We start from the raw sequence: 273,996 nt of genomic DNA, 5'->3' as shown, positions 1-273,996 counted from the left end.
TATTAACTTTTCTTCTTCTTCTTTTTATTTCACCTGTTAATAAATCATTTATCCAACAGATTTTCTTCACGAGGTCAGAGTGCAAGGTCAGTCTTTAAGCTTAATACTTGTTTTCATGGTCACCTGATGTTGCACATAGTCCATACCATAATGTCCATTTCTAACGTTTCAGCTCTTCCTCCACCTAAACTCACAGTGAATCCATCAGAGATCACAGAGACAGACTCAGTTGTTCTGAGCTGTGAGGCTCCATCGTCTGTTTCTGTGTCTCAGTGTCATTTCTACACTTTGAGTGGAAGATCTGTGAGAATCTTCTCCTGTAATCAGACACTGACAGCAACTGAACTGCTGCAGATGGCACATCTCTCTTCACCTGCTGAGGTTAAAGTGAGCTGTTATTATACTGCACAGCCTGGAGATGTAAAGTCTCCATACAGTGACTGGTCCTATATTAAAATACAAAGTGAGTGACTGTTTCTACCATTTTATTGTGTTATTATGTGTTTTGATGTAGAAACGGAACAAACATGCTCGATATCAACCTCAGTCTCATGTCATCAGAATAAATGTTAGTTTTAGTAGCAATAAGAACATTAACATTTTGTTACAGTCATTACATGTTGACACAAGGCTGTAAATGCTATTAAAGATCTTGTGATTAGACACATTTTTATATCAATTCAAACTGAATTCGAATAAATCCTCCTACTTTCAGCTGCTCTTCCACCTAAACTCACAGTGAGTCGATCAGAGATCACAGAGACAGACTCAGTTGTTCTGAGCTGTGAGGCTCCATCATCTGTTTCTGTGTCTCAGTGTCATTTCTACACTTTGAGTGGAGGATATGTGAGAATCTTCTCCTGTAATCAGACACTGACAGCAACTGAACTGCTGCAGATGGCACATCTCTCTTCACCAGCTGAGGTTAAAGTGAACTGTTATTATACTGCACAGCCTGGAGATGTAAAGTCTCCACACAGTGACCCGTCCTCCATCAATATACAAAGTGAGTGAACTACTTCCACCTACTGATCTTGCAGTATTTAATTTCAATATACTTTCAGCTGTCTGCTACATATATCATGTTATTTACATATATCACATATATTTTTGCTGAAATTTGCTGGAATAGAAAATGAAAACACATTTCTTCATTCACACTGAGCTAAATAAAGATACAACACACCAGGTATATAGATAAATGGTCACGTCTATTTCTGAGGCCTGTTCCATTTTGACTTGCTGTGGTTTTCCTGTCATGAAATGAGTGATGTATCAATGACGTTAAGATCTGATACTGTAGCTTTAGTCTGTGGAAGATTTCTGAACAGTTTTAGTATTCAGCTTCATCATGACTGGACATCTGCTGTTTGTCATCCTCATTTGTGAGTTCAAATTCAAAACTTATTAACTTTTCTTCTTCTTCTTCTTATTTCACCTGTTAATAAATCATTTATCCAACAGATTTTCTTCACGAGGTCAGAGTGCAAGGTCAGTCTTTAAGCTTAATACTAGTTTTCATGGTCACCTGATGTTGCACATAGTCCATACCATAATGTCCATTTCTAACGTTTCAGCTCTTCCTCCACCTAAACTCACAGTGAATCCATCAGAGATCACAGAGACAGACTCAGTTGTTCTGAGCTGTGAGGCTCCATCGTCTGTTTCTGTGTCTCAGTGTCATTTCTACACTTTGAGTGGAAGATCTGTGAGAATCTTCTCCTGTAATCAGACACTGACAGGAACTGAACTGCTGCAGATGGCACATCTCTCTTCACCTGCTGAGGTTAAAGTGACCTGTTATTATACTGCACAGCCTGGAGATGTAAAGTCTCCATACAGTGACTGGTCCTATATTAAAATACAAAGTGAGTGACTGTTTCTACCATTTTATTGTGTTATTATGTGTTTTGATGTAGAAACGGAACAAACATGCTCGATATCAACCTCAGTCTCATGTCATCAGAATAAATGTTAGTTTTAGTAGCAATAAGAACATTAACATTTTGTTACAGTCATTACATGTTGACACAAGGCTGTAAATGCTATTAAAGATCTTGTGATTAGACACATTTTCATATCAATTCAAACTGAATTCGAATAAATCCTCCTACTTTCAGCTGCTCTTCCACCTAAACTCACAGTGAGTCGATCAGTGATCACAGAGACAGACTCAGTTGTTCTGAGCTGTGAGGCTCCATCATCTGTTTCTGTGTCTCAGTGTCATTTCTACACTTTGAGTGGAGGAACTGTGAGAATCTTCTCCTGTAATCAGACACTGACAGCAACTGAACTGCTGCAGATGGCACATCTCTCTTCACCTGCTGAGGTTAAAGTGAACTGTTATTATACTGCACAACCTGGAGATGTAAAGTCACCACACAGTGACCTGTCCTCCATCAAAATACAAAGTGAGTGACTGTTTCTATCATTTTATTGTGTTGTTATGTGTTCTGATGTGAAATCAGAATCAACCAGCTCGATATCAACCTCAGTCTCATGTCAACAAAACAACCTTTAGTTTCAGGAGAATCTGAATCTATAATGAAAACAACGAAACTCTACTTTTTCAGACAATGTATGCAGAGACAAAACTGTATGTGCTGTCAAAAATGTTGTCTTTAGGACTGTTTTTTAATAAATGCAAACTTAACTTGGATAAATCCTCTCATTGTCAGCCCCTCCTCCTCCACCTAAACTCACAGTGAGTCCATCAGAGATCACAGAGACAGACTCAGTTGTTCTGAGCTGTGAGGCTCCATCATCTGTTTCTGTGTCTCAGTGTCATTTCTACACTTTGAGTGGAGGAACTGTGAGAATCTTCTCCTGTAATCAGACACTGACAGCAACTGAACTGCTGCAGATGGCACATCTCTCTTCACCTGCTGAGGTTAAAGTGAACTGTTATTATACTGCACAGCCTGGAGATGTAAAGTCTCCACACAGTGACCCGTCCTCCATCACAATACAAAGTAAGTAACTGCTTCTATCATTTTATTGTGTTGTTTTTGTTTTGATGTGAAATCAGAACAAACATGCTCGATATCAACCTCACTGTTGTTTCATCAGAATCATTTTTTTTGCTTTTAGGAAAATTTGAATCTATCATAAAATCAGAAATACTCTATTCTATTTGGCAATGCATGGAGAAACAAGACTGCATGTATTATTTTGTCTTTAGGAATGTTTTCGAATAAATGCAAACTTAACTTAGATAAATCCTCTCATTGTCAGCCCCTCCTCCTCCACCTAAACTCACAGTGAGTCCATCAGAGATCACAGAGACAGACTCAGTTGTTCTGAGCTGTGAGGCTCCATCATCTGTTTCTGTGTCTCAGTGTCATTTCTACACTTTGAGTGGGGGAACTGTGAGAATCTTCTCCTGTAATCAGACACTGACAGGAACTGAACTGCTGCAGATGGCACATCTCTCTTCACCTGCTGAGGTTAAAGTAAACTGTTATTATACTGCACAGCCTGGAGATGTAAAGTCTCCACACAGTGACCCGTCCTCCATCACAATACAAAGTAAGTAACTGCTTCTATCATTTTATTGTGTTGTTTTTGTTTTGATGTGAAATCAGAACAAACATGCTCGATATCAACCTCACTGTTGTTTCATCAGAATCATTTTTTTTGCTTTTAGGAAAATTTGAATCTATCATAAAATCAGAAATACTCTATTCTATTTGGCAATGCATGGAGAAACAAGACTGCATGTATTATTTTGTCTTTAGGAATGTTTTCGAATAAATGCAAACTTAACTTAGATAAATCCTCTCATTGTCAGCCCCTCCTCCTCCACCTAAACTCACAGTGAGTCCATCAGAGATCACAGAGACAGACTCAGTTGTTCTGAGCTGTGAGGCTCCATCATCTGTTTCTGTGTCTCAGTGTCATTTCTACACTTTGAGTGGAGGAACTGTGAGAATCTTCTCCTGTAATCAGACACTGACAGCAACTGAACTGCTGCAGATGGCACATCTCTCTTCACCAGCTGAGGTTAAAGTGAACTGTTATTATACTGCACAGCCTGGAGATGTAAAGTCTCCACACAGTGACCCGTCCTCCATCAATATACAAAGTGAGTGAACTACTTCCACCTACTGATCTTGCAGTATTTAATTTCAATATACTTTCAGCTGTCTGCTACATATATCATGTTACTTACATATATCACATATATGTTTGCTGAAATTCTCAAAAAACTCAAATTCAAGAGGATCTAATTTTTTTGAAATAGTTAAATGTCTCACTTTCAGCATAGGAATGTTTTGTATAATCTATTGTGAATAAAGTACATTTGTTAGAAATTTACAGATCAATTAATTTGGTGCAAAAAAACTTTATTTCTTTTCATTTACACTTTTAAAGTGTAGAATTTTTGGAGGAGTGTGTTGTATTAGTGTCAGGTTTGAGAATATAGAATAGGTGTTCATCAGTAGTGCTACAGCTCATCCTCTGGGTGCAGTGAATATCTTACACATTTCAGTAAAAAACATAAATACCAACCACAGGGGATGCTCCAGCAAAAGTCAGAGGATGACCTGTGTGTTTTTGGGGTTTCTATTCTGTACTAAAATGTCTGTCGTTTCAGCAGTGGTTGAGATATTTCAGTCTGGCCTGGTGAAAACGTGTGATGTAAAAACATGCAAACATCTGTGATACCGGACCAAACTGCTGCACTGCCCACACTTCAACAGTTTGAGCCTTCCTCCTAATGATGCTGTGCTCTCAACAGGTTCAGCTGTTGGTCAGCCAGGCACTGCTATCACCTCTCTCCCTGTGTCCCCATTGGAGAAAGCTTCAAGTGAGTATCTTTTTATATCTGTTGCATACAGTTGATATGTAACCTCTGGTTTAACACATTCAACACTAACTTGTTTTTCATAAGAAATTATCTTCATCAGTGGTCGTTCACACAAGATTTTTTGTATCAATCTTTATTATAAAGTGTTAAGAAGTAGCCATTTTCATATGTGCACGCAAGCACATGATTGTTGATTATTGTGAAGCCTAGAACATGAGACTTTTTTTGTTTGTGGCCTCCATGTCTTTCCAAAACAGGTATACGTCTGCTGAAAACCTTTGTGGTTTTGGCTTGTTTTGGAGTAGCAGTGGGGATCATCTTACTTGGATTTTTGCTTGTGAAGACTCGAAAAGGAGGTGATGAAAACTGATTTTTTAAAATTTTTTTTATATTTTTTTATGTTTAAGTTCACACAGAAGGGATTCTTTCATACAAAGTGATAATGTGGAAAAGAGACCAAAAAAAAAAGATCAAGTCAAATATTTTGTCCGTCAAATCAGGCTTTCACAGTTTGATTAAAACATTTGTAGAAGCTCTGCAAATATTTGATGCCAGTTTCGTTTTTGCAGCTTAACAGTTCGCACAAGTCTCAGCAAACAGAAGCTCTGTGGAAATCAACAGCTCACACAAGACCAGCGTCTAAAAATAAAACCAGACCGCGAATATCTTTTTCACACACTTGTGAACACCATTGCGAGAGAATAGAGACATGTAGAAATAACTCCAGTGTACTTTTGATTAGAGTAGATACGTATGCAATTCACTTGTCAAGTATCTTGACTTGATAAACATCTACATTTAGATGATTATCATGCCAATAAACAGAAACTTTTACTAACATGTCTGCATTTTCCAGCTAAATCGGTTTCCAGCAGGTAAGACATCAGTTTCAGTTTTTTCTGCAATAGTTTGCAATAATCTTTTAAAAGTCCAGCCCTGACTCCGAAAAATGTTTGCCTTTATTTTCTTAGATCACAGGCCCACTTGAGAGGTAATGTAAGCAGCTCAGTGCTCCTCAGATATACAGCATATATCATGTTCCTACATTTCTCCTCCAGTGTTTTCAGTTTCTTCTTCATTTTTTCACAGATGACCAAATGGACAAAACTGATCAAGTTGAAGTGGTAATTAAAAACCTTTTTTTTTTTTTCCAAATGTGAATTTCACAAATGCAATGGACCTTTACTGAAGCTGCTTTTAAAAACATGTAGATTTAATTGCATTGAATAATGTAATTTCATAGCGAACACAGTTCAAAGAGCGCAAGTTTTGATGACAACTGTAACAGATGTGTCCTGCTATATGAAATAATTGTCTTTTACTCATGTTCTCCAGGTTTAAAGTATTCCACAGTTTGTCTGGTTACCTCTGGTTACCATTTGATGTCCAATTGTTCCATGTGCACGTTTTATGTCTCATTTGTTTTTTCAAAATGTTTCAACAAATATATAGACTTTTCAAATCATTGTCTAACTTAAAACTCCCTGTAGAATTGCTACGGAAATGGCTCCAGTGGCCTCATCAGACAACACACATAATTCAGTTCTGCAGACATTTAATATTCAAGTGTTTCATTGGAAACGTTAGTTTACACCTCGATGTGCAGGACAAATCATCCAAATTTTTCAGGAAATGACATACCATTCAATAAAAAATAAAAAATACTTTTTGTAGTCATTGCATGGCTACTCGTGTATAAAGTGCAGGTCACCTCAAATAAATATTCTTCCATCAAATTGATATTTCATGAATCCTTAGTGGAGCAGTCAGTAAGTCCTCCTCTCTGGGGAAGCAAAGATATGATATCCAGATCACCTGGTGGCCAAGTTCAGCTTTGCAAAACTTTAGCATTTTCAAGTGTGTTGTTTGTTTTGAATTGCTCATTGTGGTCAATCAACACTAATAGTTGTCATGTTTGTCGTCTGCTGTCATCTTTTCTTTCTGCTTATTTGTCTTCCCGGGAGTTTATTTTCGGTTAGGATAACTTCTTTAACTGTAGTAACGTAGCCTATGCCACCACCATCTGGCAACACTACACAGCCTACTTCAAACCAGTTATGAATAGGTGTCTGAATCAAATTCATATTATTGCTGATTTTCAAACGACCGCATCAGATTAGCTTCAGTCATGAATGGAAATCAGGCTACTGACAGATCTCAGACCAGCTTAAATGAGCCACCCTAACAAACTGGTTTGTTGTTGGTTTTAACTGAGCCAAACTGCTTAGAAGTGAAATCACAAACGCATACAACAGGTACTGAGTAGTTTCCAGCTGTGGGATAAGTTACGAACATTGTTGAATTATTCGTCATAGATCTGACTGCAAGACATTTTCAAACAACTTTTTCAACATATATTGTCTGAATCTTATTTGATGCCATATAAAAACAATATGTTCACACCTTTTAAGTGGGTTTTTGCTCAAGGTTGTGGTTCATGCATTTTTCTGTTGATAAGATATCAGTTTACCAAACAACATATGAGTTAACTCCAGGAACTTCATGGTTGTTTTCTGATAGTTTGTCTGTTCAAAATTGTTATCAGACCACTGCTCCAATGCTACGGTTGGTAAAATTGAATATTACTTAAATGTGCTACTTATTGTCCCCTGTTTTCTTTTCACATGTCGAGTAAATTTGGCTTCTCTTTTGCCTTTTTTCCATTGATCAAATAAGTTAACTTCAGGTAATCATCAAGCTTACAATATGATCACATATGTGCCTGCTGCTGACTATTCTCCAGGTGAGCTGATCTCTCTTTTTCCTTCGTAGATCTACTCTACGTAGATGTAATGTGTTCCACTCCAGAAATAACATCCTAAATATTTACTTAAAAAAAACAAACAACCTAAGGTTAATGATTTTGACAGCTATTTGTGAAATTCTTAAATGTAATTTTTACTATAAAATCTTATTAGTCACTTCTTATTAAAGAAAGACCAGACTTTATGAAAACATAATCAGCTCTGTATGATTTTCTTTCTCAGTTGCAGAATCAGTTGAGAAAACCAGCCAAGAGCCTCAAACTAATAATGTAAGTCTGACAAAACTACATCTGATTGCCATGTATTGTCATGGGACTGCACAGCGGTGTGGTGGTTAGCACTGTCACCCCACAGAAAGTCGGTTCCGGGGTTGAATCCTGTCTTGGGCCTTTCTGTTGGAGTTCGGTGGAGATTGTTCTTCTTTTGCATGCATGGGTTCTCTGTGAGTGCTCCAGCATTCTCCCAGCATTCATAAACATGTGTCTTACTTCCTGGCGATTCTTGTCCCTCGGAGTGAGTGTGAGTGTGCATGGTTGTTTGTTTCATTTGTGTCGATGTGCCCCTGTGATGGACTCATGACCTGTCCGGGGTGTACCCCACCTCTTGCTCAATGCCTCTTTTTCCCTCCAGTGTGTCATATATCACGTGTACGACACCATCCCTGAAGAGCCGGCTGCATCAGTCCAGAGTGATGGGTTGTACAGCACGGTGAAATCATGCTGAAACACAAACGCATCTGTTGTTGATGAAGAAAGAGGAAGCACTGAAGAACAGCACAATCTTAGAATGACCTCGTAACCATAAGGCAACACGATGGTGTATTGTTAGATTTCTGTAATGTTCTTTCTCATGTTCCATTCTCCGTATGTTTTATCTCTTTTAGAGCAAGACTAGAAATATATTTACAATATATTCATGCAATTTTTTAGAGCAAACTTTAGAGTCATTCACTCCTGTTTTTAATTTTTAATTTTAAAACTACAGCTTACTTACTATAAAATGTTATGGTTCACTGTGTCTCCTGCACCATGCTTTAGTTTATCTTGTATTAAAGAAGCTGTTTATGATAAATACTTTGTCTCCTCTAACTGCTTAATGATCATGTAAATTAACCCCACCCCCCACCCACACACACACACACACATCTTGCCCTCTGTTCAAGTGTCAGCTCTGACCTTAACCAGGACTTTACAAATATCATTCCGCCTCATTAATACTGAGCTTTGGAAACCAAGAACTCTTCTGGTCCCAACAAGGTCAGTAATTTAATCAGAATAATTCCTTTTTACATTACTAAAACAAGAACACACACACACACACACAAACACGCAGGACTAAATAGAACAAAGTGCAAATGAAGGAAAATATTTCTTTGTGTTTATTCATCAGCTTTTCTAGACATGTGATTAAGATTATGTAGACATTTTTTTAAAATAAATTATAGCTGAATACATCAATATGACATTCTTCAAACACACTGCTGGACCCTCATCATGCATCTTTAGCTTTTCTTTAATATATTCTTCCTTAAAATGAAGAGAATCTGGCAGAATACAACACGTTCAAGATTCCCCTTGTCCTTAATATCCTTTGTGAATGATCCTTGACAGACATGAAAAGGATATAGTTACAAAATCAGAAAATATCTCAAGAAATAAAACCACAATGACATTGTCTTTAGAGTTTCACAGCCAATGATATAGGCCTGTCTTCATTCTTTTCATATTTCACAAAAGTGCATTTACATTCATTCATTTTTTTCCGCTCACAACAAAGAAACAACTATTATGCCTTACTATCACCCTTTGCACATTGGACACGTTTAAACTTTACAAGAGAGCCCAGAACTCATTTGTGTTTTTTTTTTCTTTTACATAATTCAGCACACATTCAAAATAATGTGATGGACTGTCAGTGAAGTGATCTATAAAGCACTGAGCAAAGACACCAAGCTCTCCCCTTTATTCTCATAGAATTCGGTGTTTTCTGCATTAATGGAGATGTCTCAGTGCTACTGATAAAGGCTTCGTTCTAGTAGAGTAATGCCTGCTGCAGAGGTATGACAAAATTCGTTCTGATTGGAGATGTCTCTATGCGTCTAAGCATCTTCTTGTTGAGTTAGTTTTCACTGACGTCCAGCTCTGCTGCTCATGGTCACCTGCTGATGGTTGCTGCTATCAGAGGTAGCAAAGCTGCCGTTAGAGGGCTGGAGAGGCGAGTTCCCGAACCACACTCCATGGCATTTTCCTGCAGCAGACACAGCTCATTGTGATAAATATTGCATTTTGTAAACCCGATATTGGGTTCTGCTTATGTTACATAACTAACTAAAGTCCTCTTCATATCTACACTCGAGTGGTGACGTGAGAATGCAAATGTCAGCATCCTTGGCTCCAGACCTCCTGCAGAGATTTTTCACCTAAGCTATGTTCACACATGAACACTGCAGATTTGGTCCGTATGTTTTCATGCAATTGCTGTTCACATATCTGCTTCACAGAGGGAGAATATCTGCTGGAACTGTACTCTCTGGTGGAAATGTGATATGCGAGGGAATGACTGTCTATGGGAGGGAGGTTTTGATGCAGAAATTAGACTGTAGAAAATGCTGTGTTTGCTTTACCACATGTTGAGGGTAGAAAATGAAGCTCCTCTTTGTGTTGATAAAAGTACTGCAAGGAGCAGGCAAATAGCATACAGGTCAACAGAAAGGAGAATGAAGCAGTAACATACCAGCATGTGCACTGGCTCACTTATATAAACCCTATATAAGGCCTTCTACTTTCCACTCGGTCCTCGCTACTGTGAATACATTCAGTATCACAACACAACACAAGAAGGGTCATCAGGGAGCCTTGCTAACTATTTTTAAGGTATTGTAGAGAAAACAGTGATTTACACAACATACTCTTTGGATTATCTCCGGTGTTCATGTGTGAAAACGTCTTACTACATGGCTGGTGTCCAGGTGACCTTGTTTGCAAAAATAGAGTATTGCATTACCCTTGCGTTCCAGTATAAGCTTTACTGTGAACACGTAGACACACCGAGTGCAGACAAAAGACATTCTCATACCTCAGGGTGGAAGGGATGACATGATTCTGGCTTCTTTCTGTCCTTCTGAAACTTCAGTCTGTCACATTTTAGTGACTCGTTGTGTTCAAAGGTGTCAAGGATGTAAAAAAAATATATAATTTGGACAGAAGGTAATGTTGTGTGCTGAAATCAAGAACAAATTTTAATGTGATATTTTTTTTGTCCAGTCAAAGTACATCTTAACTTACTTTGCTCAAACATAATTTTTGATTAGTCACAAGTGAGACTAGAAAGGATATACATGATCTCAATGGGATCCATGGTCACCGGAGGAATACTGCTGCAGTCACACTTGTTGTCCACAACAACCATGAAGAGGTTGCTGCTGGGAATCTGCTGTATGACAAAAGATCTGCAACCCACAGAGAAAGAGATATAGATAGAGAGAGGAGAGTCAAAATGTTACAAAATGAGAACTGACAGACTAAAGATGTATTACATGAATCGTATTATTATTCTTTGACAATTCACTGATTATCCTTTTCAGGCTGGTCAGAATCAGTACCTGATACAGCCATCGCAGTCAATGTTGCCTGTTGTTTCTTTAATGGTGCGTTCAGAAACAAAGGCAGGGTACTCTGTATCACATGGTACCATCATGGTTTTACCTCGAGATCTTTGAGCTTGAAAGGGAGACACAACAAGTTTAACTGAACCGCGGAACATGGCCAATCTACAGAAAACAGACCTTTTTATTACACGTACTCATTTTTCTTTCTCTCTTTATCACACACACAAACAAATAATGACATCAACAACATAGTCGCAACCTTTAACTGAGAGATCGACGTTCCACCAGCTGTACAGGTTGAATTCTAGCAGAAAACTAAGAGAAAAACACAAACATCCATGTAAAAACATTTAAGGTGGCAGTTACTAAAAGGAAATAGTGTATATCAAACAAATATTTGAATATATTCTCAACACACTTACATGACGAGTTCAGTCAGGAGCCACCTCACTACAGAAAAAGGCTGAAAAGGAGAAATAAAAGATTTTTTTTTTCAGTCCACTGACCTTTCACCAATGCACTTACAACCACCCACCTCACCACAAACTCTAACACATTTACTGCAGTCCATCCTGATGATTCAAACTTGAAACTAAATCTACCAGCTGAGTTTGCGTCTCGCACACTCACGTCTGATAAAGTGCGTGCACTGTCGCTGCTCCCAGCATAGTCTTTGCAAAGGGCCTGGTAGTCGTACAGCGTTATCCTGAAACAGAGTCCGTACAGCAGCGTTTGTGGTAAACATACAATATGATATGTTTATCATTGTACTTTTTAAGATCAGGTTGTGGAAGTGAGAAAATGTCATGTTGTGTGTTTGACCTTTTGAAGGACCCCATTTGAAGAAGTTTGTTCATAACAGCACCCTCCACTTCTCCAAAGAAGAGCCCTGTCTGAGAGAGGAGTAAAGTCAAAACACACCACTACAAATCTTAACAGATGGACAAATAGCAGAAGCATTCCCATGTCAAACTCATTCATATAATGGCACTGATTAACTCAATATAAAGTCATTTCTGTTGCTCTAAATATCCAATGCAGAGTTAAATTCATGAAAATATTGCCTTCACCTTTGCCTCATTTAGTATGTGTGCATCTATGAGAAAGTAAATCTGCTTTCCACCTTCATGTCAATTGAACTACTCTACTTAAATACTAAAAAACTGCTGTACACCACACAAAGGCAAATTGGTAAGTTTTGATATCGGAAATGTTCTTTCTTAACCGTTTGAACCAGAAACAACTTTTAAAGAGGAGTGAACTGGATGGAGTACTAGTCTTTAAGTTGTTTTGGTTGTTTTGGTGGAAACAGATAACAAATAACACCTTCAGCTCGACTATGAAATCAAAAAAGTACTTGTAAGTTTTAATTCAGGAATCTATTGGATAAATTGCAACAGCAGATGCAAGCTGTTTCTTTAGCATTTCAGTATGAAAATGACAGGAAAATGTATGCATTAACTACAGTTGTTGGACTATCTGGTGAGAAAAATTTGAGATCCTCCTCCAATAATGTCCCATGGGTAATTTGTTCATGCAGCCAATAGTGACATATAATCATATTCAGAGAACATGTGACCTCTAGTGGTCATGGGAGCAACTGCGTGTGAGGTGTCAAAATGGTTTCCATAAAGGGGAGAGTGGCACAGCACAAAGGATGTATTTTGGTCCTAATCATGATGTTTTTCTAAGCCTAACCAAGTGGGTTTGATTCCTAACCCTAGGGGACATTGTGTTATAACCTAAACCCAACCATGAAATTACATAAGTGTTATAATAATGTGTTGTCATGTTATTCACTGATAATATCCATGAAATGTCTGACTTTGAAATTGCACAGTACATCCTTTATGCATCAATGTTTGCCCAAAAATGCTGAAAAAGTCATTTTTGGTTTGTACTTTTCTGGAAAACTTTTGAAAATGCTGATAATTTGTACACTAACTTTAAACCAGATGGTAACATGAAGGTGTCTTGAAGGAACCGAGGTGAAACCATGGTTTAAACCTTTATTCATAGATATAAACATTTACAATAGACAATACCTGAGACTGTTCTTCTGTAACAAGAATGAAGCCATTGTTGTCAATGAGGTAACAGTTAACATCCTGTTTAAGCATAAATAAAGATTTGTTAAAAAATAAAAAATCTTCAGCAAATGTAAGCATTAGTTACTGTTACTGTGACTGTTCCTACCTCACTATCACAGCTAATGCTACATTTTCCATCCAGGGCTGTACACTGAACACAAAACAAGGATAATTTGGTCACATAAGTTACTGGGAAGAAAATGATCTTGTATGGTCATGATTTAATAGTTGACATGAGGTTACTTGTCTGCACGCAGTCCAGAACTTCCTCTGAAAGAACTCAAGTTTCATTTGGATCCCAACAGCTGAACGCAAGATAAAGATAACAGTAAGTTGAAAGTGATAAATCAAGCTAGACACTGATGTTATAAGAGAATCTTTAGAGATCATTACCAGCAACGATTGGAGACTTTCTGTCATCGAGGAGCTGAATAGCCGTGCTGGCCAATACCACACTCTTGTTCTCTAAAGCTAAAGAGGGAGAACAGGTAATTTGTTCTCATTACTTTATCCGCTCAGTAGATGGCACCATTTACACAGCAGCTTCAGTCTACTGGGTCAGGGGAAACTGCAGCACTAGTCTATTACTTTACAGCAATAGTGTCCAGTTACAGCTTTCTATACAGCCGGATGACGCTCATATTTCTGAAATGGCTGCTGTGATTGAACATTTCATGTTATGATGGCAAAGCTTGAGCTGACACAGTCATTGTTAACAGAGGGGGATTGTAAATGTCACAAAGAAGAAATCTGAATTCTCCATCCTCCTGACAGAACATGAGCCACATCAAAGCAGAAAAGCTGTGAGGCAGGTTAGGTTTGCAGCCCATCCCACCAGTAATAAGAACAGTCGACAACAGAGACAGTGACTGATTTACATCTTAGAATGCTGAATTACGACAGCAGGAAAACAGAAATGTTCAAGAGGTGCAGTAAACGATGCTGCACAGGAAAAATGACGGACTTGTGCAATGCCAGTTAGATTTAGCAGCTGAAAAAGAATAAACTCATCTCGGGTCTAGTATTGCACAGGCTGAATGAGCTGATATTTTACACTTCACGGTGTACCTGTGCTGAAGGGGATGGAGTAGACAAATGTGCCCGGGACCTGTTCTGCTGCTCGCTTGTACCACAGAGGGAAGTGATCAGCATTAAACACACCCTCCTTGTCTTCCGCTGTCAGGAAATCTCTGCGGAGGCACAGAGATTGAAAGTGAGGTGAAGAGCGAATGATTAGATTCATCAAACACAATCACAGCCATGCACCATGCTGTAAGTAATGATTAGAGAAATGTTGAGCAGCACCACTCACTGATTGGAGAGCTGATCGGCGGGTACAAACAGATTGGTTCTCGACAGACCAGTACGTGTGCCCAGAAAAGCAATTTCCACTCCTTTGTCTGAGTTCCTGTTTGTGTAATGCAGAGCATCATCTACGCATTCTTTCTGAGAGTTTTCTTTGACCGTATCTGACAGAAATAACGTCACTTCTAATTATTTTTGTAGAGGAAGAAAGTACAGTAAATTAGGGAACTACAACCCCTAATGAACAGTAACATATGAACCATCACACCACATCATTATTTGTTTAAGAAAAACTTTGCTAAATTCCAGGAGTTTGTGAAAAACTAAGCATACCCTGACCACTTCCATAGGAATTAAGGGGGTAAGTTGCAGCCAGGTGGTTACAAACAAGGTTTTGCAATGGTGTGGTCAAAATTCAGATCTCAATCTGATTGATATGCTGTGGTGGGACCCTAAAAGAGCTGTGATAAATGATAACAAAATGATGTTATTACTGATGAAGGTGGTTCCGCAAGTTATTGGATCATGGAGCGTACTTAGTTTTTCACAAACAGCTTCTGCAAGTTATTTTTTAGTTAAATAGAAAATGATATAATGTAATATGCCATGTGTTGTTCAGCTCAGACTGTATTTACCCTTTACTAACATGTGGCAAGGATCCGATCTTCAATTCTTAAAATGATGCCTTGATGCGCAAAATCTTAGAAATGAAAGAGGTTGTACTTTCTTCTCACATGACTGTGTAACCCTGGACTACAGACAGGGAAGAGTTACGGAAAGTGGTTTCAAAATCGTTCTTACTCTGACTTGTTGAGAGCCAGTCCGGTCCAGTAGGCCTCCAGTGGAGCAGTGACCACAGCATCAAATAACACCTCCTGGATCAACTCTCTGTCACCTACAGGGTGAAAGACCAGTTTGAGTCAGGAATCTAACTCACAAATACAGAACATCCGCCTCATTCGTCATATTTTCTGTTTACATCACCAACATTTAATAGCTTATCTCCACAGATAATAATCTTTAATTGTGACTCTGACTTCTCTCACATTTGAGGTGTGGTCTGCGGCCCGTCATGAAGAGCTTGATGGCTTGAATCTGGGTCAGGTGACGGTGCTCATGCTCCTCTTCTGTGTTGCAGTAGGTCCTGTGTGTTGTCCAAAAAGAGCCATATTGTTAGAACACAGGCCTCAGGACGCCTGGTGAACACAGAGGACTAACCTACATAATGCATGAATAATTATTTCCACAACCCCTTCCTCACCATTCATCTGCCAGGGCGACATCTGGCTGTTCCAAATCACGGAGCCCTGAAAAACACAAGTCAGTAACGCTTCAGCAATGCCAGTCTGTGTTGACTGATGCACTAAGTGGGTATGTGTGAGCACAAGAATTCTGGTAACAATCAGGTTTTTGGAGAACCTGTGTATGTGCAGCTCATATTGACATCTCAGCCTATATTTACAAAGTTTGATGTGCAATCTCCAGCAGGAATCAATACATGCGTTATATGAATATCTAATCCTGGTTGTCGATAACGCTTAGTTTGAGTAAAACATCTTGCACTGCAGCGTAGTAATGAGTTACCTGCTTCAATGGATACATTTCCTCTAAAGAAGTACTTTCCGTGACCTCTTGAGAGAGCTACTCCGACACTTGAGCCGCAAAGAAAGAAGAGCATTAACCTGAGTCAGTTAACGTTTGACTGGAACTGCATTATAAACAACCAGAAAGTCCTTAAGGAACGTGGTAAAACTTTTCTCACCTGAATGGGGTTCCTTTGATGTCCGTGTAGTAATAGTCATTGTGCATCTTGAGCACACGCCTCTAAAAGATAGAAGATATTCATTCCTTTAGGTCTGAGACAATCATGATCTGATAAGCAGACACTAAGTAGTATATTTCTGCAGCCTCACCCCTCTGTCCACAGTCTTCTTTGCCTCCATAGAGAAAGTTCCTGTCCTTCTGTTCACCATAGCATTACGTAGCTAAAAAGGCACCCACAGCAGAGTTGTCAAGGCTTGCTCAGTGATCTAATAACCTGTCTGCGCTGGATTTCAGTACAATTTCACTGAAATAATTGAAAACTGCTCAACAATAACACAATCTTTCTCAGGCTCATTTAATCTAACAGAACCTCAGATAAGATTCAACAAATTGACAAAAAAATAAATATTCCAGATCCAAACACATTTAGTTTGTGATATTATACTTAATGCTTAGGCTTTAAATAATGTCAACTTTTCTGAACTTGTACTCATGTACTTTTTGCACGTACAATGTCATCTTTGTCTTCCCACTCCACCTCAGAGAGATCCACACTGCTGTAGTTGGGCTTCCTCCTCTTCTGACCCTCCTGATACTGCACAGAGTAACAAAGTGTATACAGTTTAATGTTGTGCTTTAAATTGCCTAAAAGTTCAACCAAAGCTCACATTTGTCAGCTAATTTAGCCTGAAACAACTGCCAAATCTGCATATGGCCCATAAATTTCTAAATATATTAGTATGATTTTAGGGAAATAACTAGATATTCTAGATATAATCTCTCTTTTGTCATAAAACGAAGACTCCCTATACACACCTATTTATCAAGCACTGTTATGAAGCTTTTGGAGAGTAATTATTTAACAAACCATCTGTGAAATTAACACTGACAGGTAAATTAGAATTAATGAATATGATTGATAGAAAATCCACGCTCAAACAAGTCTACATCAAGGCATTAAAGTGCTCATGTCAAACTGCTTCTGAATGTCGCACATGAAATGAGAAAAGTCAATTACTACAACCACAGCCACAAAGAAACATTCACAAAGAACCAACACAGACCAACACACACAGTTGCACAGAGAGGAGTAGCACTAACACTGGCACACACAGATCCACTAGCACAGTCAAAGCTCCTGAGGAACCAGCGGTCTCAGTGCGAGGGGCTGTGGTCTCTGCCAGCGAGTGTTAAGTTACCTCTGGGAAATCTCAGGCCAGCCAGCCCTATGAGTGGCCCTTATCCCTGCATGCATACATCAAAGGAAAAGGTTGGGATTACAGACTATACAAGCCCATGTTGCCTCCGAGCCAGATAATACATTTGTCTCTGTGTGCCATCGTATTTTTGGTAATCTACACAATAGCATGGACAAAATGAAAAGGAAAAAGAGGGTAAAGTCAGGGAATGCTGTGAGAATGTTCAGGTTTTAACACAAAGAAACTGAGTTACCAGAGGCCTGAGGTCCGGATGTATCAGGATGTAGCCATTGTTTGTGATGGCGAATGAGTATCCATGGATACCTAACTAGAGACATAGAAAGAAATGTGTAAGGCAGAGCCAAATAAAAAAAAAAAAAAAGCAGAATACATTAATCTAGTAAAAAACAGCTGATTGTACCATATGTTTTGGGATGAGCTTCATCAACTCCTGCAGAGGGATGTCTGTTCCTACGACCCCCAACAGAATACCCTGGTTCTTCTGCATGAAAAAATTCAAAACAAACACAACTTCAGCTAGAATCAGCATTAGTGCTCGGTCACAATCACTGAAAAGTCAGTTAGAGGAAAAAAGAGAAGTGGACACATAAGTAAAAGGCACTTAAAGGGGCATTTTATGACCTTTAAAGGCACTGGAAGTTGCACGAGAGTAGCAGAAACTCAGGCCACAACAAAAGAAGCTGAAGGTGAAACCTAACTTGGAGCGCTTCACGCAGCCTACTCTATAACTCGGGGAAATCAAAGGAAGCAGAAAAAGACTGACTCTGGTCTTATCTCTCTCTTTAAGTTGAAGAATGTTGCTTATTCCATGGAGAAAGTTTTGGGCTGCACGGCAGAAACCTGCATAATTGAACATGTACTGACTGCAGCGCTGTGGAGCTCAGATTACAACACACCCAGAGGAAGAGTGACTGCCCTCTGATAAGAACATCATCACACAACTTTACTTTTTGAGTATTAAAAGTAAAATGTGTCTTTTGATAGATAAAAAACCCAGTTCCAAAAATGTTGGAACACTGAGTAAAATGTAAAAAAACAGATTACAAATATTTGAAAATCTAATAAACTAATATCTTATTCACAACAGAACATGAAAAATACATGAAATGTTGATATTTCTGTTTTTATGAAAAATATTTGACTGTGGCAAAGTGGAAAACTAGTCAGATAGATTGAAATTTGAAATTTCTTTTTGGAAATCATGGATCAAATGTGGACCAAAGAGGACAGGAAACATCCAGCTTGTTATTAGCGCTCAGTTCAAACATCTGCCCCTCTGATGGTATGGAGGTGCATTAACTGGCCACCTGTACATTAGAGCAACACATGCTCCCATTCATATGCTGTCTTTTTCAGGGAAGGCTTTGCATATTTCAGCAAGACAATGATACATTAATACATCTATTACAACAGCATGACACCAGAGTAGAATAGTCTGGATACTGGACTGGACTGCCTGCAGTCCAGACCTTTCACCAGCTGAAACCCTTTGGTGCAACATGCAAACATGCAAAATGAAAAAAAGGACTAAGAACTTAGCAGCTAGAATCTTAAATTAGATCTCTTCGGTTCCCAGATGTTTTCAGACTATTGTTAAAAGATGAGGGATGTTACACAGTGGTAAACATGACCCTGTTCAAACTTTTTTGAGACGTGTTGTTGCCATCAAATTCAAGATGTGCTAATATTTTTCATGAACTTGCAAAATGTCTCACTATCAACATTTGATGTTTTCTATTTTTTACTGTGTTTTATGAATAGTTAATGAGATTAGCAAATTATAACATCCATTTTTATTTACATTTTATACAACATACCAACTTCCCATGGCTGTAACAAAAAGAGCAATGGTCATTACCCAGAAACAAAACCTTACATACACACAGTGGCCATATACAAAAGAAAAATTATGAGTGATTTGCATTTCTCAATTCTGTCTATTTTGTCAGTTTGAATGAAAAAAAGATAGCAATGGAAGCTTGATTAAGCTTACTTTGCAGCGTTGAGACCTGATCTCTAAGAGAGAAAGACTATTTGTTGCTTTGTGTTAACAGATCAGTGTGGTTGGAAGCCACTGCTTCAACCTTTAAATGATCATTTGGAAAAATAATCAGTTCCTAGGATCTGACAAAAATGCAGTAGAGCTGGGTAAACTTGGAAAAATGAGGATTCAAGAAAGCCAAACTCAAATACAAGGAATTTATTTTGTAAAAACTCAAATAAAGTAAATTTGCTGGAGTTTTCTAAAAAAAAACTGTCTTGAATACTTTACTCACCGTTTCATTCTTTGTGCTAAAGACAGGCATAGCTACCGTAGTCATCAGAGTTGGACCTGATTTGTCATTCAGCTGAAAAAAGACAATGACAATGACATACATTTTTAAGTAAAATTTTCACATAGAAAGAAGTTGTTAAAGTTCCAGTATGCAAAACTTATGCCAGACTATTGGTGGAAATGCAAAACGATGCCTACATCTTTCTTCTACCAAGTGTAGAATCCATAAAAATTTTGAACATTATACTGAATATTCAACACAATAAACATTTTTCATGCAGAAACACAGCCTGTCCTCCTCCTCATCGCTCCACCATATTGCACTGCCATGTTACTAAAGTAGCCCAGAGGAGACAAACCAAATTGGCTCTTGAAAGAGTGTTACATGGTCAATATATTTTTTCATGCACGCTTAGAAAGGGGACATTGAGTGGTGGCTGCAACCCAAATTTCATAAGACTAAACAACATTCTACACACTGAACCTGCAAGGTTTGAGGGAAATAACAGATTCAGGATTTGACGACAACCAAGACAAAGGTCTTTCTACAAATATAAGAAGCAGACACTTTTTAATGCATTAGATAAGCTAATGCAGCATCTAAATAAGGTCCAGTAGAAAAATGTGTAAAAATACGACCCTGGTCACAACCTTTCTGTTGTCACACCTGAATCCTCTGATGTTCTCAGGAGGATGAAGACTGACAATAATTAAGCACATGAGCAGCGTTAAAGTAGGTCTGCTATTCCTTCACCTTGTGAGTTGATACAGCTGAGTGAGCCCATGTGTGTGGTTGATGTCCGCTTGTGTATGTGCGTGCAAAGGCAGAAAACGAGCTGTGAACCGCTGTGTGTACAAGGAAGCCTGACAAAATGAAGAATGTTTGGTCCTTAAATTCATCACTTCACACACAATGGAGTAGAAATCTGGGCTGCTTTCGTCTTCACAAAAACATGCACCCACAAACATGCACACAGGTAAACCAGCGGACGCCTAACAACCTCCACCCCCATCCTTCTCTCCCTTCCTCTGCCTCTTTCTTGGTCTCCCTTCCAATGTCAGTTTTATTATGGGCTTTAGGAGATAAAGTGCAATGATCCACAGAATGATGAATGGTGTGTCTGAGGCTGAGATACAAGAGCACACACTCTAGAGGACAATCTCTAACCCTTTCGTGTGTGTGTGTGCGCGAGTGTACTTTGATGTGTACATCGTCTAAAAACTGGAATGAAGTAAAATAAATGCCTTTGTGCTGTTCCTGCCCCTCAGAGGGAAAGGCCTACCTTCACTTTAGACTTCCAGGGGAACACCAAAGCACAATGGTGACATTTAACCATTTAACCACTCAAGCCACTACTGCTTTACACAATATGACTCAGATTTGCTGATCCAAATCTTTGCTCTCTACCCAGAATCTCCTTTCTGGTCCCACGATACCTCAAAAATATCTCCACTGTCAGTTCATCACTAAGTCAATCAGTAAAATATGCCAATGTGATATTTACCTTACGAGCCTGAGAAAGCTGACAAGGGAGAAAAGACACATAAAGATTGAATTATCAGTGAATTAAAGTCTGTACGCTCAGCATTGACTTTGTGGACACAGATGTACAGTACACTGGGGAGGATCCATGCAGATTAATGAAGCTCATAATGAGGTATCATTCCAACAGCATGAAGAATAATGATGAGAGAGCATATCCACACACAGGCACTTCACAATAGCACGTAATGCAGGACAGAAACACCCTGAATGAGAACCTAAAGAGTATCCGGGCGTGCGATGATTGTAATGTTTTACTGTAAGAGAGTCAAACTTGTAGTAAACAGCTGTATGGAATATTAACCTGGATGTGGCTTCCAGCAAACACTGCAACATACTTACGGCACTGTCCACGTAAGCTTCGGTCCACACTGTGTCATGCTCGTGATCAATAACTTTTGGACGGCTCATGACGTGAAGATACCTCATCACGTTCTCCTGAACATCAGCTAAAGTGGAGATCTGGCTAAAATATCCTGTAACAGAATGCACACGTTGAACTAAAATAGAAAACGCTGACTTTAACTCCTGCAACATTAACTCCACGTAAGCATTGCAACAATAGATTTGAACCATTTGATGCAGCATATCAAAAAGACAAAAGGATTGGAGAGGTGTTTTCATTGTTTACTTGGGTTGTACTATAACAATGTGAAAATACTCCATAACAAGTAAGATTTCCACACTTAAAAAGCTTAAAATGTGTTATTATCAACAACCACAAGCTGTATTTGGATCTCAGACGAGCTAAGGCCCAATGCATCCCGTATCTTTTTCAAAATGTTGGACCACATCCCCCCAAAAAAGAAAAACTTGATTAGGTTTAAAAAAAAATTTCTATTACAATGATGATAATCTGTATTATCACTAACATTTCACATATCATTACTAAACTAAACTATGAAATATTTCATTATAAAACATTAGAGGCTTATGCTCATTGATAGATTAAAAAAAAATTGTATCTAAATAAATTGAAATCAGATTACAAAATTCACGACATGTGTACAAGGACCTCCCATTTTACTACACTACCTGAAATTCTGACAGACATTTAAGCAAGGTCTAGGAAGGAATCCAAAATGACTCTCATATTTTATTGTTGTCAAGTTCTATCGTATTTAATTAGCATTAGATTAAATCCAGACCACTGGTAGCAATTGTTAAACACCAAATGCAAATAAAGTTCCTAATCAAATCTGTTTGGTTATTATGTATTTCGTTACTCCCGCTGATGCCTCTATCACTACTGGATTGCACTGAATTTTGCTGCGGCAGGTTTCCAGTGTATCGGCTCAGAGCGGCACAGGAACAATTTGACTTGGTGTCAGCTCCTGCTGATGCTGACGCCGTTTCACAGTGGACATGTAAGGTCATTTCACTGCGGGGGTCTGTGAGGGAAAGGAGGTTTGGGTCTTGTCATTGTACAATCCCTCTGCGATCTGTTTTCTTGGCTGTGACTTTCCCTTTCAGAGAGCACTCATCCGGAGCGTTGACACGTGGGAACCATCAGCAGCGAGCAGCCGAGAGGTAGACACTGGCAGGAAGAGGGATTAGAGCGGATTGACCCCTGACCCCCCCTCCCTCAAGTGACACTTCATTGCCTCTTGGCAGAAGGAGTCTCAGCCAGCACGCACACACGTGACACACATACTATAGATGCACACGACCAAACCACAGCAATAGCCTCAATCTATCACAGTATTGCACAGACGCACCACATTAAGCTCATATCTACGCTCTGATACCAAGCTGTTTTGGAAAGTGTTCATCAAAAAGTCTCCAACCTTTGTTAGCACAAGCCATCCATTTGAGGTTATCAGCAAAGGCAGACTCTCGTCCAATCAGGTAAGGGAATATCCTAACCTGTGCAAAGGACACAAAGATGCTTACATTTTCAAAGATGGACGGATAGAGAAGAAAAAAAGCATGCAAAGTGACACCTGCGCTTAGTGCTTCATCTTTCTGTCATGTTCCTATTGGCTCTTGAGCAAAAGATGGTTACAACACCGCCAGGATGTGCTTGGTGCTTGGCTGCCTTTCCAACTCTGTTTTGTTTAGCTGATCATTTACACAATGTATATGTTGTACTTTGTATTTTTCTTTAGATAAATGTATTGTATTTAGTTAAATTCAAATAATTTTCCATTGTTGGGGTCTGGGGATGAGGGCATGTGCTACTATCCTTTCAAAGAGCGCTGCGTGAAACTTTGCCAGACTTGCACGGCTCATTAGCTCCAGATGCTTTGCTAAGCATAAAGCATATAGAAAACACTGACTGGCTGCCATATAGCAGCCCTGAGGGTGTATGAATGGGGTGGGGGTGGGGGGCCAAACATCGCCTTGTACTCTGCCAAACACTGCCAACACACATATGCTTGATAGGACTGAGCAAAAGCCCCTGAGCTGTTGCTTTTATTGCTATGTGAATGGCACAGCCGTTGATTTAATTTCGATTGCATTTAGAGCTTACCAACATTGTATTAAAGAGAATTTTAAAGCCACTGTGTCCAGGCTGTGTTGGTAGAGCGCAGAAGTGGGGTAAGTGGAGTAAAGCCATCTAGATTGGTCTCTTCTACATCCACTGCCCTTGAAAGCAGTTCATTTCCCATGTTTTAGTCTTTGTGAAAAAAATATTGAGCGGTAATGCATCAACATACTGAAAAGAAACACACACTGACATGGATTTTACGTCATGGAGTAGTAGTGAAGTAAGAAACCAATTCCTCACAACATCAGACAAGAGCTGGAGCTAGCATTCAGTATTAAAATGTACGCCTATCGCTGACGCAAGAATACTGCAGTGCAAGCAGAAAATTTTCAGAAAAGAGACATGTCGCACTGAAAATTAGACAAAGTGTGGAGCACAAGAGAGAAGGAAGGAGAAAGAGGTCAAGACTTACTTTTCTTTCTGGCCAATTGTACTTCTCAAAAACATCATCATACATTTTAGTTGCCCCGTCAGTCACGAGCATGATGGCCTGGCTGCACACGCTGCCGTGTCCAGTCTGATTAAACTACAGAAAGAGGGAAAAGTGTTACATATACCAACATATCGGTATTGTTCTTTAAACCAACAAACAGTGTGCACACAATGTCTGCAAGGCCTCAGTCAATAAGCAACACACTGTGTTTAAGTAAGTAATCCTGAATAATGTGGCATGCTTTATTCTGATGCCAGAAGATGCAGTGCAGTAATTAAGTGGTTTATTGACCTGTAACAGTGTGAATGTGGAGACAAAGGAATGTGTAGTGACATAATCACAGGATGAATCCTGCTGAGCTCATCTGCTCTTAAATCACACAGGACAAGTATCAGCAGGCATTCAGAAGTCCCTCTCACAGACAAAGACACAACATGTCATAAAACATAACGTCAAATCACCTAATTTATTTACAGTTTAAAGCCAGAAGTTGTGTAAAGTAGTTTTATTTTTTGTTTTAAATACAGCTAGATGAAACTCACAGAGATATGTTTCCATCACTATTTCCTCTGTTTTCAACTGTTCCATCTTTTTTACTGATGTAATCTTGTTGCATCACGTGTTGCCTTGTCTTCATGTGCTTAACTTTAAATGCTTAATCTCTGGGAGCAGGACCAGCTTTTTCCCAAAAGCAGTACAAAAAGACACAAACCTCCTTTCATTCCTTCAGCTGTTGTCTCTTTAAACAAATGATGGTGATCTTGGTGGCAGTGTGTGATTTATGTGTTTTGGTGTTATGTATCGTAATCCGTACTGTCGGTACATATGTTGACTACTGTCTGCAAAGCAAATTTCCCCACAGGGACATTAAATTTCTACTCTTCTCTACTCGACTATCTTCCACTGATTCACATTTAGGTGAGCATCTTCTGTTATAACTGGCTTTGGTTGCTGATAACAAGGCCTGTTTTGCTCATAATTCGTTTCTTCAAATCATTGGTATCTGTCATTGTTAATAATTTCTTATACATATCCTTAATTGCCTTTGCCTTTGCCTTTGCCTAAAATGACAGATAAAAGTCATAATGAGAGCCCTAATAACGGGACAAAATGGCAATGTAACAAGACGTAAAGTTTAAATGCAGCCCAATTTTTTATGTTAAAATGATACTTTCATGTAACAACTTGATCTAACATGTTGACATGACTTTACTTGACAAAAGAAAACAACAAGCGAAGGACAAATTACTTCAGACAGACAGCGTATATATCAAACAATGCAGATTGTACTGACTGATTGACTTTCACTGCAGGTTTTTGTAAAACTCTGTCTAAGAAAATGTTTCATTGTACAAAGTTATATTTTTCACTTCAGTTTATTTGTAGAAGAAATTCTAAGTGTGATCATTCACTACAATTCACTATAATAAGATCATGTGTTGTGCTTTTGTTCACAGAGGAACTTTTGATCCGTCAAAAATTAACCATGACAGCATGACAATGAACCATCACACACATCATCACGTGCTAAAGCAGCTCTGTAATTGGATGATTTAGCCCATGATTTCACATGACAGAATGTCTTCAGAGAAAATAGAAAAGCTCGGCCCAGTCTGAAGATGGTGCTCGTCATGCTCAGCAGGTTACGGACTGACAGTGTCGACAGCTTCTTCTGTAGACCTGAGCTTTTGCTAATCTGCAGCAATGTACGTGTCAAAATAACAAAATTCCCCTGGTCCTCATCAGGTCTTGAAATGTGGTTAATACAATTTCAGATGAACAACACATGACATATTACGCTGTGTTATTATCTATTCAGTAAAAGTAAAGCTATAGACATTATGTACACCCCATATTTCAACTGGTTATAGAACCACCTTTAGCAACAACAACTTCAAGTAATCAATTTCTGTCGGATGTTATCTGTCTCCCACATTATTGCAAAGGAAATGTGGCCCACTTCAGTTCACTGAAGTGGATGGAAGTTCACCACAGCATTTCAATAAAGTTCAGTTCTGGACTTTGACTGTAATATACCTCGATTTTTTTCTTTTTCTATTTAATGCTGTGTTTGAGATCCTTGTGCTCTTGTATAAATCGTTTTCAGAAAACCTTTAGCCGTCGGATAGATGGCATCATCTTTAACTCTAAAAGACTTTGGTACACAGAGGACTTCATTGCCGACTCAATGACTACAAGGTGTCCAGGTCCTTGCCCAAATCATCAGCTCTCCCCACTTCACAGTGGGTTTGTGCTGGTATGCTGTCTTTAGTTTTCACCGAATGTGCTGCTGTGCATTATGACCAAACATCTCCACTTTGGTCTCGTCTGTCCAAAGGACATTGTTCCCGAAGCCCTGTGGTTGGTTTAGATGCAACTTTTAAAACATAAGCATGTTCTTTTTAGAGAGAAGAGGCTTTCTCCTGAAGCCCAATAAAAACAAACTTGTTCAGTCTAATTGTACAGCCATGAACTTTAACATTTAACACACTATCTGAGACCTGCAGAGTCTGAGATGTAGCTCTAGGTCTTTGCAGTATCTTTGAGCACTACAGTGTCTGACCTGGGGTTGAACTTGTTGGGAAGACGTCTTTAAGGTTTCCACTTATAAAATACTCTTTCTTATTGTAGAATGACGGACTTCAGTTTATTGCCTCCCCTCCCCAGACTGATGGGAATCATCATTACAGATGTCATTCCTCCTTGGCATTGTGTTAACATACACCTGAAAGCTGCAGACCAGCAAACTGCCCCAACTTCTGCTTTTACATAGCCTCTTAAGTCTTATCAAAAGAGTAAGGGTGTAGTAAGTTTTTCACACAGTGTTTCTGTTTTTGGGTTATCTTTTGTTAGACAAATGACACCGTGTAATATATCATGTGTTGTTGTCCATCTGATGTTGCATTTACCTTATTCTAAGAGCTAGTGAGGGCCAGATTTTTTGTTTGTTTCATATTGGTCTGTAAGAGAAAGTATTTATAAAAAAAACAACTACTCTCCACAACCCTGCTCAGCTACTCCATATAAATGCTGCAGTGCTCACAATGTGAAAAGCGGTTTTCTTTGATTTGGGTTTTGATAGGCTGCATTCTTAGGCCTTAAATCACCAGGCATCAGTGTTACACAGAATTTCAGCAGTGGGCTACTGGCTAACTGATTTCCATATTCATTGCGGAGCTTTAATTAATCTGACAAACGCAGAGGTAAAAGCTGTGCTCCCTCAGCTTCAGCGGTGCAGCCAAAGCTCGTCTGAAAACCGGGAGATAAAAGAAGTGCAGCTTGGCTCCTGGCCTTATCTTCTTTGTGTTCCAATCAGCAACAATATTAATCATTGACATTAATTAGAGCCATTAATCACGTTTTAGAGTAGATGTGTCTGTGTTTGGAGGGTGGAACGGGAATAGCAATGAAGCATTTCGGCAGGCGACACACCTCCCAAATGCTCAAATATATTTGAGTAGAGTGTGCTACTTCTCACAATTAGCTGAAAACATGCAGAGTGTTGTACATGAACACTTTCTGTCAGTGAAAACAGATGTGCCTTGTAAAATGAAAGTTTCCTTCCACTCAGTCAAGTGGAGGCTTTGAATTGAATAGGGGCGAAATGTCTCTACGACAGCAAGGAACATTCACTCATTCATTACTTTATCAACAGATAAATGAATCATTCTATCTAAAGTTATGAATACTAATGGTTGCCGCATAATCAGTAAACAAGTATTAAGTAGATCTGCTTTGTGATATATTATTTGAGAAGAATCTGGACTGAAAAGATTCATGTTTGAACAGCATCCTCATTAAACTGACAGTCAGTTTACTGTAGTGGAACTTACATCATTCAGGATTGTGAATGCTTCGGTCAGAGCGTCACCCAGCAGCCCGATCCCTTTGGCAAACAGCTTGTCCAGATGTTCACGGAAATGCTGAAAGATAAGCACATAAATCACAAAGAAAGTCAATCTCGGAAAATCAACATGATGTAATCCACATTCACGAGACTGATCAAGGACTCACGTCTTTATTGGTTCTGTCGGCCCGGACCAGAGTACCATTCAAACAAGGCTCCACATAGTGGACCTCCTGATTGTACTGTGGAAATAGAAACGGCAGTTAAAGTAGAGAAAATTAAACAAAATTTTCCCTTTTTTCGTATATGACTGAGCTCAACTAAAACTTTTATGTCAGATACCACACTAACATTAAAAAAATGGGACACGTTGACATGTGAACAGAAACATACTGCAATGATGTTGAAGAAGTCATCATCCCCCAGTGTGTCTAATATTGAGGAAACAGTCTGTCTGGCGATAGTCAGCCTCAGACCCTTCATGCTACCACTAACATCAACCAAGATCACAACGTCCTTTGGAGACGTTGCTGCCTGGATGTACCTGTGATACAGAGTTAAATTACACACCTAGTTAGCCATTACACTAGTTAAGGATAGAGTAGTGGAAATATTTTCTCACATATTATGTGATTAGCAGCGACGTGTTCGCATGTACATGGAAGCTTACCACTTTCGATTTCTGCAATCAAAGCCAATGACGCCATGCTCATCCGGATGCCACTTTACGCCTGGGAAACAAATTAGGATGCAAATTCACTAGAAAAAATAAAATAACTCTGCCAGATTAAATGGCAGTCCCTTTATCTTTCATTGAAGCTCATCAGTAGTGAACACTATGCTATTTTGCTGCATATAACCTTTTAAAGTCATTAAGGATAACCAAATTTGCTACATGTTCAGGAGAGTGTTGACACAACAGCAACACAATTAATTTCGAACCTTAAAGTTTAACCTGCTGTATATACATGCATCTAAATGATAAATCTTGCAATGTACTAGATTTATAAAGCAACAAAACCCAAGAAAAGAGGTAAATCAACTAGATATTTCACTAACAAGTATTGCCTGTGTATCTAAAGGGTGAGTTCCTCGTTGCCACTGATCTCCACTGCAGTCTAAAACAGTTAAAAACGCAACACTGAAACACACTGTTGTACTGAGCAACACATTTGCTCTTTATGATGAAAATTCTCACTATGTTTTATCTTGAGTCAGTACCATATTTACCACCCTGTAGCAGTAAACTCACCACTGCACCAAAGGTGCATTAATCCATTACTAAAATCCAATTTATCTATCGTTTCCTAAAAACCTTTTGTCTTACTTTTTCCACTCCACGGTCTCAAGAATCATGACTGAAACTGACAACATATGCCTTACTCCATTAATATTATCGCTCTCTTTCATGAAATAAAACAAAAATCAAAGCAGCGTCCTACATAGTGTGAGCTATTTTATTATTCAAAAGATGTATACATTGCTGATGGGGCATCATCAAACAGAGGAGAATTATCTCTTCTGTATGGATTTCTCTTTATACAGTACATTAAACAAACACATCTGTATAACAACGTCATAAATGCATCTTATTTTTGTGGCCTCACTTCAGCTCCTCAGTGAGTCAGCTGCCAGTTTTACAGTTTCTGTAACGCCCAAGAACATTGGTCGGATCTAGAAATTAATGGCTGTTCTTCTGTGTGGCCGTAGACCAACACTGGCAAATTCTGATTAATTGCGGGCTGTATATATGCATCCTCTCTGATGGTGTGTAAAATTACAACATTAACCAAATTACCCTTTTAGCAATTCTAAATCATTTGTTCTGATCTGTTTTTTCTCCGTGCTGACAGCTCCCATGGGACAGCCTTTTCTTTTCTCTTTCTCTGACACACGCACACAGACAGGAAAACTTGCACAGATATCCTTATGAAACACGGCATCAACATCCATGCATTGTCATTAACCTGGCGAAAGGGGTCAGCTGAGCTAACCACAACTTTAACTTAATCTCAATTCACACCTTATCCCAAACCACTGACCACAACTCCTGACAATTTGCTTCTTTGGGACTGTTTTTTTAAGATTTTTATTTATGTGTTGGTGTACATGGACAAGACCGTCTCTTTTTTTATGCACATGGACATATTTCCAAGTAAAGTACACACATATGGCATGTTAAGTGCTGCAATTTGTGGAGCAAATAAAAGGAGACTTAACTCATTTTAAAAGGCAAAAATGTAAAATGTTTTAGTTGGAGAGTGTGACAGTGGAGGCCTCTTTATTTCATTCCCTTAACTTTTGTTTGTCCCTCACTATTTGCAATTGTTTTCTATTGCTCTTTAGATTTAGGAATTAAAAAGGGTAAGGATATTTGCCTCACATTAAATCTTTTCATATCATCATCCACATGTTAGATCTTCGTAATTTATATAAACGGTCTTGCTCCATCTGCAAAATTCACAAACCTGATGCAGACATAAACAAACCTCCCACTGGATTGTGTTGTAAGTTGCAAATGGATTGAAAGTTACTTTTTAAATGTGCAATTTGGGGCCATCTGCATGAATAAATCATTTCAGATTTGTTCCTACTTAACATTTTGGTGTTACACCTGACTGCCAGTCAGGACATGTACATGACAATACAAGCTAGATTCCCAACTCAACTGTACATGTAAGCATTCTGCACAGTTACAGTTGGATGAAACGACTAGTTCCGACAAAGTTGGCAATCTAATATGAGTCTAATAATGAAATAACAAAAACCAGCCCACACAGAGAGAAACAAACTGAATGAGAGCACTCACCAGGGTACTGCCTGAAGAAACCTTTGGCGCTCCCAAAGTACTGCCAGATAAGTGTTGGGTCTCTTTTGAAATTATCTACAAACACTTTGTTCAGGGCCTCAGACCAGTAAACTCCGTTCACTATATCAGGATCTGAAGAGGAGGACACAAGGGAGAAAAAGAAACAGAAAGAAACAAGTGAATTAAATGGTGATAATGGTAAGCATCTTGGTCACCTTTGCTGACCTTTGTCCCTTATTGACTCCCTCTGAAGGAGATACAATAGCTGTGACTAAATCATCCCCTCCCCTCCTCCTGCTGAACGAGCCTCCCTTTGTGTTGTGAGCAGAGAGTTATAGGGAGTCCATTACAGACAAACAAAAGCCACCCGGACAACGCTCAGGGGGTAGTGACAGCCAGAAATGACTCAGCAGCTACCATATGAGCAACATCTTCACAGAGAGGTCTGCTTTTATGTCTGAGCTGTTATCGATTCCCAATCTCCATTTTCCCAAGCTTGTGACACTAATACAGCTCCAGCTACCATTTCTCACTTTCAACACTTACTCCCCCCCATCTCCTCCCTCTTCATCAGCTTCCTGTACTGTAGGTAAATAACACTCACATAACCCTTTTCTTTTAGCAGGCTGTGGAAGCTCTTACCTTTGTTGTACATGTTGGTGGGCACCTGCACCACACTAAGGCTCAAGTTGACTGAAAGGTTGTTGAAATGGTCATTGGGCTCCAGGATGAACTCTCCTCCCAGCTCCACGTTATGGCCTTCCTCGTCCACTTCATTGATCAGCACAGCGTTGAAGTACTCATACTAAGTGAGTGCAGAAAAATGTTAGCTACACATGTATTTTTAACTCAACCAGTTGTTCCATGCGCTATTTTTAAGCTATTGAAGTTCAAAACAAGACAATAATAGCATTTTCATGTACAGAACAATGCAGCATATACATTGAAAACAAGTTCAAATTTATACCTCTCAATTCTCAATAAAGAGCGTGCTATTTAAAGTTGCTTAATTGCATTCGTTATTCCCATAGAGAGGGACAGATTTTTTCCCCCCATCAACTCTTACAGTTGATTGATAGGAAACGATCTTTTCACATTCTGGTGTCATTGGACATTATGTTTCAGCAGGAAGTTTATATACACTCATGACATGCATTTAATGGAATATTTGGGCTTTTGTGTTGTTGAACTGTTGTTTGTCTGAAGAAGAACTGTATGGCATCCAACTTTAAAAAAGAAAAGAATTGGGCAAAGTGGGTTCAAGTTCAAGAAATTTAGTTCTTACTAGTTGTGAATTTTCTGAAATAAATGCAATGACCATGATACAAGCTCAAAAGTAGAAATGCTAATGTAAAATTTGACAGATATGTCACTTACAAAGCTGCTCCTTGATATGAATTTTTTCAGTAGCCGTATCAATGCATTTGGGCTTGCAGCTGCGATATTTGACCACTTTAACTGGCAGAGTAAAGTAAAGTTAAATGTGCAGCTTTTCTGACTTGGACCAAACAAAGAAAACAGTCCATTTTGCGAACAAAATCTTAATGTTTGTCCTCTTTGTCTATTTCACACCCAGCTTTTATGTGTTTGAGGTCTTTGTCTCTTTAAACCCCAAACTGTGTCCAAGTATCAACTGTCTGGCTGATGGTTGGAAGATATACTGAAGATTTCTGAGACAGCCCTTCTTCTTCCATCCGCCGTTTTCAGTCTAATGACAGTTAAATTGGCAGTGAAAGTGTTAAGACCATGATGCTACCACCACCATGCTTAAAGTCAGGCGCTCCTAGTGTTTCTGTGCTGAAAGCCTTAACTTCACTCCCTCAAACATACCTCTGGGCTTGGCAAAAATCTGCACTTCTTTTTTTTTGATTGGAAATACGTTATTCTCTTCTTCAGATCTGCTCTAATCTCCATGAACCTTCCGCCTCCATGAGTAATGTATCTCAGTTAAACATCTGCTATGTGTATCTAACCAGTTTCTCATCACTATCAGATCTCCATGAACCTTCCCCTTGACCTCTGTGTTGGTTAATAAAATGAGTTGGGGGGAGGGGGGTTGTTTGTTTTTATGTTGAAAAGACACTGGCAACAATAAATTGTAATATTTAACAGGATGTTCAGAGGCCTGAGCAGGTTGAAAGGCGCTGTGGAACTTGCACCTGAGAAAAATTCAAATTCCGTTTTATAATCAAAGAGGCAAATAATAAAGAAGTAAAAACCCATCATTGCAGTGATAGTCATGTTCATGAGAAGTATTTGTGATATTCTTAATGGGAATATATACCATGAGCACATGAAAACTAAAAGGATAGGTACAAGACTGTCCTTTCTCATGCGCTCCTTAAATGTTTTACTTTTAATCAAAATATGATTAGATCAGCTTTAAAGTCTGCCTTGTTCCCTTCTGCGCACTGAGGATAACCTAATCAGATTCAAATTAAAATCAGCCAAGACTTAGTGAACAGAAGACAGAAAAGAAAAAAAACATTTCCATTAATGTCCTAAATATGGTTGGCTGCCCACATTGTATTATTACCCACAAAAAAACAAACACTAGTAAACATTGACATTTTTTGTATTTTTCAAAATCCCCATAAAAGTTTGCCATAGTCACTTAGAACCATGACTATGAGTTAAAAAGGCTGAGCTCTCAACAGTTTGTCCTGTCCTTCACTGCCTGCTGCTGCCCAAGAAAGACTATCTCATCCAGTCTGAGCGGCCTCAAGTCCGTATTGTCTGCACTGAGAGGGGAAGATGGGAGAGATGGAAGGAGGGAGGGAGAGATGGCTGATGGACTCTACAGCATCACTCTCGGGGGAGACCGAGCAAGCATCACCATCAAGCAGCCCCTGACAGCTCATACCACGCCTGAGCAGCTCTCTGACGAGCTGCGGCGGTGCGCAGGGAGGGAGGGAGGAGCTGTGGGGGGTGGGGGGGGAGCGGACGGGAGAGAAACGTGCACACTCAGCAGAACTTGAGTGCTGTAGAGAGGTGCGTTAACCACCGTGGTTATTACTGTAGAGCGGGCCATGGGACACTGCAGCTCTCCGAGACGGCCCACTGACTCTTACATCGCCGCAGTTAGCTGGAGGCCGTACTGCAGAGATCTGCCCTCCATCACAGACTGCTGGAGCTTTACTGTACACAAGGAGGTTCTGATAACTGGAGATGGTTGGTCTCACCAAGGTTTACTCTGTATAACAGGCCTGGACTCATCCTGCACTTATTATCCAATGTCACAGAAAAATATGAAAAAGTCACAAAACAGAAAACCTTTTATATTCATATTGATTCATGTGAATTCTGTATAATTTTCATGTTTCCAACCTTGAATTTTAAAGTAATGTATTTCAGTTAAGCATCTGCCAGTTTATCATCACTATCATACTTTTTAATTCACTCTCGGGTTCTCAACAAGCAGCGTAAAACATGCAGCATATCAGTAAAATGCTCTTTACAGAGAGCAGCTTATTTAAAGAGTGATAGTAATTCTGTAAGTGTCCACTTATTTTCAAAGTCTTTATCTTTATGTTTTAATGTTACCTTTAAATCTTTGTGCTATCAAAATCTTTGAGACAGTCCCCTTCATTTAGTTTTTTGCAGGTGATTTAGAAACTGGACAAACATGTGCATAAAGCATTTGTTCTGTTTTCAATATTCTTTTTTCAATCCAAAGTACAAATTATACCCAAACTAATAAACAATGCTTTAATAATAGTTCATGTTTTAAGCTTAAAATATTTTTGAGAATTGATAAAAACAGAACTTCAGGCCTTTGACTTGTAACTTGAGAGGATTTTGGAGAAAAAAATGAACGACGTTTCAAAAGGAGCACATAAAAAGTACATTTCATACAAAGAGTTTTAATTCTGCGTCAGGATGTGTCCTCTTTTATATTAGAAACAGAGAGTATAAAACATAACTGATCTCAAAAGAGTCGACACATTTTTAAATTGGCCAAAGACGTTTTCGAGTCACTGTTGTGTTCGAAAATCATTAAAGCAAATTATAATAGACAACAAACCAGCGTGAGTGGCACCATAAGATCTGATCTGCGCACCCTTGAAGCTGAGGCTGGATTCAGGTCAGTACAAAAACGTCTGACTGCTCCGACAGGAAGCAGCTGAGATAAGAGCAGCCAGCTTATCGTGCTGTGGTCAGTGAAATGGTGCATGAAAAATGTGTGGTGTCAGAGGAGGCACAGTTGGCTTAATGGTGTCACAAGGAGTGATGTCATGACATCACATCATTATCACAGGTGGATATCGAATTTTCCTTATTACTTTTCATATGGCCTTGAAAATGAAATGTCAGTATAGTCTGGGCTGTAGGCCAAGTTACTTAACTGTTCATTTATTGGATAAGAATAAATAAATAGCATCAATCAAGACTGTGTAAGGTTTTCATATATGTAATAAATACAGCAATGATATTATGACTCTTAAAGTGTAACACAAACAGAGTTCAGTTCAAAGTAAAAAAAAAACAAACAATGCAACTATCATACAGCTCTGGAAATCTAAAAGAGTCTTGTTCAAAGGTTTCAGTTCAAATGTTTGCGATGAAGAAGAATTTAATGAGTGTTTGTGCATTTTCTATTTTGTTTACTTCAGGATTATTGTTCTGAGACTCCGACTTCACAAAAAGTTTCAGGAAAATTTGAACCTTAGAAAGTTAAACTGAAGAGATGGAAGTTATGAAAGCCCAGGGAATATTAGATATCCTCAATTTCTTAGTAGTGTGCTTTAGATGGTAGAGGGGAACTATAGGTTTTAAAAATAAAGACCTTTTTATATTCTAATTGTCCTATTCTTTTGTTTCAACTGAACATCCTTCTGTCTCGTTATGGTGGTAAAGGACAGCAAAGAAAGAGGCAGAGAACAAGGCGTCTGAATGTATTCATGTGATGTAAATGCTTCTATTAACTGCAAAGTGCCGCCGTTATTTTTGCGTTTTGTTGCTCGAGTGGGTTTCCAATCTAGAGCCATGTAAGTGAAACAATGCTCCCCGCAAAAGAGTTTCATTTGTCTTTGTCCACTGGCTGCACAGAGAGGGGAGAGCAGAAACACTGCATTCCCTCTGCAGAGACCGAGGAAGCTCATCGCGCTCTGGAAATCCGCAATGAAAGCCGCTAAGTAATGTCCCAAACAGAAGCACGCGAGCGTATCCTGTGAAATATAATTAGATTTAGATCAGAAATACCGCAGGTCTGACAAAATATTTTTTTTCTTTGCATCTATGTACATAACTCACCAATAACAGGCTGGGCTGGGCAATAAAATCAATTCGCTCTTAATGCAGAATATCAGTTGTAGGCCCAAATGAAAGTTGAAGATGTTGCACCACGATTACACTTAAAATCAGTCGAAATGAGTTATGATAAGCAACGCCGCCGATGTATGCGGCATTGCTTATCAAAGAAACGTTATGTATCAAAGCGCTGACAGGGCCGCAGGGTTAAGGAAGGACGACGCCAACGCAATTAAAAACTTCCAGGGCCTATTATCCTTCTCTCACCTTGCAGCCGCGCCTCCCCTGACCTACTGAAAATGATTCAACACAATGTCGCATCACATTTTTAACCAGTACTTTCCCCCTTTTTCTTTAGTTCCTCAAGCCTCACCTGCAGGTCAGGATTTTCCTCATGCTGATGGTGCGCCTCCTCTGCTGCCTCCACCAGCCGCTGAGGAGGAAAAACGCCGGGTTATAAGCGCAGACATATTACATACAACATACTGGACATCTATACAACATTTTTTATTATTAAAAAAAATATCTGCATATTCTACACTGGAATACGCCATGCAATTTTACGAATTACCCTCACTTCCTCAAATACTTTTACACACAAGACCTACTGCTTGCACACACTACTGACAGGTTCAGATAATATTTCGAATGCATAAAAGTATATGTTTTCAATAAACGAACTTCCTATTTCATTATAATTCATATAGCTCTACTGTCGCCACATCTTTAGGGCCATACCAAAATGTAGGCCACTACTGTTGAGTGCAGCAGTGGGATGATTGATGGCGGCAGGCTGAAGCAGTATTTTCGAGCCGCTCACCAAAGCCGCAATAACTTCTCGATTCTGGAAAATGTGCTTGGCTCTGTGTTTCCGGGGAAATGCCACCTAAACCTGAAATCGCTCTCGCCTTCGGAGCCAAGCAGGTAATTAACATCTGTCACATGTGTCAGAAATAACTGCTACATAAACACAACTGGAGCTTTTCCACCAACCGCTGAGCTGCGGTGCCCAAATTCAATTGACCTCATAAGCTAGATTTTGTGTCGTCAGCAGGGAGCACATAAAAGCATCACGAACTGAATTTAATGTCTTATGATTTTGACGGAGAACCCTCTTGTAGGCCTGCGCGTAATTTTCCTTCTTATAAAATGTGCCTTGAGGCGGTCACCCAGCCCACCTCAACGTTTACTGGGGTCACGGCATCTTTTTTTCCAACTCTTAATTTGATTTGAACTGAAATGATGACGCATTCAGATCTACATTTATCTCGTGCTGGTGCAGCTTTGATAGATGTCTCTGCATCTGTTTTTACAAAAGCCACATTGATACATGCTACAAAATGTATGTGCTTATCTGACACAGTCCAGTTTATTAAATTAAATGCTTACCTCTAAATGTAATTTACACTCTTAATTGTTATGACTTATCGCTCACATGGGATCAGGCGCAGGGAGATAAACGTTATCATGCTTCAGCAGCACCTGCAGCGGTGTAGCATTAAAATCGCTCCAAGCTTGGAGGTCGCAGACAGGCTGCTGCTGTGAGACCTTTTACCTATATGCGCAGATTTAGTCTCTTAAAAATTACAAGATGACAAGTCTGTTTAAATTTGGGACTAATTACATCTGAAACCGATAACACATAAACTAGTGTCTTAATATCTTACAAGAATGCATTCTCCCACTTTAACATTCTTTTTCTAAAAAAATAAAATGACAATATTTTTTTGAATACCACTTGCCTCAATTGAAGAGTGGATGAAAGGGAATTATTCTCACACCAACCCGAATTAAATGAACATCAATCATATCACGTGATGTTCAACCGTTAGCAGCAGACACCATACTGTCCACCAGTCTCTCTGTGAATCACACAGCCAGGATGTCTGAGCTGTTTCCACTTGGCTGCTGCACCGAACAGCAGATTCAGTGGTGGGAAGTGAGTAGATTTGCTACACGTAGCCTATCATTAAAAATCAACAAACTGTTAAAGAATGAATCTGTGGTTTCCTACCGTGAAAGGCTTTTGATGTCCGACAAAAGCAGTGTGTAGCTGGGTATGATTATGAAAAGATACACCTAATATTTTTAAGAAATTAATTGAATGTTTAAATAATCCAATATCCCGCTAAAACTAAACAATCAGTTTTGCAAATTAGACCTTTGTGTGGAATGAATGTCTGGAGCATGAATGAAGTCTCACAAGTGTTAGCTTTATTCTTATACCGAGATGGTTTTACACAGATTTTGTAATTGCAGAGAAACACTCAATTCATTTTGGGCATGTCATTTTTGAGCAGGAACTCTAGAAATACTCCTGGGGTTGAACATGTTACGCTTATTCAGCATGTTGAATTGGCACCAGATTGGCATAGGAAATTATTTTGACTGGCTGCTCAACGTCCATGACTTCCCCCCACTTAGTGTAGTTTCTCTTTATTACTTGTCTCTGCCTCTTGCTAGCGTCCTCTAAAATCAACATGTCAAATATTGCCATCATCACTTCTACAACAGAGCTCTCACAAACCACATCCTCAAACTACACACTTCTATGGTATGAGAATGACAATGGTTTGAGAAAAAAAAACTATCACTGCTTTGTCTACATTCTTTAATCAACTTAGTCTTTGAAAACAGACTCTTTCTGCACTGGAGTTATCTCCTCTGGAGCAGGCGTTGATGGTACTTTTTTTCAGTTTGTTCAAATGCTTTTTGCCCCCCTCAAACACATAAGGACTCATAGCAGGGGGCCCCTTTGCTACTGCTAGTCCTTGACATTGGTTGGTTGATGTATAAGAACCCTTTAACTAATCTTCACTGTGAAAACAGAAAACCTAACATGAAAGCTTAAATTAAATGTAATTATAACCTTACTCAAACACTAACCCTCAACTCAAGTCTTAACCCTCACTTTGTCCTCAGCAGTTGGAGTCCTCTCAGTTTATGGTCCCCATAAAGCGCACACACACACACACACACACACACACACACACACACGCACACCCAATACACACACAATTCAACCTTCCAACAATCCTCCATCCGGTCCCTTAAAATATACATACATCCACTTATCTCGATAAGCAAATAAATAATACGATGAATAAATCATTTAAATCCAGATTGTGTTTCGGAAGTTATACTTACCCTTGTAGCCTCAGCTTTTTTCTGGAACATTTCCTCCATCCTCACGGCCAGATTTTTTACCAGTTTCACCCCATCAATCTCTTCCACCCTGACTGACTTTTCAAATTCTTTACGTTTCTGAAAAGAACCAGAATTTTAAAAAAGTGTTCATTGACAATATGAGACAACTATCAAACAAGAGATCACCTAAAAGTGCTAAAAGTGAATTTTCATTCATTAAGACAAAAGATGAAAACAATGAGATGATCATCTCTTTTTTTGTGTGTACTCTCTAACATATCAGCACCCTATTGTTCAACAGCATTTCCTCCAGAGAGGTGTGTAATTGTTAAACAAGGTTTATAAGCTTTCAAATGTTTGCTGACAAGATGCATGCAGCCAGTATCTGATGAACAGCTGATAAAATCCTTGCTGCAACACAGCATGACTGATAGTCGTTATCTGTTTTCAGTTATTGGCTACACATGCTGCATCTCTCCCTCTGATTGGCTGGAGATGGCCATGTTGGGTGGCCGCGAGGGGGGGCGGGCGGGACTGGGTGTGAAGGCTATGCATGGTAAGAGGGTAATTGAAATGGAGTCAAAGCACAGGAGAAAGATAATAACGTGTCAAGCTTGGGCAACTCTGTGTAATGAGCTACACCTCACATAATGCTGATTCTGCTGGATGCACAGGAGCTCCAGTGATAGAACAAAGCTAGTCACAGCTTAAAGGAATATAACATTACATAATCCACAACTGCATGGCACACACACACACACACACACACACACACACACACACACATGAACATGCAAAAAAAATAAAAATAAAAAATAAAAAACTGATCCTCTCCAGTCACCCACATCATAAACATTACCAATAACATCATCCCAAAATAAAGATGGGCCACAATAGGCTCATAGCACATATTCAAACCCAGAACACATTGTGTGGACGGGATGTTCACAAAAAACACCCACACACACTAGTACATGAGGCGACAAATTACCTACTGAAAGGAAGTGTGTGGACTTGCAGTGGAGCAGAACAGTTCATTTCACGCCTGTCCTCCTCGCCCCAGCACCCCGAGTCCCCATTCCCAACCCAGAACCCCACCTCCCTACCTCACAGCCCTTAAGTCATCAAGTGGAGGTTAAGCCCCATCCATCAAAAAGCTCTGATCATAATTATTGATTCGAGTAATGACCAGTGCATGAGTGCAGGGAGCCTGAGGATCTTCAGTGTTTTCTTGTTTTACAGAAATCATAGAGAAATGACAAAAAAAAAAAAAAAAAATCACCATAAAAGGCAGCTAATGATCAGTCTTAATGACCAGCTCCTAACGACCCGTCAGTTCCCTCACAGCTCAGTGCTTTGTGCTGACTGGCTCAGCACAGCTCTCTCCACATACGCCTCCATGAACAGGAACACGAGCAAAGTGCTTACATACAGACAAAAAGGAACAAATCTGCAGGGCAGATTGCAAATGTGCTTTTGTACATAGATTAAATGCATGTCTGATAATGTGTAGCGCCTCACTCCAGACCACACATTTGATCTTAATTCTTATCTTAAAGGAGCTGTTACCTCAGGGCAAGAGGGTCCTGGGTTTTGAGCCATGAGTCGCTTTCTGAATGCTGTTTGCACACTTTCCCCATATTTGCGTGGACTTCCTCTGGGTGTTCCACCTTCCTCCCACAATCCAGGACAGGCAGCTGAGCCCTTAGCATTAATCCTGCTGTTGCCCTTGACTGAAGGACCGGCCTCAGAACTGGAGTTGGTCCCTGGACGTGGTGCTGTGATGGACCACAGTTCCTAAAACAGTGAGGATGCCAAATGCAGAAGATTAATAAAAATAACTGATGGATTTGTGTAGCATCATACCCTACAGGAGGACAGTAAAAGTTGCTTTTGTAGTCTAATGCAAAGTCCGTCTTTGTACTGTTACTCCACATACTGTATGTCCAATGACACACTATAAAATGCAGCCCTTATAACAAGCTGTATATCAAATCAGAGTCAATACAAAGAAGCTGACACACAACAATGAGCATTTTAACTAAGGCAGCAAAGTGCTGGAGAGATCCGGCTCTGCATTACACTACATCAAGTTTAAGTTTAACTATCAGTTATCTCAACCCACTGGTCGTAAAACATCAGTGCACTTGAAAAAAATCTGTTCAGAGAAATGTCACTTGAGGCGTGAGGACTGATGAAGTTCCTAGAAAGTCATCATTCAATCTTAAACTGACAATACTTCTGTGAGGTGGAAGGCTGCACCTTTTACTGTAGTGAGTATCTCTTTGTTCACTGGTAGGTGAACCTTCATTGTGTGAACTCTTTTCTTGTTTTGCTTATTAAGTTTGCTTCTGTGTGTAAAAAGTGCAGTGCTTTGTCTGTGTGGGAACACTAACCATCTAAAGCTAAATTAATGTTCTTGTCCCTCTACATGTGAACAGTACATTTTCTTGTTTTATGCATGCTTTTCTGTCAATATCGTCAGATGATCCATAGGCTCATAATTAGTTTATTTACTCGAATAAACCAGCAAAAACACTCTCATACGTACAGTTTTAAACCTCTTTTTCCTCCTTCCTTCTAAACTCCTTCTAATTGGCTAAGCATAATTCAAATCCATATTATTTCAAATTTTAATCCAGATTATGATCCTATGTTTTTTTTTATATATACCAAATAGAGAAAGGTGACAGACTTAAGGGAGAATCTGAATCAAACAGTGAGGGAATCTTTTTTCCACAACTACAGTATGGAAGATTTTGGACAGATGTACTGAGATCACTCTCCTCCACTGTCAATCAAAAATGAGGGAATGTTTTGGGGAATAAAGTTACTCTTCAATAAGTCTTCACTATGAGATCCTCAGATACAGTATGTATACTTTAAAAAAAAAAAGTCATCTGCATCTGGTCCCTTTTTGGTATTAAAATACTGTATTTAGCCAGCTGACATGGGTGCCAATATGAAGTTCAGTTTTCTACATTCAGAGTTTCATAAATGTGATAATAACTTTACACAATAACATTCAGGTCTCTCCCCTTTAGTTCTTTGGTAAATCAAATTATCTTCCTCATTGTAAGTTGTAGAAAGACACAAAAGTACGAGATGTACAACCTTAAAACTTTGCATACCTATGAAAACATTTACATGGACAAAGAGACTAAATACTAATTATGCTTATAGTTTTATGATTTTTTTTCATCTTTACACTGTAGTGTACAACAATTTCTGTGCACATGAATGTTACATATTGTGAATGATGATGTATGGAACTGAACACACACCCTGCAGCCTAGCACAGTTATTCAGCATTCATACAGAGGAACTCCTCCAGCTGTTTACTTCACAGTCTCTGCTCTAGTCCCAGGTAAGTAAAACGAACAGTTCACCATTCATCAGCCTGACTTCACTCTGCGCACCTTTTTAAACCTCAGGCCTGTGAATACAGAGCACACCTCTGCCACCAAGTGGTCACAGAGCTACATCCAGTGCTCTGGATCGTTGCTCATTCTCTGTAGATTTCACTTGTCCATCATATCACACCCCAACCCCCCTTACCACACACACGCAAACACACACATACACACACTATCAAACCCAGCCACACTTATTCAATTTGTCTCCTTGTCGCATTCAGATACAAAGGTTGATGCTCTTGACTCCAGAGAGTTCACCAGAGAGATGAGATGTGAGAGGAATCAGAGCTGTGGTTAATGGGCCGTATAAGTACACACACAGGCACACACACACACACACACACACACACAAAGAGTTCAAACGCACCTGAGTCTCCTCTCAAATAACACATTCAGCTGAGACACCTAAATGTCTCTGCAGCCATTACAGAGGGAATACAACATTACAGCATACAGTGGGTTTAACCACATGATCACCAGACAAAGGAACATTTGTGCTCATACAAAACTGAGAAATAAGACGAATACCTTTTGCAGAAGCTGAGATCCAGAATATTTTGCAGAAATTGACTTAATTTCTCCTCCAAATGCAGAGGCCCAAAGCTTTACGCTGAGAAAAAGAAGACAAAACAGGACAATATCCAAATGAGCCCCCAAACAGTCCCCACATGAAGGAGGAAAATACACATAAAACCAAGCAAGAAATCCATCGTATTAAATAAAAGAAAAAGAAACATTAATTATATGCTATTTTGCCAGTTTATCTGTTGTCACTTCCCCCTGTTATTTCCTGATGTAGAGACTCTATCCTTTGACTGATGCGATCAGTCAAAAGGTCATCATCATGGCCCGGTGGTCCTGTCCTTCACTTGACAAATGATTGAAATTTTGATTGTTTGTACTACAGTTAATGGAGCTTCTTCTATTGAGATGCAAATATCATTTTATGTAGCAGTTAATTGTAAAACTAAGGTCAGTCACAAACTGGGATATTGTCTCAAAAAAAGGGCCGGATAGAAGAATTTTTACAAATCACAAGAAAACATGTCATATAATTATGCATTCCAGCATGCTTAGAAAATGTGTTTTTTTGTAGAAAATGTCTTCATCAGAAACATTCTACGAGCTTTTTCCAAAAGGTTTTCAAAACAATATCAGAGAAAAAGATCTTTTCTCAGCCGATGGCCTTTATTCATTTGTTTGAATTTGACATGAAGTTTTTTAGGTGTAAATTTAACTAACTCCACCTGGAAAAGAGTTTGATTTCCAATTTTAGTGTAAAAAAAACAGATGCAACTCACATGAGTGTCAGCTGAGCGGAGATTGGATTCTTAATTTTCTATGCTTAAACCTTTATTTTCGAGTTTTACATAGATGACAACATTTTCCCAGTTACATACAACAAGACTTACAAACAATTCTGTGATGCGTTTACATTTTTACTATGTTGGCAGTGGAGTTTACTGGATGCCACTTATGAAGGGCTCATTGTGATTTCAGGTTTAACACGTTACACAGATCAGAAAAGGTTGACTGGAAAGAGAACATTTCATATTCTAAATCAGTTTCCTTGGTTTACATTCATTAAAAGAAATGTCCCTCGAGGAAAAAAAATACCCTAAAGTCCAGTCTTAAACTTGAAAATGAGTCTAATAAAGACACTCTTTCACAATAATATTTGTGTGGTTTTAAAGGATATAATCATAAGTTTGGAACATCTGATTTATACATTGTAAATAGGTTAAACAAATATTAGTTGTAGTTTTTATAATCTAATGCCGTCCAGTTGACATTCACCAATCTACCCATTTTTAAAATTCCTTTGCTTTATTTCATATTTACATCACGCCCACAATTTAGTTAAAATCAGATCTGTAAGTGTTTCCTCTCACTAATATGTTATCACCAGCTACCGGTATTAGTCAGTTAAGTTAGTACTACGGCCTATAATTAAAGTAAAAAATTATAACAATGATAATAAGGTAGTGTTAAATGAGAAATCAAAGTCCAGTAACAGACTAACAGTACTTTAGGCGATCTGTTCAACAAATCATTACTTTCTTTTGCCCTTAAAACAAGTTTGTTTACGTTCAAATTAAATCAAATCTCCAAGACTGTCTTCCCTCTTGTCCGCATTTTGCTGGGTAAATTTCCCTTTCTCTAAAACAAATAAATAAATAAATCAACACCTTTGTTTGTGAATTAAGTTGCACAGCTGCGTAATTGTCACTCACACTGACAGAGGGATCCCTTGCTGGGACCCCGCCACCTCCACCACATTCAAGCCGACGAAGATCCAAAGCGGAAGGAAACTGGTGCTGCACATGTGCGAGAACAGGATCCCGCAGTTCCCCTGCATCTTCAACAGTGTTTAGAATATTTCTGCAGGGTATAATCCCGGTCCAGCTCAGAACTGCTCAACCCCAGTGCAACTTCTCCAGATGCTGCTGTACCGCCAGCACGTCCCCTACTGTATCTGACTGTGTGTGAAAGAGGGAGGGAGGTGGGGGAAGAGAGAGAGAGAGAGAGGATCACCCCTCTGCCTCTCTCCACCCCGTGCTCCCCCCTGCCTTCCCTGTAAACCCCTCATTCGGCTCATGGTGCAGGAATTACGGACTTTTATCCCTGAAATCGTGTCGCCTCCTCTCTTTGTTGCAACTAGAGAGCTCAGGGAAGCAGAAAAGCATTGTTGGAGGCCATGCAGAGTTTAATTGGTGAATTTTTCATATCACCAGAGCACGATATCATATGTATCGGCCACTGACCGAAAGATTAGAAGAAAATGCACGAATCATAACAATCAAAAGGAGACTTTTCTGCAACCTGCTCCCATATAGGCTGAAAACATCACTGCTCTAAAGTTGCTGCATTGTTGCTGACGCTGCACAATAACTGTACACAGTAACCTATGCGTTAGAGCCTGATGACATGCATTGCCTCCAGCCTCCATAACTGCATCTCCATCGTGTAAAAGCGTTTTGTTTTTTACAAGTTAAATATAATTATGTTGTACGTGACATAACACTTTTGGTCTAAGCTTAGAATAAGAAACCCGAAATGCCTTTAAAGAGAGATTCCTCGCTGAAAATGGCTGTGAGGGAGATAATGAGGCTGCAGTTATGAGAAGAAGGCTTTCGCGCTGCCAGCAACACAATGAAAGAAGAGACAAGGAGCGAAAAAACAGAGGAAATCATCTGGATTTGATATATGTGCGCTCACTGATGACAAATAGCAGCCACAAAGGAATTCAAATGAAAGACAGATACGAGCCAATGACGAGAAGTGGAGAAAAACCTTGCATTAACTTTGTTCATTTCCCCATGATTGGCTGAGGTATAAAGATCTAATTAATCACTTCGACCAATGACGTCATGTCACCCACCAGCAACTTTTCCACGTTCAGCCCAGAGAGTGGAGCAGCTCCTCTGCAGCAGAGCTGGAGAAGGAGCAAACTCCTCGTGTACGAAAACAGTTTGAGTACCCCGTTATTCAATCAGACCGGAAGATGTCCCCATCGTGCTGCACTGTAAACGCTGATTAGAAGGCGATAATGATGTCAAGGCATCAGGCAGGCTGATGCACCGCGCCTCCACCTCCACCCCCCTCCCGCTCCGCCTTCACCTCCACAGGAACCTTGTTTCGACTTGAGGCTTTTATTAGTTTAGTAATTGCATCATACATCAAAGTTGTGAGGGGCCTGTACTGCCTGGGACATGCCGATAAGGCGCTTGCATGTTGGATGACGGACAATATCATCGAGTCTCTTCTCTGACCGGCGGCCTGCTCACAACACTGACTCCCAGGATGCTTTAATTAAAGAAATAACACACACAAACAAGCAGCTCTCCGTCAATAGTCAAAAGTATCCTCTGGTTTTATTGGATCTGTTCTAGATAAGACTACGTCGCTAGTCCCGCTGAAGTATCATTCAGCAAACCATGCCACTTCTCAGCAGGGATGCTGCTGCAATGTCTGCAAGGCTTTTAATCAACACATGATGCTGCAGTCACAGTATAATTACCTTGAATTGTTTTGTAAATCAGCCTTCTTTTGGAGAAACTGGTCTAAGATCTCTCTAAGGAAATGTTGCTCAAATTTGCACAATTTTCAGGAGGAAATATACTCTAAATGCCCCTATGAGAGTACGGGTACTCTCCATGGTACTGAATGTGGGCACTGCAGCATGAGTCTGAATGGTCCAATGTTACCACACAATCCTCACTTGTGTCAATAGCTTGACTTGGGGCTGTGAGGGCCAGGGTGACTTCTTTACCTGTTGAGGTATTTCAGTGTTTGAGATGTGTTTAAGTGCTTATTGTTGGAGCCATTGTCTAATCATCTTCAGCTTTTTTCATTCTCCCATGTTTAACAGCGTTGTTTTCATTAAATTCTGCACCCTTTTTCTTCAAACAGGCCTTTTCTTTCTGTGGCTTAAAAGTTATATTTTCTCTTGAGTCAACAGGACTTGTTTCCAAAATGCATCAGGATAGTTAAGATGTTCATTTGCAGACGTCTGATCATAAATTTCACAGTGACGACGCTGGAAAATGTTTCAGCAGATGACCTGGGTGATTTGTTTTTCCCAGTGTCCTTTCAGTGGGACGATGCTTCAGTCCCATTCCAGTAATCCCCCGAGCAGTTCTCTAAGAACATTTTCTTGATCTTTCTGTCCTCAACTAAACCTCCACTGTTTATGGTAACTTCTGTTTCTTACTGAGGAAACAACGACCCGTGAGTGCTTTGCAATCTTTTTATAGCCCTCTGCTGCTTTGTGGTCATCAATTGTTTTAATCTTCAGAGTCCTAAGAATGTGCTTGGAGGGGATGGTGATTAGTGGCATAAGGTCTGAGGAATCCGGATCTTTATGGAATCTGCAGTCTCACACTGCTCTTGTTGAGCTATTTTCTCACACCGTAATTTCTCAAGACTATCAAATCTTTCCTATCCTGTCCAAGACGCTGTTTGTATATGCAACTATATAGCTCAGGTGCTATTTTTCTTAATTTTTTGATAATTGGACAGCTCCTTCACGTTTTTGTTTTTAAAATGTATTGTTGATATCAAACCAAAATTTAAACACTTAAAAAAAACAGTACATATAAATTCAATATTAGATATCATGTGTTTATGTAACTTTCATAATTCTTTCTTTATTAATAGAGTTTAAATGACTTCTGAATATTTGTGTTTTGTTTAAACATACATGTTTCTGTGTTCAAACCTTTTTGGAAACAAGCCTTTTTCTCCTCGGTTGCTCTAGTCGTTTACCCCAAGAAAAATGTGCAGATGCGAGTTTACTTGGTGTTATGATTTCATTCACAGTTATTTTCTAAAGGTCTTTTCTAAAGGTCTTGTCAAGACCACTGCAAACACTGTTTAAAGTCCACTTATGTGCTTTTTAAACTGTGCTGTTAGTGAAAAAAAGAAAAATCCTTCTGAAGTAACTATGTAGAGTTAACTTAACTTAAAATATTGGCTATGTCACCAGAACCAGCTTTGTAACATGAATTGTGAGGCCTCAGAAAATAATGACAGAGAAATATCTAATTGGGCTTCACCATTTACATGACTTGTGATTCCAAAATAAATAATTTTGTATTGTTACCTAAAGCAAAGCTTTGTGCTCAGAACCAGACGGTCTTGAATCCTCAATACAAACTCTTGTAATCTGTGTCTTGACTTGATTGAATGTAAACCTCTTAGAAGGTGAAACATCGGACACCTCTTGCCACAGTCTCTAGATAATTCTGTAGGCTTAGCCTCACCTCACTTTTTAAGCAGCAGTGGATTACCCAATTCCCACCACTTCCAATGGAAAACCCACTGGTTACATGACTGAGTGACCTCAGCATACTGAAACATTACTTAACGTGCACAGTATGTTGTTAACTGGTCCAGATGGACAGATTTGTCATCATAGTGAGGAATTCCCCAAAGCCCTAAAGTCTAAATATATTTTTATAACTGATACATTTAAACATCCCAGTCACTTGTTACAGGGGATTTTTAGCCATCTTATCGTTTGTCCGAATCTAGCAAGTAGTTATGTTTGATCTTACACATCAAAATATAATTTAAAAAATCTTCTGATCGTTACCAGATCTTAAAACTTGATAAATACAACCTCAGATGAAGAAGTGACATATTATTTTGTGTCACTATTTATTGAAAAAATCAAAGTCAGTATTTTTACTCTTTCAAACTGGGTGTTATGTCTATTTTAGGGAATTTAATAACTAATTGTGAGCCAGTGTTTTTTACTTTTTTACTTTGATGCTGTAACTACATTTAATTGCCAATACTTATTGTCGTCTTATGCACATTCTAAATTTCCTCATGGTTTTGCACTAGCATGCCATTTCTGGCGTATTTTGAGTGTCTCTAATAGACATATTAAGCTTTTCAAATGTCATTTTAGGCCAATAATCCGACAAGGCAAAAGGTAAGAGTTAGAGTAAGAGACCAGAACAGGGTTTCTTCCTTTCTCAGTACTTGCAAATAATGATACATTATTAGTATGCTGCTTCATGAGGCCAAGTAGCCTCAAGCAGTTCAGTCTCAGAATATATTGGTTCTTACTTAGAGAAGTAGAGTTGAAACTTAGTGGAGTTTCAGTGTTGTAGTATTATCGTATGTATTCAAGTGAATGGTCTGAATACTTCTGGATTAACTTGATATTTTAACCAGAAATGCAATGCACATCAGCATTTTTAGGTGTAAGAAATGAGTGTAATTTGCTGTATAAAAAGAGCTCTGAATTGGTTGTTTGACTTTCAACATGAAGTCATACATGAAAAAAATCTAGTTTTATCCACACTCATTATAACTATATCTAAAACTCAGTTTTAAGACCTTTGTTCATTGTTTGTGAATTTTAAATAAAGAAAATATGTCACTTATTTAAGTTGAATTGATCCAGTTTACCAACCCTCACCACATTGAGAATTTCCCCACTGTGGGACTAAAAAAGGGCTATCGTATCGTATCGTATCGTATCTTATCTTATCTTATCTTATCGTATCTTATCTTATCTTATCTTATTCTATCTTATCTTATCTTATCTTATTAAATTTACCCATATCCCATTGCATGTCTCAAGATCAGTATTCAAAACAAGTTACTTAGTGATTATTGTGCTAAAATACACTTTTGCACTGAGGATGTTTCGGTTCACAACAACTGGGTCACTTAGTCTAGATAATTAGTGTGATGTATAACTAATCTAATAATGTCGACACATTATGTTCTTGAAAACTGATCCAAAGCATTTCAGTGAAGATCAACTACACAATAATAACAACGTGTCAGTATTTCATGCTTTATTTTTTCACTTCACTTTTAGTTGTCTGATTTATATCATGATTTATTCATTTTCTTTTTTTTCCATTTTTTTTCATTTTTGTTGTTAAAGCATTTTTAAATGTCTCTCTCTCACACTGTTCAACACATGGTCTGCCAACAAACTGCCTGGACTTTGTATTGATGCTAATTAAACCTCCACTGACCCCTGGTTTGTGTTAAGAAGAGCAAGAAAGAGGGGAAGTGGATGGTGGATGTGGTGCAGGGGTATGGAAAGTGACTAAAAGAACCAGTAGACACAGCCATCGTTGGATGCATCAGGGACAACAGAGAGGAGTATCGGAGTCTGGTGGGGGACTTTGCTATTTGGTGCCACGGAACCACCTAGAGCTCAACATCTCTAAGAAAAAGGAGCTGGTCATAGACTTTGGGAGGACCAGACAGAAGCCGAGACCAGTCCTACTAGAGGGAGCTGAGGTGGAGAGTGTGGACTCCTACAAATACCTTGTGCTGTGGGTGGACAATAAATTGGACTGGTCAGCTACCTGTATGGGAAGACACAAGGCAGGATGTACTTCCTAAGGAGACTGCGGTCTTTCAACATCTGCAGCAAACTGCTGTGGATGTTTTACCAGTCTGTGGTTGCCAGTGTCCTCTTTTATACTGTGGTGTGCTGTGGAGGCACATATATTTAGCTATTTTCTGTATCTTGCATACTTTGTACAGTATATTTTGTATTCTAATGTGTGCTGATCCTTTATATTTTTTGCATTTTTCGTATAAGCTGCTGGAGACTTGAATTTCCCTGAAGGAGTCATCCCAAGGGATAAATAAAGTTAAGTCTAACTCTAAGTCTAAGATAACAAGTCTTCATCAGTCTTTACTGTTAATACAACTTTTGCTCCTCCTCACACCAGCAGAGGGTATTCCTGGAAGGGGAGTTTGTTTGGTTGCTCTGTAAGCTGATGCCGGCAAGGAGCACAGCATCTTCATCCTGTTTAAGTCCCTTTACAATCAAGTAAAGCATTTGGAGGAATTACTTTTTGTTAATTCCAGATCCAAAGGATTTGATCTAGGTACCTAATCTCACCTGCCCCACTCAAGTAGTGAGATACTGAACATCCAGCAGCACTAGCTTAAGAAGTAGACAAGGTGCCTGACTATTTTTTTTTTTCCAGATTTGCATCCATGGAACCTCCTGAAATTTCACCAAATGCTTCATTCTACGTGGGTCCAGAGAGGGAGCCCCCACTGTCACGCACTGGCTTCATCATACTTTCCATCATCATGGCGTTTTTCACTGTTCCGGCCATCATACTCAACGCTACAGTGATCATTGTGTCCCTCATGCACAAGCAGCTGAGGCACCCGCTCAACTACGCTCTGGTGAACATGGCTGTGGCCGATCTGGGCACAGCCATGACTGGAGGAGTGCTGTCTGTGGTCAACAATGCCCAAGGGTACTACTCTCTGGGCAGAACAGGCTGCGTGATGGAGGGCTTTGCAGTGTCCTTGTGCGGTGAGTGAAAAGAAGACCACAGGAGGTGAAATAGTTTTGTAACTGCTCATTTTTAAGTGTGAGTTATTTTACAAAATGCACACAGTTGATGCAAAAACATTTTTTTTTTTAGGAAAGCTTCAATATATGCTTAATTTATTTTACAAAACAGCATGACCAGTTCAGTACTGTATGTAATAAATTTTCTTTCTTTCTTCTGTAAAGTAAAACACTGACATATTTAACTAATTAGTAACTACTTAAATTCTTCCCTCACATGGCCTCATGAGAATGCTCTCCTAAATTCCTGCAGGCATCACGTCGCTGTGCACAGTTGCTCTGATCGCAGTGGAGCGGATGTTTGTGGTATGCAAGCCTCTGGGACAGATAACCTTCCAAAAGAAACATGCGGTTGGAGGTATTGCCTTGTCCTGGCTGTGGTCTCTTGCCTGGAATTTACCCCCTCTCTTTGGATGGGGCAGATACGATCTGGAAGGTGTTGGGACATCTTGTGCACCAGACTGGCACAACAGAGACCCCCATAATATATCCTACATCGTGGCTTATTTTGCTGTGTGCTTTGCGCTTCCTTTTGCTGTGATCCTGGCTTCCTACACAAAGCTGATGTGGACATTACACAAGGTGAGAAGTTGTCCACTATCAAAGGAAGTAATTGATTTAATCAATATACTTTATTCAGTTGAAACATTTTACATTATGGTCGTACAATTAAAAACAAAACAAAACATGTTTTGCTAATAAACTATAATACGTCATTAGGGTTTAAAACAATAGTCATCAAATATTATAAGGCAAGAGCGAGATTAGATTATCCAGTATTTCACAAATATAAGCATAACACAATTTGAAATATCCAATGTCCACAGAGTAGCAACACTGTGTCTTTTCTTTTCTCCCTCATTAATCACCATGCAGCCACTCAGATTTATTTTCAATCCTTTCAGAACTAGTTGATAAATCTACTGAACACTTTACAAGATAGTTACATTTACAGACTTGTTTGCAGAAATTGGGGATAAAATGTATAAAATATATATATATATTTATTATCTTAATATGTTGTCATTATATTAAACTACATTAGATAAGTACTAAAACCGACTACTGCTAAAAGATTTCTCCGGATTCTCTCAATCTTTACTGCTCCATTACTCGACTGTATAAGAAAACATCCCCAAATTCCTTAGACTTGTGTTTCATAATACTTATATTTTTAAACTACCTGCCCACACAGTCTTTCACAGTGTGATGAACCCATCACCATCTTTACATCTGAGTCACTCTGGGACGCTCTTTTCATACCCTATAATGTTACTGATCTATAAATTGATTAATTAACCCAATCATTTGAGAACCGTTGTTTTAAGAACGTCCACGTCCTTGTTCAAACCTTTCTTTAAAAAACTTGTTGCAGCCATAAAATTAAAAAATAGCACAGATTTTGCTACTCTGGTTAATGTGGAGTTTTAATGGTTTTAATGTTTTTATGTTGCATAAACTACTTTATGCAACATCTCAACTTTCTTGGAGATAACTAACTTGACCAGCATTAGTATATTATTCTTTCTATTTTGCATCAGCTGTCACAATTTGATGGTTTCTTACAGATGGACTTTTTTTTTGCAGAGCAAGCACTTTCCCTTTCTGGTACTTTGAGCACATTTTACTGTTTTATTTCACTTTTACTTTGGGATTCTAAATAAAGGAGCTCTGGTGTACTAATTTGACAAAGACCCTTTCCCCAAAACGTCAGATACAAGACAAGAGAGGAAAACATTCAACAGCAGTATTCAGTCTCTGCCAGACCATTGTACCTTAAATGGCCTTCCATTTTACAGGTATCAAAGATGGCCTGTATGGAAGGGGGTGCGGTGGCTAAAGGGGAGATGAAGGTGGCAACCATGGTGATTCTGATGGTTCTGACATTTCTGATCAGCTGGCTACCTTATGCCAGTCTGGCCATGCTTGTGGTCTCCATTCCTGATGTAAAGATCCATCCACTGGTGGGCACGGTGCCTGTTTACCTGGCCAAAAGCAGCACCGTGTACAATCCCATCATCTACATTTACCTCAACAAACAGGTGCTGTAACATCACTCTGATTACTCGAATGACTGAATCTGGAATTGTTAGGGGATTATGAATTACCTCTGAATACCTCTGCTTATTTTTGAGCATCGCAGCAGCGCCACCTTGTGATAATAAAACACACTGAACACACACACACACACACAGTAACAGTCGGAGCAGGAGTTAAAGATTTCCACAACCACTTTATGAGAAGTGAGGTACATAATAATACGAGTAATTTGACATGCTCATTAATTATTAATTAGTTATATAGTTATGTTAGTTCTATGAGTGAAATCAACATGATCACAACTGTGTTTCACCATATTCATTTTCTTACCTACGGCTCACAGAAGGGATACACTGCTTACATATTCACTCACATCTGCTTACATGGGCTTTGTTGGATTCATTCAGTTTATTTATTTGCTAATTTGTCAATATCATTGTTAGTTTATTGATTGATTGATTGATTACTTAGCATATGCAATCAAATTGATTTTAAATATTTTTGAGCACACTACCATCTTTTTTTCCTCCTATATGCTGAGAGTACGTGACAGAATATTGTTTTTTTTTTGGCATTTTTCAAAAAGAGACTTAAAGTGTTTCTTGTTTTGTTTGAACTGTTTTTAATTTTATTTTTATTTTTTCTAGTTCCGAAAATATGCTGTGCCCTTCCTGCTTTGTGGGAAAGAGCCACAGGACGAGGATGATGCATCAGAGACAGCAACCACCGTGGAGATCACAAATAAAGTGTCCCCAAGCTAAAATGTATAAATTGTCTGTTACTGCCCATGAAACAACTTTGAGATATGATGAAAATAAATCAGTTTCCAAATCCGTTTTGCCACACGTTATGTAGACGTCCTCACATTTAAGCGTTTGACGTGGGATAGTCAAGAAAAATATCTGCTGTTTGTTCGTATGGAACACAAATAAACACAAAGAGTAATTCAGCATAAGTTTATTCAATGATGATCGTTAGAAAACAAAATATCAGTATTGATTCAATTAAAGTCAAGGCCAAAATAAAATGAAAAATACAAAAAATGGATTGATACAAAATCTAGAGGGTTATATATATATTAAAGCATTTGCTACTAAGAGAAATGATGTTTACTGAATAAAAACATTAAGGAGCAAATATCAAGACTTTCAAGTAGAGAACATTACCATGGGTCTTCCCATACGTTTGTACATATTTTACAATATCTTCTATTTTAATACAGCTTTCTGAACATTAATAGTTGTAATAGTAATAATAATCATAACAAGATGAAGAAAACTAATAGAAACGTCTAAATGAATATTTGTTTCTCTGTAAACTGGTACGTAACCACTTCATTTTTTTTCCTCCGACCTGCGAAACAGAGGAACAGTGCACCTTGAAAATATTTTTATACTCTTTCATTCCCAGCATTGAAAGGTGAGGTGTAAATGACAGATATAGATTCCACTAAACCACAGTCACAAAAAGTACAAAATTGTCTCACCTTAATACACAAATCAGTTTAGAAAAAGGAGAAACAAAAGCACTATACATTTACTTGTGCAAAGACAAACAGCTATGTGCTAATATTTAAATACCATTGGTATAGACTGAACCAAATCAACATTTTCTTTCTTTTTTTTCTCAGGAATCCCTGACATGAGGTAAAAGTAAGTTCTTTTCATCTTTAGTATAACACAACTTTTAAAAGTCTTTACAAAATAATGCATATCTGCAGTTCATCAGTACTGTAATTGCTACGAATAGTACAATGTGCCTTTTATGTGCATTGGTCCTTTTATATGACAGTCATCAACAAAAGGACTAGAACACATTTTTTTTTTAACTCACAAACAATTCAAAGAGCCCTTTCAGTGTGCACACAAAGTGGAAAACCTACATTTTCATGACAGTATTCGGTTGAATTAGAGTACGGGACGCACTCACCTACAAATCAAACACTCATGAACAACGAATCACATCAACCTCAAATATCCTCCGGTCATTTCAACTGTCTGTCTAATGCCTGAAATAAGAGTCCGGTATCCTTTATGAGATGGATCAATGAATGATAACTGATTTAAAAAAAAAAAAAAAAACGATATTTTGTTGTCTTCTTGGTTTCAGTTGCTCCATTTTTATGCATCCGGGGATCATCTCTTCCACAGACTCACTGTGCAAACAGATAAGGTGAGACAATGATATGTTGTCACCGTTGCCTAACGAGGTATAATGTATGCAAGAACCAGGCAGGCTGAGAGAGAATGGGGAAGGGGGATTCGTATTGCTTTGCCTCTCTCAATAATCCAGACATAAGGACACCCTCTATCCTCCCACCATGAACACAAGTTGGACAGTGTCCGACCTTAGGGAGTGTGCATGTGTCTCCTGCCACCGCACGCTTCGAGCCCTCACAAACTACATGAAGGCTAAGGTGTGACTACGAAGTACATAGATTTATAGATTTAACGAATGCCATAATCAACAAAGAGTACGACATGGAAAATCCCCGCACAAACTTCGAGAAACCTCAGTTTATCCCTGTTACTACCAACTATCGTTTTTAGTTCTTTCAGCAGCAAAAAGGCATTTCTGTAGGGGCTGACAAAACCTAGGTTTGACTCAGAAGCAAACGAAAAAGAAAAAGAAAGCAGCAGTGGTAATGCATGATGTATTTTGAATGCCTGTGCACGCCCTGCACAACATATGCAAACTAAAGTGTGTATCTGGTTAAAGTTTCAGCACTGAATGCTTGAGGTCTGCTAAAGATGCTCCTTTAAAGGGGTTTCCACCTAATCTAACTGGTGTTAGTGCCATGAACTAACACATGCACCCCTGCTCTAAGAAATCAAAGTCATTTGCATATCTTGTGCAGATATGTCACAAAAGCAGAATCTCTAAAAATGTTGTTTTCATAGGCAAAATAAAGAGTGCATATCAGCAAAACATAAAAGGCAAATAAATATCAGAGTAGTGTACCTCCCAAAATAATGCAAGTCTGCTTTTATAGCATAAGAGGAGTCACAAGGGTTCGTATTGCTGATCTTTTAAATGATACATAATTACAAAATATAGAATATCTCTTTACAAAGTTTCTCTTGTTAATATAATACAATTTACAGCATATCAACTAGGAAATATTAATCAGGCTATTCTAAAATTTTAAAATAACCTGCCTGCAAGAACATTTGTCACAAATGCTTTTGTTGCTTCAAAAGTACACATCTCAAGTTGAATGATGCTATAAGTAGGACAGTTAGTTCCTGCATAATCTGGTATGACTCTATTGGTGCTCCTCTCACTCACCTTTAGCAATCTTTAAACGGCCTGCTTTAACAACAAAGGGATCAAGGTTTTTCTAACAACTACAGGACAAGATATGCTTCTCTATGCTTGCATTGAAAACTTGCATGATATGCCAAACCTTAATAAAGTGACTGAGGTAATGACATCATACATCTGATTGTCATCACCCTAAGAGACCCGCCCTAAAGAGTATCTCACACCTCTGCCAGCTGGTCCATCTCTTTCACTGGCATCGATGTCCTCACCTCTGACTGGCTGAAGCCTGCACCTGTGTGTCACCTCAACGTCAAGACCTTTAGAGGAGGGTCAAGTCAGTCCCTCTGTGCTCAGCAGGTATGGTAGCTGGCTCTGTGCTGTGACCCCCTTTGCTGGCAGGTGGAGAACAATTAAAAGAATGGGACTACTGTGGTGTGTCTCTCGTCTGTATGCCTTTCCCTTCAGTGTAAAAGGCACTTCTTTTGGTCAGAGCTAACGGATGCATTTCTTTTTTAAATGGTTGTAAGTCTATCAAGGTTCTGATCTGCAAGTTTCTTCAGCCACTGCTATAAAGTCGTGATGCAGATCATCTCATCTGCCAGGTCCTCCTCGTAAGGTGCTCTGGGTTCTGTCTCTGGTTCCTCATCACTATAGCTGGTTCCAGTGTCCTGCAGTTCATAGTCCCTTGGAGTTAGAAGGGGAAACACATTGACCCCATTAATACCCGGGGCAATCCCTCCGTTCAGCAGGTGGCTGGCTGCACTCTCCATCTCGTCTATTGTCATCTCACACGCATCTGCTATCTCGTGCTTTGTCGCAGCGACAAACTTGGGATCCTTGGCATATCTCCCGAGTCCCTCAGAAATTAAAACCTGCAGGACAGAATGTGAGGAAAAACAATGAGATAAAGCTGTCACCTCTCGAAAAACTACAGGATGGGATCAAATAGCCTGAAACTCACCGCTTCCACGAGGCTGGTCGCGCTGCCTCTCTTCTGATGGTACTGGTGGTGGTACTCGGGTGGCACCTGCAGATGAACAGGTGAGTAGGTTCTCTGGGAGTACTCAGGATCGTCCGTGTACCAGGAGCTCTTGCGCACAGACACTTGGCTGCCAACAATACTCTCTCTGTGGGGGCGGTCCACGCGGATGAGAGGGGTGTAGTACGGTGACTGGTCTTTGCTGGCTGGGGTGGCAGGAGGTGTGGCCCAGGAGCGGGTGGAGCGGGTTGGGGAGAGGCGATGGGCTCTGCTGGAGTCCAGGCCTGCTACAGCCATAACCTGAGAGGTCAGAAGAAAGCCAGGGATACAAAATGCATACATTAGATTTCTTCTTCACATTTTGCAGTCTATTACTGCTCCGCTCTAGTTATTTCATACCAGTAAGTCACCTTTATGTCAAACCTTTCTGTTCAGGGCAATCAAACAAACTGCAAAATGTGACCTCATGTTTAAAATGATTGGCTGGAGTAGACCTGATTTACCTGATGCTGCATGAGGTGCAGCGGTAGAGCGGTACGCTGATGTGGAAGCTCATCCTGGCTACTTTGTCTGCGCAGACACTCGAAGTTGAAGGACGGCCTTCTGTGACCTGAACAAGCCAAGGGTGGACCAATGATAGAAGTGATGCAAGAAACGTTGTCAGCAAGCTACAAAGACTCAAAGACTTTGGCAAAATCGTACAGAGAATTTTTGTTGGTGTGTGTGCATTAAGGAGTAAACATGGCAAACACAGGGTTGTGAGAAAGTAGTTTCAGTTTTCATGGTCTAATGTGCTCCCACTCTATTTCCATCAAGTTTATTCATTCACAAGTTGTCTATTTTTTCATTCTAAGTTTGACTCGCGCTCTTTTAATTATGCCATCTAATCGCACCATCATGTGCATTCCTGGCTGGAGAATTGGCGCCATCTGCTGTGTATCTTGATAAACTCATTTTCAAGAACTGCATTACTGTAGATGGAAATGTTCAAAAGCTTTAAGGTGCCGATTTTTGGAAAATTTTAATCCCAATTTCAAATATATTTCAATAAAACCCAGGTTTGGTTTTGATTTTGCATCCAGAACTAATTTATTTTTGTTCTTAACCCAACACAGCCATAAAATTGCATGCAGTTAAGAAAAAAAAAAGTTTTGTACTTGGAGACATGCAAGGAGATAAGGAATAGGATGATGTAAGGACCTTGAGGTGTGGCAGGAAGCAGCCTTCTCTTTGGTGATCTCCGTGAGTCGCGGTAGAGAGGCTGCTCGTCATCATCATAGTAACTGTCAGGGTGATGGTAGCCTTTGGGAGTCTCATACTCTGTGTCACTGGTCTGATACCTGTGATAATATGAATAATAATATAATAAGAACAACTTTATTTGTATAGCATTTTTCAAAACACAACGCTTTACAGTTTGAATAAAAACCATACATTAAAAATAAGAATACCCTTGCGATCAGGGTACAACACCATAAAGATGAAAAAATACCTGTCCCCTGACAGCATACTGTCATCCTCGTAAAACTCCTCCCCGCTGAAATATTCCCCAGAGAAGCGGTCTTCATCAAACTCCTCCTCCCTGCGGATGGTGGGGTGGCGGCCATCCCCTCTGTGGGACCTGAGGGACAGTCAGAAAACAAGGGCGTTATGGTGTGGAGAGTGCTGCTGTTCAGGGGGATTCCAGGAGAGGGGCCATGCACTGCCATGCAGACACAAGCCTCCAGGGGCAGCAATGCAAGTGAATATTCTTAGAAATATTTACCACAGCCAGACCAAGACAACAGGCAGATATTTTGGGCTAAAGATCAAACGTCTATAATTTAACAATTGCATCCACCATTAGACAGATTGAAAAAACGATCTCTTTGTGTTGAGAAATCAGTGTAGGGCAGTGCAGTGCTGGGGTTGTTAGAGATAAAAAAAAAAACAGTAGCCACATGTAGTAAGGTTTTCAAAAACATTCTCCTAAAATTCCTTGAATTCAAGCATCTGGTTCTTCTTGAAAGCAAGCGCATCACTTTGACGCATGCGTAAAGCAGGGCAGCTCTCACCAGGACAGGTTACTCCATGCCAACCTAACGCACTCTCCCATTCATGTCAAGCATTTTCTTAAAAATAATCATATGAAAATTTGTATGAAGACTGTGGGACCTTGCAAAGTCCACCTGCTCTGCTGCTAATCCCTTCTTCTAATGACTATTGTTCAGATTTATTTCAACTCTTCACCAATTACTTATTTTTTATTATTATTATTTTTATTGCTGGCAATTTTTTTATTTTTTTAAAATTTTTTTATTTTCATTTTTATTTTTTTTTGTTCCGAACACTGACAAAATCGTAAACAACACATTCCATTTGTCGCTTAATGTTTTACAGTGAAAAATAAATCTTTTTCTTAAGAAAAATATACATTTTGCTGAATAGAAATAATATTATTTCTCAGTCATTTATACAATGAGTTATTCCACTTTGGAATAAAAACTCCAAAAAGTAGAATTTTCTGTTTTATTGCTGGACAGAATAATGTGTCGGGTATCATAGAACTGATGCGTAGAATCAGGATTTGTGGATGTTCGGGACAAATTTCAGCCAAATCAAATATAAAATATAAAATGAGTGATAAGTGAGGTTTCGAGTGAACCAAAACAATTAAACGAAACGCAAAACTAAAGAAGTTAAAGAAGTAGAGTTTTAAGATTTCACATGAACTTCACATGAATCTTTTCAAAAAAATCTGTCAGAAACTGGGAGGGTTAGATGTTTTGGCATGAAATTACTTATATGCCGGCAGCTTAGTTTAATTCAAAGCACTGAGACAACTGTGTACTAACAGAGATGGATGACAACCAGACAAATAACTGGCCGACATGTAGCACATAATGTGGACTTAGCAAGGATGCAACCATTCAAAGGTCGAAAACCATGTCAAAATAAAAAAGTACAAACAAAAGTAATCCTTCTGTTGCTGTTGATGCATATTGCTGAAACCAAACCTAGAGAAACAACATACCTAACATAGGTCTCATAGTAGCGCCTTCTGTCCAAGAAAGCAGTGGGATGGTTGAGAGAAAGCATTTTAATTAAGGAGAAAGGGAGAAGGAGAGGACACAGAGAACAGGGTGGACAAAGGGTGACATATATATCATACAGTATATGAAACATATACAGCATTCTCATATATATGTATAAGGAGAACAGAGAGGGGTGGAATGTGACAGCTCCAGTGTTGGATGACTACTTCATTTTCTGTCTTTAAGATAAGAATCATTCCTCTCGCGTAAAGAGGCAGCAACGAAATTGTCCACCAAATTTGTTGTCACTCAAGAGAAATGGATCCAGCTCTGGAGCAGCCGACGGAACAGAGCATGGGAAATCAGAAAAGGAACGAACTGTTGGTAACTTGTGAAATGAACTGTCAGAATGAATGCTGACTTGTGGTTCATCACAGAATGGAGGGTTAACAGTCAAGGTTTGTGGAAGGGCTGATAAGAATCTGCCTGTGGGAGAGATCCTTTCTGGAGAAAACAATGTCCTGAGGTCGTCTTATTGCAGCGAGAACTTAGTTCAGAGAAACATTTCTTTTTTAATCTCCTCAGAAATATGCCATCATATAACTGACGTTATATGCATGAAATGAGCAAGAAAGTGTCTCAGCTGAAAAGTGGAACAACATGAAATAATTACTTCAATACAATTTGCTAAAGTCTGTGACATGCTTTGGTAATAGTAGGACAGCTTCCTTCTCAACCCTTTGTCTTTACACCTCAGTTCAAAGTAGCCTGTTTAAGGGGGGTGAGTAAGCCACTGGACTCCACCCCGAACCACACTTCCAGGCGGTGGACCTGATTTGAGATTCGAAGTACAGCTTTGTGCAACCATTCAAACGCAAATTTAGTGGCAAATTGCACTCAATAAACCCTGAAGCATGTCATTACAGGTCAACAGGAACACCGAGGTACAGAGACAACAACTGGTCAGGGTATCTGACAAGTGCCAAGAGGAACTTGGATTCTTGAGTTGGGATATAAAACTTTAAACAAAGTACTGGTAGAGCATATTCAGCTCACTTATGTCTTAAGTTAAGCGAACTATATGATTACTAGTCAGAATTAGCTGTTAAGCAAAGCAAAGACTAGGAACAAAAGAGTGTAGACTTTCCATTTCCGAGGTACACTGAAAAAGGCATTACTTGAAGTTAAGATGTGAAAATTGGAACGATGCATAATTACTCTGCAAATTTGAATTAGGTATTTTTGGCCCCAAACAAAGTTTCTTCAGACTTTTTGAGTTGGCAGTCAATTCAAAACACGTTCGTAACACGTTCCTTTTGAGCTCTTTGAGCTCAGATTTGAATCCCTCTAACATTTCGGTAAACTGAAACATAAATGAGTAATTGATACCCTATAAAATCTGCCTATTCTGCAACGAATGAATGCCTTTACTGTGTGGCTTTTCAGAAATAACCAGTACAGAGTGCTGACTTAAGAAAGAAGATTTCTTCTTCTCTGCTACTGTATACAAAGTTCTGATCTATATTGAGAACTTCTTGATGGGATTTTACATGTTTAGTTCACTTGTAATTTTAACATGTGACAAATTATAGGAGCAAAATACGCTCAGAGACAGAGGGCACGACAGTGGGTGTTTAAAAGAGGATCAGTCTGGACTGATGAGGTATTTTAGTTCGGCGTGATCAGTGTGGATACCTTTGACCCTGCGGCGTCCGCGGCTTGTCGTAGTCATAATAGGAGCTGCGTAGTCCTGGGTAGCCGTTGGGAGGTGCATGTTCGTAGTAGCGATGGTGTCCTCCATTGGGAAGACTGGACACGTTGGCGTTGTTGAGGTTGATGTTGGTAGATTTGGGAGACTTGCCGTAGGAGTTGTGGTGGCGGTGGTGATGGTGGTGGTGGTGATGGTGGTGGTTGGGATGGGACATTGCGTTAGCTCGAGACAGGCGCCCCACTGGCTGCTCCATGTGAGCGTAATGGGGTGGAGGCTGCACCTGCAGAGGCCGCTGGGTGGCATTGGTCTGATGCCCATTGGATCGCCGATGGCCGCCATTCATGAGGTGGTTACCAAAAAGTCCGCCGTTACGCTGCGAAGGAATGCTCAAAGTAAAACCACCAGAGCTTTGAACAGCGGAGCACAAATGCTATTGATGTTAAGTCTGAGAACAGGTATCGTTTCAGAAATCATATGAGCAAAAGTAAGTTTAGAAGCTGGTTCATGGTATGACATATGTGAGCATAATGACAGCACTTTTTAGTTTTTTGGAATTGAAATGGAGGAAAAACACAAACTAAATCTAAGTAAAACCCCATAAAAACAGGCTCTAAAATTTAGAATTCAAATGTCCATTTTCGGATTTAGCTATGTTGTGTTTCTGTGTATATTCCCCTCTTTTTTTGTGAGCTACATCACCAAGAAAAAAAACATGATTCATCAGCACAAATCTAAACTTTGCATCACACATTTCCCTTTGTGTAAATTCAAATCAGTTACCCTATAAATTTCTTCGTCTTCCTCTGGAATAAAGTCTACTAGTTCGTCATCCTGCAGATCACATGATATCGCTCGGCGAATTTCGGGCCCGATATCATGCAGCGTGCGAAGGCCAGCCTGTAACCATGACAACAAGAGGGCTAAGCACTACGGCTGGGACCTCCATCTTACAAATCTGACACCATACAGTCACAAGCAGCACACATTCGGAACATACACGCGCCTGTGCTATGCACCACCTGACATTCACAGTACTGACAGACTGACAGAGATGAGAACACAGAGACAGACAGATGTGCTCTCTTGAATACTGTGGAAATTATTAAGCTGAAATGTCTTTAGCTGCATCTAGCTTTCTGTCACACTGACTGTGTTGTTATTGCTTGAAAAATGTATTTTCCTCCAGTCCTTTCCTTTATAGGTATGTATAACCAAATCCGCATAACATTTACAAAGATTTGATCTTAAAGAAACTAGATGATGTTTACTGTCTGATATTTACGATATATGGGGACAAAGGTCATATATCATTCTTTGTAAGGTAACAGAAATGGCCACAAGCTTTGTGAATTTAATGAATTGTGAGTTGCAACAAGACATGAAATGGCACATGCTTAACATCAACATGTATGATATTTAAAGACACGGCGACACAAATACCAAAAGCACACATAGGACACATAAAAATCACAGAAACAGATTCATACTGTACACCAAGCTCATGAACGCCCTGCTGGATCATAAACCATAACATTAGCACACTTGATGATATCTGAATGAAATGCACAAAGACATGTTACAGACTTAACAATCTCAAAACATCCATTCTCACAAAGTTTTTGGGCGGCCCGTTTTTCACACACCACACTCTCACAGATGCACCCGAGAGCTTACCTGCAAGGCAATGGCTGTGTTGTTCTGGGAAGGGTGTGCACCCACCAGGCCTTCCTCTTTACGTTTCTTGAATTTCCTAAAGTAGTCCTGTATCAGGAAAGTGGCATAGAACTTCCCCACGGTTACCTCATCATCTGAGTGAACAGACCACACAAACGCTTCCTGTGTCAGCAGGTCACGACACACAGCACCCTGGGAGTTAGAAGGGGAGGCTATACTCCTCCCACGTCCATTCCCCTTAAAAAATGTGGCTCCGTCGGCTTAGGATGGTAGACAAGTGAGGCCGTCTCAAAAAATCAAATAATTGATCTCCAAATCATATACATCCATCTTGATGGTGTATATACTGTACCTCAGTGCGCGCCACCTACAGTAGGATCCTTTGTTGTACTTCAAGAGGGACAGAAATTGTCTTCACTTTGTGTGTGTGTGTGTTTCTGTACATTTCTGTACAACCTTTCAAAAGTGTATGTATAATTTTAAATGTGATTAATTCAATTAGAGCAATTAATGTTCAAACACCAATTCAAGCTGTGAGTGATCACTGTTGCAATTACAAAAAATCCATCAAAAATAGGACTTAACTGAAGAAAAATGGATTTGAATGCATGCCTTAAAAATATGTTTCAAAATCAGTTAAATCAGCTCTCCTAAATAAAGAAAATATATCTATGTCATAAAGATTTTTTATCTCTGTGACGCTACATCAAAGTGTTCACTTTTTTTTGCTGGTAAGCGGGTGTTTGAACCCAATTCTTTCTTAAATACCCAACAATAACGTTAAATGTTCTGCTTTAGCACATGCAAACATGCACGTCCGCAGTAAGCATCATACGTGTTGGTATACTTCTGTAAATTCATCTGTTTGCACTCTTGTAAGCCTGATGTACGCCTAACATGAAATGCTGCACTTGAAGCTGTGGATGGGGGGGGGGTTTTGCATGTACGTTTTTTAACCCGTTTTTGTAAATCTCAATAGTGTGTGCGAAAGTGCGTGAGAATCATTCTGAAGCAGGGGTCTGAATCACTTTGAACAAGCACGCTGGGGACAGAGATTGGACAGAGAGGCAACACTAGTTCCATGCCACCACCCTAAAACAGAACTGCTTCAGAATATTCTGAAGTGCTTCACAGTTTTGGACACAGAGATAGAAGTGTGAGGAGAATAAGCTGTAAAAGCTCAGGCGGTGAGAAAGGACAAGAGATTGAGACAACAGAGTGACTCAGAGAGACAGTGACAGCAGAGAGAGGGAACAGAGATATTAGTGAGAAAGACAAAGCATGCACTTGCAATATGGTCTACAAGGCCATGCAAGCCCAAAGCCCAGCAGATAGTCAGTGGTCTCCGTCAGCATCCAGGGCAGGAGAAAGGAGTGTGGATCAAATACACACAGATAAAAGACACACTGCTGAGGGTACAACCAGGAGAACATGAGCAGAGCATAAACAGCAAAATACAGCTTTACTTGTTAGTCTAAGTGTGTGACTGAAGTTTCATTCAGATTACTGTTACGAAGGAGCAGTTTGGAGTAATTATACGTTAACAGCTTGACAGCATATGGTGTGTGTGTGTGTGTATGTGTATGTGCTTCTCTGTAAGCTAATTTAGCTTGCTTTGTGTGTTGAACTATGACAGAAGGATTTGTGCGGGATTTCATCGACAAGGAGGGGCTGGCTCTACTAACCACCAGCAGGAGGCACCACTTGATCCAGCAACTTCATGCTGGTCCTCTTCCAGATTTTCTTGATGACAGCCCGCAGCTCCTCATTGGCCTGCTCTAGATTACCTGCATCACATGGAAACAAACGTCCCTGAGAACCCAGTGTTCTGTCCATAGCCATGTCAAAGTCATGCCATCACAGCATTTAGCAAAAAATTGACCCTGTGTTAGGAGTCATTTCTACATTTTTCAGGAGTGGAACAAAGTGCTGCGGTTCACATTCAGCTAATACCTTCTGTTTTTATTTTCAGGGCTGTCCGAACCAGAGCAAACAAAGTGGCGTTAAACATGACGGTGCCATCACTGTTCAGAGGCATGTTCATGGCAACCAGCCTCTGAAAGAAAAAGAAAATTACAGACCTTTAACATGTTAGGGTAGTAATCATTATCAGCATTTCTGACAGAAATGTGTGATCAGAATTGTATTAGAAGGAGTGTGAGGGGACCTTGCAAGCTACTCTGTGAGGACACAGTTTGCCAAATCCGAGAGGAGGCTGGATACGACGAAGAAGGGTCACAACATCCAGATGTTTAATTCTGCCTCTACATGAGAAAAAAGACAGCCTCTTTAGGAAACTCTCTGACAGTGAGTCAAACGGCTGCACATAAACACAAATTTTAAGTAACAAAGCACATACTTTGCCTCAGGATCGTACTCTGACCAAATTCTCTTGAATTCATCAAGGTGGTGAGGACCAAGAATCGACCAATCACGGGTCAGATAGTCAAAGTTGTCCATAATGACGGCCACAAACAAATTGATGATCTGGAAAAATAGAAGAAAATTGCATTTGTGTATTTGTGACAGTACTTTTATGTGTTCGTATTATACTGAAACAAACTGTACTGCATCAAAATGATGTCTTCAATCAAAACTGTCTTCAAAATGAGAGAAATTACCATTAGCTGCATAAAAACAATAGAGATACATCGATATAACCAGCTGCAATACTATATTACAATACTGCCATGCTTGCTGTTGTCTCTTTGTTGCACAAACAGATGATTCTTCAAATACCACCAATTTTGTACAAACCCCATTCCAGACAAGCTGGGAAGTTTTCTAAGATGTCACAAAAACTTAAATCTGTCATTTGTTAATTCTTTCGAACCTTTATTAAACAGAAATTTAAAGACTAAAGGAACTGACTTTTAGTGTCTTCACTGGCAAACTTTGTCGTATTTACAAAATAAACGCAGACTTTGATGTCAGCAACACACTCGAAATAAGTTGGTGGAGGGGAAAATAAAGTTGCATGTGAAAATTATGGCATAATACCGATACCGCAAACGATACCGCAACATTAAGCAAAATTACATACAAGCAGAACACAGCAGCCTTTTTTTTGTCTACATACCAAGAAAGCGCAAAGCATGTAGAAGGTAATGAAGTAAATTATTGCAAATCCACTGCCACATGTCATCTCCTCCCCAGGGTTGTAGTCTGACTCCGGGTCACACAGCTTTCCTGGCATGCAGGCCAACATGATCTCTTGCCATGCCTCACCAGTGGCACACCTGAAGAACAGACAGGCATGACAGATGCAAATTAAACTGACCAAAAAGCTTACAACGGATCTAGTTTCTGAACTGACTTTTAAAACTACGGAGTGTTACGGACCTAAAGAGAAGGAGCACAGCCTGGGGGAAGGTCTGGAAGTTGTTGTTTCTGTTAATGTGTGTGCCGTCCACCATGGCGATCTTTCCAAACACCTGAAACACATGTTTTGCCCATCTGAATACAATCTCAACAACAGGTAAGTCGAAGTGGAAAACATTTTCTATCACATTTAATTACCAACCTGCATGCCAATGACAGCGTAGATGAAGAACAGCATGGCTATCAGAAGAGCAACATATGGCAGAGCCTTCAGGCAAAAACAGGAAAGAGGTAAAACAAGATCAATATGACAGACTTTTACTTTCTCCAATAGATAATTTCATGAAACTAAAACTCACCTGGAAGGACTTAATGAAAGTCCACAGCAGGGTGCGTATGCCCTCCCCTCTGCTGAGAAGTTTGACCAGCCGCATGACTCGAAACAGACGGAAGAAGGTGATGGAGATGCGGGCGCTGTCCTCCGTGTTCTGTGGAGAACCAATCCTGAGTCAGATGGGCCAAATGAGCAACAGTGTATAGAGTGAACACAGAGTACCCGACTGTACTTTGCAGGATGAAAGGAGACCTCTGTACCAGATACATATGGGCTGAGAGAGCAGCACTGCATCTTCACATCATGATGAACACACATGAACAAAGCTGGTTGTCAAATTTGTGCTGATTGGATTTCTGGTTGCTGGCAGCATCTATTAAATGCAGTTATTCTCTACAGCATATTTAATTCCATATTGTACATTTTAGGCAGCTTTTAAACTTTTTTTAAACTTTTAAACATAATGCAGATTCCGTGCAGTGTAGCTCGCTGCAGCTGATATGTTTCTGTTAAGTCTGCGTAGAAAGCACTGTCAGGTTCTCTGCCACTGTGCAGACCTACAGGGGAGGAAGCAAGGAGGCAAGCATGCTGGAGAAAACCTTGCCATACTTGACAGGACAGATCTGCACAAGCATGGCACCCTCAGTCCAGAGTCACTGCATGCGGAGTCACAGTGGGACCAACCCAAACAGGTCAGCCAGGAGGTTCACAGGTCAGAGCTGGGTGACCTGATCCCAGGGGTCATCCGTGGGTCACTACCCCACACCAGTACCGTGGCAGGGACCACGTTGCAGTGTCAACAGTACAAACGTGAAGAGCGGCTCGGAGCCACTCCCACCTAACTGGATACAAGCGTCACGTTTGAGTGACACACGCTTCTTCAAAATAACTCCAAACATTTAGGAAAACATAAAGCAAATGTTTTGAGGAGATAAGCAAAATGATCTTACAAAACGGGGGTGACGAAAAAGAAAAGTATAGGAAATGAAAACCTTGAGATGGCAAGATAAACAAAACTCAAAAAAGCAATAGATCATCAAAGATGAAGAAGACAACAGAATAACAAACGAAGAAATGCAAATTCAAACATGGCATGGCCCTGACTGAGGGGGCGGAGGGGGCAGGGGGCAGGGGGCGGAGCATCTTACCCCCAACTCATCCACCTGAGGAGCCTCCGTTGGCTTTAAAATCAAAGACCTGTATTAATGACTTGTAAAGAGCTCGCAGGTCTCACACACATTGGGCCAAACACATTACATTTGAAGTTTTAGTCACAAAACGCCAGTGCACGTCAGTCAAGACGTAGACAGAACAAAGTCACTACTCTTCTCACTGACAGGACAAAAATGTCTTATAGTTTCACTATGACAAAGACAGACACTCATTTACCACTGTCTATGCACACTTAGTATAATGACAGAAATGATCTTAACACTTTAAAACAACTGCCACGAAACAAGTTTAAAGCTTAACATTTCTATGTAGGACTTAACAGTACATGTCAGACTGATGCACATCAACATGTAAGACTGGCACACAACTTTATCACTCCCCCAGTGTGATGTTAGGTGCTGATGGAATCAAATGGAATTCATGGTGAGTCTGGTGGAATTTAAACAATGTCCATGAGAAGCTCACTAACTGACAGCGAATGTTGTGAAATCATGACATGATGAAAGCACTGTACATGTGCGATGCTCACTCTCCTCTGGTCTTTAACAACTTTAACCAAATATGTTGGGTTACCAAACAAATTGCAATCACACTGATCCACACCCATACAACCTGTTAATGTTTGCAGTTCATGTTGCCCACACCATATAATATTATGTCAGCCGTAAACCACTGATTATTTGTGCACAGAGAAATTCCAGGTGCAAGATAACAGAAACATCAGTCATAGTGGTGGTAGCTTGACTGATAAATGTGGTTCTTCAACAAAATAAAGAGCTTAACTCAATGCTAAAAAGGCTCAGCACTGAAAACATGAGATAATTCAGACAGATACGGCTTTATTCCATTCTTTCATCACAACAAACCATCAGAATGAGATGCAAAATGAGCAAAAATGATTAAATAAAAGTTGAATTAGCTTGAGGAGGTTCTTTAGGTAATCCTGGCCGCAGCGCTGATGGAGCATGCGTTCCGCATCGCCATAATTGCTGGGGTTAGCACTGCACGCACACGCAAGACATTTGAATGATGTGGAGCCAGTGGTGATCTCATAGCAGTGCAGCAACTCATGCATGCCAGTAGTGCCCTGCAAGAAAACTGCCACAGCAGGGCGCTCTCACAGTCCGGTGCAGAGAGACGTAAATGAACGACAGCGGGGGAGGAGAGAAAGACAGAGAGGAGGAGACTCGCGATTGAGACCAATGCTGGGCCAGAAATGAAAGAAACAGACAGAAATATGAGGGAGAAGAAAGACAGAGCGGTAAACAGAGGAAGAAAGTAGAGAGAGTTTCTGGAGAGTTCATGCACCTCACTGGAGTCTACACACCTGCGCTACATATGAGCTCCATTCTGAGCTTTAAGAGCTCACTACAGGAAGACAGAACAAAACACAGGAACAATCACTCACAGAGACACAAACACAAGATCATCAAAGAACCTCAGACTCATCTGCATTAATCCACACTCTTTGAGAACGTACAAAATCAGAACCAATTAGTGTCTTCTGATCTGCCAATACACTTTTAGATCACACGATCTTACCTGCTTAATGTGCATTGTTACTGATGAAAGAGTTTGACCTCAGTTTGGGGATTAAAATTGAAGCATAAGTTGTAGTTGCTCAGAAAGCTTTTGATTTCCTTCCTGGCAGCTGCATAAACTTCATTTGCTCCCTAATTCTTGATGCATTATATCAGCTGTATGCAAAGCCACTGTGCCCAACACAACTTTAAGGAACGTAAATGATGATGTTTGGAAAAATCTCAACTTTTATTATGAATTCACGTAGAGAATAAACTTTAAAAATTCTGCTTTGAATTATCCTTAATGTTGTGTAGAGCCTCCAAGCTCTGAGCTCCAGGGCCATTCTGTCTGGAGGTAATGATTAAGCAAAAAGACAAAAAAGAAAGTCCAAACTTTACAAGGCTCTATGGAAAACACTGACCGGAGGGGAATGGAGTGGGTGACCGAGTGCCATCTGCGAGAGGCGGGATATGAAAAGGATGTTAGGATGAAGTGATGGTCTGACACCCCAGCATGCATTTGGAGACGTCACAGTGTTCAGGTGAAAAAATCTTAAATGTTACTCGACTAATAACTGGACAAAAGTAGCAAAACTACTAACATATTATAATTCTAACTCATAACAGACGAGCTGTTATGAGTAAATGCAACAGTGCCTGAACAACACACATGCCATGCAAATCAGAAATAAATGCAATGAAAGGTGTGAAAAAAACCACAATGACAGCATTAGTGAAATCAATGTCATGTTCCCCACAATCACAACACACACACACACTCCTGCATACACTCACACCTAAAGTACAAACTGCACACAGGTAAAACACACACATGCATAACACTGAGTAACCTAAAAAATAAACATCACTACCGTATGCTTGAAACAAAGTTACTGCTTATTAACACACTCATGCAGACACACGTTGTAAAACACAACACTGAAAATGTGATATATTGCTCCAGAAAAACAGCACTGCAGCTCAGACATCAGGTCACTCGGAACAGAGAAAGAGGGTCAAGCCGAGCACCTATTTCATGGTACACTGCCCCCTAAAGCAAGCGCCTTCAACGTGTGCAGCAGAAATTTGGTTTCTCCGGATTTTTGCTGAATCCTTCGAACTCAAACCTCAAGTCTCTTAAACTATTTGGCCGAGCACCAAACAACAAAGCCGACTTTGCTTTTGGTGTTTTTTTTGCAGAGAGAAGCTATGAGGAGAAGGGTAGCTGGTTGGGTTTTTTTTTTGTTTTTTTTTGTTAGGTGAAGTAAAGGATATAATAGCGACATGGAATTAGCGAGATAATTGGCCGTGATCAGTTGTGATAAGCTGGCAATGAAAACACTTACTGGGCTGCAAGATCACTAAAATCTATCTTTGCCCTGATCAGTAAAGCATTTTGTTAGTAATTTAGTTTGTGTTCAACTGTGAAGGGGTTGCAAAGATAAAGTTGATATCAACAACGGGTTACACACAAGCAAACATATTTGGTCATTGCTATACTTGCCTCTACAAGTTTCTATGGGAACAAAATAAACAAAAGTAAGAATTAGAAACCATCCTGCTGTGAACCAAATACAGGCCTCAGTTCACAAAGGAATGTGAGCGACTCCTGTTTTTGACATTGCTATGTTCACAGGTAAACAATCAGCAGGTTCATCATACATTTTGTCATGATATGCAGAAAGAAGAAAAAAGAAACAAACATCAAAACCAAGGCCATCATACACGTGGAGAAAGCAGTATTTAAACAAGATAAGTATAAGTCAGATTAATTCAATGCAGCACGGATTACATATATATACATATATATACATATATATACATATATATACATATATATATATGTATATGTACTTGAAAGTCAAACTGAAGCTTTACAAAATGGCTCAAAAGTCAGCGGCTCCTTATGTGCAGTGTGATTTTCTTTTTTGGTTTACCAGAAAAATACAACTTCATTGCTCTGCTTGTAAAATGTAACCACAATGTGTTTAAATTCAAGCTATTTGCACAGGCACTTGCCATGCGTTTCAACTGTAAGGCTTCAGTTCAACTTAGGAGTCAGAGGAAGGTGGTACTTACGTTAACTTCAGTGATGGCAATGTCGACGACACTACCGACAACAATTAAGGCATCAAATGTGTTCCAAGCATCAGCGAAATAGTGCTATTTAAAGTCACCGTGTAGGGGTAAAGATGGCAATCAAAGACGATTAAAAAAATAAAATGATGGGGACAGAGAGTCAGACGGATAATCAGAGAAGAGTGGAAAATAAAAGGAAGGAAGAAAATAAGTCAAAAGTGAGCATGACAGGGTCAGGGGAGGAGAGAGAGAAAGAGAAATAGAGATACATTAGGAAAAATCAGATTAAACGCCACAAATCTACCAATCAAACCCGCCGTCGAGGTGACCAGGAGAGGAAGAGGTGAAAGAGTAATGAGTGGCCTACTGTAGCTGAGCTTACTTACATCAATCTCACTGAGAACAATGTCTACTATGCTGCCAATCACTACCAGGGCGTCGAACACATTCCAGGCGTCCCCAAAATATCCCTGAGCAAGGTCAAGCAAGTGGTGGGTGAGTTTAGCTTAATATCAGCAACGACAAAAAGGCTTTACTTCTACTGTACTTCTCACTATAAAAAAACCCCTGCTGGCTACTTCAGCTGAAGGGCTCATGATTATAGTGCATTAGAAGCACTGATTTTACAGACTGCGTTGAGTTTAAAATATAATAATTATAATAATAATGTGAACTCTACAATTACATACAAAAAAAAAACAAACGCAAACAAATATCTGCTGCCAAGAAGCTGACAAAAACTTAGATGAAATAAACATAAAAGCACTGCACCCCACACTTTTTCTCTTACGAGCATCCTGTCCTTCTTTGGAACAAACAGCTGTCAGCCGAATGTTGTATGGAGGGGAGGGCATAAAAAAAAAAAAGAACGACTCATCAGTATTCAAATCATCATAAACTATACGCTGCTCCTTTAAGAAACATTAAAGGAATAGTTTGACATTTTGGGGAACACACTTGAGCGTTAGATAAGAGGAAATGTGCCACTGTTGAGCCTGTACAATGATTACGAAACTAAAGTTAAGCTGCTGGAGGCAGTGATGATGGCTTATTAGTCCCCTTAGAATGATGTGACTTCTTACTGTCTTTAATAAACAAATGCGTGTTCACTGATGGTTTTCTTTTACTTTTCTACAGACACAGGCTAGCTTTCACGTTTCCTTAACTTTATGCTAAACTAAGCTGAGTTAAGCTAAACTAAACTAAGTTAACTGATATATGGCTTTAGCCCCATATTTAGCATATCTAACGGTGGTATCGACATTCACATGTAGGCCTATGCCTCAGCCTAAAAGTTAAAGTCAGGATAAGCTTAATCCCCCTAAAAGTTTAGAGAATTTTAGAGAATAAATATGGAGAGGTGTGATTACATCATTGAGTCATATACAGTGGTTTTCATGATGATTGATGATAAACAGACGTTTGAATCTTGAAACTTTCCTTAACTTGCAGAGCCAGACATGTTTAGTATTTGCTTATGAGGAGTAGTTTGGACTGAGATATGATTTTAGAAGCTGATCCTACAGAGTAGATACAGGTCCTGAAGGTTTGAATTCAGGAGTTGTGCATAGAAAACACATCCTCAGGGCAAGAAAGAGTAGAATATGGCATAAAAACAAATTGATGTAAAACTTCACAAGCTCTGCAGAATTATACTAACGTATAATTCATCACTTAGACCCTTAAGGAGTGTTTGGTCGTGTCGAGGCTCCCACCCTCTAACAGTGGGAGTGTCCCAACCAGCCAACTGATTGCACTGCTGTCTCTTCCCACTGCTCTGCTCTCCGTCTGAACTGTGGCTCGGATTCTGCACAGGTCTTCGCAAATACAAGGCTTTCACATGAAATTATGATGAGGCACCTTCCCACAGAGGTGTGTGCAAGTCATCTGTGAGATGGGAAATATTTAATCAATCAAGTTCTATTTCCTTACTCACTGCTTCGTTCTACTGCCTGTATTTTACTTTCACCTCCTCCTGTGATGGTCTCGAGGCCATGGTGTGGTATTATGTTTTGTGTATTGTTTGTGTGAGGACACAAATGGGGAACTCACCCTGGGTTTGAAAGCGATGAGTTTGAGAAACATTTCCACAGTGAACACAGTAGTGAAGACCATATTCAGAATGTCCATTACATAGTTAAAAAGGGCTGACTGGCCATAGTGCTGCAGAAAGACAAAAAGACATTTAGTCAAAAACAAAATAAAACAACTACAACGAAGGATGTGAAATGATATGCTATCATATCTTTTGCAAAGAGATGGTTGGTTTCAGGTATGTGATCGCTTGATTTCTCACCTGTACAGCGAGGCAGAGTGTGTTGAGCATGATGAGCACAAACATGATGTATTCAAAGCCAGTGGAGTTCACCACATACCAGAACTTGTACTGGTACGGGTTCTTAGGGATATACCTCCTCAGCGGACGTGCCTTCAGAGCATACTCTACGCACTGCCGCTGCACAGAAACGTACAAAACAGGTGTCAGTGCCACATCTGACAACTCTTCAGAATAGACTACTGTGCTAGTGTAAACCACAAGAGGTCGGCTTTTTAACAGCCAAACTGGACATCTGTGAACTGCAATGATACAAAGTCAAAGCTACTAGCTTTTTCATGGAATAAGAAAGAACAAAAACTGGAGTAGAATCTAAAAAATTTACATAATTTCTGATGATTCTCACCTGGTTCTTGTCAAGTTCACAGTTTTTGTACTCTTTCTCTCCCTGCTCCTGAAACGTGACAATCACAAAACCTACAAAGATGTTCATCATAAAGAAAGCGATGATAATAATGTAGATGATGAAGAAGATAGAAATCTCCACGCGGTAGTTATAAATGGGGCCGAGGTTCTCTCTGTTGGAGTCGATGGCTTTGTACAGTAACCTGAGGAGACACGCGAAGAGGGCAGCATGTGACTGGAAACTCTTCTCTCGATGGACTTTGAGCACTGAATGAAATAAATAATCATTTGAAATCTTTAGTGCTTTAGTCTTACGAAGGCCAGCCCTCAAAAGTGGACACTGTGAACAGAGCCATCATGGCCATTAGGACGTTGTCAAAGTTGAAGTCACTGTTGTACCACACCCTCCTCTGGATGGATGGCTGATTCACATCTCCATCTTTATATACAATGTAGGTGCCCCTTTGAGAAAATGACAAATTGCAAAGAGGTGAAATCTAATATGGGGTAATCGTGCAAGTAATTTGCTGCGCAGGAACAACAGAAGTAAAACTAACTTGCACTCCTCTGAGTTGGACTTGGCTTCATCTGTGCAGCGATAGAATTTTCCCTGTAGAGGAAAAAACAAACGTCATTATTACTATCATTCATTTGAAAATGATCTAGCTAATCGAACTAGTAATGATCTTTTTCTCATCTCAGTGCTGCTTACCTTAAATAGCTGCACTCCTATACAGGCAAACATGAACTGAAGCAGAGTGGTGACGATCATGATGTTACCGATAGTTCTGATTGCCACAAACACGCACTGCACGACGTGCTGTAAGACAAGGAGATCAACATGTCTATAGGCTGAGTTTAGGCCTGTGGTGATCCCCGTGTATCAGCTAAAGAAAGACTTGAGTTCCCACCTTAAGGCCTTTGGCCCTATTGATGGCCCTCAACGGCCGAAGCACTCGGAGGACTCGGAGAATCTTCACCACCGAGATGGCCGAGGACCTGAGCAGTGTAAACAAAGTGGCGTAATGAAAAACCCAACAACAGCAGCCACAAAACATACACACACTGCACAGTATGGCTCAGTACTGAAAGAAGAACTCATATCTTTTTGTTAAATAAAATGACTAATACTACGATTCAATGTTTTACATATACGTCTATATAATACATGTTCATTATGATTATATCATTATATATTATATTACGTTATTCATTATAAACCAAAAAGGCCAAACAGTTTACTTGTACTTGTATCTTATATTAATACCCCTCGGAAACCTTGAGCATTATCCTGGTTTCTACTCTCGCTCCAAAATCTTCTTTTTTACTGCAACCTTCCTTTTCTGCACTGAACTATGCCAGAGCCAGCGTTGCCAGATCGGGTGACAGAGACAAACAACCCAGTCTATGAAAAAAGCAAGCGAGTGCTCTTAAAGAACAAGCCCAAAGACCCTCATAATAAGCAGACCTTGCAACTCTGGAGCCTAGAGAAAGTGATGTGAAGAAAAGCAGAAATATGTGCTGCAAGATGCTGTGACGAGTCAGGCAGGATGTCACAGTGTGACTAACATAACGCTTCAGAGATCGGCAAACTCCACACAGCTTAATGGGATTATTGGTTACCTCAAACGTGACCGAATTCAGGATAAGCTAATCAGAAAATGCTGTTGTCACGGAGTGTTTAATTCAGAGAAAGGATTTAACTGAACTAATATAAGAACTGTGTTGTGCATGTTAACATAGCCTGATAGAGAAAACAAACCTACCAAAGTAACATAAAACCCTCAGAAGACAATGTTCTAAAGTTTAAAGATTTTTGCTCTATATTCAGTCATTTTATCAAGTCATAATTGAATTTGTGCCACAGGTTTTCTATCTTGTTTTGTATATATCACAGTCGTTTCCTCATCTGTTATAAGGTTGATTTGGATTGCTTTCTTCTTCTTTTCCTTAAGAAAAAAAACAGTTGTTATGTTCAAGGGGAACTTTAAGGTGTATTTCCTGAGTTTGATACCTGTGGCCTAATTCGTCCTGGAACATTTCGATCAAAAAAGTAAAAGCTGTGCTGTTTCAGCCACAAATATGAGACAAGCATCACTTTCTGCTTTATTCTCGTACTTACTGAATGCCAAATGAGACAAGAGAAACTCCCACCACCAACAGATCCAGGAGGTTGAAGTAATTCCTGCAGAATGCTCCTTTATGGAGAAATGCTCCATATGTCGTCATCTGAGGGAAGGACAGACGGTGTTACAGGAGTAACGAAAAAAAAGACATGCATGTTGTTAAATCCACACCAGGCACACAAATACAGATTTACTCTGTCCATACAACATGACACACAGCCAGTACAGACATTTTAAATGGGAAAAATACTCTCAGCACTAATTTCCTTGCAGTCAAACACACACACGCACACTTTTCCACACTCTTGTAGATCACTCTGATTTGGGGTGGCGAGCTCAAAGCATTGAAACAAGAGGCTAAATCTACCGTCACCACCCCTACGGCCCTTTACAACATGAATGTAGTAATAAGTCATTCATTTCACAATCTACTATGGGATGAGGCAATAAAACATGCATTTTGTTGCCATGAAATTAGGGATATTTACCACCTGCAAGAGCTCTAGTTATAGTGATTGGAAAGTAGAAATGGCCTTACTGTCACATTCATGTGGGCCGTCATCTTAAAGCACATTCGGTTATGTTCTTTAACAACTCAGAATAAAAGGGGAGGCAGCTCCCAATGAAAAGTTCAGCGTTCAGCAGGCAGAGAAGAAAAACCAGCCAAAATAACTCTTCTTCAAATAATAAAAATAAAGGACTAATTTTCCGAGTGCATGTAGACGTGAAGCCCAGCAGAGAGACGAGATGGGATCTTGCTAACTAAGAGCATTGGAAAAATTTAAATCGAAGAGCGCTGGACTTCTCAGTTTAGGCCAATCAGCTGCAGAGGCGACTCCACGTTTACATGCAGTCAGTCGGGGAAAGCAGACTGAACCATGCCCTGCAGGAACATGGTTGGTTTTGCCCCCTCTTTTATGGGTAATCTGAAGAGCAGTCAGTACGAGAGGCATGGAGGCAGCTTTGACTGGAGGTGACTTTACATCTTTGAACACCACCCTGACCTCAAACTCAACTTCAGCCAATGCCTTAAAAATGTCAGAACAGCCCATTCAATTTGTTATATTGCAGGGGTTGCATCATGTTTTTCAGCGATGACCGCCCGAATGACGTGACACCCATGTGAGTATAATGTAATGTTGATGTGATGTTTCCTTCCCCCAACATGAGTTATTTTGACGAGCGTAATTTGAACAAATCTTGCCTTTGCGTTAGTGTGTGCAAATAAGCAGCCCAAGAACTCCCAATATGTTTTTGTTGTTTGCTCTTTAAAAGAGGTGCCGTGAAGAAAAAAATCAAATAAGAGAAAGGAAACAAACAAGCCAGGTTGTACTGAGTGGCAGGTGACACACAAGGAGAGAATGCAGCAAGGCTCTCGTTGTCATTTTAAGGGGTTACCTTCAATACGATCTCAAATGTAAACATACTAGTGAAGACATAATCTGCATAGCCTAGGACCTGGAAGGCAACGAGACGTTTGGAGTGTTACTGGGGTGTGGTTAGTGACAGCACGGACAGGGGACACAGAGCATTTACCTTCAAAACGATCTCAACAGTAAAGATAGCGGTGAAAGCATAGTCAAAGTAACCAAGTATCTGCAAAAAGCAACGTAGATGTTTAACAAAGACAGGTCATTGTGCAGCTTCAAACATCATATGTAAACAAGATGAAAGAGGGGAGATAAATCAAAGCATTTCCTGGAGAGAGTTGCAAAGAGTTAATTCACTCAGTTAATGAACAAAATCATTGCAATGCATGGAAAATCTAGACATACTGCCGACAGGTTTATAAACAGGACCGCACTGGTGTTTTTGCCTGTTTTAGCTCATGAAATACGTGTTCACTCCTGAAAAAAAATGTCAGCTCGCTTTAAAATGAATCAGGAAATTTACTTTGAAGACACAGGGCACTAGTTTGAGATGAAGTGAGTGGCTCATCTGTGTGAACGATCAGTTTCTCACTTTTTAAAGCAGACCCCGAATAAATTCAAGTCGATTCAATTTCTAAAAGCTGGCATTCATTGTGAACACTTGGATTGGGTGAGCAGGCTGGAAAAAAAAAAATCACTGCATTCAATGGTGAAGCCAGACAGAAAGCGTGAAAAAGTTCAGGTGAATTTACTTGTTTCGTGGATTTTAAAACTAAATCATAAATACTGGAGCCGAAGAGAAAGAAATGGGTAACCAGGTGTCATCTATGAAAGCGTTTCTCCTGGTTTTCAGAGCACAACAATCTTTGCTGTGGTAACTACACTGAATATATGTTTTCAAATTAAACTTTATCTTTCAGAGCATATTAATGTTAGGGAAAGAACAGCTCAAATGGATAAATACTGTATATAAAGACACAACCAGGTCTGAAATATGAAGCCAATGAGGAGATGCCTAAGAGTGTGATGATGAAAAAAGCCAAAAACTTCTTTCCTTAAACACAAAATATTTTTTTTTCACACAAGTCATTATTAGTTGACTGCAAAGCCCTCTGAACATTGAGTTAGCTGTCCCTTTGGAAATAGCCACATTGTGAGAAGACCGAAGACTGTTATTTTTTTGTCCGATCAGGTCCAAGTATCCCTCTCCAGCTTCATCCTATTATCCGAATATCAGGCATAAAAATGTCTTAGTTCACCAACAAATGAGTGGCGTCACTGTGGCTACATCCATTTCCTACCGTCATATGTGAAGGTGATGATAAAGAAACTAGATTTGTTTTGTTCCTCTATTGTTACGCTCTCTCTAAATCTTAATAACCAGCCATCAACCTAACTGACACCAAAGGAAAGAGTGTTTTTTTTTTACATTCGCAATCTGGTATTATTATTCAGATGATCATTCAAATCAAAATAATCCCATTTAGTTTATCTCTCCACTTAATCTGATTTGTACTTAATAATCCCCACAGAAACCCTTGTGTTGAGAACATACATAACAAAGCTGCTTTTGTCTTCCATGTTACTAAGTTTCATGTAATCAGTTCATCCCATTTTAAAGAAAAAAATCCCAGGATTTTTCAACTCGGTGCTTGTTTTCCATGTATCAGGGAATAGACTGTTGACAGGCCCAAAAACCTTTACAATTGGACCAAAATTGAGTAACAAGCTGGGACAGTTTGCTCAAAGCAAAGGCAAAGTTATTACAGGGACCCAAGTAGAAAACGTCTGATAATTTTCCTTCATTTTTTTAACTTTTACTGAACACTAAAATGGCTAAAACATGCAAAACCAAGAGTATGATCATTTAAAGGGACAACAAAATGCTCAACAAACATTACTACCAGCAAAAAGGTTAAACCGTATGTTACTTCATTAACTTTTCTTCATGGCACAGGTTGTTTTCTTACGTTGTGATTACATTTCTGTGGAAGGACTGTAGACTTACAATGTTGCGGGCCGAGAAGTTTCTGATTGGATCCTCAGCAGCGAGCGAGACAGAGCTGAGCATGATGAACACCAGGATGAGGTTGGTGAAGATGTGATGATTGATGAGTTTGTGGCAAAACACACGCACCCTGGAGAGAAAAGGACATTTCAACTTCTGGATAGGAAGAGACGCAATGTGTACACGATGTGCACAGTGCGCGATGTAAAGGTGTCTTACGGGTTTGTGTTGCTGAAGATGAAGAAGGCACTTCCTTCTGGGATAGGAATGATCTTCTCCTTCTTTACCAGCTCAGAGATGGCCGGCCGAGGGCCAGATGGGACCTCTGGGTCTTCCTCTTCTGCTACATTGTCGTCGTTGTCCTCCTCCTCATCCTTGCAAGAAAGCATATGAACAGTCTGTCAGGCTGTACAGACAAACTTCTTTTTTGGTTTAGCAGTTGAATGCTATGAAGTCATACCTTTTCGTCTTTTTCGTCATCCTTTTTGTCCCTGTAATGAATGGCAGAGAATTATTACAGCACTTCTCCAACCGTTTGGCACCAATTTGAAAAATGAAGTTTGCCACAGAGAGACCAGAAGAAGATCAAGTCTTCACCCTTTTTTGTCTCCGTCATCTGTGTTGAGAGACTCTGCATCTGCCAAGTTGTCCACAGCAATAGCCAAGAAGACATTCAGGAGGATATCTGAGCAGCGTATTCAGTAAGAAAATAACTCCCTTATTTACAGTAAGTAAAAATGCTCCAAAGCTAACTGATACCACATGTTTGTGTCCAACACGGCACAGCATTTCATGTAAACCATAATTACATGTGGATTAGCCTCCAGAGTGTCAGCATAAGTGAGGATACAGTTTCCACAGATGAAAAGGATGATGAAGTAAAAGCAGACAATCATTCCAGTGGAAGAGGGGCCTCCATACGCCATGATCCCATCATACATAACAGCGTTCCAGTCTTCTCCAGTCAGGATCTAAATTGGTTATCATATTGTCACATAACCAACAACATAAGGTAGAGAGAGTTGTAACAATGAAGCTGTTGTTGTTTTTTTAGCCTGTCCAGCATTTGTCAGCACTACACCCGCGTACACCTAGCTATCCTAAATGGGACAGCACTGACTGATGCAGTTTGGTGATGCCCATGGTGTCCAGCTTTTTAGCAGTCATTGCCTACAAAGTGTTCTTAAAAACGCTTCAAGAATGACCATTTTATTTCTGGTTATGATAATCTGACCAATTACAGTGGAGCTTTGAAAAACAGGGTGCATATCACAGAGTTTTCATTCCTAAACCTTTCCTCAAAAGTAAATCTTCAGACCTACATTCATATTGTAACTAAAATATGTTTGGGTACATAATTGTCCAGATATTTTCAGTCCAAACTAGATCTACTTAGCTTATTGCTCTGTTCCTGTCCTGTGTTTTGCCTCTCTTTAGTCTCATAAACCTCATAAAATAACACCTCAAGAGTTGTTTGTACAAAAAAACAAACACCTCTTCTATATTCTAACACATATCAACACCCATATTTTACATTAGAGTGTGGCGGTGATGTACTGTTATGTCATTGCTTGAAATGTAAACCAACGTACCTGAAACACAGTGAGCAGGGCTTGGGGGAAGTTGTCGAAGGTACTCCTCTTTGTCTGGGTTTCATCAAAGTTGAATTTGCCACCAAACACCTGCATGCCCAACAGGGAGAAGATGATGATAAAGAGGAAGAGCAGCAGCAGCAGGGAGGCAATGGACTTCATGGAGTTGAGCAGCGAAGCCACCAGGTTACTCAGAGACTGCCAGTGTCTGTAAGGAACAATTTACCAAGAGAGAGAGGGAGAGACAAGACATTAAGTGAAAGCCACACATAGTCCAAAGAGAGAACATGCACACAGACACACTCGCAGTGTGAGAACGCTCTTACCGTGTGACCTTGAAGATCCTCAGCAGGCGGACGCAGCGGAACACGGAGATCCCCAGGGGAGACATGATTTCCAGCTCGACCAGTATGGTTTCAGTGATTCCTCCACAGACCACAAAGCAGTCAAAGCGGTTGAACAGGGAAACAAAGTAAGCCTGTAGCCCAAGACTGTACATCTTCACCAACATCTCACATGTGAACAGGGCTAGCAGCACCTTGTTGGCCACATCTGAAAGGCAGAGAAAGAGTCACAAATAAACTAAAGGGGAGACACAATGTTCAGTGTGAGAGGGCTAAGATTTGTTTAACTGCAAAAAGGGCAAATATGACCTGGTAACAAAGTATTTTGATTGCTCATTAAACACTAAGCAAACCTGCTCCACCTCACTGTTGCTGCGGGAAATTCAGTTGGCCTTATTACAAGCAAAGCATACGTTACCTCTATATTCTATCTTCTGTTCTTTATTTCTATCCAACTGAACCAATATCAAAATACACTTAACTGATTAACAGAGAAGCACACTGAATATATTTTTCGCAAACAGCTGCAGCATTTCATGAGGAAAAGTCAAACTGTTAAATACTTAAAAGACCATGATGTAACATTAAACACTTTAGCACAGATGCAAAAACTGGGTGCAAAAACGTTAACGTATACTGCAGTGGAAATCCTACCCTGCACTTGAGTCAGCCACATAGGCTGGTTATAATGCTCTGATGAAATGGTGAGGGTGTTAAGGAACACCAGGATGATGACCAGCCAATAAAAAGGCACCGACTTGACAGCCAAACGGCACTTCCTGCGGCAGAATCTGTTCCAGCGGCGCCAGCGCCGACTGCAGGTGGTGACAACAAATTCAGCGTGAGGAAGGACATCAGAGCGACTTACTTTCTACAAGAACTTGACTAAAAAAAATTCTGTCGCATAGATACTATTGTTTAAACACTGGAATGGATAGATCACCTCAGTGTTTCTTAAGGAAAGTCTCTAAAGTTTGTGTCCATTTATAATAAGAATGCAGACATATGGGAGAAGAGCCCGAGGGGGAAGTGCGTGAATATGATTTAGCAAGTCATACTGTTCAGTAAAATGAGCAAAAAACACTGCGTAAGGCTGTTCTCTAAAAATACTTCATAGTACATGCTGACTTTATGAAAACTGTTCATTAATCATTCCCGGTAAAGGCTCATTGGAGTTACAGTGAAACAAAAGCCAAGCAAACAGGAATCTGCATAATGTCATACAGGCACAAATACAGTATTTGCATTAAGAAGAGACACGTGCACACAAATGTACTGACCTGAACTTTGACTTCGAAATTTTTTGACTGAAAGAAAGAAGAAGTCAAAGTTTACAAAAGCAACTTGCAGCAGAGCAGAGCTAAGAGCTCGGATGGATGAAGGTTACTTAAAGTCACTGTTAGTATTGTAGGTCACACCAGATACGACGGCCGTCGTTTAAAGTAACAACAAAGGTCTTGTCTGATGAAGAGGTTTGTGTAAAACATCCTCACCACAGAGGTCCGCAGCATGGTGTCTTTTCATCCTCTCCGGTCTGATTCTCCGTGTTCACAGATTCTGTTTCGCTGGCTGGAACGCTCGCTGCAAGTGGACATTTTAAAGAATAAGAAATATAAGTATAAGTATTTCACAGAGGCACGCTTCCAGATGGGAAGAAGTATAGAAATAAAGAAAATGTGTCTGTCTGAATGAACTTACAAAATTAATTACAAAATTTCACCATGAAACCCTACACTCAACTGAGTTGGACTTGTTGAAATAAGTTCAAAAGTCTCAACCAAAGCCAAGTCTCAATCAAATATAAGGATTTTAATCTTCAAAGCTACATTGAAACTCCACAACAACCTTACGGTGGGGAGAATGCTGCTGTGTGCCTCGGCTGTGCCTCACTGTCAGCATCAGTATCAACTACCAAGTGCTGAGAGGAAGCTGACACTGGACAGGAGAGCGGACAGCTACTCTAACAGGGCTGACTGATGCCGACAGTGAGGAGCAGACGAAAATAAGGGAGTCGAGTGAGGAGCACCGAGCTCCTAAAACTGTCGCTGAAATGCCGCAATCAAAGCACCGCTTTGGCAGTACTGTGTGTGCAGACAGATGATGATTAACTGTGTGAAACGTCTCAGTGCTTTCACTTGTTTGGGGGAATGTGCTACTGCTTAGCTTATCGAGACGTGTTGGCTTTCATTCCTGAGCTGTCGGACAGCTCTCAGCTCTGAGAATAGTGCTGACTGCTGGTGCAGTGATCTGGGTATAGCCATGTTTCCTATAGTCATACTGAGCCCCTGCTTTTGAGATGGGGCATGGAAATGTAACTGTGTGCGGCTGCTATCAAACTGTGTGTCTAGTGCAAACCGATTTATTCTGTAATGTATATACATATATATATTTTTTTTAATCAGTTCTTTGGACCTCTGTGGAGGAAAAACTGTGGGAAGAAAAAGTAGAAATGTAAAAAGCTGTGGTGTTAGGACACAAAGAATAAAAAGGAATGAAATATTTCCGTCGGCTGCACATGTACACAAACAAAGTCACAAACTCACCTGAATTTTTACTACTATTCTGTTGTCATATGAAAGCCAAGAAAGGCAAGTGAGAAAATGTCTTTTCTGTTGGTGTTTTTCAAAAATTTAATCTAAATCATTTTTTTGGTCGACAACTTAAACATGACACTAGTTACAAAATGTACTTTTAAAGATACTTATTTAACTTTAATTCTCATAACATTTTTCCCCAGTTGAGAAACAAAAATGCCTTTTTTTTTTTTTAATCCAATAAGTAACCAGTGCAAGGTGAACTCCATCTCTTGTTCACAAACAGCAAGGATGAGCTCCATCAGCATGTAGCAGGTATACAAAATGGATGGATCTTTATCTTTAAGAGCCTGTGTTTGTAATACTCGTTTAGGCCACAAGAGGCTAAATGCCCAGTTCTTATTAGGACTGTGGTCATTTCTTTTTAACTTGGATCTAAGGAAAAAAAAATCACCAAATATCTTGATGATATATTCTTTAGTTGTGTTAAACTCAAAAAAGGTTTCAGTTTGTCTGAGGCGAGAAACAAAGGAAAACAAAGCTACTTATCAAAAACTATTTTCATCTTTTTTCATCTTTCAGGGCCAATGTAGCTTCATGAGTATTTCACCAGTTTTGTTTAAACAAACACCATGGTCCTACTACTTTGACAAACTACCATCAAATTTCCTGTATAATATCAGTTTGAGTAAGAAAACAATGCACACAAACGTCCACATTTAGACACACGAAAGCTAGAGAACACTGGAGGGAAAACCACAGGATTTACCATGAGTGTCGGACGACTGGCTGAACCAACCAAACCTTCCTTTCTTCTTCTCAGTGAGGTCAGCCAGAGTCACCCCTTCATGTGTAATGCATGCAAGCCCATGCATTCAGACACAACGGCACAGCAGAGGGACATGGAGGGCGAGAATGGGCTGCTATCAAAATGGGTCAGAGCAAGACAAGCACCACAATACAACAACAGTGTTCAAAATATCAATATCCAACAACGACAAGAACAGCAGGAGCCACACGGGCTGCAGACACTGAGGAGGGCAGAAAAACAACACAGAGAGCGGTTAGTCACAGGAAGCATCTGCAGGTGACGAGGACCTGGACTAACATGAGAACATGTTAGCTGGGGCTCATGTATCGTCAACAGACACTGCAAAACACACAATGGATGCTGGAGAGAAGCAGCACGGACCTCTCTTTAACAAAGTAGCTTTAACTGGGATGTTCTAGCAGTATGGTAAACATGTGGAGCAATGCTGCTAACAAAAAGCTGAACATTAACATATCAAACAAGGAAAAGACACGTGGGAGAGGCAACAGCAGACGGAGACTGCAATGAGCAGACAGTGGGATCCAACGTAAAAACTGTAAGGTGAAGCGGCCGCAGGTTGTCTGTTCTGTATCATCTGTGATGTTGATATAAAGAGGATTTGGATTAAGAGATTTTATTTTCTCTACTGCTCAAGTGATTTTTTTTTCCTTTCTCGGATAAACTCCAGTGGTATCTACAGCATGCTCCACTTCCATCAGTACCATACACCAAGTGTTCAGATGAGCTCAGTTTAAACATTCAGCTTCAAACACTTCATATTTTAATAAGGAACACCTCCTGAGACTCTTAATTCCTTTATCCAAACATGCCTTTGTGTCCATATGAGCGTATGTACCCCACGTGCTTATTAGCATGTTTACTGCGTGCCTTTGCATGGTTGATAGTCATGTTAGATTTCTAGCTATACTGACATTTTCAGTACATGCCAACACTTATTTTCTGATTATCTGCCATTTCCAAATCTTTATTTTTTTTATTTTTATTAGAGCATGTACTATCACTTCACTTAGATGCAAAAAACAGTTTAAGATCTGAAACCTCAATAAATTGAGTTATGCTGCTGCTTGTTCTGTTGAAATCCTCTGCTGGATTTCTTCCTGTGCATCTGAAAGGTTGATAATAACTAGCTGGGCCTACGGAAGAGAAGATTTCCATGTGATTTTTTAGATTATATTCTCTTTTTCCTAATTAATGCCCTCTGAATCTGTGCTAAATGTGTGAACATAATTGACCAGCTATCTGGGGCAACAGGAAAAATAGAGCACTTTACACCCAAACAGAAGCAGTAACACAGGGACAAGATCTGTTTTAACCGGAGTTGAAGGCTAAACATTTCCCCTGAATCTGAATGATATTTTAGTTTACAACCAATGTACTTTTCTTCCTTTTTTTCTTTTCACAAAATAAGACTGCAGCAGATGCCTCAGATGCCTAATTTTTTTTCTTTTTGAGATATAATTCCAGACGTATGTAACTTTCTGTTAGTTTTTACACGGTATTACCCAGCCATTTCATCAATATGTCAAAATGTACAGAGTCTCCGTGTTATACAGTGACAGTAAAAGTGACAAAAGTGTCCCTGGTGTGTTTCAGCCTCATCAGTCCCTTCTTTGTGTTGCCCTGTGTATCCTTGGATTCATTTGTGTAGCAAATGTTTACATCTGCTTGCATGCGCTTTGTTGCTCTGCAGTGCTTTGAGCTCTCCTGGCCACCTTAAAAAGCTTTTCCAATCATTGCTGCAGAAATAAGAAAACTCTCAAGCCAACAATGACAAACACTGCTGGATAATTTCCTTCATAATGCAGGAACTGTGTCACTCTGTGTCGTGGCGCTCTTATGATGGCAGCGCAGCTTTCCTCTGGACCACTTGACAGAGACAAGAGGGTGGAGGAGGATGCTTACGGTTACGCTTGCTCTCCTCGTCGGCCTCGTCCTCATTGTCAGGGTCGATGTCTTCAGCCTGAGTGATCCAGTCCAGGTAACCCTTCAGGTCCTCTTCGAGCTGCTGCTTCTCACGCAGCTTCTGGAAGTCTCCACGAGCTTTGGCCTTCTCTCTTTCCTTGGAGAACTCTCTGGGGGTTGAAGGAAAAAAGAAAACCCACGCAAATAAGCAGTGGTCTCTAAATCACCACAAACATTCACAGCAAACAGGAAGCAAACTGTTTCACACAAAATAAAACTATAAATATATTTATTCACTGAACAAAAATAACCTGTGTATGACTCCCTGTCTAGTCTCTCTGTTCATACTGTATTCTATAAAGGTGCTTAATTGATTTGAAATGTTTCAATGCACTGTGTGTTTTTCTGAACTCCAGCCACTGGAGGGAGATGTACACCTTTGAGAGACAACACAATTCTATAAATAGAGCCAAACAGTACAGTAGCTTATCCTTAAGGCAAGCATCTTAATCAAACAGGAAAGGCAATTTAGGGAGACAGATGGTTTCATAGAGGCATGCAAAGTTTGCACGAAATCCCAGTTCATTGGTAAGACGAGTGTAGAAGCTTCAATATGGGAAACTGTTATTAATAAGGAAAATGTATATGCTCAAGCTGCTAAAATGCTAAATTCAAATAAATGAGAGATGTTTTGCTTTCTGGTGATTTGTATATATGTGATAGAAAAAAGCGGCTAAAAGCCAGCGCAGCAGAGGTGGTAAAAGTGAATTAAAATAGCTGACGTTGATACACGATGTCAATTAAAAGCAGCCGGCAGGCCCTGCAATAGCGCTTGATTTGTGATGGTTCCGTGAACTTTGTTGGCGTCTGAATAAATAGATAAAAACAGCCTTTCCTGCTGGTCAACCATCCACAGTTAATTCTGCTGTAACATGCCACCCCCACTCCAGAGCTGGGAAAGCAAACTGGGGTTTGAGGGAGCTTAGGCGCACAGAGGGAGTGAAGGGCGAGGAATAAGATTATTTCTCTCTCAGGAGGTTGGTTGGTTTGGGGATGAGCTGGGGGAGAAAACGTTCACTTTGCAGCTGCCGCGGTGAAGATGTGATCGTTTAACATCAGAAGTCAAAAAAAAGAGAAGAATTTGGTTTGAAATTTTAACTTAGACCATCTAGATGCAGGTTTAATATCTCAAAATGTTTGCTTCAAGAATTTTCAGGATCTGTGTATTTGCCTGACTAACATTTTATGCAGCCTGACATATACACATTTGTAGGCTACCACTATTTCCCCAAATACAAAAAGCACGCTTTGCACTCTTCACACCAAACCCACTGCACAAGTTGCCTCTTACCCACTTAGCACACCTAACACAAGGTTTAACACGAAAAAGGAGCCCAATATTATCAGGCTGACAAAATAAATCCACGGGGTTTCCCATCCGATGGCATCATTGACCTACAGGAGTCAAGAGTAGACGTTAACAGACACAAACATGGAAAAAAAAACAGAGAACCTTCGGCCTGCAAACCAAGCAGAAAGTCTCTGTCCTCAAAGAGAAGAAGCTTCTTACCCGCTCAACACACCCAAAACCAGGTTAAGAACGAAAAAGGAGCCGAAGATCACAAGACTGACAAAGTACACCCATGGAAGCTCAAAACCCATAGCATCGTTCATCTGGAGAAGCGAGAAGTCGTCACAGAGGAAGGAAAAGGGGGGAAACAGAGGAAGAAACGGGGAGTAAAAGACAGAAATAGTCAGAAAACATGCACAGAACACAAGTGCAGTTTCAACAGAAAAACAGAGGTCTTATAAGAATGCTGGTAGTGACAGAACAGCAGCATTATGTAGAAAGAGATGATGAATCCGTTGCGTCATTTAGACAATCAATCATATCTGAATGATAAGAGCTGCCTAAGGAAATTATCAGCAGCTTCATCATCACATTGTCAGTCACATTACTGCTGTGTGTCTGATCGTAGGACACATTGAAGCTGAAGGCATGTGTCTGTCACAGGTTATGGAACGAGTCACAGTCTCACCCAGTACAGTACATCCGTCCAGCCCTCCATGGTGATGCACTGAAACACCGTCAGCATGGCAAACAGAAAATTGTCAAAGTTGGTGATGCCACCGTTGGGACCCTGCCAGCCTTCCCTGCACTCTGTGCCATTGGAGCATTGGCGCCCGTGCCCTGAGATCGCACATGGAGCTGGTTCCTCTTCTGCTATCGCATCTACGGGGAGACACTTTAAATCATCAAAAAAAAAAGTCTGACAGACTTTTTTCTAACCTCACGATTTCCTCCCACTTTATGTGAAAGCAGTGGGTATGTAAGTACATTCTTATGCATTTTAATTTCAGCATTACACAGCTTTTCCACTATGTTTAAGAGGAAAACTGTTCATTTTCTACTCCACTACACTACATGTATCTGGCAATATTTTTACTCAATTCTAAATTCTATAACCCTAGAAACTACAAAGCATAATACCATACAAAGCAGTAGATTGTAAACCTTTAGCCGCATGATATCTTATTTGAAAATATCATGACCCGGTAGCTTTGTGTCCGGTTTTACAATGATATCCAACTTTCAACGAGCCTGAATCGAACAAACGGAACAAATCGTGCAGCATTTCACAGAATCACAGATGTGAAACATTCTTTCACTGCCCATAATCATTTTACTACCCGTCTGCTTTACTTATGGTTGTTTGGAGGGGGCCTCATCTGCATGTTTGGACTTAACAATTTAGCTACATAAACTGTAAAAATAGTACATTCACAGATGAATCAGTGGCAGCAGTCTAAGAAGTTAATACACAGTAAGTTATCCCTCACAGGGTATGATGTCGTGCTTTTATTGCAGGTGGAGCTGCTGTCACATTTCTCTGATATTACATCTTTTACTGACGCAGGATATGGAATACAGTGTGTTTAGTTGTAACGGAATATTTCTTATACAGGAATACACTGGCTATATTAGCTTTGTTTTTCCTTTTCTTGCTGCAGGAGTGTGCGGTCGCTGCCATGTGAGTTTGAAAATAAAACTGCACTGATTCCCCATTTGAGGGACCCATTGATAAAAGAGGGGCCAATTAGGCTTAATACTCGACTAGAGCAGCTTTGCATGGTTTACTATTATTACCATTGTCATTCATCTTTATTATACTGCCTCGTCATGCAGGCTCGTTACACAGTTCGTCGACAGTCTGAAGAAAGTTCCAACTAAAAACTAGAGTTGGGTCTGAAAAATCCATTTTCCAACTTGAATCAGTTTTAATTTGAATAATCCTAAGTCGATCAATAGAACTTTTTTTTACTAAGTGCCATCTTTGGCATCATCTACGTTACAATGTCATCGCACATGCTCGCAAGACTAATTTCCCATTCATAATGAGAAATGTCCGCATTTCACATCCAGCGGTACATGTTCAGGCCTTAATGCCTGCATATTCACTCATAAACTGGATGCAAACGTTCTTCTATGTGTGTTCCTGTTAGAATTCACTCATGTAAGAAACCCCATCCCGGTGTCAGGAAGTACCAATGATAACGTGAAAAAATTCTATTTTGTTGTGCTGCTGCCAAACACCTGAAGGGTGTCTCCCAGCGCTGTTGGAATGTTGTGGGTTGAAGTGCATTAAATACCAATGAAACTACTCATATGGGCTGTATTGCCAGAGCACGTGCATTTTCCATACGTCTGTGTGGGTGCGCTCGAGCGGATGACTGTACAAAGGAATGTGTCACGAGCTGACACCGGCTCGTCGCCAAAGTCGAAAATGCGCCAACTGAGGCATTTCAAAGACGTTTACCTCATTATCTGAAAGTGAAACAACCCCAAATCAGAACGAGTTGGGACAGTATAAAAGATACAAATAAAATGCAGTAATTCTTACATTTATGTGGGCTTTTATTTACTGCACATAGTACCGACCGAAAGCACTTTCATTTAGTTTGTTAAACAGTCATTATTTCTGCATTTGAGGCCTGCGAAACATTCCAAAACAAAGCGAGCGCCTGATCTGACAAGCACAAACTGATGTATATTAACCAGTTTAAAGAACTGGTAACAAGACAAAACATAAAAAAAAACCTGGGTTCATGCTGATTAGAAAAAAAAACAAGTGTTATCGCAAACTTTTCTGATTTGGGGTTATTGGAATATAATCTTTGAAAATATTGGAACATTAGATGTATATGAGAGAAAATAATGAAAAGCAACATAGCTCCTCTTTCAACTAGAGTTCTAAGGGGGAAATACAAAGCCTGTCATGATGAATACCTGAGACAAAACAACATTGTGAATCGTATTTTCAAAATCAGGCAACGCTGACATTAAAAAGACACATAAGCATTTTGATTAAAAAATGGAATTGATTTTATGTGCAAAAGACAGTCAGGAGCACTTACCTGAACCAGGTATAAAGCAGGACGCATGCATTTTACCGATGAAAAGCTCCAGGCCAATAATAGCATAGATGATGATGACAAACAAGACCAGGAGGGCAATGTGCAGGAGAGGGACCATGGCTTTAATGATGGAGTTCAACACCACCTGTAAACCTAAGCAAAGAGGAGAATCAACAAATTACACTAGTGAAGCCAAGCTGTACTCTGAGTGGCTGAATGGACAAAAATACTCTCTCCCTGCAAATCTACCAAAAGAAAATCCCACATGTGGCGCCAGACCGTAAAGAGTTCAACCCTCGAGTACAGTGATGCAGAGAGAGGTTATAATACAACTAAAGCAAGGCCCGGTTGTTTTTTTTCCAATGCAGAAAAAGCATGCTCACTTTTGTCTGACTGTTTAGATAAAGAATTTGGATACAATTCCATATGCATGTCAGACATGTTTACTCTTACGTTTGTTTAATGTGTTCACACCAAGAGCGGTGGTCCCTGAGGGGCTGACATATATGCTGAATGATTGTTTTAGGTAAACAGTCCCCGGGGCCTCAACTGGTCCATCTGGACTCGCCATGCAATCGTTCATGCTCTTTTTTTTTTTTTTTATTGTACTGAGAACATAGAGTTAGATAATTACACGATAACTACAGATAATAAGTGCCACATCTTATGCATGGAGTGACCCTCATAACATGGGCTTTCTCTGTGGGCAGCTCAAAAGTTACAACCACTTACTGGGTACTCCTGAGACCAGCCTCAGGGGTCGCAACACACGGAAGGCTCGAAGGGCTTTAACATCGAATCCACCTGATTTACCCGCGTGCCCATGCATCGACAGATGCTCAGCTTCTTCCTCGCCATCTGCCTTCTCATCTTTGGTCAAAAGCTCCAAGACAACACTGAAGAGTCTGTTAGAAAACAAACAAAGACATTGTTTGATAGATAGATGTTTATGTTTGTTTATGCATTTAGCAGACGCTTTTATCCAAAGCGACTTACAGGTAGGCAGATAGGGTAAGGACCCCTACTGGAGGTAATACCTTTCATGCAGGGGATTTGAACCCAGGTCACATGATATAACAATATACCCCCACTGTAAGGGTGAAGCATTCACATAGTTGCCCATTTATGTTTATGCATTTAACAGACGTTTTTATCCAAAGCGAATTACAGATAGGCCGATAGGGGGACTGCCTAAGGACCCCTACTGGAGACAGTCCCTTTCATGAGATTTGAACCCAGATCTCCCACACTATATAGTCCTGTGTCAATAAAACCCTGCCCAGAGATGGGAGGTAAAGTCCACAATGTTAAATATTCTACCAGGAGTGGGGTTTGAACCCACGTGGGCATTTGCCCATTGGATCTTAAGTCCAACGCCTTAACCACTCAGCCATCCTGGTACATAGATAGATAGATAGATAGATAGATAGATAGATAGATAGATAGATAGATAGATAGATAGATAGATAGATAGATAGATAGATAGATAGATAGATAGATAGATAGATAGATAGATAGATAGATAGATAGATAGATAGATAGATAGATAGATAGATAGATAGATAGATAGATAGATAGATAGATAGATAGATAGATAGATAGATAGATAGATAGATAGATAGATAGATAGATAGATAGATAGATAGATAGAAGTGTGTACAGCTAGTTCTACAAAAAGCTCTCAAGCCAAGGGCAATGCTAAAAATGCAGCAAAACACAACAGCACCTCGACACCTCAATGCTCACATATATCTGTTGTGTAGATAAACAGAACCTACACAAGAGAGAGCTGCCTTACAAGAACCGCCTCCTACTGTGGTCACAAAGTGGAATCGACAGTGAACGAATTTCTCCCCATTAAAGAGGACACCTTATGATAGTCAGTCAGACATTCCTCACCTAGCCAGGAGGGAAAAATCATCTCAACTCATCACATCAAAGCTGTGGACTAAAAGCAGTGAATGAAGCTACCGATATGGGCTGGAAGGAGTTCTGATGGCCATAAAGCACAGTCTGCTTCGACTTATGTTCTACTGAGTCACTGCTGTAAGACTGACTGCCAGCCACCGGGGGTTTCATTAGTCAGCCGGTCGTGCTCGAAAGAACCCCCTCCGTCACATATCGGCAACTTTTTTTTATTGAACAAAGCTTAGACGAGCCAAACATTCAGCAGGTCTCTCAGATTTCCCTTCTGTCTTCGCACGTTATTCACACGTGTTAAGCCAACAAGCAACAAATCACAAGGCAACGCCGTCCTCTAGCACGGCTGCATGTTCCAATACATTTCTGATGCAATTATTTTCAACAATCAGTGCATTGAGAATATTCAAATTAATCTTATTCTTATGAACGAAGCAGCGTCTGACGGCATCATAGTTGAAAAGGGGTGGATAGCTTAAGGAACAAAAGCTGTTTGGTTGATCTATAAGAAATATAGAAAACACATCTTAAAAACAGTCAGTAAAAAATAAATAAAACAACTTAACCACAGCCCAGAATGTAAGTTATTATGATTTATTGTTCATTTCTCTACAGAGACGCAGTTGGCATCCTGCTATGTGATGATGTTGATGCTTTGCCATCTCGTCACATCTTGCAAGATGTAAACTTCTCACTATGTGATTCTCCGAATGTTCAACACCGTTGGTTTGGCTACAAATGCTTATAGAGTGGAAGGACGGTTGATCGGCGACTTTAGTTCACTGACTCCCATCACGGACATCCCAGTCTGAGACCTGTCTTACGCGATGTTTTCAACAGTACTGTCACTTTTCCACTTTCCTGTCATCAATTGATTGTTAGGGTTAAAAATACAGGTTAGGGCTCATATTAAGACATATGGTTAGGTATGTGGTAAAGGGATACACATTTTACTATTCATGGGTCGTAGTTCTTGCCACATTACAGAGATCCCATTTCGATGCCATCTTACACTCTCCAAACATAAGATTTCAACCTCACAAGTTTTCAAGTTTTTGGAAATCAGAACAAACGTACATATCACATATTTACTGGCCCATACCGGGCTCCAACATCAGCTTTTAGGCTGATGTTGTCTTTCCAGTCATAGTTTCAGCTCTTCCTGATTATAAGAATCTAAAATTGGATCTCTTTTTGGCTGCACTGTGTTTTGGTCATCTGAAATATTTGGCTAACTAACTTTGTCTCTCTGCTGTGAGCAAATGAAGTCAGAAGCAGGCGTTTGGAGGAGCCGAAGGCAACTATTTATACATCAGTGATCGCTTTTCTGTGAGTTTGTCATATCAAAAACTATTGATTATTGTTGCTTTTTGCAGTTTTCTTTTCCCACGATTTGTCCCATTTACTTAAAGCTACACTATATCTACATGGCCTAATTAACAATGAAAACATTTTCAAAAGATGTTGGGGGGAAAAAAAATCTAATTAAGTTTTTTATCTAGCCATTCATAAAGCACAGAACACATAAAGCCACTGAACCGTTAAATGACCAACAATAATCTGTAAATACGAGCTACCCGAATGCACTGAAGCCTGTGGAAAAGTGGACTGCACCTCCGACATCAGATGCTAGCGCGATTATCTTAGTGTGCCGTTTCAGTGATTTAGCAGCAACAGCCACTCTTCGTGGCACGGGCAGCCTTCTTTGCATTTGACTGGATGGCAGATCAACCCTGCATGCGGCACACAGACAGAGATCTGACCCAGCTACCCACTGGACTGTGCATATTAGGGGAAAGATGGAGGGAGGGGAGACAGGAAGGAGGGAAGAAAGAGGAGAAAAACAGAAAAGCTGCTATGCGGATGAAGATAATAAGACGAGAGTTTGCAGGAGACAGGAATGAGGGCAGAGTGAGGTGGGGATGTGCACAGCACCAACCATCTGAAATGTGAAAATGGAAGGGGGTAGTAATGAGGACGAGCTGCAGAGACAAAGCAGAACACGATGGCGAAGAGTGACCGAAAGACAGTCGGTGAGAGAGGAGGGAAAGATGGGAGGGAGAATTGTAGAAGTGATGAAGTATGGAGAGATGGTGACTCACTCCAGTGGTGGTAAAGCTCTGATTTATTCTCTCTGTCTTTTCTGGGTCATGTACTGTGGGTGTAAGAGGGTCTCTATTAGTACTTGGCCACATGGAGCAAAGGCTTAAGCAACTTTAAACTTCTCTCACAAGTACTGTAAACTGTCAAACTGAGATCAAGGTGCAAATCCTGAAATCGGACTAAAAATAACAAGGCCTTGTGACCTGGCTCCGTGCCCTCTACAGCAGCACAGCAAAATTAAGTGAACTTGAGGACTTACCCTATAACCACGATGACGAAATCCAGCATGTTCCAGCCGTTTCTCACATACGCATTCTGGTGCATCACCAGACCATAAGCGATAATCTTCAGAAAGGTCTCGATTGTGAAAATGATGAGGAAGGCATATTCAACTGTTTCCTGAAAACACACAAAATGAAAACAATGATGCATAATTCTGAGAAAACACGAGCATTTCATTAGTCCAGTGCAGTGTTGTGGGTAAGCAACACACACACACACACAGACACACACACAGGCATAAAGAGCATTAGAGACACAATCAGCTGATCAAGAAAACGAATCTAATCCAGCTCAGCTGTAGAGAAAAAAAACCTTCAATGGATAAAAGACAAAGCAATTTTTTGTGATAGCAATGATAGAAATAAGTCCAGAACCTACTCTCCTAATTGGGAAACACTTTACAATATGAACAGCTTAATCAAATAAAATGGTTAATTCTTTTTTTGTGTTGTTGTTGCTTTAACTGCCCGCCGTTACAGTTAGTTTATCAAATAACTTACAGTCTAGGACCTTCCAAAACACCTGATTAAGGCTCAATAAAATGCGCGCTGTTATTTTTAGTGCCATAATAACATAAAGCTCTTCCTGGCTGACATGATTACATCAACACATCACATATAGTGGTGGCCTGGCGTGTGATTCTGATACTGATGCTGGTTATTTAGAGAGCAGCGCATCACTCTCCTTTTTTGCATCTCATCTGATCAACGTAATAAAATCTCATAAAAATGAATTAGACAACATTTCTGGACCTAAATAAACATTTAGCAACATGGCGTGCGGTGATGCAGCGGTTAGTACAGCCGCTTCACAGCCTTTGCGAAAACTGCATCAACAAAAGAAATCTAAGCAAAAACTTTGTTCCACAACAAACACACAGACAAACGGTTCTTAATCAGCTAATTCAACTGTTTATCACTGTTTATCACTTAAATCCATTCACTATACAATGAATTTCATCTCTGCAGAATGTCCCTTGCCCTGACTTCATTCTAACCTGATGCAGTTCTCATCCGTTCCGACTTTTTTCTCAGCACATATTCACAGAATACTGATAACCATGATGACATGAGACAAGGTGCACAAGAAGAGTTGTACGTTTCAGCCTAGATAGAAGAAGTAAGAATATGAGTGCTTTAATTTGGTATCAGGCTTTAAGGGTTTAAAAGGACTAATCAAATGGTGTTCTTTTTCAGCTGATAACTGAAATGCACCCTCTAAACTTCCATTAAAGGAAATAAATAGACAGTTTCTGTATTCATGATCCTAAAAGGAGCCCACAGAGATAAAAACAACAACAAAAAAAAAAACACTATTAATCTTGTCTGAATACATAAAAAAGAAGGTACAGTTGCTGGCCATTATGCACCAGTGTGGAGGAAGAAATGGCAGGTACACCACAGAAAAGTAAAAAGGCACAAAAATGATGACAACTTCTTCTCTAGATTGAAAAACAAGAGAGGTGGAGAGCTCTCAAGGCATGAATATATCAGAGAGGAGCAGAGGTTGAAAAAAAAAAAAACGAGCAAACCCGCACAAACACACACTGAATAAAATGGCTTGGATAATCAGTGCTTTTTAGAGGGTATGGTGGAGATTAGAAACATGATGTAACTCAGCTGTGCTCTTTTCTCCGGTTGTTTCAAAGACACGGAACACGGGAACATTAAGCCATCGGGTTGAGGTCGGCTAAGAGTGAAGCTGACAGCAGAGGCACACACAGCCGGACAAAGCTGGCGTGTGCGTTTTAGTCCCACAAGACATGTAAGAAACTGGAGGTGGATACACCATAGGTGACTCAGCTTATTTAGGACAGTCCTGGGACGTCCCTTGAGATCAGAGAGAAACGCTCTCATTGTTTATTCATGAGGTGGGTCAGTGTAAATTCTGTGCACAGGCTGGTATTCAACATATGTTTCCATACGGAGAGGACTTAAACATTTAAGCCAGGAAACACAATGTAGGCAAAAGCATACACACACAGATAATAACCTCTCCTGCCCAGGGGAGCATTTCTGCTCTATGATCTCTGCGGACACGATAAATGCAGGAGCGGCGCAGTTTTCCCAACAGTTAACTGCAGATTGTGTGAAGCACTTAGCCCAGAAAAAGAGACATGGGCCCCTTTGTTATGAAGTAAAAGGTTGAGTTGAGCTCAAGGCTGCTGAATCTGTGACAGAGCAACCTCGCGCTGCAGGGAGTAGAGAGAACAGAACGATTCATCCAAGGATGGAAAGAAAGTGACAGAGAGAGAGAGAGAAAGAGAGATGAGTGAACAATTTTAGAGGCATATCTGAAGAAAAAAGACAGTAAACTGGTGCTGCAGTTACTGTATGTACTGGTGTTTAACAAGAAAATAGGCATTAGCAAAAAAAAACGTGTCTTTCGACCGCAGCCACAGAAATGTCATGATATGGTCGTGTAAGAATGGGAGTTTCACGTGAGATTATAAGACCGCAGATTAACCTGTGTGCACAGCAGTAAATGAGCAATGTTTGTAAAAATGGAAAGCATCATCTGAACAGTTTTAGCTTTTCGAGCTATAGTGACTTTATGCTAATGCCCACCTCCAACAAGGCACGTTGAACATAATAGTAAATGATTTCCTTTTCTCCATTTCTTTCAGTTAAGCTGATTTGTACTCATTCATCAGCAGGCTAAGGTGTTAGCAGCAATAGAAAATGTGAGAGACAACAAGAGAAGAAGACAGAAAGAGGCCTCTGGGGACGACCATAAATATCTCTGACTCATCTAAGTTTGCTTGTGCTGTAAAGAGACCTACTGTAATACTGTATGTTTCCTTCTCTCACACAGTTCATCCATCTTAAAAACAGCAAACATAATTGAGAAGCTCAAAGCGTTGGAAGAGACACATGTCACAAGTCCTTCCTCGTACCCCACAGCAACAGCCCCAACTGGACTTCACGCGCCACAGGGGGGAGCGTTCACATCTACAGGCACAACTCAGTTTCTCTCACAGCTGATCAGTTCACCATATGAGATATGATGCCGCTAACCCGCTGAACCATGCACTCTCCTACATAATTTGCCATATGACTGAGCCAGGCCGACAGCAGTAATGCGAGCCCATTAACAGTCCAGAGAGGCCTGTCCCCAACGTCTGTAAGCTGCACCTTATCTTCACGCAGAAGCCATCACTGTAATCTAACTTTGCACATCATTGTAAGGAACAGAGAAACAGACATAAAATGACAAGCTTGTCCTAAAATTATAGCACCAACTTGGAGAGACTGAGATCTATCATTCAAGCAAAAAAAAACTACCTATAGCTTCCTGAAAAGAGAAGAGGAATACCGACACGAAGCATAACGACATATTTAGAACAAGAAAAACTGAAACTCTTATTTTCCTCCTATCACAGGTGAGCATGACATGAGCAGGTATTCCGTCAAAACAATGTTTTCTATTTATACATTTATTTTTTTTGTTATTAGAATTCAAAAACACTATTTCTTCTCATTCTTCCAAGTTTCCTAAAGTTTCCATTTAAGTTACTTAAAATGAGGTTGAGCTCAGATCATTTAATAGGTCACTACGGAACAAAACAAGCACACTGCAGTAAAAACACGTGTCTGTGAGTCTTTAACGCATATTAAATGAGGCCAGTGAGGCTCTCTTTGATCGTAATACAACCAACAAAGGTTCATACGGAGTCGAGTCCACAGACGAAAAAAACACTGGCAGAAAAAAAAAATCCCAAATCTTGGCAAATGACAAAGATGACTTGAACACACCGTATCTGTTTGGAAATGATTAATCTCTCTAGATAGACTAGATAGAATGTTTTTAAAAATATATTTTTTTCAATGCTTTATTTTCGTTTAATCCCAACAAAAACGACAGCAGCCCCGAATTGATGTGTGGAGGAGAAATTAGGTCATTTTCTTCACTTATTAACTCACTTCGACTGCACAGTGTCCATATAAAACTCTTCTATCAACACAGAGCAAAGTCAGCAGCGTGTCATGTGAGGTTTCGTGTTATTTAGTTTATTCACATTTAGGATAATGCTGCACTCATTATAAAAAGCACGGTGGTGCACAGTTAAAGGCTCAAACAAACCGGTTATGTTGTGGCAGCTACACCCTGCAGTGTGACTCCTGCATCGCGCGCGTCATAAACCAAATTGTGCCCCCGCTCCCATGAAGCACGCGTCGCCTTTGTGCTAACTCTGATATAAAAGTGAAAAGTGTTTTTACTGAGTCTGTTGTCCCTTTAAAAATTAAACAAACTGAAGCTAACTCACATTTTACAGCCATAGACTTTTCAGAAACCTTTTTACAGTTGTCGTTTCACCTAAAAGGTTAAATAGTTATAATATATATAATATAATATACATCTTCTTTATCTTATGGGCTTTGGCGCAGAGAAGACTGCAGCTGCTCTGGATCATTTTCACGTCTTCTTTGCTCGACAGAACTTTAACCTGCGTGTGTGGATCATGGCACGGTGAACTGTGTTAACAGAGGATGACGTCTGGCAGTGTTTGTGAGCCCATGCAGTGATTTTCATGACACAATCATGTCTGTTCTCAATGCAGCACTGGCCGACGGCCCCATAGATTGCTTTCCATCCGCATCTATTGCGCTCATATCTGTCTCCGGATTCTCTTAATCTTTTTCATCGTAATATGTAACGTGGATGGCAGAATCCTCAAAGTCTTCATAATTTCACAACGAGGAACATTACTTTGAAATTGCCTCTCAATTTGTGGCTGCAGTTTTTTGCAGATTGCTGAACTTCTGTCCATTTTCACTTCTGGGAGATGCCGCCAGTCTCGGTGCATGACATGTTCCACCTGTTGTTTCTTTTTCACAACCTTTTTTAAAAAACTTTTTGTTGCCCAATCCAAACATTTTAAAAAGAGGTTAGAGACGGAAGTTGAGAATCGGTTTTCCAAAGAATCAGAATCATACAACTCCGAGTCGATCGATTTCTTCATCCATGCCAGTGGGTACACGCAGAGCTCCCAAGTCTGCACTTTAACGCCACCAGTTTCTTTTTCTCACACTGTGGGAAACTGTCACGGTGTACTAATGTTGTAATGCTTCCTGTGTCAACCAAATACAATTATATTTAAGTACAATATTTTCTAAAAAAAAATCCACAAATAATGTCCTATTCATAAAAGTAGACACACACAAAACATTTAAAAAAAAAAACATCTGAATGAATCCCAAAGGGATATTATATTGTTGAATTTTGTTCTAAAAATCAATTGTTAATCAAAAGAGGAAATAAATAAATTGGGATAGAAAAATCATATAGCAAAAACAGAGAAATTCATGCGTTTATTACATATCTGGAAAAGTTATGTGCACATCACATCCCAGTCAATCTGAGAAGCTCTTGTCCTGACAGTTTGTAATAAATCTGAAAGCTTTCTCTTAATCAATGAAGGCTCAAAGTCAACGGGAAGACCTCAGTGAGAATAAATCATCATTATAATCAAGTGACTTGACAGAGAAACAGAAAAGAGAGACTGACAACAAGAGAGTGGAAACATATGACCATATGGTTCAAGTTTCTGGTTAAATTGAACTCATTTTGGCATAAACGTTCATCCTGTTAAAAGGATTAGACTTTGATACGAGCTAAAAAAATGAAATGCTTCATCCTCTAGTTTGGAGGAAAATGCTTACGACTGTAAACAAATATCTGCCTGGCGACTCGGACCATATGCGTGCTCCGTTAATTCAGTGGCAAACACATTCTGCATGAATACGCTCGACAGGATTTCATGTTCTGCTGCTTTTAAAAACATCTGATTGTCAGCATACTATATGTGCGTGTCTGGACATCTGAGCGTGTGGCGACAAGCCCATAGTCGCATGAGTCAGACTGACATCATGCATGTTTGATATCGGTGTGACCAGAACACTTTCATGCAGAGCAAATGCAGCAAGCTACAAGCCATTCAAATGTTAGTGCAGCCACATGTAGAGCAGTACGAGGTGGACGCACTTTGGATAAGCAATGCAAGCAAAATCTCCAGTTAGCAGCCATGGAACAGTCAAGCACATAAGGAACATTGAGTCTGATGCTCTCAAAGAGGAGACAGATATTTCCTTCCCTGAGTGAGGGCCGCCAACATTTAGTGCACCTTCACCGCCTGCTCCAGCAGAGTTGAACAGCTAATATGTTTGCTCGAGTGTGCTGTCTGTACTGTGATGGCTGCTCAAGGGTGTGACGTCCACGAGGCTTTTAACAACTCCTGATGCGTTACAAGTGGATAATATATTTTGATGTCTCACATTTTTGCAGTTTCTTTCCCATTTCTTCATTTTTTAAAGTTATTTATTAGCAATTGACTGCGATGTGCTTACAAAAAGTATTAGATCATTTTAATTGTGCATCTTTGAATTCTAAAGCGTTCTAAACTTGCAGACTACACTCAACAATAACAGGACAGACAGCAGTAACATGAAGAAAATGTCTTTTTGAATGCTTCACAATGAAATTTCGCAACTACCACCACAAAACGCATATAGCTCTGCCCACGCGTAAACGTGTCGACACGCAAGTACAAACAAGCTTGTGCACACCACGGTTACATGCATGTGAAGTGTTGTGGGGGTGAGCAGAAGCTCTGTGAGGATGCATCTGTCACTTTGCCAAGAAAAACACAAGCGCAGGTCGGTTATCATAAGGAATTCAAATCCATGTATGGCGGAGAAAGGATGAGCTGCCCGAGGTTTCAAACAAACAAAAACCACATGATCAAAGGCTGAGCCGCACATAAAAACATGAAACAATCACAACAGGTTCATCAGACACGAAACTAACACCGGAGAGTCCACTGCATCGCTGCAGTTTCCGATATAGTCCTGAAACAACTGCTGCAAAGCATTTCAAGAGGCGACGAGGTGTTCAGAGTGGAGCTATACACACAAATATCAAACCAGACGGCTGCTGACTTTTAAAACATCTTTACTTAAAGAGGCTTTCTTTGGTGTTTCTGTGTGCTTTCAGACGCTCTTTTATCAACATTTTACACTATACTGACTACTTGTTTTGGCATTAAAACTAACTGGTCAAGTTCAGTTTGCATTCAGTATTTGGTATTTGTTAATGAACAGGACACATAATTCACCATTCATAGATCAATAGGAAGAAAAACCTTTTCCTATTATCATACAGTGAATCTCTCTAAAGTGCAGGGAACAGAACTGAAGAGAAATTTAGTCATTTTCCCATCTGAACACCTGGGAGTTGTATTTCAAAGCAGGGACAGTATCAGGCTCAGTTTTGAAAACTTTATTGACAGTACAGCCTGATCTATGAAGAGCAGCCGTGTGTCACAAAAAGGCAAGCAAAGTTTAGAAAGTGGATTGAGCCCGTTGGAAAAATGATCTAATCTTGAGTGCGTTTAAAGGTTCCAGGATTTGTATAACAGCTGAGCATAGAAACAAACATATGTAGAGGTTCAAGTTAACCCTGCGTTCTGCAGATGGTCCCAACTGCGCATCCACACCTGATGTCCTCACTTGGCCGGCCTCATATCTGCACACAGAACCTTCACTTACTAAAGTTTATACCAATCAGTCCGTTGTTTTGTTGTTTCATATGAAGATGTGGGCACACGCGAAGAAAATTCTTCAACATGTTCGTGAATTTTTGTTCTTTGAGTTCTTTCCTTCCCCCTTAAAGACAGCCTGTTTGCTGCACTTCTGCTCTCATGGCTCCGCATTCACACAGTCGCCACGCAGACTACCGTAGCACGGCTCCGACTCGCTTTACCCTCGCTATCTTTGTCTCTCCCTCAGTCACACACGCTCACGTGCAAACACACTCTCACACTTCCGCACACATGCAAAAATACACGCTAAAGATAACAAGAAGGGACAGTGCTAGTGTGAGCAGCAAATGAGCAGTTACGTTAAGTGACTAAACACATTCTTCTACCATCTTCTCCATGGGAGTCCCCGGTCCAGACGTTGCTGCTTGTGCCAGCCATTACACACACACACACACACACACACACACAGCCAACTGCTTCACTTGCCTCACACATGTACGCGTTTACACGTTTCTGCAAGACAACATGTCACCAAAACACTGACATATGAACCATAGCAACTCTTCTCATGTAATATATGCCATCTGCAAGCTTAGAACTGACTTCGAACCATGTTAGAAGGACAGGCAAACAGGGCCAGAAGGACCTGTTTTTGTTTCAAAATACATACTTTATGCCTTATTTATAGCTGTGGACAAGGTAGGGTTAATAAAGACGCTCGTGGAGTTTTTTATGAGCTACGGGGGTTGTTTATTTGGCCTGAAGAACACTACACACTGGCAAAGGGGCTTCAGCACTTACATAAGGCACTGCGGTGGAAAGTACACATAGTTGTATTTCAGAATTCAGGCTTTACTTTATATAATATTAATTATATCAATAGATTTGACTGACAGTCAGGGAAAGAGAGCACAAAGTGCTTTAATGCAGGCATTTAACAAAAGCTGGTCACATCTCAAAGCTTTTTTTTTAGCTGTGGCTCGTTCATAAATAACTCATTAACAGTCGGTCCTTTAATGACTTTGAACCTGAGCCGAGGGAGTACAACAGCTAACGAAATATGATACCTACTTTTACCCATTTCTAGTTTAAATGTGAGATTTATGTGTTTTAAAGACAGAATTTTACACCCCATCCCTTTGCATCACCTTCGCTCATTAGGAAAGAACATGCATGCTTCTTTGCATCATTGCATGCAGAATTGCTGCTGCTTGTATCAGCTGAGTCCATCGGGAGCCGTGTCAGCCTTGTTGCATAGCTTACTGCTAGGCATTAAATTTGCAAAGATTTCAAAAAATGGTTTGTGCTTTTCCAGGCTTTTCACACAATTTTTCCTGTCTCGTAGTTGGAAGATTAGATTGGCAACATTTGGAGTCACGGTTGATTAGCAGTAGGACACACCGTGCCTGCAATGTTCCAAAGAAAAATTAATCTGCTTTTGGTGAGAAAATAATTACAAAGTAAGTTCATGTCTGACGCAAAAGTGATGCAGTGTAAAATTCACTATATACAGAATTCGCTCAAGCACATTTTATAGTGAATTGAGTTTTTAATGCAATAAATAGAGAAGTTTTGTCTGTCAGAGTCTCCAAACTGTATCCATTTCCACATATGCAATAATTTGTTCTTAATTTTCAATAAAGTTCTTAATTGTTACTGTCCCAAAGCGCTAGCATGTGCGAAAGCTAACATCTGAATCATGTGCTCTGGACAACATGCGAAGATTTTCCACCCAGTCCCCAAAGGAAAAAAATCTCCGGTGTTGGTGTGTGAAAACAGCTTGAGAGCACTCGGACGACTCTCCACTGCAGGTAAGACACCGACTGCTCATACGTGCTTCACGTGACCCTGTTTCTCAGAAGAAATATCAGCAGAAAAATGAAAAATAAAACGAATTGCATCTCAGATATTGTTTGACAGGAACTACCAGATGTCTCTCAATGGCTTGTTGTCACAGAGAAGCCTTTGTGACAGCGATCAGTAGACAGGCGTTGACCTCAGGTCACAAATATGGCACTACGATTTCCTGGTCAGACGTATTTAAATCCGAAACGACTTCATCTGGGTTGATCGTTGCTCATTTTGCATTACACAGAATGCCTGCAACAGAGCGACATGTGAATGCAGCATAGAGTCACGTCTTTCTAATAAAGTTGTCTTGTTTTGTTATGTAATGGCTATGAGAGTTCATTAAAACTACTGTTAAACTGTACTGGGACTGATTGTTAGAAGAAGCTTTTTAAGGGGATAAATCATTAGAAATGAGTGTGATTATTTGACCTATTCATCATAACCCTTATTAGAAACTTCTACTATTGCCAGGCATTCAAATGGCGAACTGTGTTGGCAGTATTAAATTATAACACAACAGTACAGAGACGTCTCTTTGTTTTTAATGACACAATATGTTGTTCATAACAACCCTTTAGTTAATTCTTTGAATAAGTGACAAGTATTTTGCTATTATTACCTAATATCGGATATTAAACTACACAGTTAAACCAGGCAGCAGAGCTATATGCATTTTATCGTCATTCCTTTTTTAAAAACATTTGGGAAATTCACTCAAATGCAGTTCCAGACATCCAAACATGAAACTCATTCACACTGTGAGTTTGATCAGGGGTATCTCAGCCGTTACATGGTCCCCAGTTACAAAAACAGCTCTGTGGCTCACGAGTTATGCAATAACAGTGATATGGCCGCGCACACAACCAAATACCAAATGCAATTTGCTGCATGTTACTTCACAAAGGATGAGATGTATGAATCATTTTCTCCGTGAAAAGGTCACTCTTTTGCTCAGCCACCTTCAGCAGGAGCTGCCCGGGGTGTTGAGTCTCAGATAGATAATTCAGAAATGACCTTAAAGCAAAGACAGGAGTGTTTGTCTATTTTGTCCATCTCCTAGATGAGATAAGTGTGGAGGAGACACAGTCAAGCGCCGGATAGATTGTGTGTGTGTGTGTTCTTCCTGCTTTTGCAATGAGGGGACAAAACAAAGAAGCAGCAGCAGAGGAGTGAGCTGAGCCAGTGAAGATTGAAATTATGACAAGGTTTGTTGTGTCATTGCACACATGCATGTGTGTATTTTCATGCTGGCTACATCCTGTTACTCACTTGTGCCTCCTGGTGGTACTAAGACCCCAATCTTTTGCCCTCCGTTCTGCCTGAGGAGGAAATTGCTTTCTATTTATAATGAGCTGCTGCATTTAACCAAGCCTCACTAACAAGACGGGCAGACTCAAGCAATAAAAGCCTGCATGACTTTGCAGCAGCAACGTAGAGCAGCTCTGCAGCACCCAGTGTGGAGCTCGTTCAGCATTTTACCTCATGATTTAAAGACAACGAACAATGTGGCTTAACTTATAATGCCCTTAATGAATAGCCTGCTCATACACAAAGATAGACATCAGCTTAGTGCTGATAGTCACACCACATTTGAATGTGTCCCTGAGTAAAAAAAACCTGCATGGTTCAGCAGCTCTGTGATACAATTTGATCCTTGCTTCACACATTAGGCTACTCAGCGCCCCAGCTCAGGTTCCATATCAGTCCTCAGTCCACCTGTGCAGCTGCAAAGCAGAGCAGTGTGAAATGGCACTCTTCACTACAGTCATGCCTGCTGGCTGCTATTGTAAAACTAGCTCAGCATTTTTCTTTCTCAAGCTCCTCCTGTGACAGAAAAAAAACAACCGGGGCCCAAACTGGCCCACCTGACATTTAAAGAATTCTATTGTTCAACCTCTGCTGAAAAGGGGAAGGCTACATTATTGTTATGTGATTTTAGTGTGGACACACGCAGTATCAAACCTAAGTCCTGTGTGAGCGATGCAAAGCTGTCTGAGGCACTGGAAAATAATCTGTTTAACTGTGTGAAGCAAAATGCATGGGCAGAAAAGATAAAGGAGGCACTTGCACTTTTAAGTAGCAAAGCTTTCCCCTAACTGTAATGATTACTTTAAGGAGTTATAAATCATTCCATGTTTGCTCATCAGCTTGTCCTTTCATTTTTCATTTTTTAATGACCTTGTTTATGAAGCACGCAAGCAGTGCCAGTGATCTTGTTCATTCCTGGACCCTGTCAGGCAGCTAGCTTTTCAGTTAATTCTTAATGGATGCATGCATAAATCCAATCTGACTCTCCTATTTAGAGTAGAGCTATACCTGTTCCATTAGTACAGAGTGACAAATACTACACAGCAGGGCCATAACAGGCTCAGACAAAGGTATCATCAATAAGTGCCATATTATGCCAACACATATAGCTTTTTGCACAATAAGGGCAGAGATATAAGGTGGAAGGTGGCAACTTTACTAATGTACTAAGGTGAATCTATTTGGTCTTTGTTGGAGTGAATGTTAAAATGATATTCCATCAAATGTGGGCACATGAAAAGGAGAAGCTACGAATATGTCAATTCTGAAAACACTATGAGTGTCGCACCATAATGCCTACAGTGTAAAAAGACCACATGTTTAGAAGACGTGCAAAAAGGTAATGGCTAAGAAATAAGTAAGCATCTGTCGACAACATACTCACGGTTCAATAATAACACGATAGAGCGGCAGTTCAGGTGAAAGTAGTTTCTCTGACGTAAAAATGAAAGTTAAAACCACTTTTCCTCCCTTAATACTGAAAAAAATAACTGAAAGGAGTTATCAGAATGGTCCTTTTTTATATTTCTATATTCAGAAAAGTGTTCTTCTGGTTATCACATGTAAGATAATTGAGCTCTTTCACCGGTAACATCAAACTAAACCTGATGACATACTGTATTCAATACTGCATCAGACACGGTAATGTCTCCGATGGCCCACTTTTCTCTGATACACCGGTGCTGTGTAAACAGACACCCAGATGTCACCCTCCAGGAGGTCACACTAGGAAGCCGCACACCTGACTTCACTAAGGCACACAGGACACACTTTTAACCAACGCTGTGGCTTATCTCGCCGAGCACACAGTGGAACGTTACTGCCAGACACTTAGAGCGAGCTGGTAACCTTTCTCCAAGCTTAAATTAGCTTATCAAAAGCATTCAAAAGTCTGCAGACATGATGTACACACTCATCATTAATCATTCAACACTGCAGCTTAATTCTGCTCTTGCAAGCACCAAAAACTTGGTGTATGCTTGACTTTTGGTGGGTGCACTTCTCCTCAGGAGTGGAACAATGCTTACAACACTACATCGCCCATAATTCATCATACAGACATAAACGCACAAGGTGCACAGAGTGGTGCAATGACGAGAAAATTCTAAAAATAGAACACTGAATAAAACCTCTGTGCAGGAAAACTGTGACATGATAAAGCACCAGTTCCAAGTGTTTCTCTTTGTAGGCACGGCATATATTTAAAACCTGCATAGTAAAGCTATCTGCTGAAGTATGCAAAGTCCTGCTGTAACTGCAAAACCTTTGACTGCATCTTCATTTCCGAGGGGGTGATATAATCAGACTTTATCAACTGAGAGAGGATTGGCGATTAAAACACTTTTCCACAAACATAACAAAAACAATTTACTCTCATACCGCTTACAAAGAGCAATTTACCTACTTTCAGACAATCTGTGCAAGTTACCACCCTGTGACATCAAATTAATGAGCTGATTTTAAAGAAATAAACAGACTACTCACCAGATCGTGGTTTGTGGAGTTGGAATCATCTTCAGGAAAAGGGACATACACAGCTAAGGCCATACAGTTGGCAAAAATAGCAATTAATATAAAGATATCAAATGGCCTGAGAAAAGAAGTTAAGGAAATCACAGAAGGGAATCTCTATCACATAAGTTGATGGCTATTGTGATGGATGTATCTGCTTATGCAACAACCCTATTGCTGTGCCTCTCGTGTTGTGTGTTTCATCTACATATCCCACCAGTGTTTCAGGACTTAGGACATGGTGAGTGTCACTATATCTTTATGGGAGAAACGTGTTTCTCCTCTGTTTACCGGACCAGCTTTCTCACTAACATTACCAACAACAGCAACATAGGGTTTAAAAACATGAGCTGAATCTTGTCCTGTCGCTAAAATCGAGTGTTGTTGTCTCTCTCTCCATTACATTAGACCTTGACCTGCGTTAATTGCAGCTTTACATAAACAAACAGGAACAGCACAATTCAGTGCAGAACCAAAGCAGATACAGATACTCAGAAACTGAGATCATTCTCTTTTCCCTGTATATAACCTGAGTCTGCACTGCAACGTGAACATTTAAAAGGGACTATAAAGGTATTGCAATGCAGCGACCGCTAATCACTGCAACAGCCAAGATCCAACATGCAAAGAGAAAACACTTAGTAGCAGCTTGACTATGTTCACTATTAAGAAGAAAACAGCAATACTCTAAATCTATTCATTTAACAGAGTGCCAATCCAAAGCAATTAAAGATTGAAACCAGTGATCGTGTGCACTAACGATGATGTTCAAAAGCCCGATATATACAATTTGTTCTGATATAGAAAAGCAGAAACTTCTTATTCACATTTTTATTTAATTGGATCATGTTTAGTGCATCTGCTTGGTTAACTGACTATCAAAACAGTTTAGATGTTGAATTTTCCATCTACTCATTTCAGCTCAGTTATCAAGGGGCGATCTTTAGTAAAAACTCAATGCAACCACCAACACAAAACCCACAGTGAAGGATACTTCCACTCCACCAGGCTGATGCAGGCCCTGCGTATGGGGTTGTTGAGTTTGAGGCAGAATAGAGCCCTCGGTGGCCTGCTGTTGGCGTTACTGCCCTGTTTCTTGCTTTTGGCATACTGCTGCCGCTTCTTCTGTGCCAACGCACCTACCGGGATGGTAGAGGTTGCTGGGGCAGGTGGAGCGGGAGGAGCCGGTGGTGCCGTGGGGGCTGGGGCGGGGGCAGGGGTTGGGGCAGGAGGAGCTTCTGGGGCAGTGGGGGCTGGGGCTGGGTCTGGGGCAGGCCCGTTGGCGCTCATGGTGTCGGCGTGGCTCTTTGAGGAGCATCCAGCAGCATGGATCTGCCAGGGTAGAGAGGGAGGCTAGAGGAGGGCAGAGTAGTCCAACCGACGAGCTGGCACGTCACCAGGGTGAGGTACTCAGATGCTGCTGGCATAATTTGCCTCTGAAAAAAAAACAAAAAAGGAAAGGTGAAATGAAGTGTCGCCAGTTTCACATTTTGTCCTAACAACGAGCGGACGATTAACAGCCACAGTGGTGTGGGTGTTGTAGCTCGTAGTGTAAGTCTGTCTGGTGTGTATGTGTGTGTTTGTGTGTGATTATGGCAAAACATGCTTATACAGACTCTGACTGCAACGGGAATCACCACAAAATTAGCTTTGGGTATTTTAGCAGGTGCAGCAGGTGAGTCACAAAACATTCTGACAAGACAAAGTTTGTGCATGGTTGTGGTCCGGCCTTGTGTGGGACGCTGAGAGTAGGGTGACCAAATGCCCCCAATGCCTATTTTTTGATGCTGATGTCTCTTAATGTGGTGTACAAAGCATCTCTTGGAAGATAGATGTAGTAGGCCGATCACATTGAACCTGCCCTAAAATCTTTAAAACAAATGGCCTTGTTTATCAGTCATCCATAACATTAAAACCACTTAGTTTATTACAATACAATGTTAATCGCAGTCATTTTGGCTCCCAGCATCCTTGTGGGTGTTTATTCCACCCACACTACATACACACATACATATCATTTCAGACCAAGCTGCGCCCATGCCCCAAACTCGCAATGGCTCCCCCAGCAGAACAATGTGCTCACGACACCAAGATCCTGCTCAGCAGTGGCTCATGCGATGCAAACCTGAGCCCAAGCCATTGACCCAGCCTCCCATTCTAACTAAGCACCCTCTGCATGCAGCGTAGGAACACATCAAATCCACCTAGCACCCAAGAACCCGTCCGTTCTACAAGATGGAGTGCAAACACTGTGTTTCTGGACACCAACAGAAGTGTTGTGCCCATGCCTTGATGGGTCAAAGTTATTGTGGCAGCACAAAGAGGGGCCTGTGCAATAGTAGATGCTCTAAATGTTGTGGAAGGCTGCGCATACTGGACCAATGGGAACACAGCCCTCATGCCTCAGATCATCTGGTTTAAACATCCTCCCTGATTAACTCAGTAATATTCAATGTCACTTGTGATTCGTTAATCTAATTGAGTGTTTCAAAATGCTTGTCGTGAATGTCTATCGTGATTGTGTTATTGATTGTGAATAGTATCGTTAAGTATCTCTTGTTTCTCAGCCCTCTGAAAAGCTTTTGTGTTGTCTTTGTTTATGATTCTTTAGTATTCGGCTTGAAGATGGTACTAAATCGTAATGTGGATCTCTCTGCTCGCTGTGGGGCTGCTGATGTGCAGTGAACACATGGAAACTACAGAGGACAGTACAAATAGGTTGAGGTTGTCTATATGGACATTTAGGCTACAGAACATACTGACCTTAGTTTACTGTAGAGATAGATAGCTGACTTTTCAAAAGGAAGAATATCAAATTAAACATAAATGTCAGTGCAGAATGAAAATAGGTCTCAAGCTGCTTATCTAACTGCACTTAGTTAAAGATAGGGAGCAATTCATGTTTCCCCTACAATATGCAAATAAAATAATTCCACAATGTCACCAGATGTTAAACGTAGCCTAACAAATCAAAGGAGTCACAGTGAATGGAGGGTCATCTTTCCAAACTACAACAAATATGGCAGACGGGTCAGGCTTTGATGTTCCTCCTAAAAGCCTATAGCTGCGGTGAATTATCCGGAATTCAGGGGGGAAAGTGAAGCAGGTGCTTCACGAGGCTCACATCGGAGCAAACAGTAGGTGTAAAAAAGACAGCTGCCACTCTCAGGCATCGCTTGCTCACATCAGTTGTGTAAGTCCTTGAACTGCAAGCAGGCCCCGCAGAGGAAGAAACAGAAAAGGTCACATTGCAGTGATGCTCCGAGAAGAATTAATCTTCTTATTGCCTACAAAAATGTGACACGAGTGTTACTGCAACGCATGACTCCACGTCTTGATGGAAGCACACTGACAGCTTTTTCATCTCCTTTGTGCTACATTATTTTTATTATTATTATTATTATTTTTTGCCTTAATGTAGCCAAGGCTAATATAGGAGCGATGCGTTTAAAATTGCCTTTTTTTTTTTTGGAATATTAATTTCACTGCTGCATCGACACGGTCGACCGAGCTCTGGTGATGACAATGAAAACTGACATTTCCATGAGCTATTCGTGACAAACTAACCCATCACCGGGCGTCCTCGTATTTCTCCTTGGACACCACCAAGGTAAGACATGGTCAACTCCCCCCACCACCACCACCACCACTACCCCCCAAAAAAGCGATGTGAAATGACAGCCTGACTCCAGGCGCACGTAGTGAAAACTGAGCATCGCAGCCGTCAGATGGTCCTCGCCGCTCTGCAGAAAGAGCTTGAAACCTTGTTACCACAAACCTCAATCAGATGCTCACACTCGGGGCTAAAGGTGTGGATTGTCCACATGAGCACAGCCAGCGCCGGTTTGTGTGGAAGGGTTCAGCCCTGACGGTGCCCCAGTGCAAATGTGTTTGTCTGTATTTTCGACGAGCTGCATAAGCGACGAGCCCCCTCCTCCAAATCCGCCAAACGTGACAGCGTCGAGCTGAAAGTGGCCATTAAGAGCTGCTGTCCTGTGACAGTAATGAACAATCACCATCGCTGCCCGCATGCAGGAGAACGCAGCTATGCTAAGAGGCTAACTTCAGGTTGTTGGAGCAGAGCCCGCACCGCGCCGTACCTTCTCTGAAGACTTCACAATTCAGCCGCGATCCACTCCACTCGGTAACACTGGTCCAGAGAAATGCGGGTCCTGGCGGGTAAGGAAAAGAAAAAAAATCATCAGCTCCCGGAGCAGCAGAGACGCACACAGCCTGCGCATCAATTAAGCTCTTCCATGGCGAGTGTGGAGAGCTGGAGACAGGCGAGTGCGCACTATAAAGGACAACAGAGCATCCTCGTCCGCTGCCTGCTTATCGTCACAGCGCCAGTGAACAGTGAAACGATCGTTCATCAGAGCAAGCTCTCCTCCTCCTCCTCCTCCTCCTCCCACTCCCCGTCCTCCTCCTCTTCCCCTTCTTCCTTTTGGCCCCGAAACTCCTGCTCCTGAACAGGTCAGATAGGTGCTTTGGCAAGCGCCCAGGGTGACCTGCTAGTTGTTCTTTAAAATAAAGTGACACTTGGCAAATCAAAAAATAAATAGAAATCACACAGAATCAGTTTTTTCCCCAGCTTCTCGGTTTTTCTGATGTTTTATATCAAATAGAGTACTGAAACACATCTATAAGAGCAACCTTTGGATTGTCAAATTATGCAAAGTCCAGTTGACATCAATTTTACTTTCTTTCTTTCTTTCTTGTTTTTAACACTGTATTGTTATAAATGTCCCACCGGTCAGACCTCCACAGTGTATTATCGAACTATTGAGCATATATCTCAAACTGAAGACCTCGTCAGCTACTTTGCTGTATTTATATATGTATGAAAAAATAAATATCCACATAGTTGTCCATGTAATTATGTTGCAACTCTTCTGTGAACCATGGATAAGTCATTTATTCGCTGTTATCATATGCTGTAAATGACAAACTTTGCCGTTTTTGAATACCAGCTACCAAATGTGGCTGCATAAAAGTATTCAGAGACAAATGTTATCTAACCCGACAGCAACACCACTCCTGAAGATCAGAGTAAATCTATTCACATTTGCTCTAATTAAACTAGAAACAATTTACTCCCTGACAAACTCTGCGACTCTTCACTTATCTGTACTGAACAGGGTGCATTTCCCTGTTCAGTACAGAACTGTCTTCCTCTACTGTCTTCAGGTTTTACATGAGCTTTATAAAATAATAGGAGGAACTGATTATCTTTCTCCCAAGAAAACTTGTGTTGATTAAATACACAAAATTTTGCTTCCACAATGGCTGCTGGGATGTGCATTGATGATTGATTTTGGCCATAACAGTTTATCTCATAATCATAGAAGGACACATTTGCCTCCATAGTGGTTGTATTTGCATCATGGTTGGACGTACATCCTGGAATAATAAAGAAGGAGGACCTGCTGCATAACCTCAAAAACCATTGGAGACAGAGAGACTTGAAGACAACTGGGTGTTCCGGCAAGACAATGACATGGAATACACATTCATGAGGACTGTTCAAGTGCCTAACTAGAAGCTTTGTTCAAGGAGCAGCCTGTATTTTTGATTGTTTTTTTTTTTCACCTTGTATTGGTCTTTGAAAGCCCAGAATATTTAAAAAGTGGCATTTTTCTTGACAAAGATTGGAGATCGCAAGGCGTCTTACTGTAAGTTGTAAATGAAAAATCCAGTTATGCCATGACGTTGAAGTCCATAATGAATGTCTGTAACTGCAGTACACGACACAACTTCCATTCTGCTACTGAAATATCTGTCTATGCGCTGTCAGTTTTATCATGGATGGTACCGGTAAAGGTTAATGAAACAGGTATTTTTGGGTTACGAAGGCGTATGCAGACTTTGAATGAACAGGTACAGACCGTCCCATCAGACAGAAAAACATGGAATGACTCACTGAAATGAGCTCATTTCACATAGCAAGCAAGAACAAGTGAAGTTTGTGTGCTGTCAGATACATGCGGCTCAGTCGCTACACGAATATCTCTGAGCTAGAAAATCCTACCGTTTTACAGAGTGCAGAAGAGTGCTTCAGTGTTCGCAACAAAGCCTGCACAAGGTAACAATCTGTTGTAATGTCCACCATCTTAGTTAGATATTATTTCTGTCTACGCAATCAACAGCACATGTCATTCACCCACAGAAATGATTTCTCCGATGATATTTTGCCGTAGTGTTATTCATGACTTTGCCGCTGAGGTCAAACAAAATGTGTCATTAGTACTGACAGTATGCCACAAGTGTTCATAATGAGAAAAGTAAGCCAACACCAGCTCACCTGATCTGGTGGTAACACACCCCTATCTCAAATTACAGCTGTTCTGTCTCAGGTGTTTTAGCCATATTGCCATGACATACTTTAATAAATGCTATCATTTCTGATGTCTGTCCGTGGCTTCAGAGAAAAACCGTCGTTCCAGCACTGACTTGGGATTTCAAACAGTGTCATTCCTGCCGTGGCATTAGTCGGGTAACATAAATAACATCTTCTTCCATGTATAATTCTGTAAAACGTTGTCTGTGAGTGCAAAGTCTGTCTGATGAATGCAACAGTATCACAAAGCACCTGTACATCAGTCGGGCGTACAGCGACAAATTCAAACCACCTATATAGCTAATCACCAAATGATAGCCATGACCCCACAGAGCACCCATTTAAAAACTGGATGTTATTGGATTTTATCATCAGCACCTTGTAGCGCTGCTGTCGCCATAGTAACATAGAAACGGCAATTGTTTAGCTTTCAGGCGTTTTAGTTACATTGGAATATACAAGTGCAGGCATCTCCATTAAGGCTTTTATCCACGACATGTTACCTCTTCTCCAACACAGTTCAATACCCACAACCACAGAGCAACGTGACAGCAGAGTCTGATTTAATTTGTCTGTTTTAGTGAGAACAGCATAGTTGTACTGAACTGCTGTCATTAGTGAGGTGAAAATCTTACCTGAGTGAGGTCTCTCCTTCAGCAACATATCCCAGGAGACATCAACAAGAAGAAAACACTGATCTTCCTCCCTGGCAGGCTGGCCAGTGAGTGAGCTGCAGCAGCACTTGGTGAGGGGTGGAGAATGACTGGAGGAGGAGGTGGGGACGAGGTTCACTATATCAGCTTACCTGTCAGCCCGGGATAATAGTTTCTTCTGGAATCATCTTCAATTATTCACCTTTGGATAGGGCGGCATTTGAGTGTGTATCTGCGTGTGTGCTGGTTTGTGTTTTAAGGAAATGTGTTCCTGTACTTTCATATTCGCCGGGCTTCACACCCGTTTGTTTTCTACTGCTGAAAACCAGGATGTGTGAATACGCTTCATGCTTGTGATGTAAACAGTAAGTGTTTTATGGGTGATGAAAGCAATCAGAGGCCTCAAAAGTTGGCCAAAATTGGTTTTATGCAACCTCTGGAGACTGTTGTTCTCCCAACACATTAGAAAAACAGAAGCTCGAGTGTGGCTGCATGTATCAAACATCAGAAATTGGTGTGATGCTGAAAACTAGTATCAATTTTGTACTTAATAGGCAATTAATTCAGTATTAAACTTCATTTGCTGGTTAGATAGCTCAGGTGTGGACAAATAAGTGGAGCCAACATGAGTATGTTGATCATGGAACAGTGAGACTGACACAGGTGGACCCCCACCTTTCTAATTAGAATGATCAGTTTGTTAAACTCTGTTTCCAAGATCTGGCAGCTTGATGGATTAGACAGATTCACGGGTCTACTGGTCCACAACAATTCACTAACATGGAATGAGAAATGATAAATTAAAACAAATTCTATGCTGATCCACTGGTGTTAAAGTAGTAGTTAGACTTTGTTATAAATACATCCATTATTATTTTAGCTAAAGATCGAACGTGAAGATTGATTATTCTCTTAGCATAACTTGATGTAACTAAGACAGGAAGTAAACATCTTATGCGAGGCAACACAAGTAGTGCATTTTCATTTAATTGCATTTGGTTTTATTTTATTTTAGTGTGACACTCAGCACAGACTTCAAAGTTATGTAAAATGGGACATTTTATCCCAGATGACACAATGTTTGTGTGTTAGCAGAAGGGCGGGAACTCAGCCCTAAAAGATGGGAGAAGGTCTACAGTATCTTAACGCAATCGATGAAGTTCTCCAGCCCTTAACTAAAATGTTTTTTATGCTTGAGTGTAACTCTGCAGTGCATATCTATAAATGTAACCGAAAAATTGACAGGAAAGGAAAATGAATAGAGACACTGAATCAAACTAAGTCTAAGTGTAAAAACAAGTCTATCAATTAACTAAGTTTTATTGGTCTAATTTTATTTTATCAAGTGTACCTTTGCCGAGTGATTCTTCTGTTATGTTTGACCTGGTTTCTTTGTAAAGATGATTTCCGTATGGTAGTCTGCCGTATGGTAGTGAAGCTAGTGGAAATAACACTTGTGCATTGTAGTGTTCACTCACCAGGAACAACTGATGTGTTCGTATCCATGTGTTTGTACTTTGTTCAAACTCAATGTCTTTCTTCCCCTTCGAAGCCAGTCGCTGGTCCCCAGGAGAAAAAGCGCAGTGCAGTTCAAAATCGCTGAAAATGGAGTTAGAATACAGACAGAGGGAGCAGTGGACCCCAGAGACCACTGCTGCTATTTGGTTCAGAGCTGCAGTATCCCCCCACCTCTGATTTTAGCTTCTTCTCTGCTCCAAACTCACAAACTTAACATCAAATAAAAGGATTAATTTAGCTGGAGTTTGATTTCTCGACAACTTGATTCTTCAGTAACAAATGAAGTGTTGATTTGCCAGAGAACATTTGTATTGTTTATTGGCCGATATTGATCAGGCTGTCATCCATGCATAGGAAACACCCATGCATGAGGCGGACGGGTGCTTCCCATTGCTCCTGTCATGTGTGGCACATCTCTGAAGGGATCTTCATGTTTACTTCTCTAAGAAATGAACAGGAGTTTGATTTACATGTTTAATTCACAGTGAACATCTGTTGCACTTTACTCTTGCACTGTAAATGCACTTAGCTTATTCTCTGTGTCCTTTATCCCTCAGTTTCACCCTCACCAGCTCCCTCCCTTCCTCGTTCTCTGCAGCCTTTTTTTTTTAATCAGATTGCAATAAATCTGCATGTGCAGTTCACTTTTGCTCATAAGCTGCAAAACTATTTTCTTTCTCTCCTTGAATCTCAGTCTCATTCAGTCTTTAAGTTTCTGCACTGGCTGTATGTGTTTTGCTCATTTTTGCTCTCACGGTGAGAGGCTAAAAGCTTCGGAACATTTGAAACTATTTTAAAAAATGACCACGTGCGACTTGATATGATACCCAGGACTGAACACGCATCTCAAACCTTATTACTGCAGCACATTCATGTGCACTGATGCAACAAACAGTGCTTTCGCATGTTTATGAGGGCTGTGTGTATCTTTATGTGTGTGTGTCTGAGCAAGAGAGAGTGTGTTGGTGGAGCTGCTTGAAGGAGAGCAGTAGTGATGGAGCCTGAAAGCCCTGCAGCACAGCTGTTCTCCCAGTGCATCGTCAACTTCACTGCTGAGCCCACAACACACGCTCAGCCTTAACCCCCTGCTCACACACTCTCCTCTCTGAATCTTTCTCTCTGTTCCCTCTTCATCCACTTACTCTGCTTATCTAAAGCTCTTCATCTGAGTCTTTATATCTCTCATCTTCAAATAGTTCATTTAATCCTCTTTGCTCCAATTATCTCACTTAATCAGTAGTCCCACCTCTATGCTATGGCCATGTCGTGAGGTCCCTCTCTCCTTTCACTTTTTTTTCCTACCATTTATCCTCCCATTCCGGCCCATTTTATTCCGACTTTCAGGACGAGAGTCTCGGTATGATTGAGAACTCGGTTGACAATTCAATTACAAGTCCTACATGCTTTGCTCGCATGCACTGTCAGTGGGTGGGTCCTCCAGGTGACGGACAGCTCTCAGATAGAAGGGCAAACACCCTGTCATCATGGTGACTGCAGAGCGATTTAAGGAAATGGACTGATAAGAGCAGAGTGGAGGAGGCACAAGCCTGAAGGAGTAACTGGCATTAAAGCAATGTACCAAGATTCATGGATGGGAGCGTGAGATTGTGTGCATGTGAACGTGAGAATATTCCTTCCTGTGTGCAAGTGTGCACACGTGAGCATGCCTTTGTAGGCTTGTGTGAGTGTGCGTGCACATCTGTGCTAATTCTAAATTCCCACTTATCATTCAAGGCCAACAATGCCATGAATGTGTTTTTCAGCTCACCACAGCTTTGCATTGGGTTATTGGAACCACACACACACATATTGTGCGTTACATTAAGGCATTGTTTCAAAAGTGGTGGCTTTGCTCCTCTTTTTCTGCCAGAGAGATTAAAAATAGAAACATTCATGCTCTCTGAATGTACTTTCCCTCCAGGAAGTGTGCAGTTGTGGGTGTAAGACATTGGCTGAGTATCGTCACGTGGCATCGTCTTCCCAGGCTACCATTGGCTGGCACCTGTGGGGCTCTGTGAAGAAAAGCTTATCTGACAGGACCCAGGAGCCCAGAGGAGTTGCTGGAAACTGGAAGGAGGACAGTGTTGGTAGAACCACGATAGCAGTAGGGGAACTCAAGTGATGGCATCAGCCTGGCTGTGAATGCAGAGGTGCTGGGAACTGACCTCCAAGCTATGGCAAAGAGGAGGAATCCACAAAGATGATCACATGGCTGTGGAGGTTAAGGAGAAAACTAATGTGGGACAGGGGAGGGCAATACTTTGCAGCAATGACAGACGCACAGCATGTGCTAAGATCATGCATATGCAGCTCACATCTGTCATCATTAACAAATACTTTACACCTCCATGTAAAGTGTTTACACAAACAGGGCCACGTTTTCCTCACTCTGTGGTGTTTTCAATACTACTTGTGCTCTGTATATTTATGTTTTTAATCATTTTATTCATGTCAATACTACACCAATAATTCAAAACTCATTTATTTGGTAAATATGTTACATTTTTAGTGTTTTTCTCTTATTAGCTGGCGGTGCAGCTTTAATAAACCATTTTTATAACAGGCTGATGCAACATATGTGGGGAGACAGTGTCCTCTGGTGTTTAACACGTGGAAAATGGGGAGACAGAGAGCAGTCAGTGCTCCAGCGACACATGTAGGATAATGTATTGGTTGTATTGCTGTATTGATCTTTCCTGTCAAGCAACAGACATTATTGTTTGAGCAAAGCTCTGTTAGAAAAGGTATTTATCATTACACACTGTTTTCTTATTTGCAGCCATGCTTATGCACTTAAACCTTTATTACATCCTCTGTGCTACAAAGCAAGTATGACATTACACAGTCACTTTTTATTCTGCTCTTTTCTTCTCACCAGCGGAGAGTTCTACCCCTTTTCTAGCTGTGGACAGAAACACTCTAATTTGTCAGCAGTGTACATGGCTGCACACACACACACACACACACACGCTTACAAACGTAATGCTGATATTTCTCTTCTAATGGCCAACCTTTTTGTGATGTAAAGTAATACAGTCAAGAAGCCAGTTTTGAGATAAATGTCTAAAAGAAAAACAGCGCATGTACATAAATGTCTAAGATAGACGGAAGCACAGAGTTGTCATAAGTCTAGTATCCAGAGGTGTAAATAATTCAAAATGCATCTTTTGTCATTATTATTTCAGAAAAATAAGCTGTAAAGCCTGTAAACCATATTGACTATAGAGCTTAAACCTAACCAGTGTGTCCAATTGTAGGCAACAATCACTGGCTGTTCAGCAACAGAAAAAGCCTAATATTGACTTTACATCTTAAGAAAAAAATGTGACTGGCATCACACTGCTGACTGAACCATAAGCGTGTCGTACACAAATAAAACAGGTCAAATGTACCAAAAGAGAACATCCTCTAGATGGCAGGCCAAGCCTCCACATCATGACAATTCAGCACACGATGTGTTGTGCTCATGTTTTCTATCAAACATCATACTAAGAATAATCCTTGAATTATGTAACTATCTGATAAACATTAGAATAAATGCAACTTTTTCCAGCTCTTTTTATATAGTTAAACAAGACCTTGGCATTTCTATTTCACACACCATGCTTTGATCCATGTTCTGTTCAGATGCTTATTCTGAAATTATTTGTTATAATTTTTTTCTGGATCTATACAATTATGAATCAAATCAATCAGTTTTCAGATGGCGAGGCCCACACATGTCAGGGCCACGATGTTTGTTGCAAAAGAGCTCTCAGGGAAGAACACAGTGCCCTTAGTCTGCCATCAAGCTCATGGTTTTGGATGGAAGACAGAAATAATCCAACAGAATGCATGACCTGGACTAAGGACTGTTACCTTCATGCATGATGTCCTCTTGGGTATATTCTTTACAGAAAATTTGCAACTCGAGACCCATGAACAAAAATGCAGTTTTCCCTTTATTTCTTTTTTTTTCCTTTTGCTTTTCAGACTGCACAGTGTTTCAAATTCTTTCAATTTGTTTTATTGGCACCATCACTTAAGTGCAATGTTGCCAAAGGCATCAAGTTTACGATGACAGTTAAGACTGCCTCTAACAGAAGACACAAAAGAGAACAGAAGAGTCAAAGTTATTATGCGTTGGCTAAGCAAGGATAATAGAAAATATCAAATGATAGTAAAAAAAAAAGTATTATCAAATAACAGAAGAAGTAATATTTAAAAGACGTGTGCCTGATTGAATGTGTTGTCCTTTACAGTGAGTTAATGATGAAATTCAGAAACTGAAATGATGCAGTAATGACTACAATTGGTGCTTTTAATGTCACTAAAAAGAAGGACATTGAATGGTTGATTCTAAATATCCTGAAAGTGTCATGGCTCATGGATTCTGGTTTCTCTTTTTGTCTTCAGTTTTGTTACCTCGTATCTTATTTTATTTTGAAGAGTATTCATTTGTTAACTTCTTGTTTCACACCAGCTTTTCTGTGACTGTTTGCCATGCCTGTTCCTTATTTGTCTTCCCCTCCCTCAGTAAATTTGGCAGTTAATCTTTCCTTGATTCTCGTTTAGTTTTGGTTGTAGTTTTTGTCCTTGCATGGCAGCGCCTTTGGTTTCTCTTAAATAAAGCCTCTAAGATCTTTAACTTCCTGCAATAGTCCAGGTCCTTCACCTCCTGCTCCACCACGAACCATGACAGGGAGCTGACCCACATGCGTCCAAGTTAACGTGCCTCACAATTTTCTAATAAGACCAACACCCATGATACAACTACATTTCTGTGTGACAAGCACTGGAAAACAAATTGCTGGGGAAAGAAAATCAACATTACATGTACCGGAAGTCATTTAACAGGTGCTTTTATCCAAAGACACTTACAAGTGAGAAACAACATTTGAGCTTCAGTACAATAAGAAACCCAGCCTGGCCAAAGCATTAAGTGCTAAATTTATCAAAAAATGTATTCTAGCGATAGAGAGACAAGTAGAATGAGTACAAAGTTAGTTTAGGTTAGATGTTATAAAGAATGCAGGAAATGAGGTGTTTTTGGAGGAGATGTGCCTAAAATCAATATATTCAACAATCCTATGACCTGTACATCTCATGAATTGATTTTTTTTTTACAATGGAATATAGAAAACATATCAAATGCGAAAGAAAGATATTTTACTATTTCATGAGAAAAAATTAGCTCACTTTGAATCTAATCATCATGTCTAAAAAAAGTTGGGACAGAGACAGCGAAAGGCTGAAAAAGTAGGCAGCACCTGAAGTAACAGCTGAAGGAACACATTGCAGCCATTTAGGTTCATTCGCAACAGATCAATAACGATATTCCAGCATCTACATAAAATCATCAAATGTTTCTAAGAATCTGGAGATCCCTGTATGTATGGGACACAAATGAAAATCACTGTTGGATCCTCGTGATCTTCGGGCCCTCAGATGACACGGTATTAAAAACAGTCACAATTCCGTCCCTGAAATCACTGCATGAGCTCAGGAACGTCTATTTCAAGTAAAGCTCTTGCATATATCAGCAGTACAATAAACAGCATCAATCACAACAGCATGGCTTCACTGTCGAAAGTGCTGCACTGACCTAAGAAACACAAAGTAAGACAAGGAGCTTGAATCCTATATCAGACATGATCGGGATAATATTCTTCTCTCAAAGGTCCATCAACTGGTCTGCACAGTTCCCAGATCTTTATAGACTGTTGAATGAAGGAGGGATGCCACACAGTGGTCCCACCTGTCCCAACATTTTTGAGAAATGTTGCTTCCATCAAATTCAAAATGAGCAAACATTTTTTCATGAAATGGAAGATTTGCAAATCATTTAATTCTGTTTTATTTACATTCTGTTGATTATAACAATTTTTAGAATTGGGCTTGTAGTTTGTCATAACGGTGACTGTGTTTCACTAATCATAGCAGCAGAATGAACACTGGAGGGAAGTTAGTCAATATGTAGTCTTAAAAAATGTCTTTTGTACCTATTAAGAGGATGAGACTATCTTTGGACTTGTATTTTGTCGAAGCTGAATTTTTAAACATGGTCATTCACTCTCTTTCTAGTCTCTTCACCTGATTTTCCAGCTCTGAAACCGTTTTTCTCATGAACACAGATCATGGCGTGTTCAAACACACGATTTGGCAAGAAGAAAAGCTTGCTTGGTGTGAGTAAACAACATAGAAGAATCAACCGTCATGTTTGAATTATTAGTTTAGACAGTACAGCCACACTGAATTAGGATGAGCTGCATCAAATATCCCCCACGCCTCCAACATCCCAGTCACACAGTAACCAATAGAATGCCTGTCATTATATTTTAGCAGCAACACCCATCCCACGTCACTCGGCCCCCTGCCCCCTCTCCTCTGTGTCTGTCTATGTGTGCATCTATGTGTCTGCGTACACAGTAGGATAAATCCAGCTTTCCCTCTCCTCTCTTCCTCTCTTTCTCTCTGACTCTATCCTTCTCACACACACACATACAGGTGCTGCTCTTTGGCGACCCTCTATCACACACACATATTCAAAATACCCAAACTCATCTAAGGACACCTTTTTGTCCACTTTTTTGGTGCTGTTGAACTTAACATTTTGCCTTCATGGAGGATTATCACAAACCTGACCAGCAGACAGTGCAGGCACTGAAAAACATCGCCAACCGCCTCCGGATCAACTCCATCAAGGCGACCACTGCAGCGGGCAGCGGGTGAGTCACATCAAGTTATTTTGCACACATAAGCTTCGCTGTGAAACTGTGAATGTGCTGCATATGTAAGCATAGTCTGCAGAACATAAAATAAATGTATTTCTCCCTTTAAAACATGCACAGATAAACACCATTACATTCACACGTATGCACACACACACACACACAAATGAAAGCGAAGGGCCAAAGGGACAGTGTGTTCTTCTTTGTGTTCTTCTCCGTGCTCTAATTTTTTCGTACTACTTGCAGAATAAACCTAAAGATCCAAACTTTATATTTTATTTTCTAACAATTCCATTATTGTTGATTTTATTACTATTTTTTTATCAAATATTCTAATTTACAATTTCTTTCTTTTCTGCTTTATTCAACAATTACTCTGAATTAGTTCTACACAATGGTATAAAATAAGTATCTTTTCCAGATTAGTGTTTGTGAAACTGTGAAACACTGTCATCGCTTTCTGACATGCAAAATAATATGACTGGATTATCCCATTTTGGTAAATTCTCAAAACTGTGCATTTTTTTGCCATAGTGACGCATTTAAGATTATTCTAAAAAACTCGTATTAACTTTCCATAGACGATGAATATTGTATAAGACCTCTGACTTTGGAAAGATAACGTGTTCCTACGCAGAATTACAGACAATGGACTACGATGTGCATTGGTGGGTGAATTATATGTTGCGACAGACTGGAGTATCGAGAGGTAGCTGCAATCCCAGGCATAGTTTTCAACCGAAGAAATTTTACAACAATAAACTAAACTCTCTAACACTGTCTCTTTGGAGCTGTGATGGAGGTTGATGAAGCATTTGTTCCCTGCAGATAGTTACATTAAAGCAGCCACTTTCTTATTAGAGTAACTCTATTGAGAGGAGTCTTTTCTTTATGATAATTTATGTAGAATAAAAAAATCATTTTCATTCCAATAGCATGATAACATTTACAGTGACTTCTCTAGTCAAAGGAAATTTCTGAGCCGTGCCTGGAGCTCTCTGTGATTGTCCCTGTAGTTCTCATACAGCATGTGTGAGTGCGTATCCAACAGCTGAACAACAATCCTTTGTCTTTATATTTAAATCTCCACCGTGCTATTTAAAATTCAAAATGACCACCACATGTTCATTTCTTTTCCTTTCCTTTTTGCTTCATACAAGAATGCATTTAATGAATTTCATATTTCTGGATGAATACAAAATGTTTATCTGGGTTCTATCACTATTCACAGAACTTCAAAGATACTATAACGCTGGAAGAAAGTAACTTAATTTTTTAAGTGAGGTGGTTCCCACGGAAACCTGATCTCTATTATGTGCAGCTGATGATAAAAATCTTTGTAATTTTGGGTAACAGCATCATCTCCTCTGTTTTACAGACACCCTACATCATGCTGCAGTGTGGCAGAGATCATGTCTGTGCTTTTCTTCCATACCATGAAGTACCGCCCCGATGACCCGAGAAACTTCAACAACGACCGCTTCATCCTGTCCAAGGTGAGTGAGCCATGCACTGGTCTGGACATCCCTTTGTGTTTGTGAGTGTATGTAAATGTGCAACTGACATTTTCCTTCTTCCTCAGGGTCATGCTGCTCCCGCCTTGTACTCCATGTGGGTTGAAACAGGTTTCCTGAAAGAGAGCGATCTGCTCAGCTTGTGCCAGGTTGACTCTACCCTGGAGGGCCACCCAACCTCTGTAAGCTGTCACATACTGTACCACACCTCATGGATGATCTCACTTAGCAAAAGCAATGAATCATCAACTAATCTGTTTCCTGACAATCATGTCAAACTCATGATTTGTGTGCATTTCAGAAGCAGCAGGTTGTGGATGTAGCCACTGGATCTTTGGGGCAGGGTCTTGGTGTGGCCTGTGGGATGGCTTATACTGGGAAATACTTTGATAAATCCAGGTAATCCCTTCATAAATGTGTAAAACATGCACACATGGAAGACACATGGAAACATTGTAGTTGTATGGCAGTCTTATGCATCTTTAAACATGCCTGTAAGGTTTTTGCAGGCACTTTTCACTTTTTTAAATGTATAGAATGAAAAATGAGGTAAATACTGACATAATGTTGTGTTACTACACGTATTTTTTCAGCACGCTTCTTTCAAATGTCTTTTGATGAGGAAATTCCACATTCAGTGGATTTGTGCTGCAGCGACATGCTCTGCTCTCATGATTCTTCTGCTCTAATAACCACAGGCGCAGCAGTTGTATCTCAGTTATTTTTACCATCCAAGCACATTTAATCTTGGAATCAAACTCAAATGTTGCCCTTTTAACCATGGTGTGCTGATCTGTTGTTTTAAAGGGATTTTTTTTGTTTTATACTTTGCAATAATGCGCAAAATCAAAAGAGCTGCTTTGCATAAAGTAACATCTTTATTTGAGGATATTTTGACTTGTGTATTAATATAAAGAATAAGTGTGCAACAATAGTGTTGTGTGCCTAGCTCAAAAGACTCTGCTTGGAGGCATGTACCAGAGAGAGATGTTAAATTCAGCAGTCACAGCTTTAGAGACCTCAGGGAGCTTTTATCATGTAGCCGATTTTAAACCGCCTCACAGATTTAGAAAGAGAAGCAGTCTAACTGGAAAAGGGTTTTCCTGAGAAACATACACACAGAGATATATTCATGGAGATATACACACAAGTCAAATCATCTTGAATTGTTTCTCTTCCTCAGTTACCGCGTGTACTGCCTGCTAGGGGATGGCGAGATGTCGGAGGGCTCTGTCTGGGAGGCCATGTCATTTGCCTCCTACTACCAGCTTGACAACTTGGTGGCTATCATGGACATCAACCGTTTGGGCCAGACTGACCCTGCACCCCTGCAGCATCATGTAGAGAAATACCAAAAGCGCTGTGAGGCGTTCGGGTAACTGCATATTCATAATTCCAAACAAAGTGAAAGCTAGTTATTGTCAGCGTACTGTATACACAGTGAGAAAAATTAATTTAGTGAAGGTTATCCTTCTGTGTCCATGTCATCTACCATATCAAGCAAACTTATTGCATTTAAATGTGTGTGTGGACAGGTGGCATGCCATCATTGTGGATGGACACAGTGTGGAAGAGCTTTGCAAGGCTTTGAGCCAGGCACGCCATCAACCCACTGCAATCATTGCTAAAACCATCAAGGGCAAAGGCATTCCAGGTAATTGTTTGTCTCTCCTCATCTGCAAATGCGTTGCCCTATCTTTTCAATGAATTACACTCAAAAGCTCACAGCATCAGCTTTCCATCGTAAGTTGTAACCCATCTAAGAAAGAATGTCTATAAGTTGTACGGCCTTGTTGATATGGTTTTAGCTGCAGAGGATAAACTGGGCTGGCACGGCAAAGCTCTGTCCAAAGACATGGCTGAGGTGGTTATGAAGGACCTGCAGAGCCGCATTATGAACACCAGTAAGCACCTTTATCCACCTGCTCCCATCGAGGACTCCCCACCTGTCAGCCTGAGGAACATCAGGATGCCGAGTGCACCCAGCTACAAGTCTGGAGAAAAGGTTTGTCCCTTCAGAACGAACACAAACCCCCTTTATATCCTCATTCTCTTGTCTCAAGCTTGCATGTTCACATGCCCCTGGAACAAATGAGTGAATGCTGTACAAAGATATACAGAGAAATTCTATCAATGCTGATGGTTGATTTTTTTATTTTCATTTTTTTTTTACAGATTGCTACTCGGAAGGCATATGGAATGGCAATAGCCAAGTTGGGCCGCTACAATGAACGTGTTGTGGCCCTTGATGGAGACACCAATAATCTCACCTACTCCGAGATCTTTAAGAATGAGCATCCAAACCGCTTTGTCGAGTGCTACATCGCTCAGCAGAACATGGTATGATCCATGTTTGAATTTAATCCACGATTAAAGCCCTAGAAAAAAAGCAAAGCTAGAGAAAAGCACTGTTACTCAACAATGTTACAGCAAACTACCGAGTCTAACTGGTTATGAGCGCAACCTTACAGCTGCAGGTCTGAACCCGTTTCAAATTATTCAGGGCTTGCCTATCCGTAAAAAATGAGTGGGGGCAACGACAGAGCCCACATGCGTCCTTATGGTCAGCAGCTGCTGACACCCATGGTTAGACGACACCTTTCCATTGTCTTTGTTGTTACATTTTCTGGGTCTTAATTTGGGGACCATCAGACTAATCCCGTGTGCTGTTATAGCTCCATTAGCGGCCGTCTCTAATGTAGGTCATGCATGTGTATGATGATAAGCAGTCATGACAAGTGTATTCAGAAGTAAAATATTAATCAGCAGAGGACAGGGCCATCTGGCAGAATGCCTGAGAAAAGTCAAAAATTAAAGGAGGCAATAACTGCGGCTGGTCGGAATTTACGATAGAACACTATAACATTAAATCTATGCAACTTCCCTTTTATTATACACTTAAAGCAGTAGCTAGTTTTATTCTATTGCAACAATAAGTTCTTCATTTTTGCTTTTGACAAAGCTTGTAAGTTGTGGGACTGTGGAAAGCCTTGGAGAAAGGACAAAGGAAATTATTTGTAAGAGGAGGCATGCCACTGATTCCACCCATATGGTCAAATAAGCTGCAGAGATTTTTGAAAAACGTATTTCCCTGACTCTCCACTTAAATTGTTTTTTGGTTCAAAGAGGCTTTCAAATATGGGTTGTCTTGCAAATATTTGACCCTCTAGGGGATATTTTTTTGTTAACCTGCATGCAACCTGCGTCTGTCTCACTTGGCACAAGAAAGTTATAACAGATGCTGTAGGTACTTAAAAAAAAACAATCATTTTCTTTTCCAGGTCAGCGTTGCCATGGGATGTGCTGCTCGGGAGAGGAACGTAGTGTTTGCCAGTACCCTTGCTTCCTTTTTCACTCGTGCCTATGACCAGCTTCGCATGGCAGCAATTTCAGAAAGCAACATCAACTTGTGTGGTTCCCACTGCGGTCTGTCCACTGGTTAGTAGACTGCTGCTAATGAGCCAGGCACACCGAAACCCCTCTCACATACCCCATTAAAACAACACCCTCACAAAGGTTCCTTCTATCCCTTCACACTGTGGCCAACCACTTTACAGCACCTGGTTCCTATACTATATTCACAATAACCCTGATAAATGTAATATGAATGTAAAAGGAAATCGTGTGTGTTTGTGAATGTGCAGTTATTCTTTCTCTCTCCTTTCCCTCTAATGCTGTGTTTTCCTTACCGTTTGCTCCCCTTGACCTTTCAGCTATCACTCAATCCTCCCCTTTTTCTCCCTTTGTGTCTGCCCTGGAAGCTGTCAGAGGGAACCAAGTGTCCCTCTGTTAGTGCAGGTACACTGCATGCAGTCTGGGATTTTGGCCACGCATCTGCATGCATCAACTCACCCAACCACTTGATTACTTTTAAGGATTTCCGCAATGTTGGAAGCAAAAAAATCAACAATAAATGTTTCTGTTACAGGAGAGGAAGGCCCCTCTCTGATGGCTCTAGAGGACATGGCTATGATTAGGGCCCTTCCTACCGCAACCATTTTCTATCCCAGTGATGGTGTGTCCACTGAGAAGGCTGTGGAACTGGCTACAACCACAAAGGTTTATAAAATGCAATTGCAGAGGCTTGCTCTCTTTGCAGGATTAGTGGCAAATTTTAAAAAATCCCTTGTTGTAATGCTCTTGTCATTATCCTCTTGAATCAGGGTGTTTGCTACATCCGAACCAGCCGCCAAGACAGTCCCATCATCTACAACAGCAATGAGGATTTCCATGTTGGACAGGCAAAGGTAAGAGGTTGTTTGTGCTCATTTAGCTGATGAGACGGAAAGTGACTACTCAGATATAAATACTTTAAATACTGTAACTTGACACAGAGGATACCATTGCCTTTGTCAGGTGGTGTACCAGAGCAAGGAGGACCAGGTGACTGTGGTTGCAGCTGGAGTGACTTTGCATGAAGCCCTTGCTGCAGCTGAACATCTTAAGAAAGGTACAGCCCAGAGAAACAGTCACTTTGACTGTAAGAGAAAATAAGATTACAAGATTATGCCTCACAAATGCAGAGGGTGAAGTTAATTTTACGTGGCTTTACGTTCCTTTACGTTGCGTAAATCTTTTTTAGATTTAAAGTATGTATCTCTTTGATAAACCTTATTATTAAAGCATTATTACTAAAGCATCAACTGTTCCCAGAACAGATCTGAAAGGTTTTTAAGCCACTCAGTTTGAGCCTCCTGGAGTATTAATGAAATGTTTGCTCCTGTTCAGTACTTTTGCTCTCATAAACAATGGTTGCTTCAACAGACCTATCACACATGTTTGTCATTTAGCATTTTTATGGAGAATTTGACCCTTAATTATTGGCACCAGTATTTACAGGAAAATCCTGGCCTTTGAAAGCTGTGAACGAATACACAGTTGGATTAATGTTGTTCGTAAAGTGTGTTTCTTCATTATTCTTCCTTCGCTGAACTCATCTTCCAGAGAGGATCTCTGTCAGAGTCATCGACCCCTTCACAATCAAACCACTGGACGTTAAGACCATCATGGATCACATAAGAGCCACCAGGGGACGAATCCTCACTGTTGAAGACCACTACTACGAAGGTAGGTTTCCATAATAACTGCTCATGCTGCGCAGCTTTTGCATATTGCATGACCACCATCAGCCTAGCAGCACTCCGTACAGCGTAATGCGGTTATAGGACCTTGCCATTGGTCCATGTCCTTGAGTGTGTTGTGGTGGCACGCTTTCATTGGTTCAGTGACAGCGATTGGTCTGACGTCCTGTCGTGGCATTTACTTATTGGCTCAAACATGGCCTCTATGTTGTGGGCCCTTATTGGAGGCAAGGTACTGGTGTTGTACTTTATTTTGTAAATGCGGGAGCCAGAAAAGCAGAGCGCTGTCAGATTTCCTTAACTGAGCATGTGCCCATGGGGCTGACTGTGACCTAGATAATGCAGTCTGACTTACCCTGTGCCATGTAAGAGACCAACCCCCTTTCATAAGAGAAAGGGGGTTGGGGATAGTGTGGTCTAAACTGGACAAAGGAAATGCATTAACTGACATCAGTCTGATGTTTCGTACCTCATTCATTTTACTTTTGGACCAGATGGACAAGATATATATTTTTTTCAACATGTTTTGTGTAATATATGTAAAGAATTCATTTTTCTTTACAGAATTTATTAGGTTGTTGTTGCTTGCCCCATCCTTTAAGGGGATTTGTCTCCTCTTTATTTCTCTCATGCGATAAACTGTTATTCCAAAGGTGGTCTGGGGGAGGCAGTGTCCTCAGCGATGGTCAATGAGTCTGGCTTCAGTCTGCACCGTCTGGCTGTGTCCCACATTCCACGCAGCGGCAAACCACACGAGCTGCTTAAGATCTATGGCATCGACCGTGACGCCATTGCCCAGGCCATCCGCAAGATGCTCAGCAGCTCCACCAATGCCAAGTAACTGTCTCTGTGCCCCACCCCAATCTGTCTGATTACGCCCCTGCAAATAAATGTAAGCAGTCATCTATGTTTTTTTGATTCATATGACACCCAGCTCTTTAAAGTCATTCACTGTGAATACCCATACATACGTGCTGAAGTATTGTGATTTTGTGCTGTTTACCTCGAAGTAGTTTCACATCAACCCTCGTTTTGTGCATTCATCACATCCCACACACATACACGGACACACAAATTCAAACACATGCACACACACTCACTCATAATCTAAAATATTGTCATTTTTCAGTTAAAATGTGGCCAAAGTTGACTTTGTCGCCAGTGACTTTACAAAACAATCCGTTGTTCCATCTTCAACACATGTGATCCTCTTAATTGTTTTTGAATGCTCTTTTACTAACCCCATTAAACTGGAAATGGTTGTGTATTGTTCTGATGTAGCTCTTGATATTGGGTGGGGCATAGTTCCAAAGCAGGTGTTTATCATGACGACTGTGTCAGAAAGAAGCAAAGTGAGTCGTTGTTTGTAGAAGGTAGTGGGAAAAAAAAAAATCAGACAAATGTAGGAAGGCCATTAGGAGCAGTCACAGAAAACCATAAGTCTTGTAATAAGAAGAGTCCAGCCTTTGTGTTAAAAGAAAATAATTCTGTCCATTCAGCACAGTATTTGTTTTTTTAGATTAAAGGTACCATGAACAAACACACCTCAGGGCTGTAAGTCTATCAAATGTTGATAGAGAATATGACTATTAAGGCTATCGTTGTGAGTGTGAAGGTAGTTTGGTAGCTAGCTGTCTCTGACTTGTGAACTAAGAACAAACACTTTCTTTGTTACTTGAAATTTTGTATGTCCCATACTTTCATGTAATAAAGCCCTCTACATTTGACAAAATATTTGTTGTTGTTTTTCAATCAGCACGCATACACAGCATTTTGTACAGCGTTTAAGCATGTGACACAGAAGCATTATTACTCATGGTTTGTGACAAAACATTTTTCACATATAAAAAAATGAATGACATTTGTTGCCCTTATTTGTCATATATTACTTATTTATTTACTCAGCATCACTGAGCTTGCGAGTTACACGCTCCTCTCACAAGAAAATGATCAGCTGAAGATCTGACCAGAGTCTGACACATTCATGTTTCCATGGTGACATGAATGGCTTCCTGGCATCTCTGACCTAATCTTATCAAGCACAAGTCGGCGCTTTGGACTTTTATATTTCACAGTAATGTACCACATTCGACTTCACTCTGCAGTTGTAAACTCAATTTACCTCCAGGCCCTCTTTCTCTCTCTTAGCTTCCTGTCCAAAAGAGACACACAAACTTTTTAGTTCATTCAAGACCATTATTTTAACTTTACAAAACATTCAAAATGGCTGAACCTAAGCTGTGATGCAGCTTCAAAGGCTGCCAGTCAATCAGCGCAGTTTTCTACCTACCTCAGAGAACTATATTTCCGTTTAGCTCCCCTTAGAGCAAACATTATGATTCCGCATCCGTAAGACAGTGTGTACACTGAAATAAAGCACAGCATTAAGCCACAGGAATTAGTGGTATTCGCACATCTCACATGCTTTGAAGTCATGTGCCATTATTGTGGTATGTGTTATTTACCGTGATATGAGCTGAGGTTCAAAATGGCCACGAAAAGTGCAAAACAAAAACCCCAGTACACATCTGAACAGAGTTGAAGGGGAAATATCAGCTTCTATTCTGCCAGCAATATTGGAATGATTTTTTTACCATGAATAATTAATATATTAATTTGGTGGTAGGAGTGTTGATCCCTGAGCAAAAATTATTTAAATTCCATTTGAAAGTGATCATTTAAAATCAAGTCATTAATACACAACAACATCACAGTCTTCACAGGGATACATACCTCTTTTGTCATAAGGGGGGCCTTTACATTCTTTTGTATGAGCTGGTAGCTCTGTCAGGTATCAGATAACATTGCTATTGTCAGTGTCAAGCAAAACCGACTGGGAACTATGTCAAATGACATGTTTAGCATTGGGTAAAGAGGAACTAACACATCAATGACAAATGAACCAAAAAAGAAAGTGTAAAAAGACAGCAACATTAAAAAGCTTTAACACATGTTGGCAGAAACTATGAAACAAAGGTCAGCTTACCAGCAATTATGCCCATAATCTCAAAAGCTACGGTGAAAAATAAACCAAAAACTGGTGTAATCGCAAGTGCTGAAAACAAAACACAGACTGTCAGTCTACAAAATTGACTTTATATTATACATTTAACATTTGTCCCTTCCCCCCAAACCAGAAAATAAAAGAAGAAAAGAAGCAGTCGGGCGTACTGATAAGTTAGATGGTTAGAAATGTGCATTCTCCGATTAAGATTCAAGACCATTTAACAAACTGGCAGCAGCGTCTACTTACAATGAAATGGCCTGTAGAGTGCTGTTCCACATCCCAGCCCAAAGCAGATAGAATAAAAATGGTCATATTTGTCTGAAAATGTTCAAAACACTCTGTTAAAATAGACAAGTATCTTAAATGTAAAGGTGAATTTATTTATATTTTCAAAAAAGAGAAACTTTGTGCCACCACATGGCAATTCTAACAAACTGACTGTGATGCAGGCTACATACAGTGTTGGTAAAAGTCCGAACTTGGATTTCTTCCATTTTCCTGAAAGAGAAACAACCCAAGTAGTTTACTGAAAAGAGCAGAATAAGAGAAGGCACCAAGAACACGAAAGCATTGTGAGAATGTATGTCTTTAAAGAGTTAGAGAGTAATTGAACATTACTGCTGCTTGAAGATCCCAATGAAACCTTGGAAAAACAGGTGTACTCACCATTTGAGTTCAGTTGCAGCCCGGCTAATTCTCCAGGCAGGTGTAACAACAGCAAGACAATCATCATCTACTTCCTGAAGCTGGGCAAACGACTCTGTCAGGTGTTGTCACAGAAGGAAAGTCCCTGATAAGACTGTTTTGCTTTCACATTCATCTGAGAAGTGTTTCAAGGTCTTACAAGCACAATGTGTGCTCAGGCTCAAAAACAGCAGAGAATGTTTTTATTTTTTTATTTTACAGCTCTAACCATAGACTGTATTAAATCATGTACATATATATATGTTTTATATTTATGCATAGAAAATATGGATGCATTTAGTGTTACATCGGTAATCAGTCTGTACAGTGTCTACAGGCACAGCTCACTTTGACATGTAGATAGTAAGTTGATTTAAATGTCACAGCAGCAACAATAATAATAATAGTAATAACAATACTTGGAAAACTGAAGCACCCTCATCACAAGAATACGAACACAGCTACAAAACTGAGTTCCAGACTGATTCCTTGTTCTCTTTAAACATGTCAGAACATAAAAAAAAATGCAGGAGGCATTTTCAGGAAGAATACTGTTACGGGTGTACTGTGTCTATTTGTTGTGTTGCTCCTTATGTGTACATTTGCATTTTTATCAGCCTTCAAGGATGGCTCTACTTGTGTGTTTATTATTTGTTTTTCAATGCACATCAAAAGATATGAAAACTTAATATTTGAAAAACTTGCAATATAAGAGGGTAAACTTAAGTTTAGTTAAAGTTGAACACAACAGGAAGGTACAATGGGTCACCCTTACGAAAGCCAGGTGGTAGCCAGAAAATCTCTACAATTGTACTGTATTGTTGATTTTGTTTGAGTTTCTGTCGCCATGTTTTAAAATAGCTTATCATAACACTGCCTCTCGGCCAGTGGTGGCTGGGATCAGCACAAGATGGATTTGGATAGGGCAGAAGGCTTTGATTATGATAGTATATCCACACTTTTTTTCATAAAAAAATGTATTACTCAACTAATATTTTTATTCAAGCATTTTATCCTTACTGATAAACTGTGTCAGTTGTCCAATAAAGAGAAATATTAAATACATCCTATTTATTTCTGCATTTTATATTACTGAATTGTGTTGAACTTTGTAACATTGAATGCAATATTTTTTAATTTGACATTTAAAGAAAGACATTTTAGCTTTTGGCAGTAGGTAATCTTGACATTTAATAGGCTAGAAAAATGTCTGAATGTTTTATGTTTTATGAATATAAAAAAGGTCATAAACTCTGACTCCAAATATGAGGCACTGGTTACGGTGCATATGGTTGTAGTTTCATTATAAAATCTCTAGATGGCAGCGCTGTACTGGCTCCCTCAGTCAGTATGGAATCCTGGAAAAGACAGCGCAATGCATTGTGGTACCTGAAGTCAACGTGGCATCGGCGATACATTGTCTGTTCGAGAACGACATTTCAATTAGAACTGCATTTCCCTTCACATCTTGACAGATTTGAATGCAGCGCAGAGAGCTTTTTCCAATCGATGATCTCAACTTAAGTTTCCTCTGTCAGCCGCACGGAGAGGCTGAGGAAAGTCTTGGAGAATGACAAAACTATCGTGTAATTTGAGCTTTTTGTTCAAACTTGAGGCGGAAAAAAGCAGAGGGAACTGAACGCCATTCAAACCTTAACAATGCGGTTCAAACAAAGAGGGGAGTGATTTGTGCTCTCGGTGGTTTTCCGCTCTGCTCCTGCTAGCCAGACAGCCAACCAGGGCTGGGTCCCGTTATAGTTGAGAATCGGCGGCGCGCCAAGATGTCCATGGAGGAGCAGGAATATGCTGAGGCTGTACTGGTGACAGAAGCCGGGCCGCAATGGCTCAGAGCTGAAGTCGAGCGTCTGGCCCGGGAGCTACGTGTAACGACACATGAAAAGATCCAGGCGGCGGAATATGGGCTGGCGGTGCTGGAGGAGAAACAGCAGCTCAAGCAGCGATTTGATGACTTGGAGATCGAATATGAGACGGTCCGACAGGAGCTGGACCAGCTGAAGGAGGTAACCAGAGGTCAAAGCCACGCGTCCAGATATTTTTAAGTGTTGGCACTCTTGGTAGTTGTAACGTTAACGAACTGTGTCAGTATGTGAGGATTAGGGACGTAGCCTAGTAACAATCATTAAGTGTCAGAATGTTACACATTTTCACCAGATGTGTTAGCGGTAAATAAACATGTTAGACGGATGAAGACCCACCCAAAAGACTAATCGGAACCATCATGAATCCTGTAAACTTATGTTGGATTAGTTACCGGGACTAACTGTTAAGCTGGAACATGACATATGACCCCCGTGCACACCAAAAGTGGGCTGGCTGTCTCTAACTTCCAAGTCTGACTTTAAATAGGATTTTCTTTCTCTTGCCTTGAAGAATAAAAAAAAAAAAAAAAAAAAAAAAAAGGCACATATTTTGGTCACTTGCCCATACTTGCTCATGGTATGTAAAAGACCGAGGCCCTCTAATCAGATCAGAATGAGGAGCAGCAGTGGCTTATGGCATCACTTTGTACATGTGCAGCTAACTTGTTGGTCTTTCAGGTCAAGAAGCTTGCGAGAAAATCTTGTTTTATGTAAAAAAAAAAATAAATAAAAAATGAAACAACAGAAAGAAAGGGGGGTAGACATTTCTACCTTTTCAAAAAAAAAGTAAGAGATGATATCTCTCTATCATGGGTTTTCCTTCCCTTATCACTGTTGGTTGTTTGGAGAACTATTTAAACTATTTCCTTGAATCATGCCACAGCAAAGCTGCAGTGCATCATATAATCAAAGTTTGATGGTTTGGCTGAGTGTGCTTTTAGTGGAGTTTACGAGACTGAAATGTGCTGTTTTCCAATACTGACAGAGTCCTATTGGCTGTTAATTCTCTCTGATGCTGTAAACGCACTCGAATGCAGTTGAGATGTTTCCCGTAATGTCAGCCGCACACTTAAAAAACACAATCTGTCGGTTTCAAACAGTTTTACCCATGCCACACACAACTGTCCACGGTGCTGTTCTCGTGCCGCTGTCTCAGGTCGCAGTACGACTCCAGGTTTTTTGCTCATCAGTTCAAAGGAGCCATTAAAGCTTAGAGTGAAATATACTGGAAGAATTACGTAAGAGAGAAGAAGGAGAAACAACTTTAGCCTTTGAAATCCCAACTCGGTGCTAAAATAAGCCTCTATTTCAAAGCAGAAGTGTGGGTTTCCCCTTCTGTTCGCTGCTGCCGGTGTTTTCTTGTGAACAGTTTCTCATCAAGACATTTGTTACTTGGAGTACTTCCATAAAACTACAGACCCTACGCTTACTCCTCTTGTAATTCCGTTTTGGAGTCTGTTTGTTGTTTGCTTTTTTTTTTACTTTTACTTTTCACCTGCACCCACAAGCTCACAAAATCATCATAATAAAATGCACAAGTTAGGGGTGACCAACTGCGCTAAGGTATGTGTCGGTCTCCTCCGTGGCTGTGAAGACGCACCTGTTAACCGTACCAAGCGTCACGCATACAGTCTGACTGATGACTGATGGTATCACCACATGTTAAGTCGAAATGAGGAACTCGGTTTCTTTCCACTGAATAAGTCTCTGGACCGAACGACTTCTCCTCATGGTGGCTTTTGTCCACGTTACATTAATCACATCCTCGGTTCCACTTCAGTCTCGTGGTGGCTTATTGTTTTAGTCATTCGCACGGTGTCACGTGTTGTTGAAACAGGACCATCCCATCAGTCGCACTGAGAACGACTCCCTATCGCCGCTTTTGAGAAGCAGTTGCGCATCTGTGGTGGGTTTTAGGGCTTCCTTGGATGGCAGCTGTTGATTCACCGGTGTTGGCTGGCTCTGGGTATCCTATCAGTTTGCTTCGTTTTAACTAGTTCTTTGCTTGACATCAAACGATTAATGCATCTTATGAAGCTTTATTTTGTTTGTTTGAGTGGAAAACTGTTAGAGAAATGACCAGAAAGTCACCAACAAATACTTTTTCAGGCATATTGCTGGTAATTAATCTCAAAAGGACAAACTGATACCTTTAAATTGGTTAGTTCCTCCCATTTGTCCGGGGTATTTCTTAATCAGCTCAGTGGTTACATTTAGTGATTTAATATCTGGATGACAATAATCTGAAAATACCTACGACCTAGCAATAGATTGCACGTCTAACGGAGGGCTTTGATAATGCCTGAGAGAAAAGGAGGAACTTTGCCATCATTCTGAAGACGTTTGATCTGGAAAAAAAAGCTACTCTGGGGTTGATTCTTGTTTCTCTGACTTTACCGAGTCTGATATCACTTTGTCTCCTCATGATTTCACTTCCCTTTAACGACGGTGATAAACGCACAGTTGCCTGCTCTTGGATTACATGATAGCCTCGGTCTCTCAAATGTTTGCCTTCGACAGCCACAGATTTTTCCACTTTGCTCGTCTTTGTTGCTATCTGAAGCGTACTTTCATGTCTCTTTTATTATGCTGGTAACATGGCTGTTCTCTTGTTTAGAAAGATCCACTGGGGAATAGATTTAAAGGGCTCATTCAAAGGTAATAAAAACGTAGCATTTCACTGGGCAAAGCGACTTTGTGAGAATTTAAACAGTAGTTTTAAATGATATCATTTTTTTTGTTTCTGCCTCTTCAGTCATTTGATCGAAACACACAGTTTTGCTTCTGTGTGCTCTCCGTAAAGCAGGTTTGCTGTTAAATTCTTAATAAAGTTCTTTTGTCCCGTTTTTTGTTTCTTTTTTTCCTTTGTCCGTCTGTCCCCAGGCGTTTGGACAAGCTTACTCTACCCACAGGAAGGTGGCAGCCGACGGGGAGAGCAGGGAGGAGTCGCTGATGATGGAGTCTGCCAGTAAGGAGGCTCTTTACCAGCAGAAGGTCCTAGAGTTGCAGAATGAGCTCCGACAGGCCAAAGCGTCCGTCTCCAGTGCTCAAGCAGAAAACGATCGCCTGTCAAACATTGCCCTTGAGATGAGAGAGGTAATATTTAGTTCTACACAAGTTTACTGGTATTTAGAATGTAGTTTCATAGGCGTGCTTCACTCTCGACTCTTCCTTTTATTCCAGCTGACCATATTACTAAACTTAATGTCTGAGTCTGTTATCTGCTGGCATTAAGATAGATGTTTATAGTATAATTAGTTAACGCTCAGATATCAAAGTGGGAGCTAGTTATCCTGTGGGAGAGTTGGTGCTTGTTAGGAACAAGGTCAGTTTGCAAGCCGGAACAGAGTTCAGCAGAAATGATGATGTAATGATCAACAGAGAGTGACACAGAAAATTTCCTCTACCGAGGCTCTTGTTGCGTATCGGTAAGTGGACAATGTCCTCCTTCTGTCCTGTCCTTCCAAACAGGCTGCGATGCTGATCCTCAGTTCACCCACCATCACTGCACCATCGCAAGGACACTATGTGCTTGCAAATGATGCCGCATCAGTGGCAGCGAAAATAGGTTTCATTTAGAGGTTCCGCTCATGCCACCTGCCATAACATGCCGTCCCTCTGTGGTCCCCGTTTGTGTGTGTGTGTGTGTGTGTGTGTGTGTGTGTGTGTGTGTGTGTGTGTGTACAGAATTCGGAGCTGGCAGAGCTGCAGCGCGGTCAGCTGCGAGATGACATCAGAGAGTATAAAGTTCGGGAGGCTCGGCTGCTGCAGGACTACACTGAGCTGGAGGAGGAGAACATCTCTCTCCAGAAACAAGTGTCTGTGCTGAAACAGAACCAGGTGAGACGAATGATAGCAAACAGCGGGTGAGTGTCGTTTTAAAAATGAAACGTCATTCTTGGTTTATGATGGCACGGACCCAAATGATGTCTTTTGGTTATAACGCGGCAGTCGCTGTGTTGTGTGCTTCCAGTGTAAAAACTGACTTGGCCTAAATGAAAACGGGTCACTGTATCAGTATTTTCTTTTTTTTTTTTTGCACAATGGTGATTTTTTTGTTACCTCGTTAATGGACAGTATTTTAGCTTTCAGTATCACGTTAGCACTATTACAGTTGATACCACTCGAGTGAAGTTATTTGCTGTCTTAGTTATATTTTTGACCATCTGCACAGGTGGAATTTGAAGGTCTAAAACATGAGATCCGGCGTCTGGAGGAGGACTCCCAGTGTCTCCACAGCCAGCTGGAGGAAGCCATGCGTCTGAGAGAGATCGCTGAGCGACAGCTCGCAGAGGCTTTAGAAACCATCAAGACGGAGCGTGAGCAGAAGGCAGCGCTGCGCAAAGAGCTCTCCCACTACATGACCATCGGTGGCTCCGTGTACAGCAGCTCGTTCAGCATCTCCACCGATAACCCTAAACTCCACGAGGATCCCTCCACCATCGCTGAACTTGACAACGATGATCTGATTAGAGGCTTTGAGAACGGCTTAGCAAAGACGGGCGACAGCGACGACGACAATAGAACTGTAGCGAACAAGAGGGGAGAGGCCTTCAAGCCAGCTCCGAGCCTGGTGGACGACCTTCTGAGTGAGCTCAACATCTCGGAGATTCAGAAACTCAAGCAACAGCTTGCGCAGGTACGGGATACGCTTGGATGGTAAACCTTTACTTTCTGCAACTGTTCGATCCAAATCCAATTTAATTCTCCATTGTTTTCTGATAAAGGGCACATGTTGAGGTAGTACAGTGAAACTGTCTGTTCGCTTCTCTAAATGGAGGCGTTGGCTCAACCTGTATCTGAAGTGGGCGACCGCTGCAGCACAGATGCAGTCAGAGGCCCGGTTAACGTTTTATTGCAACACTTTATCAAGCCAACATTTAGTGATAGAGACCCGTCCAGTCATTCAGATGTTAGTCACTTTTTCTTTAATCTCTCTCCCAGCTTCATTCAGGCATACCCTGTGAATGGCACTGAGAGGGCCACAGTGTTTGCCATTTAGCAATTTATATTAACTATATTAAAAAAAACATGATCTTTTACTCCTCCTGAAGACAACTTCTCAACTGTCCCCGTTGCTTATGAGATGAGAAGCACAGCACATCATATCAACCTAACTGTGTTAAACCAAATATTATTATTATCAGGTCATTCAACTGCCTCTTTCATTTTATTTTTCCTAGGTTGAGCGGGAAAAAGGGTCCCTGATAAACTCGTTGCAGGAGAGCCAGAAGCAGCTGGAACATGTGTATGGCACTGTGTCGGAGCAAAAGGAAACCGTCAACAGGCTGACTGAAAATCTGAGTGCAATGAGGAAACTTCAGGCTAGTAAGGAGCGCCAGTCTGCCCTGGACAGTGAGAAAGATAGGGACAGCCACGATGAAGGGGACTATTACGAGCTGGACATTAATGGGCCTGAGATCCTTCAGTGTAAGTACACAGTCGCTGTGTCTGAAGCTGGGGAATTGAGGCAAGAGCTGAAAACACTGAGGGCACAGTATGAGGAGTGTCGGACACGATATGAAGAAGAGCGAGCGCGGTTGGAGAGCGACGTCTTAGACTTGAGGTCAAAGCTGTTGTCCCTGGAGAAGATTAGCCAGGCGGATAAAGCGGAGGTGTGCCGTCTGGAGAAGGAGCTACACCTGGTCAGCGAGGCCGCGGGAGAATCACTTGGCAGCCTGAACGTGGCTCAGGATGAACTCATAGCGTTCAGTGAAGAGCTGGCCAATCTCTACAACCATGTGTGCATGTGCAACAATGAGACTCCAAACCGTGTCATGCTTGACTACTACAAGGAAGGCAAGGCCCTGGTGAGAAGGGGGCACGAGGCGAAGGAGAGCCAGTCTGTACTGCTCACCAGTGGGTTGATCAGTGAAACTGAAACGGGAAAGCCAGATTCCAGCCCATCTCCAGCCCCAGAGCACCGCCCAGAGCCAATGAACATCTATAACCTCGTGGCTATCATCAGGGACCAGATGCAACACCTGCAGCAGGCTGTGGACCGTACCACAGAGCTGTCACGTCAGAGACTTGCCAATTTGGAACTGAGCACTGTGGCAGATAAAGACAAAGAAGCTTGCATGGAAGAGATTCTCAAGCTCAAGTCCCTGCTTAGCACCAAAAGGGAACAGATCGCCACCCTCAGAGCTGTGCTCAAGGCTAACAAACAGGTCAGGAAAAGGCTCAGAGCTGGCTAAATGTGTGTGTTTATGTCTACGCATGCCTGCTGTGTGAGGAAGGAAGTTCATTGTTTCTCAAGCTGACAACAGAGGGGATAATCTGATTCCTATAGGAAAACCACAGAGTTCAAAACTGTCGTACCAGTTAGTGCAAGTAATTAATGATGATGTTTTACCCCATTTAGACAGCCGAGGTTGCCCTCGCCAACCTCAAGAGCAAGTATGCGAGTGAGAAGGCCATGGTTACTGAGACAATCACCAAGCTCCGTAATGAACTCAAGGCCCTCAAAGAGGATGCAGCTACTTTCTCCTCGCTTCGAGCCATGTTTGCTACAAGGTAAGACTCTACTGTGTTCACATGATGAATGATTTGCATTTCATTTGGACAAACGCGACAGTAATCATCATGTAACATCCTTGTGACCAAAGACACTTGGTCATATAGCTATTCAGAAACTTCTCTGATATATATCTGAGTGCCACTCAGAGAACATGGAGCGTGATCACTTGTGAGGTTTCATAGGTACGTAGGGCAAAGTCGGGAGAACACTCAACGACAACGATGCACGATAAGACAGCCACCGCTCTCTCAAATGAACGTCACTTTCCTGTCTGCAGTAGATAAATCAGAGGTCTGTGTAGTTTGAATGAAAAGTGTCCTGTTTGGAAAAGGAAACGTTGAGGTGGCAGTAACACGATGTGGACCCTTCTGCTGCATCGAGATTTCATTGATGGAACAGTGAATTCTAAATGATACCACTGAATTCTTAAGGGAAATAAAAGTACCTTTGTCCCTAAAGTGCATCTCACGTTGAAATGGATCACACAGTGGGGGAAAAAGCAGATAAAGCAGAAGGAAACCTAAAGTATTAAAATGATAAGCTCAAAGCTCAAAGTTAAATCTGATAAAAAATTATTTGGGAGGATCTGGAATGAGCAGTTCTTGTGAGCAAGCCCACCAGCCTCCCAACGTTTGAGCTGTTCTGTAAACATGAATGAGCTCAAATTCCTTCAAGCTGTTGTTAAAGACTGATAAACAGTTTTTTAAAAAAGGGCTGGATACTTTTACAACTTTTAAAGATGTGATATTGGATAATCTTCCACTAAATGTTATACAAAAATATATATATATATTTATATATATATAATGTGTTTTGATTTATTTATTTTTAATTATTTTCTAATTTTATTACCTCGTAGGTCTTGATGGTGTTTAAGGTAACATTTTATGCAGAAAAACACATTTGTAAAGCGTTTACAAACCATTTCATATCCTACTTCTGCGTCTTTCCAACATCTCGGGAGAAAAAGCTAAAACCCTGCTGCTACTTGTGCACAATTATTGTGTTTCTTTGAACGTTTGTGAGAAAGACACAGAGCATTGTGGGAACAGTCTGATGTAACACTTAGTCAGCTAGCAGGGACCTCATCCTCCCATCTGGAAAATGCTGTGTGGTGAAATGGAGGAAACATGTCAAGTTCAAGGCGAATTGCTCCACCTGCTGGCAAAAATGTTTATCCCTGGCTTCTCCCTGTTCCTCTCCTCTCCTCTCCCTCCCTCGCCTTCTCTCAGATGCGATGAGTACGTGACCCAGCTGGACGACATGCAGCGGCAGCTGGCTGCTGCTGAGGACGAGAAGAAGACGCTGAATTCGCTGTTGCGCATGGCCATTCAGCAGAAGCTGGCTTTAACGCAGCGCTTGGAGGATTTGGAGTTCGACCACGAGCAGGCGCGCCGCAACAGCGCCACGGCGGTGGCAGGCAAAGCCAAAACAAAAGGCAAGGGAGCCTCCTCCAACCACCACGTAAGTCAGGGGCTGCGCTGCAGAGCTGCTGCTGCACCTTTCCCACATGATCTCTGATGAGTAAAGCAGGTATCTTTTTTTTTTTTTTTACACAAAGAGTAGTTGAAATATCCTCTGGTTGGTGCAAAAGCCGGCATGCAAAGCACACTTGAGCTCCCTTCTCGGGTTGTGGCTGCCACCTATTCTTTGCTTTAAATATCTTAACAGCTTATTCTAAAACTATGTCGCTGACGGAGGAAACTGAAATTGTGATTTTTATCTGGTTCCTTCTTTCCATTTGCAGTAAATCTATCAAGCCAAGTGTCCTTGAGGAAGCCCAGAGGTCAGAGGGCGCGTGACAGTGGACAGTCGCCGCTTCTCCTGGTTTCATCGCTTTGATCATGATCCAGATCGTATCATCACAAAGAAAAGAACATATCCAGCAGTATTTGCCTTGTGTTAGAGTGCCAAAACGAGCGTTTGAAAGTCTCTCAACTTGTGTCAAACACAGCGCCGGCTGTGGAAAAACGTGACTTAACGAGTCCGTCAGTCTTCCAGCAGCACGCACCACTATGATGACTGAACCAGAGGAAGATTCTAGACGGACGCCTTGCTGATTACTCGTTGCCTGTTTCCCCGACTGAGCACTTTTTATTACTTATTTGCTCTTACGCGATTCCTCTTCTTTCTTTCTTTTTTCTAATACGCTTTTTATCCAAGTCTTGTTCAGTGTTTCGACTAGATCTGCATTGTCATCTGCCAGAATCTTGAAGTGTCTAAATATATATTCTCCTAATTTATTTGATGGCAGCAAAGTCAAAGAGGTCACATTGGAATTTAAAAACCAGAAGATCCAACTGGCTGGTTTAAGATCAAACGAGAGACAAACGAGCTACTCTGCCTCTCTGACAACTAATCAAAGCAAGCAAGCTTTTGGTAATGTTTTCTCCTTTTCAGCTAATAAAAAGGATAACAATGCAAATAAGAACACAATATGTAATATAAGATATATCATGTTATGAAATATATTATCGCTCTGAGATCCCACAGATTGAGGGCGACGGAGCTGTTACAAGTACAACTGAGCTTGTTGTGACTGAGAAACAATGTCGCAATATGAACTTATTTAAAGATTTCTAAGTTAACAAGAGTATTCAGAAAGTTTATTCATGAAGGAGTTTTTAAGTCGTTTTTAATACAACTTTTGTAAACCTTTTAAGTTCGAGGTCTGCGGTGCCATTGTGTGTTCTGTGTGTTTTAAGTGCTAAAAAAAAAAAAAAGGTCAATGTGCCAGGTGAACGTTTTACTCATTGTTGCTCACATTCTTGGTCCTAACTGATTTTTACATGTTGTTACCATGACTGCAATCGTATTTATTTGTCTGAGTAGACTACACCATTCGTCGTGCTTTTTATTTGTTGAGGGGGTCTGACTTCAGGTCTCTGGTCTCAGTTTGGTGATGACATAACTGTGGTTAAAAAAAATAAAAAGACACTAGCAAAATTCATGTCTGTTTGCTCCGGCTTCTGCCTCCACTTATGGCTGGTGAAAAAAATAATAAATCTAACTTTCACATGTCTGATGTCTGTGGGGTTTTTCTACTGCAACACTTCTTTGCAAAATAACGTTTCCAATGAGGCTTCATTGTTAACGCTTAAAAACAATGGTTGTTCGCATGCAGCGACGGATCTTCTGTGACCTTCTTTTTGAACCTTGTAAGTGTGCAGATAGATGCACGGTGGTGGTGTTAGCACTGCTGTCCAACACCAGGAAGGTTCCTGGTTTGAGTCTCTGTTAGAGGCTCCTCTGTGTGGAGCCTGCATGTTCTTCAGTGAATTGACTCTCGGAGTAGATGTGAACAGTACATGGTTGTGTAGTTTGTCTGGCAGCTGCGGTAGGCTCCAGCACCTCCACAACTGTGAAGTGGTTGATAGACAATGAATGGATGAATATTTGATATAAACTACTTTTCAAAGAAGCTTCTATAAAATACACACGTCATAGCATAGATTTAGACCTCACCTTTAATAGCAATTAACAGGAAGTAGAAAAAAGTACAACATCTATATATATATATATAGAGAGAGAGAGATATAGATACATATCTATATTGATATAGATATCTATATGGATATTTGTGTGTTTGTGTGTCACTTTACCAAATGAAACAATGTAAATTACATTTACTGATTCAATCGTTTTTTTAACGCTGACGTAAGCCTATCTCTTCAAGCGTGATGACGTCAGAGGGCGTTTCCAAACAGAGGACAGAGGGGACTTCACAATGGGAGGTTTGTGTCTTACTTTAACTAGCATGTAAAGTAATGCTCGTCTCACTATTATCGTGGCCAGTTTTGGTTTTATATCCTGTCCATGACGTCCAGGTCACGAACTGCAGCACAAACAACAAATCAACAAATCAACAAGTTTATTCGCTTTCTCGAAGGCAGCGGGACGTCTCCCTGTAAAGTCTTGTTGAGGTTTCTGAAAAAGTTCCACAGCAACACGTTTGACAGGAGAACGAGCCTTGTTGTAAAGTGGGAAGTTGATATCGATAAGTGTGTTTTCGCAGCCGTCCCGATCCCCCAAGCCCCCATACTCCACTACTGCTATAATTATTGAAACTACCTACGATTATACCCGCTCTGTTTTGCCCTATGATAGATAAGCCGCTGCCTGTGGAAGCGAGTTGATTGTCGAACAACTGCTGATGTGCTGAGTTTTAACTGCTTTTAACTTCCCACCATGGACAGACAGTTTTCGCGAGCAGTTGATAGAGGACAGCGCCTTCCTCAAAGCTGAAAGGAGACTTGACACAGAGCTCGTGGACAAACTCATCCTGCAGCTCAACAGAATATACCCGCAGATCCTTACAGACAAGGAGGCCACCAAAGTGAGTCCTACTCGTTCATTCACTCATCTCTATGGCCTGCTGGTAGATGTGCAAAGTAGCCATGAGATAAACAAGGTGAAAGTCCTCCATTTGGACTAAAAGTTAGGCTTTTGAAATGTACCGCTTTAAGTTTTTATTTGAAAAAGATACTCTCAAAGGTAAAGCTGGTCGCCTTATAGTAGACTGACCCCTTACTATCATTATGTTGCCACAACGACTGTACATAATATAGCATTATAACTGATGTATTAACTTTCAAGCAACATTTTATGCTGAAGCTGTGCGTATTTTGGCTTTTTCATTGGTCCAGAACTGCAGCCCCAGTGCAAAGCCTTTATCTGAAAAGCAAACAGAAACTATAGCTTTGAGATAAATGGATTGGTTTCGAAAATAGCCCAAAACTATTCCATTTTAAACTTAAATATCCACCTGTATGCATTAAAAGAATATCGTATCATGAAAGCAAGTACTCTAAAATTGACTGAAGCAAGCTTGCTTAAAATTTTTCTTATATCCAACATCCATTATGTTAATTTATGTTCCGTCACTGTGTGCAAAATGATTTGCAACCAAAATAGGTGGTCAGCTTTAAGCCCAAGGATCTGATGGCCTCAAAATGATGCTGTGCTTCAGACGCTGCATCAACTGTATCAGGATGTGATGCAATCATGTAAAACGCAGGAATAAATCATACCTTAATGTTAAGGATTCATATTAGCCTTTGGAGGAGCAGGAAACCTGCATCAGTAAGCGTCACAGTTCAACTGGGGAAGGAAATCCTTTTGTCAGAACTGCTGTTCTCTGTTGTCCAGTTCAGAAACTTGGATGTCCCTACGAGTGTCCGTCTGGGGGAGCTCCTGACACACCTGCAGGGAAAGGGTGAAGAAGCATGCCGGGAGTTTTACAGAGCTCTTCACCTCCATGTGGAGGATGTGTATTACAGCTTACCCACACGGCTCCGCCTCAGAGGTTCGTCCCTGTTGCTGCTTCCCCGTTTGATCTCACTCGCATACCTGTTGTTCGTATGTGTATCTCGAAATCAGTTGCATGTATTCAGCTGTGTATTTCAATCGTTTCTGACTTTCTCATCCCAGATTTGTTGGATCCGCTCACATTGCCCAGAGTGTACAAACAGAAGCATGTTCTGAACGACAGAGGTAATGCAAAGGTTATACGTGTCATGTCAGTGTGTGCAGGTCGTTGTTGTGTTAAAAGAGAAAAACTAGAATGCAGATGTGCTGAGCCTGAGACACGATGCAACATATGCCTTTCAGATCAGCTGGGACATTTGTGTACTTCTCCACTTCAGACCAGATGCAACACGACGACATTGTTTTAACTTATTGTACAAAAACAATGTGGACAAATATTGGATTGAAGACAATCATTTAGAAATTTGAAGGTTTAAGCTCTCACACAGCTTATATCGCATGTTTCTGTCTGCGTTAGAGACTGAGGAATAAAGCCGTGAACATCAGAAAACCCTGACGTTTTCGGAGGCGGTTTGCTTTCAGACGCTGCTTGGGTTGTAGTGCTTTTTTTCTTTTTTTTAAAGCACGCTGTAGTCTTAATGTGTGAACGCGCTGGGTTAATATTTACGTCTGATACGTGCAGAATACTGATATGATATTCTTTTGTGCATATCTGTTTCCAGGTCCCCTCTTCTTTGTGGGCTGTTTCAGCTTGGCTGTGGGAATGGCTTTACTCTATTACTACAGCGGTAAATCATTTCTTTTCCTTTTTTTTATTAAGATCTCCCGACAATATCTTTACAGCAATATGTTGTCTGTGTTGTTGTCTAGTTCATGTTTTTCATGCACCCTTCTACTACTCAAATCTTCTTCTTTATACTGTTAATCCTTTGATACTAAGAAAGAGCCTTTTTTTTCTGTAGAAGCTAAGGTGTCAGGAAGCAGCCGGGCTCTCGGGATGGCTGCTCTTGGTCTGAAAAGAAAAGCTCAGGAGGTCCTTATATGGTACACTGAAGAAGGCCTCATGAAGTAATGGGTGACTCCTTCACTCCTGGTGCTTCATAATTACTAATACTACCAAAGCAAACTATATCCTCTCAAGTGTTCAATACTAATTTTATGCACAGTATATATTGTATAGTATATATTTTGTTTTTGAGCTGTAATGAGAAAGATGGGTCAAATTTGGCCCTTTCCTTTCTGCACTTATGTCTTGTTAAAAGGGTTAAAGGGATTTATACATTTGAGGCTGCAAACATTTGCAAGGGCTTTATACAGTTTTCTGTCACTTAAAACCTCCAATTGTGTAAATTATTTTCTTACAAACAAATGTAAGAACAAAACACTATTGGTTTTCTATTGCTGAGAAATTGAAAAGTCATCTTTCACACAATAAGTCAAATTCATCAGTACCATTTAGCTGTCGTGCCTCAATTGTTTCGTTTTATTTTAATTTATTTTTCGTTTTTTTTTTATTTAGATAAATATCCGTGTGTTTTTGGTTTCTTATCAATTATGCTGAAGTGACATGAGATTTCAATGTACCCCTGACAGGCAGCAATAGACAGCTATCGGTCTGATTCTGAACCATGGCCGCCATCTTGTGGGCAAATGAAGAGCTGCATAATCAAACTTCGTGTCGGTTCTTGAGAAACTGAATTAGCTCTGCTGTTCCCGTTTAGGTAAATAAAAAATGAATCGCGAGCGTATTCATCTTAACGAATAAATCAATAAATTAAGACTTATTTAATTTAAAGTTTAAAGTTTTACTGGTAATCACGTGATACTCCTTACCAATGATATCTCGCTCTTTGATCGCAGTGCATTGTGGGTATAATTGTGATTAGCCAAAATATATAATTCTTAAAAGAAATGTCGTAATAATTAAGACTTAACAATAATGTATCGAACTGAATAAGACACGTAGTTGTTAGAGGCTATGTGAATGATTTGCAGTGGAAAAAAGCTGCACCATGAGTGAAATACGATGTTTTGAGAAACGGTATATAAAGAAGTGTGTACCTTGGGGTTAATGTGTTGTATGAAAGGAGAGAAGGTTAGCACTCCCCTTGACAAGGATGGAATTGGCCCTTGTGGCCATCAACACACATACGGTTAAGGCATTGCCACCTACTTCGTGGCATCTCTAACCACATTTTTTTCTCATTTTTTCTCTCTTGAAGTCGCATTGACTTCTTAGCTTATCTGCTTCAGTCCATATCCACAACCGCGCCTGCTGTTTTCAACATGTAACTGAAGAACGGAAGCGTGTGTCATTACTTTCTCATGCGTTAGTTTCCGCTCCGCTGGACTCGGGCAGCATCATGGAAAGTTTTATTCTTCCTGTTGGGCCGCAGGGATACTGAAGCCTTTCGTGTTGGTTTTACAATCCCTGCCGAGATATTTAAGCGTCGCTTGATTTAATATATATCTATATATGTATCTATATATAGATATATATACTTGAACCTCAGTTAGTGAAAAAAACCATCCATATCCTAAACCATAGATGTAGGCCTATATATATATATATATATATATATATATATATATATACATATATATATATATATGTATATATATATATGAATGTATACATAGCCCAGTCTAATGTGCCTCTGAATAAAAAGTAACGATACAGTTTCATATAAAAATAGTCAATTTGCATCAAAAGCTGATCCAGTTTTGTGGAATTCCTATAGTTTGTAAACGCAGCTGCGTAGCTTCTCAACATAACGGTGGAGGGGAGCTTTGTTTCTTAATGGTATAAAGATTAATCCTCAGGATTTCAGAGGTCAATTACAGAAGCACCTGAAAATGTTCAGCAGCTCTGCTGCTTGTGCCTTGACAGTTTTGTTCTTCTAAATGGAAATGTTTGATTTTTATTTTTTTTTAAGTCTGTTAATATATACTCCTGGGTTTGTCATGCATTGTGTGTACTGTGTTTTAAAGAAATACCTTACATTTGCAGGTGCCATCATTTGTAAGAACTGTGTACATTAAAACAAAAGCTATGCATGGAGACGAGAAAAAACAAGAAGCGTGTCACTTTTTCTAGTTTTATTACAAATCTCATTTCAGTTCACTGAATGTAATACAAGAAGAGTATATGATAAAAGCTGAGGCGACTTTGGTTCTTTAGAAGTTCAAAAGTAATGCCTCTAAGCACACACAAACACGTACAGACAATAACTAATGTGCATGTAAATTGGTTTATTTAAGACACTTTGCATAGACTTAAAATAAGCAAGGGTCACTTCAATAATCATAGGATATACAGTAAACATACCCCCCCACAGAAAAACTGTACAGTGCAATGCATCATGCAGGGGGAAATTAATCTGATACACTTATTCAAGTTTCAATTTGGATTATGCTGTGGTAATACAGTTTCCTTCCTTATTTCCAAATTAAGGCATATTGACATAAAAAAGCAACAGTGGAAAGTCTTTTTTTTCAGAAAACATGGTGGTTGTGAGTTTTGATAGAGAACAATTATAAAACATTTATTTGCATCAGTAACCTGAGCGTGATGGCAGGTAAATAAGAACCTTACAGCTTCTGGGTCTTCCATCAGCAGACACGGGGCGTCCTGCAAAGTGGACGATCAAGCATCCGAGCTGGGCCGCTGCACGCCGAAGGCTGTGATGAAGACGTTCACTACGACTATGACAAAGACGAAAGCTGTGGCGACGTTCTCCATGATGTTCAGCTTGTAATGTGTGCTCTCGTCATTTAGATTCCACTTGACTGCCAAAATAGAAGCAAAACACGGACACATGGCTGAATTGTGCACAGTCAGTGGGAGTGACCTCTCTTCCCCACAAGGGGGCAGCACAGAGTTTCCTGTCACATTAGCTTTGACCATTCATTACTGGAGGATATAGTTTCAATTAACAGCACCTGACAGCACTGCCTTTAGGTGAATACATATATTTCTCCTTCAGTGAGGCATTACATGCCTCATTGGTCTGTGACTGAAATGCGTGGTTCTGTTTTAAATAGGGGGCGGGCCTGTATTTTTACAGGCCATCCGAGCGTTGTCAATTCCCCTGAGAGCAGATCGTGCCAATAATGAAGAGAGCTCCTTCAAATTGGAACCGGCTGACAGCAGAGGCGAGTCATAGGCATTTCTTCCTGCTCCTCTAAACTCCGCGCTCTCTCACAATAGTATTCTCTGTTAGGATGAGATAAGAATACAGCTGGGGAGGAGGGGCTCAAATTCTCCAGCTGACCAGCTCAAAACTCGTATCACTAATGTCAAAAAACATTTGTCTCAATGAAAGAAGTCCCTGATCATTGTGGCTAAAAAAAAAAAATCAGCCTCTTTAAACCCGCCATGAAACTGATCAGTTACGTCAGATACTTTTCAAATCGTACATCTAACTGAAAATACAACCCATACACAACATAGAACTGAAAAATGTTCACAGCCCTCAGTCAGTTTTTGGGAACTGAGGGAAAAAAAAGTCATCTGAGCTTTTCCAACACAAAGCACCTTCCCATTTTCGTTTTGGAATCTAATTTGTGTTAACTACGGGTCTTGCCCGCAGGCAGAGAAGTTTAACACCGTGTTAAGTTGCTGTAATACGTGAATAATGCGGTTTGACATTGTCTTGCTGAGGAAAAGACAAGGCCTTGTCTGAAGGAGATGTCATCCGCACGGCACCATGTACGCACTTTTTTTTCATTAGTAATTCAGCATTAGCGGTGCCCTCCCAGGAGGGTCACTTCCCTGTGTCCCGCGCACTAATTCGTCCATCACAGATGCGACCTTTGAAGTGTGATGAACAGCAGGCTGGGTAGTTTCTCTCCTCTTCAGCCTGCGGGACACACTGTCCACGATTTCTATGAAAACATTTCCAGTGTTGATTTGTCAGATACGTTTGCCTCGGTCCACCTTAACTGACCTCAGGCCCTCAGAGGGTTTCCTGTTTATACATTCTTTTCTTTTTTTTTCCCCTCTGCATGGCAGGGTTTAAACTTGGATGTGTTGATGCAGAGGTGAACGGAGTTCTCTGTCAGTGGTATTTTTGAGTCCATGCTGGCATTTACTGAATCTTATCTGTCCACACTGCGTCTACGCTTCAGTGCAGCGAGGCCATCCAAAAACTTGGCCACAAGCTGTGTCCCTTATATTCATAGATTTTATTTTTAGGATTCTTTGAATCTGTCAGTCGTATTTCTTGTGGTTGATGACGTCCAGAAATTATACTGTTGAGAAGCTTTATTCTTGAATTTGGAAAGTGGTGGGTGCCTTCTAATATTTCCTTTTGGAAGACTAAGCCTCCGTTACACAACCTTTCCTGCATTTTAATAACCTGTTCCAGCCTATTTGTGAAGAGCTGCTGGCTTCCAATTCAGAATAAGCTTTTATATAAATGTTTTTAACCTTTTAAAAACCTTAATAACCTTTTAACCTTAGTTTGGTTTGTTTTTTCTTTCTTTTTCTACTAAACATTTTACACGTCATCCCCGCTTTTTGGGAAACAAGGATGTGTTTTCAGTCTAGATAATGTCTAGTTAATCACATCAGTCATTTACATCAGTAAAGTCAGACAAAGACCATGAATAAATAAAGAAAGAGCTGTTTTTGTGAACAAAATTGATTTGACTGACTGTGACACAGTTCACGTGTATCTTTTTTTCATAGAATGTGGTGGAGTAAGACCATAAAATAAGAAAATATGCATTTTTGTCATCATATTTCCTTTATACCTTTATTCCATATACCTTTGACGCCAAATTTATGGAATTGAGCTTGATTTTGTCTTGACTTCTCGTCAAGTGAAGAGAGCTTACCTATAAAGATGAGCATAACTCCCACCACAATTTGTAGGATGAGAGAGATGCTAATGAGAGTAATGAGGGGCACATAGAAGGTGAAGTTGGGCCCTTGCTGTAGCACAGCTTTCAGCTGCGAGGCGTTGGCCATGAGCAGTGCCACGTCCAGCATGCTCTCTGCCGCGCTCTTCTTGTTGGCATAATGATTCATGTTCAGGGGCCCGCGTTGCCTCCTGGAGTTTCCCCGCAGAGGAGCCTGAACAAAAACACAAACCCTGACATCAGCACCACACAGAGAGAAGCACGTCGTGAGGAGTTGGACCCGATAAAAGAACAGACATATTCCGGCAGTTTGGAGCTGAATCAGGTGCTGAACTACCAAAGAGACAAAATAGTGTCAAAGCGCTGTAGATAATGCAAAGTAACCAGTCATCCTTGATGCTACGTGTTCAGCCCTCATCTTGTCAAAGTGAAAGTTATCTTTTTGATGCGTTGCCATGGTTTCACTGTCATTCACACTTGCGTAAAATCGGGCTTTAAAAAGGGACTCTGATGTTGAGAAAGGCTCGGCCTTTGCCATCATACTGGACTTTTTAAGAAGTTCCACTTGACAAGAAAAGTACATTTTGTCCATCATAGGATAAAACATGTGTATTTTAATTTTGAAATCCAACGTATTAATAACCAAAACGAGGGTCGAAACGGGCACAAACTTGTTCAGGGTTATTAAATTTCACTGCATTTGTTCGGTAGTCGTTCAATTGAAAATGTTTTAACTTTGAAAGCTGCTGTTTGTCTTAACGGATATCAGGGCAACCCAACCCCTATCCAACAAAACTTGAAATGTCATCGAAACTGTGGGGAGAAAAATCTGAAAAAATCCCAGTTCTGCATTCCAAGTAGTTTTGTTTTGATGTCGAAGAAATTTACAGAACCGAGAGTGATTATTTTTTTGCCCCACAGGAACACCCATTACATGGAAAGTCAAAGCGCTGGCTGTATTAATAGTTCAGCTGTAATATGTCATGAAACTAACCAGGTCATGAACTTTATTTCAAAGGTTTCCTCCCAAAAAACAGAGAAAAATGAGATATGACGGTTTTTAGTAGGAAGTGCCACACACTGAACACATAATAAACACTAACCTTGCTTCAGGTTCACAGATATTAATTCATCATTAAATATCTTTCAGTTATTCACTGAATACCAAAACAAAATAAAGCAGTGACATTTAATTCAGACTTATTCTAACATGAGGACGCTTTTTCCGTCCTTCGTGCAAAGCAACCAAAGAACAGGTCACTTTCCAGTGGTCTTACCAGCAGAATTAGCATGCGTGTGTGTTTATGGCTCATTTAAAAGCCCTTAAAACACTGCATCATGGGCAGAAGTTCGGCTCCACGTTCCTCCTTCTGCAGCTCTGAAAACCTGCCAAGCCGCGGAGGAAAAGTTTGCCTTCGTGGTTGAGGGTCAGGGCTGCAGCAACGTCACCGAATACATCCACCTCCAACAGCTGAAGTATTTCAGTTTCGTTCTTGGTTTGGGTTGTGAAGCCACTTGACCTGACTTGAATAAATACTACTATGAACGTCCTCACATGCTGAGGTTTTCTGGATGAAGTTTAGTAAACATCACAAACAACATTACTACTGTGTAACATCTCATCTGATATCAGCTTTTCATCTAACCAACAGAGTCTTGTATACTTGTAGAAGTAAATTCATATTGCACTGCATTATTTATCTTTTAACTTGGCATAATCTTCAAATTCTGCAGCTCAGCTCTGAATAGTTAATAGAAGATAGCTGTAAGTAGTAACGCTGTTACTCATTACAGGGCAGATCCTGACTGGGTGTTTGATTTAGCCATTGTTACTTTTCAAAGTCTGTCCTGTGGCTGGTTTTGTGTCCCAGCAGCTGCACCAACACCGCAGAAGTGAACCTGCAGTTAATTCCCAGTCGCGGCACCTCTTTCCGGGTCACTTCCCATTAAAAAAGTCTTCTAAAGAAGTGTGTTTTTCTTACAGTCTGTTCGAGGATAAAGTGCAAAGCTTTGAGATTACAGTTGGCCATAGAAAGCAGTGAAAGGAAGTTCCCAGATTCTTCGTGCAAGTGAAAGCACCCAAACGGGCAAATTAAAAAAAATAGACCTGTGTAACAGAAGCTGGGCACGGAGGATATAACCTGAGGGATAAAAATGTAAATGTTACTGGCTAAATCAAGTTTAATCAATAAATGACTGCTTTATAAATGCCGGCTGTATGGATACGTGTGAAACAACTCAATTATTCATGCTAAAATATCAGTGTGTAAGTAGCACGTTACTATTTCAGCTGCTGGAGACAAAGCAGGTTTGAGCTGCTTAACATACTGGTTAATATAATCTGAGGGGAGCGGAAGAGGGCAGAAAAACAACAACATTCAAACATCAAATCACGTGAGATGTTTAGGATGAAAGATTGCTGTTTAGTGATGCTTCAGATTTCTAAGTGGTGAGCTCACCTGAATAGTTTTTCCCTTCTTTCACAAAGACATCAGAAGCAGAACCCTGATCTGAAAACTAGATTTAATCTTTAAACCGGTGTCGTTGGGTGATTTATCTATTGTAAAAGTAACTTGTAACTAATGTAGTCAAATATGGACAGTGAAGTACAATGTAGCCTATAGCTCTCACGCAAACGCTGTGGAGTAAAAGTACACAGCATGGAAAAACTGTAAAGTGCAGTAAGTGAGTAGATGCAGCAACTTTGCATCCTGCTTATGAGTCCTCGTCTTTTCGGGGAACCTCTGACACACAACCTGGTGCGTTTGGTTGTTGTTTTTGTTTGTTTTGATGAGGTCAGTGCCTGAGCTCACCCACCTGATCCCACAGAGGAGCGACTGTACACTTCACCCACGGTGCCCCGTCTCGGCTGTCATCAAGTGTAAACTGACCCTTACCGAGCAGACAAAGAGGAGAGGAAACTCCTCTGACAACACAAACAACAACAAAAACACTTCAAAACCGTCACGTTAGCTTTGAAAGTACAACCAAACTGGACTGATTTAAGCTTAACTGCTTGCCGCTAAAAAAAAAGCCTCCGTTCTCACACTATTTCAGTGCAAAACTCTCGGAAATAGGCGGAAAACGGTCAACAATAACGAGTGAATGGATGAGAGGCGGATGAAAACAGCTCTGCGGTGCCTCTGACACCGACGACAACCTCTGGGTAACCGGTTGCTCTCTCTGTGAGAGCCAAACGCTTGACTGGGCAGGATGTAGGCGAAGGATTAACATTACTGAACATGGAGACATTGCTCTGCCCTTTACTACCGGCCCCTTCCTCTGCCGCCTCACCTCCGCCTCGCCGTTTCGGTCAGCATCACCGTTCATCTCCAAATGATCAGAAGCCATGTCTTCTCTTCTCTTTATCTCCCGATAAGGCCCGGTCATGTAGAGGAGCCGCTGCCGGCGATAATAATCCCGGGCTATCGAGAGGCTGTACATAAAAAGAGGGGTACTGCTGCTGATAGGGACAGAGGAGAGCTTACTACCGCCCCTTCAACATGGGGGCGGCTGTTTTCAGAGAGCTGCGGACTGTTAGGAGAACTGTGAACAGGGCGGGCCTCTTACTGCCGATGCAGTTTTTTGCTGTTATTACACCACATGTGAAGTGTCGAAGTAATATTTTGAGGACAAGGGGGTTTCCCTTTAATTGGAGCACACTTCACCAATATACGAACTGAATGTCTTTGCTGCCACCTAGTGGACTAACTGTGGTGTTACACCCCGAGTCCTGGAGGAGACTGTGGTCACACATTTAAAGGGGAAGGTCGCCTGGAAGAGCGGACGGTGGCCCGGAGGCTCAGGAGACTCACCTCAGGTTCCGTTTCAACTGATTCTTACCATTTCTTGTGTTGGAGTCAGCCAATGTACAGAGAGAATAAATACAGTGATTAAAAACCAGCTTGAAGGAAATGCAAAGTGAAGAGATGCAAAACGACTTCAGTGGCTTGCAAACTAACTACAGAGGCACGCACAACAGCCAAGAGGTGGACATTTAGAAAACAAAGGAAATACTCAAACCACCACATAACAGAGACCAAATGAACTCACTGAGATCTAAAACAATCGCAGTCAACAGATCCAGTATTGGCAAAAACCTCGAACAAGACTGTACAGAACGATCAAAATCCAATGAAAATAACACAATAAAAGTAACATGGGTTCAAATAAAACATTTCAGTAAACATCACAGCTTTCAAAGCTACAATTAAAACGTGGATCAACAAACGTCTTCATATGATAACAACAAAGCCTGTCAATATCAAATGAATGAAATCATTACTGATACCTTGGGATATTGAGCAACTTTCTATCACATCTTTATTTTCTTTGCACTTGTTGTTAGATTGATGTCAAAAACATGTGGAAAACTGTATTAATCAATAACTAATATGGGATGTAACCATCTTTGGTATGTCCCTGCAGTAAAGTTTCAACTGTAAGCAAAACTGAGCGAGCAAAAAGCACTTTGCTTCTCCAGCTGAAAAGTATCTCATGTGTGTGTAAATAAGACCTATTCAATGGGATGGCAAGAAACATGAATTGTCACATTCATGTATTTTCCTGTAAACTGGCCCTTTGAGCTCTGAACCCGCCCACCAAATGATTCACATTTTGTCCACCGTTTCCCTGGCAACTGTCGCCCCCTTAACATTCAAAACTGTCCATCCAGGCTGAGCGTTTAGCGGAAAATACTCGTGCTTAAATATTCTGAAAATTATTCTTAACTTAAATTCACCCCCATATAAACTAGCAGGGGAAGTGCTCTCAATAAAATGAGAATATGTCAGTGGTTCAGGAGACGCTTTCTCATACGGGGGTCAGAATAAAGTGGATTTAAGACAAAGTGAGCTCTTTACGGGCCTTTGCTGTGGTCTCTTAATCATCTTAATCAGTCTTTATGAAGTGATCCACCTTAATGGTGATATAATTCAGCTGATGCTACAGAAAGTAAAATAGCATCAAATGGGACTTAGAAGAATTAATAAGATAAGGAAAAGTTCTGAAATTTTCCTCTTTGGTTAAATTATAGTTGAACATCATCGTGCAGGATTTGAGTAAAAATCACTATCTATCGCATGATCGGGTGATATTAGAATGAGATCCCATGCAAGTATCCCCTTTGTTTGGGCTTTAATCATCCTTCGGTTTAGCGCGTCATGATGAAGGCGGACAGTGTGGTCCATGCAGCCTGTGTCATGGGAGGGTAAGGGTGCTGCCTGAAAGCGTGCCGAGTTATTGGATACGTCTTGTTGCTAGGGGCGTGGGTAGTGTCGTGGAAGGGATCCTAATTTCCTCAAACCTCGAAGAAAGAGATGGAATTCAGGAAGACAGCGGTCGCATCAGCTGGACGAGCGATGCACTGACAGCCGCCTGATTCAACCTGGGGCGAACTGTGCCGCAGTGAGCGTAATCTGATAAGTCCCTCCAGGACAAGTAAGGGGGAAAGTACGTGCGAATAGTTAAATGAAATTATGCTGAGGTCACACTTGTCGGAACTGATACAGATTTCCACGCGGAACACCTGCGATCCGAAGTCCTGGTAGAGAACTAACAGCGACAAGCGGCAGCGCACTTCGGCGTCCCGTGATGTGTCTTTGGAGCGGCTGGTGCTTGGCACCGTTTAAACATCCCGGCCTGCAGGCCGGTGAATCGTGTGCGGAACATATTTTATAAAATGCGCTGGATATTATGCAATGTGGAGGGAACTGGTTTCGTGAGCTCATAGGCTAAACTGGCAATGACATCAGGTTTAACTCGAATAGCTTTGTGCTGTATTGCAGCAGGGTGGACAGGGGCGTGAGGCGCCGAGGAGCAATGCATCCATCCTCTGAGCTGGACATTTTGAGGGGATGATCTGTGTCCTGAAAAATTCAAGGCATTAGGCCATACATCCTGTGCTGACGAACTGCGTCACTGCAAGTGTTGCAGGTAAGCAGCAAACGCTCCCACCACCGGGAGAGGAGCGTGCGCGTCATCCTCTCCTGCACGATGCCACCGGTAGGTGTTTAACCGTTTAACCGGGATGAATTCGGCGGACGATTCAAGCAAAGATCCGCCACTGGGATCCACATTTTCCTCGGCACCCAATTTAGACTCGGATATTAATGCAAACGCCTGTAGGCCTGTGTACGAGAATGGGACAGACCACAATGTCAACATACAAATCGCAGCCCTGCGAGGGGCGAGTGACCCCAGCTCTTACCCCTCCACAGAATACCAGGGGCTGGTCCGCAGGAGGTTTATCCGGAGGAGCTTGTGGGTGTCAGACCACGAGGACCAGCCGGTGGACACACCGGAGTTTGTCAACAGCACCCCGGTGCTCAGCATCGACCTGCGGACCATAGTTGATCGGAGTCGGACCCGGGCTCTGCACGGAACCCACCTCCAGGAGACACCCAGCACGGAGAGCCAGGTGGTCCCCACAGATAGCGCCGCAGAGAGAGCCAGCGCAGATACGGAGAAGAGTGGCAAGAGGGAGACCGAGCCCAAGGCAGAGGTGGTGACCTCCGATGTCACAGGTAAAGCAGGAAGTGATGAGAACGAAGAGGAGCCCGGGATGAAGGCTGTGTCCACCTCACCTGGGGGGCGCTTCCTCAAGTTTGATATTGAGCTGGGCAGAGGGTCCTTCAAGACTGTCTATAAAGGTCTTGACACCGACACCTGGGTCGAAGTAGCATGGTGTGAACTGCAGGTGGGTCCAAGTTCAGCATCAGCCAAGAGCAGTTGGTTGGTGGGGCTCTGTGTAGCATTGTGTGCTTTTGTTAGCTTCATCAGCTCAAAAAGGTTGGAAGTTAATGAACAACCAGCATCACTGTGTTACCCAGGGGTAACATTTGAATCTAAAACAGTGACAATATGATAACTATCTGTACATTTCCAATTAAAACTGTCATACTCTCTTATAGCCTAATTAACTCTCACATCTGGGTCTATAGATTCTTGCAAACTTGAGTGCTGATCATGTCTTGGAAACAGCTCAGCTGATTTAATCATCAGCAGTTACAGGCAGGGTTGAGCTGGATAGTTTCCCAGTGATGACAGGATTTTTTATTAAAACACTAACACCCTGAGGACTAACGGGCTCTCAATCACTTAGATGGCTTTGTGAGTGTCAACGCTCACTTTGCAGCGGTGTTCCCTTATTGTAATTTCTTACTTTAGACTTTGCTATTTCTTCACATTCAAAGATGTGACGTATTGCAGTTTTTCCTTTCCTTTTGACGGCCTTCGTTATATACTGTTGTCCTATATATATATCTAAACTAACTTAAAGTAATTCTGCTCTTGCAGCTTAACTGTATTCGGCAAAGTCAGCAAGTGACCTGAAAAACACATGAACTGAATGCATTTGTCAGAATTATATACATATAGCATTTTCGGTGTATCAGCAGGGATCATTTATAGTACATAAACTCACTGCAGTGACAGCTTGCTGCATCACTAATCTGAGTATGTGGTAATCTAATGATCAGTTTAGATGTTATCCATGTGATATAGAGATTAGTCTGCAGACAGACCTGTACACAGTGGCTGTCCTTTCAGGGCTCAAATTTTGCTAAGCTTTTCTTTTTAGTTTTTTTTTAACGTCATCCCAGAACAACTGTCTGGACAAGAGATGACATTTGAAAATGAAGTGGGCCTGCTAGTTATCTGTGAGAATTTTCTTCAGTAAAACAAACCCATAGTTTTTCCAGCAAACACTGAATATCTGCTCGTTGTCATGCTACTTAGTCAGAGCTTGACTTTCACTTATACACAAACACTGGGGTCCTAAGATTTCACAGAGCTCTTAAACCCAACCCATCGTTCCAGGAGCTCATAAGGAGAATAACGTTTGTGAGGTTTTTGTGCAGCTCCAGATATAGTTGACAGTTGACGTTTTTTTTTGTCATCGCCTCTCTCTTGCACCATCCAGGTTTGCTGTGTCAGGCCCCGGGGAATAATTGACAAAAATGGAAACCTCACTCAATCAGTTTCAGACATCCAGTAGAATTAAATCACTATTACACTGCGCTTATCTCACAGCTCCTTCTGGCAGCACCACACGTCTAGTTTCCAGTGAGGTCAGCGATGAAACAGACGTCTTCTGTTTGGAAAATGTGAACAGCTTGATATGTGTGTGTGGGCTCGTGAGGACAAGAAACCTCAATCAGTCATTCTTTAACAAAGTTAGCCTCCAGCATCCATATCGACAGCATCTAGAAATCAGTGGAAGACACAATCCTGCAAAGGGTTATGGGTAATTTTTAGGCATGGTATCCCATGCTTAAGCCACCATTTATTATCTCTGTAACTTTGCTCAGGCTTGATCCATAAAAATGCAGTTTTCAAATCTTCGTTAGGGATTAAAGGTGTTAATTATTTAAATAATTAATTAGAAGGTGTGAAAAAGGTATGCTTGTGGTTAATTTGCTGTATTTTATTTATCTGTCAGGAGAGAAACCAATTTATTGGGGTTATTTTTAAACACATCTACGTTATTAACAGAATTTCAAAAAGGATAAGCATCTGGATCGGCACGCAACATGCAGGGCGATCTATACAGCAAGTACATATGTACAGCGTGTGTGCTGCGTCTGAGCAGGTTCTTAGGGGAGATCTAGTGATGATTCAACCATTCTGTCCCTGGAGATGAGGCTGTGCCCTTCAGAGCCTCTGTGTCTGTGCGGCTCACTCACAAAAAGAGCTGCCGTAATGCAAATGCCTGCTTTATGTCTTTACGATTAGGGGAAGGACTAAGAATGAGACAGCAGAAAACACACTCGTACAAAGATTTATGAATCAGATTTGTAAGCGGAGATTGTGCCTAATGTTGAGCAAGGCAGACTTCCAGTCTTATTTCTCATTCATCTGCTGAATGATGATCAGACTTCTGCAAAGCAAGTTGTCTACACGAAATTAGAAAATGATGCAGCATATTTTGATAAAACACCAAAACCACCTTTGGACCGATGTCTCACAGTTGTGCTGTATTACTCGCCTTGTCCTGATGGCTTAATAATGAATTGTAAACCATGGTTCAAACCCCTGCGGTGTTAACCACGCAGATAAAGCTGGAGAGTGAATCTTGCTGATGCAACCCTCTGCACCAAGACACAGCTGAGAGAGAGGAAGAGTGAGTTCAACTAAGGACAGGGTAAGATGTGTAGTTTATGAGTGAAGCAGTTCCTCTTTATTTTGACTTCTGTGTAGTGTCTTCAGCACGCTACATTGAATATAGATAAAAGTGCTTCTAATTTCTATTGGGCAAAAGAATTTCTCTGAAAAGTTGATTCTGTGCTGCCACACCCTGCTCACTGTACATCTTCTCGCAAAGAATTTAAAAGACTCGACTAGAAAACTGAACAATAGGGACAAAGAGATGAGGCACACTGAAATATATTCAGCCTGAGTAAGAGCCGGAGTTTTTGAAGGAAGCTAAAGTAGCTGCATGTAATGTAAGATGCATTAGACTGGTCACCATGGTTGGTGAGTGAAATCTGATTCCCCATCATCAGTCAATAGTCAGTGGTGCATGAACTTATTGTGCATCCCACTTATTTAAAACACTAAATACAGCCTAGCTGTTTCCATTTGAGGTGTGTCTACAAGCACAAGAGAAGACCTGGAAAATCTGGAGGTCCCGGAGCTATTTGTCATTGCTGTAGCTGTTGGATTGTATCTGCTCTGCTGACTCAAGAGAAACAGAAATGTACAGGCAGTTTACTGTCAGCTGCTTTACTATTTATACAACAGTTCAGGGAAGGCAAGGGCCGAAATATCGATCTAGCATGTACGGATTTACTCATGCTCGTACAGAAAATAAAAACTTTAATCTCTGAAAAATTGCACAAACTACCACATCAAAGCCAGAGTTGGTCTTAGTGCAGTTTGGATTTTTGATTTGAACTTTTGAAAAACCTTTTTGAAATATGCTCACCCAATGTTTCCAGCAACACATGTCATGTACAAATTAAAAAGTTGACAAAATACATTTGATCTGTCATGTCAAATGTGCCTGCCTCTGTATGAGACCATCAAATGAAACAAGGCTTTTACTCGTGCTTTATCCTGAAAACGTAATCATTTTTACTCATGGGTCTGAGGTGTTTTAAGTTTTTGTGTTTTCTGCACAATGATGATAAAAAAAGAATAAATGGTTCAGACCCTTATGTTTATCACTCCAAATACCAAAGCTGTTTTTACCCTAAACATGAGGCTAAAAGAAACAAATCCTCACTCTTGAAGCAAGCACACTGTTAAAATGAGGTCAAAAAGGGAAAATACATTTGCCATTCCACCTAGAAAATAATAAAACACTCACAATTTTGATGATCAAGCCTTTCCTCACTCTTCTACTACCTGTCAAACTTGTCGATTTTGGATTTAATTAGCACTGCTGCAGCCTCTCTGTTGAGAAGGCTCGAGGGCACGGATTAAGAGAAAATGAGAGAAGGATTTCAAGAAGTTAACAGTCTTTCTTTATTGCCCATAGGAACGGAAACTCTCCAAAGTTGAGAGACAGAGGTTCAAGGAGGAGGCAGAGATGCTGAAGGCTCTCCAGCACCCCAACATTGTGCGATTTTATGACTTCTGGGAATCACCAGTGAAAGGGAAGAAGTGTATTGTTCTGGTGACAGAGCTGATGACATCAGGGACGCTAAAAACGTGAGAGTCAATATGAAAATGCATTCCTTATAACCTTCCTTTTTGCTGTATAATTCACTCTTCATTTCAAACCTGTTAAATAGCAGTAAAAATATGTAACGAAAAAAAAAAAAGAAGTTGCTAAAAACCCAATTAACGTAGAATGGGCAACACCATGGGAGAAATTTTCATAATCAGTAGATTAGTCTGAGACTAGAGCAGTCATTAAGGATTTATATTATATGTGTTCTTGGGCTTTTAATGTTTTATAAAAGTGATAAATCCAGCAACAAAGAAACAGCGAAATGAAAACATTTCATCAACACAGAGATCGCTTGCAGACAGTCCTTGACCCTTTAATATATGCACTGAGAAAAAGAGCAAAGGAAAAATGTTTATTAGCATTTTTTTCGCTTCCTTAGCGCAGCAGTAATCAGAATGTTTGTTTGTTTCCCTCCCCCCCAAATGGTTGGTGTGACGCTTTCTGGTAAACGTATCAAGATTAGAAAAAATTTTGGCACCTGATACATTTTATCTTTGCATAACTAAGCCGAAAGGTGGAGATGGTTTATCTTTGTTAACTACCACGTGTTTTTATAAGATCTTGTACATACACAGAAAAATGTGCTCCGCACTGGACATGAAAGGGTTAAGATGTGAATTTGTAATTCAATATTCCCTGTGTTCAGAAAAGCAACACTTTTGCCTGCTGTGAGTTGAAAGTCATCTATTGTGATGTTTTTATCTTCCCACAGGTATCTTAAGCGCTTTAAGGTCATGAAGACCAAAGTTCTCAGAAGCTGGTGCAGACAGATTCTCAAAGGCCTCCACTTCCTGCACACAAGGACTCCTCCGATCATCCACAGAGACCTCAAGTGTGACAACATCTTCATCACTGGTCCCACAGGCTCTGTCAAAATTGGAGACCTAGGCCTAGCAACATTGAAGAGGGCCTCTTTTGCCAAAAGTGTAATTGGTTAGTCATCCAACAACCAGAATTTTTTTTTTTTTGACAGTTTTGTGGGCTCTCAGGGGCAGCAGATACAAACAACCAGCTTCAAAGAAACACCCACATGATGACAGGATGCAGGTTTTTTCCTGCAGAGAATTGCATTGTAATAAGATGAGCCATGTAACTCACTTGACCTGTCATTAGTTTTAATGTTGCGGCTGATCAGTGTATATTCATGTCTGTGAGTGTGTGTATGTGCGTGTGTGTAGGCGTAATTCATCAACTTCTATTGCATTCGTTTTCCAGGCACTCCGGAGTTCATGGCCCCAGAGATGTATGAGGAGCACTACGATGAAGCTGTTGATGTCTATGCTTTCGGGATGTGTATGTTGGAGATGGCCACCTCAGAATACCCCTACTCTGAGTGTCAAAATGCTGCTCAGATCTACCGCAAAGTCACCAGTGTGAGTTCATGTTTAAGCTATTATACCCTGCTATTGTTATTTAGACCTCCAGCTTACTTTCGGAGGGAAATTCAACTGATTTAAATTCTTATTTTATCACAATTTGGAATGAAAGGTCCATTATGTGGGGAAGTTTGGTGACAACTAATTATCAGTGACTTTTTTTCACTCTCATTGTTATTATTGTTGTGATTTTAGTTTAATTAAAGTTTCAGCTAAATTAAAGTTTTTAGAATATTAAAACTCGTAACAACCACAAGCTATATATTTAGTTAAAGTATTAATAATACTTCTACAGATTGTCTAAAACAAAAAATGTGAACACTTTTGTAACTTCAGAGTGAGATCCTTATCTGTGATGAGCTGAAGCAGCGGCCACAGTGGCTACAAATGGGTGATAGAGTAGTGCTAAATGCTAGGTATGCTATTAAGATAGTCTGCATTTGGCTAGAATGCGAAGTGCTCGCCGAAATGCTAAATTCTAAAGCAGCAAAAGGAGAGAAAAGTCTTGACATTCACAGAAGAGTTTCTGTTTCACAGTAATATTTATCCCCTGTTCGTTAACATTATCAACCAGTGCTACTCACTCCAGAGCAAATGGCAGCAGTAGGTGACACAATAGTGCGTCGCGTTAATCCCCAGAGCAGCAGAGATGTTGGGGAGAATTTTTTTCAGAGTAATTCATGTTTTTTGACTCTGCAGATTTAACTTGCTCCCAGCTACGGTCTGCAGTTAACTGTTGTGAACGTGTCAGTAGGTGAGTTGAGACAGGCTGTTTTGCTTTTCAGGGCGTGAAGCCTGCCAGCTACAGCAAAGTCAGTGACCCAGAAATTAAGGAAATAATTGGGGAGTGTATTTGCCACAGGTGGGAGGAAAGGTGAGTGGGCTAAGACCTTTGTGACACATTCTTCATGCAGGTAACAGAGTTTGACCCTCATCCCAGTGTTGCCTTGTTTTGTTACTGCTCCTGAAGAATGATGATAATACCAGTATTTAGCTCTCACCCTCCTTTGCATTGTGCGTCATTACTGTCACAGTGAACTGTTGTGCAGAGCATCAGCTGGTGTTTGTGCATTTCCTGCAGGTACTCCATCAAGGACCTCCTGAATCATGCCTACTTCGCAGAAGACACAGGCGTGAGGGTGGAGCTTAATGAAGAGGATGATGGAAAAAAGGCATCTATTGCTCTAAAGCTGTGGGTTGAAGACCCTAAAAAACTGAAGGGGAAATACAAAGACACCGGTGCCATTGAGTTTACCTTTGACTTGGTGAACGAAGTACCCGAAGTAGTTGCTCAAGAAATGGTAATAAAAACAACAACGACATGCAGTTTTTTAAGAGACATATTCAGTTTTTATAAAAGACACAGGGAAATAAAAATAACTGACATTTAAAGTTACTTTAATAACATTTAATAAAATAACTGTGGACTTCTCTTTTCACCATATGGTGTTGACATTATTAGTGTTCATTAGGATTTACTAAATTGGTAGCAATTAGAGATCTTAACCCAGTGACCCAGTGCGTTTTTTTTTTTTTTGTTTGTTTTTTTAACCCCAAACTAGCTATCTTTGCCCTCTTATCGATCTTTCACACTTTGCTGCAGTGGCCTGACTGCATGTTGCATTGCACAAGCCCTGCTGTCGACTCAGCAGAAGTCATGAAAAATACACAATCCTTATTACATGGCAGGTGCCAGTTACAATCAATAAAAACATTCAGATTAATAGAAATCATTCAAATTTTGTCAAGAAATCAAAGCTGCAGATAGCCATAGCAACAGGGGGTCTTGCCTTGTGGTGTGTTATTAGTTGGGAAGATTTAAGACAACTTCACACAGATAATGTGTTATAAACATGATAATATGCAGTTAAGTAATATTTGAAACAGGATGCAGTGCATTCAAAATATCAGTGCAAGTTGTTTTTCATTGTTACCCATAAACCCTGTTATTCCATCATAAATAGTGTATAGTAATAAGGCTGCTATCTTTACTTTGGAACACTAACCTGGGTTTTTTTCATTATTTCTGATGTAAATGAGAGTTGGTCAGTGGTTTGCGACATGGTGCCTATAACCACAGGCCTAAGGCATGTACTGTATCAACTGAAAGTTGAGCAACTAATTAGTTGATCTTCTCTCTTTCATGTAGACTTATGTCCAGGCAGGGCAACGGATTTCCTTTGTTGTTTGGGAGGAGAGACTCTTGATTTATTGCACGCAGTGTTGAGTTTCATCCTTGACTTATTTTATTCTTAATCTGCAGCAACTATCTAACCTGTGCCCTGTAGGTGGAATCAGGATTTTTCCTGGAGTGTGATGTGAAGATAGTTGGGAAATCCATCAGAGACCGTGTGGCTCTAATCAAATGGAGGAGGGAGCGGACTGTCTCAGCAAACGGAAATAGTGAGGGACCCATGAAGAAGATTCAGCAGAATCTACTGCAGGTGCCCGGTACTGGTGTACCACAGGGAACCATACTGGCCACTGCAGATTATGAGGACCAAGATACTCTTATCTGCACTGTGCCTGTGACCACATCGGCCACATGTAAGAAACTAAAAGTGAAATAACACCTGAAAGTAGTGAATACAACATGATCTTTGTATCTGGTGATGAGTCTAACTGCTGTAGAAGCTCATGCAGCCTAAAGTAAATAACACAGACTGTGTCTTAAAATACTCAAACTGTTGTTTGTGGAGTTAAGAGTAAGACAGACAAAAGGGTACTACAGTGTCTGAGTACTAAATTAAAACAATCAGACACCATTACCCAGCTTTTAACTTCCAATTAAAGGCTACTTCACACTTCTCTCTTTCACATTGTCCTTCCTTAGACTCTGTCCTTCCTGCAGAGGGTATCATGGTGAATTATTGTGTATTATTTGCTTTGTTATTACAGCTGATAGTGGAGTGAGCTCTACCATGCAATTAGATGATCTGAACAATCAGCAGAATGGCACCTTCCAGTCGCTTCCAGAGCCCATTTCAACAGCTCAGATAGTCTGCAGTCCCCCTGCACAGTTTGACCCCCAGATGCCACAGGGACCCTACCAGCAATCCACAACACAGGCCTCTCATGAAAACTACTCACAAGCATCCACACAATTACACCAGGGAGCCTACCAGCAAACCACAGGTCAGCTGCATCCTGGGGCCTTCCAACAACCTGCAGCACAACTGCACCAGGGGCCTTATCAGTGTCAAACAGTGAGTACATACAACTGCATGTTTATAGCAGCTTGTTTTTTTCCCTAAGTTGTTAAGTTCCTAAGTAACTTATTTTCTATTCTCTTTTTTGGAATGTCACTTGATCAGCGTCACAACAGTGATCCATTTGTATGCCATGAGAACCTGGCCATCCCTCAGTGTCTTAGGCGTGGCAGCGCCTCCTTGGTTGAGATGTTGAAGTGTAGGACACACTCCCTCTCTAAGATAATGAATCCCTGCCTGTGTCCGTTACAGGATCTGGCCTCATCATGTAGCTCAGAGAGTCCACTGCATGCTGCGGATTACCCAAACTCGAGCGCTGCCCAGAATCGCTCATTATTATCTCCTTCTTTGTCCCCACATCAACACACTCCTCATAACTCAGCAAGACATTTCAATTTGCCTCACCTTCCCCTGAATTTACAACGTCCCTCAGAGCTCCGTCTGAATGTGCCACGCAGCCCACAGCCTCACAGCCACCACTGCAAAGCTTGCATGTCTCTCCTATTCAAGGACAGCACAAGGGGAGGCGGATCACTGGGGCACACACACAAACGCACTTTGTCCACAATCACCCAAACTCCTCCAAGCCTGCCCACTTCCCCTCATCAGTCAAGGTCTTCTCCAGCCACTCTACTGTCTCCGTTGGCCTCACCCTCTTCTCCATCACCAAACAGTGAGCTGGTCATGGCAACTTCACCTTCTCACCTTTCCACACCCTCACAAGTTGGGTTTCCAAGGGGTTTGTATGAAGGTGGCGATCTCAGCCTTCTCAACTACTGCCTCCATCACATTGTTAGTCGCAGGACCAGCTCTCCCACCCTCTCTGATAGGGGAGGAGTGAATCATCCAATGCACAGTCACAGTCACAGTGAGATTGGGGGCCCTAGTTTATCTGCAAATGATAAGATAGATAAGAGTCAGAGCCTGGATGTCCCTTTCTGGTGTATCCCAAATCTCGACAGGAACCTGCTGTTATCACCACCTCACAGCGAAGGCAGACCAGATCAACTGGTAGGTTAGTGGAGGAGAGTTAATGTAGACCAAATCCAGCATAGCAGCAGTAGCCTGCAGTATCTCTAATGATTCCGCCAGCTGTCTCATTCCTGTTAACAGCCAGTCTCTGCTCCTGCTTTGCTCACACAAATGGTTCCATTTCAAGATCAATGTGCATCGCTAATACAGTGTCTTACAATGAACAAGATGCTTGGGTGATGGTAGATTAATGCTGAAACTTCCCTTTTTCATTCCAACTTCCTGCAAAGAATCACACCGATAACTAATACATTCCTGATTACTTTCTCATTAGTGACAGCCCCTGCTTTGTTGTGTGTGACACAAACAGTCATATTATGTCTTCGAAACAGGATTTAATAAATGCGATCTTTCCTCCTCTGTGTTTTTGACAGACTGTTTCTGCTCCAGCTACGCCAGCCCCTACTGCGAATCAGAGTAAACAGACAGCACAGAGCTTCCCCGCTGTAGCCCCCACTCTACAAACCCAGCTTACTGCCCAGCCCAGCCAGGAGCAGGTACTGCATGCATTTAACTGTGACAAGCCCTTGGCTACATTTGTAGAGAGAGAAGCAAAATTAGAAAGCAACCATTTGAAAGCCATCCAATGCAGCCCAGCTTGGCAACCCAAAGTTGGAGTACTTGAGCATGTGTAGCATGTGTGGCATGTGAATAAATATAAAATATACAGTAGTGCTATGCAAATGATCTTACCATAGTTTTCAGAAAGAAAAGTTTGGCAGAACTTGTTTCTGTAGATTTAGCATATTCAGGATGTGTGTTAGCTGTATGCTTGAGGGCTAATTTTGAAGTAAGCATTTTACTGTTATTAAGCTGTTATTAGCTAAAATATGCAAGACAATTGAGGATAATGTGGCAATTTACTATAATCAGTGGCACTGACCATTTCAATGTCATTACTTGAAGTATGTGTGAGTGAGATGTAAATAAGAAGGACGTTTAAACCTTCCTTTTACAGTAAAAGTAGATTGTACTATAGTGTACATAAATCAGCCATAACATAATGACACTTCGCCTAATATTAGGTAAGCTCCCCTCATGCCACCAGAAGAACTCTGGGGATGTGCCTGGACTACAAAAAATGTTTAGGAAGGTGTTAAGTGTCAAAGTAATATCTATGTAAAGGATGCAGGTCTTCCCAGCAGAGCACTGCATTGTAACAAAATAAGTCGTGTCACTTTACTCGTCAGTGGTGTAAGTGTTGTGGCTGATCAGTGTAGTGGGTATACGTTGCTGTATACGTTTGTCATTTTATTCCGTTGTCTCTTCTGCCTTTAGCGCCACCTCCAGTCGGCTGCTGTTCCGCCCCAGGTAGAGCAGCACACTTCAAACCACAGAGTTACAGTTTTAAAGTCTACCTGCCTAGCAGCTCACATGTTTCACTGTGGAGCATTTTGAACTACACAGTTTGTCAGTTTAGTTGAGAGCTAGTTTGAATTTATAATTCAAAAATGGGTACTCCCAAAGAAAAGAAAAAAACAAACAAACTTGGCTCTAATTTCCTTCCACACTTGTTATCTGCTGACCAGTCTGCATCACACCTGAGTCCCCCTGATACATCTACCAGTTTTCTCCAGTCAGTCGGTGCTCCTTCCCCATTCCTGCCCCTGCAGATCAGCACACAGGTGTGTTGTGGTGGCATTTCAAAGACAAGAACAAACTAAAGATGCTATTTGATAAAAAAGAAAAACAAATCTTTATGATGTTAATACACATGGTGTTGCAGGGTTGAGTAATACACAAGGGACCTGTGTGAATGTTGTGTCAATCGACTGGCTGTCTTTGTTCATTTTATATCATTTTCCCTTTTCTTTCCCAGTTTCCCTCACCATACCCTGTTGTTCAAACAGTGGGTCACATGCCCCTTAAATTCTCCCCGACTCCTCTGCCGTCTGCCTACAGCAGCAGTGACCCTCCTATATCTAACTCCTACTACTCACCTTCACTCCGCTTTCCCTCCCTTCCCCTCACCCCTCATACTGCCCTGCCATCTGTCCTCACACTTGGCACCCCTCAAACTCCTCTGTCCACACCTCAGCAAGTGCCCAGTATGGCACTCCCAGTTCCACTTCTTGCTATGACCATGTCCCCTGCAGTACCACAGCAGCAGGGTGGCATTTCCAGATCTCAGTCAAACCTTGGTAGCTTCCATTCCACCCATCCCTTACCTCTCTCTCAGGTGCAACCTTTCCCTTTCCCCGCCCCCAACCCTGAGCAGGAATTGACTGAACAGCCTGTCCAGGTGAATATTTCACTCCGTTTTCACTGTAATCATTCGGTCTTGAGAAGTCTTTAACGTTAAGGTGGCAGTGTGTCAGTACTGTTGATGTTATGCATGCAGGGCATGCGTCTCTAGATTCAGAGGATCGAGGTTAAACTGGCGAACAACAGCTTAAATGTGTTGTTTCTCAATTTCTTGTTACAGATGATTGCAACACATGGAACCCTGGGGGATGTTCAGCTTTTGCCAACAGTTCCCCCTGCCATGCCTGCTGGTCATGCTCCACTATGGGGAAGTGGAGCAGATACTGAAACTACTGCAACCAACCTACCGTTATCTGTAGCTCCTACAACTTCACCTCCAGCCCCAGCCACAGTCCAAGTTGACACTCACACCTCAGCACAAACTCCAACTTTGGCGCGAGCACAAAACCAACCTCCAGTCCCGATATCGGCTCAAGCTGGATCCATGCCTCAAACTCCAGTCTCAACTTTTCTTAAAGCCCCAACTTCAATCCCAATACAAGCTCCAGAAACAGTGCAAGCGCCAGCTGCAACCCCAGTGAAAGTACCTGGATCTAAATCGGGTTTCACGGTAGAACTCACAATGGTCTCTTCTATAAGCTCAGACAGATCCCAAATTGCCACTCCAGTTTTGGCTTCAGGCACGATTCCTGTCGCTGTGCCAGTACCACCTCAGTCTGCAGCTCCTGTCGCAGCTTCGGTCACTGCTCCAGTTCTGCAGCCCGCTGGCATTCAGACAACAGTCTCAGTGCCTGAGAGTGTCAGCCTGGCCACAACTCAGCCACACCTAGAGACAACATCTGCCTCCAGCATCTTTCAACAAGAGCCCAGTGCAGAGGTAGGAATAGAGCCAAAGTTTTCACTTTTTTTTCTGTTATACTGATATGTGCATACATGCAAAAATGATTGGGTATAAAATTAAACATTTACCAAGGTCCTCTGATTGTTTTGTATTTACCACTTTCTATGTTTTCAGGATGTTCATCGTGATAAACCAATATCACTCTCCAGTTTTGCTTATGACAGGTGTGTGCCCAGTTTTTCAGTGATTTCAGAACTTAACAGATTCTATTCATTTCTGTCTGTTCATCTATTTAAACGTTAGAGATGATAAAAAGTTTTGATTTTTTTCCACAGCCTAAACTCTGATGTAGCATCTGGAAAGGAAACAAGTGACGGCTATGAAAGCTTTGCTAGTGGGAGCAAAGTGGATGGAAAACCCAGGAAACACCACCGCAAGTCTGCCCGCACACGTTCCAGACAAGAAAAGACCAGCAAACCCAAACTGAGCATGCTCAATGTGAGTCATGGAGTAAATTATGGCAGCACAAAAATTCACAAATTCCTAAAATTCTTTAATGTCTTTGATTGTAAAGTCTCTAACCGCTGCCCCACTACACTACCCCAGGTTTGTAACACTGGCGATAAAATGGTGGAATGCCAGCTGGAGACTCACAACCACAAAATGGTGACATTTAAATTTGATCTGGATGGAGACGCACCGGAGGAAATCGCCACTTACATGGTTAGTTTAGCCTTTTAGAATTTAGACTTGATGTCTAACTTATGTGTGACATGCTTTACCTTCTCTAAAACTCAATGTCTACAGGTCGAAAATGGCTTCATCCTACTGTTAGAAAAGGAGATCTTCATTGACCAGCTGAAGGACATTGTGGACAAAGCTGAAGACATGCTGCATGAAGACATGGAGGGTGAAAGGCTCACAGCTTTGAGCTGTAGTCCTCTACAAGGCCAGACTTCTGAAGGGTTAGAAGGAGAGGTAAGAGAGAATTAAATATATCTACATATACATTGTGTATGCCGTTACATAAATGTGGAAGACAAAGCTCACATCTGTAAATCCCTCTGTAGAGTCTGCTGCCTGGTGCACCTCAGCCTGTCTATCAGCAAAATGGTAACACAATATACTCTTTCACAAAATTTATGTCTGGTAAATACTGTTCTTTCTGCATTTACACTGACTTTTATGAACACCTGGGTTTTTTTTTTCCTTCTGAACTCTTGGATTTCAGTTCTTCATACAGGAAAGAGATGGTTCATAATCTGTCCAGTGGAGGAAACGCCCACATCCAGTCAGGACACACCCTCTGATGGGACAGCCACACAGTCACCTGGGAGCTCAGCCACTACCCAGCCTGCTGACAGTGTCACTGCAAGGCCCTCCAGAGGTGATTCGTGCTGAATAAATGTCAGCATAATTTCTGTCAGCTAGATGGAACAATAGCAGTGCCTTGTGGCAGCCAGATAAAAAATACACCTTCAGCTCTAAAGGCCAAAGTATAGCCTTACAAGGGATTAAAACAAATTATTTTTCTAATTCAAATGATTTTCTTCTTGCAGAAGAGGGATCATCCTCCACCATGTCTGGTGGTAGTGGAGGATTCTCTTATGACATTTATGGATTCTGTAGTCCTCCAATAACGTCCAACACAGACCCGCTCCTCTTTGCCAATTTGTCACCTCCTGTGTCTGCACCCCCGACTCTCCAGTCAGTGTCGACAGCGGAAACTGCAGGCAGCTCAATGCAGCCTAGTGTGCACCAAGCCCCAACAGCCAGGGCTCAAGTGCTGCCCCCGTCACCCCCACATACGTCTTTCCCAGTGGAAGATTCACAGGGGTCCCCTCTGGGCTCCATCTCTCCTACCCATACAGCTCAGCAAATGCCCAATTTGGCACGTCCCGTTTCTATTGCTGACGAGGTGCCCTGCTGTCCTCTCGTCATGCCCCTGTCTCTGGATGTGAGCGCTTCACAGACTGGGTCTCCTCTCACTCCTCTGCCCCCTCAGGAGCTGGGTACATCCAAGGAGCCACCCTCTGTCTCTTATGCTCCAGCAACACACAGCGAGCGGCCGCAGCAGCCCGTGGTGCTCCAGCAGCCTTTTTCCACTGTGGGAGGGGCCAAAGCGCCCTCCTTGCCACAGAGCCCAGCACCATCCCAACACGGTGCAGGGCCCAGTGAGTCCGATGGTGAAGGGCGACTTGGCCGTGGGGGCTTTGTTGACAGCACGATTAAAACTCTGGATGAAAAACTTCGGAATTTGCTCTACCAGGAATATGCGCCCATGTATCCATCAGGCAGTGCTGCAGAGACACCAGGATCCGGCACAGAGTACATCCAGTCTCCTCCTGGCCCAGACAGTGCCATGGGAGGTTCAGGAAACAGCACCCCAGGGCCTATGGGAGAGGGGCGCTACAGGGCAGGAGAACAGCTGGTAAGTACCATAGTACTGACCGCCATGACTGCTGCTTTAAATATTTTCTTTGATGCATGGTCAGAGACATGCTGCTAAGTTAGAGTAAGATTTAAAGAATATATATATTTTGTTAAATGTGTGAGAAATTATTATTGATTTCTAATTGACTTCTCTTTATCTTATTTTTTTCTCTTGTCCTGTCACTCACATAAGCCCCAAATTCCTGAGAGAATGGACAGTTTGAGCACACTGAGTGACTCGGCCGTGTGTGGTGAGTATGTACGGTACAGCATTCGCTTATCAGTCTAACACATGGTGACATCATTACTGTTCAACTAATTGCACGTGTCAGTTCATTAATAGTTAGTGTTTTCTACTGTTTTTGCAGCTTCCTTGTCTAGAAGACATGTTCCTCACTCTGTCTCCTGCTCTGGAACAAGAGGTCGATTTAAGGTACACAGAAAAGATTGATTTTTTCCAGGGAAAGGTAGAACTGACTGACTCCATGTGATTCCAAGCAAATTATTCCCCTGCTACAACTTTTTGTATTTTTTTACATGATATTTTGTTGTTCAAGCAGCCATTTTCACTTTTCAATTCTGACATACATCCTGACACCCCTGCATGAAAGGTATTACCTCCAGTAGGCGTCCTTAGGCAAGACCCCCTTACCCTACCCACCTATCAGTGTAAGTCGCTTTGGATAAAAGCGTCTCCCAAATGCATAAACATAAACATGTAATAGAAAATAATTATTGTCGTGATGTATATAATAAACATGAAATGTTTCATATTAATATATATTCAATTTTACAAAAAAACTATGCATTTAAAACGTTCTTTTTAAAGGGAAAGATGACTTTAGGTTATTTCCTTGTTTTTGGCAGATCAATTCTGTTCCTCCTGAGGTGGCCAACACACGAGATGTGAAGCAGAGGAGCTGGAGCAGCGCTGCCTCACCCGCGCATCCTGCCGAATACAGCGAGGACCACGCTCTGGACGCCACGACGACGCCCACCACGATCGGCCGTTTCTCTGTGGTGAGCGCTGAAGACGACATTACGCAGAGGACACGTTGTAGCCGCTACTCTGCCCCGCCTGATTTCTACCTGGACACACCTCCCTCCATGGCCAAGCGGGCATCCTTGCCTCGGGCTCTGACCTCGAACTCTGTCCCGGTGGATGTCACGGTCCACGCTCGCTTCCTCTCCTCAGACTCGGGGGCAGAGAGCAGCCCGGCAAAGCTGGCTTATGCCACTCCGTCTAAACACCATCGCTCCGAGCGCAGAGGAAGTGACCTCATGAAGAGAGCAGTGGCCTTTCTGCGTCGCACCGGTCGCAGCAGCAGTGTGCAGAGCTCTGACTCACCAAGCAGGCATGGAGGAGTGCACGGCTCAGCTTACGCCAGCAGTGATAATGACTCAGAGATGGAGGACTCAGACATAAAGAGGGAACTACAGAGACTCAGGGAGAAGTAAGGTTGATCTTCTGCCTTAAGTAGTGCCAGTAAATTAAATATTTGTCAATTTGGTTTTTAAGTGATCATTATATTCCCTGTCTCTGTCCCTGCAGGCATTTAAGGGAGATCTCAGAGCTGCAGGCCCATCAGCGAGGGGAAGTGGAGCTGCTGTACCGCAGACTCGGCAAACTTCCTCCTCCGGGCCTTCCTCTTTCACACGTTGCACCACATGCAAGCCGAAGAAAGAGGTCCAGCAAGAACAGGCTGAAGCCAGGAAAACTTCTCAGTCCTCTAGTTCAACAATTTAGAAATGTCACAACCAAAACCAGTGACTCTAGCAGATCCAGTGAGTTCATTTTTTTAAAAACTGGAACAGTTTAATGAATATTTGCAGCAAGGGCAAAGAGTAATACCATTCTTGTTCTTGTGCGTCTGTGTGTCCAGGTGCTGCTGCAGCTACAGGTGAGCCCACAGTGAGTTTAAACGGCTCTCCAGCCAAAACTTCTTTCCCCACTCACAGTAGAGCACGGTCATGCACCAGCCACCTCCCCAGCTCAACCTCAGAGCCTGTGCAGACTCAGCAGCCCTGCTCCCTCAAAGGCTCTCTGTCTTCTGACAATATTTACGCCGGACTACATGGAGACAGCACTGGCACACAAGCTCCTCCTGGACAAGGTACCACCAGCAGCACCCACCGAAACATTGTAGCCCAAGTCTTTTTTTATTTAGAACAAAAGAAAAAATGTGTAGTGGTGTTTAGTTGCATGACTTTGGGTATCTAAGAGTGTTCTTCTTACTCTGTCATCTTCTTCCCTTGGTTATTCTCCTCTACAGGCTGGTCTAATTACCCACAACCCTCAGAGCGAGTGACCTATAAATCCAGTAGCAAGCCACGAGCTAGATTTCTCAGTGGGCCTGTGTCTTTGTCTATCTGTTTGTATCTCTTCTCTTCCCGCATAGCTTCACATTGTTGTTTTATGATATTTCTATTTATCTGCTTCAGTTTTTTTTCTTGTCTTTGCCAAACTATTCCTCAACACCACAGGACTTTCTTTTATCACGTCTTCTCTTTAATACTTGCCTTCTTGCCGTATACTTTCTTTAATCGACATACTGTATATTGCTTATTCAAATCTCTCAGGAACACTTTTTTCCCATAATTAGTATTTTGATTGAATATTTTTTTCTGTCTTAAATGTGATCTGAAAAGCCTTTCTGATTACGTGGTCAACAAATTCACATGACTTGTCTTCAAACAAAGTTACACTAAAAAGTTTACCTGGCACAGTCGTTATCAGCCATTTTCACTGTTTCCAATATTTATGAAGTTGGAGGTTTGGATAATCAAGGTTCAGTTTAATGACAATGAGCATTTACTTCAGCTGTCCCTTACTGGCACTTGTTGTCTGCTTTGCCATCTTGCATTACTTGTAAACAGGTCTGTGCATGGCAAATGCATCAGTCTACTACAATTCTTAACTTTTTCACCTCTCACTACTGTTTCCTGTCTCTGATTCTCTCATAATCTAGAAATGCATAATGACAAGGCTCTCATCTGGCCACCTGCATGATATTTCTAATACATCCATTTTCATGTTTAACAGGTTTGATTTCTTTTAAGCCTTTTATAAGTGTGCTTTTAGTTTGCTCCTTTGTTTTGTGGTAGTATTCAGTTTCATTTGCACTGCATCCTGACTTGAAAATTACTGCCTGCTAATGCGACGACAATTTGTATTAAGTCCGTCTCTATCCTGCAGGGTCAACACTGAAACGACTGTGTCTTGGTAAAGAGCGAGGCAGCAGTATGTAGAATTGCAGTATCTCTCAACATCAAACCATTCCGATTCACGTTACTTTTATCTTGTCGATTAGCCTTATTACTTGTGGCGTCATCATGTGTTTCTGGCGTGCATTCTCAGGATCTGGAGCTTCGGCATCAGGAGCCGTCAATCAATCCCAGCAAATGCCAAGTGGTGTCACGCCTCCTCCTCATCAGTCTGTGATGGGCCTGGCCCAAGCTCAGGCCAATAACAGCAACAACAAAACAGGCACATATAGTGACAATTCCATGAGTATCAATGAAAACAACCTGCCTGAAGACTTCCAACGACTGATGGACGACTGGGCCCAGGAGGTTCTAATCGTCACCCACAGACCACGTACCAACTCTCTGAGTATCCGTGGACAGCAAATTTGGGATCAGTTTTTGCCTCCACCGCTTGAACAACCTGCTAATGCTTCAGATGTGAGTCTCATGGTACTTCTCTGGCAATTTAGGATTTGCTTAAATCTAAAGTTTTGAATTTCCTTTTTCTCAGCTTAACTGCTCGATGTCTCAGTCTTATATCTGGTTAACTCTTTCTGTTTAATTGTTGCTTTCATTACTATGCTTGTGGTGAACACGACATATGCAAATGACAAATCAGGGGAGTTTCCGTATTCGTTCATTGATAAAAATGGGAGAGGAAATCACGTTGAATTACTAGCATATAGTTTCGCAATGACTGAGGTTTATAAAAAAAAGGAACCACACTCATACGAGGCTTTGTAAATCTAGCAAAAAGAATACATATGTGCATTTCAACCTTTGTGTGTTAAGTTTTAGTCACGAATCTACACTCAGTTTTATGCTTTTGGCCCAAAAAAAAACAACAACAAATGAGGTACTAAACTGTTGAACGGCTAGAATTCTATACTACATCATCAATACTGTTTCACTTTCATAAAAACAGCACTTGTGCTCCACAGTTACTAATTGATTACAGTATGTTGTTAAAACATGTGGTGCAACACAGGAGTAAATAATCCCCACCCAAACTTTCTTTTAATGCTTTGCTTGCGGTTTAAAATAACATGTTTTTCAAAAGTCAACAAAATCACTCAGCCCCAAGATTTGTTGCCGTCTTAGCTGTTGACTAAATTCAGGATATAAATTGTTTATAGATTTCAGCTTTACTGAGGATTTCACGTAGCATCCCAATCTTTTTTTTACTTTTGGAGACTGAATTGCATTATATCACAGGGAAAGTGTTTTGTGCCCTATTTAGATTGCATTATGTAACTTTTGCAGGCACTGTCATGGACAGCCCCAGGTCCGGAGGTTTGCACTCTGCCCCCATCATGGCCTGACAGCCCTGGGTCAACAATGATGGCCAGCCCCCCACCAGGGCCCCATTACACTTATCAGCTCCACTCCCCTGCTCCTTTCCGAGCTTTGTCCGCTCCTCTTCCTTTTACCCAGTGGCCTGGATTTATCTTTCCTGTCACTCCAGGAGTGTTCGCCTTTCCTGCTGTGCCTCCAGCCCAGGATGCCAACAACTCAAATCCAGCGTCATCACATCAGCTGACCGATCCCAAGGCGAGGACTCTCTAATCTGAGTAGCATTGTGTCTTCCAACTCTGTTACCAAAAAGATTTCTCATCATAGTTCTAATAAATCTTATGTGCATAAAGTGTATATATTTAACCAGCATGTATGTAACCATATGTACATACTCATGTCCATTCTTGAGTTTCATGTTATTTAATTAATTTGTGTTGACATACCTCATGTCCATATAATAGTGAATAATCAAGAATGCAGTCTTGGTAGGAGGTTTATTAAAAGGTGTATAATTAGCCCATTCAGGCTCGAAAGTGCAGATTTTCATCATTGTTTATGGATGTGCTTTACCACTCACTGAATGTACATAATGTACTGTTCATTCATGTTGTGTTTATATGAAATAATTGATGTTTGTGTTGCTCATGTCACCCCTATATATCGTAAGCTGCCGTGTGTATATATGACTTCTTGTTAGTCTGTACATAGCAACCGTGTTTGTACAGTCAAAGTTAGAAAATCCTTAGGTTGGTGCTGCTGCTACTTGTCTTCATGCAACACCTGATTAGAAAAAGAAAACCGTCATGCCATCACTGTGAAGACTTGACCTGCTGGTCACTAGGACCTGCTGCTTTACTCTGCTTTTCTCAGCTCAGTCTAATTGTAGGTCTCATTCGTCATAGATTAAATGCTTCCAGCACAAGCGCTTGAAATATCCTAAAGAGATTTGAATGAACTTGAACTTTATCTTCAGGTGCAAAGAAACACACCTGTGAGAGTGCCTTGAATTGCAGTTTGAGTTTTCTGAAGAGATGCATTTCGACTCAAAGCAGACAATAGATATTCTACATGTGAATTATGTGATTTGAACAATGAATGTGGAGAAAGACTTACGGTAATTAATTTAGCAACAAAACATAACTAAACACATAGTAGGAGACTAAAAAATAATCCAATAGCCAATTAGGTTAAACACTTTACTGTAAGCTTTTCCTTGTTCACGTCAGTCATGTTCTTGATCGCTCCACCACCTGCATCGCAGCCTGCATGAATATACTGATATTCTTGAATGTGCACAGGTTGATGCGGTGGGTCGGGAGGACGTCTGCATTGAAACCGTGTGACAAGGAGGGCTGTGGGACTTTAAGACACACGTCAGAATCATAATCATCCCATACCTCTACTAATGCAATCTGTAGCTTTACATATTGTTGCCTTTGTGGGTTTTGAGCGATTTCTGTGTGGTTGGTTGTTGTTTGATAAACACTGATGATGATGATGATGATGATGATGATGACGAATGTTGAGAATGTGAATCATCAAGAAGCCACTTTTGCTTGATATGTTAACTGTACAAATATTGTAGGTTTTTTCAACTTAGGTTTATTAGATTCTTGCCATACAAAGGGTAAGCTTGAATAGTCAAAAAAAAGGATTTCATATCATCTTTACCCAAGCTTCCTCCATTGACCTTGTCAGAAAACTTCATGGGGATGAGGAAAGGTGGCATTATGGATTTGTAAGGACCTGAGAAAAAATGACCACACTGCAATGAGAATCCGACCACATTTACAATAAGCTGTGACGTGGGTCTGCAGCACTGAAACTACAGCTGTTCAATAAATATTCTACAAAAAGTGCTTTGGATACTTTGTCTAATGTAATCTTACCATACTGTTATACAGAAGCTATTTCTTATTTCTCATATTCACATAAAAAGGTACTATATGGAATATTACTTGCACGGGCTGTTCAATCTCACCTTCCTTTTATTTATCCAGACAAAGTCCACACAGTTAGTACAACTGTATTAATATTATTGAGTCTTGCTTTGAAGGTTGCAGAATTGTGAGACTGAATAATCTCCTTTCTTTCATAAAGAATGGGTCAGTGTTCCCTTTCCTGAAAGAAATCATATAGGTAGATTCCAGGTTGTTTCACTGAATTTAGGAACCTTGCTAAGCAAAAGAGAATATTTGACTGGACCCAATGTGTTCAGTCTCCTACAGTTTGTAGACTGCAACAAGGACCTGATATGAAGCAACATGCTTTTTACAGTTAGACATGGTAATTCTGTGGATTAGAATTTCAGTTTTATTACATTTTGGAAGCCAAAAGACAGATGTTAACAACGTTTACTCAGAATGACTCAGCAGAGGCCCAGACATCCCGACTTGAGGTTCAGGCTATAGCCAGGCTCAAGAAATGCTGGTGGCTACCTTTCCCATTAACAGGGTAACTCAAATTTAATAAAGCTGTTCCCATGAGCACATGACACAACATTCTTCACAGATTAAGTTGTACTCCTAGTGATGATTAAACAGAATTTATTCCCCTTTGAAATCATTCCATGTGTGACTATCTTAAAGGCAGAATTTCTTAAATTATGACTCCTTTTTTTATGCAGTTCAGTTCTTTTTCTTTCTGTGTGCTTTACAGAGCAAATTCTGTCTTTAATTTCTCTTAAATGCTTGCAATGGAAGCTAATTGTACTATTGATTTTGCCTGCTGTACCACCTGCTTTCGCAGAACTTTCCTGACTTTCCTTTTCAGTACGATACTCTCAAAAAAATCTGTATATACTTGAGGAAACCACCAATAAACATTTGCTTGATAAAGTAAAAAAAATTCTACATATTTGTATTACCAAGTTACCACCTGGAGTAGCAGTTTTTTTCCCTTTTTAAGCTTGAAGCAACACACATTGCATGAAATTTTTTTTAAGAAAGACTATTTCAGTTTTTCATATATATTGATGGGACGCATGGAAAATACCAGGAGGTTAAGTTAGAGGTTGATGTTGTAATCTCTCAAATGTTTTCCTCAGAGGCTGACTAATAAAGAGTCAAGTTTTCCAGAAAATCCTCAGGTTTTAGGAGGCCGTTTTAAATGAAGCCCCAGGTGAGAATGGGTCAATTAACCGTAGGTAAATCATCTCCAATTGTTACAAAGTTCAAACAAAGCTGTGCACCTACGGGGAGGCAGACAATAACATTTACGGTAAATTTCTCCTTTTTTAGGAGGTGAGGGGGAGTTTGTTTGTCTGTCATGTGCAGCGAGGAGGCTGCTGAAAGAGGAGGAGACTGCATACAAACAAAAGCTGGAGTTTAACAGATAGTTTCTGTTGGTTTGGTTGCACTCTGGTCCAAGGCATCATGGGGAGAGCTGTGGCGCAACTCACTGTCTTTGCGCTTCTGCTGGCTTCGGCTGCCACGCTACCAAGCAAGGTATGGACACACAATAATAGTGCAAGAAAACAGACTCTTTTGCGTGAAGCCGTACTTCACTTTTTCATGGATATTTAACTGGTTTGTAACTTTGTCTTTTTGGTGTCGCTGCTTCTTTCTGTCAGTTGCTACACATTGAACGTTGCCTCTGATAAACAGAAAGGGCAGGTTGAAGGACCTACAGGCTCACTGAACTCAGGGTGATTTGATGTTGTCGATGCGTAAATCCGAGATCAAAGTCCTCCCAACGCAAATAAAAAGCATTCCTGAGGATCGATCAATACATCAACAGACACATTTCTTCAGACCTTTCATGCAAGCCAGCAGAAAGTGTTGATCTACAGAGCAACCTAAAAAAATAAAATGTATTAGTGTGAAATATTAAAATGCGATGACTACATAACTATACATAAAATGATTGAATAGCCATATGTTTATTACAAGCAGTGCATTTGTTGATTGTGCGCAACTGAACTGCAGTTTGCACCAGCGGTGTTTCGTAATTGGATCTGACCCAATCGTAAATGCTGACAACGCAAAAAGGCATTCTAACTGGACCAAAAATGTTTGGAAATGTTCATGTTGCACAATGAAGTCTTGTGCAACTGCAAAATTTGTGGCTGCAACTTTTTTCGTATGAGACACAACATTTTCAGTGTTACTAATTACAGACATGACTGGATTTTGTTGTCAGTGACTGCATGTCAAAGAATTTTGACCCCAGTACTGGCAGGGTCATTGAAATGTTGGCAGTTTCATGTCTATTTTAGCACTAAACTGATTTAGCTTTAAGGTATGGTTTGTGTGTTGTGTTTGTGTGGTTTAAGTTAGAATTAATTCGTTTTTTTTTACAGTAGCAAGTGGTATTTATGAGTAAATAGGTTAATATTATGTTTAATATATGTTTGAATCACAATGATGTGTATTTCTTTGCATCTGTTTCATGACCACTTCAAGTTTTTGGACCAACCAGTGAAGACATTTAAGCCTGTTCTTACTGTCTGACACAGTGAACGAGTTTGGAGGTTCAGACTTGGTTTTAGATTTTCAGATACATTTAGGTTAGGGTCAAGGTTGATGTTACAGATTTTCAATAATTAAACTAATGTGTGTGTGTGTTCCTGTATATCAGATATTGTGGGGACATAAATTGCTGACACAGTCACGTGACCCATTCTCCTTTTTGGGTCAAAGACTTCCTTTACCAAAAACAAATCAAATGAAGGGTCAAATTGTGGTTTGTTATTACATTTTAGCGTAAATCTAGGTTTGAGTAAAGGTTATAGAAACAAAAAAACGTGTTTGTTATCCTTACTGCAGGGTCAATATCATCAATGTATCCAAATCCTTTGGTAAATTCAAATTTTAGCTGAAAAATAACAAGAATGAGGAGTGTCTGTTCGCAGCGACCGACACATTGTTTTCTGATCTTTGGTCAGCTGGTCATCAGCCAGTGAGATCGATCTAGTCATATTCTTTTTCAAATGTGCTTCCTATCTTTGCACAGGATGACTGGGATATCTACAGCTTTCACATCAACTCCACAGTGACCAGTCGTTATGCCACCACTGTCATCACAAGCCGTGTGGCCAATCGCATGAATGAGTCGAAGGAAATTGAATTTCACGTCCAGATTCCTAAGAATGCCTTCATCAGTAAATTCATAATGTGCGTAAAGGAAAAAAAAAAGATCTGTTAATATTAAAAGGCCTTTGTAAATAAAATACTGTATATCATTATCACTATTGTTGTTTTTAAGAAAGCACAGGCTATTCAAGATTTCTACAAATGCTCTTCTTGCAGGTTTATCGATGGTAAAGCATATGATGGTGTTGTAAAAACCAAGGAGCAAGCTCAGCAGCAGTACACACAGGCTGTGTCCCGTGGCCAAAGCGCTGGGATTGTGAGGTATATGGATCAAAGGATCTGTTTATTGCAAGAAATGGTTTTCTTTGCGATTAAATTCACAAAAGTACATTAATTTCATATTTCTTATATTTTGGCTTTTTTTCCCGAAATATTCTCTACTTTGTATTATCTTTTAATTATTATATCATATCATATTGTATCATATCCTTCAGTACATCCAGGCCTCTAAAGTATTACAGATAAAACTCTCTGAACTTATGCCTGCTATATAGACATATATTCAGCTTAATATGACCTCTCTTTATGTTGTAGCTCTGTTGGGAGAACCATGGAGCAATTTAAGACTTCTGTAACTGTGGCTGCTCACAAAAAGGTGACCTTTGAACTCACATATGAGGAATTATTGAAACGTACACTTGGCAAATACGAGCTGCAAATCCACGCTCGACCCATGCAGCCCGTCAAGGACTTCAAGGTAGGTTTATCATTCTGGAAAACTAAACTAGCTTGACAGAGGTTTTCTTTGTAACTACTTCTTTTTTTTCCTTTATTTTGCTGCCAGGTTGACGTGTTCATTCATGAGAAAACTGGCATCAGTTTCATCGATGTGAAAGGAGAACTGAGCACCAATGCTCTGGCTAATGCCATCACCAGAACACACACAGACAAACAGGTAAAACAGAAATGCTATGTTCTGTATCTGGCTCAATTGCTATTTAATTTGACAAACATTTAAATACAGGTTGGAGCAATGTCTGTCTTATTTCTCATCCTCATTTATATATAATGTGTGTCCTCACTGTTATATACTGAACTCAACTTGGAGCTCCCAAGTCAAAATAACATGGTCTTTTCCAAAAACTCTGAGAAATGCTTTAAGAGCAATGTATTCTGCTCACAGGGACAGATCTACAAGTTCTGGTCATTTTTGGACATTTCAGAGGGGAATATCATTATTATGAACACGCTTATTGTATCACTTTATTTTCTCTTTGTGATATATGCAGCTTGAAAAACAAAAAAAAAGCAAATATTTCCTCTCCGACTTGAAACATGAAAATCTTTTGTGAGCGTTTGTGTAGTTTTCAAGGGAGTTTCGTGTGGCTTGTTTTTGTCAGGAACGATGGAAAGGTAGGACCCAGATGCAGTTCTTTTTGTTCACAAAAAAGGTTTATTCCATGTTTATTCCACAGAAAACAAAACAGGGAGCAAAAAGGCAAGAACAAAAGGTGCAGCAGAGCCGGATTCAAAAATACTTAAACGTGGAACAAAACAAGAACAAGACTATGACTAAATAAACAAAGGAACATCACTATGAGGCATAACCAGACTTATCTCTGTGGCGAGGCATGAAGGGATAGTGAGGATTCTGCAGTGACTGAAAGGAAACCAGGAGGCTAAATACTGTAGAGGGAGTGATCAGTGAATGAGGTGCAGCTGTGAACAATGAGCCAGGTGACGTGAGTGAACCGAGGTGGCAGGGGAAAAACATGACTAGAACATAACATAATTAAACATAAACTGTGACATGACATAAACTGCGACAGTTTTCCCAATAGGCCTGTAAAGTGGGCTCTACAATTACAATGCTAAATTTTCCATATATTAGAAATAACCAATGATGTGGTAAAAGACAAATAGATTACAATGAATTAAATAAAATGGCCCAAGCCCTGTACACTATGTGCACGTCTTCTCTCTTCAGAAAAATTTTATATAAGTATTTATATAAGATTTACCCTCAAAAGTTGATTTTATCATGGACATCAACGTGGTGCATTGTAAAATCACTGACTTCTCTCTGTCAGTTCTATAAACCTTTTAAAATTTGTTTTCCAGGCATGGGTGTATTTCTACCCAACAGAGGACCAACAGAAAACCTGCAGCAACTGTGGAGAACATGGTTTAAATGGAGATCTGATTATTGCCTATGAGGTCAACAGAGACTCTGGAATTGGAGAAATCAAGGTAAAACTGTTCTATTCTGAGAGCTGTTACCCTTATACTGTCTATTAGCCGTGTACATACAGAAATACATGCGTTAGGCAAATCTACTTAAATGGATTCTATATTTTCCTTTGCCTCTTTATCAGTCTTTTAATGGATCAAACTTTTCTTTGACTCTCTCAACAGACATCAGATGGGTACTTTGTCCATCACTTTGCTCCATCTAATCTGGTTCGAATACCAAAAAATGTCGTCTTTGTTATTGATCAAAGTGGCTCAATGAGTGGTAAAAAAATCCAGCAGGTAAAATCATAAAATGCTTGTCAGATCTGAACACCATTTAAGAACACAAATGCGTGATTTCTTACCAAATTGTGCTAACATTTTTTCTTACACAGACCAGAACAGCATTAGTCCATATTTTGAATGACCTGGTGGAGGATGACTTCTTTGGTCTTATCACTTTTGATCATGACATTCTTCACTGGAAACGTGAACTCGTTCGGGCCACCAGTGATAATCTGCAAAGAGCCAAGAGTTATGCCAGGAATATTCAGAGCAGAGGATGTGAGATTTTTCAGAAAACATTTATATCTTAGAATATGAATATTTAGCAAAAGGATGGAATTTAAATATCTTTTTTTTATTATTGTTTCAGCTACGGACATTAATGCAGCAGTTTTGGAAGGAACACGTTTACTGAATGCACATACCAGAGAGGGTTCAGCATCTATTCTTATACTTCTCACCGACGGAGACCCAACCTCAGGTTATCAGATAACACAACCGCACTGCACTCTTGCAGGAATTCTTTATAAATGGGACTTTAATGATGTAAAAAGAAGCAACTAAAAAGGCTAGAAAGTTCTTTGTAGACACTGTACATGAGAGTGATTTCCCAAAAAGATTAACAGTGCATCATATTTTCTGGGTGACTGTTTAGCTGTCACGACATAGAAGAGTTAGCTATGTTATTAGTTAACAGTAATTTAAGTTCATATCGCTCGCTAGTATGCTCCATCAATATGCATAAGAGGAAAGAGAGAAACAATTTATAGTGTTTGATCGATGGAATAAAAAGCCCTCAAACACTACAACACATTCTATTACATTTTTCAGCGATGGCTCAGATGGTTTTTAATGGTAATATGGAGGTAACGTTAAGTTTAACTAGGTGTGTTTTGTGTCCTTTCAGGGGAGACAAATCCGGATAATATTCAGTCAAATGTAAGACAGGCCATTGCAGGCAAATTCCCCCTCTACTGTCTTGGTTTTGGGTTTGATGTCAATTTTGAGTTCCTTGAGAAAATGTCGCTGCAGAACAGTGGCGAGGCGAGACGGATTTATGAAGACTCTGACGCTGATTTACAGCTAAAGGTACATTCTACACAATGCCAACACTCTTTTTACCAGGTGATTTCCCACATTTCCACTTTTTAATGTGGAAATGTGAGAAATCAGTATGATTTGAGTCCGGTTGACTGTGGGAAGGCTAAACACACGTATTGTTACCCTGTTGTGTCTGAACAGGGTTTTTATGAAGAGGTGGCGGTTCCTCTGTTGACAGAGGTGACAATGATTTATTTGGGTGGGACCAATCTAACCCAGACTAACTTCAGTCATTATTATAATGGTTCTGAGATTGTGGTGGCTGGTGAGATCACGGACAACAACATTGAGACCTTCACTCCACAAGTTGTGGCCATTTCAGTAAGGATCAGTTCACATCACACAATCATCTGTAAATCTCGTAGATCTTTCTGAAAGACCTTTCTGTACTGATAATACAATGTGTTTGTAACATGATAGAAGAATAGAAGAGTGAAATTTTCGAACACAAGCTCTTTGACGGTGACTGAAACGATGCCTGGAGGCCTCCTTCAGCGGGTTTGGGCCTACCTCACAGTCAAACAGCTTCTGGAGAAAGAGTAAGTGTAATTCATGCCATCTTTTCTCTTTTTTTTGTTTGTATTCAGTTATTTATTAAGGGGCTTCTTTCACAGTTAAACCAACTACAATGTAAGGATATTGTGTTGTAGTCTGACTACTTCAGTAAGGCATAGGTGTATATTAATACAGCCGAATTCCCAATAATGCTGCTTATACTTATTCCATATTTCTCTTTTTGTTTTTTTTTTGTTAGTTAGTTTTTTTGTGAGACTGCTAAATACATAAGTAATTGCAAATGAGCATCCCATTAAAACTACATATCAACTCGTGTTCGCTTAGAGCATTTGTAGACAGTGGCTCTGCTCTAATAAATGATTTTTTTCTAACCATCTGACATAATCATAATTCAGGTAACTTAAATACAATGTCTGTGTAGTAATTCATGCTAAGCTTACATAGAAGATGATCTCTGGCATAGAAAGTTGGCCCTACACATTTACTCACAGAGCTAACACCGTCAGAAATACTTCAGTCAACAATTTTATTCTCCTCCTGAGCATGTATACTGGGACAAGGACGGTGATCCAGTTAAATGGCAAAGTTAGGCTGTAACCATAATGCCTCTCAGCTGTGGTTGTTATCATGTTGAGTGTAACAGGAGTTTATTGAACCGGTGCAGAGATACAATCCTCTTCCATTCTGAACTTTAACTACATGCGTGGTTTGCACAACGATCAAAGAAAGATATCAGATGTATTTGGTATCCTAAAATAATGTCCATGTAACTGAAGGAAAATTTCTAGCAAATTTAGCAAAAAAACTTAATTTGTGCTTTAAAGACTATTATTATGAGTGGTCATGATTTAAAACAAATAGCTTAAATCCATAGAAAATCCATATAACATGTTTTCTTTACACATACTTTAAGAGCAGGAAACACCAGGCAAGCAGAGGGAGAGAGGCTGCAAACTCTTCATCAGTGACACCACAACATCTTCTCAAATAAAGTAGTTGTTTGCTGCTGCGTTCAGGTTTAGAATATGGCTTTAATTAACTTTAATGTCACATTGCTTTATAAGTATGGCCATATTTTTTTAAAATATTTTGTTTGGCAGCCACTCAAAGTTGCAAGCATGCTTCTGAATCAAAGCACAGATGGTTAAAATATTTTTTTATCAGATTAGATATTGTATCTCTCCAGATAGCTCGAAGAGTCCCTGAAGTTTCAAAATATACAATTATTACAGTAATGTTTGCATCTGGGATGCTCTGAAACCAAAGCTGAAGTGATATTAAAATACAAAATAATATATAGATATCTTGATTAACTTAATAAATTCTTAATCAATGTGCTTCTTTTTTTTCTTTTTTTTTTTTTTTTTTCTTACACAGGCTGTTGTTATCTGGATCTGAGAGACAGGAAGTGAAGAAAGAAGCCTTGGAGCTGTCCCTGAAGTACAGTTTTGTAACCCCACTCACATCCATGGTGGTCACCAAACCTCAGGGTGAGAGCACTGATGTGCTTCATAAACCCAAGGAGGGTGAAACCCCAAACGACAGGCATAGCGGGTTGAATATAGTGGCACAAAGTATTCCGTACTTACGTGAGTAATACAAAATCAGAAAAAAGAAAGTTCAGCTTACAATATATGAATACAGAACTACAGTTCCCTTATATTTGTTTATGCAAAAAAATGCACTAATGACAGGTCATTTATCCTTCTCTTTTTAGCAGGAGCAGTAGGAGCAAAAATAGCTGGTCCACAAGGTAGGTCATGAGTTAATTTATGCACATTTGCTCCATATGCCGTGCTTGATTATATAATGTGAATATATAATGAACACATCCTCTGTAATACGATTCTTTAAAGTACATATATTTATCATTTCGTGATATAAGAAAACAAAACAGAAAAAAGTACGGTTGCAATTTCATAAAGATGACTTGAAATGTACAATATTTTTCTCATATAAATACTTTAAATATATAGAATATATCATTAAAAGATGAATCACAGAAATTTTAATCAAAACCAAAAAGCTACATGAAAATATATTCCATCATTTGCTTTAGTCTAGTTTCATTCTTAGTCAATTTATGATTTTACAGTCGTATGATTACCTTTAACGTCACAAAGGTGACATTTCAATTGAAATTTTGCATCATTTCCATCCATCCATCCATTTTCTAAACCCGCTCAATCCGTCAGTGGGGTTGTTGGGAGGCTGGAGCCTATCCCATCGGTCATCGGGTGAGAGGCAGTGTACACCCTGAACAGGTCGCCAGTCCATCACAGGGCCACATAGAGACAAACGAGACAAACCACCACACACGCTCGCACTCACTCCTAAGGACAATTTTTTAGAGTCACCAATTAACCTAAAATGCATGTTTTTGGACGGTGGGAGGAAGCCGGAGTACCTGGAGAGAACCCATTGATACATGGGGAGAACATGCAAACTCCACACAGAAAGGCCCCAGCTGTGAGTTGAACCTGGAACTTCTTCTGTGAGGTGATGGTGCTAACCACCACACCACTGTGCAGCCCCATTTTGCATTATTTGTCCAACATAAAAAACACAAGTTGTTTCTGATCTGGTTTTTCTTTCCAATTGCTCAGTTTGGAAGATGCAGGTTAATTTATAGTCCATTGTTATTTCAAAGTGAAAAACTGAATCTTCATAACATGTTATCATCTTTTTGCTTTTTCAATAGGATACCCTGATTTATCTGGTATGTATCCTGAGAAAGTTATGGCAAATTACACATGTGATGTTGGTTCAAACTCTGCAAAAAATGTTTTACGTGGTCACAGAGGTAATCATCTTTCAAACAACTAATGAAACTAGAAAAAGCTGTTCTATGGAAACAGCAGTGAGAATGCTGATGAGCTGAATGGGGATAGCTGATCATGCTAAAAAAGCTGAAAATAGTGAAACTTTAGCAGAAAATTATTGACTCAACATATTCGAGTTTCAAAAGGCCTAAAATGTATTTTTGAAAGGACCTGGAGCTAGATGAAGGAAGAAAACTACAGAAAAGAGAAGAAAAATGCTAAATAAAAAGTGAATAAATTCAGAAAGAAGAGAAACACTGCAAAAAAAGTGTGAAAATTTAGCAGAAGATTCTTGCTGGAGATTCAAAAGGCTTGAAATGTATTTTTGAAAGAAGCTGGAGCTGTATGAAGGCAGAAAAATACAGAAAAGTGAAGAAACATGCAAAAAGGACTGGCAGTTGGAAGGTACTGCTGTGATTCAGAGCTTCTAATTCAAAAAGTCAAGTCCTGAAGGCTAGTCACATTGGCTGAAAGAGGACAAAATGTACCTACCTTTCAATGCTAAAATTATTTCTGTGGCTTCAATATTGTGGAAACAGTGACAAGTCAAAAATTTATTTTCTGAAGAATCTTTCTGTATTCTTCCACTCTGCCAGTTGGAGCCTCCCCTCAACACATGAACATTCCATGTCATTGGAACGCATTGTAAACTCAGAAATCATCAAGGATTTTACTAAATGTTTAAACTGTGACAATTCAAAATTGGCAGAATATTTAAAAAAGCTGCATGATTCAGTAATAGCTGAATGTCTTATGAACATTTTAAAGTTTGAATGGTGTCTCTAGCTGAACATATGCTGAAATAGAAAGGGGCGGAGTGGCCATCGGGATGACCAGGAGATATCCGACTGGGAAAAACTGTTGTCAATCAAGCATATTCCTGTGAAAATATCCAAGAGCACAGCTATACCAGAAAGTAGTTCAACCAATATATATAACACTTGCTGTCTCTCTACATCTCATTCATGGTTGCTGGAGTGTCAAACTCACTAACTCATTAATCCAGCCTACTGATTTTTGTTTAGCCTCCTATCTTGTTCTAATTCTTTTTATTCAGATGTTACATGTTTTTGTCAGTTATGCGATTTTACCTTCTGCTATCTCGTGGTTATATTTCCGTTAAGTAAATACATTTTGTTTGCGTAGTTGATATATGGGCTTTTTTAATGATTTGGATGGATTTACCATTACTTTTGTACAATAATTTGTACAAAATTTGTACAATAATCTATTTTAAAAACTATAAACGTTAGAAACACCAAAAGATAATGCCACATTCTCCAGAAAGAGCTGAACGTTTTGTGCAAAAATGGTTTAATTTGCTTAAAGTATGCAGAAGTAGTTAATGTCCAAAAAAACGTACAGAACTAAGATGTTGGAATATTAATAAATTAATAAATAATTCCTGTAAAACAGGAAAACAAGGCTGGAAAAAAGACTGCTTTACCAATGTTCACTGCATGCATTATTAACAGGTGGCTTGCATTTATCAGGAATTTCTCTATTGTTGAATTAATGTAGTTAGTGTACCCAGTGAATAAGCAACTATATTTTAGAACATTTTACAGTTAGCAATAGATGCTAGTAAACATTGCTTTCCTATTTGGACCAAGTTGCAGATATCTTGGAGTAACTATCAATGTGTGTGTATCATTAATTGTGAGAGTGCTGTAAAGCAGGAATTGTTTTCCTGTTTCCCTTTATTATTATTATTCCGTACGTTTTTTTTGTCCGTTAACTACTCCTGCTTACTTTCACCGATTTCAACTATTTTGGTCTCAAAATGTTCAGCTCTTTCAGGAGATTCTGGCTATGACTTTTGGTTGATCTAACGTCTATACTTTTTAAAATATTTGACTTTTATTCAAGGTTTATGCAAATTTCAAATCTTTCTCCTCTTTTCAACCTAACTACTTCTACTTACTTTCAGCTAGAGACACCATTCAAATTTTAAACAGGTCACAAGACATTCAGCTATTACCAAATGGTTCAGCTTTTTAAAATATTAAGCCAATTTTGAAATATGACAGTTTCAAAAACATGAATAATACTTCTGCATTTTTTTCGGCCCTTTCATCAAATCTTCCGCTTTTCCAATAGGTTTAAATCATTCCACTATTATTATTTCAACTTCAAGTTCCTTCAACCAAGACTTCAGCAATTGTTTTTTCAGCAATTGACATTTTTTCCGCTTTTTTAGCATTATTTTTAGCAATACCCATTTAGCTCTTCAGCATTCTCACTGCTGTTCTGCAGGAACAGCTTTTTCTAGTTGTTGCAAGTAGAAAGTTTCAATTGACAAAGTAATATCGTAACAATAATGCTAAACTTTAAAAACGTAACAGCAATAAATCTGTAAACGTAATCTTTGTTACCCAAATTACTATTAGTTACGGTTAAATGAAAGAAAAAGAAAGACATGATTAATCATTTGTCAGATACTTACATTTTACTAGAGGAGTGATGTCATTTCTAAATGGAAATCAAAATCTATGGTTAAATTAGGAACTTTCAAACAAAGGGGCAATAAAAAAAATTACCAGGGTTTGTGCGAGGATGCATGCTAATGTACAGTCTGTTGTTATTTCAAAGTGAACATTGTTATTTCAATAAACAGCTGACCCTTCATAACATGTTAACTTTTTTTCTTTTTCAATAGTATCAATAGGATTATCTGGTATGTATTCTGAGAGAATTATGGCAAATTACACAAATGATGTTCTACATTGTTCTACATTCTACATGGTCACAGAGTTAATCAGTTTTAAATGAGTGACTATCCATAAACACATTCACAACCTAACAGATCTCATCTCTGTTCAAATAATGAAAAATGACCCAGTGTAGTAATCAGGAAAATATGTGGATTACCAGTGTGTACATTTCTGATACAACTGATGATGATAAAAGGCTGCTTTACCAATGTTCACTGCATGCATTATTAACAGGTGACTTGCATTCATCAGGAATTACTCTATTGTTGAATTAATTCAGTTGTAGTTAGTGTTCCCAGTGAATAAGCAACTATATTTCAGAACATTTTACAGTTAGCAAGAGATGCTAGTAAATATTGCTCTCCTATCTGGACCAAGTTGAACATATATGGAGTAACTATTTATATGTGATGATGTAATGTTTACACACCGAGAGGAGAACTCTGATGTTGTTTTGAAAATGCACCTTGTCCACACAGCTGCGGGTTGTCCGAATAACACAAACGTAACTGCAAGTAGAAAGTTTCAATTGACAAAGTAATATTGTAACAATTATGTTAAACTTTAAAAACGTAACAGCAAAATATTCACAGAAGTTGGTGAAATTAATCTTTGTTACTTAAGCTAGTTAGCATTAACTACTGCTAAAAGAAAAAATAAATAAATAAACCATGATCAATTATTTCTCAGATACTGACATTTCACAAGAGGAATGATGTCATTTTTAAATCAAAATCAGAATGGTTTGTTAAATGAGCAACTTTAAAAAAAGGGACACTTCAACAACAGTCAGGGTTGTGTTTTAGGGGAGTTTTTTCATTTGCTGATGACTTTAGACACCCTAATATTTGCTCCCAGGTACAAAAAAAAGCAATTGTCCATAGCATGTCCCCTTTAAGTCAAATTTGAATTATCTTTAAATGCACAAAGAAAACAAAATTTTGAATGTGTTTTACCAGAACACCCACTTATTGCCAGTGACTGATCTGGTTGTCCCTTTCAACAACTCAATTTGGAGGGTGCATGCTACCATTTACAGTCCATTGTTATTTCAGTTAACAACTTAAGCTTCATAACATGCCATCATCTCTTTTCTTTTTCACCAGATGATTTTGACTATGACGCAGTTGATGACTACGCTGGAAGTATGTACCGTAATATTACAGATAAGTGCTTTGTTATGATGTTGGTCCAAACTCTGCACAAAGTATTTTACATGGTCACAGAGTCTATCACTTCAGTACACTGCAAGCTGTTAATATTAGCTACGGCTGAACAAAAAATAAATAAATAAAACATGATAAATCATTTGTCAGATACTTACATTTTTCTAGAGGAGTGATGTAATTTCTAAATGGAAATCAGAATCTATGGTTAAATTCGGAACTTTCAAACAAAGGGGCAATAACAAAAACTGCCAGGGTTTGTGTGAAGATGCATGCTAATTTACAGTCTGTTGTTATTTCAAAGTGAACATTGTTATTTCAGTAAACAGCTGAACCTTAATAACCTTTTTCTTTTTCAATAGGATCAATAGGATTTTCTGGTATGTATTCTGAGAGAATTATGGCAAATTACACAAATTATGTTGGTTCAAACTCTGCACAAAATATTCTATATGGTCACAGAGTCAATCAGTTTTAAAATGAGTAATTATCCATAAACACATTCACAACTTAACAGATCTTACCTTTATTCAAATAATGAAAAATGACACAGTGTAGTAATCAGGAAAATATGTGGATTACCAGTGTGTACATTTCTAATACAACTGATGATGAGAAAAGGCTGCTTCACCAATGTTCACTGCATGCATTATTAACAGGTGACTTGCATTCATCAGGAATTACTGTATTGTTGATCTATTGCATTTGTAGTCAATCCAACATGTTATGAATGTCAAAAACATTTGTATAACAACTGAAACATTAGTTCTGAGGTTCACAGAGGACTGTGTCAGTGTACCCAGATGATGAGCCACTACAATGTAGAACTCTCAAACAAGCTGAGCCACAACGTGGAACATGATCTAAAGTGAAACTAAAGTAGGAGCCCAAAAATAGCACGCATAAATCTGTATGTAAAGGGAAAAAAAGGACTTAGACTGAATCACTCTCTTTGTGAGAATCAGTTTATTTAAAGAAAGTGTTACTGAGCTGAGAAAAACCTTATTTAACCTAATTTAAAAGAGACATTACTATTGGGATGTATGAGGCTGGCTTTGGTCAAAATACCTGAGACTTTAAGTAGAGCAGCTCCTCTTTGACAGCACTCTTTTTTTTATTATTTGTTGTTGCCAATATAGATGAAAAATTACAAAGAAAAATTACAAAACAACAATATCACATTACTCATAGTAACAAGCTAAAAATAGTACAATGATGTGGGGTTAATATATGGTTGTTGTCATAAGCGGAATCAGCTTTGGATATAGTCTTAGAATGGACACCAGGTTTTTTCAAATTGGGATGTTTTGTTCTTGAGAGTTTCTCAGTCAACAAGTAAAGCCATTGAGTTATTGATCATTTCGTTCTGTCTTTCCAGTTGAGTAGAATAGTTGTTTTTGCAATGGTTAAAGATATTAAGATAAAAGTTTGGAGGTGTTTGGGTATGGTCAATGAGGATTAATCTCCCAGTAGTACGTTGGGATGGATTGTGGGATGCTGACACCAAGGTCCGTGGACAGCTGCCCCAAAACCCTGACCAGAACTGCTCATTTGAGGCACAAAGCCAGAGTGCATAGAAGTAATTATCTATTTGGGCAGGACAACTGTTGGTGTTGGTAAAACCCATTTTATGAGTGGTGATCTGGATTTGTTGGATTTTTGTGTTATAAGACAAGAAATGAATATTACTACAAATTATTTCTGCATAAGGTTTGCCAATAGATATTTAATTGCTGACAATTTAAGACTATTGTCCATCTATTTGTTGAAAATGCTATCATGCTACGATGATGTGAAAATAGGTTATATATTTGTGAGAGAATTTTCTGGGGTCGAACAGAGCATCGTTTTTGTTGTAAAGGATGGAGATTGTTGTGAAAACTACTGATGTCGTTTTTTCCTTTTAAAGCTTCTTGTAACTGTATATACTGGAAGTGATGGTGGTATAGTATAAGTGTTGAATCTGGTCAAAGGTCATGAGAGAGCTGCTTCTGAATAGATACCCCAGGCTGGCTATTCCTGTCTGTCTCCATGTAGGGACGTTAATGGGTTTTATTCATTTTGGGAGAGATTTCATAGATTAACTGTTTATTTGCTGTCCACCAGGCAGTGAGAGTGCTGTTTACTGTGAATCATTGATGACTCATTATTGATCTGTCTATAAAAGCAATATCTTGAATTGGGAGTTCCTTACAGATAGTCTGTTCAGTGTCGAGCCATATAGAGTTTGGGTTATTGGTCCACTGTCGGATTTATTGAAGTTGGTGAGAAAGAAAGTAATTGTAAACGTTTGCAGCATCCTGACCCACTTTTTTTTTTTTGTTTGTTTTTTGAAGTGTTGCCAGTTTAAATCTTGATTTTTTTTCCTTTCCAATAACATTTATTCACTGCAGAATTGAGAGAGGCTAACCAGCCCAGGGGTGGAGTAACAGGGGTCATCGCAAACAGATTTAGATAGATAGTTTATTATTATGGTGGCAATGCGGCCTATTCAAAAAGAGTGGAAGCCTTTTCCATCTGTCTAGGTCATCGTGAGTATTGTGAAGTAATGGGATGAAGTTGAGTTTGAAGATATCTTTAGACTTAACTGGGGCATATATTCCTAGGTATTTAAAAACTTGTGTTGTATGAATACAGTATAGGTCCCTGGTCCAGGCATTCCAGTTGATATAGCTAACTGTATAGCTACCCAGTTGACTGAACAGCCAGAGGTCTTACAGAAACTACTGATCAGAGTGTGAACTGGCTGAAGTGAGGGTGTGGGATTTGTACAATAAAAAAGAATGTCATCAGCATATAAACAAAATTTGTGATTATGTAAATTTGTTGATATACCTGTGATGTTGTCAGTCTGTCTTATGGTTGAGACAAGAGGTTCAATGAAAAGGGCAAAGATAGATGGTGATAATGGGCACCTTTGTTTAGTACCTCGATTTAAACTGAATGGATTAGATATTTGTCAGTTTGTAATTACACATTCTGTTGGAGTGTTATCCATACATCCATCCATTTTCTATGCCCGCTTAATCCAATTTAGGGTGGCTGGAGCCTATCCCAGCTGTCACTGGGTGGGAGGCGGGGTACACCCTGGGCAGGTTGCCAGTCCATCACAGGGCCACACAGAAACAAATGAGAACTACAACCATGCACGCTCACGCTCACTCCTAGGGACAATTTAGAGTCACCAATTAACCTAACATGCATGTTTTTGGAGGAAGAGAACCCGGAGAGAACACACACATACATGGGGAGAACATGCAAACTTCACACAGGAAGACCCCAGCCGGGAATCAAACTTGGAACCCTCTTGTTGGAGTGTTATATAGAGTTTTAATCCATTTGAAGTTGATGTAAGGTCCAAATCCAAACTGTTTTAAGGAGGCAAAGATTTATAGCAGTTTGAACTGTATCACACCCAGAACAACAAGAAACTAGCAAATGTTAAACCAACAAGGCGTCTTTGAAGAGTTAGTTCATGTATGTGCACTGGCTAACGACATACTGTCATGCTAGTTGTTGCTGACACAAGTTCATATTATACGGTGCGTTTCCGTATGTTGCCTGTTATCAAAACCTGGGTATCCGTTGTGCTATTTAATGCAGTAAACACTAACATGATCAGACTATTCCTCCAGTCATCCAAAAAAACATTCTGACTACATTTAGATATTAGTAGTTACTTTTTTGATCCGAGAAGGAAACTATCGGAACCAAGTTGGAGATATACATAGTGTAACTACTAATAATCTGTCTGTACCATTAATTACTGTGTTTAAACATGTTGTGCTTGGAGTTCTAACATATTTTTCAGAAACGTGAGCTATTTGTAATGTTTACACACAGAGAGTGGTACATGGCACAATGTAGCTTCGAGAGTGAGGAGAAGACTGGTGTTGTGTTGAAAACACAACTTATCCACACAGCTTTGGGTTGTCTGAATTACAGAATGTAACCGTTGAAGCTTCAGTTGTGTCCTTTGAGACCTACATATTTTTCAGAAACATGACGATTAGTGACTAGTGACCTGTGACTGAACTGGTTGTCCCTTCGTGCAGCTCAGTTTGGAGAGTGCAAGATAATTTACACTCCATTGCTATTTCAAAGTGAACATTGTTATTTCAGTAAACAATTGGTGTCACGGGTGTAGGCGGTGGCGAGGAAGGAGGACCCAAGCGCAGACACCAGTGAGAGCCAGGTGGTAGAACGAACAGCAACTAGGTTATTATAAAACAAAAGACGCGGCAAGGCCGGAAACTGTGAGGATCTGACAAATGCTGAGGAAAAACCGGGAGACCAAATACTGTGGGGAGAAGGATTAGGGAATGACTGCAGCTGAGTATATCTGAACACAGAAATAGGGAGTGGAGATGATGACTGGTGGGAGGTAAATGAGGACAGAGGTGAGGAAATGGCAACACTGGAACCAGACAGAAAAAAACACAGATACTAAACAGATTGTGACAATTGAAACTTCATAACATGTTATCGTGTTTATTCTTTTTTTAGTACAACATTCTTTTCACAGTATGTCCCAGGGAGGTCATTCTAGAAAAGCAGGTAAGACATATTTTCCATAGGTGCTCTGTTATGATATTGGTTCAAACGCTGCAAAAAATGTTTGACACGGTCACAGAGGTAATCATCTTTGAAACAACTGATGAAAAAATGCTGCTTTACCAATTTACACTGCATGCATTATTAGCAGGAGACTTTTTTTTTAACTCCTGTGATAAATTATATTGAATAAATAACTACATTACAATTATTTTACTTACCCATATTCCAGAAAAGTTGAGACTCTGTAAACAGAATCCAATGATTTTCAAACCTCATAAACCAAACAACAGTAGAAATGCTTTGAATGTGGATGATTATATAAGAAACATTCAGTGAATTTAAAAGAACTAAGGGGAGGGGATGGATGGATAACGGAATTATTCAAATAGTCTAGGTTTGGTTGCTATTTGAATTTAAAGGCTAGCCGCTTGGATTAATTTATCATTTTAACAGTGAATTCTCTCGACACCCACCACATACCGTCTGAAATGTAAGAACAGATACATTATCAGAATTATCAGATCAGAAGTGTCCTGTTCTGGTTTTCTCCAATACTCTACTGAGAGGGTCCGTTGTTTGTTCAGCTTAGTTAGCACTAAGCTTTAAATGCGTTCACCTAAATTTATGGCACAGGTCTGTGGAAAGAGGGGCTGGGAAATTCCCCCAAAATGCTTTCATGGGCAAAGGTTATTGTAAATCTGAGGATCTCTGGTCCTTACACATGAACATCTCCACACCAGAATGTGGGAGATTTCCAAAGTCTTAAGTTTGAATTAAATTCCACACTTGAGTTCGCTACACTTGTCTGTGAACACAGTTCACTGTGCCATCCACGAAAGCAGGCTAAAAATCTGTCATGCAAAGAGGAAACTATATTCTAACATGATCCAGAAATGCTGCTATCTTCCTCCCACTATCCAAAAACATGCATGTTAGGTTAATTGACTCTAAAACTGTCCCTGCGTGTGTGTGTTTGTTTGTCTCGTTTGTCTCTGTGTGGCCCTGTGATGGGCTGGCGACCTGTCCAGGGTGTACCCCGCCTCCCGCCCGATAACCGCTGGGATAGGCTCCAGCCCCCCCGCGACCCGACAGTTGGATTAAGCGGGTATAGAAAATGGATGGATGGAATTAAGGAAACCCAGCACTTGGTAGCTAGATTCCAAACATTCCTCTCCCAAAGATCCAGCAACCAGTCTCCTCAGTTCATTGACGTTTAAGAATTGTTGTTAAAAGTTTTTTTGAAAAGTGTTACTACCATTCAAATTCAACATGAGCTGTCAATTTTGTTTAAATAGATATATGTTTAATTTTCATAATTTGATATGTTTCTATGTTTTGTTATGAATCAAACATTGGTTTATGAAATTTGAAAATCATAGCATTCGGTCTTGGTTTAGATTTAGCAGCATCTCAACTTTTTTGGAGATGGGGTTGTAAGTATTGATGATCAACTTTAGCTTTATCAATAGCTGCAACCTCCCATAAACTGTACAGCGGATGTGCCTCACTGTAGATCTGATATTTCCATTTTGTTACCTGCAAAATGTCTTTAATCAGATTATCACCTCTGAGACCTTCTCTGGTTAGACAACAAGTTGAGTAATTGGATAAGTGTGTTGCAGCATTGTCCTGCACAAAGATCAAACCATTCTTTGTATGCTTCAAATGTCTTCCAATGTGTGCTGCTGCTTGAAGAAAGTATCTCTAAGATACTGATAGCAGATTTTAGTTCATTCTTCATCCCGATTCTCCTAATTGGGTATTCTGTTCTAACCAGAGCTGTTGTGTGTGTGTGTGTGTGTGTGTGTGTGTGTGTGTGCGTGCGTGATTTTGTTTTAGGAAGGCAACTGCAACAAAAGAGACAAAAGGGTCTTGTGCGACAAGGTTCTTTTTTTTTTCCTTACTATGTCTAAGTCATTCTTTTAATCATGATATTTTGGCACGAAGCAACTGTTTGACTTATGTTGTATAAGGAATGAGGGAGGAATGTTTGGAGTCAAGTTTAAATCTTTAATAATTTTAACAGCAGTAGGGCAATTATATATATCACTGGTCAACACAACATGCCTACTGCTTTGAAGGCAAAACATACTTTTGTAAAACATAAGTAAAAAAAAAAAAAAAGACTATTAATACTTTTTATTTTTAACTAATTATTTGCAGAGACCCTTTACAGAACTTAAAGGTGCACGTCTCTTGGTTTATGTGTGGACAATGTGTCAACTCCCTGTCTGGGTGTCCAGTGTTTGTATACAAAGGTCAGTGTGTGACATACACCATATTGCCAAAAGTATTCACTCACCCATCCAAATAAATCAATTCAGGTGTTCCAGTCACTTCCATGGCCACAGGTGTATAAATTCAAGCACCTAGGCATGCAGACCATGGTACTGTGATAGAAGGCCACCTCTGCAAAGAGTCCAGTCATGAAATTTCCTCGCTACTAAATATTCCACAGTCAACTGTTACTGGTATCATAACAAATCGGGAGCAACAAAAACTCAGCCATGAAGTGGTAGGCCACGTAAAATGACAGAGCGGGGTCAGCGAATGCTGAGGCGCAGAGGTCGCCAACTTTCTGCAGAGTCAATCGCTACAGACCTCCAAAATTCATGTGGCCTTCAGATTAGCTCAAGAACAGTGCATAGAGAGCTTCATGGAATGGGTTTCCGTTGGCTGAGCAGCTGCATCCAAGCCACATATCACCAAGTGTAATGCAAAGTTTCGGATGCAGTGATGTAAAGCATGCCGCCACTGGACTCTAGAGCAGTGGAAATGCATTCTTTGGAGTGACGAATTACGTTTCTCCATCTAGTCATCTGGATGAGCCTGGGTTTGGCGGTTGCCAGGAGAACGGTACTTGTCTGACTGCATTGTGCCAAGTGTAAAGTGAAAGGAACTCTGAATGCTTCAGCATACCAAGAGAGTTTGGACAATTTTATGCTCCTAACTTTGTGGAAACAGTTTGGGGATGGCCCCTTCCTGTCCCAACATGACACTGCACCAGTGCACAAAGCAACTTTATAGAACTTGACTGGCCTGCACAGAGTCCTGACCTCAACCAGATAGAACACCTTTGAGATTAATTAGAGCGGAGACTGTGAGCCAGGCCTTCTGGTCCAACATCAGTGTCTGATTTCTTCTGGAAGAATGTTAAAAAAATTCCATAAACACACACCTGAACCTTGTAAAAAAAAAAGAGTTGAAGCTGTTATACCTGCAAAGGGTGAGCCAATGTCATATTAAACCTTATGGACTGAGAATGTGATGTTACTTAAGTTCATATGCGTGTAAAGGCAGATGAGTGAATACTTTGGCAATATTAGCGTATGTTAAGATGCCAGGTTAAACAAAGGAGGATGGTTAGTTTGGATGCAAAGCAACAACTAACATCAATTCATCTCATATTAACCTTACTTTCTAAACATTATCACAACAAAACCTTGGAAAAGACAAGTCATTACGATTCACTTTCAAACAACAGATGTGCTATTCTTAGCCCTGTGGCACAGGTGTTAATGCTATAACCAGCGTGTTCTGTTGTTACCACAGTCTTTGGAAAATGTTCAGTCCTTGGAAGATTGTGTCCAGTCAAGGTCCAACAACAGTGAGGGATAGCATTACTTGCACCCTGCAGGCTGTGTAACCTGAACCCAAGTTTTCAGATAATCCTGATTTTATGAGTTGATGAAGCTCGTTGGGTTTTTTCTTTATTTTTTTTGTGTGTTGTGTTGTTTGTGTTTGTTTTACCGGATTGCTTATGTCCACACCATTCTGCAGGAGTGAAAGTCAGTTTCCTTGCAGACACATAAAATGTCACAGTTTTGGGGGGGTCGAAGGAGCAGGACCCAGATGCAGACACGGACAGGAGTAACTTAAAGGGTTTATTACAAGAAATAAAAATCACAGCTGTGCTGGAAAAAACTAGAAAATGCACAAGGCGATAACAATACTAAACTCTACAAAAACTCAGTAGGAAACATGGAACATGGAAAAACTAGAGACACGAGAAACAGACAAAGTGTAGACTATGGGGTGACGGCAAGGATCTGACAAAGACTGAGAGGACAACAGGAGACTAAATGCTGTGGAGAGAATGATTAGTGATATGAAACACCTGGGGAAACATAACACGGGAGATGGGGGTGGACCTGGAGACTGACAGGGAACTGAGGGAAACAGGGAATGACAATGAAACTCATAGGAAACTAAACAGACTAGAAACTAGAAAACCAGAATACAAAACTAAACCAGGAAAACACAAAAAACAACAAGGATCACGACATAAAATCACTTAATGTTTGTTTTTGAATTGATGCTGTCACTTTAAGAGCCTCTATGTGAAATACTTTGCGGTCGTAAAAACATGTCTCATACTGGAGTTCAATCTTGCAAGAGATTCATTAACATCGTCACTTACTTACTTGGAGAACTCTTTGACTTAGTGACACCCCTTGCTTACTGGTCTTGTACACAGGAGCCTATCATAAGAGACGCTTTTATCCAAAGCGACTTACACTCATATCCCAGCTAGGCAGGTAGCGTAAGGGGGCTTGCCAAAGAACCCCTACTGGAGGTAGTACCTTTCATGCAGGGGGTCAGGTTTCAAACCCCAGTCACCCAAATGAAAGCGGCAATCTTACCACGACACTATCCACTCACAGTCAGTGTTTTCTCTGTGATATTGTTTACAGATTTCGGAGCCACTATGTTTGACACTGAAGCTTTGCTACCAACACCTCCAGATGGTATGTTGTAAAGTATTACTAAAAATAGAAAATAATGGTATACTTTACCATCTGTTTCTGAAAATGAGGTGCCTCCATGCTGAGGTCTTACCTGTTTGAACAATGTTTTTATATTTCATCTTAAGCTGCTGCCAAGTGCACTTCTCCCCTGCAGGATTGTACCTAAATTAAATAAATGAATAGGCTACCATTCAAGCAATTTTCCCCTGTAATATTATTGTGATTGAGTACATTTAAACTTACGCACTGACCCAAGCAGCAATGTTCTCCCATGCCGTCTCCCTCTCTTTTGCAGCTGCAGGGGTGTTGCACTTCTTTCTAAAAACTTGTTGAAAATCGCTGTATGAGTGCATTAAGATTTCCAATTCGAATTTAGTGAAAAACGTAGCCCTCCTCTTCCCCGTTGCCGTGGTGACTCGTCGAATCGGGGCTCCATTGATGCTGGCTTTTCATAGTTGTGCCGCACACACTTAACTTAAGGTGAAACTACTCAGAGTTGACTAAACTAACTCAAATCAGCGTGTCTGGAAGTTTTCTATCTTAGAGTAGATCAACTCAGAGTTTAGGATTAGACTCAGAGTTTGATGAACCTGCTTTGTGAAACGGACCCCAGATAGATTGGCAGTTTAGTTCATTCTGAGTAAAAAAAAGAACATTCAAGTGATCCTGGCAACATGAAAAAAGGCCTAATGGTCTTTAGGCTAATGTGTTGGCATGGGCAGGAAGGGCTTCATTTAGTATAGTGTTAAATGTGTTCATTGAGGATGTTACAGAAGACAGAAGCATTCAGATGAAGTGTATAAAGAGCCAAACTTAATAGCCAGTTCTTCCCACTACAGAACAATCACCAAAAGACTTTGCAGAAGCAACCCTGGAGTTTTTGATGGCAATGATTACTTTGCGATTACCAGTCGAGCTGCATTTTACTTGCCTTATACAAAAATGAATAAACAACCAAATTCAAATGGATTTTTTTAAGTGAATAAAATATCTTCCAATAAGCATATATCTGCAAAAACTACATAAAAGAAAAAAAAGTCAGAATCAATAATTGTGATAGACAGTTGTGGTTAACTGGTCAGGACATCTATTTGGATTATTTTTAAGCTGAAGTTAGTTCTCAAAACATGTATGCCCATTTAATCTAAATGCTCCTCAGTCAATACAATCTTCTCTATTCAAGGCTCCTTCATATTGAGGTGTGATCAGTGTCTGCTCTGTGATATTGTTTACAGTTTTTTCATCCATTCACGATCGAGCATCAATGCCTTCAACAGATCTTGTTCCGAGACCAACATTTGGTAAAGTATTACAAAAGATAGAATTAATGGTTTACTTTACCATCTGTTTCTATTTTAAACACAAATGTTTACATGAAATAAAATGTAAATTAAATAAAATAATCTTGTATTAGTCCCTCAATGAAAATGTAACAATTAAGAATTGGGAATTCAGCATTAATTTAGAGGCTATTTTTTATCCAAGCTGGTGTAAGGTTTTTTTTTAAATTACACCTTATAATATCTAGAACAATCTTTTTCAGGTTCTCAAAAGTTGTTGGACATGTTAATTAAAAGCTTCTTCACAGACAGGCGTGAGCTATCACTTCATTATCTCTTCATCTTTTCAAGAGGACTGAAGATGATTACACATTTAATATTTACAGTTATAAGCTCTGCGAGTGTACTCCTCTGTTGGTGAGCTCTCAAAGGAAGCGGACGGGCCTTTCATCAGATAGATCAGCAGTTTAGTTAATTATGAGTAAAAGAAGAACATTCAAGTGAGCTTGGCAGCATGAAAAAAGGCCTAATGGTCTTTAGGCTAATGGTCTAAAGACATGTGTTGGCATGTGCAGGAAGGGCTTCATTTAGTATTGTGTTAAATGAGTTTATTGAGGATGTCACAGAAGACAGAAACATTCAGATGAAGTGTATAAAGAGCCAAACTTAATAGCCAGTTCTTCCCACTACGGAACAATCACCAAAACACTTTGCAGAAGCAACCCTGGAGTTTTTGAAGGCAAGCATTCACCAGAACTGGTCCCAGTTGGATAGCAATAAAGACCTGGTTGCTTGCTTTGGATTTCTTCGCTTGCTTGATTTCCCTGGGCTCCACTTCTCAGTGGCTGCAAATGAGACTGAGGAGAATCAAAGGACTCTCAACAAATGATTAAGCAAATATTTGATTTTCTATCAATTTGTTCTACACATCCATGCATTTCTGCCTTTCTGATTTCATGCTTGTGTTGTGTGTCTTCGTCTCTCTAGTTCCTTTTTCCCACAGGTTTTTGATTAAAACTGAGACTCAGTCTCCTTCACTTTGCTTTGACGTCAGTGGAGCTGTCTTGGTTAAACTCCTTCACCGTCCCAGCAGGGGTCAGTAACATCTCTGTTTGTGCGGACACCATTTTCAGGAACACTGTGTATCAGTTACTAACATATAGTGGTCAAGTTGGAGGTAATAACTATCTTGCATCCTGTCAACACAATATCCACCGTTGCCAGATCTAGTGTAAGTAACAAACAATCAGATCTATGAAAACTTGACTTGCACTTTTTTGATCACACTTGTGGCAGTCGGTGATGTAGAAGGACCGGCATTGCTAATATATTTTGATAGATTTGACTCTAAGGTAATAAAAACACAACAACTGATTGAGCTAAGCAATTACATCCAACTCCTCTTTAATAATGTAATCAATTGTTACACACCACAACTTTAAACATCAACAAACTTAATCTTTAATAGAAAAAAGTTATTTCTATACTTATGTCCAGTATGGTGTTGACTTCTGTTTGGTCTCTTTTGTACCAGAGCTGTATGTGAATGGTGAACTGGATGATGTAACAAATGGGGGCTTTCAAAAGATTGTCATCCATCTCAAAACTGACCTGCATATTGAGTTCAACGGACAGGGAGGTATCCAAGTCCAAAAGGGACAAAGAGTGATGCATCATACTGGACAGGATCTCCTCACAGTTGGAAGGTGACTTTGCAATGTTATGGTCTGAACTTTTGTTTAAATTGTCCAAGACGCCCACTGGCAATGCATGGTGTACGTGGACACAGAACACAGACAGTTTCTACTGTTGAGGGAACTGTCAAACTATTCCTGTGATATAGTCCTCCTTTCTTCTCATTACAAGACTTAGTTGTGTGTCAATTGCTATCCTAAAGAATATAAAATTGTAAATTAGAGGGTACTTAGGGCATAACCATAGCAGCACAGAGAAACTACAATATCTTTAAAGTCCTGACTGAAATGGTCCGATAAATTTGCTCATTTTAGATGAAGAAAAGTTTGTTCGAACATAAGAAGGAAAGTGCTGTGCTTCTTGTTATTCCTTCAAAGCTACCAGACAGCAATGGCAGCTGTAATTTTGCCTCACAGCACACATCGTCACACTCCCTTCTCTGTTTAATCATGTTACTTCAGTTTGGTAAAAGTTTTCAAAAGAGTTGCCATTGCTCTTAGCACACTTAAACAATACTTTACTTGCTCAACTGCAAGAATCCTAAATGTGAACATTTTTACACCAGACCTGCCTCTTTAAATGGACATAAAAAATGAAAAAAAAAAAAACAGTATGAGAGGGGGCCTGAAGACAGAGATATGAGCTAGTGCACTTGGAACTTAATGATCCATTTTGGTGACCAGTAGCTTTCTTTACTCTAAATGTCCACAAGGAAATGCAATTACCTGCAGCTAAAACATGAAAAATAGCTGACCTTTATGAAAAAGAAAAAATCATCCAACTCATCCAATGAGAAAGCAAATAAAAGTAATTGTTAATATGTTGGACTTTTCCACTCTGGTGTCTCATTGGGCTATAAATGTAGAGTTTACAAACAGACTGATTAACTAGAGTCGCAGATCTAAATAGTCCTTATCAATCGAGATATTCATTATGTGAATTTGTTGTAATTGAATGGCTATACACAACTGTACACTGTTATTTGCTGTATAAAGTAATGCTTAGATTTGGGTTAGTAAAAATCTTCTCCATGGAGAATCTTGGGATTGTAATGGATGGTGTGCTCTTAATTCCTCTTTTAAAATTCCATTGAAAAAGGATAAGTTAATGCAAAGGTGGTGTGTGTGTCTTTCCAGTGCAACAATAATCAGGCGGATCAACGAAATAGATTTTGCAGCGGAGGACATCCGCATTGTCTTCCTAATTCACTTCAAGGACGGCAAAAGATTCTATTGGCCGGTTTTAAGACAGAGGCCATCTGCCGATGACATTGAAGGAATTTTAGGTGGGTGAAAATTTTTTTTGTGTGTACATCTCATTTGCTCGCCTGCTATAATATTAGGTCAATGGTTCCTTGCAACAAGGACAGTTGTGTTGGTTGCTACTGAGACAGTCCTGGTGAAGTGTCATATCTTGTGCTGTTGTTGGACTTTGTGTGCAGCTTTGAAGCCAGCTGTTTATGAGGAGGTTCAACAAAATTCCGTCACAAAAGTGAAGATTGAAGATCAAGAGTTTCTCGCTACAAGGTACATTTGTATGTACTACTGTTTTATTTTTGTGAGATTAAGAGTGGAAAAGTAAATTGACCACCTTATCTTTTTTATTGTTTTGTAGTTCCACTGCTTTTGACTACAGCGTCGCCTCTCCTGTGTCAGTGAGCTGCTGGCTTGTTTCAGCTGATGCTGCCCTGCAGAGATCTCTGAATGATTTCCTTGTTGCAAAAATGTAACTGGGAACCATGAAGACTGATTTTTACTATATACTTTTGAGAAGAAAAAATATGGCAAACACCACAGCCTGTTACCAACATGAACAAGTTTTCTGAGTGTCTGTCATGAACTTGATTAACGACCTTAATGTCATGCTTTTCTTTCTGCTTTTTCTATTTCAAACATGCATTACAAAATGATCTAGTAACAAATGTCTATTCAATGACCGATGTATGTTACACAAACCCTATTTCCAGAATGAAATGAAAAATTAAAAAAAAAACCAACAACTTCAATCTGTAAAATGTGGAGTTTTTTTTCCTTTACTTAATGGACACAGGTCCTAAGAAATGGTTCTCACACTGTTCACTAACCAGTTTAATTACATTTAGAAAAGACAAAAAAAAAATGTAAATGTGATGCCACCATGCCATACAATGATATGAATTTTTCAACACATGCTTTGTGGTCAAAACTTTACCGTCATTTACCGTAAAGAAGGTGCAACGACTTCTTGGTTTAAACGTGTATTCGGCTGCTGAAAGGAAATCCATTTGGCTGAGTGATCGTTATGTTCATCTGAATAAGTCACACACACAAACAGAGATAATAAGATGACGTGCCTGGAAGTGAACACACACTTAAGGGCAGTATAGAGTACATGGAGATCAGATTGGTTAGAGGCATGTTTGCCCTTGTGTTATTTACGGTGCCAAATGTAAAAATTTTGTTAAGCTGTGATGTACAAATTTTCAATATTTATCACATTTTCCTCACATTTAAGATAAAAATTAACCTAGAAATAATACTGTAAACACACTTGTAAACAACAATTATAGAACTCTTACGAGCTGCTATGTACTCTTTATGTTTTAGCTCTATACTTGTTGTTTACGAGTACATTTACAGTATTATTATTTTCTTTAAATATTTCTGCCTTCCTTTACCTCACTATAAAAATTTTCTTTATATATTTTTTAAAATCTGATGAAGTTAATCCGCAAAGATACTGGAAGTCATTTTTTTCGTCAGGGATATATGGAAGCCCTGAGAGGCAAGCAAAGAAAACAATTTCTGGGCATCCACTTCCTAAGTCTGATCCTTTTTTCACTCTATAAGCCCTGAAAGGTGGACTGGAAAAAGTGAGGCTCATTTTTCTAAGTTGTTGTAATAATCTTTTCTGCAACTCATGAAATGGCTGATTATTTTTTTCTCTTTATTGTCATTATACAAGATAACGAAATGTTCTTCAGAGTCACGGCTTAAATGCACACAAAGTAAAATAGAATAAAAATAGACGGTACACAATAAAACAGAGTAGAATGTAATGAATAAGAATGTATACCCGTAAATATTGTCTGAGGATGAGAATAAAGTGCACTTAGTGTGAGTCTCCGTTTGAGGATGGAAGTGAGTGTGAGATTGTGAGCAGGGGGCTGTGAGTCTGGGAGGGTGTGTGTGACTGAAGGGGGAAGGAGGCTTGAGTGAGTGGGACTCATAGGGTGCAGTAATTATTACAACACTACGAAATGAATGACTTTGATGAATAAATACATGTCCTCTTGAACCTTTGGATCCGCCAACACAAACTGTCCATGGTCAGAGTCGCCTTCTCTGCTGTTGTTGAAATACATTTCATGGCAAAAGTAAGACATGACATGCTGACACGTTGTGTATGTTGCTTTAGTTCAGATCACAAACAAGATACGAATCCTTTTGATTCCATTCAGATCATGGTGTAAGGGTCTCCTGGGTTCAGAGCTTTGATTGTACACGTTGGGCTGCCAGATGTCATTCAAGAGCAGTGGCTCCCTCTTGTGATGGAGAATAGTATTATAAACACATACACTGAATTATCAGCCTTTTTATTAATTTGCCTATCAGGGCCGAGGGTTCTTATAAAACAGATGTTTTATTTTCTTTGCTTGCGTCGAAAATGAAAGTTCGACCTGATTGAAAATTCAATATTTTAACTTTCACTGCATTTTGGAAAATGTTTTCCACTTATCAGGAAATTAGGTTTATAGTTAAACTTGAACGTGCACTTTTGGGTGATTTATCTAAAAGAGTGAAGGTATTCTGAATTATTTATTCAACAATTATTTATGTCAACAACTCATGGTCAAGCAATACATCATTGCTAGCATTTGCTAAATGCTTCTTGAGAACCAGGTTGGCAACAAAGCCGGGCCTAATGTTGTAGTATGTAGTTGGACTTAAATCATTTAAGATTTTACGAGCCTTCATTTCTGCTCATCATCTCACTGCGTAAAGAATGCAGCAAATTTTAGCCTTAACTCAGAGAGAACCATAAGTGAAAGCTTTGGAAAGTCTCGTCACTGTTTACATAATGAGATGTTTGTATTGCTTACATTTGTTTACATATGTCACGCCTTTCAATATAACTCGTTGCATAATAAATAGTGTAATAAATAGTCTAAAGTCAGGTGCATAAGTGTTTGGACATTCACCGTGTTCACCGAACCTTGGGGAACTTAAGGAATCACGCTAAATGAAGCTGTAACTTTTGAATGTAAAATAAACACCCGTTATGCTTGATTTCATGTTTGGCTGCAGATTGTTTTAACAGTTTAGATCATATCTTCAACCGGATTATAGTAGTCAGTTACTGTAAATGTTGTGGTCACAAATTCATCGGTGCAAATCAGTGTCATTGCCTAATAACAGTGGATACAAGGCTCCAGTAAATTAGCTGTCCACCTAAGTAACTCTGATAGGCCTATTTGAAAGGCACACAATAGGTGGTTCTCTAACTTATTTCCCAAGAGTGGACCTGGTTTTATAACAGATTCAAAATTATGTGGTCAAACCAGTTTAACTCCTGTGTGAGGCGTGTGTTGTTGTGTAGCCTATATCAAAGTCCTCAGGCAGTTCATTGCGTTACTCGTGAGGGCCAAAGGCATGAGAATTCTTTAGAGCGGAGGCAGTAAACTCGTTTGTCAAGACACAGTTTAATTGGAAACTGCAAGACAAGGAAAGGTATCATAGGTGCTCTGTTGCCCACAGAGCACCTATGAAGAGTTAATAGTTGAAATACCACTCCAGGAGAGGGTAAGTGCTGAAGGCGGAGCCTGGTTTTGCTTTTAGAAACTTACCATTGGACTTTAACCCGTAAGGTTTGTGTTGGATACTCTGTAAAGCTTTATTTGAGGCTCAGTCACAGCTTGTACACCTGAAAAGAGAGAGAGAGAGAGAGAGAGTGGGTGTGTGAGGAACAGTGAAGAAAAGGGTGGATCATTTTCCGAGTCAGGACAGTGACGTTCCGTGTCAAAACACTAGTTGGGTACTTTGACAAGGGGCAGAGCGGAGCAACCTGTAGAAATACACGATTTGAAATGGATAACCAAGCACTGATTTCCCAACACAGTAAGTAACATAGCTTTATTCTGTAAAATTCTAAATAAATTACATTTGAAATGTTACTGCTAATGTTAATGTTTAATTAACATATTCCTATATTATCTCAAAGTCATTTGAAATAATTCTATTCACTTGTTTTGCTTGAATGTACTTTAAGAAGGGGCTGTCATACCCCATTATAACTAAGTGGATCTATGAATTTGTAAACCCTAAAGAAAACATTTGTGAAAAGTTATTTTTAGACTGCCTTGTCTGAGGGATTTAGTTCACATTGGATTTGGTCAGATTTTGATTTGATGGAAAAAATAAAAAAATAATTGATGTATATCTTTGCTCCAACAGACCATAGACGAAGGTGAAACCCAGTTTGTCTCAGTTCTCTGCCTGTCATGCCAGTGCACACTTCCTGTCAGCATACCACCAAGTCAATCTTCTACCCAACGGAATGAGAAGGAAGAAAATATTGGACCTGCTTGTCAAGAAAGAAAACTCTTGTAAGACTCCGAAAAAAGTGAAGCAGAATGTTGCCTTCACTCTGGTGTGTTTTACTGGGTCTCTGCGTGTCAGCCAGGGGTTTGGAGAGTTCTGCATATGACAGAAATGACCTTATTTGCTCACAGGTACTGTATGGTGCACAGCTAGAATACACTCAAAACTGCAATCTTTGTGCTGTAGTAAATCAACTACTGTCTGTTGGTAGATAACACTTTTAATTTCCTTTTAGTATTGACATAGCCTGTCCTGATATCTAATTTCCTTTGTCACCGATTAGGTGTTTTATTCTCAAACATTTAATTAAAAGCAGACAGTGAACTAAACTGAAGCCATCAGCCAGCTTGTCACAACACAGGGGTGTTACATGCAGTGGTGAACATTTTCTAGCTCATGCAATGAAATGTACAATAGCATTGCCTCTCCATTTTTGTCTTTTTTTAAGGGTCTTTCTGAATGCACAATGCAAGATGTTATTCCTCTGACAAGTGCAGAGGACACTGCGGATGTTAAACAGCTAAATCCATATTTCACGCTCTGTTGGAAGGACGCAAAAAGATGTGTATTGTGTCTAGTGATAGAGACGGAGCTCTACATTCCTCCTGTTAAAGAAGTGGAAGATGAAGGCCACTCTGGGGCTGAAGAGGAGGATTACAGTGAGGATATGAGGAATGCAAAAGGTAAGCCTATGGTAAACCCAGACCAAACAAGCAGAAACAGTTTTGACATATACCAAATTTGAAATCTGTTTTTTTTAGCCACACTAAACAACGCCCTGCAATTTAATGTGTCTCAGTCCATTCTAATCTGCTTTCTCTGTTGAAACAGCATCTGCAACGGTGTGTTACAAAGCAGCAGTCACCATGCCCACATGCAAGAAGGTGGAGTTCACAGTTAATCATACAGCGCTTACTCACCGAAACCAGGCCAAGGTGCTGTTGATCTCCATGTACTCTATACTGCCCTTAAGTGTGTGTTCACTTCCAGGCACGTCATCTTATTATCTCTGTTTGTGTGTGTGACTTATTCAGATGAACATAACGATAACTCAGCCAGATGGGTTTCCCTTCAGCAGCCGAATACACGTTTATCCTCCTAAAGACTTCGATCTAAACCAAGAAGTCGTTGCACCTTCTTTAGATGACGGTAAAGTTTTGACCACAAAGCATGTGTTGAAAAATTCATATCATTGTAGGTAACAAAGTCAAGAAGTTTGAATATTATAGAACAAAATGATCCCAAATAACAATCCCTTTATGACAGATCAGTAAGTGTTTGGAATTATAACACATATTCCTGTTTGTTTGCAGTGTGTTCTCAGAAGCAGCTGCTGAATTGTGTCACAATGTGTCAAGGTAAGAGTCAGACACACTAACATACACATACACACCATTTTATCTGTGCCATATTTGTCTGTAGGGGCATAAAAATGGTTCTCTTTACAGTACCCACAGTCAGCAGTGTAATAAACTGGAAGACCAGACAGATGGAGTTGCTGTTTGAGGGAAGGAATAACACCCTCCCCTCTATGTGTATCCAGTATGAGGAGAATGGAAGTTGTCAGGTCAGTGTTATCAGCGCTAATCAGTTCAATTACAGGTTATTATTTACCTTTGGTGCCGAGGTGGAAGATGTATTCATATATCATAAGTAAATAAACAAAGACAAACCACCATTACAGTGTTAAGAGTAATGGTAATATTTTTAGATTCTTACTTCAGTACACGTGTTGTCAGTAAATTGTGTCAAAGTGAAAATACTCATTACGAAGAACAGCTATTACTATCAGAATATTACTTGAAGCATTGTATTCACATATTCAACACACAGGCATTTTTTGTCAAAGCTGTTGGTGGAGAAGAGAGTTTTAACATGATCAGTTTATATAATGTTTGTCAGGACAAAGATTTTTGGAGGATATGTTTGTAAAGTTAGATCAGAGATTGCCAACCAATTAATTTGGTGCCTTTCTCAAATAATTTGTTCGAAACAACACACTCAAAACCACATGAACATATGTCCAGCCTTAAGGTCCTTGTTGTTCCCCTATGAGCACAACTTAAAATGAAAAGAAGGTTCAAGGAAAAGTGCCGTAGGACCGTTTAAATAAGTTGAAGTTTAAGTTAAAAATCAGACTTAATTTAAAACACCCAGTGAAGGAATGGAGTCTTGAATGTTTGTCAAAATGACAGAAGGCGTGACTCCCAAAACCAGGAGCCATGAGTAATACACACCATTCTGCCATGTTTTAGTTCAGCGAGTAGAACGATACAATCAGAGACCTGGTGAACACATCATTTTAATGAGCTGACTGTAGTGATATAGGACACCAAGAAGAACTGATTTTAGCACAATTTGCTATCAGTTATGGCCCTGTTGTTATCAGATAAGACAGACATATATTTATGCCTTTCAGTCCTTATTCTTCTTTGTTAATTATCTCTTGTAACAGATTGTTTGTTTCTAATCCTGAAGACCTATTTTTTTCCCTTTCCTATTTATTAAAAGCACAAAGTATTTCAAATATTTCAGGAACACCAATGTGGAAGTCAAGTTGACGGGACTTGAGTAGTACATGCCCTGCCACATACCACATACTCTGCCAGTAAATGATCCTGTGTGTGCGTGTATGTGTGTGTGTGGGTGTGAGTGTGGATGGATCAGTGTCATCATTTCCCATACAAAAACCCAACCAACCAATCCAATAATTGCAACAAGTATAGCCAGTCAGAGGCAGAGAAAGGAAGCCATGCATTATCAGGAAATCTATCAGGAAAAAGAACACAAAAGAATTATATTTATGTGTGTGACCTGCACAATGCTTCTGACAGAGACGCATACAAATCAGACGAAATTTAGAAGCATGTATACTCTTCTGTATGCCTGACACTACACCACTGGCATTCTTTAAAGCTATGGTGTGTTCAATCTTTGTTCACAGAGTTGGAACCAGAAAACTATCCCGTTACATTCTGTGGCCCCATGCATGTGTCTCCAGGTACAGTTGTTTTTATGACTTCTGGCTAATGCACCGACAGTCTTTTTCAGACAGATGCGACCAACATGTTTTTTTGTTTTTTATTTTTCTGATAGGCATGGTATGAGGATGAACAGTCAAGGCGCTCTAAATATTGCCCCTTCAAAAAAACAGGTCTGAATTTTTAATCTTTTTTGATGGCCATCTTTTCCTTTGCACCACACTTGTGAGGGTAGTTTATGTCATGGTTCATATTTTGTTTGTTCTAGATTTTCCACACGACTTACTACAGGTCATGTGGAAAAACGTGTCAGTCCACGTGCGTCTGGGAAAAATTAACGACAAAAGCTCCATGCTGTTGTGGAACTTGTCTGCTCCCTGCAGGCAGGAGGGTGAAGTGTGGCTCTCCTACAAAACTGGGAACTACAGGGGGATAAATAACCTCAGACAGCTGCTGGAAAATGGTACATGGAGACAAAACAGCAAGGGACACTGGGTAAGAACAGCTAATATACTGAGGTTACTTTTCTTTTAGTCCCTCAACAACAAAACATTGTGACTGTATTTTCTCATAAGTAATTTGCTTTCAGAAAAATCCTCTGTCTGCACTGTTTGTCACTTTCAAATGAATTTTGTTCATCACGATATCTTGTCGATATCATATACTTTGTTTGTTAAATATTTGTTAGTCTTTTCTATCCTTCCACATACATTTCCTTGAAATTCAGCTTGAGATATTTGGTGTCTTTAGATTAAGTGTAACATTCTGTAGATTTCCGCCTTATCTGGCTACGCAGCATCTGTGCGTAATTCACAGCTGTCTCTCTTTTAGGAAAACAAAGGTGTGTTTCAAGACATCAATGAACAGTTTTCACAATGTGTGATGGTAAAGTATTTACAAAACTCCTGTCATATATCTATCCATTATATTCCTGCTTTGTTAGTGAACATGGATAACGTCAATATGTACATTCTTTTATCCAGATAAAAGTAAAGGGAATGGAGCATCAGTTTGGTCCAGTCTGTTCTCATGATAGTAAGTATTAAAATGACAGAAGCTGAAGATGTTGGGGGATTATATATTTTCCAAAAATGCAGTAAAGTATGTGTTTATTGAGCCTAATTGTGCTTCTTGCAGCTGGCAGATGGCGCTGGAGCCTTCTGGTTGTGGGTGTAATGCTGTTTGTTTGCGTCACGGCACTCGTGTTTTATTTCCTTCACGACTGCGTCAAGAGTGAGTTGTTTTCTGGTTTTGTCTTCCTTAATGTAAATGTGTTAAAATTCCACAAAAGCATACAGTACAGATGAAACAGAGTGATGTCATTTGTAACCAGGCCCTGATAGAATATGCATTGTTTTCTTGGAATTTGCCTCGGTCACACAAAGGCTTCTGTTGACTCATTCATCATATTTGTGTGAAGACAAATATTGTTTTAGTTTTGAGCTGTCAGCTATATTTACCTGCACTGTTTGATTGTTTTAGAATGGGCGTGGAGCTGGCATCACGGTGGATTTGTGAAGGGTGAGTTTTTTTTTCTTACTCACTTGAAAAAATATGCACCCACACATGAAATCTCAATGATACAAGACATGTCTGACCCATGTTTTTCACTCTTAAGTTGGACGGAAGGGCCTCGTGGTGCTGCTGAGCCCCCCAGATGTGGATGATAGTGTTTCAGAGTCAGTACATCATCTTGGGTCCTACCTCTGCAACCAGGGCTTCAGTGTGTCCGTGGACCAGTGGAGCAGGAAGGAGCAGTGCACTCTGGGACCTCTGCCATGGTTGCACCTGCAGCTGCAGAAGCTCAGCAGCATGGGCGGTCGAGTTTTGCTTGTTTTGAGCCACCGAGCCTTGGATAGAATAGAAGAGTGGACCCGCTTGAACAGAGATGGAGAGGGACCAGAACCACAGAAGATAAAGTCTCCTTACTCTGACCTGTTTACAGCTTCCCTGTTCTACATTAACGCGTACAAACAGCAGAGCAGAGCTGGTGAACATTTTTTTCTGGTGAAATTTGACTCCCAGCCTACACAGTGTCCTGCCAGCGACAGGAGATTACCGGATCTGCTTCACGGGCTGCCTCTGTTCCACCTCCCCGCTCAGACTCAGTCGCTCTTAACTGAGCTGGCTGTCGTAGAGACTGACAAGGGGTTAGGTAGAAGGATGTGGACAGGATGGATGTGGGGCACTTGAGGAAGATGTCGGATAAAGACAATTTTGACACGTTGATGTAAATATTTTTGGGCAAACGTGTGCACGAAACTTTTGAATTGCCCAGAAATGTCAGAAAAAACAACATTCTTGTACAATACACATGAAAGACTCATTTGGACTGGATGGGATGAAGAATACTCTTGAAGAATATTTTTTTTACTTTTGATATTTTTATGGTTAACAAATTTACAACAAGCCGATAATATATCAGTTGTCTGCCTTGCATATGACCCATTCTGTAAAGTACCAGCCGTACAAGCAGGAGGGAAATACGACTCATAAGAACATTTAAACCTAAGACGTCAGCTTTCACTTTAACACTCTAACAAACCACAAAATCATCAGAAAGGGGGGAGTTGATGGTATGCTACATGTAACACTTTCAGTCATTCATGAACTCATGATGAGTGTTCAGGACCAACCTATGACAGCTGTCAACACAATTGTTACCTTCATGGATGCCATTTTGCTGGCTGCATTTGAACACACCACCTTACCACGAAAGTTTGTGGCTTCCTGGTTGTGTTTAGGCAAAAACGCCACATGATCATGAGGGCTAATTTACATTAATTTCACAAGGTGAAATTAATCCCATTTTTTACACTTAGCACGCAGACACTCTCGTGACCATATCATCATGAGAAGAGTAGAAGACTTATGCGTTCATATTTAAGAGAAGATATAAAAACGTTTATATCATTCATGCAGTGATGTCACTTGTGCTTTGCAGCCAGTTCTTTTCTGCTTGTATGTTCAATCATAAACTGAAGCAACAGGGAAGTGAACATTTTGGCAAACATTATCAGACATTAATAAATCATCTTTGTTGTGAACAAAGTAAGCAAACTTGTGAGGCTTTATTGAAGATGTGTCGAGTGACTGTGTATGAGATTTTTTTTAAAAAGGGGAACAATAGGGATGTTTTTTACTGTTAAGAATACCTTTTTAAGTCATTCATGTAAGTTTGTGACATAGAGTAGCTGCATAAGAATGAGATCACGCAGCTTACAAGGATCGGTTTGCACTTAGTTTAGCCTTTTTGATGGGGTTTTGTGCCCTTAAATTATAGAATGGAGTAATTTTATGTAGGCCACAAAACATTTCACCTAAAACCCAGCCGACATAGCATATCATACAGTTTACGCCTGTCTAAAAATAAATGTTCTCGCGCCATTTGATTGGTACTGTCAGGAGAAGCCGGTGGATCTCATTGGTGCGATGTAATGTCAGTTTTCAGAGCACGCGGAAGTGCTTGTTAAGGATTTCTCTACAGTCCGGAGGGGCGGCGTTAAATAGTTAACACAAGGCTCCGCTCGCTCGGGATGTTTTAGTCACGGTTTGTACTCAAACATAATAGAGGCCGATCAGGTGTCACACGCGTCTCGGTCGGATTCAACTGCGTATAAACTCGACAAAGACGACTTGGTTTTACAAGCCAGCAACACGGAGGTAAGTAATACTCACAAGTTTATCTTTGGAGTTTATTTTTAAATCCACTCTGCAGCTGCCGTGTAAACTGTTTCAGTGTCAAGTTCACTGTGAGTTTTTTTTTCTGTCCTTTTTTTTGTTGAGAATATTAAATGCTCAAGCAACACAGAAACTGCGCCTCGACATATTGAACCCCAGCTGGAGAAAGCTTTAACATTTAACATAATTGGTATTAAAGATTAAAAATAAATAAATAAATAAAATACCGATTTTTCAATTCAGTAAAAGTAGCAGAGATATAGTTCGTGTATCCTACTCTGTTGCAATAGAAAGTCAGTTAAAGGTTTTACTTAAATAATAATAAAATATCTTAATTAATGGGCCGTCAGTTTCATATGAATCAGTATTGAATAGTTGATGGTAGAAGTGGAGCTAACTGTTCTGAGGTAGTTTATTAACAATGTATACATCACATTTGTTACAATACATTAACATATACTTGAAACATTTTTTTTTATATGTAAAGCTTTATTATGGTGAAGTAAATGCAGCTGTCCGATTAATAGTGGGGAAACGCGATCATTTCCTCTTGAATATAGTGAAATGACAAGCCTTTATAAGGGCATGCAGTTTAAATAAGCCAATAGAAATGAGTAGACAATCAGATCTCACCTGTCACTTTGTGCAGAGAATAAAATGATATGCTGTATTTAAAGAATATCATAGGATATTTACTGAAGTATGTATCAATCAGCAGTGACATTAAAATCACTGCAGGTAAAGTAATGAACACTGATCGTCCTGTTCCGATGCAGGATTCTGCTGGGAAAGCCTGCATCCTGAATGTCAGTTAAACACACCCCTTCCAATCCCCATGCCCTAAATATGGCAGCTCCTTACAGTCGCAGCCTCGCCAGCATGACAGCAGATGAGCCCTTAAAAGCCACTGAGGAAGAGCACAGAAAATGCATCAAAGAGTCTGAGTCTTTCACCCAGCTTCCACATTCCAAAGATAACAATCTGATGGAAGCAAACCCAGTCCAGTCCACAGAGACCCCAGCCTGCAACCCACAGGGCCCAAAGGACCTGTTCCTCACGCCCTGGTACCACACAGCCCAGGACACCATAAGCTGCTGTGCTGCTGCTTTGTTGTAGTCTGAGGGGTCTTTGGAAAGCTTGAGGAGGAGATAAGCAGGTGGTCGTAAGATGATGGATGATTGGTTTTAATTTTGAAAATCACTTGCATACATGCATGTGTTGTGTTCCTAGTTTTCAGTTAAACTTAACTGCATTGACGGCTTCATCCTCTGGTCAGATGGGAGTGAGGAGCCTTCACAGAAGCCTGCTGCAGTGTGCGTTATTGTGGGGTCTGTTGGCTGTTCACGTGCGTGGCTGTCCAGATGCCTGCAGCAAGTGTTCAAGGTCAGAGAAGGACCAGTGTGAAGAATGCAGAGCTGGATGGACTCTCCATAATAAAACATGTGTAGGTACTGTACTCAGGGTTTCACACATAAGCCAAGAAATCATCGTATGTACATAGGATAAAACATTAAATGTGCACATGTTTTGATTTGTTTCAGACATCGACGAGTGTGGCACCGAGCTGGATAACTGTTCTCCAAACGGTTACTGCTTTAACACAGAAGGGTCCTTTGAGTGCAGAGGTCAGTGCCACAGAGAAGTTATAATAGTTTTAAAATGTTGACTTCTGTTTTTTTGGTCGTCTCTGGAACTGTCTTTTGTTTTATTTGCACATTTACAGTCATTTAAAAAAAAAATAAAAATAAAAAATCCACTGTATCTAAACTGATTATGTAGAAATTAAAAAAATAAATAAATAAAAAAGAGTAATTGAAATAAGAATGAGCCTAGTCTGTGTGAAAAAATTGTGAACCAAACAGCTCCAAGTCTGAAAATAGATCAACTGTGGTAAATAAAGAGAGAGAAGGAACAAATTCTCAAATTTGGGAATGTGAAACTTTCAATATTGGCCTGATAAATGGCTTCAACAATAAGTTTTCAATATTTATAGTTAGTGACTAGTTGTTTCATCAAAAGTTATGAGAACTGGATCGCAAGAAAAAGTGAAAACTGACAGAAATGAATAAAATAAGAGAGAGATATGAAAAATACATCTGAAATGTATCAATATTATACCAGTGAATAATGTAGTTAGCTAATTCATCGCAACAGAAATAACACATATTTCCTTTAAATTGAGTATTTTTGGCTTCTCTTTGATTTTTCATATATAATTTCCTCTCGTGTGGGCTCATATGTGAAGGAGCCAAAAGAAGTAACCCAAATGCATTTTTCATTGGTTTTGAAAATGAAACGTTACCTCCTGTCTGATCTTATCGGCTGATATTTAGTTATTTGCAGCGCGGTTGTAAATGGGAATGTAATGGTTACTGTTTTCTCAGGCTGTGATGTTGCCTGTGTGGGCTGTATGGGTGGTGGACCGGCTCGCTGCAGGAAATGTGCTTCTGGATACAGACTGACAGGGTCCAAATGCTTGGGTAATTACAGATTTTAAAAACAAAGCCCCACTTTGGGTGTTATTTAGATATCGCATGCGTCAGTCTCCTTTGCTTTTCCTTTGTTCAGACATAGATGAATGTAGTGACCGGGTACTTGCCTGTCACGGCCTGGACGACATTTGTATCAACACAGAGGGTTCTTTTCGCTGTGACTGTGCAGAAGGCTTCATCCGCAAGAACAGTGTTTGTGTGAGGAAGCGAGTGCCCAGTCAGTACCATCTCATTCGATCATTCGTGTAAAAGCTTGAACACACAAACCAACTCAGAAAAAATAAACCAGCCTCTTTCATCTCCTCCTGCAGGTGTTCAGGAGAAAGGTTTGTTTGAGGACATCCAGGATGATGAAGTGGAGGTGCTGCAGCAGATGTTTTTTGGGGTGGTGCTCTGTGCTCTGGCCACACTTGCGGCCAAGGGAGATCTGGTCTACACATCTGTGTTCATAGGAGCAGCTGCAGCCATGGCAGGTCACTGGCTCTCTGACAGAAGCGACCGTTTGATAGGCAGCTTCCTGAAGGGACATAAAGACTCTTAACTGTCACACGCAGGCAAACTGCTGAGTAAGGACTTAAGGTCCTGTGTAAGTATTTGATTTTGAAAGTTAGGTCAGAAGCTGCAGAGTAGAGCTGTGAGTCTTCAGGTATAATGTGCTTCGATGCGATTCAACACCAGTTCTTGAGGTCACGATTCAGTTCAAAATCACCTCTTGAATCAGAACAATTCATAATTCAGTACCAAAGAATACCCATTTCAGTAAACCGGAAAGCAGAGGAAAGGAAGTACATGTGGTTTGCAGGTGTTATATTCAAAAAGGATTATTTGTAAACAAGGCCTCCTTCCTTATCATGTGATAACTGTATTTGGCTCAATTGTTTCTATCAAAAATCTAAGCCTTCAACTCTGCCGTATGAGCATAGGTCTTGAGATAAAACAAGCGATGGATGTCTGTCTTTTTTTTAATGAATATTCACTCTTTGCTGGAAGTTTGGTAACATGCAATATCCAGTTTCACCATTAGATGTCACTCAATTCTACACAATCCTGCTTTATATCAGAATTGATGTTTATGTGCATTGTTACATAACATTATTTTCCTGGTACAACGCATCAATCAACATTTTGAAGTTGTTCCACATGTACATGTATTTCAGAACACAAATGCTCAAATAAGTATTGCACACCCTGTTATAACACACTTCCAACTTTGGAGTCCTTAAGCTTGTAACTCAAGGTGACAGTCGGCGTTATTAATGCAGTCAGTCTTTATGTAGCGTCAGTCCTTGTTAGTAAATGTAAAGATCCAAGACTCAATGAAAGCATGCAGACAAGTGTCAGTTAAGAAGAAAGTTCTGAAGGATGAACAGATTTTAAATTAGAGTCGAAAAATGACTAACAAAGACAGAAAGAAAGTCACCTTTATTTGATGGATATAAACAAGCTGGCCAACAATCAATAATATTATTCTGATACAGCACATACAATAGCAAACTGGGGCACTGAGGACAGCCTCCTATTGTTGAAAGAAAACCCAAAACTGAACATTACAGAGTATCCATGCTTCAGAACTTACTCAGTCTCTCTTGTTTTCTGTAGCGACTTTCTTTGATAAAGTTTTTTAAATAGATTCATCTCTTTCACATGATTAACACACACACGCACGCACGCTCACACACACACACTCGTTAAACAAAAAATTGCAGTTATGCACACACACTCAACTCTCTTTTTTGAGTACATTTACACCAGCAACCCCAAAAACATGCTGCACTCACAAAACTGCACAGGCTGTCTACTAAGGGGACACAGTAAGTGAGACACACATCACTCTCAAACACAACATCACACCGTCACAATGCACGATGCAGATGCAGGTAATGTATGAGGAATGACGCTTCGTGGTAGATTAGCTCACGTTCACACAAATGATCATTCAGCATGCTGGACACACATTGAATTTGTTCCTAAAGTCTTTACTGTACAGCTCAGAACGTTTACTTGTACAAACAGTACAGTCTCAAACTGGCATATTTGATAAGCTGAAACCATAGAAAAAAATAAATAAAAATAAAGCTTAAACTTGAAATAAAAAACGAGGAATAAAAAAAGTAAAAATGCAGTATTTGCTCTGTCAAACAAAAATATTTCTGGCATTGGTCACAGTGATTTATCAAATCCAAAGATTTCAGCGACAAACACAAAAAGAAAAACAACCTGTTCACAGCGATAAGGAGAAAATGTATGCTAGGCTTTTCATACTTCTTTAGAAGGCCTTTTAAAAATGAATCTACCGGCTTTTCTACACAGCTGCTTCTAGGCACAGATGAAGCCTTGCCTTCCATGACTCCCAGCTCTGAGTCTGATGTCACTAATTCACAAAATAAGCCTCTGCCTCTAAGCCTTGTTTTTTTTTTTTTTTGACACAATAGTAGAGAAATCGCTCTGCATAGAGAACAGGATCCATACATCATCACCTTCAGTTGGCACGTAATGTAAAAACCAGCATGCATGGGCACAATTAAAATGTTCCATGTTGTCTACCATGCAAATCATATATGCTATATCATGGTAGGAAAACTCCCTACTTCAAGTATTCAGTAGATAAGGACCTGAAAATGGAGGATTCGTACTCCACCCCCTGATGGTGAAGTGAGAGGATTTTTTGCTCCTCTGTCTGTTTGCATTATCTTCCCCTTTTTTTAAAGAAAATAAAAAATCCAAATCAGGATCTTAACCTCAACATTTGTAAACACAAACAGCAAAGTCTTACAGAACCTGTCGATTCTTCGTCAATGACGGGAGCCGTAACGTGGATTAACGGACATGTAAAAAATGATGAAAAATCATCTCGGTTTGTGAAAGATGGGTCGATGGAAAGACATTTATATACAACAACCAACATTTGACACACAGGCACCATGAGGGGAGGGAGGGGGAAACTTGGATCTAGTAACAGTCTACTTCATTTTTTTCACAATACTGTAACACCATGTGTTGGTTTTTCTACTTTATCAGCTGTAACGGTCACACACATCACCACTTCTGTTTACGTGACGACAACGACAAGAACGCACACAAAAGAAATGCATCCAGACAGAGTCACTGAAACCTCTACTTGGAGGATATTTTGATAGTCCTCATTCACAAGTGCAAGCATCCGACTGCTGAGTGCAGCAGACGTAATCTCACTGCTACCTGTGAGCTACAAAATGTTTTTTTTTGTTGTTTTTTTTTTAAAGTTGTCACCACAGGCCAAGTGGTCTTCAACTGAGTTGCTTTCACTTTAAGAAAGGAATGTAATAATGTCTTTTCTTGACTTCTAGATAGATTTGGATACGCGTTAATATTTTCCATAGACCGTTGCTCTAAAGCTCTTCTGTTTTTCTGGGCTGTCCTATATTTTCAGACAGGGAATGTTAACTTGCTGCTGAGGGGTTTTCTCACAACATACAACTCAGATGAAAATCGTACCACTCAACGCTCTAAATAAGACACCTCTGACCTCCAGCCAGTTAGAAAAATAACCATGAAGGAAAAAAAACATATATAGTATATCTTGTCAGTCTGACACGATTTTCTGACCACATATAGACACACTCTATAGATTTCTCTCTATATGTATAATATATGCATATCTATCATGTGTACAGATTTTACGAGGCACAGGCCACCTTGTTGAGAAGGAGAAAACAAGTCACTATGTGTGGGGAGATCACACAGACTACTGCTGAGAGAGCACATAGGAGAGGGAAATAGGAGCATACTGTAGGTCAGAGACTAAGGTGTAAGTGGTACAATTAAACCTGCAGGGAAAACATCTACTGGACACTTTCTCCACTTCATAGTCTATTATGATGCTTATAGTGATTCCCCCATTGTCAAATTGTATGTACAAAATAGTCTTTTACAGTTGTTTGTGAAGCCCGTTATGGGATCAAGTCCCTTCACTGTAAAAGGACTAAAAGACGCTCTTGTTAGGTCTTCTGACACCATTTAGTTTGAGCACCAGCAAAAGCACCATTAGTAAAAATTCCTGTAACACAGAGGTGCATAGGTGCATAGTCTCGGTAAATCAAAATAATCTGATGAGTATTTTCTGATCACTCTCTTGGCCATTCTGATTGGGTGAATGATTACAGTTTGATTTACTTTAAATACAGATGGAAAATAAAAATCCATTCCCTTTATGTTGACATCTGCATAGATAAATTCTTTTTTTTGACTAACTCTGATTAAAATGAGGTAACATGAAGAAAAACATTGATGACAGACAGAGCCTTGAGGTTAAAACTAGCCCCAAAACTCAAATTGCCGTGCTCGTGCAGCCAAGGAGACACTGCAGGCAAGGCTCAAGGCGCTCCGTCAATCAGCCCAAAGTGCTTCCTTGTGCTTACGAGAGATCATAACAGAAAACCTAAAATCACTCAAATCTGCCATAAGTGGAACATGCTGGTAAAAGGACACCATCACACTTAGAAATGCTTAATTAAAGAATTGGAATGTTAGATGGGTGGGGCCATATAAGAAAATGAAAATTAGTGGTCACTGTGCGGCACAAAAGATAATACAGCTCATCAATGCAATCAGATTATGTAAACAACAGAAGAGGCTCTGCACAATGCGGTTCGTGATAGCCAGGTAGAGAGGTCAGATGTCATCAGGTGGGTCAGGAGGGCAGTGAAGAGTCAAGCGTAGGGGCCAATCAGAGCCAGAGAAGTGAGTCAGGCAGGAGCAAAAGGTGGCAAGACAACCACGATTTTGAAACAGTGAAAGGACTTAGGATGCTAAAAAGATGCTTGAGAATTCTGCTGGGAGGAGGAAGAGGGCTTGTTCAGCTGGTGAAAGACAGGCGAAGTGACTTCTGTGAGACCTCTGATGCAGGGAGGCCATGTTGATCGCAAGTCATAGCAACAATTTGACAAGCAAAAGACCCGGCACTAGAGGGCATCACATTGAGGATCGTTTTGTGAAGGTAGTGGAGGATGTCTCATTCTGTTCACACTAAGTGGAGGCCCCACATCACCTTAAGAAGGACATAGGACTGTGAGATGCCGTTTGGAAATTAAACAACATCACAAATTTGTCAAGCTTTTAGTTGTGTGTCTAAGGAAACTAAGACAATCACCTGCTCAGCTGTCATTCCCCATGCAGAACCTGCACACTTGACTGTCTCCTCTTCTTTCCCAGCGAGAAAACAAAAAACAAAAGAAACAAAGCAGAGGTCCCACTGCTCAGAAGTATTGACTGATTGAACGTAATACATTGTTAGTTGGGTGGTGTTTCAACATCATGGCATGGCCGTGCTCCTCCAGTAGTGACTGAATCATCTGAACGTGAGAAACGACAAATCACAAATGTCACGATGAAGCTCCTTTTGTTGTATATACACTACAGACAAGAATTACTATGCTGGAGAGAATTAAATATATCTTACCCCTCAAAACAACATTAGAGCTTTGGTTGTCACAGCTAAGATTATGCCCAAATGCCCTCCTCATCATCCTGTTGTCAGCCATGTTATGTTGAAGAAGAGAAAGAGGACAGAGACTGGAATATGTTTGCTTAAGAAACATCACTGGCACATCAGAAATGGTGGAAGACCTAATGCAGCTACAATATGTAAAAAAACTTGCATTATAAAAGTCCAGTATAAAATATCCTTTTTAAAAGAATATATAAGCAGCAAAATGTTGAAAAGTATTCAAGAAAAAGTGCTGTGTCAGTTGCTTTCACTCATATTATTGTACATGATGAATAGATAATTAATACTGAAACATCGGTGAGATTTTTTTATAGCTAGTTGTGGGTGGAGCTGTTCGGAACCACTTTATATGAAGCTTCATAAACAGAAACACCAGGTAATTCTGGAGGGTTGTGAGGTTATTCATGGCAGAATAACAAAAGCGAAAGACAAGCTCTGATCAACAAATCTTTTGTGTATCAGCTCTTGAACTGTTTCTAAATTGTTGGATTATTTTTGAACATTTTATTATGTTAAAACATCTGCTTAAATACACGAGCAACATGGGTGACATCTAACCTGGTCTGGGGAGGGGCGATGACCAGCAAGTGGGGGTCCTCGGGCCGGCCCTCCTCGATGGTGAGGCGATGGATGACGTGGATGCTGGGCGTGATGTGGGTGCTGAGGGTGCTGTGGGTGCTGGGAGTGCTGTGGGTGCTGAGGGTGCTGAGGGTGAGGATGCTGGGGGTGTGGTCCTTGTTGGGGAGGGCCATGTGGGTGCTGAGGATGAGGGTGCTGTGGAGGGGGATGTCCATGTGGGTGTTGTGGTGGATGCTGGGGGTGCTGTTGGTGAGGGTGCTGAGGCTGTGGCTGTGGGGGACGTGGATGCTGCTGGTGCTGGGGAAGTGGCTGAGGGTGCTGAGGGTGCTGAGGGTGAGGGTATTGGGGCTGTGGCTGCTGGGGATGTGGGTGTTGTGGCTGCTGGGGATGCTGCAAGTGCTGTGGGTGTTGGGTGTGTGGATATGCGGACTGCTGAGCATGGGGAGCATGGGGAGCATGGGTAGCGTGGGGGGCATGGGGAGCATGGGTAGCGTGGGGGGCATGGGGAGCGTGGGGGGCATGGGGAGCATGGGGAGCGTGGGGGTACTGGGGCTGGGCCTGGGGCTGAGCATGCGGAGGCTGAGGCTGATGGTGAGGGGCGTGTGGATGATATTGCTCGTCCTCATAGTTGTCAGCTATCAGCTTCATTCTGCTTTGTGTCTGGAGGAAGAGGAAACTGGTTAGAGCATGATGTTCTGAAACTGTTATAAACAACATTACTGTTTCTCAGCAAAAAGGGAACAACCTCGCTCTGATTAAAAGTTACTCTTAGCAATTAGTTGAACCACAATATGGAACTGCTTCCTCAAGTGATCTCTGCCTACTGGCGCTTTCCCTTGACTAGTGGATGTTTTCCTGCAAATACACATTGCTATATTTGTATTTCTGTTGCTTAAATTATGCAAAGTTCTAACCTGTTTCACTTTCAAATAAAGAAATAAAAAGAAGCCGCTGCTGGAGTACTCTTACATCTTACATATTAATAATTAGCAGCAGTGCCAGTCTTGATGCAATTTACAGGTGATGGGTTTGCTGGACGAGGGGCACTATCTACTGGAGAGCACTGTCACAGCAAGTCAAATTTTTCATGTTTTTTTTGTGTTTTTTACAAGTTATCCCAACCTCATAGGTAACTAATTAGCATAAAAATGAAGAATTAAAAGAAGTTACAAGACCAGTAAGATACCAACACACAAGAAGAGAGTTTAGATCAAAACAAAGTCAGTTTGTTGTTATTTATCGTGTTAATTTCTCATGATTTTGTACCACAGCAAGCATGGGCTAATAATAATATTAATTACAATGATAATAATCTGAAGGATTCACATTCTTCCCAGACCAGCACTCATTGTGATCTCTGAGAGATTAGATCTCAAAATATTCTTAGTGGGTTAACTGTAGTTAGAGCTGTGGGCTTGTAAAAAAAAAAAAAAGAGTCAAAACCCTCAAAACTAAAGTTCTAACATGCTTTGGATAAATACATCAAAACCACCAACAAGTTAAATGAATAACATTGATTATCTGGCATGGTCAAGGGATGCGAGAGATTAATTTTAACAATTTGCTCATGAAGTTAATGCGATACGAAAAATACAGCATTTGAGAAAAGCACTAAAACTGATCTTGTGTAGCAGCCATGAATGCAGCAACCTCCATGATGAAATAGCGAGTTGCTTCTAGCAGTCAAACGACTAATTGTACCTAAAACTGCTTGGTATCCAGCTAAAGTGTAGTGAAACATTTCCACGACACTGTGAAGCAGTACTAACATGTTGTTTGAGCTGGTGCATCAGTTTGTCCCGCTCCCTCTTCAGGGCCATCACCTCCTCCTGGGTCTTCTTTTTATTGGAGGCAGACAGTTCAAGCAGTGCAATATTAGCATCTTTCTCACTGATGGCTGCCAGGAGAGCTTGTTGTCTAGAAGAAAAACAAGATTATTGCTTCTCTACTTGCAGTCAATTTTTTTTTGCAGCAGGTTTTCAGATTTTGTGCTTTTTTCCCTAAACACCTGTCCAATCAGAGGAAACGTGGCTCTTAAAAGGGACAGGAACTAAAATGGAGCATCTCAGACAGGAGCTGACAAGAGGTGCTGCAGTAGTATACAGTACAAGAACATTTCTGTTTATCTGAAACATCAAAACAGGTAAACCTTGTTTAATAGATCCCAATCATGTCATTTTGAATTCAGAAGCAAGCATGAAATTGACTCTTTAAAGGGGACAAATGATAAATCATTACACACATCCGCTTAGACAAAGATCAGATCGCTGTGTTATTCTCCACAGAATGGCATAAAAGGTATTCAAAGGCATTTTAAGAAAAATAGGCATTTGCTTTCTTTATGAGAATCATGTGAAAAGGTTGATACCATTGTTGCATCTCTTTTCCCAGGAAGCCATAGACAGCGGCATATTATTAAACTACATGTCCAAACTTTCAACTCGCCTGTATTCAGGAAGTTATTTTGGTGCACAGCCTGAGACGAGAATCCGGAAGAACATTAAACAAAACAGTTGAGAAATTGTTTGTCATCTGCATTGAACTAACAACAGCACTTACTTCATTTCAAGGATCTCCTCCAGCTGTTTCCTTCGCTCTTGTCTCATGTTGGTTAGGTGGGTGTCCCTCTCTTGTAAAGACTGCTGTGTGGAGGAGAGACGCTGCTTAGTGGCATCCAGCTCCTGCCTCGTCCTTTCCAAGGTGCTCATCATATCCTCCAGCTGACAGACAACGAGTATTATTTGAAAATATACATTCTTATTGTAACCTCACAAGCACTTCACTATCAGTGCTACATATTTCTTAAGAGTAAATCCTCACCTTTAAGTGGTGACCGCCGTCTAAAGAGCTGTCCTTCCGAGAGTCCTGCCCCAAGCCCTTCTTGTCCCCTTGTGATCCCAATTTAATGTTTGGGCCCTTCTTTGTCTGATCTTTACCTCCTTGCCTGTAATATAACACAGATTTAAAAGCATTTACATGTCATGCTATTGGAAAATGCCAAATAGTATTTTGTTATTTCAAAAGGAATCAGACACAAGGGAAGAGGGTACATTATATACCCATAAATCATACTTAAACACAGAATGAGTGTATCGGGATTATCATGTGCATTTTGAAGAAATCTTGTCTCAAAATAGTTCAGCAGTACAGCATCAAGGCATGAGTATCACATATGAAATGATAGTCTCATGTCATTGTTGAGGGAGCTAACAGGTTTCAGCACCAGATTTAGGATAAACATAGGTAGAGAGGCTTTGATGCCAGCAGGGAAATTACTTACCTCGGAGCTAAACTGTAGATAGGGAGAGGAAAGGGTAGAAGACAAGAGGATGATGGGACAATTGAAGAAAATATTGGAAGCAGGAAACAAAAGCACACAAAAGAAAAAGTTTGAAAAAAGAGACATTAGAATGAGAACGTAAAGAAAATACCACAAGAAAACAAAAATACACTGAACCCAGAGGAGAGCGCGCTGTGCTATAATCATCAAACAACATGAGCGATTACAGATGCGCCCGTGGCAGATGCTGCTCTGCAGGCTGACACAGCTAATGCAGGATGCACCTTTTCTGAAAGACATGGAACTGTGTGCATCTGCTGCCAAGCCTTGGGGTGGCAGACATGCAGTCAGACAGGCAAAAGTTAGCCGGGCAAAAGGAGAGGGGAAAAGGGCAGGTTTGAGTGCTGAGCAAACGGAGGGGAAGCCAACGTTGATTTGATCAAGTAAGGACAAAGGTAGTAAGTAGACCAGTTATGAATGCAGGGTTTTTCAGACAGAGGAGACCCGACTGAACTGACACACTTCAGGAACAAGGGTTCAGTCCAGACCCTACCTACAACAGCACCTCACACCGAGCACAAGTAGACCCGGAACACAGCAGCTCCAGTCATGCAGGCTATAGGCTGATCATTTTCTTTAGTTCATTTTCATTTCTAGGAGAGCAAGCTATGCAAGACAGGTGGGGCAGGTTGGGAGGAAGAGCAGGTAAGTGGGTACTGGGAGGAAAATTTGAGAAAAGAGGAGCTGTCAAGTTATGTTAATAGGATGAAAAAGTCAGTAAGGTGCAAGGGTGACAGAGATTTAGAGGCATAGGGTGGGAAGATGGGTGTCTAGAATGAGAAAGGGGAAGCATGCCCATTGCAGGAGGAGGCCTCAACTCTAACATCAGACACTTCCTACAGTAAGCTACAAAAACAGCCATCACCATAAAAATATATTTATACATAAAATGTGTGTGTGTCTGCAAGTGTATCACTGTGCAGACTATTTAAAAAAAAAAAAGAAAAAAAAAGGGTAACCTGAACTACAATCAAAAAGGAAGCAAGATCAGTCGGAGCAATCACACCAGATTCTACAAGAAATAGGCTGCAAATACAACCCCAGCTCAGAAACAGCTGAGATGATATGGAAAGTGCAAATAAAAAATGCAATGATTCTTCCTTTTTTGCTTATTTTGTCTAGACTGTTTGAACCCAAGATGTTTTTGTTTTGTTTTGTCTTGTGACTATCATTTTATTTGTTAAGAGACATCCTTGTTTGCATTTCAGGCCTGCAAAATGGGGCAACATTAATGTAGGAAAGTTCATTGACTCTATAGTGCAACTTATGCCGTCTTCAAGATGTAAAAACACATTATGCACACATTACAGATGCATTGCTGAAGAGGAAAGTAATTAATGGTACTCTACTGGCCTACCTGCACTCCTGACATGTCTAAACAGAGAATGTGTGGAGAATTTTTTAATTCAGAAAATGCAACAATGACCATGTGCTGCTGCACACCTTGAAGTAAGATTGCAGGAAGAATGGGACCAAATAACGCCAGATATGCTTTTTCTCTCAGTATCTCCAGTGCCAGAATGTCTTTTCAGTTTTTTGAGGGACAATGACAACATTACAGTGCTAAGAGCTTCACCATCCAAACTTTTTTTGTAATGTTTTGCTGATCTGAAATAGAACAGTAGATGCATATTAAGAACTAAAATGAAGTGGACGACGCAAAACTTGAAATATCTTGGGTTCATACCATCTGCAATTACATGAAAGTTAAAGTAAATGTAAGAATCTTTGTTTTTCAGTTTGCTTTATGTTTTGTGGAAATTAGTTTTTTTTATATTCTCCCAACTTTTTCTGATTTGGGGTTGCAGCATCAAATACAATGTAGCATTATTAGCATTATTAGCTACACATTTTCGATGTGGTGTGTTGATATGTTGTTGCTTAGTCTGACTGACTCTGACTTGGTGTGACTGACTTTGACTTTGCCATGCATCTTGACACAGACAGGCAACGGGGATCAAGAAACAAGAAATCACAGAAACACCACGAAATATATGCCTGTTTCGACATATATTTAAAACAGTACGAGCTGATGTGTCGTGCTATGGTATGATATGAAACTAAAATCTTTGCTTTATTATTTTTTTCTGTCATCAGTGCTCAGATAGATCGTCAACTTGCAAAAATAAACATGCAGCACAAAGTCTCTCTGACACACACACTTTGTAACATGCACACACAAGCTGATGAAAAGCACTCATGGAGCAGTTGTGGACAGTTCACCACGAAACAAACACATGCTAAAGAATCATAGGCAAAAATGAATCCAGGGATCTTTGTATCATCTGGATAAGTAAATACTGACAACACATAGTATAAACAGAGTTTTTCTTTCTGATACAAAGATCAGTGAATCCGTCAGACAGCGGGTAGATCCAGGCACACAGGTGAAACCAGATGGAGTTGCAGCAGTTGCAGTTGGAGACTGCACGCAGCCGAGCTGAAGTGCCAGGGCAGAGCACTCACTTTCCCAGGAAATCCCACACCATGCCCCCTATCTGCTGGGGGGCAGCGGACACAGAAGGGAGCGGGTCAGGGGGAGCTCTGCCACCGGTACGAGGGATGGGGCGTGGGGCAGTGGAAGGGGGGCTGGTGTTGGGTATAACAGAGAAAGAGTTGCAAGGGAGATGAAGGAGAGATTGAAATATCAGAGTCAGGTTTGAGAGGGGAATAGGAGGAAGTTGACAGAGGTTGGAATTGATCAATGGCAGAATGTACAGAAAGAGACAGGAGATAGAAAAGGAAACGGGGTGGAAAAAGTGGGTAAAGATGGCGAAAAAAAGGACAAGAATACTTAATTAATCACACGCTGCTAACAAATTAAGCACTTCAAAAAAGTGGCTCCTTTAACTAAATGGGAAGGGAAGTTATAACGGGCTGAAATACAGTATGGTGGATACTGTAAGTGGCAGGGGAGAAGGCCTGTTACTGACACACAGTAGTGGTTAAATCAGTTCAACCAGTCTTTATGTTAATGTGAATCCTGTCAGGGTTAATAACAACAATCTCCAAAACAAGCCCAAAAAATGGTTCCAGAGTGGAGACTCTGGAAAAGTTACCGCACAAATTAAAGACCGAAACAGCTGGTGTCTCTGGGCGCTCTTTGCAAAGCTGACCAGTGTTTCCAAACACAAGCCTGTACTATTGAACAGTGATGTGTTAAAAATTGTAGCTGTAAACACCTCCAAACAGCTATTGTGAATGCTATTCTATGCAGTGAATTAGGCTGTGTTCACAGATGCGACTGGCTATGTTAAAACATTGAACAGCAGGAAAATGAGAAAGGCTGAGTTTGTGAGCTTATGCTGCGGATTTAACTTCACGTCAGTGCTGAAACTGATTTCCTCTTGAATTAAGCAGACTAAATCTACACTTGCTCTGGATTTTATAACACAACATTTGGTAACATGGTCATTTACCATTTTAGAAGGTTGGGCTGATCTTCACGCCCCTGCCCACAGCCCTCGACTTATTCTTTGCTCTGGCCGAGCAATAAGTTGGTGCTCGTGTTGCACTATTTTTTCAGGATTCAAGCTCTGACGTCAGACTGTCTACCAATCAGCACTGGAACAGCTTTGGTGGCTCTAATATGGCAGCAACACACAAGTTACTCAGAGAACCTCATATGTGTATGTCAGGTTCCAGCTGTTGTCCATCTGGATAAGAACATCTGAGTTAAGACCATGACTGCATCCAGTGCAGAACAGCATGATGACTTTGTGATGCCACACTTGTACATGACACGAAAATGACGGTAAATGTAAACCGACCACAACATTAAAACCACTAAAACTGACCACTTATGGAACTCCAGTGCCCCACATGAACAGCAATAAACTGAAGTTACCAGTCACAAGAAACACAACTAAGAGCCAAAGGCTACGATGTGGCCGTTACACTCCCAAAGCCCAGTTTAATCGAGCCCCATCCACATAAGGCCAATCCCACAACCATGTGCAGATCCTGGGTGGGCATTGCTGACATCTAAATGGCTCCTGAAGTGTCCTGTCCAGTCAGTTGTGGCTTGACTGTTTAAAGATAAGTAAAATAAAACAAAAGACTTTGGCCATTTAAACACTTACTTACTACTACAACAATGCAGCATTTATATCGCATTTATGTCTTAAAGTAAATAAGACCATTAAGGAGAAAATTCTGAGCTGGATGTTGATTTAAAAGTGTTTATGAGGTGGGAACTGGTATTTATGTTGAGACATAAAAGCAGTTCCAAATGGACAGAGAGGCAGCATAAAGGCCTTTTCCATTTGAACTCAGAAGCCAGAATTTCCAAGTTTTAACAGCAAAAATCAAGTAATCTAAGTACACAAAGTGCTACACCAAAGATCAGTTTGTAAATTGCTGCTGATGTGGAAAAATCTTGAAAATCCATATTTCCTCATATCAATGTTTCTTTCATAAATCAGTGCTTTTGGTCACCCTTTACATATGACTTCACAGATAACAAGCCAATGAAGCGAATGAAAAATAACAAATGAACAACAACAACAAAACTTGTGTTTTAATCTTGTCACTCCATTGGCTTCTCCAACTGTCTACAAAACCTTGTAATCCCCACCTCACCTCCATCTCAAACTACCAACCTAAATTAAATAGAATTTTTCTTAACAGCATTGTATTTATCTGACGTTATTTACATTTGTTTATCCCCACAAAAACCTTGCAACTCTATTTCAAATTGATTATGGAAACACGTTAAAATGATTATTATTCACATTCAATTATCTGATCATATTCAGAGACAAAGTGCAAACTTTGACAAAACAGTTGTCACTCATTTAGAAAAAAGTTTTTTAAATTGTCTGAAAAGTTTCTTACATACAAGGTCTCTGCCCGACAGCAACAAAATTATATCCTGGCTGGTGAAATAAACCTTAAAAAAGAAACCATATTGCGCATGGACTGTGGACTGTATTTTTATGACCCCCCAAATCAGAAAAATCCCAAACCTGTCACTGCACAAATCCCACAGGAGCTACAGCATCTGTTATCGAGCTTGACTGGGATTGTTTAATAATGTCAGAATTTAGCTGAACAAATACATTCATCACCTGTGTGACTTCAAAGATTTTGAGACTAAATGTACCTGCATCTTTTAAAGGTAGTAACTAGTTACCTTTCCAACTCTGCAATCTTCTTGTCCTTGTCATTCTTCTCAGTCTCCACCTCCCGCAGGATGTCCAGAAGTCTCTCCACCTCTGTCTGAGCCTTGCTTGCTTCGTCCTTGTAGTAGCCCACCTCCTTTTCCAGCAGCTTCACTCTATCCACGTACTCTGGGTTTCCTCTGGAGCCGGACTGATGCTCCACCTCGTGAGCCTTCTGCATCCACACACCAAGGACAGACAAACACGCACACGTCCGGTGACACACCAAGTCTGAATTAGAGTCAACACAGCCGTGCAGTGCAGCTCAGAGCCTTTTATTCGCTGTTCCCTTTCTCTCTCGCTGTCTTTCTGAACAAGCAAAGTAGAGTAACTGTGGACCAGGGCCTCATTACTGGAGCTGGCTCATCAGTTTTAATAGAGCTATTATTTAGCTCCATTTAAATGGACCTCTGAGACTCAGACATTTCGCACTCGGTCAGTATGAAAAATGCTGGACTGTGTATTATGTGCCTCTACAGCACTAACACTAACAGTAACATAAAAAAGGCAAAGAAATCTTAGATCATTCTGGTTATCTGTCACTAACTAGCTAAAATCATAGGTCTACCATTTAGTCATAGCAGACAGACCTCACCATCACTCACTCATCATCAACAGTCTGTAACTCTCCATGAAGTACAATATAGTAATACACAACAACCTTGAGGTAAAACAAAACCACATATGTTGCAACATTATACAGAGCCATCCACTAAAGAACTGCAGTGATCTCCAACCACAGCGGATACCTAAGCTACTCGCACCACACTGAGACAAAACGGGAAGCGTGGCAACACTGACGACATGCAACAAGGTTGACCAACTCATGCAAACCCAACAAAGCTGCATTTACAGATCAGAAGTACGAGGAAAGAGTAGCAACAGCAACCAACTAAGTAAAGTTTAGGTTTACATTAGTAAGCTTGTGCAACAACAGTGTAACGATTCGATTGTAAATTAACATTAAATCATGTCAGACCCTCAAATCACTGCAAATCACAAATGAAAACTAGTTAAAAGGGAGCTTTACTGGACAAAAAACTGGGCTCCATACAGCCAGTAGGATTACATTTTATTTGTAAAATAAGCGATAGGAGGTGGTGCTGTTACTGTTAAGGGTTTGTATTTTCCTGCTGTGCTTTTTTTTTCATTTTTCATTTATCTGCTATGCTTAAAGCTGACGCAGTCTGATGTTTATTTTTTTGGCACTATTATATGATTTATCTGTTTGATAGTGTTTAAGAAAAACTGAGCAAAATCTCTTCGGCTGAATGACATGAAACTTGTCGAAAAAGGTGGATGATGGGTGATGGAAGAACCGCGCAGTTACTGGTGTGGATATCGATAACCTTTCATAAAAGTGTCAGAACGGATATTGGCGGTTGTCGTCCATTATGTTCGTACAGCAAAACATCATGAAAAACAAGTTTTCTATGTAACGCTGTAACTGATTTCAAGTTAGGAAAAAAAAGCAACAAATATGAAAGCAACCAATACATATTTGGTAAAAGTCTGTTTTCAAACTTTGACAAACTTCTGCATTTCGCACAGCGTCGCAAAACACGAGGAGGCTTGTCTGCAGGTCAAGTACTGTGACTTCTACTATATATCCAACGACTCTTTGTGAACAGGCTGTCATTTGATACAACTTTGCAAACTGAATTCCTCATGTGTGCTTTGCAGAACAAAGCAGCATTATGTTGCCTTTAGGATCAGTGATCACAGACACTAAAATTGCCCTGATCAACATCTAAACTAAACATTTTACAGCTAGACTTATCACTACTGTTTATCAGACTAAGCCTTTTATTTAAATAATTTTCAAACAGCAGAACTGTTTTGTTTTTTTTAGTTTATATAAAACAAAAACTTAGTATAGTTAACAACTGTAGAGCTAATTTAATGAAAAAGGTCTTATAGTCTAAAAGAAAAAAGTTCTTATTGAAACTGTTTGAGAAGAGTATAATAGTCATTCAGGAAGCCTTATCAATGGTTTAGTTATTCACAGACCAGTATATAACTAAAAGGATATTCCATAATTAGCAAAATCATTTCTTTGAAAATGTTTTCACAGAAAGCATCTAATAATGTGGAGATAGAGCAAATTCCAGCTGACAAAAAACCTGAATACTGAATATGTCGCACTAGTTTCACCACATGTCACACACAACAGACAGTTACAGAAAGAGTACATTGCACAGGACTCTCAGCGCAGTGTAAAGCTCATTATATCAGTACAGTGCAATGCGCAACATGCATGTGGGTGGAAAAAAAGCAAAGCCTGTGCTGGGATTTGCCATGATCACCATCTAGCATATTTCAGAGAAGTTGTCAGTGTCCTCATGCTTTCAATATGTGCCTCACAGAGCTGGAGAGAGGAACTTACGGGGTTGTTCATGTGACTGAATAGCTGCTCAGCTTGCTACATTGCAAACGGATGGGGTTGAGGAAGGGACAAGGGACGGGTGGGGGTCCAGGAAGAGTAAATGTTAGGGCGTAGTTTGAGCCAGAGGAGATAACAGCAGGATCAGACATGTTACAATACATGTTTGACAGACAAATAACACAGTTTCAGTACAGCATATGTTGTTAATGGTTAACAGCAGTGCAACACAGATAACTGCGGTGGAACATAGACAGGGAAAGTCTGTGGATTATGGAGACTGAGAAAATGATGTTGGGGTGCGGGGGTATCTTAATGGACTGTCTGCTCTGTGCAGCATCCTAACAAAGAATGGCAGCGTGTTATAGGAGAGGAAGCATGATGGTCGCCATTATCCTAATGAACGGAGCTTTGCATGAAGCCTGTTCATGTTCCTTGTTCAGAGAAGATTACAGACACATTATCAGTACAGGTTTTTGCATTCTTATTGTATCTCCTGAATGAGAAACCATTTGTTCTGTTGGTCACTTAGAGTTGCCCTCTATGAATATACAATACAGTAGCTGAATAGCAGCAATGTCTGCAGCAAAACTACTCTGAACATTTTCACTAAAAATAAGAAGAAATGCATACCATCTTTCTCAAGTTTGCACCTATGTCACAAATCAAGAGGTCCCTTATGTCACGGTGAGCTTTTTCATTTCTCCACAGTGGACACACAGCTTTTGGCTCTTAACTTAAGTTTGGCACAGTTAAAGAGGAACATCTCTATCATCTTGATTCAGAGCAGAGAGGCTCTCAACAGTTCAACTAAAGGCATTTCTGCTTCAACAGAAAGTTCAACCAACAATGACTGCTAAAACATTTGAAAAAACATGTGAAACATTCTTATTCATTAAACATCCTTTTTCCAGTAATGGTACTGTACATTTGCGGGTGAGAGTTTGAAACGATGTCACCACAATTTCCATTTCAGCATAAAACATGATCTTCCTGAGCAGATCAAGTTGCTTGGTTGTTTAAGGCTTTTTAGCCGATGCTAAATCAGTCTTGTGATTCCAACCCCTGTAATTAATTATAGACTATAACATGTTTTTGTTGTGAAATGGTAACTGTTACACACTTTATGGCACCTTTTTAACCTTGTCTGGGTTCATGTTTCTCATTAACACACTATTCAATCTAAATATCAGATCACACACTGATAAATGTGAGGTTCAGTGTCATGTCCAAGGACACTTCGATACATAGAGACACTGGAATCAAACTACCAACCTTCGAGTTCAAAGGCTACCACTCAACCAGCTGAGCCACTACTCCAACAAAACAATTGACCCCCACTTTGACTTTTCTTCAGATACACATTGTGCTGTATCTGAAATAATCAACAATCAATGATAAAGAAGTCCCTATAGACATGAATGGGAAGAATGTTCTGAGCTAAAGCGTATTGACATTCAACAGAGAGAGAAAGAAAGAAAAATGTTTAACCCACTGCAGCAGCCACAGTTGTTGCTGTGTTGGCATAAATTTTTCATCAAAACATTGGGAAACAAGTTTTTCCCTCTTTTAGAGTAAATCTTTAAGCCAACGGACAGACACTTTTTGTTCTTCGAGACTCAAAATAACAAAATACGTTTAACTGGCCCAAACACTCCAATACAAAATGAGAATAGAGTTTTTCAGAAAAAAATAAAAAAATGTGACTCAGTTTTTAACTTGCCCATATGTTCAAATGACAATGACATTAGAAACATAAATGTCACACAGATAAGTGCAGGAAAGTTTCCCTCAAGGTGGCAAAACTGCATCATGAGGAGTTTTGTTACCCCCTTTAAATGTCAGTGGTTCAAGACAAAGTTAGTCTGAGTTTCATAAAATTTTACACTTAAACTCACCCTCGCAGCCTGAACTGCCATTGTAATATACTGCTGATAGACATTTGATAATCAACAGTGCATATCGTACCTGTTGTGTTAACACACACTTAGCTTAAACCTTTGATCATCTAGCAAGAGACAAAAGAATATGATAATTGATGATAGCACCTAGTTCATTTCAAAATTATGCCAGCTGGTTTGTTAAAATACCAAGAGCTCCTGATAAAGTATCAGTATATGATATGATGGGTATGCAAAAGTCTTATTTGTGCAGTACTGCAATCTGTCAATTATTTCGAGCAAAAGAAAAAAATATGGCACCAACCTAAGCAGTGCATCTAATTATGAAACATTTTTTAATCTAAAGATTGTGGTTTGGTTAAACATTGGTAGTTATATGTTTCATAAAATCAGAATCAAAGCTGCACATTAAATGGTGTTGATTAGTGAATATACACTGAGACACACGCTTACCTTCTGCAACTGCGTCTCCAACTTACTACACTCCTCTTTTTTCTGCTCGATGGCAATCTCCAGTGACTTGAGCTTTGAATCCTTCTTGAGTCCAGAAGACGCCAGGGATGATGCATGTTCTTTGAGGTCGATGAGACTGGACTACAGGAGGAGAATCAGTACATACGGTTAGCTCAAGTTGAAATCCGACAACGTGGTGCAGAGTCAACAGGTGTAAATAGGCCACAGTGCCAGAGGCGAGGAATGTGAAGGTACAGCATGTGTACACATTACACAGTCATGTGGAACACTACAAAAACTTTTTAAGGACAGTCTGTCACCGACCTCTTTCTCAGTTAATTCTATCTGAAGGCTGTTGACCTTCTCCTTCAGGTCTTTGTTCTCCTTCTTATATGAATCCACTTCTTCCAGGCGTTCTCTGTCTTCCCTCTCCCTTTGGTCCTTTAAACGCTCAATAATTCTCTCCTAATGGATGTTCACACACATAAACACACAAACATAATATCATTAAACATGCTTGCTTGACTTAAAAATTAGGGTCCATGTTCATGTGGTTTTAAGATTTACAGAATTAAATAATAAACTTTAAATGATGCTCTCAGTAGATCACATATTTAATCACAAGGAGAAGATTTGCATCGTTTCATTCGTTTTTTTTTTTTTGAGCCTTACAACTTCATGTTAACTGTATGACTAAAACTCTTATCTTCATATCCTATGTAGCAATTCACATGAAATCATCATGAAACTATTGCAGTCATAAAGATTATAAAGGGAAATAAGATCAGGTTTAAGTTAAATGTGTAATTACAGGACATGAATTTGGACTTACTTTGAAAAAAGGATGAGATAGGAAAAAGAGTTGTACTTTTCTTCCCCTGACCATAAACTGCTGCTATTTCTCTCATGTGATAAATTCGTTTAGTTTGATCAACATCGTCGATAAAGCAAGAAAGGTTGCATGTGAAAAAGCACCATAATTTGACACGGAAACATGTCTGATTTACTGACAAACTTACTATGTGAACCTGTGAACCAGCTCGATGTACAGGGAAAAATGATCAGTAGAAAAGGGCCCGATACCTCATACTCCCAAAGCACCTCCCAAAGGACACCACAAGGGATGCAGAGGTAAGCCACAAAACACATGTAAGACTGGTTGAGCAACCTCCCAGGCATCGTCCAGTGTCCTTGTGAGGGTAGAGAGCTGTGTCGGTGTTTCACGACCAGGGCAAAACCCACATTTATCATCTTAGACTTTCCCATAGAAGCTGTTGGGCGAATCCAGGGGCACTGTCACAAACTTCTACATGAAGCTGCACAGGCATGTCAGAAAGTGCAACAACATCCACAGCTTTCAAGAACTCCGGGTGAATCTTATCAAACCCTGGGGCCCTGCCGCCACAGAGCTGTTTAAAGAAAGCGCATTCATCACTGATTCTGTTCATATCCACCATTATGAACAACACACCATCTGCTTCATTATAAGTGCTAAAATATCGTCTCGAATCCTTCCTTTATTTCCACCAGAGATTAGATAGTTTTATCAAACATGTCCGTATGCTCTATGTGAAGCTGCAAAAGCTTGCAGCTAACTTGTTAGTGCAAAGATTTGAAACAGGAAGAAAACAGGTAACATAATCCACAAGATGATATAAAGTTCACAGATGAAAACTACAAAAGATTGAGGCCAAGGGGACACTGAACAAGCTTATTCACACCCATCCATCCATCTTCTGTGAGGCAACAGTGGTAACCACAACACCAACCATCAAACAGTTTGATACGTGCACTCAGTCTTATTTCAGGACAAAATGTTTCTAGGCTGATAAAAAAAATGTACAAAGCTGTTCTCTGATTTTTGTCACCCTGCTGTCAGGAGCGATCCCTCATTGTGGCAGGAAGGATCTACTTTCTTCAGATCAGGGCACCGTGACAGTGGTCGGAGGTTTTAAATTCGCCTTAATCCAGAGTCCACAGTCCATTTCTGACCATGAAGGGGAATTTTACCAGCCCAGATACTGACATTTTTATCCAGTACAACCTACATCAGATAATGCTCCAGCCCTGTACTCTACCTTCTCTGACAGCGCCTCCTCCAAGGTGGCCAGGGCAGTATCTGTGTTACTGGAGTCGGTCTGTAGAGATTTGATCCTGTCCTTGAGGTTTCCCAGCTGCTTGTCTTTGTCCCGCAGCTGCTCCTGCAGGTTCTCAATCTGACTCAGTGTGGAGGAGAAGAGGAGAATAACAGGAAGTGTGAATAACAGTAAATATCATGGTCTCTAGTTTAGACAATGATCTAAGGTTTATATAACAGTCATACTTGGAGAAGAAGTCTTTCAAGATTAATTGTGATGGGCCTTTAGAACAAAACATTTAACTACAATAACACATTAAAAAAGAGTTAATAAAAGAGTCCAATAAAGAATATATATACAGATGCTATTGGTGCGTATATGGAAACTTATCATTCAGTACATTATGGTATTTAAGACAGTATTTTTCTATTCTATTCTATTCTACAGTAAAAATCTTACATGAAAAAGTCAGAATGATGTTAAAACATTGATTTACAAAATATATTAATCCAGTATTTGTTTTAGAATAATACAATGACAACGTAGCAAACGGTCCAACTATGAAATTTTAATGTCTTATTGTCTTGGATAGAGGCCGTTTACTCCTGTGTTGCATAACCTCTTCTTCTAACAACACTGTAAGAGTTGGGAACTGAGGGGACCGTGACAGTTCTATACTATCATTTCTAATTCTACGATGCATCAAATGTGTGAAAGGGTGACATGTTGCAACCACAGGCAGGCCAGTTCACTACCAAGACTCTTTTAGTGTGGAGCGTTGTCACTAGATGGAATTTTTTTGGAAAAGAGGGTTATAAAGAGAAACAACTAGAAATAACCACATCAGGAGATGAATTTAGAAATCACGAGAAATTACTATACAAACGAGTGAGCGGGTGAGAGTGAAAGCGGGAGTAACACTCTGGGAGTATTTATAGCATACACTCACACTCAGTCACACATACTAGAGCGAGTGAGGCAGAAATCTCTTCCTGCTGGTCTTTCTATGGACACTTTCCCCCCCTGAGTACAAGAGACACGGTTACCTTTATTGGCAAGGCTAAGCACTCTGTTTGTCTTTTCACAGAGTGAAATTCAGAGCACTAAATCACTGTTTATTTAACATTTCTGATGAGATCTGGTGTAAAATTACATAACACGCCATCACTCAGTGTAGTCGACAAATAATGTAACAATTTATTTGCAGGTTTAATGAGAACATTTTCCTCAGCCTTAACATTTCCTTGAGTCTCACCTTCTTCTGCAGGACATTAATCTTCCTCTCCTTGACCTCCAGCATGTCCTTCATGTCCCTGATTTCTCCAGCGAGAGTTCCTTTTTCCTCTGTCAGGTCCTGAAGCTGCTTGGTTTTCTTGTTCAGAAAGGACTCTTTCTCCTCCAGACGCAGACGTAAAGCATCCACCTAAGCGCCACACAGAAGTCCACAGAGTGAGCGTACTTGGAGTAAAATAGGTTTGCACAGTGTTGGCTTGAGCTGTTTTTCAAAAAGGAGCTTGCTTTAAAAAAAAATTGCAGGAAAAGGACCATTTATTTAAAGTTCTTAGTTAAATCCCCATGCAGCTGCAGAGAAAACATGGCAGAGGAGTATTTACTTGTTTCGGAAAGTTCAGTTTGCACATGACAGTAACCTTAATGCTGCCACGGGTATTTAGCTTTTTGACGTTTTTTCATTAGAAATGCTTTGACAGTACACTTTCTGAGGTGGTGACCTGAGTTATAGCACACTTCAGACTCCCCAGAGTGCTGCATACACTAGCCTCTGAGCAAGCCTATTATATGGTCAGTTTGGCCATATTGGGCTGAAATGTCTTGTGAGGCTGTGTTTTGTTAAGTTGACAAACAAGCGGAGGGATTTCCTTTACCTCTGTTTGCAGGATGGCAGCACGTTGCTCCTTGGCAGTGAGAGACTCTTTGAGGACCTCGATATGCTGTTTGCAGTCTGAGTTCTGGTTGTTGAGAGTCTCTAGCTTTGTTTGCAGAGCCAGTAGCTCTGACTCTTTCTTTGACAATTCCTGCTTCAGTTGGTCAATCTGCACAGCACACAAAACACACCTCTTCACAGAACCGGAACAATTTAGTGTTTTTACCATCGTGACATAAGCCAGCGCAAGAAACCTCCTCTGACTGAACAGTGAGCGAGTCATTAAAGCTTTTGCACTATTTTCATCAACACACTTTTTTCCCATTAAAATTGCATTTGGGACCGACTCCCCTGCATTCATCATATATTATACATCATCTCTATTCATGATTGATGAAAAGAGCCCTAAAAATAGAGTAACAACATTGTGGCTGCTCTGTGCCTGGTCTACGAGTATAGAGACTTTGTAAACACAGAGTTAAACCTCTGAGGAGTAACTAATGCCCAAGAGAACTGCAAACACATACACCTTGACTTAAGCACAGATTTTCAGCAACTACGCATGAGACTTATATAACTCCAAAGCTGACATGTACACAAGCTTACGTCACAGAAAAGTAAGGCACGTGAGTTCAGTTTAATGAATCTGATTGTCTGAATTTACTTTGACAGCTCTTTTACACTCTCTGAACTTACTTCACATTGCAATTTAAACTGCCCACAGAGGAATGAAGGATGAGCTTTTATACTTGCAAATTAACAGAGGAAAAGTTTGTGTGCATTCAAAGATTTGGTATTTCTGGTATCCTTGACCCTAAACTCTTCTTTGAAAACAGCTGGTCATGCTCTCTCTGAAGAAGTAGCTTTATATAACAGATGCTGTATGCACAGGTCTATCTGTTCAATCAAAAATATGTTTATTTTTCTCTTTTAAGTTGTACTTTGACTGTACAATACAAGCGATCTCTACCTTGGTCTTCATAAACTTGGAGTGGTTCTTGTAGACCTCCATCTGTTTGATCTCCTCCTCTCTGTCCTCTGTGTTCAGTAAGCCGTTTGCCTTCAGCATCTGGATCTCATCCTCCAGATCTCGAATGTTGCGCTCCAGAGAAGCGATTTTTGTGTCCTGCACACAAACAGGCGAAAAGAGACACACCTCAAAACCAGCGCTGGCATGTCCACAAGTTGCATGCTGCAAATGAACCTGAACTACGGACAAGAGTCCAGGAAAGACATAAAGACTGAAGAAACCAAAAAAGGATTAAGAAAGACAGAGAGAGTGAGGGGGAAAGGGTAGATATAGAGAATAGAAGAAGCTCTTTGGTTTGGCTCAGAGAAACTGCAGTATCTGTCGGTGAAATCAAAAAGCCCTCTACCCAGCTCCATGCAGCAGCTCAAAGGATTAATCACCATTGGGAAATACTGAGCGCACATCCAGCTTGGACAGATCCTCCAGGACCGGAAAGAAACGCGCAGAAGGACAAGGAAGAAAAAGTAACACGCTGTAGCTTTTGCCGTAGTTGCTGGCAGAAAAATGCAGAATCCAGTCTCTGGACTGCGACTGAGAGTGCAGCTTTAGCTTCACGGCTTTTTAAATAAATAATAGTACGTCTTTAAGATTAGCCATGGTTCATCTCCCTCTTGAGCAGAGAATAGAGCAACCTTGTTCTTTCCTGTCTTTTTTTTCTTTTGATGGCCCTCTTGCTCTCCTTTGTAATGTCTCTGAACTTGTGAACTTCTGGCCGTTAGCAGGGTCAGTCGCAGCCCACTGCAGAAGAAGATGGGTAACGTATTATAATGAAGAATGAAGGATCTGAGAGGTTACCGTGAATGCATGAGAACTGCACATGTACATGCACTTCACCCTGCTGCTGCATCTCATCTTGGTCTCCGTGTTACAAGAAGAGCATCAATGAACTGATATTGCTGTAACAGACATAAGACGGCGTACCTTCAGAGCAGACTGACTTATTCCATCCACATGTAATCACTGATGCATCGACCTGGTCAGTTAATCTTGCTGTTTATCTTTCTCTGCATCTGTATGTCTCTCTGTATCTCTATCTCCCTGCATACTGGCCTCTCACTGTCATAAACAACCACACCTGTTTCCATGGCAGCAGCAGGCAGGCTATATACTGTGCTCTGTCTCTGGTGAGTGAGGAGGAGAGGGCGGGAGGGCTGTGGAGCGGGGAGAGGGAGGGTGGATTATTCGTGCTTCCATCAGCATCAACACAGTGGGAGAGAGGAGAAATGCAGGGTCTTCCTCCATAGCACAGGAGGAGAAGGAGGAGGAGGAGGCGGGACTTCCCTCACTCTGTATGAAAATCAACAGGGTCCAAGAGCCCTGATGTCACATGACCATGCTGAGGGAGGCTGGGGCTTGCACCTCGCCGATCCAGCCGAGCGAGAGGGGCTGTGTCAGCTCAGCGATGATGTCATGATTTATTTTGAGGAAGTGATGTCAGGCCTCTGCAGTGAGGCTGGTGGTGTCTACAGCGGTTCAGGAGCTGGATGGTTCTGAAATTCTCTACTGTCACATCCAGCTGTTGTAAAACAAGCGCTGGTATAAAAACACATTTTCACCCTTTTGAAACAAATCATGTATTTATATATACACATACATAATATGTATATTACAGCTTTATCTGTGTTAAAAAAATCCAAAACTGATAACATGAAAAATAGATTTTTCTTAATCTGAAAGCCAAACATGGTGGTGGTGGGTGGGGTCCCTAAAACTGCAATGAGAGTCTGCAATCTTCTTAATTATTGTGTAATGTAGTGTGCATATATCTCCCAATATTTAAATGCTCATTAAAGTCAACTTAAAGCTTCAGAGATTTATAAAACACCTCTACATGTTCCTGTCATTCTCAGAGACATGTTTTAAGGCTTGCATTAGCAGCAAACATCATAAAGAAGCTCTGGACATCATTTGATAAGTATCCTTTGCTATGTTTTAGCTTAGCATTATGGGTGTGTTTGCAAACCATGAATGAAAGTTTTAAATGTAGCTTCACATTTCAAATCAATACTCTCTCAGAATGACATTCAAACAATAAAATAGGTGATGTTTGCAGACAGTGTGTCGAAGAGCTAATTATCGAGAAAAATATGTAATTACAATTCATTGAAACGTTTGTGGTAAAGTTTGACTTCTTGTTTATGTTTACACCATGGCTTTGTGGGTGTATTCAGTGCAAGCCCATGTGTGAGATGAAGAGATGTGACAGTGTGTTGATGATTGACTCAGCAACTGAGAATCACAATGCCAACAATGCAATCAGCAGGACAGCCATCAGCAAAATTCAGAGCAGATATTACAATACAGGGCCTGTGAATGTCAATCACATAAGCAAACACACACACACACACACAATATCTGCTCCTAGACAATAGAAGATGATAAACAATTATTTCAGGATGCCCTGTTTTGAGGAGCTGCTGTGAGCGTTTATGTTCCAGCTGTGACGTGAATCAAGTTCTTACTTTCATCTCTATAATGGTCTGCAGGGCTTTGGTTTTGCTTGGATCCTGATGCAGCTGATTTCTTCTGTGCAGTTCCTTCAAGACAGAAAAAAATAACAATATTCTCACCTCAACAAAAAGCAGGACAGTCTGGCAACAAAAGAAGAAAATGCACCAAACAATGCATAGAAAGTTGTCTCGTGGTGCAAACTGTTTCATGCAACAAATGTGCTCTGCAGTTTTCAGTTACCACATTACATAATCCTTGTGATACATGCAGAGGGGAAGACTGTGTTGATACTCAACACTTCCATCTAGTGACAACAAAATAAAAGAACACCCCCTTATATTAACCTCAGAATAGCTCTGGCCATAATGTACCTCTCGCAGATGGATGTTCTCCTTCTCCTTCTGATCTAAGATAACTTCCAGGTGTCCAAGCTGGGCCTCTGCCTCAGCAATACGCCTGGCTCTCTCCTGCTCCTCCTCCTCAGAAGCTCTGCCCGGCCCAGGAGGCAGCCCTTTGCTCTGCAGCATCTCCAGCAGCTTCTTAATGGACTCATCTCTGGCACCAAGTGTTTGTTTCTGTGTCTCGATCCTCAGCTCCATCTCCTCCAGGGTCTTTCTCAGCAGGAATAGCTCCTTGGCCTGCCTGTCATGTTCAGCCTGCAGCCGGCGGAAGTTCTCCTCTGTCAGCTCGATGGTGGTGAAATGTTCAGAGCCAGAACGGTTGCCACTCTCTTGCTGCAGCAGGTGGTTGAGGTCTCGCTGTGTGCGCAACTCATCCTGCAGAGCCTGGATAGTCATCTGGAGATGCTGATACACACACGCGCACACACACACGCACACACACATGCACATACACACACAGACAAACTCAACAATTACTGAAATTAATTTCAGGAATACACAAAATGCACCTTTTTTCATGATAACATTAAACATTGGGGATACACATATAGGAATACACACATTTGCAGTGGTCTCACATGGTTTTGTAGACTAATACAGCAGGCTGAACATGAGGGAAACATTACTTACCTTCATAGATCTTGAGAAACAACTAAACTGTGAACTTCTGATGTTGCAAAAAGACACAATGGATTATTTGTTGAAAAAAAAATCAAGATAATCCAATCCATGTTACAATTAAATTAAAAAAAAGTCTCTTCTTTTAGTGAAACAACGTTAAGATTGAGTCACATCATAGCTGCCAACCTGATTAATTAATTATTGCTGTGCTGAGAAAGACCACTCTTTTACTACATATATTGGTACACTTCTGAATTTGGGTTGTTAACTGGTTAAATACAGAAAAAAGCATGATCGGGCTGTCCAACAGCATAAGTCTTTACAGCCTGAAATCCTGAGCGACATGGACACAAATACTGTGTTTCAAACTTCACAGGAAGCACCGGGACATGAGGAAAAGGTTTACGCAGTGCATCTGAGTTGGAAGTGGCCCAAACTGTGAAGTGAATAACCAGAAACTACAGTATTCAGCCACGGTAACTGAACGTGTTAATGTTTGTGAGTACTGTATGTGCATCCACATTAAATTACATTATACTGCACACTTAAGTCTTAAATACAGATGGGTTACAAATTGAAGGGATTGATTTAATGAGTGCAGAAGCAAAATGGATGCAGATGCCTGCCTGGTATAATTAAGCTGTTAACATTCAATCATGCTCTGTGGCATTTTGTATCAAGATGGAGAGAGGAAAAAATTGTTGGTTGATGGCAAGAACTTTAAGACTGCTTAACTGACTGGTGCGTCGGGAGGAACAACGACTGATGTGTGATTTCGATCTGTGGGAAACGTGTCAGTGTAACATTGGAAATTGTGGTCAGCAGCACTCATTCAATGGCCATGGTGCCAGTGCATTAGTGAGACATATGAGTAAGAACAGAGGGCAAACTCTTCCTCATGTAACTGAGGTTGTAATTTGAGGATGTGGTCAAATTGTCATTAAAGTCAGTTCATCCACAATTGCATAAGCTGCAGTGCATTAACCACTTATTACTAATGTGAATGCAGATACTTAAGAGCCCAGAGCAAACACTTCAAACAACCACTGTCCCACACATATTTGGATAAAATATATGATCAGAGGAGTGTTTCTATATTCTGAAGTAAGTAAGTACATAAGAGACATTTGCCAGAAAGGACAGTTGCAGGCTTGAGTGCTTGACCTTTAACTGAGGTGGCTCTGTTATTCTGTGCAGGGCATTTTGCTGGAAAAATTTGGAAGCACTTGTCCCGTTACAGGGAAGAATCACAGCAAATCAATACAAAGTTGCTCTGAGTGTTCATCTTTACCCTGCGATGAAATATTTCTTTACTGACTGGGGTGGGATCTGGCAGAATAGCATAGCTCCCATCCGTAGGCTACAACAGGTCACTGAGTAGTTTGATGAGTATGAAAATGATGTTAATCATATCCTAGATCCTTTGAAATAACTAGATATCAACCCAATCAACCACTTGTGCAAGAACCTGGATGGAGCGCGGTCTGCGCTACTGTCATGAAAACATCAGATGGAGAAATTCTTTTTTAAAAATGTGTTCAATCCTTGCAGTAGAGTTCTCGAGACTAGTAACAAAGTGACAACAGTGACCTAACACATAATACAGAGAGACCTTGTGTTGTCTCTTCCTTTAATTTGTCCCCCATGTGTATTTTAGTGTTTGTAAGGACGTTGGTTCTACGTTTAGGGGATTAACATTTGGGCCGAGTTTCTGTCAAAGATTAACTTTGGCATGATTGACCAGTTCTTCCATCACAGAGAGAAAATACAGAACAATCCATGTGCAGAAAAATGGCCCAATTAAGTTTTGAAGGATTCGATCCAGCTTCCTTCTCTGAAATCAAAACAACTTTGCAGGCTGTGGTTTACAGGGTTTGTGCCACTACAGAGGGGTGGAGCATGACACACGTTGAAACCGACATAATAAAACAAACCAATCACTTTTTAGTTTCACAGTCTCTATGGGGAAACGTATGACAGTTCAAGGGATAAGGAGGAAAATATTTCACTTTCTTTGGGAGGTTAAAGGGCTCGTTAAAGAAGAGGTTGTACGGTGCAAAGGGACTGCCAGGTGTCTGAGAAAACACGGCACACTGAAGGTGACTCTATGTTGTGCACGCAACACAAGGTGCAAACATAGGGACAAACCTTGGTTCTCCTGGCATCCAGCAGCTGCAGAGCATGGGCAGAATGAACAGAAAAACAAATGTATGTTGAAAACAGAGCATCAGAGCCTGATGCAACAGAGATGGATGATCAACATAGACCAGCCAGATTTAAAATGACAGCTGCTGGTTTATCAGTCCTCAGACTTCAGTCAGTACAGCATATACACAACAAACTTTTTTCACAGCTGACATTTTGGCTTGTTATAGCAGAAAAGATGAAAATAATATTCTATAACCATACCGTCGTTTAATTTTACTAAGACACTTTCAAGGTGCTGGTACTAAGCACGATAACTCCGGCACAATTTGAGCAGAGTCATTTTTTTCACCTGATTAATCTTTTATAACAAGTCAACATGTCTGCCGTGAAAAAATCTTAATATGTACAAACAAAACATGAATTTTTCAAGATGACCTTTCTGGAAAGAGATGATGAAAATATTTGAAATGGGTGTCCAATTATTCTGACAGACCACAACAATTTTTTCATTTATTGATCTCAGATTAATTGTTTCAAGAAAATTATGTAGCAGCAGTGACTGTAGAGCCATAATGAATAAAATTAGCATGACCAAATGTTTGTTTTTGCGTATCAGTGATAAGATCATGTGTTATTGTAGTGTTGTTAAATGCATATTTTTGCCATTTAGGAGCTGTAACAAGTAGATAAAAAGAAAATTCAACTTCTACATAACGGATTCATCATTAAAGGGATTGATGATATTTCTCAAATGCACATTTGCTGTTTTTTTTGCTTATATGATGGCAAACTATCTAATTTTGATGACTTTCAATTATTTGTTCTACAAAAGCAGGACTTTTGAAGATGTTAACATGGCCTTCTGATGATTGCTTTGTCTTTTTAACTATTTTAACATTTTGTAGGCTACATAAATAAATTATTAAAAAATGGTGAGGAGATCACTCAAAACATAAGAATCGTACATTCCAGGTTGAATCTATGATCTTTATCATCTATTATTTCTGTGGGAATAAAAGACAAATCCTTGCTGGCTAACCTCTTCAGCACAAGGCTGACATGATACAGTGTAAGGTGATACGGGGTGGATATGTGCTCTTCCACCCACCAGGGGGCAGTGTTTGTGTCACCAGTGAATGCTGATGAATCTCCTGCTGACTGCTGTCATAGCAAACTGTTGGTCACACACCCTTTTCTGACTCACTGCTATTTGGTGCGGCAACAGAAATCATGCAGCTCCTGAATGTTAAATTTTCATGCTGAGTGTCAACTACTGACACTCAACATGGACTCCTACTTCCCCATGACAAATAAATATAACTGACAATAAAGAAACCAAACCTAAAAATTAGAAAACCTTCTCACTGACAAACACATTTCCTAAAGAGCCAAATAACATTTTGCAACTACACAGAGAAAACATGAAATACAGCATTAAAAAAAAGTATCAACATGTTGTTTTAATTACAAACAGAGGGCACTTTACTAGCAAGCACTAGTAAGAGTGAAGTGTGGCCATGGACGATATAAATACTGCAAATACTGCTACCCCATTGAAACATCACCTATTTCTGTCTTCTCATGTCTCCTCTTATCCTCCATCATTTCTGCTCCCTCATTCTTCCCTGATCAATAACCTGCTGTCTTGGAACTAAACTGCAGGAGACAGTCCAATGCTTCCATTTGCATAATTGCACTGAGGCTTAAAGTGGCTACATGGCCATTCCTCCCATATCACACCGTCACTCACAGCAGAGGTGTAGCAGTTCTTATGAGTCGCTCATGACTCAGCGAACTTTGGTATTGTGATCACTCTGTCTTATGAGAAGGTTTCTCATTCTTTTGCTGCATATACCAAAAAGAGATTTTACCAGCACTACAGAGAGATGTTGAGTCACACCGTACCTTTGCTACCTTACCTGACTGACATCTTGACCACTCAGGGGTAACTGGCTGCCATAAATTTTGTGGTGCAGAAAAAAAGGAATCCTTCAGAGAGCAACAACAGACAAAGAGTTGAATTCTGCCAGCTTTATAAATTTCTGTGGCAATCTCCCAAGCCATGTTCTTTATACAATCTTTTGACCTGCTGGTGGTAGCCATAAAAGCTCATCTGAGCTTCCTCATCACTGAAGAGGAGAGAAGAGGGAACAAATTAGTATTCTAAACAAAGTCTAAATTAACAGCAGAAAAGAAAGGCTAAGACAACTGAAATCAGCAGATTTTATCCTCTGGGTAGTTTTATTACCTGGACTTCAAGACATAAGAGTCATTACTGAGAGAGATGAAGAATGGTTCCCCATCAATATTCTATAGTCCTAAAACTTTTTTTAAAAAGTGCACAAAAAATGTAAACCCTTAACTATTAGTTTTGTGATGATGTAACAGTGTAATGATGTTCTAACCAGAGATCCAGAGCCTATTTTCATTTGAAAGCCTTATTTGTCCCGAGTTTTGTGTCGTAACAGTCTGTCCAACCATGCATACATGTTAGTGCACGTGAGTTTGTGTTGAAGCAAGTGAAGTTCAAATTTTTCTCAATTCCACAAACAGAGTTATATGATCAGGGTCTATGGCAATATATATATATATATGTTTTTTCCTGAGATAAAGCAGCATCCATTTCGCAAAGGTGCTTCTGGGACATGTAGAGAGGTGTGGGAAGAAATCCTGGATTATAAATTGGAGATTTAAGAGGGCTCAAGAGAGAAGTCTTCCCACAGAAGACACTGATCTTCAACCTTTAACTGTAACTAGTCCTGTCCATGATGCTCAACTATGCCCAACCTTATACAAACCACTTGCCTACTGTCTTTGAATCTGACCGACTATCATGTTTTTAATTGGAATAATTGTGAGAGCATCCATCATTTCATAGACGTCATCTCCAGGTGGTACAGAAACAAGCTGCTGTACCATATGCAGTGTTCTGCACGTATGCATGTTTGTGTAAGAGAACGTGGGCATTTAAATCCAGCAGATGGACAGCTCCGAAGTGCTGAGTTGCAGTAGCCTACTGCTCACTACATTCCTTGTCTGTGTTGTGTGTCGTGATGGTTGACAATAGCCAATTACACCCACACCCATCCCAGCAAATGCTGCATTTAATCATATCCTCTCAGTTATCACAGAGGTAAGAGTGGTGTGAGTCGAGAAAAGTGAGACTCAGAACAGCACACAGGAGTTAAGTACACTCGAATACATATACCTTACATATGTATGTATGTATGTATATATATATATACCTTATGTATATATATATATATACTTGTTTTGACCTGAAAGTAACAGAAGAAGCTGGAGCACAGACTAAACAGCCAGAGATAAAATAATAAAATATCAGGCATAGTGTGCATCTCATTGGTAAAATCTTCTGTAAATATATGGAGATATTCAGCACTTGAACTAGTACTAATTTGCTGCCAGCTAAAACGTTCGTCAATCATTTTTGTCTATGTGATGTACAACTCAAATTCCCCCCAAAAAAGGTTGGAAAACCGTGGGAAATTAAAAAATACAAAATAAAAACAGAATGCAATGATTTACTAATCTCGTAAACAGACATTTAATTTACAATAGAACACAGAAAAAATATCAAACGTTGAGAGTGAGACGTTTTACTATTTCATGAAAAATATTTGCTCATCTGGAATTTAATGGCAGCAAAACATTTTAAATGCCAGCAGCTCAGAAAAGGCAGAACTTAGGTTCTAGCTAAGCCAAATGCTGATGCCGTCATCAGCAAGTGCCACGTTCATCATCTTAGTTTTTAGGATACTAACATTTTCTAATTGGGGCTTCAGCTAAGCTGAAAAGAATGTGATAAATTCTGCAGATGATCTGGTCATACAAAAGAGTTGATACCGTGCAGATTTCTTTGCAAGCCATCAGGATTGCACCAGAAAACTTCTAAATGCCGGTGGCACCACTGGAACAGTCACCACCTCCGCCCACAGGCTACACTTGCTGTGACGTCTATGTGTTGTGATCTGAATTAGATCTAACAGTTGATCATAATTGATTTAAAACCATGTATTAAACATATTTAATCCTAATACTCGTGCAAATAATGAGGCTCAGTTTTATCTACAGCAATGACACCAAATAAATGATTTTAACATTGTAATAAAGTTCCCAATCAGGTGTTGATTCAAATAATGTTCATAAAAAGCAACACATTTTCCTATTTGAGTTGATGCAGGCAGAATAGACATCCACTGGTCTTAGCAAAGCTGACACAGTGGAAGCTCCGAGCAATGAAGAGCAATGAAACAAGGGAGACAATTAGGGATGCACAATGATACGAGCATGCCATCTCTATTGACTTTAAAGTCAAATATCAGCACTGGCCCAGAGTGAACAATGACAGCCAGATAAGGTCAACTTTTCAAGGATTGTGTCTGGAAGACAATCCAGGGACTATTATCCAGGCTGCTGATGAAAGATGAAGTCTACAGTTCTGTTTAAGATATTTCAAATGAATAAATACTGTAAATAAATATTATACATAACTTATAAGCTGAAGTAATAATCTATTTTGGTGATGAATGCTGACTATTTAAATGTAATAAATCTATTTCTGCATCATGTGGGTCAGCGGGACAAGAGAAAACCTAACATTATGATTACACTATAAGAAACACTTGATGTTCCTTGCATGTAAGTGGAAAAAATCCCTGTTCATATATGTCAATATCGACATTTTTTTTCAAAATGAGTTGCAATATATCAGCATTCTGGATATATAGAAATTCAATTTCAAACATCCCTGGAGATAAGGCTCCATAATGAGTCACAACATTAGTTTATATTCAGTTCAATACGGAAAAAGTCCACATCAGCATCTTTCAGTAGACTGTATGTTGGCTTTAAATTCTGACTCTATACAGTGCTGTGCAAATTTATAAAGCCAACACTCATTTAGCTTACAAGGACTTTCTGGCTCTCTTATAATCAATTTAAGTGGTCCTGAGCAACAGGCTTTTTGAAAGGTTTTCAAGCTTTTTCTTTGGACATTAACTGCCTTTTAACTAATTTCCTGTCCAGTCACTGAACCTGACCATTTCTTAACACTGACCTATAAATCACTGAAGCATTAAAGGGATGAATCAATGTTGTGTCTACACATAACATACAATGTAGCATCTAAAAGTGATGTCCTTAATAAATAGAAAAAGAAAACAGTAAAGACCTGAACTATTCCTGAGTACTTTTTAAAGAAATCACATGGAAGCTTGTCTAAGAGGTTCAAACTGTGTTAAAGAATAATGGTGCTCATACCAAATATTGACTCTCAAGCTTGTTAGAATCGTATACTATATACTGTATTTTAATTTATGCAAGTTTGCACGTTTCAATAAATCACTGCATCTATTTTGTGTTTTCTTATAATATGTTAAGAAATGAGGGGTGGCTCAAGACTCTGTACAGTACTGAATATGACAAAGCTTTGATTTGAACTAGTTTTGACTACTCTGGAGTGAAAAAAAATAAATAAAAAAACAACAGAGAGCAACACATGTTATCCCCTTTGCTTTGTTGCTCCATCTTTCACTCCGATCTTAATCTCACCACCCTTGCTCTCTGTATATTCTTTTCATCTTGTCTGGACAGAATGGGCAGAGAGACTCGTCATTTTAACAGCATTCTGTTCACCAGCATGGAGCAGCAGCCATCTTATACACCACAAAGAAGCTACATGCGCACCTTGAGTGATGTGACTATTCATACAGTGCATCCTGTCTCCACTTGAGCTTAATAATCTCAGACAAAATTCAAAACATTAATACTTTTGTATATTGTGTATGGCTGCTGCAGCTCCTTTGTTGCTGACTGAAAACAGCTAAATATCAAGTCAACATACTGCAAGAGGTGCAGAATGTGGTGTGCAAACAAATAACTGACTTTACCTCTCATATATATATATATATATATTTTTTTTTTTCTCATATATATAATGTACTGGTGTGGATAATTAAAGCTTTTAGCGCTCTTCAGATGCTGGCACAACTACAAAGGAAGTAACCTTTAATCAAATATCCACTCTCATGCAGTTCACACCGCAGACTGCACGGTAAATAAATTCTTATTCACTGTCAACACCTAATATACATAACCCACAAAACATTTTGGTGAGACTCATAAAGAGTTATGTGAGGCTTTGTATCCATTTACAGACAGTGGCGTGATATGTGAAACTCAGCCTCCATTTTTGTGGAACGGGAAGATAAGGGCTGACTGGGTGGCTGAGCAGCAGCAGTCATGACTCAGTCAGATATGGTATGCTCTAGCTCACACCACATTCGCCCCCAGCAGCTCTTGTTCAGATTCAGCATGGCAAAAATTCAGCTGAATTCAAGTAAAACAATAACAGCCTGTGCCAGTTACACCACACAAAACACTTCTGGGCTAATCATTAATCTGTAGTCATGACCATCAACTGTCTTGATTCAAGCTCTGCAGGCGGTGATTGGTATTTCCCCGAGCCTGTGCTCCATTAAAGAAACAAAAAAAACAAAGACAAACCTCTAATGTCTGAATGGTTTACATCTTTTTAAATAAACCATAAACTCCCTGATGTTAATTTTCGCAAGAAAAATAATGCATGCCATTTGTTCACACTAATAGATCCTGATGGAGCTGTAAAGGGTGCTACAACACATGTGCAATGATTGGCCTGAAATTACTCCATTATTAATGAGGCAATTTGCTCCTCAGTCAGCCTCTCAACAATCCCGGTGGGTGTGACCAAACCATCCTTCCATAAGTATACACTTATGCAAGAAGGCTTCACAGCCTGGAAATCAAGTTCAAAAAGACTAATTATAGTAACAAGGCACATCTGCCTTTTATTAGCTGACATACTTCATTAATGAACCCTACCTGGAGGGATATAAATATCCCTCAGTGTAGAGGCAGAGCAAACACTGGATAAGGCTGAAGATAAATACAGAGCCCTCTCTTTGAATCAAGTAGAAAGGCAAGAGAGCCCACAGTGTATAGTGTTCATGTTCTGCTGGACACATTCTGTTCCTACAATGTATGAAGCCAAGCTAAAAATATCTACAAGAATTCACAACAAGCACTTTACACCAATTCAAAAATGGGTAAAATGCAGAACTGTTTTTTTTTTGCCTGTGACTGGCAGTGCTGGTTTAGCTTAAACAGGCACATATCAAACTGTCTCTGTATATTTCTGATAAAAAAAAAAATGTTATTAGCAAAGTACCTCTGAGCCCACATAAAGCCTGCAGACATCTTCCCGCAGACAACTGAAGAAGTGCAGTGCTCTTTTCACTCCAATCAATTAAGTTAAGTCTAAAATGATTTCGAAAGGCATGTTCTCATACACAAGCAGACATGCAGACAGACAGGTCTGCTATAATGACCCCACTAAAAGCATCTTGCTCTGACCTTGAAGGGTGGAGGGACACCGTCTGCCTATTTGAGTAATGAGTGGTCTACCGGCTGTTCCTCGTCTGAAAAAAAATCACACGAGCAGACCGACAGAAACCCAGACAGAGTGGCACAAAGACCACAAGCAGCTCACAAAATTCAGCCTTTTCCTTTCTTAAAGTTTTTTTTCAGTTTGCTGCATCATGACCCGGCCTGTCTCAAAGAAGAAGAAAAGAAAAGCTCAATCTGTCTACTCGGGCAACACGCTACCTCGAAGGGTGATGCACAGACATATCCAACTAAATCGAAGGCTTTACATACAGTCTGCGCTGTGAAACCTCCTGCACCTGAGGTTTGATGTGAAAATGATCAAATCAGAGCATTAGCTCATACTAAATGTTAAGTGATGTTCAACCTCGTTTGTATTTGACTTTTGTTCAGTAAAAAAAAAAAAGAAAAAATTGTGCATCAGGCAAGTAGGCTAATTACAACTTGAGGGTTTTCCCCTCAGTTACAAAAAAAAAAGATGACAATTCTGCTATACAGAATGCGGCAAAGGACAGATGCACAGAAGTAAACAATGAGAGATGATCAAAGTCATGGTATATAAAGCAAAGTCAGGAAAGAGAGGTAAACAAAGTAAGACAGACAGGAAGTGTTTAAGTGTCCTTGACATTTGTCTCTCGGCCTTGTGCCTACTCTTGTCACTAAGTGATTTAACTGGGCCATGACAACACCCCCACAGTGAGGTAAGCAAAAAAACCTTTTGACATCTCTCCCTCTGGGGCCAATCTGCTGAATCTGTGAAAATAAACTGAAATTAAGCAACGTTGCAGCCAGACAGTGATAAGTTTGATTCACTTGCTGGCAGAGTCGTCATACTTTTCACTCAATCACAAACAACTGAAAGCTCAGATTTCTACTATACCGTAGCAAACAATTCAAGGCTTTTCTGTTTGGTTGAAGTGACACGGATTCTGTACTAGAGTACTAGGTAAGGACAGTGGGAGTTAAGTATATATATGCACAAAAATAACTCTTTCCAGAAAGGTTTCCACAAATCTTGAGAAACACAACTGACTGCAATAATTTTCTGGATTCTTGGACTGAAGATGGTTGTTGTCTATTGCAGAGATAAAAACAAAAACAGTGAAATCAGAGATTTGAAAAAAAATTTGAAAAAAAAAATGCAGTACTTAACCAAACAAAAAGGACAACAAAAAAAAAACAAGCAGCAACTAAAATTCACTGCAGTAGTGAGTAGACTGTGGCAGCTCAGAGGAGTGGTCTCACCTGGTTCTCCTCATGAGTGACTCTCATCTGTTCTTTAAGGATTGATGAGCGAGCCGTCTCCTCTTTCCTCATAATCCTCTCCTTCTTCAGCTCTGGACTCCAGAAACTCTTGATGCTGTTGGTGGAAGATCCCAACTTACTGTCCTTCAGTTCAAGCTCCCGTCGCAGCAACTCGTTCTCCCTCTGCATCTCTCTGAGCTGGGCCTGCATCTCCAGCAGCTCCCCCCCACTGCCCCGCACAGCCTGCCTCAGCAGAGCAGAGGGCACCCCCTGGTGGTGGTGGTGGTGGTGCAGCATGGAGAGAGAGCCCAGGTCACTGTAAGACAGGAGGTCAGCATGAGGCAGCCCCACTGAAGCAATATTGGGGCTGCTGCCCATGGCGGTGACGCGGCCCCCGTACATGGCTCGGCTGGTGGCGCGCCCTAGAGTCATAGTGCCTTTTGGGTAGGTGGCAGTGGAGCCCACGCCCTCATGGTCGCTCAGGTACATGGGCCCTGAAGTAGCATAGGCAGCGTTGAGGGACTGGATGTTCTCCATGGAGAGCGTCTTGCCCCCCCCACCACCCCCGCTCCCGCTGTTTGCCCTTCGATGGCCCAATCTGGGGGACCTTGGCAGGCGCGGGGACCGTACAGGGCTGCTCTCTACATGGCCTACAGCTCTGGCACTGCCGTACATGTCCTGTGATTCAACGATGCAGCCACCACAGGGTCCTTAACAGCGGCGTGCTGAAACGAGACTGCTCCAACTCTTCGAACCAAACATGGGTGACTTATTTCATGCCTGATCTGGCGAAACACGCCAAAGTTAGACCTGAGGGAAAAAGGAGAAGCATCTGTCAGATAAGTACCCACTGTCTGTATGTTTCAAATAATAAGATAGTGCTTACACTAAAATAAACTGGCCCTTTAGAAACTTAGCCTGGCTGAAGATGGATAAGGAAACTGTTCTATCAGCTTTATGACTGTATTAGTCAACCTCAGCAGCAGCCTGTTCCAATTTATGTGGCTCCAATTTCAAATGGAGCACAGAAATTTCCCAGCATCATTCAAGATGTCCCACTGGCCAATACTTATCAACAGTAAATCCCAATAACGTTTAAAATACAGTCAGAAAGACAGCTTTACAGCCTCACAGTATATGCAGTGTCACATTTGTCTGTTCTGATCAATGGTGGTTCCTTAGATTCAGAGTAAACAGTGGCATTCATGGAAAATGTATTAGATGTATTAGAAGAATGTCTTCTTTTAGAAATCATCTGCAAAATAATACACAGAGTGTGGCTTCATGATTCCAGAGCCATTTGATTATCGATCAGCAGCCATGCGTATTTTTCTAAAGCACAGATTCTGTGCATCCAGTAATGCTGTACAGTACAGATCGAGTAAGAAAATTATGCAAGTGTGATTCTTAGCTGATTGGCTCTTCTTCTAGGGAGGAAATAAGTGTTTATAAAGTGGATTAAATAAACAGTTAGCTTTCAAATGACTCCATATGTACATCGAGACACAATAGTGTGCTGTTAACAGCATCAAGAGAACCACAGTGCGCCATTATACAGAAGTATGTATAGAATGCATGGTACTATTATTGATTATACAAATCAATAATGAGAGGCAGCTGACATGAGAAGATCATGGTACATGAAATAAAGTTCTGCTGCACTGTATTTTCTTGAAAACGTCAAGAAAAAAACTACACAAAGTTCAGTTTTTTAACAGTTGACAAGCCTAATAAGGCATCTCATACAGCAAAATTGCAAGAATTTACAGGTTTTTAAATAAAGTACATCCCACTGGGTAACAAGAGAAAAAAAGATATAGGAGACTAAATTTTTAATGACGTGATAATGTCTGGGCCATTTCATGCCATAAGTGGCTTAAATATAACTCAAGACATATTACAGGCTATGATTTATTTAAACTCAAGGTGTCATTATTACTCTGGTGGATATTTTTAGGTCAAACGCAGAAGGCTATTTCGTGAAAAATGTCAAAGGCTAACTGGAGTTTTTAATGTCTCAGGCTGTCTGGTGATAAATAATATTGGACTATGTTTGGGTAAAAAAATAAAAATTAGACCCTTCCATCTGTTTCTCCCCTGGTGACACTTGCTCCTCAGAATCAGTTGCCATGGTTACTCTGTTTGGGCTTAACACAGACAAATCACCTTAGTAGTCTGACATAATGGCAGCATACGTTTCCAAAGGATCTGTGAGAGAAAACGTGGCTAACTGACAGTACAAACATCAGGGATTGTCTCAAACTTTTCACTGCGTTTTATTTTCTTTTTTTGTACATCGAGGAACAGATAAAAGGACTACTCATGGCACAGAAAAAGGTGTGCCGACAGGTCTCAATGATGTATGAAATCCAATAGGAATTTGGATGGCAGCGGCTCTCAGCTCTACTTACTGAAGCATCATCTGTGAAGAAGCACTTGGCCGGGGGCAATCACTGAAGAATGGAAGAAGGTCACAGAGGACGGTGTCATCTCTTTGTTATATTTAGTAACAGGTGACTAGAAATGGGATTCGAATGGTCAAACATAAAACGGCAGAACAAATCCAACAGAAATTGTCTAAAGGCTTGGACAGAGCATGTCCTTGGGCATTTCATTCATTGCCTGTGCAAAGTCATTTCCTCTGGAAAACACTAGCAAGTTGAGATTGAGTTTTAAAGGAGCACCATGTGTAACAGCAGACCCTGCTGCTGTTACCTTCATTGGTCAGACTGCATCTTACATAACTTACAGTCTTTTTCTGTGTATCGTGATGAGGTGAAGATACCTGGTTTTGGGGAGACACTGTTCGTGTTTATAAATCAAGTTAATGGTTTGCAGTGTCAACCTAGATATCCTATAAAGCATCTTTGAGTCAGCGTTTGTCAGCCTTTGTCCATGTCACCACTGATGCACCAGTGACTCAGACAGAGATATATTTTTGCCTCTCCAAGTTTTTTTACCATGAAAACTTACGGGGGAAAAAACATGTATACCAGCCTCCAACAAGAGTGGGCATTTTCTGTGCTATTCACCCTATGTGTATTTGAAAAATTCAATAAAATAATTTAGTGTGAAGAGAGGAGAAGTGTGAAAAATGATGTCAGCGGAGTCACACTATTGAGCCAATCATCTGATATGAGACTTTGATTCCAGCTGGGCATCTCAGTTGCATTTCTAGCCCCTGACTCCTCATTTTCCCATACCGCCGTCTAACAGAATAGTGTCCCAAATACCTTCCTAAATAAAAACTAGTGGAAAGTATCAACAGTAGCTGTTTCCATTCTAAGTGGGTATTGGTGTATTTCTATGCTGCCATCTGTCTGTATTTACTGAGTTACTTCTCATTGATTTCAGAAAATTTCTGGCTTGTGACTTGGGCAGTGGATGTGTAGACACATGACTGCAACTGAGCTTCAGGACAATAAAGATGATGATCTATTCAAATCACTCTCTTTTCCCTCCTTTCTGCTCTCCGTACAACACATGTTTACATAGTCTCTCGGTAGAACAAGAACATTCATACATAATCTGCCAATGTGGTGCATTTCTGCTGCTTGTCTGGATGATTATTTTTTGCGTTAAAACATGACAAATGTAAAATATTTTCAAGATAAGGTTTGATTCCTCTGATTTATCCTTTTTTTTCCACGATTAACCAGGTTTCCTTTCTCTAGCAAAGCAAATCTGCAGCAATCTTTTGAAAAGTCGTATTTAAAAAAAACACAAATCAGGCACAATTGACTGGTTTAAAGTGAGTAAACTGGGCTGTGTCTGGTGGCAATTTAGGCTATATTGCTATTGGTGGCAGTTCAGTAGAAGAATCGATTGTTCAACCAAAGAAACAAACTTCAAGCAAAATAAAAAACAATAAGACAACTGCAGCAGACATCCACATGAGCGAATTTTTCTTCAGGAATTATTCTAATCTCAGGGGAAATCTGGAATATTTGGGAAGACAGCGCTCAGTCAGGTCAGTTTATTGTTCTGCGACTCAGATTGGAAACAGCCGGTGAGTCACATCATCACTTTGCCAGTTGAGACATGATTCTATAAAGGATCTTCATTCCTTCCAATGTGCATATCGAGTCTTCTTTGAAACAGGCACAAACCAACTCAAATGAGTGTATACCTGTTTTTTGTGTGCATTAGCTGAAGTTCTTACCATTTTCATTCACTTTTTCATATTTCCATCTTCTAAACACGAGATAGAAACCCGCGGTTTGTCTTTTACTTTGACTTGTATGTAGGCCGCTTGTTGAGCAGTGCATTTAGGGTCCAAGCTTGAATGCTGTTTAGGCAAACAGTAATTCAAAAGAGTAGCTTTTTTCTGCCTTTAAATTCTTTTCAATTTAACCCAATAATGTCTTGTGATTGACTTATCCACTCACCATTTGTTCACCTCCACACAAAACACTGACTTGTAATGTTTCCAAATCCCTAAAAGGCACAATCATAATCTATACACTGGTTAGCATCTCATAGTACAAGAAATAACTCAGTTCCTTTGTGTCTAACCCTATTCTAAAACAAAATTTCCTATCAACTGTAAGGATTCTAACTCTACATCAAAAGCTCAAATGTATCATTATTGCAGACTTTTCAAGCATTTAGCCTATAGCTGAAAACCTATAAACACACGCCAGTGTAGGCCAATGAGGAAAAAACCTGGCCATTCAGAGAGCAGTGGTGCGGAAACAGCTGAGATGATACAGATACTCCGAAACAGCGATTTCCCCACAGGCTCTCTATGGAGTATGAGAGCCGGCTTTCTCTTAGGCAGTTATGACATTTAGAAAGCCGGCATAAGGATATGTGTTCTAACTCAAATCATTCAGTGGTGAAGAAAACGACAAAAAATTATTTTTAGGCTGAGGCAATGTGCTTCTGAAGTCATGCCAATGGCGGACAAAGTCTGTACTGTGGGTTGGTAATGGTTCTTAATGCATGTGAAAGAGCAAGCAGCCGGCTCATTTCGGCGCAGAGTGACTTGAGCAAGTGCAACACATGCAGCCTCCTCATCAGGTATTCTACTACAGAGCCCGACGCCTCCGTGCATTCCACTGACTTCAAATCTCGGTTGATTGGATGAGAAAATGTTAATAGGTTACACCAAATTGGCTCGTTCACCCGTCCACCAAATTCCAGCTTTGACCGACGGTCATAATCAGACTGGAGCGGCTCCTTAGCGAAATATACGCCTCGAACAACCCCAGCAGGCGCTTGTTTCACCGTTTTCAATAAACACATATGTATCTTCGTGTCTACCGCTTTCATGGTAAGGCTCTATTACATTTGATGCACCAAAAGAGGACACGACCGTGCAATTGACAGCTCACTGGGCCTACATCTTCGACGGCTCCAGCACGGCGTGCGTGCGCCGAGCACCTGAATACACCAATGAAACATTATAGTCTCGCCCGCCGTGGGCAAGCCGACTGAAACCCTCATTTAAAAAAAACGGCGCTGTTGTATCATCTCAACACGTCTCTAAAATGCTAATTCTCGGGTGTCGAGTGAGCACTCTGACTGACTGTCTCAATACAACCAACGACCACTGAGTGCTTTTTAGAAACGCGCATAGCCTATGCCTTTTTCCGGTAAAACGCACAAAAAACGAGCGGACACTCAACGAGTTCTGGGTGTGTTTACTTCCATAATTAAAAAACAGTGAGAATTAGTGTGAAATGGGATGAAGAGATATACCTTTATCGATGTTAATTCCTCTCCTTCGCCGTTTTAGACGGCATCTTGTCGCCTCCATTCACCCCAGCAGCCTCTCTCAGCATCCTGCGCTGTCATTGGGCAGCGGACACGCTTTCTCTCCTCCTCTACACACCAGGGAGCAGCATCACCACTACTGCAAGTGGCAGCTGACAGGAGGGGGTGGGCGGATCAGATGCGGAGAGCGGCCTGCACTGAATTTCACATCATCTTGGTACTGGATGGGAGTCATTGACCGCGACCAGTGACATGTGCAGAAGATGTTAGTCATTTCTAAAATAATGTTTTTCATTTTTTCACATGTACAATTCTCTTGTGCGATGTACACACACTACCTGACGTTTCATGATAACCGGTCTAATTCAAAACTGTATGTTTCCACTCATTTCCCTGCATTGAGCTCACGCCATAAAGCAGTTAGTCGAAGTTAAAAGACAATGTGCAAATATACTGGCCCATTTTTGGGGTCAAATACCAATGCTGGTAGTCACTTGAGTAGCCATGTTAACGCAGTAAAATATTCTTCATCTGATTTAAACACATCTGATTATAGATTTAAGCATAAGAGTCTACACAGACACTATATAAAGAGGCACCATAAGTTAAATAGAATAAAACAATCCTGACAATGAGGAAAACGCACAAAGTAAAGTGAAATGTTTTCTGGACTTCATTCTCAACTCAAAAGCACATGTTGACCTACTTCTTCTGTTGTCTGTAAGCAAGTACAGAGTGAAGGAGAACCTTTCCAACTCCGTTAAGTCTGTTCCCAGTCCAGCAGTAGACCAGTAACCCGTGAATGAAACTCGGACAGAGAATTGTCCTTGGTGAATTTACTGATCAGGAATGGATCACTGTCAGAAATAAAAGGTAATGTCAAAATGTTGTAAATAACTCAGATTCAAAAGGTCTGTGCCACACCTCTTGATCTGATAAAAGATCAATTCTGATTGAGCCAGACTGGATCAATCTGATCTGATTGAAGGTCACATGAGGTATCTTACTCAGATTAGACTGTTAAGCAGGTTAAAAGTGATCCAAATACAGCTGCCATTTGCTGGACAGAGGACTTTACAAAGTAAGAGCAGACCTACTTTTCCTGGCACCACTACAGTATGATGTATGCGACCACACTGGGTTCCACACATAACAAGCCATACGCATCTATTAATCTAGCTGAAGAAGTAGTGACATCTTTTTCACTGAAATCAGTAAAACTGTATCACAAACATAGACCTCTAATGCATTTAAAGTTTGGTTTAAGTAAAAGTAGAAAAGTAAAAAAAAAAAAAAAAAAGCAATAAATTGCTCATAGTTTAGTTAACCTTTTTTTCTATTTAAGGTTTTGGAATAAATTAGAAGTAACAACATTATAGTTTGATCATTACTGATACATCTGCATCTCTTAAATCAGCTTTGTGTCAGATTATTTTTTAGGTTTTGTATGTTACTGAATACGAGTTGCACAATAATTTTCTATCATTAATAATGTGAAAAAATGACCTTGGATGATTTTAGATCATTTCAAAATTGTACTTAGAAATTATTGCTCTTCACAGCAAAATTGAGTTAGACATAGGCAGAGATTTAAATTCCACAAATGTTGCTTTTATCTCTTTAAACATCTCATAATGATCATATTGTAAAAATGTTCATCTTCCATTGTCAATATAAATAAAAGGTTATAAAAAGAATTATTCTATGATAACTCATCAGTTAGGGTAAAATGTTATCAATAAGTCTTTGGGGAGGGACAGAAGACACTTTGATGAAATCCCATTTTGCTGGCTTAAATTTTGCTCATCCAGACTGGTCTCTTGAAAAATGATGTCAGCTGTACAGGCTTAAAAAGCAATGTAAAATATTGTGAAGTCTTCTTTGACCATTCTCAAATGTAAACGGGGTTAATCAATTATTTTGACAATTTGATGAGATATTTCAGATTAAACATGATCCTTTAATCTTCAACACTGATGTTTGTATCCTCCAGACATGGGGCGAATTTAGATTTCTTAATATGAAAAATAGAAGATAATTAGTTGTGAAGAATAAAGTATAATATTTCTGTTCTACTTAAGTGGAAGAAGGCAAGAAACACAAAAAAGATTTGAAAAATGATAAAGAAAAAGAAATAAAGCTACCTTACACGTTGCATAAGTGCAGTACTTGAGTAGATGTCCAGTATTGAGTTACTTTGCACCACTGCAACAAGGGATTCAGCAGTCTGCTAATCCTGGCAGGAAGAAGGAGCCTGGCAGGCTCTACTTTGGGCTTTAAAGTCCAAATTTTTCTATTTTCTATATTGGCCTTCGGTCTTGTAATTTCTTGCTTCAATGGCATGCTTTCACATCTGATCCAGTTTCTTCTAAATGGCTGAGCAGAAGAAACAGACTCAGCCAGTTCTGCTTGCATGAGAGTGGATCGAGAGTGCAGGACCAGATGAAATAAAAGCCTGCAGAGTCAAAGTAGGAAAACACTGTTGACCTGCATTGTATGTGATACATGTATTAATTATTTGTATTTTTTCAGGTTTGGTTTGGCTCAATTGTCAGGTTTATATTACAATATGTTAGACCCAGCTTTACAGCTTTACAATAGCAAAAAGCATCCAAACAGATGTGCAAACTGGGGGCGAAAAATTACATATTCAAACATGGTATAATACAGAATAGATAGTAGGGTAAAAAATGATATAAAGCAACAGCCAGTCAGTTTAGATTTACCTAAAGCTTGAATCCAACCGGAAACTGCTGGCGTGACTTTGTCCTCCAGTGCATCTAAACCTCACTTATTAACATCTTGTTTGTTTAAGCATAGAGTTGAAATGACACATTGTTGTTTTACAGACCATACATGCCTCACTATTTCTAGACCAGTAGCACTATCCCTGTGTTATTTCATCTGAGGGCCTGGTAATCTCACAGAGATAATGAGACAATATGCAGTGCTGTCAGTTTAACTGTACAGACCAGAGTGTGGCTTTCAGCTTCTCATCTTCAAAAGAAAACCAAGAAGGGTATTTGGTGAAAGAATGAAGCATCTGCAGCCTACTGCTGTTATAAAGGGTATTATTATTAGAATAACCTCATATTTTGTGAGTATTTCTGACAGAAGAGCTTCTGTTGCAGCGGAAAACAGTTGGATCTCATGACATCATATCCTGTATGTCCATCATGAGGTGAGTACGTCATTCAAAAGTGTTTGAACAGACAGCCCAGCAGACCTTTCCAAAACAAAACTATGTTCCCCTGGCTCCTGTTTTATTCCTGCCTTCAGGCCACCTGGAATTACAGACACTTTCTCTCATTTTGCATTGTAAACGCTGATGCTAAGTGTGCTTGACAGGGCCCAAAGGAGAAGGATCAGCATTTCTGTCTCCTGAATATACAAGCACATACTAAGTGTTTGTGTTTCTCTGCCTTGCTGTCTGTCATGTGCACGCAAAAGCTTGATTTAGCAGTAAAGGTGGAAAAGAGATCCAGTAACACAACCACTGTGCTCCATGTGGTTAAAAAGCTCTTTCCTCTGGGTTGCATTTGTGTTTCCATTACAATATCCCATTTACAGACAGAACATAAGTGGTAATTATTAGATTTGTCCTCCTCATGCAGTGGATCTGAGGCTTCTCACAATTTCACCACAATATCAGCAGTGATGTAGTCAGTATGAATAAAAAACAAAGAGAATAAAAAGGTCAGTGCATGCTTATCTTAGTTCAAAGAAATAGCTGCTGAGTGGAACCAGCCAGTATTTCTATTGTCTCCAGACAAATATTCATCACCAGTTTGTGTGGCTTTTAGCAAAAATAGAGGGAGAGTTCCACAGGTGGGCCATTTTTATTGAAGAATATAAATCAAAATAATCCTTCAAGGAAACTGTTGATCCAATTGTCTTGACTCTACAGGCTGGAAATAAATCTGTTAGCGACTTTATAGAAAACAGAGAGAAAAACACACAGTCTGATGATCAGTTGTTTGGCCGGCTGGAAGCCAATGAAACAAAAGTTGAATACAAAACATTTGCAACTTTAAAAAAAAAGAAAAATGCAACTGCATAGTCTTTTGTCATTCATGGTCATCTTGTTCCACAAACACAGTACTTTAAAAGCTTTTTTCTAATGTATGTCTGCTGTGAACATTTTACTGTCATTGTGCGAATTTCATGTTGTTTCCTCAGACAGACACTACCAGACGATTACCCAGAAACTGCCCCGTGTTCTTCTTAGATAATTGGTTCATCCATCAAAGAATTGTTTGCACATTTCAATTTTGATGGTAGACTTTATAAAAGTCATAAATGCCAAACAATATTTCCATCAACAGCTTCTCAAATTATATTTTAGTATATTCTGATATTTTATCCAAAAAACGGGTCTGACGAAAAAAGACTTCAGTGAATAATGACTTTTCGATATTTTCTGAAATAATATTCATTGAGTATTCAGTTGATTCTTAAAAAAAAACGATGGACACACACAGTACCTTGACATTACCACTGCTACAGAGAAATAGCAAAGTGTTAAACCTGCATCATGTATGTTACAAGAATCCTGAAGATGCCGGATTTGCTGACAAATGAATGTCATCTTAAATGAAAGGTTGTATGTCTCAAAAAGGATCTTACCAAATAATTTGTGGACCATGAACTTTAATATTATAAACAATAAACATTAATATAAGCAGAAATCAGCTCTCCTGATACTTACTTTTACCCCCAATTTATGGTAGCAAAATTAATAAAGAAAAGCTTGAAAGACTGAATAACAAGATGTCTCCTCACACTTCACAGCAAGATTTATTGATTAAATAAAGGTGATGAAGACCCCAATCAAAATTCTGATGTATGTGGACAGGTTTGTACAAGCGGTTTTCATGTTATTGATACTTTTTCAATGATAACTGCAAGAAGTGATGAAGTTATAATGTAGAATCCACGATGCAACAACAGCAGTTCACCATTTTAAATGTGTTTTCTGCGGTTTCAAGCCAGTCAAACAGTCCGCAGCCATTGAGATGACTGTTGCTTTGAAACTCAGTGGTCTCATACTCACTCATCTGTCACGTCTTACGACATCCCATGCATACCTTCTATATGACAAAATATCACCATGATGAGGCTGAGCTTTAATCAAACCTTACACTGTGTTTAATCCTTGTCAGTTTTATCATATTGACTTAATTTAATGATACAACTTTTTCCTTTAATACGAGCCCAAATCAAAGTACAAATAGATCTACCAAATGTAGTTAACTTATTTTTGCATTGTCTGGCTTAAATAGAAATAAATGAATAGATAAAAAAAAGTTCATCACTCCGAGTGAATCAAGGAAAGAAGTTTTTCCTTTTTTTTGTTAAAGCAAATTGCTTTTTCCCATTTTTCT

The 273,996-nt window shown here is 40.2% G+C and overlaps 12 protein-coding genes and 2 non-coding genes across 32 annotated transcripts; 9 read left to right on the top strand and 5 right to left on the bottom strand.

The window, feature by feature from the left end:
* Positions 1-8,968: 8,968 nt before the first annotated feature.
* Positions 8,969-39,410, bottom strand: cacna2d3 (calcium channel, voltage dependent, alpha2/delta subunit 3). The gene is given in 36 exon segments (XM_072383144.1): positions 8,969-9,822; positions 10,651-10,733; positions 10,911-11,023; positions 11,177-11,294; positions 11,442-11,497; positions 11,605-11,645; positions 11,813-11,888; positions 12,005-12,075; positions 13,228-13,290; positions 13,379-13,423; positions 13,516-13,577; positions 13,666-13,735; positions 14,327-14,462; positions 14,585-14,680; positions 15,379-15,472; positions 15,624-15,721; positions 15,839-15,884; positions 16,162-16,229; positions 16,340-16,401; positions 16,491-16,562; positions 16,853-16,936; positions 17,794-17,868; positions 17,962-18,033; positions 19,829-19,909; positions 21,342-21,359; positions 21,722-21,855; positions 23,167-23,245; positions 24,283-24,396; positions 28,137-28,226; positions 28,318-28,392; positions 28,544-28,694; positions 28,821-28,881; positions 30,960-31,091; positions 31,602-31,764; positions 36,583-36,642; positions 39,357-39,410. Coding segments are annotated over 36 exon segments (2,991 nt in total). The 5' UTR covers positions 39,396-39,410; the 3' UTR covers positions 8,969-9,729.
* Positions 39,411-51,259: 11,849 nt separating this feature from the next.
* Positions 51,260-54,430, top strand: LOC140304150 (parapinopsin-like). Its single transcript, XM_072383143.1, has 4 exons — positions 51,260-51,590; positions 51,883-52,211; positions 53,429-53,671; positions 54,317-54,430. Exons 1-4 carry the CDS (start codon positions 51,260-51,262, stop codon positions 54,428-54,430), a joined length of 1,017 nt encoding a protein of 338 aa, XP_072239244.1.
* A 196-nt stretch (positions 54,431-54,626) lies between these two features.
* On the bottom strand, positions 54,627-114,400 carry cacna1da (calcium channel, voltage-dependent, L type, alpha 1D subunit, a). 6 transcript variants are annotated; one of them, XM_072382129.1, is made up of 48 exons: positions 114,161-114,400; positions 111,055-111,496; positions 110,034-110,139; positions 96,828-96,967; positions 93,278-93,450; positions 92,546-92,698; positions 90,169-90,362; positions 89,700-89,803; positions 88,130-88,299; positions 86,165-86,239; positions 84,355-84,442; positions 84,142-84,168; positions 83,516-83,676; positions 82,844-83,069; positions 82,518-82,725; positions 81,776-81,896; positions 81,523-81,610; positions 81,386-81,416; positions 81,145-81,299; positions 80,926-81,055; positions 78,946-79,005; positions 77,544-77,650; positions 76,333-76,420; positions 76,134-76,241; positions 75,979-76,031; positions 75,737-75,883; positions 75,423-75,624; positions 75,038-75,196; positions 74,794-74,904; positions 72,742-72,825; positions 69,115-69,147; positions 67,992-68,120; positions 67,835-67,900; positions 67,654-67,745; positions 67,391-67,550; positions 66,671-66,798; positions 66,479-66,575; positions 66,265-66,367; positions 65,997-66,098; positions 64,312-64,445; positions 63,418-63,534; positions 62,622-63,010; positions 60,926-60,952; positions 59,405-59,533; positions 59,113-59,252; positions 58,416-58,522; positions 57,895-58,212; positions 54,627-57,805 (listed from the first exon to the last, which is right to left on the bottom strand). In XM_072382129.1, exons 2-48 carry the CDS (start codon positions 111,348-111,350, stop codon positions 57,500-57,502), a joined length of 6,342 nt encoding a protein of 2,113 aa, XP_072238230.1. In that variant the 5' UTR covers positions 111,351-111,496; positions 114,161-114,400; the 3' UTR covers positions 54,627-57,499. The 6 variants fall into 6 exon arrangements, with proteins under 6 accessions (XP_072238230.1, XP_072238231.1, XP_072238232.1 ...); XM_072382130.1 differs by having other exon boundaries at positions 60,926-60,949; XM_072382131.1 differs by lacking the exon at positions 60,926-60,952.
* On the bottom strand, positions 93,863-93,945 carry trnal-uaa (transfer RNA leucine (anticodon UAA)). The gene has a single exon. It is a non-coding gene; the product is annotated as a tRNA-Leu (tRNA).
* Positions 114,401-124,965: 10,565 nt separating the features above from the next.
* On the top strand, positions 124,966-133,580 carry tkta (transketolase a). Its single transcript, XM_072382128.1, has 14 exons — positions 124,966-125,275; positions 126,657-126,774; positions 126,861-126,974; positions 127,094-127,191; positions 127,976-128,167; positions 128,328-128,446; positions 128,601-128,797; positions 128,968-129,132; positions 130,074-130,230; positions 130,721-130,851; positions 130,956-131,039; positions 131,149-131,242; positions 131,737-131,859; positions 132,527-133,580. The coding sequence occupies exons 1-14, from the start codon at positions 125,169-125,171 to the stop codon at positions 132,712-132,714; spliced, it is 1,887 nt and encodes a 628-aa protein (XP_072238229.1). The 5' UTR covers positions 124,966-125,168; the 3' UTR covers positions 132,715-133,580.
* A 3,454-nt stretch (positions 133,581-137,034) lies between these two features.
* On the top strand, positions 137,035-146,974 carry bicd2 (bicaudal D homolog 2 (Drosophila)). Its single transcript, XM_072382127.1, has 8 exons — positions 137,035-137,585; positions 140,328-140,540; positions 141,132-141,284; positions 141,619-142,083; positions 142,628-143,614; positions 143,809-143,960; positions 145,197-145,428; positions 145,712-146,974. Exons 1-8 carry the CDS (start codon positions 137,346-137,348, stop codon positions 145,712-145,714), a joined length of 2,445 nt encoding a protein of 814 aa, XP_072238228.1. The 5' UTR covers positions 137,035-137,345; the 3' UTR covers positions 145,715-146,974.
* A 671-nt stretch (positions 146,975-147,645) lies between these two features.
* Positions 147,646-151,746, top strand: card19 (caspase recruitment domain family, member 19). Its single transcript, XM_072382126.1, has 6 exons — positions 147,646-147,698; positions 148,161-148,300; positions 149,113-149,269; positions 149,395-149,457; positions 149,955-150,020; positions 150,195-151,746. Exons 1-6 carry the CDS (start codon positions 147,692-147,694, stop codon positions 150,302-150,304), a joined length of 543 nt encoding a protein of 180 aa, XP_072238227.1. The 5' UTR covers positions 147,646-147,691; the 3' UTR covers positions 150,305-151,746.
* LOC140304277 (U6atac minor spliceosomal RNA) lies at positions 151,306-151,433 on the top strand. The gene has a single exon (XR_011915270.1). It is a non-coding gene; the product is annotated as a U6atac minor spliceosomal RNA (small nuclear RNA).
* A 570-nt stretch (positions 151,747-152,316) lies between the features above and the next one.
* Positions 152,317-158,634, bottom strand: ninj1 (ninjurin 1). 2 transcript variants are annotated; one of them, XM_072382124.1, is made up of 3 exons: positions 158,392-158,634; positions 155,074-155,311; positions 152,317-153,021 (listed from the first exon to the last, which is right to left on the bottom strand). In XM_072382124.1, exons 1-3 carry the CDS (start codon positions 158,539-158,541, stop codon positions 152,879-152,881), a joined length of 531 nt encoding a protein of 176 aa, XP_072238225.1. In that variant the 5' UTR covers positions 158,542-158,634; the 3' UTR covers positions 152,317-152,878. The 2 variants fall into 2 exon arrangements, with proteins under 2 accessions (XP_072238225.1, XP_072238226.1); XM_072382125.1 differs by lacking the exon at positions 158,392-158,634 and adding an exon at positions 157,915-158,031.
* Positions 158,635-160,300: 1,666 nt separating this feature from the next.
* Positions 160,301-183,123, top strand: wnk2 (WNK lysine deficient protein kinase 2). Of its 6 annotated transcripts, none has more exons than XM_072382119.1 (28): positions 160,301-161,794; positions 165,578-165,750; positions 166,485-166,705; positions 166,988-167,145; positions 167,934-168,022; positions 168,230-168,449; positions 169,437-169,695; positions 170,047-170,354; positions 171,764-171,886; positions 172,668-172,700; positions 173,209-173,631; positions 173,815-174,471; positions 174,610-174,659; positions 174,771-174,933; positions 175,042-175,158; positions 175,243-175,413; positions 175,506-175,548; positions 175,667-175,822; positions 175,995-176,866; positions 177,062-177,119; positions 177,237-177,301; positions 177,736-178,322; positions 178,421-178,653; positions 178,752-178,982; positions 179,142-179,216; positions 180,065-180,109; positions 180,227-180,552; positions 181,378-183,123. In XM_072382119.1, exons 1-28 carry the CDS (start codon positions 161,126-161,128, stop codon positions 181,678-181,680), a joined length of 6,828 nt encoding a protein of 2,275 aa, XP_072238220.1. In that variant the 5' UTR covers positions 160,301-161,125; the 3' UTR covers positions 181,681-183,123. The 6 variants fall into 6 exon arrangements, with proteins under 6 accessions (XP_072238220.1, XP_072238219.1, XP_072238221.1 ...); XM_072382118.1 differs by having other exon boundaries at positions 179,142-179,240; XM_072382120.1 differs by lacking the exon at positions 179,142-179,216.
* A 1,591-nt stretch (positions 183,124-184,714) lies between these two features.
* LOC140303376 (inter-alpha-trypsin inhibitor heavy chain H4-like) lies at positions 184,715-212,482 on the top strand. Of its 5 annotated transcripts, XM_072382112.1 has the most exons (27): positions 184,715-184,856; positions 186,364-186,524; positions 186,660-186,764; positions 187,038-187,200; positions 187,288-187,398; positions 188,565-188,693; positions 188,859-188,975; positions 189,071-189,239; positions 189,331-189,441; positions 189,868-190,049; positions 190,203-190,382; positions 190,482-190,600; positions 191,955-192,166; positions 192,295-192,330; positions 193,279-193,296; positions 196,059-196,076; positions 197,220-197,258; positions 197,642-197,659; positions 201,786-201,836; positions 203,676-203,720; positions 206,531-206,584; positions 207,820-207,885; positions 208,852-208,959; positions 209,399-209,570; positions 210,696-210,844; positions 211,001-211,085; positions 211,174-212,482. In XM_072382112.1, exons 1-27 carry the CDS (start codon positions 184,785-184,787, stop codon positions 211,286-211,288), a joined length of 2,805 nt encoding a protein of 934 aa, XP_072238213.1. In that variant the 5' UTR covers positions 184,715-184,784; the 3' UTR covers positions 211,289-212,482. The 5 variants fall into 5 exon arrangements, with proteins under 5 accessions (XP_072238213.1, XP_072238215.1, XP_072238214.1 ...); XM_072382114.1 differs by lacking the exon at positions 201,786-201,836; XM_072382113.1 differs by lacking the exon at positions 203,676-203,720.
* Positions 212,483-214,438: 1,956 nt separating this feature from the next.
* Positions 214,439-221,226, top strand: il17rc (interleukin 17 receptor C). The gene is made up of 15 exons (XM_072382117.1): positions 214,439-214,655; positions 214,992-215,269; positions 215,587-215,821; positions 215,970-216,073; positions 216,173-216,287; positions 216,452-216,496; positions 216,587-216,705; positions 218,083-218,139; positions 218,235-218,292; positions 218,388-218,614; positions 218,951-219,004; positions 219,103-219,154; positions 219,257-219,352; positions 219,602-219,640; positions 219,738-221,226. The coding sequence occupies exons 2-15, from the start codon at positions 215,171-215,173 to the stop codon at positions 220,310-220,312; spliced, it is 1,875 nt and encodes a 624-aa protein (XP_072238218.1). The 5' UTR covers positions 214,439-214,655; positions 214,992-215,170; the 3' UTR covers positions 220,313-221,226.
* Positions 221,227-221,669: 443 nt separating this feature from the next.
* On the top strand, positions 221,670-225,310 carry LOC140303375 (protein disulfide isomerase CRELD1). Its single transcript, XM_072382111.1, has 6 exons — positions 221,670-221,782; positions 223,077-223,248; positions 223,342-223,425; positions 224,185-224,280; positions 224,369-224,509; positions 224,604-225,310. The coding sequence occupies exons 2-6, from the start codon at positions 223,077-223,079 to the stop codon at positions 224,831-224,833; spliced, it is 723 nt and encodes a 240-aa protein (XP_072238212.1). The 5' UTR covers positions 221,670-221,782; the 3' UTR covers positions 224,834-225,310.
* Positions 225,311-229,534: 4,224 nt separating this feature from the next.
* On the bottom strand, positions 229,535-268,682 carry erc2 (ELKS/RAB6-interacting/CAST family member 2). 4 transcript variants are annotated; one of them, XM_072382107.1, is made up of 20 exons: positions 268,598-268,682; positions 262,895-263,704; positions 254,207-254,230; positions 251,408-251,842; positions 251,048-251,122; positions 248,526-248,681; positions 247,557-247,724; positions 246,929-247,096; positions 245,674-245,811; positions 243,920-244,060; positions 243,596-243,736; positions 241,245-241,280; positions 238,831-239,033; positions 233,637-233,648; positions 233,177-233,300; positions 232,916-233,076; positions 232,126-232,273; positions 230,336-231,016; positions 229,730-229,797; positions 229,535-229,622 (listed from the first exon to the last, which is right to left on the bottom strand). In XM_072382107.1, exons 2-19 carry the CDS (start codon positions 263,567-263,569, stop codon positions 229,771-229,773), a joined length of 3,513 nt encoding a protein of 1,170 aa, XP_072238208.1. In that variant the 5' UTR covers positions 263,570-263,704; positions 268,598-268,682; the 3' UTR covers positions 229,535-229,622; positions 229,730-229,770. The 4 variants fall into 4 exon arrangements, with proteins under 4 accessions (XP_072238208.1, XP_072238209.1, XP_072238211.1 ...); XM_072382108.1 differs by lacking the exon at positions 233,637-233,648; XM_072382110.1 differs by lacking the exon at positions 241,245-241,280.
* Between the last annotated feature and the right edge of the window lie 5,314 nt (positions 268,683-273,996).

This window comes from Leuresthes tenuis, unplaced genomic scaffold (genome assembly GCF_036924035.1).
Source record: "Leuresthes tenuis unplaced genomic scaffold, fLeuTen1.0.hap1 SCAF_3, whole genome shotgun sequence".
Taxonomy (NCBI): Eukaryota; Metazoa; Chordata; class Actinopteri; order Atheriniformes; family Atherinopsidae; genus Leuresthes; species Leuresthes tenuis.
Note: the sequence above shows the minus strand (reverse complement) of the source record. Positions and strands in the feature narration are given on the sequence as shown.

What these genes read in the sequence shown, in the direction of transcription:
- LOC140304150 (XM_072383143.1), top strand. Translation starts at nt 51,260, where the DNA reads ATGGAACCTCCTGAAATTTCACCAAATGCTTCATTCTACGTGGGTCCA. An exon ending in CTTTGCAGTGTCCTTGTGCG is followed by an intron (nt 51,591 to 51,882) that starts GTGAGTGAAAAG and finishes AAATTCCTGCAG; the next exon opens with GCATCACGTCGCTGTGCACA. An exon ending in ACATTTACCTCAACAAACAG is followed by an intron (nt 53,672 to 54,316) that starts GTGCTGTAACAT and finishes TATTTTTTCTAG; the next exon opens with TTCCGAAAATATGCTGTGCC.
- cacna1da (XM_072382129.1), bottom strand. Translation starts at nt 111,350, where the DNA reads ATGAGCGCCAACGGGCCTGCCCCAGACCCAGCCCCAGCCCCCACTGCC. An exon ending in ATTTCGAAGTCAAAGTTCAG is followed by an intron (nt 83,677 to 84,141) that starts GTCAGTACATTT and finishes CACCACCTGCAG; the next exon opens with TCGGCGCTGGCGCCGCTGGA. An exon ending in CCTTTTCATCTGTGGAAACT is followed by an intron (nt 81,611 to 81,775) that starts GTATCCTCACTT and finishes TACGCTGCTCAG; the next exon opens with ATATCCTCCTGAATGTCTTC.
- tkta (XM_072382128.1), top strand. Translation starts at nt 125,169, where the DNA reads ATGGAGGATTATCACAAACCTGACCAGCAGACAGTGCAGGCACTGAAA. An exon ending in AAATACTTTGATAAATCCAG is followed by an intron (nt 127,192 to 127,975) that starts GTAATCCCTTCA and finishes TCTCTTCCTCAG; the next exon opens with TTACCGCGTGTACTGCCTGC. An exon ending in AGCTGAACATCTTAAGAAAG is followed by an intron (nt 131,243 to 131,736) that starts GTACAGCCCAGA and finishes CTCATCTTCCAG; the next exon opens with AGAGGATCTCTGTCAGAGTC.
- bicd2 (XM_072382127.1), top strand. Translation starts at nt 137,346, where the DNA reads ATGTCCATGGAGGAGCAGGAATATGCTGAGGCTGTACTGGTGACAGAA. An exon ending in TTGCCCTTGAGATGAGAGAG is followed by an intron (nt 140,541 to 141,131) that starts GTAATATTTAGT and finishes GTGTGTGTACAG; the next exon opens with AATTCGGAGCTGGCAGAGCT. An exon ending in TCAAGCAACAGCTTGCGCAG is followed by an intron (nt 142,084 to 142,627) that starts GTACGGGATACG and finishes TATTTTTCCTAG; the next exon opens with GTTGAGCGGGAAAAAGGGTC.
- card19 (XM_072382126.1), top strand. An exon ending in CACACGGCTCCGCCTCAGAG is followed by an intron (nt 149,270 to 149,394) that starts GTTCGTCCCTGT and finishes TTCTCATCCCAG; the next exon opens with ATTTGTTGGATCCGCTCACA. An exon ending in TTTACTCTATTACTACAGCG is followed by an intron (nt 150,021 to 150,194) that starts GTAAATCATTTC and finishes TTTTTTCTGTAG; the next exon opens with AAGCTAAGGTGTCAGGAAGC.
- ninj1 (XM_072382124.1), bottom strand. Translation starts at nt 158,541, where the DNA reads ATGTACAGCCTCTCGATAGCCCGGGATTATTATCGCCGGCAGCGGCTC. An exon ending in ACCGAAACGGCGAGGCGGAG is followed by an intron (nt 155,312 to 158,391) that starts GTGAGGCGGCAG and finishes GTTTTTGTTCAG; the next exon opens with GCTCCTCTGCGGGGAAACTC. An exon ending in AGTTATGCTCATCTTTATAG is followed by an intron (nt 153,022 to 155,073) that starts GTAAGCTCTCTT and finishes CTATTTTGGCAG; the next exon opens with TCAAGTGGAATCTAAATGAC.
- wnk2 (XM_072382118.1), top strand. Translation starts at nt 161,126, where the DNA reads ATGAATTCGGCGGACGATTCAAGCAAAGATCCGCCACTGGGATCCACA. An exon ending in AGGAAATCGCCACTTACATG is followed by an intron (nt 175,159 to 175,242) that starts GTTAGTTTAGCC and finishes CAATGTCTACAG; the next exon opens with GTCGAAAATGGCTTCATCCT. An exon ending in CAGTGACTCTAGCAGATCCA is followed by an intron (nt 178,654 to 178,751) that starts GTGAGTTCATTT and finishes CTGTGTGTCCAG; the next exon opens with GTGCTGCTGCAGCTACAGGT.
- LOC140303376 (XM_072382112.1), top strand. Translation starts at nt 184,785, where the DNA reads ATGGGGAGAGCTGTGGCGCAACTCACTGTCTTTGCGCTTCTGCTGGCT. An exon ending in AAACAGCTTCTGGAGAAAGA is followed by an intron (nt 190,601 to 191,954) that starts GTAAGTGTAATT and finishes TTTCTTACACAG; the next exon opens with GCTGTTGTTATCTGGATCTG. An exon ending in TGACATTGAAGGAATTTTAG is followed by an intron (nt 210,845 to 211,000) that starts GTGGGTGAAAAT and finishes CTTTGTGTGCAG; the next exon opens with CTTTGAAGCCAGCTGTTTAT.
- il17rc (XM_072382117.1), top strand. Translation starts at nt 215,171, where the DNA reads ATGTTGCCTTCACTCTGGTGTGTTTTACTGGGTCTCTGCGTGTCAGCC. An exon ending in CCCCATGCATGTGTCTCCAG is followed by an intron (nt 218,140 to 218,234) that starts GTACAGTTGTTT and finishes TTTTTCTGATAG; the next exon opens with GCATGGTATGAGGATGAACA. An exon ending in AGTTTTCACAATGTGTGATG is followed by an intron (nt 219,005 to 219,102) that starts GTAAAGTATTTA and finishes TCTTTTATCCAG; the next exon opens with ATAAAAGTAAAGGGAATGGA.
- LOC140303375 (XM_072382111.1), top strand. Translation starts at nt 223,077, where the DNA reads ATGGGAGTGAGGAGCCTTCACAGAAGCCTGCTGCAGTGTGCGTTATTG. An exon ending in CCATAATAAAACATGTGTAG is followed by an intron (nt 223,249 to 223,341) that starts GTACTGTACTCA and finishes GATTTGTTTCAG; the next exon opens with ACATCGACGAGTGTGGCACC. An exon ending in AGGGTCCTTTGAGTGCAGAG is followed by an intron (nt 223,426 to 224,184) that starts GTCAGTGCCACA and finishes CTGTTTTCTCAG; the next exon opens with GCTGTGATGTTGCCTGTGTG.
- erc2 (XM_072382107.1), bottom strand. Translation starts at nt 263,569, where the DNA reads ATGTACGGCAGTGCCAGAGCTGTAGGCCATGTAGAGAGCAGCCCTGTA. An exon ending in AGAACATCCATCTGCGAGAG is followed by an intron (nt 251,123 to 251,407) that starts GTACATTATGGC and finishes TCTGTCTTGAAG; the next exon opens with GAACTGCACAGAAGAAATCA. An exon ending in CTGCCATCCTGCAAACAGAG is followed by an intron (nt 247,097 to 247,556) that starts GTAAAGGAAATC and finishes TGTGGCGCTTAG; the next exon opens with GTGGATGCTTTACGTCTGCG.